General features: G+C 59.6%; 8 protein-coding genes across 11 annotated transcripts; 3 read left to right on the top strand and 5 right to left on the bottom strand.

Annotated features, from left to right (window-relative positions):
- Positions 1 to 68,714: 68,714 nt before the first annotated feature.
- On the bottom strand, positions 68,715 to 146,431 carry SLC39A11 (solute carrier family 39 member 11). Its single transcript, XM_084298441.1, has 10 exons — positions 146,386 to 146,431; positions 144,980 to 145,111; positions 144,309 to 144,347; positions 138,473 to 138,631; positions 123,547 to 123,691; positions 101,448 to 101,618; positions 87,481 to 87,550; positions 71,720 to 71,818; positions 70,515 to 70,673; positions 68,715 to 70,379 (listed from the first exon to the last, which is right to left on the bottom strand). Exons 2-10 carry the CDS (start codon positions 145,085 to 145,087, stop codon positions 70,301 to 70,303), a joined length of 1,029 nt encoding a protein of 342 aa, XP_084154567.1. The 5' UTR covers positions 145,088 to 145,111; positions 146,386 to 146,431; the 3' UTR covers positions 68,715 to 70,300.
- Positions 146,432 to 151,303: 4,872 nt separating this feature from the next.
- SSTR2 (somatostatin receptor 2) lies at positions 151,304 to 152,419 on the top strand (the record flags this gene model as incomplete). The annotated part of the gene is made up of 1 exon (XM_084298301.1): positions 151,304 to 152,419. One exon carries the CDS (start codon positions 151,304 to 151,306, stop codon positions 152,417 to 152,419), a length of 1,116 nt encoding a protein of 371 aa, XP_084154427.1.
- A 6,413-nt stretch (positions 152,420 to 158,832) lies between these two features.
- Positions 158,833 to 167,214, top strand: COG1 (component of oligomeric golgi complex 1). 2 transcript variants are annotated; one of them, XM_084298259.1, is made up of 15 exons: positions 158,833 to 159,107; positions 159,725 to 159,969; positions 160,298 to 160,479; positions 160,815 to 160,985; positions 161,065 to 161,218; positions 162,127 to 162,337; positions 162,491 to 163,273; positions 163,392 to 163,538; positions 164,137 to 164,298; positions 164,584 to 164,711; positions 164,833 to 164,941; positions 165,413 to 165,522; positions 165,628 to 165,703; positions 166,079 to 166,118; positions 167,053 to 167,214. In XM_084298259.1, exons 1-14 carry the CDS (start codon positions 158,841 to 158,843, stop codon positions 166,094 to 166,096), a joined length of 2,763 nt encoding a protein of 920 aa, XP_084154385.1. In that variant the 5' UTR covers positions 158,833 to 158,840; the 3' UTR covers positions 166,097 to 166,118; positions 167,053 to 167,214. The 2 variants fall into 2 exon arrangements, with proteins under 2 accessions (XP_084154385.1, XP_084154384.1); XM_084298258.1 differs by lacking the exon at positions 166,079 to 166,118.
- On the bottom strand, positions 167,210 to 175,160 carry VCF1 (VCP nuclear cofactor family member 1). Of its 3 annotated transcripts, XM_084298260.1 has the most exons (5): positions 175,066 to 175,160; positions 174,008 to 174,104; positions 170,368 to 170,409; positions 170,013 to 170,075; positions 167,366 to 168,436 (listed from the first exon to the last, which is right to left on the bottom strand). In XM_084298260.1, the coding sequence occupies exons 1-5, from the start codon at positions 175,110 to 175,112 to the stop codon at positions 168,191 to 168,193; spliced, it is 495 nt and encodes a 164-aa protein (XP_084154386.1). In that variant the 5' UTR covers positions 175,113 to 175,160; the 3' UTR covers positions 167,366 to 168,190. The 3 variants fall into 3 exon arrangements, with proteins under 3 accessions (XP_084154388.1, XP_084154387.1, XP_084154386.1); XM_084298262.1 differs by lacking the exon at positions 170,013 to 170,075 and having other exon boundaries at positions 167,210 to 168,436; XM_084298261.1 differs by lacking the exon at positions 170,368 to 170,409 and having other exon boundaries at positions 167,210 to 168,436.
- A 129-nt stretch (positions 175,161 to 175,289) lies between these two features.
- On the top strand, positions 175,290 to 178,279 carry MTNAP1 (mitochondrial nucleoid associated protein 1). Its single transcript, XM_084298733.1, has 4 exons — positions 175,290 to 176,041; positions 176,362 to 176,469; positions 176,659 to 176,775; positions 177,299 to 178,279. The coding sequence occupies exons 1-4, from the start codon at positions 175,342 to 175,344 to the stop codon at positions 177,325 to 177,327; spliced, it is 954 nt and encodes a 317-aa protein (XP_084154859.1). The 5' UTR covers positions 175,290 to 175,341; the 3' UTR covers positions 177,328 to 178,279.
- A 395-nt stretch (positions 178,280 to 178,674) lies between these two features.
- On the bottom strand, positions 178,675 to 181,181 carry CPSF4L (cleavage and polyadenylation specific factor 4 like; the record flags this gene model as incomplete). Its single annotated transcript, XM_084298320.1, has 6 exons — positions 178,675 to 178,743; positions 179,460 to 179,577; positions 179,876 to 179,969; positions 180,202 to 180,300; positions 180,561 to 180,701; positions 181,088 to 181,181. The coding sequence occupies 6 exons, from the start codon at positions 181,179 to 181,181 to the stop codon at positions 178,675 to 178,677; spliced, it is 615 nt and encodes a 204-aa protein (XP_084154446.1).
- Positions 181,182 to 183,163: 1,982 nt separating this feature from the next.
- On the bottom strand, positions 183,164 to 190,238 carry CDC42EP4 (CDC42 effector protein 4). Its single transcript, XM_084298717.1, has 2 exons — positions 190,150 to 190,238; positions 183,164 to 185,064 (listed from the first exon to the last, which is right to left on the bottom strand). Exon 2 carries the CDS (start codon positions 184,939 to 184,941, stop codon positions 184,027 to 184,029), a length of 915 nt encoding a protein of 304 aa, XP_084154843.1. The 5' UTR covers positions 184,942 to 185,064; positions 190,150 to 190,238; the 3' UTR covers positions 183,164 to 184,026.
- Positions 190,239 to 194,406: 4,168 nt separating this feature from the next.
- On the bottom strand, positions 194,407 to 237,545 carry SDK2 (sidekick cell adhesion molecule 2; the record flags this gene model as incomplete). Its single annotated transcript, XM_084298319.1, has 44 exons — positions 194,407 to 194,763; positions 196,062 to 196,188; positions 196,389 to 196,527; positions 197,206 to 197,346; positions 197,520 to 197,684; positions 198,339 to 198,464; positions 198,602 to 198,967; positions 199,096 to 199,282; positions 199,973 to 200,088; positions 200,284 to 200,385; positions 200,588 to 200,644; positions 201,346 to 201,481; positions 201,677 to 201,747; positions 201,821 to 201,924; positions 202,135 to 202,336; positions 202,424 to 202,618; positions 202,829 to 202,927; positions 203,115 to 203,304; positions 203,464 to 203,579; positions 203,671 to 203,908; positions 204,079 to 204,229; positions 204,318 to 204,427; positions 204,511 to 204,632; positions 204,726 to 204,917; positions 205,036 to 205,134; positions 205,289 to 205,484; positions 206,154 to 206,269; positions 206,513 to 206,694; positions 206,789 to 206,929; positions 207,003 to 207,150; positions 207,382 to 207,518; positions 207,627 to 207,803; positions 207,975 to 208,077; positions 208,294 to 208,461; positions 208,614 to 208,730; positions 208,907 to 209,101; positions 209,192 to 209,275; positions 209,411 to 209,601; positions 209,864 to 209,975; positions 210,927 to 211,060; positions 211,883 to 212,030; positions 213,140 to 213,246; positions 220,208 to 220,367; positions 237,467 to 237,545. The coding sequence occupies 44 exons, from the start codon at positions 237,543 to 237,545 to the stop codon at positions 194,407 to 194,409; spliced, it is 6,603 nt and encodes a 2,200-aa protein (XP_084154445.1).
- Between the last annotated feature and the right edge of the window lie 40,100 nt (positions 237,546 to 277,645).

The following is a 277,645-nucleotide window of genomic DNA, read 5'->3' as shown; positions in this document are numbered from 1 at the left end:
TCGCTAGTTGTAGGCCGGGCTGAGTTATTGAGTGAGAGCCCTCTGAAAGCTCCCCCCACCCCAGGACTACAGAGCGAGGGCTGCAAAGCGAAATTAAAGTGCACGCTGCTGAAAGGTACAAGGCACAGCACGCCTTTTGTGGGGAAAAGGGCTTGGGGACTCACCCTGTAATGAGAGGCCACCTTCTGGAAATTAAAGCAGTCCGGACTAGTCCACAATTAAAGCAGATGGTGGCTGTGTCAGCAGAAACACCCTGCTTGAAGCTGGGTCAGGTCCCACACGAGTCCGTCCCCCCCCCAGGCACGGAGCAGCCCCAACCCGCTCCCAGGGATGCTCCTGCACCAGCCACAGCCCCACAAGGAGCAGAGGGCATTTCCCACAGCGTGGCACCGAAGGGGAGGTGTCAGATAAGGCTGCGACCCCAGGAGGACATCAGTGAGCATTTATTGAAGCAGAAAGGCAAAGCCTCACTTCGAGGCATCACCCTTGATTTGGGTCGTGGTGCTTCCTCCACCGCAGCGCTTTCCAAGCAAGATGTGGCTCAACCAGTTAAAAAAAAAAATGAGAAAAGCAATATTCTGCTTTTCCTTCCCCAAAATCACTTAGCCTGGCAGCGCTGCCCACCACCCTCACCCCAGCGTTTCTCCAAATGCCGCTGCGGGACCTGCGCAGACGGGTGGCTGCTGTCATTTTGCCATCCCTGGAGGTGCAAAACACTTGGGTAACAGCAGGCAGCTCTCCCTCCTCGACAGCTGAAATTAAACAGCAGGAGGGTTGGATTTTTGCCCCCTCTAGATCTAACTTGCTTCTCTTTCCCAGTCACTCCGGAAAGGAGCTGTTCTAGTCTTGAGGAAATAAGTGTTAAGGACCAAAAGCAGACAGGCAAATTAGGCAAGAGATGCCCCCAAATCCCCAGAGCAGAACTTGCCCAGGAACACTGCTCCATTACGAGCACTGAGACTTTCCAGGACAGAAACGTGGCCACACGGAGAGGGGAATACACCCAGCACAGAGCGATCCCAAGCACAGCACGCACGGGTAGCAGAACACCCTGGTGCCAGAGCAAACCCCAGCCCTAGAAGAAGGCACTGCCCCTGCCAGCACCCCATGTGCCAAGCGGGTGCAGGGCTCCAGGGCTGTCAAACCATCACCTTTCACCAGATCCTTCAGCAGGATTTATGGTTCCCTCCCACACGCTCCTGCCCTTATCCAAAAGCTCCTTTGCCAGCCTCCTGCTTTGCAGAATCTGGCCCTGGCCTCTCCTCCTCCGCCCCCGGCTGGGTGCGTCCTCCCCATCTGCCGTGCCAAAGCCCCAGACAGGGTGGGAGGTGACATTTCCGCCCCGTCCTGCTGCTCCCAGCCTCCCGCAGCCCCACCAGGCTCCGAGGGGAGGAGGTGTGGGAATACAGGGGCAGAGCAGCGTGGCCAGAGGACCAGGAGTTAACTCCCGGTGTCCTGAAGGATGCCGTGCCACCGAGAAGCACCTCCTCGTGCGCTGGCAGGAGGGGAAGCCCCAGTGCTCCTTGAATTTGGGTAGGTGAAGGCTGGAATTCATCAGCCAGATGGTCAGCAGGACATCATATGGTGTTGATAAAAAGGTTGCAATTAATTACCACATCCCTGAGGTCTTGTATTCTCTCCACCAGACCAGAACATCCTATGGACCATGGAAAACTGGGACCACTCCCCCTGTACGGCACCACAGACCACCCCAGGCAAACTGCTCCCTCCCCAGCCCAGCCACGTGGGGGTGTTCACCACCTCTTCCCAGCTACCTACACTTTGAACTTGATCCAAAACCTCCCCCCTTTTGTCACTGACATGCTTTAAACCACCCAAAAACTTCTGAAGTCACACAGGAGAAGGAGAGGAGACCTGCAGATGAGTTCACTCCGCACCGCGGCATCCCTGGGAGGTACCGGCTCACCAGCAGGTGCCAGAGCCCGGGGGCAGTTTTTCCCCAAAAGCCGTGACCCTGCTCAGTGCTTGAGGACACCAGAGCAGGAGGAAGCTGGGTGAGGACTGCACTGAAAGCCCAAGGCAATCTGCTAAGCTTCAGGACAAAGGACACCAAAGGGCAAGCTTGTGAGGAGCAGCAGCACCCTGCTCAGCTCACACAGCCAGGAGCATCAGCACCCAGAGGAGGGGGCTTTCCTCTACAGGAGCCAGGACCCCTTTAGGTCCCACCTTTAGGATGCTTGCACCCAAGCATTTTTCCCTATTAAAATCATTTTGATGGAAGCAGCTTTCATTTGAGCTTCGCAACATTTCATCACCTCCACGCTGCGCAGCTGCTCCTGACCAGCACCGAGCTCTCCTGCCTCCTTGGGACACCGGATAAGCCCCCTGCAGCCAAACCACCTCCTTGCCTGCACCCTGCCACCCCTGGAACAGCAATGGAGGGAGAGCAGAGCACTGCCTAGCAGCTCGGTGCAGCCACAGACCGAGGTCCCCGTCCCTCTCCAGGAGCCAGCCCGCGCCTGGCTCTGCCCTAAGCCCATCATGTGCAGCCGGCGCTCGTGCCAGCAGCAGCCGCTGCGCCGCCTCCCAGCTCCAAATCAGATTAAACCCACCGAGCCGCTGGGGCCATGCAGGTTGTGTCAGGGTAATTAAATCAGATTTGCTCCCCCTCGCTGCCTTCTCCCCTTTCCCAACAGGAATTCTTAATGACTGGGGAGAACTAGGCAGGGGGAAGGGGCGCTAGCATCACACGGGACTGCTGACAGGAGAGAAATCAGGAAATGCAGTGCTTAATTCTCCACTTTTAATAATCCTCCACAGGCGTTAAAAACACCCAGCTGGGGCCAGGACTCGTGGCACCATCCACCCACAGCAGCAGCAGCGATTGCCAAGCTGGGGATTCACCCCAGATCTGGTGCCTGCAGAGCCCTGAGCTTGTTTTGGGACACAAGGTAACGCATACTGGTGAAGGAGGGCTGCAGAGCAAAAGAGGGGGTGCTGGTTTGAGTTCCCCATCCTCTTATTTCTCTCATTTCTGCCCCCCCAAGAGCAGCGGTGCCACCCCTGCACAGCTCGAGGCCGCGCAGCCCAGAGCTCTTCTCAAGCCCTACGCAGCCAATTCACACCCAGCTCAAATTGCTCAAGACCAAAGGCAATTACGGGTTTGGGTTTGTTGTTTTCTGATGGCGGGTTAGATGGATCATGTTCCAGAAACCACCGGCACCGCTTTTCCAAAGCAAACTTGGGGACAGGGCAGGAGAGCTGGAAGGGCAGACCCTGGTGAGGACGCCTCCCAGGCACAGCCCCAAACCCCTTGCAGCCCCAAACCAGGCTGACAGTACTGCCATATGACCATATTTTTATTTATTTTTTTTTTCTTTCCTGGGCTGAAACAAAGCCCCCCAGAACCTCCAAGAGCCACGACCCTGCTGCCCAGCTTCTCTCCAGCAGAGCCCTGGACTTGTTGTTGCACCTCCACGAGGCCAACAGCTCCTGCGGGATGGAGACGGCGCATTGCAGGAGCAGCAAGACCAGCCCTGCCCCATCCCATAACCCCCTGGAGGGGTCAGAAAACCCAAGTTCTGCTGCAAACTGAAAGCTTGGTCTCTTCTTTCCCTCTAACCATGCTCAGAGCCTCCAGGATCACCTTGGACCCACTCCTCCACCTCCTTTGGTGGCTGCTGTCCCCAGTCCTTTGGGCACCAGGCTGCAGAGGGCAGCTCCTGTGCTCGGGGGAACAAAGCGTGCTCTGAATCACCAGGTTTGCCCGCGGAGGTGGTGGTTGGAAGTCACGCCATTAGCGTTTAAATACCCATCTGGCTGTATTTTTAGCCTGCAATGAGGCTGGGACTGGGAGATATGTTTGGTTTTCTCCTTGCTCTTTGGGCGCACGCACCCAAACACAACACAAACCAGTCGTCACCATTACCACCACCGGAGCAATTCTCCCCTCGCATCGCATTCCTCCGCGCGTTTCCACACCGCGGCACACACCCACACCCCCAGGAGGGGGAAGCCAGCCTTCCAATTACAGCAATTAACGTTATGTATATTAATAAATGAGTCTGGTTTTCCCAACAGGGCAACCTGCAGGGGCTTGTTGGCAGCGCTGGGAGGCCCTTTTTGCAGCGGGGGGTGGTGGAGCGCTGGCATTTGGGGGATGAGGCCATAGGGGGGGCTCCAGGAGGACCCCAGCACACATCCTGTCCTGGTGAAGGGAGAGGCTTTGGGATGGGACCACCGTGTCCTCAGCTGCCCCAGAGCATCAGCTGCTGCAGAGGGTGGGGAAGGAGATGGGCAATGCTGCAACAGCACCCCCAAAACCAGCAGGACACACACCTCCCGTTCCCCCTCCTCCTGGGGTCAGGACCAGCACCGCTTCCACTCCAGCTTCTTCCTTTCTTCCCAGCCTGGGAGGAGATTTTTAATGCCGAGGGTGGATGCAGGTCTAAAGGAGCTGCTTGCTCCAAGTCCTGCCCTTCCTCCTGGCCTTCCCAAATTCTTCCCAGCCTGTTTTCCTCCTCCGATCGGGAACAAAAACGTGCAGGGAGCAAGACCAGACACAGGGAGAGGAAACGGTGGTTTACCCCAGCATCCAAGACAAATTATGCCGCTCATTACACAAGCCACCTCTTCCCACCGCCGGGTGCAGGCAGACAATGGGGTAATTCCACCTTCCCTCGAGCACAACCGAGCCACCCCACAGCCCCACGGGCAGCCTCTTCGCCCAGCAGCGAGCTCGCACACCTCCACCCTCCCTCGGGGAATTAAGAGAGAGCTTTAAGAAGCTATCCCAAATCCATCCCGAAGTTTTCACTCACACAGTCGCCCCCTCCCCTTTCTGCCTGCCAGGATTGTCCCACCTGGTCCCTGGGGCCACCACGGCTCTGCCCACGCCGCTCCCCCCTCGCTGGGTTTCCATCTCTTGCTGCTCCCCCCCAGCGCAGACGATAATATCGCGTTTTATATGGAAAGCACTAAAATGGGATCACACCTTTTAAAAAAAGATATTTCCACCTCACTGCCTGCAGCCAGGCTTTGCCTTTCCCTCCCCCCTCCCCACCCGAGCTCGCTATCAGGCCTCTAAGCCCCTTTAATTGAAAAAATGTGATTTTGGCTAATTGACAGCAGATGAGTTACACTGCAAGAAAGCAGGGGAACATTTGATCAATTTGATTTATGGCAGCAGAGAACCGACCTTCCCGGGTCTCTGCATCCCACTTCCAGCCCCACTGCCAGAACAGTTCAGCTGGCAAAAAAAAAAAAAAGTAATTAGTGTTTAATTTCTTAACAATTTTTTTTTTACCTTCCTTTTAATTGCTCTACATAAAACTGTCCTAGAATTTTACAGCCTCCAAACCTACGTCCCGGTCCAGCCCCCTCTTCGCTGGTTTTAATTAGGGCGAGACACGGCTGGCACGTTAATTTAAAGAGGAGGGGGGGGGGGGGACATCAGACCATGCTCCGGGAGGGTTTTGCCATTACAGGCACCCAGCAGGTATCGACCTGCAGTGTGAGCAGGGGGGAGCAGGGACCTGAGGGCTGCTCTGTCCTGTCCTGATGGAAGGTTTGACTTCTGTTTGCCAGAAGCGAGCAGAGGGAGGTATTTCCAGCAGGAGAATTTCCTCTCCTTCAAGGCAACAGAAACACGAAGGCTTAGAGCAGGGGGGGGAAAACGAGCTTAGCTTGGAGAATTTGCTACCAAGCAGCTTTGGGGCTAATCGACATTCCTGCGGGATTGGGGCTGGAGGCGCCCCGATGCTGCTGCTGCCTCTGCAGAAGGGATTTGGGGGATGCACGGCAGCGTGAACCGAGTCCCCACGTGAACTTTATGAAGGATGACCCCAAAGCATCCCCATCCCTACCAGGGGGACAGCCAAAGCCAGGCTGCATCCTCAGCTACAGGGGGAGGGCTGCAGTCCCTGCAGCATCCTGGAGGGGATCACATCCTCAGCTCTTTCACATTTTGCACCCCCTGATCCTCTGCTTCAGCACATGGGGCCAGCTCCACAGCCCACACAGGGTACTTAGGACTCAAAAACCCAATAGGTATTACATTAAAAACACAACCAGGGAGCATCTTTTTAGGAAAGCATGTTAGGATTAAAACAAATGAGGGGCACCCTCACAGCAATGCTGCAGCCTGCCCATGCTGATTATTTTCAGAGGTGATGGGGGAGAGGATGCTGCAAGTGCCACCAAATTGCGCTGGGAGGTGAGAGGGAGCAGAGCACCCTTCTCCTTCCCCGCTCAGCCCTTTTGGCTGGCCTCAGCGAGGGCAGGGACCTTTTGCAGCACAATTTCCAGCCCACGCCACCTCCTAATTTGATAAATATATTACAGGTTTCAAGAAAGCCATGGGCAGAGGTGAGAGATGTGCCCAAGGGACAGCTGAAACGCCAGCGTGTCCCCGGCAGGACACCAGCCCAGCCCAAACCATTGCTCTCAAGAACCAGGCACCTCCCAGAGAAATTCCTGTGCAGAAGGTAGGAGAGATGCAGGAAGCCTGGGTGGACAAGGGAGAAGGGGAAGAGTTGAAGAAACAGCTGAGAAATACCCGATGTAACGGGAAGGAGACCCATCTGCCTCCATTTCCTAAGCTTGGTCCCACTTAGGGAACCTTGGGATTCCTGGAAAGGATTTTTCCAGGGGAAAACAGAGGATTAGGCCCTTAATGAACAGACAGCAGGCTTGGATTTGCTCAGCTGTGTTGTCAGAAGAGCAAAAAAAAACAATAACCAGCTATTTCATTCCCGGGTTCAGCCCTCCTCGCTCGCTAAATCCCTTGGCAACATCGCACCGACGCGATAGCTGAGGCATGCAACCCCAGCCCTGCTTATCTGCGGCTTACGCAGACCTCAGTCAAGTCCAGGAGCCCAGAAAACCATGCAACAACCCGAGAGGTTCAACCTCACCCTCCCACCCCAACACCACCTCCTGGCACAGCAGAAGGAGCTCAGGGTCCCTGCAACAAGTTGCAGCTGCACAGCCCCAGCACAGAGCAGGTAACTGGTACCAAAATCAGGAGCACCTGCAGGGAGGCTCTGAAAAAGGCTCAGAAAGCTGGGGGGGGTTGGCAGGAGGGCAAAAATCCCCCCCCAGGTGCTGAGCCTTGCTCAAGGGTGTGCCTCGCTGCTGGAAGGATTAAACAAGGCAGAGAAACTCTCCGCCACCCAGCCCTAAAAGGCACCTTGCAGGGACCAAAGGCACTGCTCCCCAGAAAGCCTCTGCAGCTAGGACTTGGCTCAAATTTACTCGGCAATAATAAATATTCTTGTTAATCACAATAATTTGCACAGCACGGCCACAGGGAGCTCTGTAGGCACCCAGCATACCTGGTGCTGGGCATGCACAGGTGAGAGCCCCTGCCTCAAGGAGCTTTTACATTTCCCCACAATTCTCCCACCAGGTCTTCAAAGACCCAAGAACTTAAAAAAAAATTCAAAAGCCTTCTTCACCCTTCTCATGTGCTGTGAAAATTACCATACAACTTTTTATTTTGGTTGTTTTATTAAATAAGAGCCTGCAATTTTAAGTTAAACCCAACTTTTTAAGCTGTTGTACAACAGTGGCAAGGGGACACGAGACCCCGTCCTGACTCAGCTACAACAGAGCTTTCCCTCTGAGGATGGGAGGGGAAAAATCCAGCATGGCAAGACCAAGGTCCCCAGACTTACACACAAATCCCACCTTTTGGATGGCTCCAGACCCAGCTTAACCCACTTTGTGCTCCGTGGTGCGCTCCCCACTGCCCTTTCTCCCAGCAGCAGCAAGGAGCTGAAGCTAACCACATCCCTCTTCCTCTTACAGGGCAGCTAACAGCAAAATCCAGCATTTTAGGAGGAAAAAAATAACAAGTTCAACCAACTCACCAGCCAGAAGAGCCTAGAGAGCAGCTTCTTCTCCAAAAACAAGCCCCAAAAGCTGGGGTAGCTGTGCCATGCTCAATTTAAAGGGCTTTGCCAACAAGGTGCACCTGAGCAGGGCAGGGATTTTGTAGGCAGGGGCTGCAAAATGTACCCAAAGGAGAAGAGTTTTGGGTCTTCCCCAGCTGTGCTGGCTGATGGAGAGCACCGGTGCCTCCATGGGGGTGAGGTATGGGCAATGCTGGGTTTGTTCACTTGGTTTGTTCCTTTAAAATTTGAAATTGTCTGCTCTTGTTCATGAGACAAGTGGCTGTGTGTGGAGGAGCCCAGAGAAAGAAGTCCCAAATAACACATGGGAGGAAAGACAGGAGAAACTCTAGCCTGGCCCCAGACGAGTAAAGGCTCCCCTTTAATTTAGATTAAATTAAATCAGATCTGGCCGTTAAAGCCTCATTTTCTCATAGGGAGGTAACGTGTGCCCTCTTTAACATATAAAAAATAGTTATAGAAGGGAAAATGCATCTCCAGCAACACCCAGCCACTGGGGCTGTCCAAACCCCGTGGGCACAGCCTCCAAACCCCTGTGCTGTCAGCACCAGCACCGGATCAGGGCCTGGAAATTCCCCTGAGCCGGCCGGCAGCTCGAGCAGATGGGTTTTACGAGGCCTGGAGGAAAACTCACAGCTCGAAGAGCATCTCGAAGTGCCTGGAAACACGCACCAGATGCTGCAGGGACAGCTGAAGCGGGGCAGGGCCAGGGGTGGGGATGGAAAACTGCAAATAGGGGGAGTGGGGGGCGGCCTCCCCTCCTCCTACCTGCAGTGGCTCGTGGCTTCTAACCTCGTATTTATTCAAACCAAAGCACAGTATTGATTGACCACACACTGCCCCCGAGCCTTCTGTGTCCCCGTTGGATTCTGCTCCTGCTTTTTTTCCAAGCAGAAGGATGGAGAGCCTCTTGGATGGGGCAGGACAGTGCCATTGGGGAAAATAAGCTCAGGGGGCTGCTGCCAGCTCCGGGCTGGACCTACAGATCTGGCCACCAGCAGAAAGCTGCCCCGGGGCACCCAGCAGATCTGTAGGAGCTCACCCGAGCAGGGAGGTGCTCAGGTTGGGTTGTGAAGGCTGGAGCAAAGCAAACCCAGGCAGCACAGCACCCTCCTGCCATCACTGCCTACTGGTGGCGAGCACAACTGGTGGACAAGGGCATCTTTAACCTCTCCCAATTCCACCCAGAGGCACTGGGACACGGTGCCACGCGGATCTGGGGGCTCCCCACTCCTTGCCCACCAGTGCGAGCCCCCAGTGGAGAACCCACCCCGTGCCAGGACCACCGCACCCCTACAGCGCAGACCCCAGCACCCTCACGCTGCTCGAGGCTGGCACACCCAGGGACCCCAGCAGGCGCCCAGCCCCTCACAGGATCAGATCTCAGCGAAAGGGAGACAGAAACGTTCCCAAAGAGCCCCCTTGAGCAGGGCTGGCTCTGCACAGCGCACGCCCTTATCAGCGCCCATAGGCGCCAGGCGCTGCAGCACACAAAAGGCAAAAGGCAGCCCCTGGGCCGAGCCAGCTCGTCTGAATATTTGCGTTTGGTAAAAGCAAACTAATAAATCCCCGCGGGTTTATCCATGCTTCCAGTTTGTATTTATTCGCGCGGATGACAGGCAGGTTTTCCTGCTGGTTCCCCAGGTAAATAGCACCGCAGCTCCCACACCCTTCCCCTTTTTAACGGCCTGGCTCTCTGTTTGCTCGCCGTCTCTAAACAAGCTGGAATTACACGACTGACCGCCGCTGAAGGCAAACAGCCTTTGAAGTCAATATTGGTTATGAGCTCGGCAAGGTCCGTGCCCGGGTGCTGAGCTCCCCCCCAGCACCCGCGCCCATCGGCGGCTCGGAGCAGGTTGGGATCAGCAGAGGGGCAGCCTTGGCAGGGAAGGGCTCTGACAAAGGATCCCACAAGCGGATTTCCCCCAGCAGTGAGGCAAATGATTTGCATCCCACTGCAGGGAAATGCAGTCACCCAGTGGCTGTCCCCTGCGCACGGCGCTTTCCAACCAGGGGTGTCATGAGCGTCAGCCACGGCATCCCCGGGGGCGCACGGGGTTGGGGTTTTCTCTGCCTTCCCTGTGGGAATTCAGCCTCTTTGCCCCTCAGCTCGGCCATATGGACGTTTTGGTGATTCACACGCAGCCTACAGCAGGGTTTGACCCGTGCTGAGGCCAGGAAATCCTGCTCGTGGCTGTGTGATGCCAGCCGGCATCGCTTCTGGCGCATTCCCTGCACGAGGCAACCACGGGCGCTGGGCCCATTTTTTGAGGTGTCCCCACAGACAGCCCAGGCTGTTTTTAGCAGGCGAGGAACATTACAACCTCCCAGCAAGCTGAGACAACGGCTCTCGGAGCTAGCACAAAAATCCAGGTTTGCCCCGTGGGTGGGAATCCAACAATTTGCCCTGGGCTCTTTCTGCTCGCTGCCACCTGGGGCACGGCCTCGTCTCCCCAGGAGGAGAAATTTTGAGGGGCAGAGCAGCAGACCACGGGCTGAGCACCGCCTCGGCCACCTACCTCTCACCTGCACCTTTGGGGACATTTCACTGATGCAAATGGATTTGCCATCACCATTTCCCCATCGTCACCAAACCAAACGCCAAGCGAAGTTCCCTGCGTCTCTGCCTTTTGCTGTTCTCTCCTCCTGTTCCCCGAGGGCATCACGCAGTTTTTAAAGCTCTCCAAGGTGTTTTGGAGCCAGGTGCTGGTTTCAGAGGACCCAAGGCTGCGTGTTTCTGCCCAGGTTTCTGCACCTTGGTCCCAGCGGGCAGCTGGGGCGCAGAGGGAGGCAGAGACCCCCCAGCTACAGCAGCCAGCTCGAGGTCAGCACCAGGAGGAAAATCTGGATAAATTATTCATTAAAATATTTATCTCCCCAGCGCAGCCGAACACCGAACGCATTTACACACGCGCCTGGGGCTACTGTGCTTTTGAGATGAAAGGGCATCTTTTTTTTTTATAATGAAGACATAACTCTTAAAAAAAAAAAAGGAAATCAAAGGAGATTTCCATTACATAAATACCCTTTTTATGTTACATTTCCACACGGCACCTTCCAGTGCTTCACATCAGCTCTCCGGGGCAGGAGGGAACACACAGTCCACGGACAAGAAAGAACATGATGGAAGGGGAATTAATTTGCGTCTCGGGCACCTTTGGAGCAGGAGGAGTGCGAGGGGTGGCCCACCTGGTCGGGGGGCGATGGCTGAGGGCTGCAGAAAGGAAAGAGGGAAAGGACGGGGAAGAATTTTTCTGCAAAGCAAGGACATGAAACTCTTGGCCTGGCTTCTCCAGGGCAGAGCACTTTGCCAAAGCGCCGGTTTCCTGTGCAATCAAACCCGGCCGCCCGGCAGCCCCGCGATAGGGCCATGATGTAAGTGTGCCTGAGCCAAGGCAAACGGAAAGGAACAGCGAGCACTCAGAGAGGCAAAGGGTTTTATTAAGCCGTTTAATTGTTTCTGGGGGGGGGGGGGGGGGGTGACATTTTTTTCTCTCGACATTCCCCTCGCTGCGGCTTGGCCCCGTGCCCCCCAGCCCCTCCTCGTCCCACGGGGGATGTGGCGGGGATGAGGATGCTCAGCCCTGGGGGTAGCCGGCGCCTCCTGCACAGCACCGTGCGGGCACCCCCATGGGTGACACATGGCTGGTGACACGAGGGGACACTCTCCCAGACAGTTTCAAACCCACAGCATTGATGCTGCCAACTCGGTCCTGGCGTGCGGCTCCTCCGGAGGCTTTCATCCCTCTGCAGGGAGACCGCACTCGGTGCTGCGGGCTGGGTCCAACCATCCTCGTGAAAAGCCCCAGACCACGAAAAGAGTCAGAAGGAAGAGCAAGAGGGGTACAAAAATAAAATAAAATAAAATAAAATTCCACAGCTGCTTCCTTGGAACCGGGCAGGCGCTTGGTCCTTCACAGGGGAAAATGTGGAGCTACTGTGTGACCTGAGCGCACTCAGCCATCCAGCCCCACGTATCCGGCCTGGAAGCCACCCGGCCAAGAGGAGAATTTGCAGAGCCCAGCGGGGAGCTGTAATTCAGTCATCTCTGCCCTGCGTGGGAGCCAGCGGAGCGAGGTCAGTGCGGGAGGACCCCTCGCTGAGCGGGGACGTGAGTCACGGCGAGCGCACGCTGGGTGGCTGCGCCGGGGCTGTTCCCATGGTCGGTGCTGGGTGCAGGAGCTCGCCACGGCCCCGGGTGCACCCTGCTCCCCTGCTGGGTGCCAGACGTGTCGTGCTGCCTCTGCTTTTCCTCCCTCCGTGCTCGCAGTTGAAGCATCCATCCTCAGCTGGGTGGCCGCGGTCCCTGTGGCTCCCCTCTCAGGTGCCCGCAGCCTTCACCACCGACCCTGCGAAGGAAAACCACAGGGTTAGTGGGAGGAATAATGGATGGGCATGATGAAGCACATCGTGATCCTTCTTTGTCACCAAATTAAGTCTTTGCAGGGATGGACAGAAGGGGAGACACCCTGCAGCCCCTCAGAGAGCTGCTCTGCAAAGCCACCTTTGGCATCACACCCGAAATTTGGCAGTTGCAGAGGCTGGAGCCCTCCCCGCACCCAGACCCCCAGGGCCAGCACGCACCCACTGCAGCCCCAACAGCCACGGGCAGCACAAGGGTGGGTAGGAGACAGCCAGGGGCTGATGGAAGGAAATCAGATGGTTATTTCCATGGGGCAGACAAAGCCACGGCACCGGGGGGCGCACAGGGAGGGAAAGCAGCTCCTTGTGCTTGTGTGCCAGGGGTCGATATCGCGCTGCAGCGCTGCACGGGGCCGGCAGGAGCAGCTTCTTAGAGGAGGCCAGTGAGGCTGCAGCCCTTTAGATGGAGATAGATAACAGTCTGACAGCAAATGCTGTCACCAGCGTGGAGATGGAGCTCGTTTGGCCTCCCTGTCCACGGGCTGCCCATCTACGGGTCTCTCAGATCAGCTGCACCATGCTCGAGGACCCAAATTCCACTGCTAAGTGTGTTTCAGCCAGCTCCCATTTGGCTCAGACACGCTCTTGGCCCACTTGGGGAGCTTAATCACCATTTGCTGCCCCCTCTGCTTCTCCCCATTCCCTCCCCAAGTCCATTAAGCAGCTTTTCCATCAGGCAAACCCTGCCCAAGCCCCCATCCCACTCCAGCATGAACTAGGGGTGCCCAGAAAGCAGGGTAGAGGTTTCTGCTCGCTTATCACGCAGCACTTATCGTCTGTTTGCTTTGGACCTCGCAAGGAACATGCAAGCAGGATTGGCACCTCCCGGCCGAGATGCCAAGTCCCCAAAAACGCTGAGCAGGGGCACGAGCAGATCCCCCCCGCCTTCCCCAGGGGAAGGGCTGACGGTCAGCTCTGGGGGGAACGAAGCAGCGCAGTGTCTCCGAGTTTGCAAAGTGTCCCTGGCTCTTGTAAATGTGTTAAAAAATAAAACCCTTTAAGAGCTTCCAGATGTTCTGTTTATGTTGTGGTGTTACCCAGCGCGGCTCTCCCGAGGCCAATACACAGCCTCAATGAAATCGCAGCAGCCGAGGGGGGCGGTGGGGAGGGCAGGAGGAGGTCCGAGCCCTTTTCCTCCGCTTTCCCCCCGTTTCACTGTTAACTCCCACGCTGCTGGCGAGCACGTGGAGAGCGCCTGCAAATCCTCCCTGCCTGCCCAGGCACCTCCAGGGCTTGACCACCAGCACACCGCGTGCTGCCGGTGGCACCGCAGGGGCACCCAGAGCTCCCCAGCACGTGCGGGGCGAGCAGGTCCCGTGGGTCCATCCCTCGGTGCCACGACCCCACCCCAGAGGACCCCCAAAGCCACCCAGCTGCCAGCGCAAGGATGTGACGGGGCAGAAAGCTTTGTCAGCGAGCGCTGGGCGTAGACGCACACAGGCAGAGGTGCGTGCGTAAAGCCCGGCTCGGGACTCTTTGCCCAGGGCGTTGCAGGCAGGGCGCTGCGTTTGAAGTCCCGGTGAGCGAGCTGCGTGGCTGGTGGCAATCAGGGCTCCATAAAGCCACGCTATCGCGGCTCTGCGCGCAGGCTCTGATCTGTTATCTGCCCGGCCCGAGCCAGGGCAGGGCAGGAGGGCGCTCATTCGTGCGGCTGGGTTGAAAAGGTGTTAGCGCCGGAGATCAAAGCCGCTTCCTGATGCGCTCCCCTCCCCGAGGGAGGCCACCGGCCAGCGAGGCTGGGGGCACTGCGGGATGGGGACACTGCGGGATGGGGACACTGCCAGAGCCCCATGGGGCCATGCAGAAGCCCCCGTGCAGCCGCATTTGGTGCAGCCACGGAGATGAAGATGCTGAGGACAGGATCGGGCATCCTGCCGTGGTTTCTGCTGCAGGACGTCCTCCTGCCCCTGTCTCTGCCCACACCGGGGACATCAGCCTGTCCTCGCCACGTGGATCACTGAAATGAAGCCCGGACAGGCTCGCTGCCATGCAGGTGCCCCAGTTTAACCACTCACCAGATGAGAGCGCTTCGTTTTGTCCCAGTGACACCCTGCTGCGGGACCATCCTCCCCTTGCCTTGGTGGCCAGCCCAAACCCCTCTCGGATCAAGCCTTCCTCCTTCCCCACCATCTGCACATCCTCGGCACCAAGCCTCCACGCAGGGCAACACCCCAGGTGCAGTTTTCTTTCTCCCTGGGCTGGCTGCAACCCCCAAACCTCAACGTCCCCAGCGAGGCATCATCTGCTTCCCCCAGCCCTGGACCGCTCCGGCCCCGGGAGGATGAGCAGCAGCGCAGCCAGGCCACCCACGGCGAGCCCCGTGCTCCTCCCCACAGCCCCCGCGCTGTTTTTTTCCTCTCCACGAGCCCACCAAACCCCCCGAGGAGAGCAGGGGAGCTGCCAGGCACTGAACGAGGGCTCGGGGCTGCCTCCACGCTCAGCAGCAGCCTGGGAAGGAGAGCACATCTGTCCAGAGCAAACAGAGGAGGCAGAATTACAGCAGCAATGATGAGCGGTGTGTTTCTGTACAGGACTGGAACTGGGGCTTTTGGCTCCAGAGGATGAGAGCATCGCATCTCCAGACATCTTGAGCACAAACTGTGTAGGCAGCAAAGCCAAACAGGAAAGGAAACCAACGGACAGGGAAACGGTTCTGGCAGCGCTCGCGTTGCGGCTCGCTCGGCTCCCATCAGCTGCAAATACCTCCCTGCTGCTCCCTCTCCCCGCTGTCCCTCCCTCAGACCCCTCGCCCTGCTCAGACATGCCCCAGTTCCACTTGTGCTGTCGAAACACTTCCCATCTGCTGGGCTGGATTCAGAACAATGCAGCCGGAGAGCTGGATCCTGTTGGCAGCAACTGGTCCCAGCACACCCGTGCCAGCACCAGCACCTCGTCGCATCGGGTCCCGCACCCGGAGCCAGGTGCTCCAGCGCTCAGCCCGGCCCCAAACCACTGGGAAGAGAAAGGAAAGATCTAAAGAGACCGGGTCAGCGCAGGGGAAAAGGAGGGCCAGGACACGTTAAAGGACGTGCAGGGAGATGGGGCCGTGTCACCGGCACCTCCAAAGCGTGGAGGTGGCGGAGGACGGGGGCGTGGAGCGAGGCGGGCGGGTTCCTGCTGCGCCCGCTGCATCCCGGCCAGCGCTTTGAGCCCGGCGTGGAAGCTGAGGGATGGAGGTTTATTCACATGCCCCGACGTGCTTAATGACCAAAGTGCTCTTCAGTGAACCCAGCGACGGATTGTAAAATAAAGTCAATGAGGCAAGTGGATTAAAGGGAAAGAAAAAAAAAAAAAAAAAAAAAAAAAAAAGGCAAAAGATCCGAGAGATGAAACAGAGCCGTTGAGTCACAGCCCTCGCCTGCCAGCCCGCTGGGTCCTCCCGAGCTCCGCCAGCCTCCAGCACCCCGGCAGCAGCCCAACCTCCTGCAAACAGCCTCCCCGACCCCCAGGCGTGTAGGAGCAGGATGCGACCCCGCAGCTGCCCAGGGCCTTGTTCTCTGCTCATTTACACGTCCCGGCTGGAGGGGGGACCCGTCGCAGCCCGTTCCCCTTCTCCTGCCTGTCTCCTCAAGGCCACCTCGTACCAGCAGCCATCCCCCCATCACCCCCGGCCGCTCCGTGTCCACGTGCCAGGATTTATTTGGGGATGGCAGCGCTGTGAAGCAGGCTGTGTGCGCACCAACACGGCGGGCTCAGCCCAGAGCCCACCCTGCAGCAGAGGCTGCAGCTTCACCGGGTGCTTCTGCGCCACCCCCTGTGCCCGTGCAGGATGCGACCTGCAGGCTGTGGCAGGGGACACGCAGAGGTGACAACCATGGGGGTGACCTGGTGCGGGACCTGGGGACCCTTGGGGGAAAGCTCTCGACCTGCTGCCTGCTCCAGCAGCGGCGCTGTGAGATGTGGCACAAACCAGCACGGTGCCGCAGGGGGTGGCACAGGGCTCCAGGGAGGGCTCGGGGTGGCCCCCAGGACCCGCAGCCCCCCTGGGCAGCTGGGACCCCCGATTCCCACAGGTCTGATGTGGCCGTGGATGGCATCACACAGCTCCATCTTGTGGAAAAGGCACGCTGTGGCTGCCGGCACGGGGCCACGGACCACCACCGTGGGACAGGGAAGCCCCCGTCAGTGCTTATGGGGTTGCAGGGGTGACCCTCAAGCACCATCCCCTCCTCCAGCAAGGACCTCAGCAGGGGTCCTGAAGCCCAGCCCAGGGATCCCACTGAGACCCTCAGGGCAAGCAGAGCAGGAGCCCACCAGCAGCCCTTAGTAAAGCCTGTAGGACCCCGACCCACGCTGCACCCACCCCATGAATACACAGACAAGGAAAACTCAGCGCCCGGAGCAGTGGGGAAAGGACCCTCAGGAAGGATCAGTCCCATCCGAAATCTGCAGGGAGAAGCCCAGGGGTGGGAAGGGAGAGCTGTGCCCAGCGAGCTCCCCAGCTGCTGCCCTCGCTGGGCACCCATCTCCCCACCCTGCCTCTCGGATATTTCCTTGGCGCAGCCCCTCTGGGGTTTTGCTACCCACCCCACAGCCCCACCGCAACGCAAACGTGCTCTCATTCAGCCCCCAGGCTGCAAGAGCCACCCCAAACCCCAGAACTTCACTCCGCAGAGGTTATCTTCATTTACTGAGCCAACCACCGGGTGCGGAGGCCTTGCCAAAATCCCAGCCGGCCTCGGCATAGGTGTCATTAAAACTCCTTCGGCTAGGGGAAGCGAAGCGGGCGCGCTGTTCCCATGCCGCCCTTTTCTGGGAAGGCGTTAATAAATAACCACATCCCAGACAGGTGCTGTCAGCTTCGCCGCGGAGCTGCTGCTCCCCTGCCCGTGAGTCACTGCCCCGACACCCTGCGCGGCGCCCTGAATCACGGGCACAGGCTGCCTGTACCCAAACACAGCTCGCCCCTTTTGGGCGCTCCACCCTGCCCCCGGGAGGGGGATGCTCGGTGCAGCAATGGGGTCAGGCTGCAGGAGACCCCCCCTCTTTGCTCCTGGCTACGTACCCCAAAGGAATTGAAGGGTATTCGTTGCTTAGATCCCCTTAGATCTTAGATTTATTGCTGTAAGATCCAACACCCCCAAAAAACTCACAACATTGGGGTGCAGCAGCCCCGGCTTGCAGAGTGCACCCTGCACCCGTTCCCAGCACTGTGACCTGGTCCCAAATCTGGGAAAGGAAAGGGAAGGGCTGTGATTGCAATGTGTCCCCCAGAATCCAGGTCCCGGACAGCCACTGCTCTTTGCCAGCTGGGTAGGGAGGTGCTCAGCCCCTTGGGATGCTCTCAGCACCACCGGGAGCACTGGGGCCATGGGGGCTCCATCCCTGGCTTCCCTGGCAACTTTTCCCCTCCCTGCCAGCAATTCTTTCTTTAAGGCAGTCAAAGTGTCACGCTGAGACTGACAGGAGGCTGAAAGCACGCAGCGAGTCCGATTCTCCTGCATTTTGGAAGCACAAAACGCCGTCAGGGCTCGGAAAGCATCAGCTCCCGGGGGAGGCTGGAGGCAGGTTTCACGCAGGCTCTGGCACCCGCTGACAGTTCTGGCTCCTTTATTAAAAGCATCCCCCAAGTGATAACCCTCTGACAGACGGATTGATGGGCCTAAGCAGCAACACGATGTTCTCCGAGCATGAACTCTGTTCACCTCCCTGCATTTTCGCTTCTGCTGCCGGCACACCGGCGGTCCCCCACGGCGGGCAGGAGCCGAGCAGATGCCAAGGAGCTGCCTTTGGGCCCTGCTGCCCACGGGAGCCCCCGATGATCCCACCCAGCCCTGGGCTCTCCTCGGACCAAGCTCTCCACCCGCTGCGTGCTCCTGCGGAGGAGCAGCAGGGACTGCAATTGAGGCCCCGGTGCATAAATGCCAGGATTAGACCCCATCCCAAAGCCCTGGGGCTCATTAGGGGCGTTTGGTCCACGTGATGGAAAGCAGGAGCTCTCCGGGCCGTGCAGACAGCACTGAGCACCTCGGATCCCAGCCTGAGCACCCAGGGGACCTCACAGTCCTCACAGCGGGGTCAGGATGTTTTCTGGAAAGCTTCACAGCAGGGAGCGTCCCCAGACAAGGGTGCCAAAGCACCCACACTCCCGTCCTGCCCTCGCTGGAGGCAGGATCCGTCCCGCCAGCTCCTGCTCTCTGACACCTGCCCCGCCGGGGAGAGCAGGGAAGGGAAAACCACCGGGCTGCACATTTATTATGCAGCCTTGAGCTGATTTCCATCCCCGGGGATTACCAATTTAAGCAGTGTTTTTTCCTGTGCTGACCCTAAGCTGATTAATTCCCTTCTCCCCAGCTCCCCCCTTCCCTTTGTGTGCGCAGACAGGCGTATCGAACGCCGGCAAAGCGTGCCAAGGCAGGGCCGGGGCGGGGGGGGGGGGACACAGAAGGACCACAGCCCCCAGGACAGACACACAGCCACAGCCCCCCCGCCAAGCACCAGTGCTGAGCAGGGCGAGGAGACAAAGGACATTCGTGGAGACGCAGCCAGGAGCGAGGGAACCTGCCCTGGCACGATCCAGCCCTCGCCTCCTCTCTCCGGCACCGGCGCTCACGGTGGCGCACAGCCCAGCACGATGCCCAGCACCGGGCACCAGGCTGAGCTCCGAGCCAGAAATTGGGGGGTTCAGGGGGCTGTGAACGCTGCAGGGAGCCTCCAGGGGCTGAGAGGGGCTGAGAGGTGACACAGAGCTCAGGGAAAAGCGAGGAGAGCCCTCACCACCCGGCTGCAGCAGGCAGGGAAAAGCCACGCAGGCGCCTGGTCCATCAAGGAGACGGGTCCCCGGCGAGGCTGCCCCAGCTCCTGGCAACCCTCTCCCAAAAAAAATAAACCATGCTGGGGTTAGCTTTGGCTCCTGGAGTGGTGAGAGCTTCACTCCTTGCCACCCGACGGCAGCTCTACAGCCACGCATCCGTCCCCACCACGGCTGGCCCCGTGCCCGCGGCCCCGCTCTGCCCTCCTGCTCCTCCTCGCCATCCCTTCCCCTCCACCAGAAAATTTCCCAGAAAATGAAGCTCCAGTGATTGCCGCAGCAGGAGGCAGCTGTGCCAAAATCCCTGCTCCCACGCACGCAGACACGGGCACGGCCGGCCCCGGAGTACAGCGGGACAGCCCCGAGCACACCCAGCCCTGTAAAAAGGTAATTATCCCATGCGTGGCGGTAAATTAGCGCAGCAAAACACCGCTTAATTCTCACAATGGACTTCCACGCCGGATCAAGAGGTAAAATTACCTCTCGGCTGCAGGGAGACGGGCCCCCGGGTCAGGATTAGGGGTTGCTGCTGAGACGGGGTGGGAGGTTTTGGGGGAAGTGTCCTCAGCCAAAATGTGGCTTTGGGGGAAGTTGGGCAGTTTGTCCCTCCTGGATGCTTAGCACAAAGCTGGAGAGGAACAACAAAAATGCTGTAGGTGCATAAATCAGCGCAGAAGTCAGAGGCATGGGCACGCTGGTCTTTTGTTTTCACGTGGTAAGGCGTAAAAATTGGGGAGTTTTTTTTTTTTAACTGCTAAATTTAAATGACTTCCCCGCAAGAGGAACAAAAAATGGCCATAAAACAACTGGGCCTTGCAGTCCCTTCCACCTCGAGGACACTCAGCCAAAAGAACAAAATAGCCCTCGCTCCAAGCCCCCACCCAAAAACCCACCTCACCCGAGAACCCCCCAGGGACCACGTTACCCCCCCTGTCCCCGAGCTGCGGGGACATCAGGTGCAGCAGTGGGACAAAGCCCCCATCCCCCTGCTCCAAGGGGCTTGAGATGAAATGGAAGAAGTTTAAGGAGTCCTTTGTATCTTTAAATTCAAATTTGCTGAAGGCAAAGGGAAAAATAAAAGCAACCTTTTCAAAATTAATGTTGATACACTTCCAAAAAAATAAGTTTTTTTCAGTCCAAAAGCCCCCAACTGAGCCAAACCCATCGCTGATCATTCTGTAAGTGACACTGAGCCATGTGTGATGGGGTTTGGGGCTGTCTGGCCTCGACACCTCCATCACACCACGTTTCCCTTGGGTTATGGGATGTGGTGGGGGTCCCACACGGCCGCCTGCACACCGAGGCTCCCCCAGCCCCGGGCACGGGACGGCGGCCATGCAGGGCTGGCAAGGAGCTGGGTCCTTCCCTTCACTCTCCACAACTCAGTCCCGGGGTTGGGAAGGTTTAAGGCACACGTGGTGACCCCCAGGATTCGTGTCAAGGCCCCTGGGCACGTTCCCAGCAGAAAGGGAAGGGAGCAGTGCGCTCCACCAGAGCCTTAGCGGTGACCTGGAGAAAGGGCAGGCGGCGCCGTGCTCAGCCCAGCCTTTCCTAGAACCAGGCAGGGATTTTTCTGAAACCCTTTCCCGCTGGAAAACGCCGACCGCTCGAAACTTTACGCAGGATTATAGAAATGTAGGTCAGGCAAAAAGTGGCCGAGTGAAAAGCTCCTTGTTCTGCGCCCGACCCCACCACACTGCTCCTTGGGCACCAGGCTCGGCGAGGGCTGGGCTCCAGGGCGATGAGCACCACAGAGCACCCTGATCTGATCACCGGGACGAAACCAGGCTGGTGTTTCCAACCTGACCTGGTGCAAGGCAGGGAGAGGAGAGCCAAAAGGCACCAAAAGCCAAAGTTTGAGCACCAGGCAGTGCTACCAGCACCCTGACAGCATCCCGGTGTTTCACCACAACAACGAGTGCCACGTGCCCTGCTAAGGAGTCCAAAAGCAATGCAGAGCTTTGGTTTTAGTCCATAAATGTGAGGACGTTGCCCTGGCAGGAGGTGGTGCTGAGCAGACCCTTGGGATGTGCCCTCAGCTCCCAACCTGCTCCCTTCTCCCTGGGGGGATCCCGGCAGCACCAAGCCCTGCACCACGCAGAGGGACGCAGGTCTGCACGCCCTGGGAAATATTTCCAGGCACAATGAAGGCTGTGCATAAAAGACAACCAGGAACTAAAACCAAGGCTGGATAAAAAGAGCTGCTATGCTCGCACGGCCAAGAAGCCACGGAGCCTAAGCAGCAACATCTCCCCTTCTTGCTGGCCAACGTCACAGACACATAAAGGCAGGTTTTCAAGGAAAATCACCTTCCAGAATGGCTGAGTGCCCCTGCCAGAGGAGCCCGGGCTGCCCTCTCGAGCTGTGGGATAACTGATTCCTTTTCAACACCTCCCCGTATCGCGGCTGTAATTTACGGGGCTCGTTTAAGTGCACGCGGCCGTGCCTGAGCTCGGCGCCCACGGCGCAGGCACCAGCACCGGGCTCGGAGCTCACGGCCCCCCCCGCAGCCACGGCCACGCTCTGCAGTGGGGTTTTTTGTTTGCTTTAATTGAGAAAGGACCAGGGGAAAAAAAGAAAAAAATAAAGAAAAAAAAAAAAAAAAAGAGAGAAACCCTTCTCCCAACCCCTCGGTTTCGTTTTTCAGGTGCCTTGATTTATTGATTGGCTCATTCCCTTTTAATAGGCTCTCCCCACCAGAGCCAGGGCGATTCCTGCAGATTTTTTTTTCAAAGCTACTCCCACTTGGTGCTGCTTTAAAATCCAACCCAGGGTGCAGGCGGGCCCCTTACCCCCGCTGCTTACCCCATCCTCCCGTTGTGCCCCATGGTGGAAGGCACCCGGCTGGGCTTCGAGGGGATCCCAAAGGCAGAACAACTTCATCTCGGCCCCATCCCCGGGGCAGGGAAGGGGAGCAGACGCCCCCCAGGGAGACCAGAGCCAGAGGAAGGTGAGAGGAGCCCAGGCTGTGCACCACTGCCCGGCCTTCCTCCCTGCCCTCCTCCTCCTCCTCCCCTGCTTCCACGCCTTGGCCATGATCCAGGGCACGGTGCCCACGGGGACAATTCCCAGCAGATGAGATCGACGTCTCCTTTCATTAAATTTTCCCTTTTAGGTCAAAATAAGAGGACTCGGGGCTGGAGGATGCACAAAAACCCATCCTTTACTGATGGTGATACGCCCACAACCCAGCTGCCCCATCCCGTGCTGGGAAGGGCTCGATGACACAGGTTGTGTGGGGTCAGACCCCGTGGTTTCCCAGCTTTCTGGTCTCTGCTCTCCAGTTTATCCCCAAAAATCTAGTTTGGGACCAGGCAGTCATTAAGGAGACAGACTCCCCACCCCATTACCAAGAGGAGCCAAAAACCACATCGCGACGCACCTCAAGCAACAAGAGTAAGGGGGAAACTGGAAATCCATCCCCTCCTGCACCCCTTCACCACGCCCTGTAAGAAAAGGGACAGCCAGCCCAGTCTCCAGCCATTCAAACCCCCTTAAAGCCCTCCTTGGGACGATGCTAAACCCCTTTGGATACCAGAGCAAGGCTCTCGAGGAGCAGGGAGGGCACGGAGAAGGGCTGCGTCCCCCCACCCCCTCCTGCCCCCTGGCCCGGCTCCACCGGTTCAGCCTGGGTAAAGCTGCTCGAAGCCACGTTTTTCATCAGCACGGCAAGCAGGCTTGGCCTGGCGACAAGCAGGGCTCTTTTAAATAATATATATACCAGCCTCGCTCCGCCGCTGGCTGAGCCCCAGCTGACTGCAACCGGGGCCAATCCCCAGGATAAACACAGCCTACCTGGGTTTGGAAGTGCCAGAAGCATGTAGGCACCGTGCGCGAGCTCTTATATAAACAGCGCTGCAAAAACAGCCCTGAGCGCTGTAGGAACACTTGTAGTACGCACTGTACACAAGATGAAGTGTTTGGGAACATTACTGCAACGGGTCCCCCGGGGGGGAGACGCTTTCCCTCCCGCCCGCCTGCCCCACGCTTCAGCCTTAAAGGCAACCCCGAGCTCGGCACGGTGTTCTCCTGCCGGCCTGGGCACGCTGCTCGGTGCTGGGGGATTGATGTCCTGCAGCCTGGGGTGCTCATAGCCAAAGGGGTGCCAGGTTGGGTGCTGGGAGCAGCCCCCATGCTTTTGGGGTGGGGGCGGATGGTGCAAATGGTGCTGGGCGGCCAGCACGGCGAGGAGCAGTCCGTAACGTGGACAGGCAAGGGGCAAAGCTGAAGAAAAAGCTAGGAGATGCCCGAGAGCGAGGGGAAACATGGCACTGAGCCCACACGAGGGGCAGCAGCTCGGTGCCCCACTCGTGGAGCAAAACCTCCTGGCAGCTCTGAGCGCTCCCACGGGGCTGCAGCCACGCGGAGAGGTGCCAAAAAGAGCAAGGAGAGGTTCCTGCAGAAACTCCACAGGCAGGTGCAACGATGGGGGCAGCACCAGTCTTGTCCCTGAGCTACTTCGAAGACCCGTACATCCCCGTCCTTCCTCCCTCTACCCGCATTTTCCCTCTAAGCCCGGGTTTCCAAGCAGCTTCCAGGGGGTTAAAAAGGTGTGCGCGCCCGCGGGGCTCCGCTCCCCTCCCTCCACGCCCCCCGCCCCGCTCTTCCCGGCATGGACTTGGAGTCCGGGGGCTCTCCAGATTTAATCTCCAAGACAAACATACCGGAGCTGGAGCCTGCTCCATTTGCACTTCGACCGCAGATATTAACCAGCAGCAGGCAGGCTCACACCTCTGCCCACCTCGCCCCCCTCCCCGGCAGCCCCCCGGCCCCCTCCTCGTCTCCTCCACACACACGGTGACAGCAAATTGCCATCAGTTTTGCAATGAATCCGCGATGGGTGCTTTGCTGGTGTGAGCTGGGAGTAAAGCAATACCCAACACGTGGAATAAAAGCCACCCGGGGGTCCCCTCCGCCCATCCTGAGCCACCAGCGTGGCTGGAAAGATGCAACGAAAGAGGAAGGGGGGGGAAAGCAGCACCCAGCAGCATCCCCGGTGCCCCCATGCACTCCAGGAGGAGGTACAGGAGCTGCTGGGATGACTCCATCCAAGCCAGTGGCTGGTACCTCGTGCAAAGGTTCAAAATCGTTCAGGCAAAGGTGAAAATCTCATTTCAGAGCAGGATGTGCTAGGCAGCGTCTCAGAGAGGCGGTTAACACCTGGACGGCCTTGTTCAGAGAGGAGGAAGGAAAGGGTCTCCAGGCTATTTGGCAGCCGGAGCCTTCGGTAAACACTTATCTCACATCTTACGTTTCAGTCGGAAGCGGAGAGATTTGCTTCGTTTTCCACAGGGAACAGGAGAGCCGAGCCTGGCAGCAGGGGAGCTGCCGCCCCCCCGAGCCATGCCGCAGGACAGTGGGAGCAGGAGATACAAAGAGGGACCTTCTGCCCTGCCCTACAGCCTGTAGGTTAAATAAAACCTACTTTCCTCGAAGCCAGCCTGGTCCACAGCCCGCTCTGAGCACCAGCTTGCTGGATATTCAGCTTCTTTCACCCCTGGGAATTGTGTTTTCATGTGGCACAGGGGGACGCGCGAAGGGAAGCAACTGCGCTCTGTGCTAACGCACCCCCCTCCCGAGCTCACAGCCCTCAGGGAGGTGGAATTAGCTCAAAAAGGGCTGAAAAGCTCGAGATCAGCCCAGCCCCACAGCCAAAGGGCCCCACAGCAGCCGGGAACCCAACGGGCAGTGCCCGAAACCCAGCTGTAAAATCGCTTTCTGAAGATGATGCCTGGCTTAATCCCCCACACATCCACGCCGAATTTCTCATGAAAAAGGCTATTATACAACATTTTCGGGAGCAATAAAAATATAAATAGGCCTAAAGGCACCACAAAATGATGCCATTTTAAGTGCATTTATTTTTTTCCTTTAAATCTGCGGGGTGGTATTTAAAGATGAAGGGAAGGGGGGGGAGGAATATGTGCTGCTCTGTCCCGGTGCCAAACACCCTACAAAGCTCCGGTGGTCTCCCGAAGCCAGCCAGGGGCTCCAGGTCCCTGCTTTAACGACCTCTCCACACCTTTTATGTGCCACCCCGCTGGAATCCATCAAGCATTTCATCGTGGCTGCAGCCTGCAAGCGGTGGCTACCAGCGCCCGAGGAGCGCCCAGCCCTCGGGCTCCCCCCCCTGCAGGAGGGTTTCTCAATATTTGCCCTCGCCGTATCAAAAGGTGGCCGCAGCCCGAGTCCTGCGGTCGCCGGCAGCTCGCTGGTGGTCCCTAAATAAGCCTCCAGCTGATCTCACCCCAAACATCCTCAGGTCCTTGCGGGCTGCCCACAGAAACCTTCAAACGAGCCCCGTGAACAGGAGAGCCACAGTTCCCTCCAGCCACCCTCCTGCTCCGCCAGGGTCCACCCAGGGGGACGGTTCTCAAAGTAAACTCAGTGTTCTTGGGGTTTGCCCAAAATACGAGCCAGCCAGGACAGACAGACGCTGGAAAGGCAACCGAGAGGGAAAGAAGGAGAAGCCGCAAGCCCCGCCGCGCCGGCCAAGTCACGAGCCTGGTGAGCTCCCCGTGGCTCCATGAAGGGGAAGAGGATTTTTCCTGGATTGTACAACTCTCAGTTAACAGCCTCCAGGGACTGAGGGGGCGGACAAAGGTGACAGTGTCCCTCGCTCCCCCATCTCCTTCCATGCCAGGAAAGGTGGGACAAACCCGAGCACAAGCCGGGCTCCCTCGTGAGATGCCTGGCAAACGCTTTCCAGCAGCCTGCAGCAGGTTTGGGGACAGCAGCGGGGTGCCCTCCTGGGGACGTGTGGCTTCGTGGACCAAGGTGCCAGGAGAAACAGAGTCTGCTGTCACCTCTGTCCCACGAGGAGGGGCAGCGAAGGTGTCTCAGGACGGTGCCACCTCCTGTCCTTCAGCTTGGGACGCACGGGGGAGCAGGCTGCGCTGTCACTGGGTTGTGGTCCTTCAGAAAGAGCCAAATCAAAGCCCTGCAGGGTTAGCACCGTGCTTTAGGGGGTGCAACAAACGTTCTCTCTTTCCCACTGCTTTGATTCCTTCTGTAACACTCAGTGCAGCCTCCTCCCCTGGTGGGGTCTCTGCACCTTCCTCCGCTCTCACCAAATTCCCTGGGTTTTTCATAGGGCGAGGGAGGAAGCTCCAGCTCCCCTCTTGCTTTACAAGGCAGCGGTGTCCACCTCCACGTTACACAGATGGGGAAACCGAGGCCGGCACGGGACGGGGCCGAGCTGTGCTGTAGGGCTGGAAGCGCCACGGCATGCGCCAGCCCCACGCGATGGCTTTGTTTGGCCCCAGCTCCCGGGAGAGCTCCGCTTACCAAAGCAAACAGCTTCACCTAATCCCACCCAGCAGCAACAACAACGGCTTGTTAATTAAACAGCTTCCCTGCTGCAGCCGCAGCGCTCGCCCAGGAGCCACACACCAGCTCCACGCACGCCCCGGGTGCCCTCGGACACCACTCCTGCTCCCTGCCGTGGCCGTGCCTTTTTCCAGCCACTCTGCTCTGTCATTTTGTGCCTGGGAGCACTGCAGCCACGCCAATCCCCAGGTGACAGCAGGGCAGAAGTCCCTCCTGCCTCCCCTGGGCTCCTCTGACAGCGGGCTGGGGTGGCTGTCCCCGTGCGGGACCGACAAGGAATAAAATAAAACCTCGTGCAACCGGGGGGCATTCACCAGCTGCTCAATCCAGACGCTTTTTTTTTATTATTATTATTATTTTTAAGGCCAAGAGAGCGCAAGAACAAGCTGCTTTTTTTTTTTTTTTTTCCATCTGAAGCCTCGGGAGCCGATGAGCTGGGAAACAAGAGTTGCTGCACCAGGCGGAGGGGACAGCGCTGCGGTCTTTAAACATCTGGTTTGCAGCACCCGGGAGCCTGCGTTGGCTGCCAGCCGCACGGCCGGAGCACAGGGGGGTCTTAAAGGCGCTGCAGCCTCCCGTGCCGGGCTGGGCTGGCAGCACTGCTCGGCTCCAGCAGCCCCCAAACCCCCCAACTCCATCCTGCCCCAGCTCGGGGAGCCCTGGGGGTGCCCCGGATCGGCAGCGGGAGGTGTTTGTGTCCCCCAGCTTCTCCTCCATCCCCGCCGGAGCCTCCAGCGCCCCGAGCTGCTGATGCTCAGCGAGATTTGCCGCCCTGCTGCCCAATATTCCTCGCTGAAATAAGCTGTCATCACTCAGGGCTTAGCGAGAACGCCAGCCCATGGGGCAGGAGGACACCCGAGAGCCAAATCCCTGAGTTTAGGCCCCACGGCAGCCAAAATGAGCCCAGACCTGATTCCCCTGAAAGGGCACAAGGGCCCTGACCCAGGCAGCCAGACCCAGGCAGCCCAGCTCCACATCCCTGCTGCCAGCCCAGGGACAGGGACGCACCGAGCTCCTCTGCTCCCGAGAGAGAAATATTGGGACAGACATCACCAGACAGGACCCAGAAGGCAAAAATGCCCGTGTTGCTTTCCCCACTGCTCCTGGATGCACGGAGGCTTCCCAGCTCCATGCACACACACACAGCCAGGGGCCGGTGGTCAGCAGGGACCCCTGAGCATCCCGCGCCCCTCGGGTATCCAAGTTTTGGTCTTGCTCCTTCCTGGCCCGGGGACAGAGCGGAGCTGGATCTGCGGATCCAGGCGCTTTCCCTCCTCACCTCAGGGAACACGCATGAATTTGAGAATTTCCTTGCCAAGTATCAATTGTGCAGATGTTGAATTCTTGGCAAGCACCACCAACGCGCTCCCTGAGGTAATAAGGAAAACTCTCCAGAGCACAGGCTCTGGCTAAACACATTTCTGGAGCCCTGTACCCACACACCGGGCTTCCAGAGGGGTCCCTGTAAGCAAAACCATGCCTGGGAGCAACCCCATAGCACGAGGCAGGGCAGATCTGTGCCATCTGTGGGATTTCCACCTTGTACTTTGTTTCCCAAAGGTGTGCGCCTGCGAATTATTTTGGTCCTGGCCCCACACGAGCAGGGATGATCCCGAGCCAGAGCATCACCTCCGGGGCTCCTGAGATGAGTCACGGGCAGCTTCCCAACAGCACCCATGGGGAACGCGCACGCACGTGAACGCATCCCCCTCCTGCTGCACGCTGAACCCAGCTGAGATTTCGGACCAGCAGGAAAAATAAGAGGAGAAGCACCCTGCAGTAAAACAACCTGCTTGGCCGGGTGATTTAGCACACATGGGAGCAGCTAATTTTCTTGAAAAAGCACGGAAAACAAGAGAAACCCCACAAAAACAAGAGGGCAGAGGTAACACGGGTGAGCTGCACCCCGCGGCGGTGCCCGCCAGGTCCTCCCGGAGCCGGCACACCGCAGAGCCCCGCAGCCATCCGTCGGAAGGGCAGAACACGATCCTCTCGTTATGTCAAAGCCTTGGCAAGCTCCCCCCTGCGTCGCATCCTGTTCGCCGCTTCGTATCCGGCTTGGGAATTCCAGGAACATCTGCACGCGCCTCCCGCCCGGCCGCGCGGCTGCGTGCCCGTACCTGCAGCGCGGGCGCGCTCCCCTTCCACCCACCGTGCCACCCCCGCCCGGGGCAGGCAGCCCCAAACCAGCCCTTCCCCTACATCCCGCTGCCCCCCCCGGTGCTGTTCTGTCCCCCGCCAGCCCTTTCAGTGCGTAAATAAATCAGCTCTGCCATAACCCTCACTCCCCCTGAAGCACGGCGCACGCATCCGGAGAGGAGCACGTATGTTCACTTTCTTCCCACCCCCCCAAAAAACAGAGCTCGTCCTCCCCAGGTCTGTAACAGGCTGAGATAGGAGCATCGCCCCCAAGTCACCAGCGAGGAAGATGAGGGTGGCTGTGGGTGCTGCACACACGCAGCAGATGGGTGTCACCCCACGGGTGTCACCCTGCCAGGGCGCACGGGGTGCTCGCAGCCCCTGCCCCACGCAGGTTTTTCAAAGGGAAGCTGGAAAACGCAACAGACCCCGCGCTGAGCACCCCGTGGTGCTGGGCAGAGCAGCAGGGCTCTGCAGGTCACCTGCTGCCACAGCTGGGAAATCCTCGAAGGGAACCTGCCCTCCCGTCCTGTCCCTTTTCCAAGAGCTCCAGCAGCTTTCGAGGTGGGACAAAGCTCCCCGTGGAGACGCTGATGGAAAAGGGGCTTGGAGGGGGCGGAGGAGAACAAACAGCCCCCCTCCGACCCTCGCCCGCAGCAGACGGAGCTGGCAGGGCCGTGTTTTCCTGAGTTTTATGAGGATCAGAGCTTACCTGGCATGTGCAGACTGAATAATAACCCCTTGTGGCAGTCTGCTGCTGGGTGGGACCATGGGGGAGGCAGGTCCCAAACCCCGCAGCCAGACACGTGCAGACACCACCGGGACCACCAGGCAGTGGTTGCCCCGTAGAGGGGTTTGGTGGCCCACACTGGTCCTGTTTGGAGCTCAGGGCTGGCCTCACCAGTCCCCAGCCCAGTTAGACCAGTGCAGCCCCATGCGGTGCCCAGCTGGGTGGACGGGAAGGCAGGACCCCACAGCCGTAAGCTGTGCTCCTTCGTTTAACCCACAGACATCCCAACGCCGTCCCTCTCCATGGTCTGCTCCTCCCCAGCTCCTGCCCCACCACGCACACGCATCGCTCCATCCCTGCTTTTGGGCAGGAAAAACCTGAATCGCACAGTTTCCCTCTCCCCCCAGGTTTCTCCTCCAAGCCCCCATCCAGCCTGCTGACACTGAGCAGCACAGCCATCTCCGTCCCCAAAATTAGAGAAGCTCAGGGGAATCTGCAGTCCCTCGGGGGTACTTTAGGAAGGAAAACGTCTCCACTTGAGATGTTGCAGGCTACGAGGGCAGCCCTGTCTCTCCAGAAGGCCCCCTCCTGGATTTGCTGCCACCTCCGTGGTGCAAAGCAGCCATAAAAGCTGCCCCTGAGCCCGGCTCCTCGCTGGTAGCAGCTCGGCACAGCCCTGGCAAGCCAAGGGCACGATTTGGCACCGAGAGCCCCGACCTGAGGATGGTGTGAATGGGGCTAAAAACTGCTGGTGTGAAAAAAAAAAAAAAAATATTAAAAAAAACAGGTAATTACCCAAATTCTGTTGGGGGAAAAGCTGTGAGCCAGGACATTGGATGGGTTGGGAGCAACTACCTGCAAAGCAAACTCCTGCGGGTACGGACGGGCTCACTGCATGTGCAGGGACAGATGCCCCTCTGCACACACTTCCATACCCCCAAGAGGCACGTCTGCCCCAAAAACCTGACACCGTGTTTTCTATTCTCTTTACACAGCAGCTGAGAGCAGCTCCATGCGAGCAGCAGTTACCCCGTGTTTATTTTAGTGCTGCAGCAAAGCTCAGTTTTTAAAGGACGGGCTGGTTTTGGTGGCTCCGACTTGAAATTCTGCTTAGCCGAAAAGAAGGGGAAAAAAATGAGGGAAGAGGGGGGGAAGAAGAAGGTTGGGGTGAAATTTAAGAAGTCCCGTAAACTTTGCTGAGCCCTGCTGAACACCCCCTACAGCCCTGTGCTCCCAAAGAGGCAAACAGATCCCAGTGTTATTGGGCACGGTCAAGCTCTGTGAAAACCTCCATTTGCAAAATGCAAGGGCTCAGCTGGGCACCACGGCCTCATCCTGCCCCAAAACTCCCCAGCAATGGGACAGGCAGCCAGGACAGCACCTACAGCCTCCCTGGAAGAAGCTGGGTGAAGCTGTGGGGACTGACACGAGGACAGCAGACAGCCCAGGACGGGGCACGCGTGAAATGCCTCCGAGCTCCTTCCCAAAGAAATCCTCCTGGAGCAGCTCAGCACAGCGGTGCTGAAGCCATCCACATCCCCACCACGTCCCACTCCTCGCGTGGACCACCGAGCGTCGGGCAGGATGCAGCACCTCCAGTGAGGATGCCAGGGGTGGGGGAACAAAAGGTGAGAGAAACTGCTTAATTGAGAAACTGCCTCCAGGCCACGCTTGCCTGAGGTCATGCAGAGGAAAGCAAGCTTCCTTTACAGCGTGCTCATTCACCTGAAACAAAAGCAAACAGAGAGGGCTCCAAGGCAGGAGAGGAAAGGAAAAATAAGGATTCGGGTGACCTTGGCTGGAGCTGGGATCTGATGACTGCCCAAAAACCAGAGAGGGTGCAGGCTCCTGCCCCATCGCCAGAGCAGCCTCACTCGGTCTGCTCAGCCCAAAGCCTCGACCCCAGGCACAAACCCTCCTTGGTCAGCAGCACCGAGCTGCTCAGGGAGGAGCAGCAGGAGCCGTGTGGGCACCTCCTGGGCAGGCCACCACAGCCACATCGTCTCCCAGCTGCTTCTCCTTAACTCCCCTCGTTCACGGCTGGGGACGCGCGGCGCACAGGCTTGGTGCGCTTGGGGACACCAAATCCCACAACCCCTGCACCACATCCCCCCGGAGCAGCTGGGCTCTTGGCTCCTCCTTTAGCACGCAAGCTCCCAAGGAAATCGGTGAGCTGCAAGGAGCCCAGATCCTTCTGTGGATCTTGGCTTTAGCAGTGGTTCTCCTGGCTGGGATTTGCAGGCACGGGGCCCTGCGCCCTGGTGGGGAGGGCAGCGCCGCGCAGCATCCCCCAGCTGCCAGCCCCTTCCCGTGCCCCCGCCTGCCCCCCAGGGCTTCCCGGCAGCAAGGGGAAGCGACCCCAGGCTGCTGTGCTGCGGGACATGCCCTGAACATCCAAAAATGCCTTTTGCTCCTCGACCTCCTGCCCTTTCATCAAGCACAGCCTCCGAAGCTGCCTGCTGAGACACGGTCTGGGGCTCCGGGTGATGCTAGGAGGGAGGGAGGGGGAGCACGCCACGGGACTGCGTTTTGCTGCCATTCACCTGCCCTCTGTGCTACCGAAAGCCCCTTTGGGTCCGTGTAAGCACATCTGCAGAGATTTCCCTCCTGATAAACTGCCTCGACACCAGCAAGGCTCCAGTGCCGAAGGCAGGGTGAGGGCTCTGCCACTCAACCCTTCTGCGCCCTTCCTCGTATTTCAAATCCACCTTTTTCCCCCAGGAAAAAAAAAAAAAAAATCTTCAAAGAGCAAGGACAAATCTGGCCATGCACTCCAGCACCAGGAGGGAGGGAAGGAGGGAGCAGCACACGGAACAGCACGAAGGAGCAGCAGCACACGGCAAAAGCTCCAGGGCTGCCAGGTTTGGAAACGCAGCACAGCAAAGCCCATCAGCATTTGGCACTTGGTGCCCTGTGGTGAAAACAGACCGGTTTGGTTTTTTTTTGCAAGTTTTATTCTCCTCGGAGGGTGGAAGGAAGCTCTTTCTGTGCTCAGAGCAGCACAAGGGCATCAGTAGCTGTCAGTGCGAGGTCCCTCCCGTCCCATCTGGATTTAGCTCCTCTCCTCAGCTCTGGGAAAAAAAATGCAGAATTATCCCTAAAAACAGCAGCTGCCCAGCCGCATTTTGGGGCAATGCGAGCCCCAGAGTGGAATCGAAGCCCATTGGAGACCCTTTTCCCTACCCTTGGCCACACTGCACCGCCGCACATCTCCCTCAAACGCCACCTGCACCGGGATAAAGGCGCTTTGTGCACCGCCGATCTCTCAGCACGTTTCCATACAGAACGCAATCACGCTGGACTTATCCAAGCAGGGCTTTGAAACCCTCCACCCCTCAGCTCCCAGCACGACCGCAGATGTCAGCGTGACATTAACGGGAGGCTGGCACCCGGGCACGGCAAAAGGACGGGCACCCACGGGTGGGAGCGGAGCAATGCGCACAGAGCTCAGCCAGAGCTCAGCCCTCAAGGCTGCAAAAAAGCAGCAGGACAGGGGCCTGGGGTGGCACACAGCCCCTCTGCAAATCTCAGAGGTGGCAGAGCAAGGAGGCTGCTCCCACCCGCACTCACACCCCTTCCCCACCTCCCGAGGGAGCGGGATGGCGGCCCGATGCGTGCGGTCCCCGCGGCGCTCACTCGCCGGAATATAAGGTTAAAGGACAGAAAGAGAAAGCAACCGCGGGGCTGTCCAAGAGCAACACAATTTGGAACCTTGTTTGGAAAAATTAATCATTCTGCAACATTTCAAGAGAACGGAGGTGGATGGAGAGAGAGAGAGAAAAGGCAGTCTGGAAATGCAGAAACTCCCGTCAGCTTTCTATCCACAATCAGAAGCGAGGCCGGGAAATACAGAAACACAACATGTTGTTGATGACTTTTCCATTAAATACGAACATTTAAACCCCCTCTTTGTATTCAGGCCTTTGCTCGCAGCCTCAGCAGGCCCCACTTCTTTTTCCCTTCCCTCCCTCCTTTTTAATAATAATAATAATAAAAAAAAAAAAAAAAAAGAAAAGTTATATGACTTTAATTAAATGCACTTATTAAAAGGGTGAAATATTTGGAGAGGCTGTTTTTACGCTGGAGGCACATTTTCCAGCATGCTGCAGAGTGTCTGCATCCGCCCGCCCCAGGCAATTTTTAATGCACAAATAAATCCCCACCTGAAGTGCTGACAGGTTATTATGCAGCGTGGCAGCCAACTAAAGTAAACACAGGGGCAGAGTTTTAACCTCTTGCAGGCGCGGAGCCTCTCCCCCGCCGAGGCGGGCTCAGGTGTAAATGACCAGCAGCAAAGCCCTCTTCCTGCAGCTCCTCCCCGTGCTCCCGACGCCTCCGTCCCCGACCCCTTTGCCACCCGTTGGGGACGAGGTGTGCTGGCACCAGAGCATCGTCCCAGGCAGCCTGTTCCTGCCTCGCCGAGCGTTTTTTGGCTGGCACATCCAGCAGGGCTGCCCGCATCCAGCAGTGGCCACGGCGCTGCAGCCTCCCAGTGGTGCTGGGCACGTTGCAGGGGTCTGGGGACAGCTGGGGACCCTTCCCCTAAGCCATTTGCCTCTTGCTCAGCACCACAGCAGCCGTCCCCAGCCACGCTGCAGAGGAGAGGACGGGCGATGCCCATCCCAGCACCCGGATGAGCCACGGAGGCAGCGTTTTCAAATTAGCTGCATCCGATTTGCATTGATGTTTCCAAAGGCAAGCCCGGGGTTTGCAGGTGCCCTTATCAGCACGAAAGATCGAGCAGATAATCACCAAACTGCAAACAAATAATCCTCCAAATGGGAAGGGGATGGACAGAAAGACCCAGGGAGGGCGGGTGCCAAACCTCAGTCAAATTGCTGCTTTTTTGTTAAGATGACACCGGGGACACCGGGCAGCTCCCCCAGACGCAGCCAGCAGCCCTGCCGGGCTCTTGCCACATTTGGGAATTAAATCCAAGCGTCCCCATCCAGGCACCCAAACGTGCTCAGGTCCCAAGCCTCCCACCACAATTAACAGCAACTAAGAACCGTGCGCTCGAGCCCTGCGAAAGCCAAACCCTCGGGGTGTCTTCAAAGCTGAACTGCCAAAAAAAAAAAAAGGAAAAAAAAGGAAAAAAAAGGCAACTCTCAGAGGCAGCGGCTACCTCTTCAAGTTGATGCACTGAGCTCTTCTCTTCCAAGGCTGGCAAGGTGCTGCACCAACCCGCTCCTAAAGGTCACAGCTTCAGGACACTGGCACAAAGAGCCGCATCCCAACCTCTGGCACGTCCCCGCGTGAGGGACCCTCTGCCAAAATAATTGATTTACACAGAAGAGCGTGAGCTGGAGAGAGACCAAGAGACAGGTCAGCCACCTGCAAGGCTTCGTCCTGTCATCAAACAGCCCAACAGCAGCGACTCCTCTTCTCTGGGCAGGCTGAAGGACCTCAGCACCATCCTGCCCATGGTTCCCGCAAGGGTCACTTGGCCAGCCCACGATGGAGACAGGCTGGAACAGAAACGTCTCCCTTGTCTTAAAAAATTAAGGCTTCGGCTTTGCTTCCACATCTGACAAGACGCCGCATGCTTTGCTAATCCTTGGAGGAGATTAACTTTTTATTTAGAATTCTTTCCTCTAAATGTGGCAATTATGAAGGTGTTTTTTTTTTTCTTTTTTTTTTCTTTAAGCTCTTGGCAAAGAGAACACTTTCTCCGAGTTGGCTGCAACAGTTTAGTTAAACGGGGATCCTGGTCTTAATTTCCCTTCCCGAGCAAACTAATCCCTTCTCGTGCAAGGGATGCTTGCTTAGGGTTAGCTTGTGGGACAGGGGCACCAAACGCCTCCATCGGCGGGGCTGCACGCAGGGCGCATCTCCACTGGGGGGGGTCAGGTTCAGGTAGGGAAAGCCCCCGTTCCCAGGAAGGTGCCCACCCCATCACAGGGGATCGAGGAGCCCCCTGTCCCCCTGCCAGCCTGCACACACGGATCCACAGCTTTGCTCTGCATTTGCCAGGGGAATGAAGATGCCAATGCCCGGTGGAGATGAGGAGGCAGAAATGTGCACAGCCCCCGGGAGATCGCTCTGCTGCTAAAAAGAGGAGCATCCATGGAGACGAAAGGTGTCTTCTGCTGCAGGGAATCCCCAAATCCCACAGTCACATCGAAGAGAACAGCTCTGCTGAGCCTGGGGACAGCCCTCGCCTCTCCACAGCCTCAGGAAGGTCACAGAGGCGACCCCCTCACTGTAGGGGATGCAGAGGAGCTGTGAAACACGGTTTTTATCAGCTGTACGTACAGTCCCGGTTCTCATAGATGGTTTTTGGGGCCTGGCATCACAGATTCAGCACCAACAGCTGCTCAGAAGGCGCCTCAATGCAGCACCACTAACACAGGGAGACCCCTGGGTGCGGGGAGCGTTTGGACACGTGGGGCTCTTCAGGACTCAGCCCGCACATCGATTTCAAACAACAAAAAATCAACGCAGCCCCCTTAGGCCATATATATTTATACGTGCACATAAACCTAAAACCCATGAGAGCGGCTCCAGCAGCGGCAGAGCAGTTCCCATGAAACTGGAGGAAGGATGCCCCGAACACAGCCCAGGCAACGCTCGCTGTATACAGACACCAAAAAAAAACTGTATCGGGTGCCTGTAAGCTGTCAGAAAGCATTTCTGCAGCTTTGGCAAGACAGACACAACCAATTTAGCGCGGCCTCGCGGAGGTGTATTAAGCTGTCAGTCTGGATGATCTGAATTTAATCACCCGGAGCAGATCAAAGCGCCGCGGCACTATCGGTGGCGGGTCGGACACGCGGGGATCGGCGGAGGACGAGCGCACACTGGCAGTGTGTGGGAGCACCAGGAGCATGCACAGGGTGCAAACACCCCGGTGCGCTCCCGGGATGCCCCCTGCCCACAGGGACCCTCCCTCCATGGGGCACCGGAGCTCCCTGAGCTCCCCTGGGGGGCACAACGGATGGCCGGGCACTGCTGTGATTGAGCCCAGCTCCCAGGTTAACCATGTAAGCTGCCCTCTGCAAGGTTAGCACGGATACCCCAGGAGCACGGACACCCCAGGAGCAGCACGTGCTGCAAACAGGCAGAATTTGTCCCCCTGTGGGCTCGGCGGGTGGGTGTTCTCCTGGAGGAGACCTGCTATTTCCAGACCTGCCCTGATCTGCGCCCCCGAGGGTCTCAACGGGCTCCCACCTCCTCACCAAGCTGCCCGGGGGGGGGAAGCACCACTTCCAAGAGGATTTCCCCGTGGTGCTGCTCTCTGCAGCCCGCTGAGGTTTGCAGCCCCCCACCCAGCACACCGCAGGCTCAGGATGATGCAGGACGCCCCTCGTTGCATCCCCAATTTGTGCCCACGTGCCCAGCCAGACCTGCAAGCTGCACGAGTGTCTCTGCCCCTCAGACCTCAGAAAGCTGCCCCTGGATGGGGGGTCCCAGCAGGACCCCACTCGTGGCCGGGGGCTGAGCCACCAACCGAGGGGTGCCACCGGTGGGACTGCTCGTGGGCACGTAGCGGCACACGGGGCAGCGCCCGGGGGATTTCAATCAACCCAGCAGCAGGAGGAGAAGCTGGTGGGACAGCTGCCTGCCCCCCAGCACACGGCCAGGAGCAGCAGCATCTGCCCTGCCCAAGGAAACGGCACCGGTGACAGCAGGAGAGAATCAGGGACGTCTCCAGTTGCAGCAAAAAAAACAGTAAGCAGCAGCAGTGTGACAGCACGGCGCTCGTTCCCGGTGCTGGCAGCAGTGCTGTGCAGTGCCACCGACTTTTTGGAAGGTGCAGAAGCTCAGCCCAGGCTCTGGCAGCCACCCGGGGCTGCAGCGAGCTTCCCACCCAGCGCCAGGCCAGCCCCTTACATAAACCTAATTAGCAGGGCTCCGCTTTCCGCGCGCCAAATGGCTCCGCTAATCCTGGATTTGTTCTCCTGGAAACTAATTTAAGCGCACGGTGCCAGCCAGGCCGCTCACGTGGCTCAGGGCGAGAGCAGCCCCCAAATCTCTCTGCCCCCAGGAAGGAGCCGGTGGAGGTAGGGCAGCCTCGCGCACGGCACTGCCCCTACGCATGGGTGGCACGCACTTGGGATCCTAATCCCCTAAAATGGCTCCAGAAAGATTTGCTGCTAAAAAAAAATATAAGAATCTGAAGAGATTTGGGGAGAAAGGCAGCCCTCTGCTCCTCGCCCTCCTAGCAGCCAGGTCGTCACCAGCAGTGGAGCACGGTGACACGAAACTGGTTTGTAAGAAATAAAAAGTCCCCAAAATTGACCATACAGGCAGTTGTGTTTACACTCCTCTGCATTTGTTGGTGGCTTTTGGAAATTCAGGGCTGCGTTTTCAAGCCTGACTCTGCACAGAGAAGGGCTACAGTCGCTTAAAAAAAGTGAGACTACAATGAATTGACTCCGGTGTCTCCAATTTTAAGAACAAACAAGCATCTCCAAGCTTCTGCTAAACATACAGTTCCAGAAATTGGGGTCACTGGGGCTTTCCTCACTGGGGCTTGGAAGGATGCGGGGTGTCTCACGCCCACCCGGGAAGCCTGGCGGTGCCCTTGGGGTTAACCAAAGCCCTTGGCCCCCCTCGCTCCCCCCTGCTGCTGATTTCGGAGGCAGGGAGCCGAGCCTGGGCTCTTTGGCAGCCCGGTCACGGAGCAGCGTGCCGGGTGCTGGCCCAACACCCCCGGCTTTCATTTCCTCCTCTCGTTTCTCTGTAGTGTCCATTGAGGCGCCCTGAAGGAGAGCCTTTGAGCCAGCTCGAGAGGTAACACAAGCCCCAGGAAGGAGAGACAAAAGGGATCCCATCCGGTCAGCAACTTCATTTCGAGTGCACGGGCTGGGGGGGGGGTCAGGAGGGGCCCCCTGGAGATCTGGTGCCCCCCCGGGATGCATCATGCCAACCTTCATCCCCAGCCCCTTACCAAGGGCATAAATCTCACCAAAAGCTGAGCTGTGAGAGCAAAGCCCCATGAGCAAAGCCCCGTAGCCAGGCTCCAAAGCTCAGCACACGTAATTATGGGCTAATTATCTCACGGGAGGAGGAAGGGGGGTGTTCAACCTCCCAGTTCCTCGCAGCTGGGGAAGGGATAGGGGAGCACAGGGTCACCGTGCGCATCTGAGCGGCTCCTTTGGAGACAGGAGCAAAGCTGCTCCAAATCCTAAAGGCATGGCTCTGGCATTAGAGGACAGACCTCAATAACACGATGCAGAAATTGGGCTTTAACTGAAAAATCAGCAGCTCGGGAGAGAGAGGTGGTCTTAGAGGGAAGCAGCCCCTCCAGCACTGCTCTGATTTACCCGCAGCCCCCAGCCTTAAGAGCTGCGCACAGCAGCTCCAGCCTGGGGCAAACCCCTCCGGAGCAAATCCAGCCCTGCCAGGGCTCAGGATCCAGCCCCAGCATCACCCAGAGCTGCCACCAGCCCTGCACACGAGGAGGGTCCCGGTTCCTCAGACTGGACCCTCTCGGAGGTCAGCCCCAGCGCCGCCCCCGTGCCTACGTGATGGGTTTCACAGGGCACCAGCTCGCTGCTCGGCTTTTCTCGAGCCAAGTGCGAACGTTTTCTTTCCTCCTCTGCGGAAAGGTGAAGCAAGGACAGCTGCAGCCAAGCGTCATCAGCCTCGGAGAGCTCTGGCAGCGGCGCTCAGTTCTGCAGCAATTTTTAATTTATAACCGCGCTCACGGTAACCTCGGAGAAAGGCAGAAATTGGACTCCTAATCCCCCAAATTAAAGAGGATCCAGAAACCATCATTTGGGAGCTTTCTTCCTTCTGAGCTTTCCACTAGAGGACTTTGTTTCTGGCTAAGGAAGGTTGGCTTTCCCAGACAGCCTGAAATAAGTGTTAAATCCAACACTTCTACGCGGCTCAGCATCCCAGAAGGATCCCGAAGGCCTCTGTGAGGGAAAACCCCACCTCCTGGGCAGGCTGTCTGCGTCTCCTGGGATATTTCAGATCTTTCAGACCCGCCTTGCCCATTCCCTTGAAGCAGCAGCAGCTCTGCGAGCCTCCTCCCGCTGCCCGAGCACGAAGCCATCCGGCACCGGGGCGTTTCCAACAGACCCAGGGGCACCTGAGCCCCGCCACGGGCTCCCAAGGATGCGCTCTGAGGATGCTCCCCGCTCCTGGAGCCGTGCCTTATCGGCGGCGGCACAGCAAACGGGCAATAAACAGGCCCCCGCGGTGCCTCTGGTGCGCCACAGCTCTCACCCATCGCCGCTGCCCTCCCCGGGTGCACCCCAGGCAGGTCGGCTCGCTTTCATCCAGCGGCACCGAGTTTTGCTTAAAGCCTGGCGAGGGCTCGGGAGCAGTGGCAGAAGTGCAGGTTCAGGAGGTGCTTGGGAACTTTTCGCTCCCCAGCATCCTCCTGTTGGGCGCGGGAAGGACAAGGTGGGTTTTCCGCACGTGCTCCACCCTCGCTGTCCTTCCAAATGGAATTATGATGGCTGTGAGGCCCCATCACCAGTTCACACAGGCTCGACCAGACCAAAATTTCCAGCACGGGCTCTGCAGGGTGCTGGGAAGTCAGGACAGGGAGGGCTCAGCCCTGGCTCTGGCTGTGGGGGTGTTTCACATGGATGGAGACCACCTACCCGTAACTGCTCTCCTGTGACACGCACGGGGCCAGGTTCACCACCCGTGGCCACTCCAGGAGCTGCAGCAGAGCCCCACACATCATCACCTTGACCCTGGTGGGTGCTGGACTCAGCTTCCTCCCCCCAGAGCCACCCACCAGAGCTCCCAGGGGACACCGGTGCCAGCTCTCCCCTCTCCAAGCAAGCAGCGACCCCCAGGAAAAAAAAAAATAAGCCAAAATAATTAAACACCTTGGAACAAATCAAGAAAAAAGAGAAGGAAATCAGAACCTCCTCTCACGACCAGACCTTTTCCTTGACCAAAGTTTCTGAGGACGCAGCAGCATTTAACCCATTAGGCTGTCCCCAAGGGCCACCTCTGCCACCAGCGTCACCCCCTGGGCCGGTCGCACGCCCTGGCTGGGCAGGGGCTGCCCGCGTCCTTGGTGCGCGCACAGCAAGCAGAGGGTTATCTGCCCTCGGCAAACAACCGGGCCGTTAAGCACCGGGGCTGAGACAATATTTAATTACCCCGACCGTGGGAAGGGGGCAGCGAGGGGGAGGCAGAAACTGCAGGGGAAATTCCACGGCCGGAGATTAACCGGAGCTGAGAGGCAGCGCTGACAGGCTGGCAGACGGGTACGGTGCCAGCGCTGCTCGGTTAACCCGGAGAGCTCCCCGGCAGCCCCGAGGAAGGCCAGGTGCCTGCCACATCCCAAACGCCAGTAGGTGGAGAGCACAGCACCAAAACCAGCACGGGACAGCGGGGTGCTCCTCCTGCGTGGGGCTGGATCCTATTTCCCAGGAGGGCAGAGCTGCTCTGTGCCTCCTCCTGCCCTGCTGGGGGGGCTGGAGCTGTTCCTACAACACCAACCTTCAGCTCTGGATCCCCACAGCTCCATAGGGCCAGCCCAGACTTCCCCCAGACCTGCCCTTTGTCTGTGGACACCCCAAAACCTCTCCCAGCATCTCCTCCATCCCCAGCAGGCAGACAGCCTCCCCAGGCTGTCCTGCCCCACTACCAGCCCTCGTGGGGTCCCCGGGGGAATTTGGCAGCCCCGGCTCACCCAAGCGATTAGGAGAGGCAGCGACAAGGTTGCATCAGACAGACAGGAATGTGCTGTGAAGGGCAGCGAGCACAGACATCAGCTGAAGGTGTTAAAGAGCCCGGCAGGTTGTTTATAACCCGCCGCCAGCGACCCGCTACCCATTAATCCCCTGCCAACGCTGCTCGTTATGAGCCAGGGCTCCCACAGCCGGGGTGGCCGCCGGGTCTGAAGGGAGACCCCAAAGCATGGGGAAACCCAAGGATCCCGGTGGCACTGCCCTCTCCTCACCCCCAGAGAGGCCAAGCAGCCCTGGTCAGGTCACGGAGACCCCAAAGAGAGCTGGGGGACCACGTCCAGGGGAGGAACCCACAGCAGGATCCCGCTCCGAGGGGACCTCCTGGTGAAATCCGGGTGCTCCATCCCAGGTCCCACCCTGGCCAGGCTCAGGACGATGCAGAGACCCACGCAGCCTCCTCCACCACCCCTGTTAGGATGCTCTCGGCAGGCCCCAACACGTTTTAAGATCAAGGTTAGATGCATTATAGAAGCAGCTCTGCCCACATTTCGGGCTGCAGGGGAGCAGCGGGAGGCTCAGCCCCTTCCTGCGCCCCACGGATGGTGCTGAGCCCCCGGGGCAGGGCTGCAGCAGGAGGGGGGGAAGCCCCCCAGCCACCGCGCCCTGTCGCCTTGCTAACGCTCACACCTCCCAGAAGCAGCCAAAACCTCCTGGGACAGGTTTGGGGAGCTGCAGAGAGCAGGTTTTATTTTACGAGCATCCGGATGAGCGCGGGCCAAGAAGGGGAGGTCAGCGCCGAGCTTGCTCCACCTGTACTGACATCACAGCATCCCTCGTCTGCCAAAAAACATGGAAACAAAACACAGCCCTTACCGGGACACCCTGAGCGTGTGTGGGGCTGGGAGATGCCCCTGCAATGCTGCTGCTCAGCACCCTCCTGCCTGCGTGCTGTGCTTTGGTTTCACCCCATAGCCCGCAGTTAGTCGCCAGATATTTGGTTCCCCTGCTGCCAGCACCAGCTGCTTCCCCTCAGCCAGGCCCAGCATGAGGCCACAAACAAAAAAAAGCCAGATCTGCCTCAGCAGCGATGAGCTGAGCATTTTCAGCCCCCCCTGAAACTGCCCAAGCATTTTCAGGCATTTGCTTCTCACCCCCAGAGCACCTCTCCTCAGCTCAGCCCCCAGGCAAACACCAGGGAAGGAGGAAAAAGGACAAAGCCTCGCCGGGTGGAAGTCAGGGAGGAGAAAGGGATGCTCTGAAAGGAAATGTCTTAATGGATTTGTAGTCATTGTGGTGCTTTTCTGTTCTCCTGAAGAGCCTGGATGTTCTGGATTGTCCTAAGACCCGAGCCCGATGCGTTGCAGCCACAAGTTTTACACGGGGGCTCTTGAGCAACTTCTGTGACTTGCGAGTCCCAGGCTTCTTAACCAGGAGGCTTTAGGAAATCCCACCTCTAATCCCTGTGCTGCACTAGCTGCCTTTCCCTTCTGTAAAAAGGGGCTAACGCCTTCCTGCCCCACAGCACCGTTGTTAACCCAGGTTTGGAGCCGCAGGTTTGGAGACGAGCCCTGCAGCACCCAGAGCTCTGGGACTGCTGCACGAGCAGCTGCTCCCCCTCTGCTTCCTTGGCATCCTCTGCCTGAGCAAACACAGGGTTCCCAGCTCTTGAGAAGGGGAAAATCACATCCAGAGACACCTACAGGCTCCGAGAGCAGGGTCAGGGCTCTGCCCGTCCTGGCCACGGTGCAGGAGGAGCAGCGCAGTCGGCTCGGGCGCCCGGCCAGACCTCGGAGGGGGCAGCTACCCGAGAAGCCTGCAGCTGCTGCAGAAGTTTTGCATTTTTATCTTTTCCTTCTCTATTTGCCATGGGAAATAAAGGCCCAACCTCCAACTCCCACCGTTTCCATCCCCAGGTGGGAACCCAGGGAGCAAACCGCCCCGCCAGCACGTGGGCACGGAGCAGCCGCGCCGCTCCCCCAGCTGATAAAGCCCCGGGGTCCTGCTGGGCACCCCCCAAGTGGGTTTTTGTGCTCCCTGGGGCTTTGTGCTCTGCTCCTGGTTCCCTCCATGCCTTTGGAGAAGTTGCTTCATCCTGCAGAGCCTCCGTTTCCTCTCTTGCAGAACAAAACAGAGCCAGCCGCCGCCGTACCTGCCTGCCCAGAGGGGTTACCAGGCTGCCAGGGCTTTACAAAACTCTGAAACCGTGACACAGAAAGCGTGAGAAAAGCACAGCACGAGGTTGTTTTTACGATTAAGAAACTCAGGCTGACTCACAGAGTCGAGGCGGCGTATTCCCAGAGCCCAGAGCACACACGGGGCACCCACCAGAGCAGGTCCCAAAGCAGGCACGGGGTAACGGGGACCCCGGCACCTCGAGGTTCCCATTGGCGCACCCCAAAGCATCCCCTGTAAGGGGGGCACTCAGGGGAGCAGCACCCCTCAGCGCACATAGCAGCCCCACAGCTGAACATTCCCAGCCACAGCCACAAAATGAGTTATTTTATCTCCTACAAAAAGATATCCTGAAAGCCCAGCTCGTCCTTTAGCATCTGGGGAGCGCGTCGAATTTTCCTTGCCCTTTAAATCACTTCTTCTGCCTCCCCTCCTGCCCACACCCACTCATTCAGCACTATTTATTATTGCTACTGATTTCCTAATCTCTAGCACATGATGCAAGAACAGGGCTCGGGACAATGTTACACATTAAGACCCAGGCACAAAGCAGCGATGTGGGAAAGCTCCGCTCTGCACAATAAATAACTCGGAGAAGCAGGAGCGGGGCAGCAGGTCGCCCTCCCCCAGACAGGGGCATTTGCAGCAGGCACAGCCCAGATGGGGAAGGGAAGATGCTGGGGGTAAAACCCACGTTGCTTCTCCCTGCTCCTCTGGGACCATCTCGCGTTTTCCTAATGCCCATGGCAGGGGGAGCAGCCAAGTTGGACACCTCAGGGGGATCTGAGGCAAGCTGGAGCTTTCTGCCCCTCCGCAAAAAGGATTTTTACCTAAAATTTAGAGGATGCTGGGGCAGATAAAGGGCTTGCTGCATGCAGGTGAGTCCAGCTCTGCAGCAGCAGCCTCAGGCTCCAGCTCAGACACCAGCCCAACGCCCTTTAGTTTTATATTTGTTTTATTTTGGTTTTGGCATTTACCAAAATTTGGTCCAAACCCCAACCTGCCCAGGAGCAGAGAAAAGCCTGAAAGTAAAGCAAAGGACCTGCAGAAGACGAGGTCAGTAAAAGGACCTGCAGAGCCCTGGTGCCGTTCCTGCAAATCCAGCAAAGCTTCAAAAGGGACAGCGAGCCACAGAGCTTGGTGGCCAAAAGATGACAGCAACAAAACCCCTGGAAGAAGCCAGGAACGGCAGATGAAGGAAAACAAAGCAGAAAGAACAGAGGGAGGGAGAGGGCAAGGGCACAGGATGGAAAAGGAGAGCAGGATCTGCTTGGAGCACGCTCTGCAGCCCGCTGCTGAAACTTCCCGCTTGTGTGCCAGGCACTCACGAATACTAATCAGAACTGAAAAAATACCAAACAATTAGGAAGGAAAGTCTCTTGGCAGGGTTTCTCCTGGAGACGTCGGGCTGGTTTTGTTTATGAGCTAGAGGAAGTGGTAACCGCTCCTGTTTGTTCTTCTGAAGAAAAGAGAAAGCTTCAGTGCTTTAATTTCTCCGCTGAAAACCCTGGAGATTTCGCCTTAAACAGATCGGAATGGCCGATCTAGATTCGCCCCCCGCCTTTTGTTACGAGCAAATATTTTAGTCATTTTCTCCCTCCCCTTCTGCGTGGGGAAAGAAAGGGACGGCGGGCACAAAGCAGGCAATTTTGCTCCCGGAAAATATCAATGAAAAGAGCATCCCGGGGGCCAAGGGCACAGCGCAGTCCCAAGGAGATGCCCTGGGCAGATGCACCCCGAGGAAAGGCAAATATATACACCCCAAACCCCCTCTGCATTATAAAGGCTGGAAAGGGAAGGCACGGAGAGCCAAGATAAAGGTTGCAAAGAGGTGCAGAGCAAGGCCAGGAGGGTGCCAGGACAGGGTGCCAGGACGGATTTACCCCAGGGCACAGCTTCCAGCTCAGCTGCTGCAGGGTGCCCACTCAACCACTTCATTTAGGTCTCAAGAAAGTCACATCAGGAGGGTTTGAGCTCACGTCTGGGCAAATTAAAGCGGGTTTATCACGGTTTGTAACAGCGAGCAGAAGGCACGAGGCGTGCAGGGAAGGAGCACGGCGTGGCGGGCAGAGGCAGGTCCTGCCTTGAGGAAAAGCAGGTCCCAGGACAGAGCCACAGCCTGGCCTCGTGCCTTCCTCACCCAGAGGCAGAGGGGTGCTGGAGCCCACGGCAGCGTGAGAACAAAGCTCGTGAGCCTGTCCCCAGGGGCATCGGCTGTCAGGGGCCTTGAAAGCCTCTGCTCGGCGGCCAGGGGACTGCTGAGCATCACAGCACCAGAGGCAAGCTGTGAAACCCGGGGCACAAAAAGCCCAGAGCTTTTGGGAAGTTGGGTGCAGCACCAAAGCGCGCTCGCCATGGAAACCCAACCCTGGGGCCGGTGGCACCGCTGGAATTTGCATTTGGCTCTGGCTGCGGAGGAGGCAGCCCCAACAGCAAAACCTTTCGGTGTGAATGGTGCCCACCCAGCAGCCTGTCACTGCTCTGGAAGTGCTTTTCCAGAGCCAAAATGTGCGGGTTTGTCCAGCAATAACTCACCCGCTTCCAGACAGCACGATGTGGAAGCGCAAGGGAAGATGAGGAGGGGAGAGGCAGAGCAGGAACCTTTTCAGTGGGTTTTCTCTGGGGGATGCAGTAAATCAGGCCATCCCTGGGTCAGCAGGGCAGCTCCAGGGATGCTGCGCACGTGGCATGGTCAAACCAGGTTGGGGTGGCCGATGCCTCCACATCATACCCCAAATTTGCTCGTTACCCAAGCACCAGCTTCTTGCTCTCCCGGTGCCCTCCTGCCCTGATGCCCTGACCCAATTCCCAGGGCCATGCTCCAGGGAAAATCCCAAGTTACCACGCAAGGTGTCCTCAGGACCAGCCCTGCCCTCGGCACCCACGTTTCCAGGTCTCACTCGGGGATCTGAAGCTTTTCAGACAAGAAACCTGTTAAGCTGGATGTGCCAAGAGGTTTTGACTAAAGCCAGATTCACAGGGTCACGCTCACAGCCCCAGATCTTTCTGCTCCCCAGCCTCACCCCTCATTGCCCTGACGCCCTGCTCTCCATGTACTGGGCATAAACAAGCATCCCTGGGGGTTAGGAACTGCTGGTTGCCCACAGAGCTTGAGGCAATGAGGCACAGGGGTCCCTACATGGCCCTGCAGAGCCCCATTTGGGCACCCACAGTCACTGGAGAAGCGCTCTTGAAAGATTTACTTTGGGTCTCCAAGCACCACTGTGCACTCCCAGCAGCTGCCCACCACCCATCACACCCTGCAGCACAGTGCAAGGAGGATGCTCCCGGCCCGCAGTCCCCTTTCCCTTATGCCCTGCCTCGAAAAAAAAAATAATAATAATAATAATAAATAAAAAAAACTTTTCCACCCCAAACCAGGCTCCCGGGGCAGTCTCGCTCCCAGCGGCGGAGCCACAGTGCCACCCAGCGGCAGCGCCGCCCTCCTGCTGCGCTCCGGGCACGGCAGGGGTGGGGGGCACCTCGCTGAGACCCCCCCGGGCCGGCCCCGTCCCTGGCTGGAGCAGCCCCGACACCCCCCGGCCCGGGGATGCTGCGCGCCCCCGGGGGCGCACAAGGCAACGAGGGCGCACGGGGTAGGGAGCAGAGGTGGCTCCTGGCAGGGGTTGGGGGCATCGTTTTTCCTGCCCTAATAACCCCCCCACGTCTTACAGTCCGCCCTGTTTCTTGCTCTGAGCATCCGGGAGGAGCTGGGGCAATAAAATCACCCCTCGAATATACACCAGGGGTGCGGGGAGCCCCTCTGGGCAGAAAATGCCCTCTCCCCCAGATCAAACCCCCCGAGTTACTGCAGATATTTATAGGAGGGGGAAAAAAGCCGAAGAGGGAAGGACCAGAACTGCCCCAAAGACGTTCTGCAGCCACCCAGGGTGATCCCAGCTGGGGCTGGCTGTGTGCAGCCCTCCCCAAGTTTGGGCACGCAGCACCTGCAGCTCTTGGGGCCCAGCAAACGGCCCTGCCCCAGCAGAGCCAAACCAACCTCCCGAGGCAGAAGGAGAGGTCGCAGGAAGGGGAACACGGGGAGATGTTCTCCCACCTTCCAGTCAAGCACCAGTTAGCATCAGACACAAGAAGCCTTGCTCACACTTTCTCCTAACCTCCGTTTTGTTTGCATGGGTTTTGTACGCATTTTTTTTCTTGGAGGTTTTTTGTGGTTTGGTTTGTTTGCTATGGGTATTTTGTTTGTTATTCAGGTTTATTTCTTTTGGGGCTTTTTGTTTGTTTCTAGCAGAGATTCACCTTAGAAAGTTGCTGGATGAAACTAAATCCATGCTGTTGTTCCCTTAACATGATCACGTTTGACCGGGGTGAGCATACTGTGGTCACCTCCTCCTTCCTCCCACCCTCTGAAGTGCCTAAAATGGACAAAACCTACTGAAAACCCCACCTAACACACCTCAGATAACAACCCCAGGCCCACACCCCACTCATTCCCAAAGAGGGGGGTCACAGTGAGGGTGCTGCTGTCCTACAGCCCACCCTGGGAGCCCCACAGCCGGGGGGGGGCTGCAGAATCTGACCCTTTCCGAGTCTGGGACTGAGGTTTCCGAGCCCCGTGCTGGGGGGGGGGATGCTCGGGGGGTCCCTGCCCTGCGCTCCGCTACCGGCAGGCGGCAGCGCGCACCCGAGCGCAGCGCCACGGGACGGGTCCGGAGCCCGCTTGTCCCGGGATGTGCTGGCCCCGGAGGAGGAGAAAGGTGAGGAAGTGTCCCCCCCCCCACCAAGGGACAGGCCACGGGTCAGTGTGCGTGGTGGGGTTTTGCGATTTAGGTCGCGTTAAAGGGTTTGTGCTGCTTGGAGCTGGAGGAAGGGATTGCTGGAGTAGGATTCCCATCTGTCCTGGGGGATGCAGGGAGCGCAGAGCCAAAACAGGGCCAGATACCACCACAAGAGCCATGAGGATACCACCAGCAGCTTCCAAGGACAGTGGCACCTCCCCAGGGCAGCCACAGTCCCAGCAGAGCCAGCAGGACTCTGTGCAGTCACTGTGCACTGAGGAGAGCCACCGAGCTGACAGCCAGGGCACTCATTTAACATTCATCCCTCAAACAGAGGAAGATGCCACAGCAAGGCGAAGCACCGAGCTGCTTTGTGCTGGTTTGGGGTGGAAATCTCCACCTCACCTTAGCCCAGGGAGCTCAGCACTACCAGCAAGAGGGCGTGCGTGCTCGTCCCTCCTCCTCGTGCTTCCAAAGCAGGGATGGAAGCAAGAGCTTGGTACTTTCAGATGCTCAACAAGGGAAAACTCACAGTCCCAAGGGCCTGTGGACAGGCTGAGATGTGTAACAGCTCCAGTCAGACCCAAGGGAAATTGATTTGAACAGCCCAGCACCGTTCAGCTAGCTGGGAGTTCGCAGTGCTAAACAAATCAGCCTCCTCCGGTGTGCGTTTTCCTTCTCCATCCATCCTGACAAGCACCCAGCTGGCAGAGCCATCTCTGGGGAAGGCTCAAGCACATCCTCTGGGGTTCCCACTCAGCAAGAGGGAAGATCAGCACCTCTACACCTCCGCTGCTCCCTTTAACCACCCTGCTCAGGTGCTGCAGGACACAGCCACAGCCACACTGCTCCTGAACAGAGCCCAGCACAGACCCCACAGCCCTGCCAGCCCCCACCGGGCTCTTTTGGGGCTGATCAAACACGAGAAAGCAGGAACACAGGAGCCCTAGCCCAAAACAGAATTGTGCTTTAAAAGTCTGCTTTAAAAGTCCTCCACAGCAGGCATTTCCCTTCTGTTCATCACATTTCTCAGCCTCGTGACCCCAGGCCAAGCCCCCCTCCAGGAAAACACACCAGAAAGCAGGCCAGGCAGGGCGAGCCACAGCAAATCCCCAAGAAAGTCACCCTAAGAAAGCCATTTCTGCTCTGTGCCCCAGAAATCAGCGGACCCTGAGGCTTGAGCCATCCCTCCAGGATGACACCAGAGGGGGAGGTGTTTTGGGGCGCAAACCCCCAAGAAAACACCAAACTGCACCCGCAGTGCCCCCCAGGACAGGACAAACCTCCCTTTTCTCCAGCACTGGAGTCACCAGCTCATTCTCCACCCAAGCCAAAAATCACCACCCTTATTCTTCATCCTCCCAGGCTAACACAGAGCCACAGCTACTCCACAGAGCCCCTGGGCATGATGCTGAGAGGTGTGCCCACAGCATCAGTGCAGATGCAAGCCCCCTCTCCAAAAACATAAGCCCTGGCATCATTTTCCAGCAGTCCCCTGCCTTCCCCAGCATTTTTGGTTTCAGGGAGGCTCACAGCTCCCCTCCACGGGGAGCGTGGCCACTTCCAGCTCATCTCCTGCACCAGCTCAGGACTGGGATCCCCCCCAGTACCCTCGAGACAGGCTGCACATTGTTCCCAGTAAGCCTCACAAATGGCAGCTCCCCTGCATGGCCCAGCACCGGTGGCTTCAACAGGCTTTAAAGTGTAGAAAAGCAGCAGGGTGCCTCCGTTCTGGGGAAGGAAAGAAAGAAAAACCTGCTTGTGGGCTGCCCCACTTCAACTCCTTTATCCATCAGTAACTCCAGGGAGAAAGCTCTCATTTGGGATGAGGTTCTCTTATTTGGGATGAGATTTCAGGCTTTAGATGGGGCTAAAAATTGATGGCTTGATTGAAATAGGAGGGAAAAGCCAAATCAAGCTTCCAGAGCTATCCCCTACCTCCTCCCCTGTTTACCCTGAAGTAGCAGGTAACTGGATTTGGCATTTTCCCAAATGTGGGGAAAAATACACCTTAAAGAAGCCAGCTTTAGCTCCACAGGAAGGCTTTTTTTCCCCTTAAAAAAGAAAGAAAGAAAAGCAGGTATTCTTCACTCACCTAAGACCAGCGGGACTTGTCCTACACAGGTGCACGGACTCCATCCTCCTCCAAAGAGCCACGATGCTGAAGGAAGCAGCCCAAAAAAAAAAGAGAGGGGGCTCTGAGCCCTGGGCTGGAGCTGCTGCTTCTCCACATCTGGGCAGTTTCATGCAAGAAAAGCAGCTCCACGAGATCCACAAAAACCGCTGCACCAGCAGGACGATGCCAAGAGCAATAATCCACCAGATTTGGGGAGAAGCAGGTGTCTGTGGCCTTCAGGCAGCAAGGCTCGCTCCCAGACAGAGGCAGAAGGGAGCATCCAAACCCCTCCGCAGTCTGCAAGGTCTCCAGACTCCTGAGATCCCAAAGAGAAACATCCCAGGGCAAATCCTCCTGCTCAGGACTGTCTGCTTGGTCGAGGAAAGTCCCAAGCCTGCATGTGGTCAGGCTGATTGCTCCTTCTCACTTCTAGCGATGAAGACACTCCAGCAGCTATTGCATCTGCCCCTTTCAGCAGCAGAAAGGTGCCAAAACATGCAGAGAAACAAGTGTCAGGACAAGGGAACGGCTCAGCCAGCCTGCACCTTGTCCTCCAGGCGTGCTGCCAGCTGCAGGAGCAGGGGGGCACCGAGCACATCCCACGCACAGCCGAAATATTCCCAAATTCAGTGTTCAGAGGGGCACAGCACAGGACTTCCCGTGGTGGAGAGCAGCTCCATCAGACGATTCTCAGCTCATTTTCCTGTCCCAGTTCTCCCAGTAGCCATGCTGGTTTGACATTCAGCCGAAATCCACGCGCAGGAGGGGACATCGCTTCCTCGCAGGGCACCCCATCTCCATGGCACAGCAGGGCGGGGAGACGAATCCTCCAGTGCTGCTAGGATTTCCTAATTAAATTAAATAAGCACCTGCAGCCGGGAACCAGCCCGCAGCAGCTGTGCTGAGCTCTCCTGAAGGTCAGCTGGAAACCAGGAGCCCTTGGAAAGCAGGAGGTGGCTGAGCACAGCCCCCCGCTGCGCCTCACCTCTCCAAAAAGGGAACCAAAAAAAACACCAAAACGCCATCCCAGTGACCAGCAGGCACGCAGGATGGGGAATGCTCTTTAGGATATATTCAGATTTACAGCTCGTGCACCAGGTCCAGGCTCGCCCAGCGCCGCCTGCGCGCTCACAGCCCCATTAGGGCCGCGTCAGCCCCGCTCCGTTTAGGGCGCTGCAGCTCGCCGGCACAAAGTCCGTATTTGTTTCCCCCGCAGGGGTGGAAATAAAGGGGGTTTTGTGTTTTCTTCCTCTTCTCTTTGCAGGCTGGAGTGAGTTTATTTGACACTCCGGCACTCTTTGTGAGCTGAGTGCCCGGGGATAAATGCTACCCTTAAGAGTTACTTGGCGTTAGACAGAGGGACCCTCTTCAGAGGAGAATGGGGGCTTGTTGGGATGGGGCGGGGGGGGCGCGGGGAGGGGGCCTATGGAGCCCTCATAGAAGGGTCTCTGTCCTGGGCCACAATAGAGCGAATTCTTAAAGATACCGGGAGCTGAAAGGAAGGAAGGAACTCTCCTCCCTTTTAAAAAGGATTTTCAGGAACAATTGAAGAAGCTGTAAGAAGGGGGACATTATTCCCCATCCAGGCTGCCCGGCTGGCCAGCCCCCCTCCCCCTATGACACGGGGACACCCAGGAGGCAGTGCCACTGCCACCACCCCGACCCCAGAGATGTGACCCCAAGCCAGGGGCCAGGAGCAGGACACCACTGTGCTGCCAGCAAATGCTGCTGGGGAGCTGCAGCTTGGCACCAAGCGACCCCAAACACTTTCAGTGACCAATTCCAGCTCTTTCTACCCCATTTCTGCTCCAAAGCACAGCTGGGCAGGATGCTCATGTACATTGCAGCACCCCTGGCATCTCACAGCAGCAACCACAGCCCTTGGAGGCCACCCTCCAAGGCTGCTTTCGGTGGAGGTGGCAGCACTCGGCCACAGGTCCCACCTGGGACACCCAGCGAGAGCTGAGCAGGGTTTTTCTCGTCTCAGAAGCACCAAAAAAGCAGCTGCCAGCTTTAATTCCTGGAGCTTACTTCCAGACCTGTTGTATCAGAGGCAGACATTTGGCCACGCTGCCAAGGAACAAGCCCGATGGCCTCTTGGTGTCACTGGCACCCCAGGTCCCAGCCGCTGGCAGCGGGTTCCTCCCCAGCAGTGCCACCTACCCAGAGGTGAGCAGGGGGGGTGCCACCTGCCAAAAAACACACAATCCTAAACCCACAGATCCTAAAGGAGCTGTCCCTGCACCTCCTGGCGTGAGCCCACGCACAAGTGACTTTTCCCCCATCAGCTTAGGAAAAGGCTTCCAGAATTGAGACCCACTCAGCTTCAGCTTGGAGACCTGAAGGGGACCCCGGTGCCACCTGGGGAAGGAAGGGATGCTGCCACCCCAGAGCAGCCTCCTCCTGACCCGACGCATTCAAACCATTCACAGCAGCACTGCAAAGCTGGACCAAAGCCCTCAGACACCAACGTGCACCATGCAGCCACCTTTTGGCCCTGAGGACCCATTGGTGTTGCATTAGGGGTTGTCTTGGAGTGCAGTGGGAACAGAGCCACTGCTGTGTGCTCCCTCTGCGATACCACGGGTGTTGCAGCTGTACCAGACACGGCTCCCATCCCCTTCCAGGGAGAAGAGCTGGGAAAATAAAAGAAACTGAAGGAGGAGCAGGAGGAAGCCTGACTAGGTAACATCTGCTCCTGATCTGAAACCCATTCCAGGCTTCATTTTTGCAGGAAAGCTGCACAGCCACCCAGGGACCCAAGAGATTTATTTAAAGGCTTAGGTTTTAGCCCTCCAAAAACCATCTGTGGCTTGGCAGCCAGGGCCAGCCAACTGCAGGAGAAGCGTTACCTCCCTGGCATGGGGCTGGGGTCCTCACCATCAGCTCTGCCTGGGAGAAGCCACTTGTGGATAACCCAGGAGCAAGAACCACCCCAGCCACATCCATCCCAGCCCCTTTTCCTCTTGCAGGCAGCTCTGCCTGCAATTCAGCTGCTGCCACAGGGGGGAAAAAACCCAAAATGAAGACAGGAGAACCCTGCAGCTCCGAAACCAGGCTACGGAGCAGGACGCGAAGCCAGGCTCTGTCCCCGGGGACTAATAAGGCACCGCGCTGTAAACCCTCATCTCCTGTTAAGAGTTTTCATCAAAACCGAGCAGAATTTATTAGGGAGCTACAGGACATCATAAAAGTGTTTTCACACCGTGTTTACACCATCACGGGGGGCTTTATGCTGCCATTTGCCCCTTCATTACTTTTTTTTTTTTAAAATACATCTTTCTGATGAAATAAGCTGTCCCGAACAAGGCTGCCCTTTGTCAGGCAGTTATAACTTTCTGGCCAGCCTCGGTAACTGGCAAAACTTTGTGCTTTTCTTGCCCTCTTTTGTTGCTTCTCCTGTTCGGAGTTCAAACAAACAAAAAAAAAAAAACAGCAAGCTGCATTGTGCCGCTGGCATTATCCCCCCATTGTCTGGGGCGACCCAGAGGGAGGGGGAGCCCTTGTGGCCAAAGACATTTGATCTCCTAAAATTTAAGGCTCTCATCATTCCTGTTACAGAAGAACCCCTAGACAGAGAAGCTGGAGTCTAAAACCCTCCACAGGCCAGATAAGCCAGCTGCTGCTGGAGAAGCCCCATCTCCAAGGAGAAGCGATGCTGCTGCACTAAATAGATTTGAAGCCAGGCACAGGAGGAACGCACACCAGGGTCCAGCCCGCAGAGGAGGCAGGGCCGAGCCCAGGCTTCCAGATTTCCCAGCTGCACTTCACAGCAGACAGCAGCATTGGCTTCGGAAAGGCTCAGGACCCAGCACCAGTCCACAGCACCCCCCCCAGTCCCAGTTCTGCAGCGCGCTGAGCCCCAACTCAGGCACATACAGATGAGACGGGTACCCAAGCATTTCAGGGACTACCCCTAAAAACCCCACAGCACGCAGTTGAATTTAGAGCTGTTTTCTAACAGTTTGTGATGCCCACTGCCATGTCTTTGACCGCCAGCCCTCCCTGTCCCAGGGCATCCCTCCTCTCCCAGCCCCTAAGGAGCGATTCCACCTTCCCCAGCCCACAGCTCCTGCACGGGGTCCTGCACTGGGGGCAGCCCCAGCTGCCTGGGTGAGCCTGGGGGCTAGGAATTAGGTCCTGGCAAAGCCCAGATTATTTGGGGTCGGATCATTAGGTCACCTCTCCCACATCCCCATCGCTGCAGGCAGGGAGAGCCGTGCCAGACCCACCAGCACCCATTTACTGGAGGCTCAGAGGTGGCCACCAGTGACACCAGCATCCCAGCACCTGAGCCCTGCAGAGAAACAGGAGGACACAGACCCCATCCCAAAAGCTGGGGGCTTCCCCGCGCCCCCCAGCGAGCTGGTGCCGTGCAGAGACCAAACGCCCAGGAGACACCAGGAGAGGAATGCTGCTGGAGATAACAGAGTTCACTTCCTCCTGCCCGTGAAAGGAGGGGATTGTACTCCTCTCCGCGGCTGTTAGGCTCGCAAAGTGCCTTTGCACTTTCGGTTCCACACCCTCAGCCCAGCAGAAAACCATCTCCCCATCATGGGGGGCTGCAGAGCCCCCGCCAGAGGAGCTCAGCCTCACCGCCAGCTGGGAGCACCCCACAAAAGGCTGCCTCTAACACCCCAAATTAAATTTATGGGGGTGCCACATCTCAGGCTGCCTCCTGTTTTACACAACTGCCTTTAAGTGAAGGGCAAAACCAAGCAGTTTCAGCTCTTTTTGCAGCAAACCCTTTGAAAGAGGAGAGCACAAGCGTTGCAACACCCCCCTTACCCCACAGCTCTGCCCGGTCAGCACAGGTGGGACCCCACAGCTGCGGGGGGGTTGAGGTGAACAGGGGAAACAGGTGAAGGTTTTTCCCACCCATCCCTTATTTTTGAGGGAACTGAGAACACTGATAACCCAAAAACATCACCTGCCTGGCAGCAGGCAACAAGTTTGGGGAGGAAGGGGTCCCCAGATGGTTTTTCAGCCTCTGGGAGGAAATTTCCCCTGGGAAATGCCCCCCAGAGGCACAGCTCCTTCCTTCCCAAAGCCTGAGCCACCACACACAGCCCTCTCCCCCTGCTTTCATCCCCCCCAGCTGTGACCATGCTTATTAAAAGATGTCTCAATTAGCAAGGGAGCCGGGCAGCCCCTCCGCTCTCCAAACCCTTCTCAGGGAGAGCGCTCCAAGCCGGCAGCGAGCAACCCCAAAAACATCTGGGCACCAAAAGCACCTCCCGGTTATACCAAACCTCAAACATCCTTCCCCAAAAGGAGCATCCCTCCTCAGGGCAGCGCTGCCCTCCCTGTGCCGGGTCCCCAGGAGCAGACAGCACCGATTTCTGTCTCACCTAGTGGGGTCTTTGTTGTAGCAAGCAAAATTATTATTATTTTTTTTTTTTTCATATTTTTTCCAGTGTTTTCACCAAAGTGCTGTTGTGCATCACAGGTATCTCACATCGCCACCCCCCAGGCAAGTGTTCCCCGCTCAGGGCAGGCAGCTCCAGAGGCTGGGGAGACCCCCAGGGACCCCCGCTAGGGCTGGGGAAGGGGCTGTGCGCCCCCAGGGCCCCCCCCTTTTACACCTCCAGGCACCTGCCCGCAGCGCGCCCAGGGCGCGGAGCCGCCGGGAGCCTTTCTAAGGAGGGTTTCCAAGGAGAGGAGAAGGGGGAAAAAAATCATCAAAAAAATAAATAAAATCGGGAAAATCACCACCCGCACGGCTTCTCTTCGAGAAAACACAAACACACCCCCCCCCCAAATCCTCCGCGATCGTCCCCGAGGAGCAGCAGGCGGGGAGGGGGCGATGGGGGTGATGCTGGGGGGGGGACCGGCACAAGGGGGGGGACCCCTAGCCCGGTTCAGCCCCCCCCACACCCGATAACGGCCCCTGGGGGGTGCTCCGAGAGGCTGCCGATACCCAACCGGACCCCCCCGACCCCCCCATGCCGAACCTACCTCCTGCGGGCCGAGCCTCCCGGCATCGCCATCGCCATCGCCATCCTCATCTTCATCATCCTCATCTTCATCCGTACCCACAGCCCCCGGGGGGTCCCGCTTCCACCTCCCTCGATAGCGGGGGGGGGCTATGGGGTTATTTTGGAGAGGGGAGGGAGGGAACCAAGCAGGGACCCGGGGATGCTCCGACTGCTGCGGCCGGGCCATTGCCCCCCTTATAAAGCCCGGCAGCGGGCGGCGCGGCTCCACGGGACTTGTAGTTCCTCCCCCCGGGCTGGGAGCCGCCCCCCTCCCTCCCCCTGGCCCTCCCCCTGGCTGTCCGTCCGTCTGTCCGTCTGTCCGAACCGGGGGGGTGCCCGTCCTGCACGGGTGGGGGGGTCCCGACCCCAAAGCCTGAGGGTTTTGGGGGGTGCCGGGGGTCGCATCCAACCCCCCCCCCAGGTTATCCAAGCCCTCGTGGGCAGGATTTGGCCCCAACCCGCTGGGTAAATGAGTAACCCCCCCCCCTCGGGGGCTTAGCACTGAGCCCAAGCGCGTATTAGTTATTGCTCCGTTTAATTATTGTCCCAATTATTAATTTGACTTAATCATTAACCCGCCCGCGGAGCGAAGGGGGCAATTAACCGCGCCGCTGTGACATCCAGGCTCATTTAGGGCCCCTTCTCGCAGGCAAAGTCACCTGAAGGTCCCCAAGGGCTGGGTCCTTCCCTGGGCTCTTCCCTGCAGCCCCATTTCGCAGCCCCAATTTTGTAGGGTGCAGGAAAATGCCCCAAAGGAGACCCCATGCAGGTGGCAGCAGGAGGGCGAACACCTCCGTGCCCGGTGCCGGATGAATTTTGGTTAGGGCGAAGGGTACAGAAGGTGCTGGGGGGGTGACCCCACACTCCCCTCATCCCAGGGGTTTCAATTTGGCTCAGAAATCCCCCCTTTGGCTGCAGGATCCCGGCACCTTCCCACCTGCACCAAGCTGGGATTTTTCATCCCACCCGCAGGAGTGAAAACCCCAGGAGTTTTCTAGGACAAGGGGGCTGCGGGAGAAGGAAGGCGAGAGAAGGGAGGAAAAAAAAAAAAAAAAAAAAAAAAGTCCTCCTGGCAGGTTTTCAGCCGGAGTGGAAATGCTTCCCTTCCCTAAATTGCTTCGAGGCCAGATGAATTTCTTGAAGAAACCACAGCCCAAAAGGCTGCACAAGTCCCATTGTTGTGCTTGTGCTGGCTGCGCGCTGAAGGAGGCGAAAGGTCATCGTTTGTGGTATATTAAAAAGGGGGAAAAAATATTATTTTGGTGCTGTGTAGGGGGCTTTGCTGTTTTTTCCGTCCCCCCCTGTTCTGCACATTCAAACCTGTTTGGTGAGCACCCGGCTGCGACGACGCTGGGAAAAGGGTTTGTGCGTGGCTCTGCTGCAGCCCCCACGTCCCCCCCAAGTGTCCCCAAGTGTCCCCAAGCCCCCTCGTGTCCCCTCGTGTCCCCTCGTGTCCCCTCGTGTCCCCCAGCCCTTCTCCGGCCCCGCTCGTGGGGTGCAGCCGGTGCCGAGGAGCGGCTCCGGGTCCCGGTGCCGTGGGCGAGTGCAGCGCTGCGCCTCGGCAAGTCCCTGCAGATTCGGGGCCGAGCGGGCGAAGCGTTGTCTGCCTGGAGGTGGGATGGCTCCAGAGCTCACTGCTCTTAGCCAAGCACAGGATCTGGGAGCTCTTTCCAGCAGGCAGGGTCCAGCCGTGCTGTCACTCAGCTGTCCCTGCTGGTAATTTGCCCCAAAAAGCAGCTCGGGGCAGAAAGGGCTGGAGAGTGGATGGACAGACGGACACACGGACCCACAACCAGCCCTGATGATCCGTAGCGAAGACACGTCCTGCTGGGGAGGATGGGCTGGGAGTGCTGGTAAGGATGAGACCCAGAACTCCTGAAGGAGATGGAAAGGCTCCTGCTGACCCCACAGAACTGGAACGGGGTTTTTACAGAGCCAATATCAGCTGGACAGGCCGGGAGCTTGGCAGCACGGAGACAATTTTTGGATGGCCTCGCATTTCTCAAGGCAAACCACCCTTTTGGTGACTTAACTGGGCAGCTTTGCTTCCTTCCCTGCCGCCGCTGCCCTCAGAGCCACGCGCAGAGGACGCAGCCCCGTGAGGCATCGCTGGCATCCTAAAGGACGGCCACAAGCCCTTAGAGCAGCTTCTGCTGCTGGAAAGGAGGGTGAGAAATGCCCCGGTGCCCCGGTTCCCCCAGCCAGGAGCTGGCCTTTGATTTACGGGAGGATCCCTACCCGGTTTTGCAAGAGCATGACGTGAGCACGAAAGGTCTTAAAAGCTGCTGAACTCCGCGGTGCCGCTGCCAGGTGAGCCAGCACGCGAGCACGAGCCGGGGCTGGAGCCTGCAACACTTGGGCACGGCCTTGCGTGACTGCAGCAAACACAAAGACATTGTTTTTCGGGGGGCGGCCACCTCCCCTCCGAGGCTCCTTGCGAGAGGACAGCATTCCTGCCTCGCATTCCTCAGCCTCCGCTGAGCTGGGGAGGGGAAAAGAGCGAGAGGGGGGGGGAGCGAGCACCGAGCTTTAATTAGCAGAGTGGTGGTGGCGGTGGGTGGCGTGGGCAGGGAGCAGGAACAGAGTCGCCCATAAAGCAAGATAAAGTGCACGCCGATCAGGTAATAAGGGTAATTACCCGAGAGCCTGTAGACTTAAGAATGTCAACCAGATGTTTCCAAGTCGCTGCAAATCGGCGGTTTCCCGACAGATCCGTTTAGGGCAGCTGAAAGCATCCTTTATCCTGCGGGGGCAGGGGCTTTGGGGCACCTGGTGAGAGGAGGACAGGGGAGCTTGGTCCGACGCCTGGGTGAAAATGCTCCGCAGCCCCCGGCCACGCTGCCTCCGAGAGCTTTGTGAAAGCTTTTACGCAGAGGAAATCCTCCCTGCAAGGGCACGTGGAGAGGGGAGGGATTTTGGGGAGGAGATGTGAAAAATCCTCACTAAAAAAAAATAAATAAATTGTGCTCTGTGATGGGCACCAGCATGGATAAAATGAGAGAGATAAAGAGATGGGAAGGGAGAGGTGGGAATGAGTTGCCGCAGGGTGCCTGCTCTCCAGGCCTGGTCAGCACAGAAACCTCTGAAAGTCCTCTGACCTCCAAATACCCTCCCCAAACCGGCTAAATATATATAAATGTAGTGAAATACGGAAACAAAAAGCTTTTTATTCCATTCGCTGAGAGTGCCAAATGGCTGCAGGAGCCAATAAAGAGCTGTTGCTCCAGGGAACGGGGAGCCACGTCTCAGGTAAAACAAAAAATGACCTGAATCTTTGCCCAAACCTTGAACTAATCCCAAAGTTCAAAAAAAAAAAAAAAAAAAAAAAAATTGAGGTTTTGTAAAAAAAGGAGGAAAAACACGGTGCCATATTTTGGTTTTCTCCCTGTTTCTGGACGGCAGCCTGGACCACAAGCGGAGCATCGCTGCCTCCCTGGAAGAGCTGCCTGGGGAAACAGCGAGCGAGACGGGAAAGCTCCTCGGAGGGGGGTGCAGGGAGCCTGTCCCTGGCAGCAGCTGCAAGGGGGGGCCCCTATCTTCTCTTATCACCCTGGGAGAGGCTCCTTCCCCTCTGCTCCACCACTGACAAGACAAGTGAGATTTGCCGTGGCTCTGGCAGTATTTCGTGGTCTGGGGACCCCGGTCCGTGGGGTGGCTGCCCCCAGGCCAGCAAACACACATCAGGTCCTCCAAGGTGCACGGCTGCCCGTGTTAAACTCAAAGGCTGATGGAAATCCACGTAGCCAGAGAATTTAGGGACCACTGAGAGGGTTTCAAGGAATCCAGGGGTGATTCGGTGCCGTGCTCCTGCGCCTCGCTGCGTGCTCGTGCCCCCTCCACCCTCTCCAACCCTCCTGGCACAGCGGGCACAAGAAAGCTGCTGCCCTGGTGGCTGCGTGGCCAAGGACACGGCCGTCACCTGCAGCAAAGCAGGGACACGAGGAGGTCCCAGTGCCATTGCCAGGGGCACGCCGGAGCCCTGGGGCACAGCAGAGGCAGGACCCGCTCACACGTGGTCCTCAACCTCCCACCCGGGGAGCCCAGCGAGGACAAAATGCCCTGACCCAGCCTGATCTGGGGGGGTGATAAAGCCCCAAATGTCTCCGTGGGGCAAAGGCGCTGGAAGGGCACAGGTAAAACTACAAACCCCGAGTGCCAAATCTGCTCCGCGCGGGGACTGGGAGGAAGAAAATCCACCCTCATGTGACTCCAGCCCCATGCCGGGGAATATATGGGCTGTGTGTTTTATGCTGAAGTTACTTAAAAAGAACTTTATAGCTGAAACGCTGCTAAAAGCACATGGAGCGCTCCGCTGCGAAGATAAATTCATGATTTAGACTCGAAAAGGTGACTCATCTAACATCTATTATAAAGAGGACTAAAACCACACACACACTAAGCAAGATTTTCAAGGAGCCCAATGATTTAGTGTCTCTTTCTTTCTCTCCCCACACTTTTTGCCTCCTGCACAAGGATCTATTGAGAAGCTGCAGAACAAACGTTCCCTTATGCAGCTCCAAAAAAGTCTCCGTCAGTTTGTCTGAGACAGCTGCCTCCAAGCACGCTATGGTTACTCATTAACCGGGTCTCCCAGGGCAGGGGAAGAAGGAGTAAACTTAATAGACCCTAAACCAGAAGGAAAAAAAAATAAATAAATAAAAGAAAATAAATAAATCAGGTGTCCTGGAAAAGAGAGAGGAGAAAACAGGTGGCACCGTGAGCACCTCGGTGGGCAAACGCCAAGGGTCCCGAGCTACCGAGCAGGAGGGAGCAATGGCATCGAGAGCAAACGTATGGGGACAAAAGAGCAAGATTATTAAAGGGAACGAGAAGAAAGAGAGGGGACAGAGAGGCACTTGTGCTCCGCGGTGCTTTATATGCTCCGGGTGCCGGGGGAGGATTACTTCATTGCGGCACAGCCGCCCGTCTCCGCTCCCCAGTGGCCGGACCCCTTCCCTCCCCCTCGTGCTCTCTGCATGCGAATGAGGGGCTGTGAGGGCCGGGGGTGCTCCCCAAAGTCCCCATGCTCCGAGGTGCCCCAACTGCCAGCAGCACTCGCACCGGCCCCGTGGCAAAGCCACCTCCTGCTCCTGCGTCCCCAGTGCGCCCACGCTGCCTTGGCACTACCGGCGTCGCAGAGGGACTGCTGCTTCTCGTGCTGGGGGCTCACCCAGCACAATTTTGGGCCAGATCCTGCCCTGTCCATGCCAGGGTGCTGCCCTGGCTGTCACCAACCCGTTCAGCCCTGCCCTGATGCCCTGTGCAGGCACCATTTCCCCGGGGTGGAGGAGGGCAGCCTGCACCCCGGGGGCTGCCACACCTCGCAGCCTCATTTTCCACAGCCCCCCGATTTTGGGGAGGAAAGCAGCAAGGGGAACACATCCCAAAAACACGGCCCCGTGAATTTGGTGGCTCTGCAGCAGGGCAGCATCGCTGGGGACAGCTCGGGAGCATCGTCACCCCTGTGCCCCTGGGGAGCCAAGGCCACGCAGAGCACCGGGAGCCGCTCCGCCCTCTGCACCCGGCAGTGGGAAGCACGGTGCCGGCCTGACGTCTCCGCCAGATCCTGATGGGGAACGATAATTAGAGATGCAATAAAACGCCGAATATAGCTGCGAAGAGCGGCAGTAAATCAGCCCTTCCTGCCATTCGCAGCCTGGGCCACGGAGCCCCGGTCACCACTGCCAGAATTAATTCCCCGCGCTTTATTTGCCCAACATGCTCTCCCCGGAGATAAGGGGAGGCAATTGACTGTAATTATCTCCCTCTATTTTGTCATGTGATTTTTTTTTTTTTTTGAAACAATTAAGGGATTGCAGTCAAAGGAATGGGGTGGGGATGGAGCAGAGCCAGGCAATCGCTCTCCCGCAGGACCGTGGCCCTCGGGGCTGCGCAGGATCTGCCCCAGCACCCGGTCCTGCACCCCACTGCCCCCAGTACAGCCCCCAGTATGGAACCTGCCAGCTCCCTACAGCACGCACTGCTCTGCCCAAGGCATTATCTCCCACCCAAGGGTGCCCAATTCCCTCGAGCAGGGGGCACAGGCATGGAGCAGACATTGCACGGCCCCTTGGCACCCTTCGGCACCGCCGCTGCGCCCGTAGCCACGAGCCCATGAACTCCACAGGGAAAGCTGCTCTCATCCAGCTCTGCCCAGCCCCTGCACCCCCCAGCAGCTCAGCACCAGCAAACCCCAGGGCTCTGCGGGGTTGGGATCTGCCGGCAGCTGCCTGGGAAAGGCAGGAGAAGGCTGCGAGGCGGCTCTCCCCCAGCCAGGTCAGCTGGTGCGCCAGCGGAACAGGTACCTTACGATTAGATTTTTGTGAAATGCTAAACATCTGGAGCCCCGCGTTACAAGGCAGCCTTTGTGCAGCTGGTAAATTATCGGCAATAAAACAGCACTTGTTTCTGAGAGCTTCAAGGAGAGGGGGAGGGAAAGGGAGAAGGGAGGGAAACCACCCCCGCCGGAGGAGGAACCGCGGCCACTTCTCCGCTCTCACCAGGGTTTTCCACGCCGTGCAGGGTGCGGGCAGCTCGCTGCAGCCACGGCCAAGACCTTGCCGAGACCTGTCTGCGTCTTAACCCTTGGAAAGGAGCAGCTCCCACCCTGCTCGGAGCGGGGGCTTTTGCTGGATTGCGCTCAGGGTGTCCAATTCCAGCACGGGCTGGGAGCCCAGCTCCTGCGGGAGAAACGAGCCCACGCAGCTCCCCGCACAGCCAGCCCTAAAACAGCGACCCGAAAGGTTTTTGGAGAATTAGTGGTGCTCCTCTGAGTGCGGTGATTTGTCACCCCCTGAACGCCCTGCTGAGAACCAGGGGTTAGTAAAGTTTGCCCCAAATCCTGGGTGGGAGATGGGAGAGGCTCGGGGAGATGCAGCAGGAGCAGGGCTTCACCTCTCTACATGGGGCAGAGCAAAAAACTGACCCCAGGAGAGAAATGCCAGGCTGCAAAAGCAGCTCCGCAGGCAGCACTGAGCACATCCAACCCCACTGCACGGTAAGGATAAGGCTCCTTGTCACAGCACTGAGCACTTTCCCCTGGTATTGCTGTGAAAGAGCCCAAAGCTCCTGGGCACAGCGCAGCTCCCCGACCTGGTCTCCAGCCCAGCTCCCACGGGACGAGCTGGGGAAGGTGCTGAGCTGGTGGCTGGAGAGGGGAACAGCCTCAGAGCTCAGCTGCCCCACTTCTTGCACCTTTTTCCAGCCCTTCAGAGCAGGGACCCCGCGTCTCCTTACGCACGGAGCCCGGAGAAGGCTCCTGCTCCCACTCGCAGCTCGCCAAGGCTGATTGCAGCGCTGCGCCTTATCAGCTTGTCATCTCGTCTAAACACGGCGTTGTCTAACGCTGCGAAGGAAGAGGCAGCTCGGTTTGGGAATTTTGCATCTTTCCTTGGAAAGCTGCCGCCGCTGCTCCTCCCAGGTCACGCTCGCCGAGGTGCAGCGGGCAGGGAGGCTCCCGCGCCACCTCGGCGGCGACGCTGGGCTGGGGCAAAGGGCTCGGGGCAGAAGTTCAGAGCTCCGACCTCCTCCCGGGAGCAAGGCAGCAAAGCTGACAAGCGCAGCAGCCCCGCTCCGCTTCCCTCTGGAGTCACGGAGGGTTGAGAGCCACCTCTGCAAAGAGCAGCAGGGAAAAAGCTTTGCGCAAGGAAGGAAAAAAAAAAAATCCCCTTCACTCAGCAGCCTCTTCTGCAGCTCTGCAAGGAGCGAGGCCAAGGATGGTGTCAGAGGCAGGGAAACCCCTCGGGGGTGGGAGCCAGGGGCCGGTTAAAGGAGTGAAGCTCTCCAGGTGAAGCTCTCCCCATCATTTGGGGCTTCCAGCTGCCCGGGTGGCCGAGTCCCCAGGTGCCCCAGGAAGCCCGAGCTGGAGCTGGGAAGGGGGAGAGGAGGCAAAAATCCCCTCCCCGGCTCCTCGGCTCCCTTCCACCCACCAGCGCTGCCTTCACTCAGCAATTACAGAGGCCCCCCGGGGGCTTTCACACCCAGTCACCTGGGCCTCCTTGTTCTAAACAACTTAATTTGTTTAATGACTCGGGAGGCCCCGGGGGGGGGGCTCCCTTGTTGTTGGAGACGTTTCCCTGGTCTCAGGAGGGTTTTTGCGCAGCGGCACAGCCACCACCACCCAGGAACAGAGGGCAAAGAGGGGCTGCTGTGAAACCTGCGCCAAGACAAGAGCTCCCCAGCTTCCCAGGATGGACGGACGGATCTATCCATCCATCCATCCATCTGTCCTTCCATCCATCCGTCCGTCCGTCCATCCATCCATCTATCCGTCCACCAGGCCCCCAGCAGCACCTCCCTCCTTTGTTCCCCAGCACGCCCTTTTCCCTATGAGCTAATCTTCCCTTGGCTCTCAGAGGTACTTTTATGGCAGGGAAATTGTTCTGCAGCAACAGGGAAGCAGATCCAGGCCGTTCTCTCCCGTAATATTTCCATCCAGGTTTTGTGTTCTGCTTCAGGCGCAGCAGAAGGATTGCACGAGATGAGATGGGGAGAGAGCGTGTGTCAGGCTCTGTAATAGCTTCATTGTTCGTGTAAGAACACGAGAATGCAACAGGCCGAGAGAGATTTAGGCAATTCCCACATGCAAACCAGCTCTGGACACAAAAGCTTTTTAGTTATCATCAGCATTTTGCAAGATTATATTAAAATAACCCCCCGGGCTCAGCTTCCTGCTCTCAAGAGCCCCCTCACAGGGTTGCAAAGCACAGAAACAGAGCCCAAAAAACTTAACCAAAGACATCCTGAGAGCCTGACAAATAGGCTCTCCATCCTCGCCCAGATGGCTTTCCCTCGGTGCCATAAAAGCCTTGAGTTAGGGGAAGAGACGCTAAGGACGGAGCCACACGCAGGTCCCACGCTGCCCCATTTTCTCTCTGTTTCCATTAGGAACAACTTCCATTAGGAGGCTTTGCAACAGAGACAGACTTGGGCCGATGTCACTTTACCCTGATTTCATTTTCTGACCCCTCAGACACCGCACATGGCGTGCAGGGAGCAGGAGGCAGAGGGTCCCCTTCCCACACAGCCACCACCGTGCCGCTGGCCCGCTGCCCTGAGGACTTTCAGCAACCCCAGCTGGAAAAGGCACCCAGGGAAATATCCGAGAGCTACAGCCCGGCACGGACTCAGGGCAGAGTTTTTCTAGGGCTGGGTGACCACGCAAGACTAAACACACACCCCTAGAGCGTGGCACTACATACCTAAAAGGGAGACTGGCATTAGCTCAGCAAACCCCAGCTGGAACCCGGTGACCCCAGAATATTTGCCCTAGGAAAAGGGCAGCTTGGGACCTAAATTCTCTTCTTCCCTCTCCTTCCTGAGGCTCAGGGGTCTGCGTTGGGTGGAGAGGTGCAAGGCAATGCTGCACGGATGGGCCAGAGATGGGTTTGGGGTGCCCGAGCAAGCTGGAAGCAGGAAGACAAACCCTGCACTCGCTCCGGAGTTTGGAGCCGGGAGTTTGCGTGTGTGCACGCAGGAGAGAGTCTCACTTTTAATTGCAGCCCCGTTGCCAAGTACAACAAAGTCCGCACACAAAGAATAGAAGTCATTCTGTTGGAAGGTTTGAATTGTTTCTTTCCTACGGGGAGGGGAAGGGAGGGAGGTGAAATCCACTCCTTTATAAGCAATGACTCAGGTGCTGCGATCTACCCCGGGCGCGCATCTCGCAAGCCCGAGTAATGCCCTGTGCCGTGTTTTGTTTTACGGCACGGGCCCTAAGAATGGGATTATTGTTCGCTTGCGTGCAAAGCCCTTGCTTGGGGTTTGCCGTCCCCGCCCAGCCCTGCAAACCGCAGCCGCCTTCGGGTTCGCCTTCACCCTCCCCAGCACCCGGCGAGCACCCGGTGCCCACGCGGGGGCCACCCCCCGCAGCCCCGCGCACCATTCCTGCGCCCTGACTCAGCGTGAGCTGGACCCGTTGGGGTGAGCCGTGCTTCCCCTGCCCTGCCCCGCCTGCAAAACCCTCCCCGAGCAGCAGGAAGAGCGGTGACCGAGGCCGTCCTGCGTTCCCCGCTGCTTTCGTGGTTGTGCATCGCTGGGGAAGGGTCCCTGGGGTGCTGGGAGCCGCAGGGAGCAAGGGGGGAGCTCTCCGAGCAGAGCCCAGCGCCTTCTCCTCGCACCCCAGCTCCAGGCAGGATGGAGCAGCCCCAAACCAAGGGGACAAGTCCAACACACAGCCTTTGGACCGGCCACACCAAACCCAAGCTAAAGCCACCAATTTCCCAGCTGCTGTGGGACGAATCGCCTCCGCTGTCCCAGGGTGGGTTGGCACATCCCCGAGTGCGCCAAAACCCTTTTCAAAAGCCCTTTTCAAAGCCCTAACCCCAAGACAACCGCGTGTAGCACCACACACCTGAGCGCCCGGCAGCCTCCCTGTGCCCCCTGCAACCACGAGCACAAGGCAGTGATTGTCTCGGGGCAGGGCTGGGGTTTGCAGAGGAGATCCCCAAGAACTCGTACGCCGTCTCCTTGCGAGTCAGTCACCGGCGTTATTGCACAACGTGGGGCGGCCATCCCGCAGCCCTGTGTCTGTTTGCTCCAGCCTCTGGAAGGAAAACCCAAGAAAAGGAGGAAAATACACCCAGGGCAGCACTGCCGAGCTTTTTCTGCAGCAATGCAGCTTGGAGAAGGTCTCCGAGCAGGAGCTCCGCAAGGTGTGCCTGCACCCGCGCCTTCCTCGTGCTCAGAGCCTCGCCTGCTGCCAAACGCACCCACCTGGGGCGCTGGGAGGATTTGGGGATTTCTGCTTTCTTAGCTCAATGGTCGGGCTGCTCGCCTTCATCAGCACAGTTTGCAAAACCCCAAAATCCACACAAAACCTCCAGGAAGCAGGCCAGAGACTTACACGAGGTATTTTTAAACCTGAAGGCAAGAGGACATACACGGGCTGTTTAGGACCGGATCTTTGGCTTTACCTTTTGGGGTTTTGGGCACAGTGTGGGGTCACACTTCATGTTTTTCTCCAGCCAGAGCAAAAAGCCATTACTGCTCTAAGACAAACCCCAAGGATCTAAGGTTTTTGTATGCGTGAGGCTTTACTGAAGTCATCAGATCCTCTCACTGCTCGAAACCCAGGGAGGGGAGCAGCTGGCAGCAAACCCCAACCCACGCACTCGCTGCTGCCCTGCCAAGCGTGCCCCTGGGGCTGGGCTCACAGCACTGAACTTGGAGCAGAGGCTCGGTGCTGAACCCCAGCCTCCCGAAACGAGGCTTGCTTGGAGCTGTGGTTCCTCCCCAAAATACAAAGTCACAGCCCCCAGCCCAGGGTTGCACCCTCCTGGGTCAGAGCCTGATGCAAAGTGTCTGGAGGCTGGGCTGGCAGCTGGCAAAGGCACCCCGAGTGGCACTTACAGGGCTCAGCTGTAGAAACAGCAAGAAATCTGAAAGCCAAACACTGCTGAGGCTGTTCAGGGCGGGCTGAGGCTGTTCAGAGCAGGCTGAGGTTGTTTTGGGCAGGATTTGTCTTTGCCAGCTACCGCAGACAAAGCCCTGGGGGCTGTTCTTCCACTTTGGTGCCCTGGCTGGTCCAAGCGACACCACAGCGTCCTGAAGCAAAGGAATAGAGAGAAAGAAAAATAAAAAAACAGTGTGCCCTACACATTAGGTGAGCTGGAGTCACTTGGATTGGGATGGTTTTCTCTCCATTTCACCAGACACGAGGCAGAGACGCGGGGCATTTACCAAAGGGACCCCGGGATGGGGAGGGACCCCCGCTGCCCTCATCCCCAGACACAAAACCATCACCAGGCTGCTGCCAGCCCCGGTGAGCCCCCAGGACCCCTCCTACACCCCAACAAGGGCACAACTTTCCCCTCTTTTCCCCGTGCCCATGGCAGAGCCACTCCTGCTGCTGCAGCCCCGGCACCTCTCCATGCCATGCGGCTCCTGGCCAAGCGCTTATATTGCATTTGCTCCCAGCTCCACCTGGTCGCTGACAGCTATTGTTTCCACCTGTAATTCCAGGGCTGGCCCCCGGCCAGCTTTTCAGTCGCCGGTGAGAAGCAGAGAGATAATTTCATTCCCCTCCGGGGTACAAACAGAAAAGGAGGGATTTTCAGCCGTGTTTTCGGCATCACCCTCCTGCCCTCCCCGCTGGCTTCCTACGGGTCCAATGTACATAATTACCTCGGCTGGCTACATCTAAGCAGGATTAAGTGCATTACGCGACATTATCTCCCAGCAATCTGATTACGAGGCTGCCTTTAAACGCATAATGTGTTTTTCGTACCGACTTACGCCACACGCCAAAAATCAAACAAGAAAACGCGGCTTGCAAACAAGTCCGGGAGAAATCCCCACCCGCGGACGCCCGCGAGGCTTTCAAGCCTCTCGGGAAGGCTTTTTGGGCTGAATGTGGCAGGCTGGAGCCTTCCAAAAACGTCGAGTGGCCAGGACGAGGTGGGCAGGGGTGGTGATGGTGATTCCCTTCAGCTCTGCCTGGCCCTGGGCGAGCGCTCCCATCCCCGTGCCCGCTGCTCCTCCACCGGGGACCCGGCAGCCACAGCTGTTTTTAACAGTTTTTTTTTTTCTTTTTATTTTTTCCTCGAGGGATTTGTTGTGGTTGGGTTTTTCTGAGTCACAAAGCTCCAGCCGGGGTCGGGAGCTGGGGCTGGGCTGCAAAACCCCAGCGAAACACACCCGTGGGTGCCTGGGTGAGGCATGGCACAGATGCCTTTCTTCATCTTTTTCTTCTTTTTTTTCCCTTCTCCATGCTTGCCTTCTGGTCGAGAAGCAGGACCTTTGAGAAGCTGAGAACCATTAAAGAAGAAAAGAAAAGCAGCCGAACGCAGGGAGGAGAAGACAAAGCAGGGATTTACTGCGTTGAAATAAATCAGTGCAAACTCAGAATTTCCCATTTATTGAAACCAATCACAGTAAAAAGGTCAAATCCATTGGCAAACAGTAGTTTTGTATCATCCAGAGTGACATACAAACGAAGTACAAATGAAACCCAACCGAAACGACGAACTGAACAGAAATGCATGGCTCTGACCGAGTTTTCTCCAGCCTCTTCCCCCGGCTGCCCTCGTGCAGCCTCTCCAGCAGGACCCGCGCTGGCTGGCACCCCCTGTGCCCACAGGTACGGCTGCAGAGGGGCTGAGATGCAAGCAGCAGCCAAGAGATCCAGTTATGCTGCTGAAAAATCTCTTTAACCCCTTTTTCCTGAAAATTTCCCGAAAAATGAAGCAGCTTTGGTGGAGGGCGAGGCGTGCCTTGCACCGCCCCACTCCTGCATTTTGCTCTCTACTTGAGCATGAAGCAGGTTCAGCCGTGGCACGGCACAGGGAGGGGACAGGAGATGCTCCAAAGGAAGACAGCAAAGAGGCAGCCACATTAATGAGTGTTTAATTGGGGTAATTAGCTCCCACTGATGAGCTATCGCATCCCGATGCTGCTCGGGAGGACGAGAGTTTCTGGCACCCCGGGGTCCTCGGGGAGGTTAACTCAGCTCCGAGCTGGGCAGAGGGGGCTGAAGAGCCCCCAGGGCCACCTCCGGGGGCTGCAGGAGATTGTCGGGGAGCTGTCACCGATTTGAAAGAGCAGCCAGAAAAAAGCAAATTCAGTAATGCCCCACGGCCGTGGGCCCGTGTGGAAATGCGTCCTGCTGCACGACACGCACAGAGCACACCACGGGGACCCACAGCTTGCCTTGTCACCGAGTGCCTGCTAGAAAACACAAAGATTCTCCTCTCCTTATTTTTTTTTTTTCCCCAGAAAACCCTCTGGGTATCGGACAAGCCACAATGCACTGGAACAAAGCCCTGCTTAGGAAATAAATTTAGGAAAAATCAGTATTTTCCTCTAGCAGAGATACCAAGAAAATTCGTTTTTATTTGCTTGGACTACTTGCATCCATCAGAACAACTAAAGCCCTAAACCATTGCCCAGGCCCAGCGGGATGTGTCAGACCTGCTGCTGGCCCACAGGGTGCTGCACGTGTTGTCCTAGCCCTAATTCTTCCCCCTGCCTTCCAGGACCAGGGGTGGAAATTGAGGAGTTTACCTCATTAAACGCCTTGGGACGCAACCCTAGAGCAGCTTAAGCATGCGACGGTGAATTCCTGCCCTTCTGCAGACCAAGGATGATCAAAACCCACCTGACTCAGAGAAAACACCCCAGAGCTGAAGGAAAAGTCAAGCAGGATTTGCAGCCCGGCCGATGTGTCTCAGCCCTCTGGGGGAAACAGAAAATCTGGTGGCGAAAGGAAAGCAGGACCCGCACCGAACCCCCCCGCGTTTGTGCTTTGAAAACCATCGACGTGACACTGGGGGGAGCAGACAGACCAAATCAGAGGGAATTAACACCAAACCGGATCCAAAAAAAATAGTCATGTACGAAAAAAAAAATAATAATAAAAAATCGAAGAGGCTAAGGCGTGCCCAGTCCCCAATGCCACCACGGCCGCTGGTGAGAAGCCTTCCCGCGGGGAGCAGCGAGCTGCCCTACCCCAGGCCGACATCCAGGGACATCATCACCACGAAGCCGAGCACGGAGGTCCAGGAAGCCAGCTTCCCGTTGCCACTGCAGGGAAAAAAACGAAGGGGTGAGCTCCTGGGGTGCTTGTAGGGTGGGTAAAGCACAGCTCGGAGCCTCGTCGGGGAAGGGAAGGGGTCTCCTGGAGCCCTCGGTACCTCCCCGTGCCGATTGGGGACTCACCTGGTCTGCGCCTCGGGGATGATATCGTCCATCACCACGTAGACCATTGCTCCGGCAGCGAAGCCCAGGGCGTAGGGGAGGAGAGGCTCTGCCACCACCACGGCGAAGGCACCGAAGACGCCAGCCAAGGGCTCCACCATGCCGCTCAGCTGCCCGTACCTGCAAGGCAACGAGCCTGAAAGGTGCCACGCACCCCGGGAAGCCCCCCGCGGGGGGCACAGAGGGGTTGCAGCAAGGGGCACGGGGTCCTCCCCGGTGCCACGGTGTCCAGGAGGAGGTCAGACCCTGTCCTGCACAGACCAAGCCCCCTGGGTCACTCTCGACAGGGGATGATGAGAGAAATTTGAGCAAACCCCGCTGATTTTTCCAGGCTGGGAATTGAGGCACCATCCGGTTCCTTCCCCCCCAAAACATCTCTGCGGGGTTTGGGGATCCAGGTCGCAAGCAGGGCTGGGTCAGCGAGGAAAAATTTGCAACCAGCACAGCTCAGTCCCCAAAAGGACACCTGGCCACAGCCTCACCGCTCTCCCCCCTCCTCGTTTTCTCTCCTTCTGGGGCTGTTTTAATGAACGAAGCTCCCCCAGCCCAGGGGAGCTCCCTTCCAGCAGCAGCCCTGGTGCAAGTCCCAGCCCTGGCTGCGTTGGCCGAAATGGAGGGGGGTGGGAGGGAAAGAAAACAAAGCCCCCCCCCTGCCCTCCCATCCATCACCCGGCCGAGCACACGTGCACGGGCAGGAACGCGGCCCTGCGCCTGCAGAGTTCATGCCCTCGGCTTTTTCACCTCGGGGGAAAAGGAGAAAAACAAAGTGGGTTTGAAACGCAGCCCAGAGCGAAGTGAGAGAAAAACCCAAACCAAAACAAAACCCCAAAAAAAAATAAAAATAAAAATAAAAATAAAGACTTTTTGGGGCAGGATCTGGGAGCTGAGCGCAGGCACTGCTCAGCCGGCTGAGCTGGGCTGGAGCAAAACCACGGGGACCGGGGCGAGCTGGGGGGCACCGGGCAGCACCCCCTGCTCTCCTCCCAGGCTGCTGGCAGGTCTGCAGCTCAACATCAGCCCCAGAAAACCCTCCACGTTGAGCACAAAGACCTTGGGAAGAGGCTCTTGGCCGACACAAACCCATCCCGAGGGCACCCCCAGGCAGATGATGAGGGGGAGCTGCTCGCAGGGTGCTGGTCCCGTGGGCTGGGGGCAGCTCTGCCTACCAGAACGCCTTCCAGGTGGAAAATCCCGCGCCACGTAAAGGCAGGCTGACGGCGAGGCCTTCGGGGAAGTTCTGGATGCCGATCCCGATCGCCAGGTTCCTGCCAAACAAAAGAGCACGCGTGGGGACCCGCAGCCCCCTCGGGTGGAAAGGACGGGCTGGGAACTGGAAAGAGAAAGGTGTGGTGAAAGATGTGCCACTTTAATGCGAGCACAGCTCGCCCTGGGGCTGCTCGGGTGAATATTTAAGGTGAGCACAGCAACGCACGGGGCCGATTCTGGGTGCGGAGCGGACTGCTGAAATAAGGCGAGCTCTCCAAACGATGCTGGAGGGGTTGGGGGCAGCAGGGAGGCACCCCAACAGCAGCCAGACCCCAACACGGTTGGGAGAGGGAGAGAGGAGAGGTCTGTCCGTCCGTAACGTAACCCAGGCTGCTGTGAGGACCAGTCCTAAGGCACAAAAGATAAAAAGCCCGATAAAGGGGCTTACACGGGGAGGCACGGCAAACTTGAACTGCTGCAATTAGAGCCCCGCGGCCCCAGGGGCAGAAAACACGGGTCTTGGAGGGTTTGAAACCCAAGGGCAGCCAGGAGAGGTTTGGATGCTGGATGTGGATTTGTCCCTGGGGACCCCGAACTCAACCACCCCGGGGGAGCTCGGGCTGGGAGCCTCAAGGAGCCCCCGGCCCCTACCCGGCCCCAGCGGCGCCCTGCGAGGTCGGCGATTCCTCATCCAGCAGCTGAGAGCTCCCTTTGCTGCCCCAAACACTTGTTTCCCATTAGTAAAATAAGACTGGTGAGAAAAAGCTCTCCGGGTTGTTTAAACTTCTACCACGGTTTACAGAAGAGGGGAGGGGAAGGCGGGGGGGGGGGGGGGGGAGAGGCTGTGGGTTTCCCTAAGCAGGACAGGCTACTACAATCAAAAACATTATTCAAGGCAAAGAGAGAGGGAACGGAGGGGGAAAAACATCCCTTTTAGAAAACACTGGGGCCGCTGTCTGTGTGCTGGTGTGCTTTTTTTTTTTTTTTCTTTTTTTTTTTTTTTCCCTCCTCCTTCCCTCGCCTTCACACAAAGCAGCTATTACCAGCCCCAACCACAACAAATTAATGGGGTGGGAGAGGGAAGTGTGAATGGAGGGGTCTGTACGGGAAGCAGCCCCGAGCTCCCCCCTCGCTGACCCCTTTGCTGTGGGGCTGCCCGGGCAGAGAGGCAGCCCCCAGGGGCACGAGGGAGGGAATTTAACCCAGGGGGAGACCCAGCAGGAGAAACGCAGCCGGGTGGGCTCGCCCCTGCCCTCCTCCTCCCCTCTCTGCCATGCACACCCCTTGGCGAACCCACTGGGGTTCCCTGAAAGCAGGAGCCAGCCCCAGCCCATGGCAGCACCGATGCCCAGGGGGGTCACGGGCCTGCCTGGGGGAGGTAGAGGTGCTGGAAGGGAGGAAGGCTCAGGGAGAGAGGTGCTGCACCCACGGGGAGCGATGGTCACGCACCGCGGGTGCTCCAACCCCAAAAGGGACATGCCAGGGCAAGTTCACCCCCTTCCACCACCCCTCTGCGGGAAGCAGCCACGTGTCCCCTGCTCCAGGCCAGGTTTTAACCTGTTTTCCCAAAGAACATGAGTTTTCCCAAGGAATACAGGTGCAAAAACCCAAGGAACAGGGGGTGCAGGCATCGTGCCACAAGGGTGCCAGCTGTCGGGCGCAGACACGGCTCAAGCACGAGGCACCGCAGGAGGCAAAGGCCACCGGAGCCCCAGCACCTTGCCCTGGGACATCCAGGGGGGAGAAAGGACCTTCTGGGCTCAGCTTCAGGGTGACACTGTCCCCATGATGGCACCGAGCCCCTCTGAATTGCTTCTGCTCCCCCAACCCACGCTCCCCACGTGTCCCAGCCCCGCGTTCCTCCAGCGCTTCCTAGCACCGCAGCTCTGCCTGAGCGCTTCGTGGATTTTCGGGCTCCCTGAGCCTTTCCCAGAGAGGCTAATCCCATCAGGATGAGAAGGGCTCCGTGACAACACGGGGGCCAGGAACACACAACCCTTCCTATTTGCTCTGCCTCGGTTCGCTGCACCAAGGGCACCTCCGCTCGCCGCTCCGGGGCCACCTCTGTTTGCGCAGCGCGGCGGCTCGGAGATGTCCGGGTGCTCGGGCGAAAAAACCCAGCTCTGATGCCTCAAGCTGCGAACAAAACCCATCCCAGGAGACGTTCCTCTGGCCCTCGGCCGCCGATCCGCACACACCTCACACCTCGGCAGCTCCCGGCTACGCGCTGGGGAAGAAAGCGAGGGAGTCGCATAAAGCTGCATTGTGCGCGGGGAAAACAAAGGCGTCCTTATGACGGAAATAGGTGGGGATTCTTGGAAGGCTTCCCCCTGCTGCAAAGAAACACATTGTAAAACAGATGCACAAAGGCAGCCTGCAGCAGGAGGGCCGGGGGCCGTGCCTCCGGGTGCCCACGGGGCAGCGGGACGCAGAGGAGGTGGCAAGGAGATGAGGAGCTTTAGCCCAGGGGGCAGGCACAAAATGTTTAGGGATGTTGGGGTGTCTGAAGTGGGGCAGGGGGGAATAACTGGCACTGGGGTGCGTGAAGCTGACCCTGTTTTGTCTGATGGGTTGCCCATGGCCAGCTAAAAGATGTTTTGCAGACAAGAGGATAACCTTTAATGTACAAAGCGCATTGATCTGAAAATAGAGGAAACCACACCAGACGCTGGGGATGCGTGTGCTCCTCTAGCAGCTCTCCACCAGCCCCCTGGCCAACGCAGGGAAGTCGCTCGGGTGTCTCTGCCACCTAGGGCACCAGGGCCTCAGGTGTCCTTTGAAATACCAAGGAGCAAGGAGCCAAAACGTGTTGGGAACGCTCCCTTTCCCAGCGCTCTGCCCTGGGTTCCCCAGCTGTGAAACGGGGCGAGCCCAGCGACGTGCCCCCTACCCCCCCACCTGGGAGCAGGAGTGCTGGTCCCACGCACACCTCACACCTCTGCAGATGCCAGCAGAACCCAGCAGGGTAATTTTAAGGAAGAAAAGGTGAAATCTCGGGCACCAAGCTGAGTGTCACCGAGGACCAGCTCCTCGTGGCAGGAGGGGAGCACCCGCGCCCCCCGGGGCCGTACCCCCGCTGGCTGCCAAGCGCCGCGGCACCACGCTGGGAGGCTCCAAGTTCACTTTCAAAAAAAAAAAAAAAAGTTGGCATCTCCGCATATTTGCAAGGTCAAGGCACAGAAAGCCTTCTATAAGCCTAAACCCTTGTTTTCAAGGGCCTATTCTTTTACAAACTGATTATGAAAGCAGGCTACATATTCTTAACAAGCCCCTTTTCACTGCGGCTTTCAATTCCCTCCAGTGTATAATGTGCATGTGTATTCTTGCATGGCAGGCCCTTACATACTGTTTTGATTGTTATCGTCTTGCCATGAAAGGGCCGATTGTTTTGGGTTCCCGAGATTACATCACGGCTTCCCACTCGGGCTGCCCGTCGAGGTGTTTGATCAGGGCTCGCAGGTGGGAAGGAGCCTGCGGTGAGCGCGGGGCCCTGAGCGTTTCCCCATACCTGCCCTACCTGTTCAACGCAGCTGCCTCGGCACGCAAGCTCTGCCTGGGCTTTCCTGGTGCCTCTCACGCGAGGCAGGGATGCGGCGCTGAACCCATCCGACACCGGGAACCCGGGAGCCCTGAGCTGTCCTCCTGGGCAGCACGGAGACGGTCGGGCTGGCAGCCGCTGCGTAATTTGCCGGTTGCGCAGAGATACGGGAAGGTTGGGAGTTATACGGGGGTGAAAGGTGGAAAAAAGTAGGTGTCTTGGTTTTAATTTGGAAGTCATCGGCAGAGCTCTCAGCCGACCCGTTCAAGGAGCCTCCCAAATGGCACCGAGGACGGGCAGCGAAGCTGAAAGGAAGCGAAGGGAAGGGAGAAGTGGCAGGGAATAATTTGGGGCACAAACCAGTGGAAGAGGCGCAGAGCTCAGGAGGCAGGAAAGAGCAGGACGGGCGCACGGACGAATATCTCAAACTAAAACCACAAAAGCACAAGAAAACAGGCCTGATTTTGATGGGTTACGGAGGTTTTGTGCAAACCACCCTGCCAAGCTCATCGTGGGGCTCTGCTCCGACACCCGCGGGGCTCCCGGGGCTGCTCGCAGCCACCTCAGCACAAACACCTGCGAGATGATTTCCCTCCTCGGAGGGCCAAGGAAGGGCTTTCACCACCCCGTGCGTGCACCCAGGGCAGTGACAGGCACAGCCCCGGCCCTGCTGGGTTTGTGACCCCCCCGTGCCACTTCTCGCCCCTCTTCCAAGCCCCCAGCCGGGGCTGTGCCGCACGGGCTGCATCCCATCTGCTCGCCTGGCCCCCGGCCAGCCTTCAATACCCAGGGCTTCAATACCCGGCAAACATTTACAATTTTAGGAAATTTTTACCCTTAATTCATCCCCAAGGCACGCACGCCAAGTTCAAAGCCGTAAAACCCGCTCGCTTTCCTCCGAGCTCGCCAACCGGGACGTGAACTTGAGCTGAAGAGCACGAAATTCCTCGGCTTCCACGGGGCAAATCCCTGGTGTCAGGCAGAAAAGGGGAGGCAGGCGAAGGAGCAGGGCTGCAGGGAGGGGACACGGATGCCACCACCATCCCCTCTTGCAAAACGCCCGCTCACAGCAGGCTCGGGGACCCCCCGTGCCCCCCACGTGGCCGTATCCTGCAGACCTGGGATGTTCGAGGCCGCAGCAAAGAGCTCAGAGCCAGCCCAAAGCTTTTTCTGCTTGGTTATGGTCGGCTCGCATCCACAGCCCGATTACACTGGGGGGGTCCTGTTGTCTCGGGGCCGTTTATTCCCCTGGGGGTTGAGAATCTGTGCTCTTATCTGCCCGCTTATTTACGTCCCTGTTTGATTTATGAGTCAGCCTCACGCACGGGGTAAAAGTTCACGTCTCCCCCTACCCGCGGCGCACAAAGCCGCGGCTCACGGCTCCGTGCCTTCCTGCTCTCCTCTCTTTCGCTGGGTTTTGACCCCAGCAGGGGGTGAAAACAGCTCAGGGAGGCTCGACCTGCACCCAGCTTCCCTCAGAGCCCCTGTAAACCCCACCTGCTCGCTCAGGATCCTGCCCACAGCACCAAACCTGACCCGGCTGCGGCTGCGTGCTGGCAAAGCGAGCAGCAGATGGACCTGGGCTCACAATTGCACAAATTCTGCTCATCCTGACGGCGTGTAATGAAACTCAGGACCCAGCACAGCCTGCACCACGGACAAATCTCCATTTGCACAGTTGGGATCTACCTAGATAAAAAGTTAAAGGATGTTTGTGAGCAGCTCAGAGCGTAACTCCCCGGAACGCCACCGCGGCGCTGCCGGGCGCAGCGTTGGCAACTTTCACCCTGAGGTGCTCTCGTGTGCACGGAATGATGTTACACCTTTGTACAGGGAAATGCCTGAAATAACCCGAGCTCGGCTCCCTGCTCCGCTGTGCTTTGGGAAAAGCAAAATTTGGAGCGTTTTACGGTTGCCCTTTCACACGCTGGGTGCTCCGAACAAAGAAATAAATGCCTAAGATCACCAAATGCTCGCTTCAAAGTGAGCAATCTGTTCTCAAATATGTTCTTTTCCAAAATCTCCCTTTGAGATTGAAGGAGAAGCATAAAGAAAAAGAAATTCAGCCGCAGGAATGGCAGAAGGAGGCTTGGGGCAGGCTGGGCTGTGCAGGACAGTGCAGCATCGGCCGCCTTGGGGCACCGCAGCTGCCCTGGCTCCCTAAATCCGCGCACCTTGCCATCAGCACCCTGTGGCACCCAGCTCATCGTGTGGCACCCAGCTGGGTGTTTTAGCCAAACGTCACCAGTTACCAGATGGTGTCCAGCCAGATGTGTCCGTGTGTCACTTCGGGAAGGGCTGCAGAGCACCAGAGGACGCAGCACCCATGGGATCACCGCCCCGCAGCCTAGGGACGGTGCCTGCAAGCAGGGGGTGCTCTGGGGGTGGGTGGTGAGGACAGCTTGGGACAGAGCAGAGCAGGGACAGGGCTTTGGGCATCCTGGCTCACCCCGAGCTCGTCCCCACCTGGGTTAGGGCTCTGCAGGGTCCTGGCCATGCCCCGGCTGCACCCCGTTAGCAGCCTCACGGAGCTGTTTGGCCCCAAAATTGAAAAACCATCACCTTGGGGCAGAAATCCTCGTTGCTCTTCTCCATCGCCGTGTCCCTGCTGCCACCCCACAGCCAGCACCCAGCACCCACATGCACCGATCCAGCTCCACAGCACCCTAAGGACGGGAATTGTGCTTGAATCTGACCCTCAGCTGACTGCAACGTGAGCCAGGGCCCCTTCCTCCACCTCAAAATGTTTGGTTTGGGGCTATTTTTAAATACCCTAAGAAGACCCCAACACAAGACCTCGTTAACTCTGTTTCACATAGCTCAGAGCTGCAGAAATGCCCACCCAAATTTGATTTTATTTTTTTTTAAATATTCGTATAAGCACACCCATAAATAAAGCGAATTTAATGATGTGGCTGCACTGATCGCGGGTAGGGCTAGAGCTGGAGGGAGATACAGACCCTCATAAAGGCTCTTAAAATATTTTTAAAAATTGAACACGCAGAAGCCGGGTGGTCCGAAAGCAGGGCTGGGATTAGGGCCCACCTATAAAAATTCCCAATAACACCTGCCAGTTAACATTTACAGCTTCATGCAAACCCGCCAACCCTCTCCCTTTTGTACAATTCCCTAAACCATCAGCACATCAAAAATGTGACATGGTGTAGAAATCTCAGCACAGAGCAATAGCTGGGGTGGCAGAAGCATTTGGGGGAATTATTTAATTTTTATCTTTGCTCCGTCCTCCAGTTCCCGTGCACAACAAGCTCGGCAGCCAGCGGCACGCACGGCCCCGATCGCTTACGGGGAACAAAAGCCTCGAGCACGGCGAGGGAGGGCGGACAAATTGGGTGAATAAAGACCCGATTCTTCCCCGCTGAGAGATGCCAAAGCCCAGCTCTGCAGAGGTAGGCACGGAGCTGGGTTTGTATCTCGCTCCTCGTCTCCTGGCCATCTGAAGCGGCGCCGGGACGGAGCTCGGTCCCTGGATGCGGCTGGGAACAGGCAAAGGGATGACAGATGGACAGACGGATGGATGGATGAGCTGGGCTGGGGGCAATGGGACCCCAAGGGTGCTGCCACCCACTGCAGGAGGCTCCTCGGCTGCTGGCTGCCCCGGTGGGGCTGTGGGGGAAATGGGGGATGGCCGGGGAACGGATGAGCACCGGGGGATGGATGAGCAGCAGGGGATGGATGAGCACCAGGGGGTAGATGAGCACCACGGGGAATGGATGAGCACCGTGTGTCCGTGCTTCCATGCTGCTGAGGATCAGCACCAGAAGCTAAGAGCAAAATTAAAAGCAGGAGCACGTTTTCTCCTCTCCCCTCCCCTGCAACATCGCCGCTAAAATGCGCCGAGGGGGGGGGAGAGAGTGTGGAAAAGCCCCAGCGCGGCTCCTTTATGCAGCCCCAAAACCTGGAACTAAACAATTTACTAACAGATGTAGCCATAAAAGGCCCCATTATCGCATCTTGTACAGTAACAATGTCTTCATTCAAGTCGCTTCCCCTCCTCTGAGGGTTTATTTTTAAACCGTGCTGCTAAAGAGAGGAGCAGGCCACTGCGGAGGCAAAGCGCGAGCCTCTCGCTCAAAGTGAGCCTTGTTTGGCATTATCTTGATAAGATAAACAGGGATAATGGCTTTTTCTTCCCCTGCTCTTTTCTTTGCCCTCTCTCGTTTATTTTAACGCGAGCAGGAACTGAACCAGAGCGCTTTGCAGATCAAAGCTGGGCAGAGCCCTTCGCGGGAAGGGGCAGGAGAGCACCAGGTTTCCAGGCTTGAACCTGGGTTTGGGGTGGGAGCGGGGCCCTGACACCCACCCAGGGCCCCCCTGGGAGCAGGCAGCAGCTCCTGGCACGGCCCCAAAGCCGAGCATCCTCTGAGGGGCACCCCACAGGAGAGGGCACCCCCTCGGTCCCAAAGCAGGGCTGGGATACGCAGCGGAGCAGGCGGCGAGGCTCCCCGGTGGCACTGGGGATTTGCTCTGTCAGGAGCCCCCGACTCCTCTCCGGGGCGAATTTTTGGGGAGTGAGTCCAGGCATCAAACAAGCCCTCCAGGCACAGCTTATGCAAGAGAAGATGACTCAGAGTGGCGGGGTATGAACACCTGGAGGGCAGGGACAAAAAGCACCGGGAGGCTGCGGGGAAGAGGAGGAAGGGAGGAAGCTGCCGGGAAAGGGAGCAGATACAAAGGAGCCCCCAGGTCTCCAGATATAGCAAGGGACACAAAGCTTTGTGTCATCCCTCAGGATTTGCTCCCACAGTGCCCACCAGGGGAGGAGAGGCAGGCAGCCACTGCACAGACCAACAAATACGGGTTGCAGAAGGCACCTGGCCCCACGAGCATCCTTCACAAGCAAACCCAGCCTCCGGGCTTTTGAAGGACCAGGAAAATGTTTGCGCTTTGCTCCTGATGCAAGGACTGGAAAATGAGGTCTCTGCTCCATCCCTGCGCCTCTCCGCATCACAGACTGAGCAGCAAAGCGCAGTGAGACCCCGGCTTTAACGTCCTGGCCCTGCAATGAACTGGAAAACAGGAGCAGTGCAGGGAGCAGCTCCAGCAGCCCGAGCTGCGGCGCCCCAGTTACCCCAGTCAGGCACCAGCTGGGACCAGCACTGCCCAGGTCCATCCACACGACTCCTGACCATCCAGGCACTTCAGAGAACAAACATTTTCCCAGCATGGAAAACATCTGGTAGCTCTGAAGGCAGCTCAGCGAGGACACCACAGGCCACAGAGGTTTCCCTCTGCAGGTTTGTGCCCTAAGCACCCGTGGAGGTTTCCTTCCCACACACCATGCACCATAACGAGGAGCTGCTCTGAGAGAGGCTGAGCATGTTGGGAATAATCTGCATTATTCGTGCAGATTTCACTTCCCAGGAACAATTTTTCTTGGGTGTGGGGTTAAGCCAGAACACCACGGCCAGTCTGGCTTCTGCTTATCACCGCGAGACCTCGCTGTGCCGCAAACCCAGCGCCTCGAAGTCCTGCAGTGCCTCCAAACAGCAACCGGGAAACTCCATCCCAAAGGACAAAAGCTCCTGTGAAAGGCATGGAGAGGAGCAAGAGAAGGGCGAGACACTGCCTGACACGTTTCACACATATTTGTAAACAGATCACCCTTGGGGAAAGCGACTGGAGCCTGCCTTGTCTTGCTTTCCAGCCAGCGCTCGCTTCCCAGCCAGCCGCTTCCTTCTTCTCATGACCAAGAAGCTCCTTAATATCTGTTTACAACAAAATGCTGTTTTCTGAAGGGCAGAGAGCTAGGAGGATTTTGCAGGAGGGCATTTCTTTATCTGCTCTGCTGCTTGGGCAGGTGAGCGTGGGGCATCTGTCCCGGCACAACCCCACGAGCAAGGGGAGCGCCCTTTCCGGACACCCATGCCACCTCATTTAATTAAGCTGACATCTGCTTTGCTGCAAAAAACATGCATTTGTGCTCCCAAAGCACCCTCGCAGAGGTTGGGACATCCTCACCACCAGCACACTGAGCACCTCCCTGCTGCCACTCACAGCACGGGGCAGCAGCTCCCGAGCCCTCGCGGTTAATTAGCGGTGATGAGAATTGCGCCCGAGGAGCCACCAGGCACCCGTGCCTGCTCCAGGGACGCAGGAACGGGCGTCCTGTGTAGACTGAGAGGCTGCAGCAAACATTTTGGGGGTCACCAGCACCTTCCAGGCTTTCCTCTTCCCCAGAGCGACAGAAAGCTCACCCCGTTACGTCTCCGGCCAAGTCGGGAAAGACAAGCTCCCTCGGGACACCACCCCGGGTAGGTAACCACCGCTCAATAATAACCATATTCCTTCAGGACAGGTTCATTAAAAGGTGCTTAATGAGCATCTCGCAACAATTTTGTTTTGTAACCAGAGGCCCCAACGCGGTGCCTGGGGAAGGAGCAGCCCGGCTGGAGAATGCGCATTTGTCTCGGAGCTGGGGGGCCGTGGAATTCCCCTCCCAGCCCCACCTCGCGCTACCAGAGGTGTTTTTTTTTCCCCCATTAGGTGTTTCCGTGCACATCCTCCATCTGATAAAGAGGCCAGCAGCGAGGAGCCGACCCCACATTTCGATCCCACCCGAGCTTTCTGAGCTCCACCGCCGATCTGTTCATGAGCAGGAGCCGGAGATCGTGCGTGTGCGAAGGGCAGAGAAACACCCAGCGTGTCTTCTGCTGCCCCAGCCCACAATGATCCCCATTCATCCCAAGAAAACACAGTATTAAATTTTTGCCTGGTTTCAATCTCCGTACATTAATCAAGCCTCAGCTTTTTTTTTTTCTCTTTTCCTTTTTTTTTTTTTTTTTTTTCCTCTTTTTTTCTTCCCAGCCTGAGAGACGCAGCGTGGGAGGCACGGGGCTGTCCCATGAAATAATATTTTCCAAGCCTCCCTCAAAGCCTGCCCGTCAAACCCGAAGCCTCCTTTCTGGCTGCTTTACCAGAGCTGGACAGGAAACAATCCGCGGGCACAACAGATCGAAACCCGGCCGGCGTTCCCAGCACGGAGCCGATGAATGGGAACCATTGTGCTGCAGGGGAGGGAACATCCCCGTCGGCATCGGGGGAAAACTGCAGCTGTCTGCAGCGCCTGCACACGCACACACGGGTGTCCTGCAGCTGCTGGGAGAGCTCCCGGAGCAGCTCGGTGGCACGGTGTTTCAGCAGCACCACCAGGCACTTCTCCTTCTCCTTACGGTGAACCCCGTGGGATTTGTGTGCTCTGGTGCTGCCGAAAAGGAGGGATCGGGACCTTTCCAAGGTGCTTGGGCTCTAACCGAGATGCGCTCCCCAGGTGATGTGGCCACGGGTGCCTTGTCCCCAGGTGGGTCCCAGCCCCGGCAATGCCCAGGGGACACGAGGTGGGGCACCCCGAGCCCTCTCCCAGCACTAAGCTCAGGGCACGAGTCCAAAAAAAGTGGGCTGAGGTTCAGCTGAGTGATGCAAACCCACAGCAGAAAGCATCTCCCTGGTTCCTGGAGGTACCCAGCCTCGTCCTAGGGCAGTTTCACCCCAAACCATTTTACCCCTACACCATTTTTAACCTCTCTGACTTCTTTGCAGCCCCAGTGTCCCGTCAGGACCTGGTGTCCGCACCGCACATGCTAATAACAAAATATTTCAACCTATTTTTCATGTTTTTAGTCCTTTATGTACGCACAGGCCTGCAGGAGCTCGGCTGTTACCACCTAGTGCCCAGCAGGAGAGGAGCAGCAACCGCACACAGAAGGGGGCAGCTCGGCCACGGCTCTTCCCTGGGGTCTCACGGGGCAAACCCAAGACCCCCTCGCTCTGCCCGTGGGCACCCAGCAGGAACAGGGGCTGGAAAACGCTGCTGTGGTTCAACTTCTCTTCCCTTTTATAAAAAAAAATAATATTTTCTGGCACGAACTGTCCCTTGTGACTGGACTTAGCCCCGGGCCACGACAAAGGCAGCTTTCTTACCGAGTTTGAGGGCTGCAGGGCACCGTGGCCCCGGGGCTCCCACGTTGCAGCCCGTGGAAATGGGAAGGAGCCGTGGTGCCGGGCACTCAGCACCATCCTGCTGCGTGCAGGGGGCAGAGGGAGCCCGGGGAAAACCACAGAGGGCCAAAGAGATGGATGTTGAGGGCAGGGAGAGAAGGCAGCCAGGTAAGGAGCGCAGTGCGCAACGTGTGCCTGCAAAGATCCCAGCACAAAGCTCGCCGCCGTCATCTTTCAGCATCTCCGAGGTTTTCCAGCCTTAATAACCACCTTTCAGCCTATGTTTAAAATCCTACACGCCGACGACAATCAAACAGCACCGGGGCTGCGAGATGAAACGCCCAGAAGCTACGCCCCCGCAGAACAGGGGACGGGGAGGGGGAGCCCCCGGCACCCGCATTGAGGTGGGAGCAGCGACACCGCCCGTCAGGGCACGCAGCATCCCGAGGGATTTTCTCCCCCGGGGATGGGGTGGAGGAAAACCAGCTCCTGGTGCCCATTCCCCAAGGAATTCCCCTCCCTGCCAGCCCCAGCCATTGCTGCAGGCAAAACCCTCATGGGACGGGGGGCTGAGGGACCCCCAGCATCCTTTGGCTTAAAAAAAATAAACGATGGTCACTAAAGCGGGAGGTTTTGTCCTCTAAAATGCACGCCAGGGGCTTGGAGTGAGGGAGACCACCCTGCACCATGATGCCAGTGGATGGAGATGCCAGGAGCAGCCCCGGACCCCCTGGCTGTGACCCTGATACCAGCTGGCACAGCCCCGTGTCCTGCAGCGTGCCCGTGGGGACACAAGGACTCGGCCCATTTTGCTCTGGGTGGCTCCAGCCCCAGCTGGTTCCTTTTAAATCAGCCACACGAGGCGGGGAGGTTTGGTTAGGATTTTTTTTCCCCTCCCTCTGCTTCATGCAAAGAGAAGAGGGAGGGGGGGAACAAAGGTTTTTTAAGCCCCGGCTGCCCTCCTCTTTACCTTCCTGCCTGGAGGGCAGCCAGGAGCAGCTCGCTCCTCCCTGCGCACATCTGGAGGGGTCGGGTCCCCTGCCCAGGGCTCGCCGTGCTCCCCGGCCACCCAAAACGGGCACAGCTCCTCCTGCACGGACCCTGCTGTGTCCTGAGTGGCTGTGTCCAGCCCTGGGACCATCCACAGCGTGCTTATAACCGCAGGGAATGGGGCCGACCAGCCTGGGGATGCTCTGCAGGGCTCAAAGGGACGGGACACGGAGCGACCTGGCGCGTGCTGAGGAGCAAAACGGGTCCTGGCCCCGCAGCACCTGGAGGCTCCTTCACCCTGAGCTTCTCCTGGCATCCCCACACCAGTATCACTGAAAATCTGCCCAGTCCTGGCAGGCCAGCAGCACTCAGATGTTGCTCCAGGCGCCTTACACCCTACCAGCAGCTTAAACGTGCTCTGATAAAAGCCCTCGGCGCGCCACCCGTGGGGACGCAGCGGGGACAGGCAACCCCTGCCCAACCACAGGAGCACAGATCCTCACACACTGATGCAAAAAAAAAAGGGGCTTTGCTGCGGAGATGTCTGAGATTCCTGCACGGCCCCTTGTTCTGCAGCCCCTTTCCAAGCAGCTGAGCCCAAGGAGCGGAGCAGGAACGGGCTGCGCACGCCCGGGGGCAGCAGAGCAGCGCGGAGCCGCGGCACCGGGATGCTCCCGAGCCCCCCGAGGAGCTGCGGGGCGTGCAGGAGCCCCAAGAGTGCTCCTGCAGGGACGGGGCAGGACCCCAATGGAGCCTGGTGGCCGAGGCAGGCACCCTGCTTTACCAGCCGCAGCTCCGAGCACGCTGCTCCCACGCAGATCTCGCTCATGAGATGCCCAAGAGCGCAGAGGAGTGGCACAGCACCTACAGCCTGCTTTTCTTCCTGCTGTGCTTTGCAGAACAGCTGGCACCCTCCCCTTTTTCATAATTCCCTCTCTGCACACACGCTTCTTAAACGCAAAGCTAACAGCTCTGGGAACAGCCCTTGGGGATGCCGCGGGGACGCACATCCCCCGAGCCCTACGGCGAGCTGGAGAGAGCCCAAGCTCCCCGCGAGGTTTCGCCCCGCTGGGGGAGATGCAATCAGCCAGCATCCATCGGTGCCGCCAGCGCTTCCCAAAGCCAGCCAGCATCTCTCCATCCAGCAAGGAAAGTCCTCTGGCAGCACGGGAAGCCACAGGGAGCCTTGGGAACATCCACCCGCCACTGTGTCCCCAGGCGCTTCCATCCTGGCGGGCTCTGAACACGTCAGAGCCTTCCAAAACACTCTCGCACGACCCGAGGTTAGAAGTAATAAACCTTCCTGAAAGGCAGCTCGCATCAGCTGCAGCTCAGGGCGGCAGTAACGCAGTTAGTCACAGCCAAGGGGGGGTAGAAACGACGGCAGAAGGGAGGAGGGAAACTGAGTCACGCATCTGTCTCATCGCGACGCTATTTTTAACGTAATGGACACAAGGGAGGGCATTGCTGTCACGTCCCCAGAGTGCCAGTGCTGACCTTGGGCAATTTCCTCTTCAAATGTGTCAGATTTCCCTCCGTTTCTCACGTTAGAGGTGGAATCGTGTTGGGTTTGAGCTGGTTTTTAAGCCCACGTAACGCAGCGGGGCCATCTCAGCAGGTTTCCAAGCCGCGATCCCACGCGCTTGGTGCTCAAACTGGAACAACTCAAATGCTGGGCAGAGAGGGGCAAAGCTGGGCCGGGCCAGAGCTGCTCTGCTCTCCTGCAGTTTTGGGGTGCTCACGTCCCCGTCACATCTCTCGTGGCCCCACAGACCCTGGGGCTTTGTCCCCTTTTGTCCCTGGCACCCCGGGGACCCCACACCGCTCGCCTCTCCGAGAGCTGGCGACAACAACTCTTTATTCCTGGATATTCGCAAGCAGCTTCCCGGAGGAGAAGCCACGCGAAGCGACTTTTGTTCTGCCCGCAGCTGACAATGATAGACAGATTGATGGCAAGCAAGTTATTTTGTCTCCTCTCGCAGCTGACAAAATTTGCGCTGGTATTTTCCCGGTCCAGACCCCACCTTTCATCTGACATGATTAATGCCGCTGGAAAGACAGAGAAAGAGCCAGCTGCTTCTGCCTGCTGAGCTTTCGCCGAGCAGCTGAGAAAAAGCGTCCTTTTGTTCCAGCATCTCTGGAGCCTCTGCAGACTTTCTGAGCAGCCTTTTATTGCGAAAGGTTAGGGAAATGTGGCTGCTGGGGCTGGCATATTGTGCCGTGCTCAGCGCAGATCTGGGTGCTCGCCCGGGGCAGCACGGCCAGCACCAGCCCGTGCCCTCAGTGGGGTCCCCATCCACTGCAGAGGTGCCACAGGCATCAGCCACATGCTCTCTTTGCTCCTGTCCCTTCCAGGTTCTGCCTCTTTGCTTGGTCTTTGTGAACACGGCAGGGGATGCTGACAGCCTGGGGGGGGTGTCTGAGGCTCCCCACGCAGCCCTGGGGTCCCTCAGATCTCACCTGGCAGCACGGAGGTGGCTGACACACATCTGTGCTTCCATCGCCTGCCAGAGGGGCTGGGAAGGGCATTGATCAGGCTGAACAAACCGCATCCCCCCCCCCGCCCTAAATACATTATAATGCGGGTCTAGGAAACAAGCCTCAGAGATAAAATTCAAAGAGAAAAACAAAAGCACTCGGTGAGAGCGCACGGAGCGCTGTGCGCACCTCCCTGCCTCTCTTTGTGAGGCCAGCAGCCCCTCAGCAGCCCCAAACTCACAGAGAGGCACCTGCAGGAGGGTGCTGCGTCCAACCCACGGGGTGCCAGCAGCAATTCCAGAGCCAAGCAGCTCCTGCGGCTCCAATTCTCACCAGGCGTCCTCATTTCATCCTTACCTGCACCACCACCGCTCGTCCTTGCTCGCTGTCACCTTTAAACTCTCACTGCTGGCCCTAAGGCACTTGCCCAGCAAACGTTTCCCTGCCCCCTCGTGCTGGTTCAGCCCCCAGAAGCAGCAGGAACGGAGCTGCTATAACCTGCCTCCTTTCCATCCCTTTTTCCAGCACCGTTTATCCGCCCAGCGATGCAGAAACAAAACCATTTCAGACACCAGGCATCACGGACAGAAGGGTTTTTCCCCACCTGACAAGCACAGAGGCTACCAAAATTCAGCTGCAACGGGAACTCCTCCTGCCCCCTCTGCCCACACGTGTGCATCAGACGGGAGACAACCTCCAGGAGACGAAGACGGGCACAAAACCTCTGACACGTGGCGCAGGAGCGGCGTTGTGCCTTACCTGGCGCTCTGGAAGGTGGCAGACGCCGATTTTCCAACAGCCCCGAATCCAACGCCCACGGCCAGGCCCTCTGAAAAGGGAAGGAGAAAAAACACCACGGTCAGATCCTGCAGCAGCCCCGAGGCCGTCCCTCCTCCTGCCCTCAAACGGAGAGCAAAGCAGCACAGGCAGGGGAGCAGAGCCCCGGGTCAGCTCATCACCCCTCTCATTTTAATCCAAGCTCTTTGCAGATCCACCCGATAGCTGTCTGAGCGATGAGGGTGGATCTGCACCACGCCAAGGGGGTGCCACAGACCCCAGCACGGTGATGGGAAGCTCTGGGCGCGCAGATTCATGCTCCCACTGTGAACCCGACACAGCGCAGGGGTCTCTTGGGGAGCTCGCACAGAGCAGAGATTTCTGTATTTGCATGGGACAGGAAAAAAACACAATCCCCAGCAGCTAAAATGCCATTTTGATAAGGAGCAGAGCAGAGCAAAACACCCACCTAAAGGCTGAGGCTGGGCAAAGCTCTCTGCAGAGCCGTGCACAACGCGGTGCCATGGGGGAGCTTTGCAGGAGAGAAAAAAACTTCTCCTTACAGCCCCGGGGGTGATGATCATCCAGGAGCAGGCTCCCAGCAAGAGATTTCTGTGTCCTGTGCTGAAATTTGGGCACGCTGCCTTTACAGACAGTCCAAAAGGCAGGAGGAAACCCAAACTCTGCAAGACATCACAGCCAGCCCCAGAGAAAAGAGCCAGAGGTGGAACCAGGGCACGGGGCAGGGCAAGTCCTCCCCATCCTCCCCGCTCCCTCCCTGCCCTTTCTGCTCCCTCTGAAACTTTTCTGACCCTCCTGGTGCTGGAACAGCTCCCTCAAACCTCCCAGAGAACCCCTCCTTCGAAGGAGGTGTCCAAACGCTGCCACGTCTGCCTCTGTTGGAAATTCAGGCTTTGTTCCTGCAGCTTTTCTGGCATCGCTCCCCTCCCAGTCAGGCGGGGGGGAACCATTCCAGGATGAAAAACAAGCCCGTTTGCGTGGCTGGATGCTGGAGAGGGCTCGCCAGCCTTCCAGGAGGCGATTACCTGCTCCGACAGCCACGCAGGGGGCAGCAGGGACTGCTCGGAGGCACCTTCAGACAGGCTGAGAAGTCCCACGGCGCGTGCCTGTGCGCTCCAGGACGAGGTCTCAGAGGAACAGGCCCGTGTAATGTTTGTGGTCTTCTGGATTTCCAGTTGCCTTGGAAACACCCCACAAAAGGCAGCGCCGACTCTCCTTATCAGCATTTGCATCCTCTGCTCCAGGAGTCACAACGTGCCACAAGCCCCCGGAGCCCGGATCCGAGCTCGGTGCCGAGGCTTAGGATGGAGACGGGGAACACGGCCCCGAGAACCAAAACCCTGCGTGCGGGTCCCTAAACCCTGAGCGTCCCTAAAACACCACGGCTGGACGATAACTCCACCAGTAAAAGAGCCAGAGCAGCCCAGGCACGTGGTGGTGCCAGGAGAGATCGTGTGCTTGTGCAAAGTGCTCGTGCAAAGCACAAAGTGCTCGTGCAAAGCCCTCGTGCTCCCCTACAGCACCCTCCTGGAGGATGCAGGAGCAGCCCCAGAGCCAGGGGCAGGCAGCGAGTGCCAAAAGCTTTGCACCTGCAGCTGGTGATGGTTTTGCACGCTCGGCGTTCACGCAGAGACCTGCAGGAGGGGAGAAGGGGAAGAGCTTTTTCAGGACACTTAATGGCTGCGGTGAGGACACGAAGAAGCTCCGCACGAAGGGAGCTGGCACGGCTCCCCCGCAACATTTCTTCTGAAGTGAGACTCGCCCAGAGAGCAAAATTCAAAAAGGCCGAGAGCGCTAATTTGGGTAAATAACGAGAAAAGCTTAGACGGAGCGGAAAAACCACAGCGGTTCGCCCTGCTGTACGGCGAACCTCGTGGAATAGGCAGCTCAGCAGCACGATGAATGGAAGCACAAATCCCATCTATACGGAAACAAATGACGGGCGGGGAAAATCAACAGATGGCGCGTGGGGAGCCGCCTGCTCGGGGAGGGAGAGGCAGCGATGGTGGGAGCTGCAGCACGGTCGGGAAAGGTGACAGAGCTGCGTCAGGTCCCGGGCTCATCCAGCTCCTGCTTCCCAGGAGAGGGGAAAGAGCTGGGGCAGGACAAATACAGCCAGGAATCACCTAGGGGATGGTGACCCCAGGCTGGCACAAGCCCCAGACACGGCACCATCCAGGCTACGGTGGAGAAATTCGCTTTACCCCAGCCAGAAGCAGCACAGAGGGGAGCTCAGCAGCTCCGTACGGATCCAGCAGGGACCCCGCACGTGGTGTGGGGGCTTATGAGGCTCGGGAAGGCTCCGGGTGCACCCAGCAGGTGCCACGGGGCCCGTGCCGCAGCCGCTTGTTTCAGCCACGGCACTTGGCGCAGCCTGCCAGCATCACACCCTAACTCGGAGGCTTCGGAGCCACGGGGCTGGGCTCTCCAAAAAGAAGACGTCAGCCCCGAAGCCTCGCGGAGCAGCCAACCTGCTCACAAAGGAATTGGGGGAAGCCGCCGGGAGGCTCGCTGCCAGCCTGCCCACGCTCGGAGCTCGCAGCAGGCTCAGCCCCTGGCTGCAGCCCCCTTTCGGGTGTTTTGCACGTCCCCAGATTATAAACAGCCTGAGAGGCTTTCTCGGGGTGGTAAAGGCACAAAAAGGGAGGTCATGATTCTGAATCAACCAGCACGTGGTGGTCGTGCAAACGATTTGAGGGACATTGGCGTGCTGATGTGGCTGGGGGAGAGCCTTCTCGTTACCTGCTGGGAATTCAGCCCTGAGCCCTGCTTTGGGGCTTCATCAGGCTTTAAATATTGCCTGTCCGACTGCTGGGGCAGAGTTCCCGAAGGAAACAGATCCCAGACAATCCCCAATGACCAAGGGACCGCTACTGAGGGACTGCTGCTCCCCGCAGGGCAAGGCAGAAGCCCCTTCGTGGGGTTGCAGAAAGCAGAACCAGAATTATGACCGGTCCCAGCCCAGCAGGAAAATGCTCCTGCTTCAGCTAAACGAGGGGATTTTGCCTCTCTTGGACTTCCTCGGCTTTACCATTCAAGGCGTTTTAACCTGATAAGGCATCTCGCAGGGATCAGAGCCCCCACCCCTCCTCAGCAGGGCGCCGGCACGGCCGCTTGCTGATGCCTGTAGGAGGAAAAAGCCACGGCAGCTTTAAAGTTCAAAGGATTAGCTTGAAAGAGGGATGGCTTACTGCATCCCTCAGACCTCTCCCTTATCATGCATTGCACAAGCCCCTACGAGCTCGGCGAGCTGAAAGAACCGGGGGAAATGAAACCAAGTGCTGCTTTAAATCCTATTCACTGCGGCTTACGAGGTGAAACCGGGACCTGGACCTCTCCTCGCTGTTCCCCGGAGCAGCCCCGTGGTGGCACAGGAGCCAGGGCAGCCCCGAGCCCGGTGCCAGCCCAGGGCCACCTCGGGAGCTCGCTTGGCTCCTGCTGTTTCCAGCTTCGTTTCCAAGCATGAAATGAGCTTTGCAGCACTGCAGGATGCCAGGCGTAATCCCCAGGGGAAGGCCAGCTCACAAAGAGCAAGCAAAAGGTAAAAGCCCTCCGGATCCCCCCAAAACCCGAACTACTGAACAGCGAGCATCTCTCACAGAGCCTCCACGAATCACAGCAGCAAGCAAATTAACCCCAGTTATTTGTTATTCTTACACGCCTTAAAGAGCAGAAAAACAAGCACAGGCTGGAGGTAGGGAGCAATATCCTGTTGCAATGTTTAAAAATTAAAAACCTCCAGCGGACTGAAGGACATTCCTGGTGCACCTTTGTCTCCCAGAGGGCACTGGCCAAGGGACAGGAGGGGATGGTTTGCACAAAGCCAAACCTGAGCCTTGCGACTGCTCCAGCCCCCAGCCCGCTGCTCCTCTGCCAGGTCTCTGCAGGACAAACACCGCCTAAAAGACTGAAATTTCTTTTTTTTTTTTTCACAAGGAAACACAAAGCACGGGCTGTGTATTAACATCGCTGCCTTTTCCACTCGTCGTTTCGTGCTGGCACCTGCCTTCTGCTCGCTCCTCCCGTGCCTTCCGCTCCCCGGGAGGATGCGCTCGGCACGGCGCCTTCCGAAAAACACACCTGCAGGAAACTGCCGGGGATGGAGTGCAGAAAACTGCCGGGATGCAGCACGGCCTCCCCAGGAAAGGAGCACGCAGGGAGCTGTGAGAGCTCTCAGACCTCTCCTCCTGCCAGGGCCAGCAAAGAAAATCCTCCTGGGTCGCCGAACGAAGGCGCTTCCCTTCTGAAGGTGCCACGGGTGCCAGCACATCGTCAATTATTCATCCGGCCTTTGAAGAACTGGAAGCTCCTCGTGGAAAATTAATCCTGCTGTAATGAGGTTTGTATTTCTAAGAGAGTTTAAGCGTGTCCCCGTCTCCACTACTCAAACTCTCAGTTTTTCCTCCCGTTCCCACTAGAGAACATCTTTTTGCCATTACTGCGAAGGAAAGCGCGGGCATTACCACATTTCAGTCGTTTTCACATCTCCACACATTCCCCATCCTCAGAGCAGTGAGCAGGAGGTTAAAGCAGTTTTAGAGAGACTTCTTTCCTTTTTGAACTTGAGCTCGAGAGCAGTGAATCTCCCTTTGCGTTTGAGACACCAAGCCTGCAGCTGCTGGGAGGCAGCCTCGCCTAGCCCCACGCACGCACACAGCGCTGCTTCCCATCACCCTCACTCCTCAAAAGCCGTGTTTTTCCCCCAAAGCCTGGGCTGTCACAGAGGGCATATCTAGCACAGACCCCAGGGTCCTAACATGGCTGTCTGAAAAGTGCAGCAGGAAAATCCACACGTGCAAAACACCTCTCCATGCCCCGGGAGCATGGGGATGCTAAGGCTCCCCGAAAGACCACAGCCAGGATCTCCAGCAGGAAATAATAAAATCAGCATTGCAGCAGCCCGGGATGCACACAGCCACCCTCCAAAGCGGGAATGGACAGAAGAGGATGAAATAAAAGGGATTAAAAAAGGGTGGCGTGGTGCAGAAGGGGACGGAGCCGGTCCTCAGCAGGAGAGGAGGATGTGGATGTGGGGGAGCAGCGACTCGGTACCACCCCAGGAGCTGCTCAGACTTTTTGGGAAGCCAACTCTCCTCTTGCTCCTCTTCTGCTCTCGTTAACATCCTTGTGACACCTCCCAGCTGCAGGAGAAGGGACTGCTGCCTTTGGCAAACAGGGAGCTGGACCCCCAGGAGCGAAGCCCCCCACGTTTTGCGTGAGCTGCAAGGAGCTGAAACGCACCCGGAGGGCTCAGTTCCACCACGTGCACGGCACAGGACAAAGCCCAGCGGCACGGCTTTGCCTCCAGGGATCCGTGGAGAGGTCTGATCCCAGCTGCACATCGCTGGCAAGCAGCAGATGGGTGGCAGGACCGAGCCTCCCCTCACCTGGAAAAACAAACAGCCCAAATCCCCGCTGCTCAGGTGCTCGGCACCAGGGCTGACACCAAGGAAATAAAAGCCGCTGCTGTGTGCAATGCCACGGAGCCACCCGTCATTAAAAGGGGGTTGTAAGCTGCAATCCCATCCCAGCGCCTTATCTGGGGGATGCCAGGCAATTTCACAGGAGTTTTGCGTGGAAAAAAAAAACGCAGAATTGGGTTTTGTAGAGTGTAGCTGCACCCGCCCGTGTAGAACAGCTCTGGGTGATGTGTTTGGGTTTAAAGCAGCAGAACCAGAAGGGACCTGGGAGGCTGAGCTCAGAGAAAACCTGGTGGGATGCGACACGGGACAGCCACGGGTGCCTGATGACAACAGATACTGGAAAAAGCAGCCCGAGATAGCATTAAATAGGGTCATTAAACAGGGTGAAATTCGGGTAGGATGAGGCAATTCCCCCATGCCCCCTGCTGAGTCGCCCCACAGCAGCCAAACCATCCACATCCCATCTTGCTCCTCTTTTCTGCCCCCTTTCCCCAAAGCAGAATGACTCGGAACAAATCCTGACTGCAAAGCACCGAGCAGCAACAGCCAAAAATGTGCCACCCGCAGCCCAGGGCTTACAAACGAGGGACCTCGTTGGAAAGAATTAACTGCCCGGCGTCCTAAAGCTCCAGCACAAAGACATGGCTTTGGGTGAACGAACCCCTTCCTGAGCTAATAACCCAGAACTACCCCAAAAGCAGGGACCGACCACACGCCCTGCCTGGCACCACCAACCCGAATCCATCACTGGTATTTAATGTTTCATTTGCTAGCACGCAAACGATTTCTCGGGCCGCTGCTCACGGATATTTAATGCAACAGCCCTGAAAGATCTGATGGGGATAAGAAAGGAAAAAAAAAAGAGCTTCCACATGCATATTTCTGCACATTTTCATCGCAGCTGGTGAAAGCGCTGTATTTAATTGGCTTTTGTCACCTTTGTGGCTGTTACCTTTTACAAAACGCTGATCGTCGACTGAAAACGATGCCGCAGAGATAAATGTACATTATCATTCTCCGCTGGCTTTCCAGGTGTCTGCCTACAAATGAGTTTTGGAAATATGAGCCGCAGCCAGCGGGGCACCAGAGACCTGCGGCTCGCTGCCACCGTGCCCACACGTCCCCAGCCTTTGGGGCCAGAGCCCCCCTGATCCCCACGGGGTGACAAGCTGCCTCACAGGCTGCACATCAGGTCTCACCGAGCGTGTCCATGTAATGCAGGGAATTCCATCAAATTTGGGCTCTTATCCACACGCTGCTTCCCCACGGCACCGTGCTGGTGGCACGTCACCACGCGGGGCACAGCGGGGCACCCCCGGCACCCTGCAGCCCACGAAGAAGCGTAACAACCCCGAGCAAGTGCTTCCCACTCATCGAGGTGCTTAATCCCTGCCAGTGTCAAAGCACGTCTTGGTGAAGCTGCAATTACCGGGGGGTTAATGAAAGGTTCAAGCAACCTTTACCGGAGCGAGCTGTGCGGGATCACAGCTGAGTCACGGCCGTACAACGCCGCGGGTGCCCCCGGCACGTGGCTGTCCCTGCTCTGGGTCCTGCCTCTGCTCTGCTCCCCTCGGCAGAGCTGAGCTCCCCCGAGCTGCTGCAGGCGCAGAGCATGCACGAGGTGCCAGCCGTGCGCACGGGCACCTTCCCTCGGCCTCCCTTTCACCCCGTTCTCAGAAATTCAAGCTCCGAGCCAATCTCCCCCTTCTCCTTTTCCTTGCTCAACACAAAAACGAGGTGCTCCGAGAATAATCATCCAGAGGAACATGAGCAGTAGAAGGGACACTGGGAGGCAGCCCACGGTTCGGAGGGAAGCGTGCGCAGAGGCTTCCTCCCAGCCTCACGTTCTGCTGAAGCAGGGAGAGCTGCACGCACGCTAAATTCAGCAACCACGACACATTCTCAGTGCCTACAGACCACCAAAAAGCCCTAACGCAAAACGAAGGTTGCAAACTCTTAATGTATCTCAGAATTATCCATATAAATAACCGCGGTTTTTGCTGGTTTAATAATTGAGCTGTGGTACCACACTCACTGCCCCAGCCTCCTCTCCAGAGGATAAGCTCCTGTCCCAGGAGAGCGAATTCAATCAGGTTTGTTAATGACAGAGTAACCAGCCAGGAAATCCAATTGTCCCAGCCCTCTGACAACCTTCTGACAGCCCAGCACACAACCTCTGTGCAGCCACAGCCACCCACACACCCTCTCCATACCCTCCCCTTCGGCCAAGGGCAATTTGCGTCCTTGCACCCACCCAACATCTGCGTGCGCCCCGGCAGAAAACCCCGGCGCTGGTTTGGGTCTGATGAGCTCCAGGTGGATTTTGCTGGGTTGTTTTTAAAGCTGCAGCCCCCAGCACCCTACCTGGCACCCTCCTGTGGACCACGTCAGACCCGGCCACCGCAAGCAAGGCAGCATCTCACGCAGGGACACCCAGGATGTGTCACGCCACCCCAGGGGGACACGGGGACAAAGCTCACCGTGAAGCTGCCCGTGGCCGTGCTGCCACTAAGCGGGATGACAGCAGCTCTGCCTGTGCTCGGGGATGAAGCTGCCATGTGCGGTGCTAGCGGCACAGCAGGCGCACAAACGCCCAGCAGCCAAGTACCAGAACCGAAGGACGCCGTCTGCTCCTCTTCCCCCAGACGGTCATAAAGCAGGAGACACATAAAAGGACGGGGAAAAAACGGCTCAAGCTGTGGGAAGCAGTAAAGAAAAGACAGCGCCCCGAGGCAAAGTGGGCAGCTCTCGCCAGCAGAGCTCTCCCCAGCCAAAGCCCACCTTGCAGAGGGCAGTGGGAGGGTTTCACACTGTCTGGCCTGCAGGCCTTCAGCTGCACCATTCTCCTTCCCAGGTGAAGCTGCAAACGAGGATGTTTCAAATCATTTTGACGTTTACCAGGCCTTTTTGCAGACTTCCCTCCTTCCCCGGTTTCCTCAGGACAAAACATCTCACTGCCAGCCCCTGCGCCTCCCTCGGGGACAGGCGATGACGCAGAGCAGAGAGCTCCAAAGCCGCGTCCTCTGCTCTGCCCTGGCTGCACCTTCTCTCCGTCATCATCTCACCCCCACCCCAAGCACTGATCTACAAGTTTTGGGGCTAAATCTCCCCTCCTGGGCAGGCAGGGAGAGAGGGACCCCAGGAGCCACTGCCCGAGGACTGCTGTCTGTCTGTGCGCAGCCCCTCACCACGCGCAGTCCCAGATGGGGACCAACCTGAACACCACCTCCTGGGGGTGTAAGGAGCCCCCCCGACCCTGTGCAGCTTCCTGGCAGGCTCATTTGTCCTTCTAGATGTCACCACCTGAAAGTTTTTTTTTTCCATTTAAAATCTCTCCTCTCTCGCCCGCAGCAGTGCCCCGCTGTGCCCCTGAAATAATTCCTCCCTCCTCTCCTCGGTGCCTTCACATTTGTTCCATATTTAGCTCCCACACTTCACTGCTCCTTACACTTCTGTGCTTGCTTTTTTCCTTCCCATCAAATAAGAAAACAAAAAAAAAAAAAAAAGAAATCCAGCCAGTTAATTGGTTTCTGGTACTGGGAAGTGGAGAAAAACCTTCAGGTGGCTCCACGTGAGGTTTGGGCACCGGGAGGGCGAGCAGGGGACGCCGTCACTGTGGGGCTGCTCCCGCTGCCGCCTCCAATTTGCTTCCTCCCAGACACCTCCGCTTAACTTTGACACTTGAGGCAGAAACATTGCAGAAATCGAATTAGGGAGCAAACACGGGGTGAAGGGACTGCATGCAGAAACGCAAGGTATTTTAGGGCAAAAAGGACGGGGCTGGGGCAAAACTGAACCGGCTCCTCTGGCTCCGCGCGCAGCTCCTTGGGGAGGGACTGGGTGCCCGCACGGTGCCTGCCTGCTGCTCTGGCCCCACAGCATCACCCAAAAAAAAAAAAAAGAAGAAAGAAAGAAAAGGAAAAAAAGGCAATTCAGGCTGGGTTTCCTTAGCAACGTCACCCTGGCTGGAAGCCTCCCCTTGTGCGTGCCGATGCCCATTTCCCAAAACGTCGGCGCAAAGCGAGGCGGAGCACCGCTGCGTTTCCACCAGCTGGCAGAGCAAACACCTGCGGCTTCCCCTTCTTCCCCTTGCTGCCCACACGTGCCCGCTGCAAACATTCAGATGCCCGATGGAAAATGCCTCGGGCTGCAGCTGAAGGCACCAGGGGCACCGTGCACCAGAGACCCCCGCGAGCAACATGGATTTGTGGAATCCGTCTGCGGAACCTGGCTCGGTCCCATCCATCTCCAACATCAGGGGCAGGCACGTGGGCTCCTGTGGCGTTTCCACGCTGAGAATCCCTCCAACCCCACGCACTCAGGACATCCCTTTCTGCACAATGCCATGGCCAGCTCCGAGCAGAGCTGTAGGAAGCCCAGGGGCAGCGCTGAGCCCCTGCTGTAGGACTGCATTCGCCAGGTCCCCACCCGGCTGAGCGCTCGGCGAGTCCTCAGGAATCTGCAGGGCACGTGAAGGATGCATTTCCTGGCAGAGAAGCAAAGCGTGAACACCAGCACGTGCTTTTCTGAGCACCTGCACACACAGCAGAGCTTCCTGGGGTCCCTGTGGAAGTGGAGAGCAGGGCACGCAACGGGCAGAGCCAGCCGAAACAGCCACCGTGCCTCTGAGTGATGCAGAGCGAAGTGAGGAGCCTGCCCTGCACTCGGGACACCCCTGAGGCTCCATCCTGCAGCCTTCCCTCCTCCCTTGGGAGCGAGAACACAGAGAAAAGAGTTTAAACTCACACCTCGCTAATTGTTATTTGCGATACACCAGTAACATTTCAATTAATTTCGAGTCTTCGGCATAACAAGCACCTAAAGTACAAAGATGAACCAGAATAAACAGGGCTTGATTAAATACATAATTAATGTTCCACTAAAGCTGGCATATATGAATATTAATTAGCAGCAATGTTCTGCAGTTTGGCATCTCTTGTCATTATCAATTTATTCTTTACATCGCCAGCCCCAGCTTTGGAGTGAATTAGCAAACCTTTTGCTTGCCTGCGGAACCCAGCAAACACAAACCAAACGCAGGAGGCAGCTCCCTCCTTTCAATTACCTCGCCCGCACAGTAACTGGCATCCAGTTTGCCTGAAATGAGAGACAGAGCACTGCCAAAAAGCAAAACGTGTTCACCCCTAACTGGGACTCGGAGTAAATAAAAACAGCGCTCTGCTGGCCGTGGCAAGGGGGAGCGCGCCCAGCAGTCAGAGCTCAAGGCTGGGCTCCAGCAGGCTCGGATGTGCTCCCAGTCCTGCCCAGTCCCCCCTCCAGCACCCCCTGCCCGTGCTAAAGGAGAGCAGCTGATGCCCGGAGCTGGCAGCCACGGCACAAGTCTCACCTCGTGGGCAAAGCCATGGCCGTGGTGCTGGTGCTGGTGCTGAGCCATCTCCACGCTGCGCTGCAGCGGGCAGCGAGACGTCCCGGGGCTCCCCGCGGTGCTGGGGAGCAGGGGAAGGTGTGGGGGGGACCACAACAAATCGCTCAGGGCTTTGGTTTCCCAGCTAACCCCACAGTGCCACAAGGAGCTGCGTGCCTTGCTTTTAGCACCCCGAAGTGCTGGCGCCTTCCCAGGGCCAGCCCTTGTCCCTGCGGGAACTTAAACCACAAACGGGGACGTGGCAGGGCTCAGGCTCGGGGGTAAAATGTTGCAGGGGAGCAGCATCCCCCTTCCATCTGTGTCCTCCTCACTGCAGCAACCAGACCATCGCTCAGCCCCGGGGGATTTGCTCTGCAAAGAACTGGGGAGGGCAGAAAACCCTGGGAGCCCTCGGGGTGGGGGGGGGCAGAGGTGGCAGCGTGAGCCTGGCCGGGAGGCACCGAGCATCCCAAATCCTGGGCTCGCACGGAGCAGCTCAGCCCGCGCCCTGCCGGCTCCTCGTGCTGCACAGCCCGACACGTTAAGCACGGTGCCATTACGCTGTGGGAGCCCGCACTAATTATAGTGTCAGCCTCCCCGCTGCTGAGGATGGTAATTGAGGGAGAGCATTACAGTGTTTCCAAACCCCGCGCCGCAGGCAGGGGCCTCAGCGGAGCCGGGGAGTGCTGCCAGGAGCTGGTGGCACCGTGCTGGCAGAGCGAAAGGGCGTTAAGCAAGGGGCTGGTTCTGTCCCACAGGACCCCACAGACCACCCCGAGGCTGAGACCAGCGTCTGGTGCTGCATGCAAGGCAGCCCTGCTGCGCCCCAGGCCCCGCTGCGCCCCCGACCCCGCTGTGCCAAGCCCCCTGCGGGACGCAGAGGGCGAAGGACCAGGCTCAGGACCCGGTGCTCACTCAGCACATAAATTTTTAACGCCGTGACCTTTCAGATGCAGGAGCATTTCTGAGGCTCTGCGAGAGTCTGAGGGTGGCTTTGTGCTCCTGCTGGAGACGAAAGGTCAGCGTGGTGCCGCTGCAGCCAGCGGGAGCGCGCTGTCGTTAGCTGCCTGCCGCGGGTGACACTTTTTGCTCGCTCCTCCTCAAAACTTGCTTTTTCCTGCGACAGCGAAAGGAATCCCCAGCCAACACAGCCCCAGGCGGCGCGACGAGCACGCAGCCCGGCTCCTCACCCCGGGCTGCCTGGCACTTCATTTGCAGGATGAAATCCAATTACCGCTCCCTCGGTGCGGGCGCTTTCCCCCTTTTCTGTGTTTGTGTGCGGTTAATTGAAAGCTCCCGAGTTGTCTGCAGCAAGTGCACCGCGGGGCTGTAACTCCTGTAAGAGCCTGGGCAGCACCTGGGCTAAATGCAGGAGGAGCAGGAGCAGCCAGAGGGCTTGGGGACAGGGACACAGCTCGGCACGGGGCTCCTCTGGGTGCTCAGCTCTGCTGCTGAGCCCCCAGCAGTGGCAGCCACTGGTGAGCCCCCCGGGCACCCACCTCATCCCCTCCAGCCTCACACTCGGCCCCAGGATCTCATCACGCCGTGAAAATGAGAACAGGGCCACTCTGCTCTGCTGCTTGCATGGGAAGGGGAGAGCCCTGCTGTGGGCAGGGGCCGAGGGGCTGCCCCACGTTTGCAGAAGGCTGAGGTTCTCCTCCGCTGTGTCCCTGCCTCCCCTGGCAATACTGGAGCTGAATTAAGGCAGCTGAGCTATCCACAAATAATTACAAGAGGTTAAGCCTGGAGGTACAGGTGTACCCCGAAATCTCTCCCACAACATCCAGGCAGTGAAAGCCACGCGGGCGCCCCGAGACAGCACCAAAAGCTCCGGGAAGCGATCGCCGGCTGGAACGAAGCAATTATTGCCAAGAGCCGAGCGAGGCACAGCCAGGCTGGAAGGGACGGCAGCTCCTGAATGCTCAAGGAGAACAAACGCCCACGTTTCTCCCAGCCCTACAGAGCAGGCTGCCTGCTCCGTCTTTGTTTTGATTCCCTGCTGTCACTCCGAGCCGGGGGTGCCCTTGCGAGGGGAAACGCGGAGCTGGGAGCGCAGAGCGGGAGCTGAGCCTTCCCTTCCCACCGCGGCTGGAGCAGGGGAGCTGAGCCTCTGGTGGAATTTAAAGCCGGTGCCCTGGCACTGAATAAAAGTCACGCTCGAAATCAGAAAACACGAGGCAGCTGCCACCTTCCCTGCGCTGACAGAGGAGCCAGCCCTGTTCCCGAGCAGCTTGAGCTGATCGCGACAGCAGCCTCTTGGCCAACAAGCCACACGTTCACGCCAGCTAGGAAACCACGGCTTTTTGGAAGGCCCTCACCATCCTTCCCCAAGTTTACAGACCCCAGTTATGGACCAAAGCCCCTTCCCCTCCATTCAGGCTACAACCTGAGAGAGACGGAGCTGAGAGGGGAGAAAAAAAAGGAGAGGGGAAGAAAGGGAAGGAGAGCAGGAGGGACGGGAAACAAACCCACAAAAGCATTTGAACAGGCTGCCTCATATTGCTTTCAGCATCACCAAGAACTGGAAAGCAGCTGAATGTTCTCAGCTGTTATAAATTTATCTCATCTTGCACTGTTTTTTGTAGCCTCGGAGCCCAGCAGCCCGAGACTCCTGGCTCTGCAGTTTTCCACCTACTGGCGCACTCCGTCCCTTGAATACGAAAGCTGCGACTGTGCGTGTTCCTGCAGAGCAGGAGTGCTTTAAAATGCATCTCTTGCTGGTACACAAACCAGAAGAGAAATAACAGACCAGAATTTTATTGTCTTTCGGCGTCATCTTTCTCCAAATGCTCTCAGATTTACAGTTCCTGCCCACCCCGGGCTGGCAGCGGAGAGCGAGGCTGCAGATGTTCGGGACGCACCGGCAAGCCCGCAAACCCTTCCCAAAGCCCCTCCTCGCACGGGGTTTTGCTGCCAAAACCCTACATCGCTCCAGCCCCCTGCAAATAGCACAGCTCGATGTGACAGATCTCGGCAAAAGGCACCCGAGGCACCCCGGTGCCATCTGCAAGCAGCGAGGAGGAGGAGAGAGGAAAGCGAGTGGCACCGTGGCATCCTCCTGGGGTGGCACCAGCTCAGTGCCCCCTCTAGGAAGGGGCTGCAGGGACAGATGGATGGACAGACAGACAGCTGGGCCTCACCTGGGATGTTGTGGATGGTTATAGCGAGGATCATCAGCAGAATTCGCCTCCAGCTGCTGCTGCTGCCCATCGGGGAGCTGTCCTTGGGCACGGGGAACGGCGGGGGGCCATCGGGTGGGCTGGTCCCTGCGCCCTTCCTCCTCTGGTACGGCTCCCCGTTTTCACCTTTATCTGAGGGTACAGAGAGACAGAGCTGGGTCAGCCGAGAGGGTGACAGATGGACGCCTCCTGCCTCCCCACCCAAAAGGAAAAAGCACACAGAAGGAAAAACACCCACCGCAGCAGGGCCGAAGGAGCGCGTAAGGTGTCCCCCCGTGCTTTGTGTCAGCTTAGGGCAGGGGGGTTCCCCCCGTGCAGACTGCAGAGCCCACGGGACGGGGGCATTTTGAGATGGAGCACAAATTCCTCCTCTTCCTACAGCTCTCCAGCATCACCCAAAGGGCTCACACCCACCTGCAAAACCAGCGGCCCCCATCTCACAGGGACAAGGATGATGGGGACGGAGCCGGCGGGCAGCAGCTGGGGGACCCGCGGTCAGACCACGGTCACACCGTCCCCCTGCCCTGCCACCCCGCACAGGTTGGCATCTCCATTTCCTCCACGGACAAAGGAGAGCCCCATCCCTTCGTTCTGATTTCACCCTGCTTGCAGAAGGGAGCACTGAGCCACATCCAGGATTATTTGTACCACTACCAAACGCTGTCGCTGCTGTTCATGGACGCGCCAGGATCCCCCAGACCTCTGCTCCCAGCAGGACAATTACCATCAGCTCTGTTTCAACCAGGTATTTAAACCGGACCCTTAAATCCGAGCCCCAGCCAGGGCTAGGAAGGGTGGAAGCAGCCCCGGGGAGCACTGCAATGAAGCTCATGGAGAACGAGACCCTCACCGCTCACCTGCGGCTTGGAGAGGCAAAGGGAGCCGCAGAACGACACGCACGGGTTCCTGAACCTTACTCAGCACAGCTCCGTGGTAAAGAAGGTTTGACACTCAGACAATGTAATTCCCTCTCTGCGGATTTATGTAATTCCCTTCCCCGACTGCTCCCCTCCTGTCCCCTGACTCACCCACCCCGAGCCTCTTCTCGCAGGCAGGGTGCAAGGAGCCGTCTGAAAGCGTTTTGACTGAGCGCCAACCCCTTCCCGTGCCATTTGCAGGCAGCAGAACGCCCCGCTGTCACCTCGCGCTGTGCAGAGCGTGCTTTGCAGTGCCAATTAAAACCTTAGCGTACGAGCACTCATGCAAATTGACGCGCGGGGTCACCTTGGGGGAGCAGGGGTGGCGGCAGCAACTCGCGGCTCGCCACCTGAAACACAGAAACGGACACCTGAAGGCGTTCTGAAGCGGTCTTCAAAACACAGAAAACGAAATGCCAAGCTTCAAGCATCCAAGTATTTATCAATTTTTGGCACTGAGAAAACAGAGCAAAGGCTGAAAAAACCTGGGTCATGGCAGCAGGAGCTGGTGTGGCTGCGCCGTGGCACAGCAGACCCCCAGCAAGGGGACAAGTGAGGCTAAAGCCCCTTACGGATAAAATTTCCTTCTTCTGCCAGGCCACGGGTACTTGCATAGCTCGGCACACGTCCCCTGGATCCCACAAGGAGCCTAATCTGCAGTAGAGCCCCAGGGGTGAAGGACTTTCCAGGGAGGAGGCAGAATGCTTTGGGTGATGTTTGGAGAAGAGCGCTTACATCCAAGCACCGAAATGCCACCTTTTGCAGGGTTTTCTCTGCATGGGAAGAGGAGGCAGCCAGCACTGGTCCGGGTGCCCAGAAGTGCTCCGTGTCCCCAAGCAGCACGCAAAGCCCCGAGCTGGGGCACAGCTGCCTGGTGCTGCTGCCACAGCCGTCAAAACCAAGCCCTGCAGCACACAGAAATGATGTGCGCCACCACCGAAATGCCCAGTGCCTGCAGCTGGCGGTTTATGGGGCTTTGTGCTGCCTTTCCTCATCCCCGGATTTGATGGGTTCACCACCAAACCGAGCTGTCCCCAAGGATGCCCGCAGCGAGGCAGAGCAGGGGAACTGCTGGTGCTTCACCATCACAGCAAAAGCTTTCCAGTCCCCTCTTCCAGGCTTTGATCTCCGCTCCCTGGGTGAATTTTCACAGAGAAAAAAGCAGGTTTTGCTCAACACGTGGCCAGGAGAACTGGAGAGAAGTCAGCAAGAAAGCCAGAAGTCAGCTCTGCTGGGCTTTGGTGGGCTGGGACCCCCAGCAGCGAGAGCAGACGGTTTCATCCCATATCCCCAGGGGCCACAGGGGATCGAGAGCCTCAGGAACACCGACCCCAGGATGCTGCAGCTGCCCCCACGTCCACAGAGGAGCAGGGCAGGGAGCACACGGCCAGCACGAGGCTCCTCGTGTAGCATCCCTGATAAGGTTTCAGCTATTCCCACTCCGCTGACAGTTCCCGTCGAGTTCCTTTCTCACCATTATCGAGTTGCCAGAGGAGATTCATTTCACGGCTCTCGCTAATGAAAGCCAACGCCTGGGCCAGCTCCTTCGCTTACCACGAGCCCGCCGCCTGCTAAGATACTAATTCATTCCCAGCACAGAGCTATTACTTGCATTAGGCTTTTTTTTTTTTCCCCCACTTGGAAGCAGCCGGCGTGATATTATTGAACGAAAAATAAAATAAAAAGTTGATGGAAAGCAGATTTCGTACATGCACGTTTGGAGTTGGCTTCAAAATGGGCGAGGACCCCAGCCCCTTCCCTCCAGCCAGCAGAGAAAGGCTCTGACCAAGCATCCAGCCCCTTCCTCGCACCAAAGCGTGACAAAAATCACACCTGCAAAGGGAACGTGGCCCCAAAGGGCTCCACAAAGCCACGGTGCCCAACGGGATGCAGTAGAAAAAAGGGGGAAGTTTATGGGAAATAAACAAACCAGACCCAGCTCCTGCAGGAGAAGCACAGGGGCCAGTTTGCATTCGCCATCTGAGCAGCAAAACGACTCCATGCAAATTATCTGTGCATTAGCCCAGGAAAAGGCAGCAACGCCGCCATCAGGGAGACGACCTGAGCACAATTTTCCCTGCTGATGTGTAACAGCAGGACCGCAGGCTGCATATGGCAGAAACCGTGTTTTGTGTCCAATTGCAGCAGGGAAAAAGGGCTAATTACAGAGGAGCGATGCTCAGAGCGCGGTGCCAGCTCTGCGCCCACGGGTCGGGGAGGCAAAATACGGCACCCCAAGGGCTGCCAGCCTGAAACGCTGCAGCTTGGGCAAGCTCCGGGGAAGGGGAACAAAACAGGAATCGTGGCTAAGCGTGGGCTTGGCTGGAAGTCAGGAAAGCCTCAGCAGCACACTGGAGTAGCGATAAGAGTGGACCAAGGAGGGGGGTTCAAAGAGACACAAAGCTGGCACTATCAGATCGGGGTCCTCGCAAGGACGGCGCCAAGACAATTATAAGGCAAATAATTATCTGTGCCACGTCCATTCTAAATCTTGTTCACAAAAACCCCTCTATATATTCTACTCCATTTATCATTATTGAATTTCTTCGTAAAGCCACAGGGCAAAGACTCTGCCAGAAGTTTAATTACGTATGTGCAGCCTGCTGCATTTTTCATATCCTCTGCAGCCAGCACCGGAGCAAGATAAATGGCTTTGAGGACGGCTTAAACTGCTGGCAAAATACAAAATCCAACGGACTCCTTATCAACGTGTGAAACGGATTTTTAGTTTAGATTATTTCTTAATGAAAACTGCCCGCATTAGCGGCGAGCTCAGCTTTGTTGCTCTTGCGAGCGGCGCGCACCCAGACGAGCGCACGACTCGCTCGCCGCACTCAGAAATCTCTTCACTGCACTACTTCAGCTCCTGAATTAAAATCAGAGCCCACGGAGGCAACAGATTCCTCTAGCTTTTCACATCTGCTTTGGAGACCTCCCCTTCTTCCTCCTCTCCAATTAGGCCTGGATGTAGCCGTGCTGCTCTCCTGCCGCAGCTCTCAAACGCTCTGCGCAAAGTTCAGCGCGCCTGAACGAGGGCGGCTGCCCAGAGCCCCCCACTGCCCCATGAGGTTTCTGGGCGAGGAAAACCCATTTTGGTCTCGATTCAGCTGAAAATAAACCTGAAGCCAGGCCCCTGGATGGCCCTGGGTGAGAGGCAGAGTGGCCCCAGGGAGCAGCACCCCCGGGCAGCATATCAGTGCTGCCTTCCTGCTCCCAGCACGAGCTGATGTCCTGGGGGAACCCAGAGCACTCAGAGCCTCCCTTGGCTGCAGATGCCAGAAGCCAGATCATTTAGAGCACCAAAACCCTCTTCAATCTTTTCCCCATCGATTTCCCCATCAAATTCTTGCAAGGAGACTCTCTGCTTGGCCGGGCAGGGATCTATAGCTGTCAGCAGCCGGAGCGCTGCAGACAAAGGAGGGACGGCTGCGCTTCCACGGCACCGACACATCCCTCGCTGGGGGCTCCAGGGGCTTCTGCCTTCGGATTAAACTTGGATGAGATAAATCGGCACCCTCAGCACGGCTCTTTACAAAGATCTGTTAGCTCCCATCTCAAAACCTTGGGAGAAAGGATGGAGAGGCAGAGCCAAGCCCAGGAGAGCCGCAGACTCATTAAAGCCGTGACGAAGTGCCACTCGCAGGCTGTTCACACGAGTTGTTTCATGTTAACCTGCACAGGAACAGGGTGAAGGGAGAAAAGCAGCACAGGAAACACTCATTTCAGAAGCCTTTACCCTGCCACATCTCTCTTGCTGTCTCATCTACTCCTACGAAGCCCAGCACAGCCGCACCTGCACGAGCAGCACACATCAGCCCAGCCCGACACCGTGCACCTCTCATCACTTCCAGCTCTTGTTCTGCTGCATGAGCTGGAAACGTGCATTATGTGCTAGAGCGGCTCTGCTAAAACCAGGAGAGATGAGCAAGCTTGTTCTGACCCTTTGTCTGGGGGTGGGCTGGGAAAGAGAGAACAATTTGCTAAAGGAAACGATAACACAAGCAGCTGCCATCCCTTCCCGAGGTGCAGGAAATAACGGCACGTTCAATTCTCTCCCCTAATGGCTGAGATAAATCAGAATTACTCGGAAATTTCGGAGATTCCCAAAGGCCCGGTAGCCAATCTGAGCCCCTCGCATGAACGTTTGCCCGTGGAGCCATTAACATCTCTCACTCCCCGATGCCCAAGCGCTCCCCTTTGCGCCCTCCCCTCGTCTCCGCAAGCCCTGGCTGCTCCATTAACTTCAAGCACTTGTAACGAACGCCTGGCAGCAGTCGTGTTTAATTCTGTGCCATATGGGCTCCATCGACGCTTCCTCCCACACCGAGCAGGTTCAGCCCTGGTTTGCTCGGGCAGAAATGGGAAAAATTCCCGGGGTGCTGGGAGCAGGGCTGCGAGGCACCGGGGCTGTGCCCGTGACCTGCACCCAGCGGAGGGTCCCCGAGGGTGGCACACGGGGGAGCAGGCTGCCCGTGGCACCGTGGGCACCCCCAGAAGGCACCCAGGGCTGCTCAGCACCCTCAGCTCGCACCCCACGGGCAAGGACGGGGAGCGCAGAGCCAGGCAGTGCTTCCCGAGGCTGCCCATGAGGTGTCAGCAGCTCGTTAGCAATTAGCAGAAGCAGGTCGGGCTCAGCTCTTGTGCGAGGCGATGCCGGCCAGCACAACCCTTCCTTCCTCCGACTGCCTGCTCCGGGAAGCCCTCAGTGGCTGGTTTCAACCTGGCATCTCCCTTCGGTCCTCGGAGCTGCTGCCCTGCATGGTGCAGCACGGAGCTGAGACAAGGTGGCACACACCTACACACACCCACACAACACCAGGGACTTGGCACAGGGAGCTCCACCGGGGTGGAGAAGGGCACAGGGATGAAACCACGCTGCAAAATCAACCCCGGATCCCACCTCTTGTGCAACAAAGAGAAACTGAGTGAGGGCCAACAGCAGCAGGAGCGGCTCTGAGGGGTCCCAGGACCACGGAGACCCGCAGCGGGGGGAGCACCGCAGCACAGGAGGCGGGTGGCACAGCCCTCCGCACCGAGCCGCCGGGTGCCAGCCCCTGCTGCCACCCTCCCGCCCGCCTTCCTTCAATTTCTGGCCACGAGGGAGCCCCAGAAGAGAAACCGCATCAAAATTAAACAGCCACAGCCCTCGGGAAGCCGAGCCAGACGCACGCTCGGAGCAGCGCCCACGCATCGCTCGCGGTACAGCGGCGGCACGCTCTGCCTTTCGAGGACACCACCATCAATCTTTTTGCATCTTTTTTTTTTTTTTTTTTCCCATTGTTTCAGGCTCTTTTCGAGGACTGCTGCCAGCACCTGGCTCGGGAGCTGTCAGCCCAGCTGTTCTCCCCGGCACACAGCGCCCAGCTGATGGGGAACACCGGGACCCGGAGCCCTCCTCGCTCGCCCCGCACCTCTCCGCTCCTGTTCCCCTCTCAGGCTCCTTCTGCAGGAATTTCGGGGAGCCCCGAAGGAGCAGATGGGTGGCAGCAAACAGCTGCTCCACGCTGCTCTTATCTGGCACCTCCATAAGAGGTTTTAATTAGTGTGAGTAATTAAGCACCGCACCTCTGCTGGGAGGGCTGCTCTCCTTCGTAGGCAGGTACGGGGAGGGCACCGTGCGCCGCAGGCTCCCCGAGAGGCAGAGGGGAGCAGGCAGGGAGCTGAGCCGTGTGTCTGCTCTGATCAGAGCCGGCAGCACGGAGCAGAGGAGCTGGGAATGGAAGTGCAGGGGGAGAAGGCTCTCGTTTAAGGAACGAGTCCCCAAACGCCAGGAAAGCCCAGCTGCTGGGAAGGCTGCACGCAGAACAAAGCCGCTGCACGAGGAGCTCCCTGCAGTTGCCCGTGCTCAGAATAAGGGCGCCTGTTAAAAATATCATTAATTTACCACTAGCAAAAGCAGCAGAGAAGCGCAGGGATCAAACCCACAAAGCAGGCAGGGGAGAGGCTACAGGAGCGCGATGCTCCCCCTGCCACCGTGCTGGGCGAGAAGAAAACACCCCAAGTGCTCAGAGCTGGCAGCGTGGGCTCACTGCCCCACATTCCCCAGCACAAACCAGTGCCATCAGCCCCACCATCGTGCTGGGGACAAAGAGGGCCACCTGTGACACTCATCCGCACGCTGCGGTGACTGCGAGCCCAGGCTGCTGGCAGGATCTCACCCCTCTGGTCCCCCCCCTCACATAACAAATTCATTTCCAATGTTTCTGGCAGATAAAAGAGGTCCCTGCATCTGCTCAGGCTTTCAGCATGGAAGATAAATAGAGAGTGTCATGACTCACTGTCTATTAGGAGCCTTCATTTATCCAAGCGTGCACAGGAGCTTTCATAAAAGGTTGTTTAATTCAGCATGACTGACTACCACTTGCTCTCAGACACACGATTATTGCCGGGATCCGTCTCAAGTTTGGAGTCAGGAGGATGCTGGAGCACGCCAGCCTGCCCTGTGCTGGCACCAGCCCCCGGTCCCACACCTCCAAAGGGCTGCAGCTGCCCAGGAAAAGGAGAGCCTGGAGCCTGCACCCACAAAAAAAAAAAAGAAAAAGCGCACAGGGAACAACCTGAAAACAGAGCCCAAAGTAATGGGGGAGAAGGGAAGGAAGAGCAGAGGAGATGCTGGCTGGAGCCGCAACCAATGTCATGCCCACACCTTCCCCAATTCCCTTTCCAGGCCCAAAATCACAGCGTGCACTCACTGCTCCCTGGGGACCCGTGGCACAAGTGGCAACCTGGTGCCCGCAGCCGTGCCATCCGTCTCCCTCCCTCCCCAGCCTCCCCCACTTTACCAGGGCCACCTCCATCCCCGCAGCCCTGATCCCGACACAGAAACTTCTCCTCCCTGCAATCCATCACCAGGGACGGGTGAAATTGGATGAAATTACTGCTCTAGCCCTCCGTGCCATCCTTTATCTAGAGCAGCCAGGCGCTACACGGACCTTCCGTGCCGCCCCACTTCATCTCCCACCGCCGGTGATCCTTCAAGCTGCCACGTGCTGCCTGTGCTGGTCCCTGGGAGCTGCTGCTGTGCACTCAGGCACGCTCGAGGACAGGAAAATGAATCCATAATGCGGCTCTTAATTCAGACAAAGAGGCACTTGAGAAATGCAATAAAAAAAAAAAAAAAAGAAAAGGGATGAAACGGCAGAGCTCGTCCCAAGTTTGTCCTGGACAAAACAAGCCTCTGGAAATCTCAACCAGAAGCATACAGACAGCACTTTGCTCCTCCACAGATGCAAAAATTCACTCCCACCACCCTCAAGCCCCTGTCCATGGCAGGGGTGATGCCTCAGCAGCTGCTTCCACGAGGAGGTGGAGGACGATGGAGGTGCCCAAGTTTGGAGCAGGGTCCCCAGAGCAGGGGGAGCAGCAGGGAGCGAGCGCCTGGTGTGGGATCAGCCTGGCCCCATCCCCAAAAACCAGCAGGTATCCCACCGGGATGAGATGCAGCGACGTGGCTGAGCTCATCATGGTGACCCTGCTGCCACCAGAGCCGTGTCCTGGCGAAGCACCGAGCCCCGAGGTGACACGGCACCAGCCAAGCACGGGGTAGAAACCTGCAGTAGGAACGAGGCGGAGGTGTCGCTCGCCCCTCGGGGTGGCACAGCTGACTTCGTGTCAAAATAGAGGAGGAGGAGTGCCAAAAGCCTCGCCACTCGAGGTCTGCGGTGTTTAAAGATTAATTTCGTGGGGAAGAGCAGCGGCACGACGTTCGATGTAATTACATGCACCAGGTCCTTTTAAGCAAACTAATTCATGCTAACTTCCAAGAGCTCTTTAAAGAGTTCCCAGTAGATAAAGCGCATTGCTGAATCATTTTATGCTGAATTTTTACACATTCAAGTTAATTTAATCACTCCATTTCAGAGGGCTGAGCTATGTTCAGATCTCCGATCTCTGGCAGGGAACAGCTTCTGATCTTAGCAGGCTCAGGCGCGCCGAATTTCTGAAGTTAGAAGGGAAGGAACCCCGGTACCTGCTTAAAAGGACACCGGGCTCTTATCAGGAAATGAGACGGGACCAGACCACCCTGCAGCAGGCTCAGATGGTGATCACAGAGCTGTGGAGGTGGCAGCAGGATGGGGCTGAGGCTGAGCTCCACCAGCGAGCCCCAAAGGTGCATCTGCAGCCACGGGCTCGCCAGCAGCGCGGCACAACAGCCCTTGCTGGGGGAGCTTTGGCATCACAGAATCAGAGAATTTCTAGGTTGGAAGAGACCTCAAGATCATCGAGTCCAACCTCTGACCTAACACTAGCAGTCCCCACTAAACCATATCCCCAAGCTCTACATCTAAACTTCTTTTAAAGACTTCCAGGGATGAAAGGTTTTTGCCCCCCTCTCCAGCAACACCAACCCATCGGGCTGCTGGCGGGACGCGACCCCCCCGGTGCACGGGGATGAATTTCGGAGGGCCACATCACGACGGGGTCGCACACGAGCCGGGCACCCCCTGGTCCACAGGAACACCTCCCAGAAGAACAATATTTGTGCAAAAAAAGAAGCAAAACGGGCATGGCGCATGGGACCCCCTTCCTCCAACTCTGAAGAAATCGCTCCTCGCGGGTGGCAATGCCCACAGGGAAGAAAATGCATCAAACAGCTTTGTCCAGAGAGCAGGAGACACCTTCCTGTGCTGACAGAATGATCCTGGGCTTTTCCTTCTTTCCCAGCCTGTTATCTTCCTGATGTGCCTATTTTAGGCAGCCACTAGGGTGAAACCAGGAAAGCAAAACCAGGGCTTGACCTGCAGGTGGGCAACGGCAGCCAAACCCTCTCCAAATCTTGTATTAAAAAGGCTCTGAACCACCACCGCCATATATTATGGGGATTAGCAAGGCTACTTTTCCTTTTACCCTCGAATCCAAAGCAAGTTGACGTGTCCCAGCCTGGGGTGAGGAAGCTGAGGATGACTGCAGACCCACATCAGCCCCCCTTCCTTCCTTCCTTCCTTCCTCTGCTGCAGTGCAGGAATGTAGCTGGGAGGCACACATTGGCAAAAAAAATCCTTACGTTTCCCTCTAGTATTTCCATAAAGGACCATTTTCAGCAGCTTTTATCTGCATTTCTATAAAAGAAAAACCAGCACTAAGCAGCCAACTCCTGTTTCAAGTCGAAGGTACTGCTGATTCCTGCATGAAGAGGACTCCGTCGCTATTGAAATTTAAAAGCCAAATTTCTCAGACACCCCCGCCACGCTCTTGCAAAGCTGCTGAGGTCCACCTGGAGAACGAAGCACAACTTTCAAGAATTTCACCCTACAGACTGCGTTTTCCCAGCTCTTTCCCCACCCACGGCAGAGCCAAGGCTGGAGCAGCAGCGGGCCACCACCTCCAGGAGTATAAAACTCAGGATGTGGCACAGGGGACAGTCCCCACGTGCACCCAAGAGACACGCCTGGGCAGAAAGAGCCCAGAAAGTGCCTCAATGACTGCTTTTAAACCCAAACTCTGCCCGCAGATGCCACGAAGTGCCGCCTTCTGCTTGCAGCGAAACCACCCCTCCGCAGCGCCCGGCCGGATCCCCTCGCTAACAAAGAGGAGCCACCCGTTGGCAGCAAAATCAATAAATAAGCAGCACTTTAATTACACGTAATTGCAGATTCAGTGCGATTCCGTAATGACTCCGAGGCGGTTCGCACCATCTGCTGCGGCAGATCCGTGCCGGGGCTCTGAAGGGGAGCAGCAGCCGCTTGGCTCCGTCGCCGCAGCCGCCCCGGGGCCGAGCGGCACACGCCGAGGGTGCGCAGGGTGCACCGGGGCCGGGGGCGAGCAGCCTGCTGCCGTGCCGAGGCACAGATGGCAACCACCAGGCTGCAGCTCCAGGACTCGCAGAGAAAGACGGTTCAAAAAAAAAAATAATAAAAAAATAAGTTTCTTTTGGGCTTGTAAGAAAAAGCGGTGAGAAAAAACCGAGCTTTAAGAAAAAAAGGGGGGAAAACAGTTTTTTTTTGTTTTTTTTTTTCATCCGGAGCTCTCCAGAAGCTGAGTGCCAAAGCCCTGCGGCAGCAAGGGGGAGGTACACGGAGTGCAGAACATCCACGGAAGGGGCGAGCACCAACCCATGGCAGGAAACTGGCTGAAAACATCGCGCGGGGCACAGCTCTGCTGCGCTGCACCAAGCCTGGAAAGCAGCGGGGTACAAGCAGCCAGAAAGAAGAACATCAACATTTTTTAAAATCCGTTTTGTAGGACAAACACTTAAGCCATGGGATTCGGCACCCAAATTGGGATTATCCAGCAAAGAGGGGAGGAGCTGGAGGTGCAGGGGGCTTGGAGGCAGCAGGAGGGGCCGCATCCTGCACCTGCCCGAGCAGCGCTGTGCCTCCCTCGCAGGCAGGGGCTCCTGCTCGAGGTGCTGGGGCTGTTCCAGCTTCCCTCCTGCTTCCGTGGCCCACTGAATAAAAAAATAATAAAGAAATAAAAACAGGAAAAGCATCGCTGGAGCTCTCTGCTGCAGCTCTTTAGCATGGGAGCAGAGATGGAGAAGTTCAGGGCGCAGTCTCCAAACAGGGGGGCTGCGACGCGAGGACAGCACAGCCCCCTCTGCTCTTGCTCTAGCTGCCCCTTCCAGCACCAAGCAGCAGAGGAGACGAAGAAGAACAACCAGGAGGCCAACAATCACCTGCCCAGCCGGGCTGAACGCCGCTTGCACCCCGCACGGGGATGAAATGAAGCCCTCATTTAAAAGAGACCGCTGAGAAGGACATTAGGCGACGGGCAGGGTGGCTGAGCAGCCAACCCATTAGACAGGCACAGCTTGAAACTCGAAGTCATTTCAGCCCAGCAGAGCCCATTTAAAAGCAGAGAGACGCTCTCTAATTGGGGTTATTTATTCGGCAGCTCTCCCGGCACAACAGAACTCCCACACAGACCTGCTCCAGGCTGGGCGAGGACGGGGACGGGGCCACGGCCACCGGGCACGAGGTCGCCTGGGTCCCCTGGGCATCACCGAGCGGCTCCGGGATGGCTCAGGAGGTGTCAGAGAGATCCGAGGCAGGGCGGCTGCTTCAGAGCCATTCTGCCTTCGAAAAGGGGCAAGATGAGAGGGGAAGCTCTGCTGTTAGGGCTCCTCCTTGGCAAAGCACCAGCAGGAGCTCGCTCCCTTCAGCCACCGGCAAATTCAAACGAAACAGAGCCAGGGCAGAGGTCTGGGTGCTGACAAAACCTCAGCCACAGCACACACCTTGCCAGGCAGTCGGGGCTCGGCGCAGTGCAGGACCCACAGGAGCACAGCCCCTGCTACCTCTGCCCCTCGCAGAGCTTTTTGAACACTTAAAAATCACCTCATTATGGTGCTGCAGCCCCTGCTCCAGCCCCTCGCCAGGCACCCCTGGGATCAGGGAAACGCAGCTGGGGTGGGCATGCACCCGGCTACACGAGGCACTCCTTTCTCAAGGGCAGGGACAAAACAGCTGCAAACCAGCAGCCCGGGATTTTAATGATAAAAACTATGACATGCAAAGACCCAAATATCTCCTTCCTGCACAGCTCCACAGCCCAGCACCACCCCAGAACCAGCATCCTCCCGTGGCGCAGGGGAGCCCCCAGCACGCCGGGGGTCGCTCCGGGTGCGGGTCCCCCAGGAGGAGCTGCTTGCAACGTCGCTTCCCAGGGTAGCCCACGGAGCCAGCTGTCTCCTCGCCAGCCTGTCGGGATGCACAGGCACTAAAAATAACATCGAAAATATTGATAGTGCTGAAGTCACCCTGATGTCACTGAAGACAGGCGTGCGCAAGGTGATGGCTGCGCTGCAGCAGCTCTGGGGTTTGCATCGCATGACTAACATCAGAGTCTTCTGCAAAAAAACATTGTTCGAGCGCTCTAATCCTTCAGCTGACATGCATTCAGCTTGTCTCCAAGCATCTTTGTCCAACAGGAGGCTGTGAAAGCCCCTGGTAAATGCTGGCCCACCCCCGCGGTCACCCCGACCCGCTGCCGGGCGGCAGGAAAGCGGAGCTCACGTGGCCGGCCCCAGGAGGGCAGAGCAGCTGCCAGAAGTCTTGAAGAATTCTTCCTCACACCAAACTCTTGAAAGCAGCCTGGCCATCACGTCCCACCTGCCCTTGAGCTATGAAAACAGACAAACAGGTACAGACTGAAGCAGGGTCAGCGGGCATCGCGCAGGTCGTGTGGCTGGGTTGGCCTGGAACCGGTGCCCAACAGTGGGGCTGGCCCTGCCCAGGCTCTGCAAGCCCCTAAATCCATCACCACAGGCAAAACCTGGCTGCTGTCACCTCCAAATATCTCCAAAAGCAGCATTACTACTGCTCTCCTCCTGCCCTGCTCTTCTCCCTGCAGAGGGTGACCTTCCCCTGTTAGGGTGCGTGGGGCAGAGGGGTCCCTGCCACGAGCTGCTCTGCCTGAAGAAATCCAAAACCCTCCGAGGAGCTGAACAGTCTGAAGATCCAAGCACGTCTGGCACTGCTCGGCTGAACAGCCACGGAGGCTTTTTAGTCCCAAGAATTATGCTTGTAAAAGCACATTAATAATTAAACCCCCGTCTAATATATTCATGCAGTTGTTGCATAGCGCAAGTAGTAATTAACATTTAAGTATCAAGTACATGAAAACAGATACGGACAGGTTCAAGATGAAGCTCCATTACAATGGCTTTGAAGCTGTTTTTCCCAGGGCTGCAAGCTAAAAATAAGGAAGCCAGCCAGGTCCGCACGGTGCCCACGCTGTGTGTTTGCATGCAGCACACGCTGCATGTCACAGCTACGCAAACAGATGTACCCAGAAAAAATTCCAGCACACGTTTAAGATCCCACCATCCGCCCTGTTTCTCCACCAAACCTCTTTGGTCACCTTCATTTCCCAATTCCCACGTGCGCCTGCGGTGGCTGTTAAAACTCCTCCCCTAGATTCACAAAAAAAAAAAAGGAGGAAATTGCAGTAATTTTATGGTGCCCTGCACCAGGGCGCTGCGCTCACAGGGCGCACGGCTGTGCCCGGGGATCACACGGTGCCACCATGTGCACGAAGGACACCCCTGATCCCCCTTGGGATCACGGCAGGGCGGGCTCCCCGTGCCTGCAGCCCCATCCCCACAGCCCCATCCCCAGCATCCCCACACCCCAGGAGCTGCAGGGTGCCCCCAAAGGACACCGGAGATCCAGGGCAGCGCAGTCGCACCTCCGCACGTGGCCATCGGCTGAGACAACTCTACCTGGGCAAACAAACTTCTTTGTTTTAAATTTTTTTTGGCTTTCTTTTGCTGTTTCTTACGAGCTGAGTGCTCCGAGGTGCAGGATGACTTCTCTGCTGCGCCCTCCCCTGTGAGGCTGCAAAAAATAAAACCCAGGGAGCCAACCCCACGAGGTGCCAGCAAGCAGAGGGCTGATTCCACCACCCCAAAGAGCAATTACGGCATAAGCGTGGTGTTTATCAGAGCAATCGATGCTCGTAGCTGGGAAAGCTTCCTGGGGGGGAGGAAACAAGACATCGATTTTTAACGAAAAGGCATGTTCTGTCATCCTGTGCCATATACCACGCGGAGACGGCTGCACAGAGAGAGCCTGGACGTGAACGACTGTCTCAGGCCACCCTCACCTGAAATGGAAACGTGCTGGAATTGAAATCAGATGGGATGGAAAAAAAAAAATCAGCACCACAAATCACACGAGGACTGCCATGATTAGGAAACCAAACCCGCTGCCCTCCGAGGAAATGCACCAGAGCCTCCCCGTCTGCTCCATGGTGGGGACACCTCGCCGAGAGCTCCTGGCTGCAGCCCGCCAGCTGCAGATCAGAAATGGGGCCAAAACCTTAAATCCCCATGTTTTAGGGTCACGGGTTCAGCCCCACGAAGGCATCCCAGAACCCAATCCCCAGTCTCAGCCAGCACGCGGGGTGCCTGCCGGACCTCTGGGCATCTCTTGGAGGATCAGGACACGTTTGTGCAGCCCTGCAGAGACAAAAAGCCCTGCACGAGTGCCACGAGCTTTTATGCGATAAAAATTCCTCGTGGTTCCCCCGTGCCCCTTTGTGCACCCAGAGAATCATCCCCCTGATTTCGGAGAGGGCTGAGTTTGCTCAGAGCTGGCTTGAAGCAAAGCAGAGAGTGGAAGCGCCCAGCACCAAGCAGCAGGCACAAGAATTAAAAATCCCAAAGCAGCACAGGCTCTCCTATAAATAGACCCCTCCGTGGTCACACCGCAAGGCACGCAGGTCACCCGGAGGTGTAAGAACCACAGATCAGCACACTGTCTATAAATACACACACAAGGGGCTGGGGACTGCCTCAGCTCCTCTCAGGCAGGTTTGGGATTGTCCAAATTCCCACCCCCCCCAGTTACAGACCCCACGACACACGCTTTTACTCCCTTGAAGACGCATCATCCCTGGTGATGCAGCCGTGCTATGTTTTTACACACTTATCCTTAAAATCATTAAGTTTTAATGCAGGGAACAACCCATTTCCTGATGTAATTTATTCCCTTCCCTTCATACGCTCCATGGTACGTGCCCTGCTATTTCTTTTCTCCCTGCATATTGCTGCTGCAACACGCAGCCACTGCTGGGGATCCTGATTTTTCATTCCACTCCCCAAAAGCATCCTTAGGGTGAATGAGAATCATGCCTGTCCCCACTCAACTGAAGAACCATATCAAGAAAATAAATGAATTATTGTGCTTATTGAATGAAGACAAAAAAAAAAAAAACAACAAAACATCCACTCCAGAGGCAATGATGCTGATTGCTGGTTCAGTTCAGTTTAATAAACCTCGAGATTTAAGGGTTTCTTCGAGGCAGCTGCAGGGGAGCGGTGGTGCTCTCCCAAGCCTCACTTGTGCCAACCCCCGTCCAGCCCAAACCAGTGCTGGAGACGTTCCTGGAGGGATGTCCCAGTGCCCTGGTACCTCGCTAGGTCAGGAGATTTATAGCTGGAGGACCAGTTACAGCACCAGAGCCCCCGCCAGCACCGCACTCACGCACGTGTGCGCACGCTGGTCCGAGCTGCCAGAGCTGAATCACCAGGCTGAGGATGGAGATGAGGCTGAATAGCCTATTTTATAGGGATGCAGCATTAAAAATCGAGTGAAAAGAGGGAACAGATTGTCAGGTGTGGCCAGGAAATTAAAGCTCCTTGATAACACTGCACAGAGGTAACGAGGCTCAATTTGGGAAATGAGTCCTGTGATTACGAGCCCTAAGCACCACAGAAAGCGCCTCTGCTTGCTGACGGGGCTGATCTCAGAGCACGGGTCCGACCCAGCACGTCACTCAGCAGGCTTCAGTAAGTCTCCTGGATTAACAAATCGTGCTCAAATGGAACAAGAGCAGAGCAGCAAGCACGGAGCAGAGGCTGTGCGGTCCCCGGCACTACCTGAAGCCCGAGCAGGGCTGCGCACGCTGCAGCGCCTGAAAACTCCTCGCCTTCAGAGCTGAGACAGCTGGACTGCAGAGCAAACAGCCGAGCAGGAAAGCCACATCCTCGCACTATTCAATCTGTGCCTGTGTTGACACAGGCGGGAGGAGAGGTTGACAGGAAAAGGCACTTCACTGACAAAAGCCTTTCCATCCTCAGGTAGCAGCTGGCCCCTTCCGAGGCAGCGCGGGATGCACGAGGCATTGCGGCACGGCACAAGCTGCAGAGGTACCTGCGGGGCACAAATACCAACAGAGCCAGCCCAAACCTGGTGCCCAGCAAGCTCAATTTGTGCCGTCCTCATCCACCTGCAGCACCACCCTGGAAAGCTCAAGGAGGGGTGAGCGCTACCCCAAAGCCTCACCGAGGAGGCGGTAACGGAGATGACGGAGATAACGCCGTAGTTCTCCAGCAACTCCGGGAGCTGAGCAGACTGGAGCAGAAGCTGGGAGCGAGGCTGAGCCCTTCTGGACATGCTTCACTTGGGAGAACGTTGGCTGCAGCCCAGGAAATGAGGACGTGCCAACGAGGAGCCAGGAAAGGCTCCGTGCGCGAGGAGCGCCGGCAGCGGTGCGAGGTGCCAGGAGCACGGCACACGCAGATGTCTCCTCCGCGGAGAGGGCCGGCTGCTCCCCCTCGGCTCGGCGCTCCTGGCTTGCCAAGCAGCCGTGAAGGCAGCGAGTGCGGAGGCAGTTTGTGCCTCGGCGGGAGGATAAAGCAGCTGTCCGTGCCTGCCAGCATCTCTCACGCACGTTACAGCTCTGCTCACTGGGAGCAAAGCGCAGGACAAAGCTCCCAAGCGCCACCCCAGCCTTACTCCGAGCAGCTGTTCCTCAAGGGCCCAAAACCCTTTGACAACCTTCCAGCTCCAGCTAAAGACTTCTCCGCTTGGAAGGGCAGCTGAGCTCTTCAAAGATCCAGCACCAAACCCAAGAGAACCCAAAAAAAAAAAAAAAAAAGGAAACCACCAAGGGAATCTGAAAGCTGCTTTGCTGGTGCTGCTGCAGGCTGGTTTTCCTCCTCCCTATTAGTAACTGATAATAATCACTGATAACTGATGGGTAAAAACAGGCTCTGCTCCTCCATAAAGGAGAGCAAGGTTCTGACCAAGATAATAGGGGCACGAGCCCACGTTTGAAGGAGGCTTTTTTATCAGGTCGAGGCACTGCGTGCTCCGCATTTTTATAGTTTCAAAGCTCTGTGCGTATAAATCCACATTTAGCCACGACCATAAAACCCAAGCACAGAGCCCAGCCTGACAAGGATGGCCAATAACCGCTCGAAATGCTCCAGAAAGGGGCATTAGGAGGTTTTTTAGATCGATACAGACATAGCCAGAGGCGTTCCTCATCAAGGCCGGCTATTAACATGCAGAATTAATTGATGCCTTCGGAGCGCCGCCGCTCTCCAGGCCAGGCACGGTGCGAGCGTGTCAACGCTATTACAAATGCAGGGGGATTGCCTAAAAACGGTGGCCATCCCATTTTGCAGAAGGGTCCCCGTGTAGGAGAAGTTGTAACGGCTCCATGAACCTCTCGATGGCACACATGAGACTCCGGCTGAATATTGCTGCCATGAATCACGACGGGCTCCGCAGCCGGAGAGGTTTACACGGCAGCGCTCCTTCACGGCTCCTGCTCTGGGAGAGGGGACAAGGAGGAAAATTACGGGGAATTTACAGCAGCAAACCGCCCCACAAGGGGTACAGGGAGGAGTTCTGCCCCTCGGTGCCAGGGCTGGAGCTTCAGCGTTCAGAAATACCTCGCCACATCCCAAATGGGGTACATGGAGGCTTCCCCGCCAGCTGCGCAGCCCAGACCAGCCCCTAAAGGCAGTGCAAATCGCAGCAGCTGCTGCTCCCCGAGCAAGCGGTGCACAAACCTGCCACAATTTCAGAAGGAACAGGGCAAAGAGGGGATTTTCTGGCTGGAGGGACACAATGAGATGACAGAGGCAAGCAATAGCCGCACTGCTGCCTGCTGCATCGTACAATTCAACAATTCAACTCATGTCCTCTCTTTTTATTGCTCTCTAAGAGGTTTTGGCTCTTCTTTTATCTCAACAGCTCCTCTCCTTCCTTTCATCAGGAGTTTATTACATCATTACGGGATTTTAACTGCCTGTGCCCTGATGAAAGAGACACGGCACGGACAAGGTCTGCTTCTTCTCTCGTACAGGAGGCAGCAGCCCCGGTACACAATAATTCCCTTTGTAGGGGAAAAAAATGAAACAGAAGTGGGCAAAATGACAGCCTCAGAAAGGAGGCAGAAAATTAAGAGTAGAGACTGCGTGATGCTACTGAAACGGGCCCAGGAGGGGGGTCTGGGGGCAGTGCTGGGGTGCCACCAGCACACCCGCCTGTCCTGCCCGAGAGCCTCCCCAGCCAAAACATCACGGGAGCCTTAGCCAGAGGGGCCTGCACAGCTCAAATTTAAGGAAAAAAAATACAAATTATACGTAGCAGGGCTTGTCCGTGCTGTCCCCAAACAGCACGGCTCATTAAAGTGAGGAGTTTAATGAAATTTCATTGCTTAAGCACACGATTTCCAACACCAGCTTTTTTTTTCCCCCGACTACTATTCCCATCTGGAGTTACTTACTGCACATCTGGGCAGGAGCACCACAGTGCCATTTCCCCAATCTCACCCTTCCGAAAGTCAGCCAAGTCATTAAAACAAACCCTGCTACCCCTGAATATTTGGGACTGAGCCGTGTTTAGAACCAGATGTGCACCACGTCCGTGCCCCGGAGCGGGCGACGGCTGAGGCCGGTCCCAGCCCCTCGGTGCCATGAGATTTAGCACTCGGCGGCCACTTTGCTGTAACCTCCTCTGCCACAACGCACCTAGAAAGCTATTTTTTGGACACAGGAGATCTCTCACCTGCAGCACAGCAGCAGGGATGTTGAAGCAGGAGCGAAGGAGGCTGGCTGGGAACATCGCCGCCCTCCCACTCGGCTCCGTAATCTGATTTGGAGCGCCGTGAATCATTCCGCACCAGGACGCCGGAGAAGCAGCGCGCCTCGCTGTTCAATATCCAGCTTGTGGAAGAAGCATGAGTCACGGCTCGGATTGCGAGGTGCGATGCCGTATGTAAATCCTTTCTGAGAACTAACCCCAGCACACCACGCACGTAGCTGCGATTTAAGGGGCCAGGCGCAGACTCCCAGCCCTGCAGAAACGCTGAGAAACTGCAACTTTTGGTGACCCTGCTCAAAAAGATTTTCCCCCCCCGATTTTGCAGACCCAAGCGTGCCGAGCTGTGGGTGAGGCTGTGGGGTGGGGGCAGCTCGCAGCACCCCGCTGCAGGCAGCACAGCCCCGTTCCCTCTCTGTGCACCAGCCACAAAACAAGCACGCAAACAAACCCTCCTCACCTTGATCGCAATCTGTTCCAAGGGTGGGAGAAAGAAACGCAGATTGCATCTGCTTCCTGGCCAGGTATAGCAAAGACAAGGCTGGAATCTCTTTGGTTTTGTAGTAGCTAAAGCCTAGCAGTGACCCCAGTCACTAAACACCAAGTCTAGGCACACATATTCACTGCAATTCATGCCAAATCTGGCCATACTCTATTTCACATGGACACGCAGAGACGCGTCCATTACTCCATACACCTCAGCACCTCCCCTAAAATCCCATTTGGAGCCACATCAGTGCCTGCTATGGGGTGGGAAGATGCCCTGCTCTGCCCCACTGCAGGACAGCATCCCTGGGGAGCCCACGGGAATGGGCAGGAGGAGCAGAACAGCCCCGGGCACGCGTGGTGCCTGGGTGGTGCCGGGCTTCCCCGCTCCCTGCAGCCTGCACGCGATGGCAAACCGAGGGACTCGAGTGATGGGGAGGCACAGAGCCACCCCAGACACACTGCTGAGAAGAAAAGCAGCAGGATTTTATTTTTCTTTTCTCCCAAAAGAATGGGTGAGGGGTAGATCCAGCCATCACATTTCCTCCATCTCCCTTTCTACAGCTCTAACCCAAACCTCCTCCCCTGTTGGTTACCCTCAGCAGCTGCAAGGCTCCCACTAACCAGCCATGACCACGCAGTTGTTTTTGCTCTCACGCAGCCAAGTTCAATCCATCCAAACCTCCAGCAGTAGAGACAGGCAGGGCTCTGGGGAGCTGCGTTTTTACGCTTCCTCCCCTCCCCTGACTTCAACAGCAGTCCCCCTGCTCCTCTCCTCGCCGCCATCCCCAGAAGACAACCACAAAACAATGCAGCTTTGGGATTTTTTTTTCCCCCGTTTTGTTTTCGCAGCTTTAGCGACTTTAAAACATGTAAATACGAAGCAAGGGTCAATGATTCAACAGTGATTAAGTATGAAACATTCCAGTTAGTGCCCATTAGGCTTGGAAGATACCCATTATGTTCCCAAAGCATTCCCAAGAGCGCAGCCAAGCAGAGCCCAGCGCTGGGGAAAGCTGCCTTCTTGGAAGGCCTGATGTGCCTTGTGAAAACGCCGACTTCATTTCGGTAAGCAAAAGAATAACAAGAGACAATAAAAGAATTAACATATTGTAGATTCTTAATGCCATTTCCCCGGAGAGAGGAAAAACAAGCGAGCCTAATGGAAATTTTCTGTTCTCAAAACCATTTGCACTGTTGTTGTTTGCAACGATGAGAGAAGAAGAAAACATAAAACCCAGCAGTTTAACTTTCTGAAAAATCGCAGGGCTATCTACTTTTTTTTCTCGAAGAATAAAATTAAATTGCATCTGGGATGTAAAGCTCCACCTTACAAAATCACAAATAACCTGCAACAGCCTCACAGACTGCAGGGCTAGAGCAGTCTTCAAGCTTGAGCTTCTCCCAGGAGCTACGAGACATCACGGACCTGAAGCCCGCTGAGTCTAGCACAAAACTTCCTTCCATCCCTTTGGAAAACTCCAAGCTGATATTTCAGATCCTGAAGAATCCTGGGGATTTGAAACACTTCATGAAGCACGCAATTAAGCAATGCAGTTAAATAACAGAGCCTGGTTGCACCATTCTTTGTAAGAAGGATCATTTCCTCATCTCGATCTGCTCCCAATCATAATCAAGATATTGTAAACTGCTAGTTGAGCTTTTTTCCAGCCCAGAAAAAGCAGAGGAGCAATAAGATTAATTCACCAAATCACGTTTTCTTTGCCTACTGTTAAGCAGCAGGACGAGAGGCAGGCAGCTGGGCACAAAGGGGGCCACCACCATCCCCAGTGCGCACCCTGGAGCTGGGACACCCAACAAGGTGCCACCACCTCGAGCAAGAAGTTCCCTCTTTAAAAGCTACGTGAAGAGGAGACAGCTGCCAATGAGATATTTTATATTCCACGCTTTGGCAGCTACAATGCTATTAACCTCCAAAAATAAGGAGTGATGACACGATGGCCAGTCCTCATCTACAAGTGGGGAGGGCCACCACGGGTCAGCGTTACGGGGCACCTTCAAGGTGGCACCACTCGGAGAGGGCACGGTTAGAGCTCGCTGCACCCAGGCTCCAAATCAGCTTATTTCAAGATAAGCTGATGATTTCATTTCCCTGGTGAACGAGATATCTAATTATCAATAATTCACAGCCACAGACAGACGTGCAAGTGGTTTTGAGAACCGGAGGAGAAACAGAAGCAACGATTCCTGGAACGAGAGCCAGCGCAGAGACAGCTCCAGAGAGGGGAGAGGAGGCGCACTCCGCATGCACGTGTCAAAGCCAATCCAATTTCAATCACATACGTTACATCTAGGTGCCAGCTTAGCGGGGGGATTTTCCCCGCGCGCTCTGCGGTTGGTATATGACAGGATGCTTGCCTGGATGGTGCCCAGCTCTACCTATCCGGATGGACAACTCGCTCTCGTAGTCCAGGCGAGAGGCAGGCTCCTGCTCGTATTTCTCTTTCGCCGCTCGCGGGTCGTAGCTCAAGGCAAATGCCGCGTGGGGGGGTCCGCTGAAACCCTGCAAGGCAAGAGACAAATTCAGGCTTTCCCCATGTCTTCCCAGCCCCATCCTCAGGGAGCACCACGAGCAGATGTTACGTGCACAACCACCGTGTTATTTCGGTGGAACTTGGCCAGAGGGGCCCGTGAACTTCAGTGTTGTTTGGAATACGTTCCTGTACCCGTCGTAATCCCAAGAAAACGGAGCAGAACGGCCAAAACCAACACTGCCCAGCTATGTGTAATGTCTGCAGGGAACCGAGCAGCACCCCACAGCGAGAGGCATCCCGTGAGCAATCCCTGCCAGCTTGGACACAGCTCGTGAGAACCTGCAGTGACTCCAGGACGTGCCAGAGCCTCCAACTGCATCGGCCAAAGGAAACCTGGAGGACACCAGCTCTGCTCTCCCCATGGCACGGGGACACACAGAGGTAAGATCCGAGGCGCTGGGTGCCCCCGGGCTGCTCAACCCAAATGGAACCCAAAATTCCCAACCCCTGGAAGGGCTGGGGCTTTTGGAGCAGCACCAGCAGCATGCACAGGATGCATGTTTGGATTGTGCTCGGTGTTACCAGCCGGGAACATTGGCTCAGCTGGCAACAGAACAAACGGACGTGCCCCGAACAGCCAGCGGCAGTAACGGGAGACTCGTCGGGTAAGGTCACATTAAACAAAAATAAAGGTTAAAGATGAATAACTAAACCGTCTCTTCTCCCATCATTTGCATAATATCGTCTGACCAGCACTATTAATACTCATGACGGATCCGCTGCCTGCTCTCTGCTGCAGTTTAATCAGGGTGCTTTCACCTCCTTTAACCCAGCAGCTGCACGGGGTGCTCGAGGTTGAACCCGCTGGCAGAAGGCAGAGGCTGCCCGGGGAGGAACTGCACACAGCTTGTGGAGGAGCTGAAATAGAGAAATACGGGCTTTATCCTGCACAACCTGGATGGCTTGTCACCGAGAGAAAAGATGGGAATTTCAGCAGCACGACCCAACTGGGGTAAGACGGGAAGAGACCAAGAACGCAAGCTCATGGGCATGTCCTGCTGCTGGCACCCCTGCAGCTTGGCCTCCTTGATCCTGAGGAAATACCAACAGCACATCAACCCGAGGAGAAACAAGGACGGGCACCTTATTAAAGAAGCTACAGGCACCATGGCAGCAGCTTTGCACACTCCATCCCCACCAGATTCGTGTTTCTCCTCCCCCAGCTCCGTGCCGCGCTCTCGGCGCACCACACGGTCACCAATACGATCCCCAAGGATGTGCTTACACCGACACGGAGGCAAACTCGAAGATATTTCGGATTTCTATTGCCAGGTTAAGTCACCTCCCCGTTGGCGGGCACAGACACGCAGCTCCATCAATTTGGAAAAAATATTAGTGACCTTCAGCGAGGCACGCGATCTGTTCCAACCGTGATTGCTCTGAGTCATCCCAGTCCGGTCCCTGCATGAGGCCCTTAATTGGAATGTGTCAGTGGGTTAAAAACGCATTAGGAAGAGAAGAGGAAAGTCAACCCGCATTAATTAGTTCGTGCCACTAATTAGTATTAACTCAAATAACCACGGGGGCTGATTATTTCGGAAAGCTTGATGCAACGAGAGACTTGGACAGGAAGGCCTGGAGAGCTTGGAGGAAAACTATTCTGGGACGAGGGAGTCCCCACCGCGCTCGCTTCTGTTTGCAGAGATACAGCAGGAAGGTCGTCAGATTTTCATAGCCCCTTTTAAAGAAAAAAATAAATAAGTAAGCTCTTTTTCTAAAAAAGCATCCTTGCAGACGGCAAAGAAAACCCCGCCCCACGCAGCACTCGTCTAAATAGGCAGAACGTGCTTTTGTTATCAGAAAGCCAGAGCAATCCTGAATTAATTTGTATGGAGACATGCCCCGTTCCTGTTAGCACCCCGGGTGACGCAGCAGTCACCGGGGAATTGATTTTCTCTGGTCAAACATCCCGGAGCTGCTGTTATCGATGGCGCACCGCCCCGGCATACGGCAAGGATTGCTCACCCGGAGCTTTCACGGCCCTGCCCGCTCCTCCCACGCTGCCTCCGCCCTGCTCTCGGTGAGCTGTGCCGTGATAAATACCCAATAAATCAATCGGGGCGTCCATTTCCACCTTGGCACACGATGCCCAGCCCAGGAGGTGCTCGAGGTCCCGCAAGGCACGAGGCAGCGCCGTGCCTCAAACGGCAAATCCAAAGGGTGCCTTGTCCTGCTCCCCAGCCCCAACCTTACCAGGGTACCAGGAATATTTACTGTCCCTCGCACAGACGGGGTGCTTTGACCCCTCTGGGTTTAAATCAGAAGGTTTTTTCCCCTGGGGGAGCAGTCGGTGGGTGCAGGGATCCCCGAGCGAGGTGGAGGCGGTGGAGAACAAAGCGGTGCCGCTGCCCTCGCCTTGCCGCAGCCCTACCCCTGCGCCTCGCCTTGATCAAAACCCAGCACGTATCTCTACTTATATGGACAGCAGCACTAAAAAGGGATGCACTTCAAAGCAGGAGCAAAGCAGCCAGCTGTAAAACTGAGATATTTGGGCAAGTGCCTCCCTCTGAAAGACAAGAAACAGGCGTGTGCGCATCTATCGCTGCTAGGGCCGGGCCGGCGCTCCTGCGGGGCTGCACGTAGGGGCTCGGGATGGAGCACAGCAAATCCCATTTATTTGAGTGCCTTCAGCTGCTGGCCCCCAGGGCCAAAAAGCCCCTCCAGCTGCAGACCTGAGCGCAGGACTCCTCATTCTCCTGGAAGCAGGCTCTCCGCAAAGCGACCCGTGCCAAGGACATGCAAATCCCCATCCCAATCCTTGCTGTACGGGACTGGCTTCTCCCCTTTTTCACGTTCTTCCTTCCGCAGGGCAAAGGGATAAATCTGAAAGGAGGATGAATCAGCTTGCTTTTAGATGAAGCAAGAAAACCCCAGCCCTATCGGCCACGTCCTTCCCCAAGGACGTGGCAGGGGCTGGAGGAGAGGCGAGGAGCCCCCCAGCGGGGTCAGGCCCTCCTTGGATTCCCCTCGCTGCCACGCCGGCCTCCAAAATTTAAACCCAAGGAGGAATGACAAGTGAGTGGCAGCTTTCAGCAATAATCTGTTCTTCCCCACCCACCGAGTGAGAATAAATGGATAAGGAACTCAGGACACCAGCTCGGATGCTCCGGCTGTGTGCGCATCGCTGAGTGCCCGACGTGAAGGTGCTGCCTGGACCCACAGCTCGGGGAAGGTCGGAGCCACGGGGCTTCTGCTTTGCTTTCGTCCTGGATTTCTGCCCAGCAAGCATCCTGGCAGGCCCGCAGCAGGCTCCACCAAGAGACAAAGCCCACAGCCTGTCGGCTAGCAGCAGAAAGAGTTTCAAGGGGAAAGGGAAATGGAATGAATTGCACTGCCTTACTTAGCAAATAAATAACGCTCCCAACTCGTCCAGGAGCTAGCACGGAGAGGGAAATGAGAGGCAGCAACGAGCCACGCCGTGATGGTGCCCGGAGGCTCTCATTTCACGCTTATTAAAAGAGAGAAAGTGGTAACAGAGCGGAGAGCAGAAAGCGATTAAAGGAGAAGAACAAAGCGGGGCGGGGAGCCAGGAGGGGACGGGGAGACCTGGCACATCTGCGGCCACCACGGACACAGCGTGGTCGCATCCTGCCCACACCTCGTGCTCGCTCAGCTTTGCTGCTCCCTGCCCCGTGCCAGCAGCACCTGAAAGAATAAAAAAAAAAAAAAAAGTGCTTGCAGCCCACTGAAAGCTAACACAGGGTGAATTGCCAGGGGTGGCTGCACCCCCAGCCCTCCCCTGGCACCCATCGGTGCTCATCCGATGGGAAATTGGCTGCTCACACTGCTCCCAAAGTCCCCCCGAGGTGTCCCCGGTGTGTGCCACCTCGGGGCGCAGCACCTGCGGCAGTGCGGCTCACCGCCCATGCTCTGCAGAGCCCTGCTCACTTAAAAATGCATTAAAAAAAATAAATAAGCTGACGGCCACCTGGCTGTATCGATCCCAGAACGTCATTCCAGAACAAACACTGAGCCAGGGCTCCTTGCAAAGCACGACGTGCCCCGTGTGGACCTCAAGTTATTGGGGACGGGCACTGCCTGCAGCTGGGGACGTGCCTGGGGCTGGGATTTGGTGCTGCCAGGAGCCTGCCTGCCTCCAGGAACGGCCCCAAAATGCAGTCAGATGGCTCCGAGGTCCCCAGCACAGCCTCGGACGGAGCACAGCGTCCCAAAAACCAACCCAGACGAGCCCCTTCTTGAGGGAAATGGAGTTATCACAGTCAGCACTGAGCTGGCACAAGGGGATGGGGCGAGGGGAGCTGCTGGCAGGGACACGGGGAGCTCCTTCCCAAGCCAGGGATCGCTGGCAATCCACCACCAAAAACACTGAAACCAACAACCCCAGAGCAGCCTTAAATACTCCCTGCCGTGAAAAAAATTAAAAAATAAATAAATAAAAAGCCTTTCTCGACCCTGAAGTGGGTGCAACCGTATTTATCTTTGGTAGCAGCTGACGTGCAGCTTCGGGACATAAGCAAACAGCTCGCCTTCATCGCCTGGCAGCCCCAAACGAGTCGATGCTGCCGTTCTCTGCCACAAAAGCCCCTGTGTTACACCTCAAATCACCAGCTGCTCACTACAGACTTTATTTTCCCCCCCCAAGCCCTTCACCCTGCCTGGCACTCCTTGTCCAGGGCACATCGGAGGAAGGAGTTTAACAGGGGCCAGAGCGTAAAAGAAACCCCCCGGTAACCCCACACCCACAAAGCCCTGAGTAATGAAGACATCTTCAAGGCAAATTTACTTCCTTACACAAGATAAAGGGGCTCTGAGCGTCTCAGGTACGTCTCACTTTGCATTTTAATTCGGAGACTGCTAACAAGGGACCAGCCATAACGGGACAGACAGAAGGCATTTCTTAGCCAATTCTTCTCAGGTTGCTAACGAGAGCCTGGCCAGCGCTGCCAGCCAGGCTGCAAAGCAGTCAGGTGTCGCAGGATTTCTTCCACTTCTCCCCGGAGTTCAACAAAACCTCGTAAAAACTAAACCAGAGCATGAGCAATCAGGGGCAGGAATCAGAACCGTCCTCGTAAGCCTCCAGGAGGTGCCAAATACAGCGCCAGGAGAACAGGACTGCACTAGAGGAGATAAATGCAAGGAAAAAAAATAATGCAGGGCACGTGCTCATGTGCTCCTGGCAGGCACAGGAGGAGCTTGGGGTCTACAAACGCAGCCCAAAGCCCCCTTCCCAAAAGGATCCTGGCAGGGATCTCCTTTCTCGCCTCACCACCAGGGCTGGGAGGGAACGGCTTTCCCCAGAAAAAAACTCACACCGGGGCCAATTTGGGAGCTGGGCTGCGGGATCAGCTCCGACCCCATCCCCTCTGCCTCGTGCCAGGCTCACCAAAACACCTCCCGGAGCCATGGCAGCCGGCGCAGGGGGAGGCCCGGGGCTCCCTCTTCCCACGCAGAGCATCTTCCATCTGGCTCCTCCGGCACCGCGTCCTCCCACGGCCCGGCAGCCCGTAGCTATGGCAGCGCTGCTGCGGGAATTGGAAGGGAGAGGTTTGTCCACAGGCACACACACAAAAAAAATTAAAAAAAAATCAACGTTTTCACATCAGGTTGGCTCCGGGAGCGTCTCGTGGGCTGGTAACACCGAGCTGCAAGGTGCTGCTCTCACGGAGCAGCCGGCAGCAGCGCGGCACCCGAACTTTCCCCTAAAAACTGGGAGCCAGGAAGGCAAAGTGAACCCTGAGGGTATGGGTTTATCCGGAACCGATGGAATATCACTGCAAGAACATTTTATTCGCTGCTAATTATCAGCCGCTTTGATAACTCATCATTCTTCTCGGTTGCAAACAGCAGCTTTAATCACCGGCCTCCGCTGGTGCGCCGCGAGAATCCATCCTCCTCCTCCTCCTCCTCCTCATCCTCCTCTTCCTCCTGTGTCAGCGGGAAGGTGGCAACAGCCAGCACATCCCATGGGGTGGCCCCGCAGCACCACAGCCAGGTGGGCTGCCAGCAGTAAAAAAAATCAGTAAAACTGATCTCTTTGGCCAAAGAGACGTTTGTATAAAGCCAAGCGGACCGATATTTTCCCCGTCGGCACGTCTGGGGCTTCAGGCTTTGCGGGAGGAGGCAGGAATGTTGCTGGCACCCGGCCGGGGAGCGGGGCCGTGCACACCATTCCCAAGCCACCGAGGAAACCCTGGAGGTTCGTTACGAAACTTCTCGTTTTGTAAGAGGGATGTTGTGCTTGGCCGAAGGGAGGCGGTTTGGGTAACCTCTGTCGTTACAAAACCAAAAGGCGCGCAAATATTTTTGCTTTTTTCCCGGCGATCTAGCAGAAAATAGCTCGCTAAACAAGCGAGGCCCACCTCTGCGGCAGGAAAAGAAAGGATTCAGGTCACCAATTCCCTGTCCACCGAGGAGCTTAGAAAAACCTTGAACCCCCCCCCCAGTAAATTCACCTAGCAGAGGACCGGCTGCACGAGCACGCAAGCCTCAGACGCTGCACGCTCACCTCCTGCCTTGGGACAGTGGAGGGGACAGCTTTGGTAGGGGATGGCATCCCCTCTCTCCTCCCAAACAGACACTTGGAACCAAAAAAAATAAAAATAAAACTACAACGATCTGTCCTTGAACTCCTTCAGCTCCAACTGGGTGAGCGCTGCCCACCAAAACCAGTTGGGACGAGCCCACGTTTCCAGTCCCTTGCTGGGAGGAATCTCGCCAGGCAGAGGGAGCCTCGCAGCCAGCCCGAGCAGGAATCTCCCCCGGGAGAAGGAATCTCCCCTCGGGAGCAGGAATTTCCCTCGGGACCAGGAAATTCCCCCCGGGAGCAGGAATCTCCCCCCGGACAGCTCTGCCCACCAGCACCACGTGGACGCGCTCGGCAGGACACAGCAGCGAGGTTCGTGGCACCGAGTCAGCGCTACAATATGAGATTTTAATTGTTGGCAATAAACCTCTATGCCTCCGAGGGGATTAACAAGAGCTTTTTCTCCACATGCTTATTAAAGTCTAATGGAGAGCAGCTTCGCATCCCTTCTCCCTCCCTGCCCCCTCCCCACCTCGCTATCTGTAACGTGGCAACACGGATTTTCGCAGCCCTTATTATGCAAGGCTTTTTGCAACAGTAAGAGAAAAAGCAAACAAAACTTCAATTAACAGCTCATTTTTTACACAATATACTTCTCAGGAGTGATTTGCTAACAGTGCAGATTGAATTAATGGGGGGAAAAGCGAACAAAGAGGGGGAGAGGCTGCTGCTGCTGCTGCGCCTGCGAGGCCAGGAGCCCCGGGAGGGGGGAAGGAAAAGCCAGCCCCGCTCCCCCCAACCAACACAAATTGTGGGGTGCCAGCCATCAGCCGAGCCCTGCAGGGCAGTTCTGCCCACAGAGAAACCCACAGGTGAAGAATGAAGGAATTGGGATCCTTCAGGGACCGAGAGGTGCCACGTCCACAGCGTGTTAACGCTGGATGCGCATCAGATGCAGCCGGCAGAGCCCAGGAGAAACGGGGAGGGAGCGCGGCTCAACTCGCTATCGATCACCTCCCCGACAAGGAGAGGCTGTGCAGCACTGCTCAGTTACGCCAGGCTCAAACCCGACCTCCTTTAGGCTCTCAATTACCAGCAGAAATCCCCGGTACAGGGATGGGGAAGTGTCACCCCTCCGACGTGCCCCTTTTCTCCCCGCACCGTCGCCCCCGAGCCCAGCGGCACCGGCACAGCCTCCAGGGACCGAGCCCGCAGCAGGCTCATTTCCAAGGCCAGGCTTTCTGCTCTGTTTTTCCTTCCACGGGTCTCGCACACTGCATAAAACAATTACCAGCATTGTGTGTCTCCTGGGCTTCGCTGCAAACCGCTCCGAGTGCCTGCGGGAAGCCGGGCAGCGCCGGGGGAGCCCGACACACCTTCCTGAAGCACAGCGCAATAAACCCACAGGAGAGGCCCTTCATTCCCTTCAGCTAGTCCAATTAATTTGTTAATTCATTACAGAAGAGAGGCGTAATGAGGGACAAGGCACTTCCTAATTGCCAGCACCGAGGAGCTAACCAATTTCCCTTTCTCGGAGCTCAGGACAAGGCTGGCCCAGCGCTGAGCCCCAGGGCTGCTCCCGGGGGGCACAGCTGAGTTCTGATCCCCACTGATCCCCTTAAACTTGCCACACGAGCAGCTCTCGTCCTCTGTGTTCAAGGGTAAGGCGTTCAGGCGCTGGGTTCCAACCAAGACAACTTTCAGCCCAGACACCAAGCTCTGAAGCCAGCCCTCTCCCCTCCAAGGCGCTGCTGCCAGCACAGAGCTCACACAGCGGGGCTGGTGCCCATCATCTGCACTCCCTGCGGATAAATCAGGGCAGAATCCATGCTAGCAGGAGTAGGGACATCATCCCCATCTTCCTTCCTCTATTTATTCTGCCAAGACCCCCAGGACCCACTCCTCAGGCCACCTCGCCCACCCCTGGGCTGCCCAAAACAGAGAAATGCCAGCTCCGCATTTTGAGGAGGGAAACAAAAACGGGCACAGCGCGACTGCGTGAGCCAGGCTTGTTTTTCTAAACCCAATTCCGGGCAAAGCCAGACAAAAGTAGCCCAGAGGAGCAGCCAAAACCACGAGGACGCTCTGAACCTGGAGGCTGCTCATCACCCCGGGCTCTGCCAGCCGTCGGTCGCTCCTTCGCCATCCCTGGCACGCGCGGTCCCGCAGGGACAATCCGGCACACGTGGGTGCCACGCTGCACCACTTGTCAAGGCTGAGCCACCTCCTGTGCTCACACCAAAGGCCAGGGACGGCTTCCAGGAGGGCTGGCACAGGTCGGAGCCCTTGTGCAGGGCGTCACCGAGCCTGGCAGGAGGCAGCACCTCGGCAGAAGTCAGCGCGCTTCCAGCACTGCGCTCCATCAGCAGCCACACCCGGCTGGAAATCCCTGCAGCGCTGCCCCCCTCCTGGCTGCATCTTGTTCCCTGCAATCCAAACGCTCATTAAATATCATTTATTTATATGTCTAGCATTTACCTCACCTATAAAGCCGTGGCAGGCCATAAAGAAAAGCAGGCAGAATGTGAACCCGCAGCAAGGGGCCTTCGCGAGCCTCCAAACCAGGAGCAGACTCCTCCGGTCAGTTCTTCACTTTGCATTAGCTGTGAGGCCCGAGGACACCAGATTAACATCACGTCACTGTCACCATCTCGTTGATAATTAGAGCGTGACAGGAGACAGGAAAACATCATGCAGATTTCCACACCCCAGCAGTAACATCCCAAGGCACCACCACGTGCGCTCCCCGAGTGGCACAGCCGGGGGACAGGGCGCACGGCCCCAGCAGCCTCACAGCCCTCCACAGCCCCTCGCCCTCAGCCTGGAGAGGAGAGGAGAGACATCCGAGTGGTCAAAACACCACGAGAGGAGCCTCAGACTGGCTGAGCAGAAATAACCAAGCCGTTTTTCCCCCCCCAGTTCTCCCCTCTTCCCAGTGGGGCCATCAGGTTATTAACAAGGCACGATGCGCCGCCGGATTAGCCGCGGACGCCTGTTTGGACGCCTGTTTTACTGCACCGAGCTCCGGGCAGCAGCTTGCAGACAGCAGCCACCCACACACGGCGGCTGGAAGCCAGGAGGAGTGCGTGGTGCCTGGCTGCACCTCTCATCCTGCAGCTTCCAGGCCCCCACCTGAGCTGGATGCAGCCCCAAAGCAGGAGCACGCCGCAAGGCAGCGGCGCACCGGCACCTGTGGGCATCGCCCCGGCGGCCTCTCGGGGGAGGCACAGGCAGAAGAGGCACAAAATCGACTCCTGGCAGCTCGTCTCCAAAGCAGGCAGCACGTCAAGTAAATCTGGGTGAGTCACAGTTTACTCTGATAGCAAGCTGACACGGCGCTGCATTTATAGACGTGTGCACAGATCTTTTCCACGAGCTGCGTGGAAGCAGCCTTCCTCTCCCTGACAGCTCGCCACCCAACCGATTGTAACCTTCTTCTCCTCTTCTCTGTCGTTGTTAATGGCAGGTTTACATTTCACAGCAGAGGCATTAATTTGGGTTCTGCCAGGAGCACGTTCAAAGGCGGGTTTGAAGATCGAGGAACAGCCGAGGAGCAGCCCGTGGCGCTCACCGTGCCCGCAGATGAACGGGGCCTCGTTCAGGTGTTCGGAACAAGCACATGAAGGCGACAGGAGCAAGTCCTGCAGGTGATGGAGACGATGCTTCTCTCCATGGTCCCCAAAAAAAGGGGCACGGAGGGTTCCAGCCGCCTTCCCTGAGCCTTCCAGACCCAGTCTGATGGCAAGCAGGGTGCGGAGGGACGGCTTTGTCACAGCAAGGAAAGGGGCTTGAAATTTCTCCAGCATCCCCAGCACCTTTCAGAGCCTGGAAAGCTCCATCAGCAGCCCCCAAACCCCTCTTTCTGCACAAGTCTTCTGGCTGAACTGCAAACTGCCCCGGCCCAGCAGCACCCTCTGACACCAATGCCATAAAGCAGTGGCCACAGGACAGCCACAGCACCTCAGTCCCATGCCCCAAAACACATCCCCACACATACGAGCACGTCCTTTGGTTAATATTCGAAAGGAAAAACCTCTCCCTACTACAGCAATGAGGATGTGCAGCTAATTAGCTTTCTAGGAGTCGCAAATGAACAGGAAAAGGCGCATTACGAAGGGGAACTTGCGCTGGGCATGTCTCGGAGAAATCAAATTGCATAAGAGGAACTTTTATCCTGATTATAAAATAGCACCGGCAATAAGCCCCAGCACGTTTCCACTGCCTCGTGAGACAATTAACCCGCTAAATTCGGTCTGGGTAAATCAGAGGGGAGAGCTGTGCTGAGAGCTGTGCTACAAGCTGTGCTTTCAGCGTGCTGCAGCCGCTGGGTCTGGGGTCCCCAGCACCCACAGCTGGGCCCCCCACCCTCACAGCTGCTTCCTCTCCATGTATGTGCCACACGTGTACCTACTGGCCCAGGAAAGACCCGATCCCGCTGACTTTCAGCCCAAAAAACGGCCATTTTAAGTAACGTGCACCCACGCCTCGAGCACGCACAGAGGTCTTTGCCACCACGTCCTCGTCCCGTGGATAGCTGAGCTCCCAAGTCCTTCCCAAGAGCGCTCGCCAAAAATAGCTTCAAATTCTGTGCAAAGTGCCCGATCCCAGCCCGCATTCCAAAAAAAGCTTGTGACCATCTCTCTGCTTCGCTGTGTCTGCCCAGGAGGCCAGCAGCACGCCCAGACCCCGCCGTGGCCTCCAGTGAATACACGGATGAGGGGCAGGAGCGCAGCACAGCCACGTTTCGAGAGGGTGAGCAGGATCTGGCCCTTACTGCAGCCACGCACCGCCGCCACCTGCTCCACATCAGGCTCCTCAGCCCTCGCTGCTGTTAAAACCATGAATGCAGCTGCAAACAAGAGCCTGGAAAGCCTCAAAACAGGTACGAAAGGAGCGGTCCCCCCCGGCACTCCGCAGCCAGGAAAAACAAACCCTGCATCTAGCTGACAAGGAAATAAAAAAAAATTGGATGGAGATGGGATTTCCAGGACAGATTTACAGCCCTGGCTCTCCAGACCCTTTTATCCAATCTTTTGTCCTGGAGGCAGCAGCAGGCTCCTGGCTCGGTCACCCGTTAGCTGCTGGCCATCCTGCAGCACTTGCCCAGACCCCAAAAACTGCCCAGACCTCCCCCATAGGGCAGGAACCCCCCCCCCACAGCCTGGTCCCAGAGCTGAGCAGATGTTTCCAAGCCCGACAAAGCCTTGAGGTAGAGGAGATGAAGGCAATTAAGCCTCTTTATCCTATTTAGCACAACGATCCCAAAGCAGAGAGGACGTCAGGCAGACGGGGACGGAAGGAATAATGTGGTTAAGGGGAATGGTTGTGCACAAGGAGTAACGTGGTTATTGGGAACGGGTGCGCACGTGGGCACACGGCTATGGTGAGGGTTTCATCCCTGTGGGATTTATCTCCTGCTGGGGCCAGCTTGCTTCTCGCCCCTATCCTTGCCACCTTCCCTGTTCCACCAGCATCAAGTCTTGGAATTCCTGCTTGCTCCAAGGAGCACTGAAAGGGCAGGGATCCAGAAAAGGCACAAATTAGGGAGTTCCTGCGAGCCACAGCTTTGGCACAGGTGCTGTGCTGTGCCCAGACCCCCGCACCCCACCCAAAGCCCTCTACCTTGGTAGCATCGGAGACCCTCAGACCCAACTCCTGCATGCAGCCCCCCATCGGCCACCCTTCTCCATCCAGAATCCTCCTGGAAATATCAAAAATTCGCTCTATTGCTAAAAATCAGCGCAGGAAGAAGATGATGCTGCAGCATCAGCAGGGCCAGGGGAGGGAAGAGGCAGACAGGTCGTTTGTTAGCGGTTCGTTAGTGGTTTAAGGTATTCCCTGAGACTACAGCAACATCCTCCAGCAGACCCAGACCTGTCCCCAGCTCCCAAACCACCAAATCCAGCACGGCTGGTAAAAGCTTGGCTGAACAGAAAGGAGATGGCCAGCAAAAGGCAGGAGACACCCACTTTTAAAGCTCCTGATGCTCATTTCTTGCTCTCCAAGCACACCCAAATGCCCGATTCTTTTTTTTAGCCTGGGGCCGAGGACAATTTTAGCATTTAGGTAGAGGACAGGAGAACAGCCCTCCGCCAGCAGCGCTGGGGATGTCTCACACTCTATAAACTCCAAAAAGGATGAGCAAACACGCTAAAGGCTTCCAGCAGGGAAGCCGCGGAAAGATAAAGATGTAATAGATTAAATCTGTCCTTTGTAAGGAATTTAATGACTACAGCTGTTCGGCGTCATTACCCACTTTGTCTTGGAGGTTTAACCCTCCCACCGGCCCCGCTCTGCCGCTGAGCAAACATTTGGGTACCAGCAGAGCTGCTCGGCTCCTGCCCCTGCTGCCGTGGGAGCAGGGGAGCGAAGCCTTGCTCCAGCCCCAGAAGCAGCCCCGGGGAGATAAGGGCTCATTAAAAGCTTTTACTACCTGTTGCTATATCGCAAAACAATTACAGAGGAGCGCTAACACGGGGAGCAAGAGCAGCCTGTGGGAGCAGATCCCTTCCTCCTGCCCGCCCGGGTGTCAGCGTGCTCTGGGGGCTCCCCGGCGTCCCCTCACCTCACCTGATTTTAAGGGGAGGAAGAAATAAAATGAAAAGGTGAGATTTTTAACTGATTTAGAAAGGAGCGAGACTGGTTGGAAGCGAACCGCAGCGGCTTAATCCTCAAACTCCAGGAGCTGCACCGGGCTGGGGGCGCAGGGTCCCCCGCTCTGACCAAGGACACGCCGCCAGCCCGGCACGAGTTACGTGGGGCAGGACCCTTTGCATTCGCACAAACTCCTTCAGAGCAGCTCCTGCCCAGCTCGGGGACAGCAGCCCCAGCTCGGGGACAGCCCCCTCACCGCCTGCAGGCTTACGAGCAGATTTAGGAAGCGCTCCTAAGGCACAGGCATTAGGCACAGGGCGTGAATCCTCTCCGCTGCCATCCCTCCTCGCTCCGTCCTGCTCTTTGCAACCCAAGAATTTCACTCCCCACCCGGCACGATTTCCAAATGCACCAGAGGCAGGCAGCAGGAGGAAGAAGCGGGCTGTGTGGTGCAACTCTTTGTCCCTCCTGTTGGGAAAGGGCGGCGTGGGGGCAGCTGATCAAACACACGGCCCCATCCCGCACCTCGGGACGAGGACAAGCGTTGCCACAGCCAGCACGAGACCTCGGGGCTGTGGGGAGCAGCCACCAGAGGCTGCGAGCATCCCCAGCGCTGCTGCTGAGAGGTGCTGAGCCCCACAGCCCAGAGAAAGCTTTGGGAGCCCTGAGAGGAGCGAGGGAACAGGCAGGGAGCCACCAGCAGCCTGCGGAGGGGGTGCAGGCTTTTAGCAGCCTGACACCGCTGGCGTTTCATTTATTTGTTCTTTGCTTTAATGCATCCATTTACACCGGCGCTGACACACGGCAATATCAGGCCATTTTCTTCCTAACCGAGGACACGTTGGGCTACGCCTCTTCGGAGAGGCTCAGAAAGGCAGGGAGCAGGGAAAATTAACACGGCGGCTCCCCCGGGAACAGGGGTCGCCAGCCCCTGCCCCTCCTCAAACAAAAAGCCTCAGCCCCCCCCTTGCTCGTAATCCCACCCGCCACTAAAATCAATCAGGAAATTTTAAAAAGTCCTTTGGAAGTTTGGGAAAACATCCCTGCAGACCAAGCTGTTCCGACGCTCTCAGCCGTGGCAGCCCAACAGCTCCAGGTTTTTATTTTTTAATAATACTCTTCGACGGTGGGATGGTTCATTCAATTCTGAGACACCTAAAGGGCTGGCAGCTCCGCAAATTAAACCTCTGGGCTGAAACAGAAGGTCACACCTGAACTGTTTGCAAAGCGTTGCCAGTGAAAAGAACAAAAGCAGAAGTGTGAAAAAAGAAAAAAAAAGAGGAAAAAAAAAAAAAAACAGCGCAGAGCCTGAAGCTGCAGAGCCACGGGGTCTTGGGGGAAAAAACAGTTTCATTAAGTCTCTGATAGAAACCAATCTGTATCTGACTCCTGTCACGGCAGAAGCTGAAGGAAGCGGAGAAGAGGCAGCTTTCCAGAGAGCCAAGGTTGAGGTTTGGCTGCTCGGGGCCACCAGCAGGGACATCGGTGCCCAGGAGCCAGCAGAGCAGCACCAGGGCCAGCACCGCTGCCCTGAGCCTCACCCCAAAGGGTCCTGGGCTCCTGGGAATGCCCCGAGTTCCCCAAATCCCACCCCTGCAGGAAAACGAGGACATTTTATGGGTTGGGTCACCTCCAGTGGGCACAGAGCAGGCTGAGACCCGCGCGCACTTACCAGCACCGGGATGAGCAGGTCGGCCCCGTACACAAAAGCTGCTCCCAGAACAAAGCCCACGGCCACGGGGAGGAAGGCAAAGGCTCCAAAAGTGCCGGACTCCTCAGCCATCTCGATAGCCGGGGCCAGCAGGGACCAGTAGGAAGCGGCCAGCATGACCTAGGAGACAGAAAGCGAGAGGTGAGAGCCCGGGGACCGCAGCCACCGGGTGCCGAAAATCCCCGCGCTCACCGGCGTGCTGCCTGCATGGCCTCTGCCACCCAGCGGGGCCACTCACAGCAGCTCCCCGACCAAAATAGTCACTGAAAGATGAAGAAGCGATGGTTTTCCATCAGTTTTTTGCACCAAGAGCATTTTTCTTGGCTCCAGCCCGAAGGAGCTGGCAGCCCACACGAGCTCGGTGGGGTGAATTTCTGTGGAATGAGCGCAGCCGCAAGCGTCCTTCCGAAGGACAGCTGGAAAACCTCCCTCACCCTGTCTTGTTTTGCATTTTTCCCTACTTGGTTGTGGTTTTTTTTTTTGGTTCTCCTCCCATCCTCAGCTGCAGGACTGGGTCTGTGACCCCCACCTGTTGGGGGTGAAGCAAATCCTCCCACCCTGTGCCCAGCTCCAGGCTTCTCCACGGAGCAGGAACACACGCAGGCTTGAGCTCATGAAGGAAAAGAAAAAATAAATCAGGTGATGTGCAGAGCCAAAGAGCCATTTCCAAGTTAGATGAGGCCAGGCCGGGGCTTTGCCACGAAGATCTCAGCCTGCAGCAGCTCAGCTGCCAGCGTCCCCTGCCCCCATACCCAAAATCGAGGCAACCACAGCAGAGGGGCGCAGTGAATCCTCTGCCCCTGCACAGCCCCGGGGCACATCCAGCGCCTGGGCACTGCCTGCTGCGGTCACAGCAACCCTGCCAGACCTCCAGGGAGCCAGACACAGCTTTGTACATCGCTTACAGCTGGGAGGGAGAAGGAACTACCCCAAAAAAAACACAGGAGAAACAAGACATGGGATCTGTGGGGCTTTCCAAGCCAGCCCCAGCTCGGAGCAGGGCAGGTTTCAGTACAGCCGGGTGTCCCTGCAGCTGTGGGAGCTCACCGGGACCAGCTCCAGGACCAGTCCCAACGTCAACTTTTGGAGTGCAGGAGGGTGTGAGATCAGCTCTGGGGGTGCGAGCCCACAGCTGGCAGAGGGAGGGGTGCTGAGGGAGGCTGCTCTCACCCCACGGTGCCCGCAGGAGAGGAGCGTAATGAACCTGCTCGCTTTAAATCGCTGTCAGAGGAGCCAGATGCCGACTGCTGGAGACACCAGTCCCCGAGGGGCTGCGTAACTCTCAGCTCGCTGTGAGTAAGAAGAAAAGCAGGCTGTCAAGTTAAACTTAACCACAGCTGTCAAGCTCCGTATTTCAGATGCCACCTCCTCTGAAAAAAAAAAAAAACACCAAAAAAACACACGCCCCAGCATGGAAACACGAGCAACAGGGAGAATTACAGAAGCTGCAGAATGACACCGTCACCTCACGTTAAGAGATCATTTCCCCACGGAAAGCAGAGACCTGGCACCAGCTCCCGTTGCCATTAAGTCAGCACCAAAGCCCCCACCGGCTCCGCTGCTCACAGCCCCCAGAGGATGACACAGCTCTGGGTCCCCCCGAGCCTCGCCAGCTGAAGGAGCAGACATCTCCAGCAGCTTGGTTTGCTGGGGAAGGAGAAATTTATTCCTGCACACCTTGGTTTGGAAGGGAGCGTCCTGACCCTGCTGTTCTGGAGCTCCTGCCCCGTGGCAGAGCCAGCACGGTGACCCCCTGGTCCGGCAGCATCCCTCAGCAGACGATGTTCCCGACGTACCCAGAGGGCTGGGATTCCTGCCAGCGAGCCGACCGAGTGACAGAACCACACTTTAATTACCAAGTCCTTATTTGTGCTGAGCTTTGCCACCACTCCTCACCCCGGTGTGGTTGTTCCACACGTGCTAGGAGGTCACAGGGCACCTACAGCCACCCCGGGGATGGCAGTAAAAGGGTTTTGGTGCAAGGGATGTGCAGGTGAGCTCCGTTTCCCCTTCCTCCCTGCAGAAAAAGCCTGCCTGGGTCCTCCCCGGATCAATAAGACACGAAGCCCTTCCAGCAGAGGACACGATCTCCTGCACCAAGCCTTCCCGTCGCACTGCAGCGCCCACGCTCTGCTCCCATCAGCCAGGAGCAGGGACCTGCAGAGCCCCGGCTGGCACGGGGCTGGGCTCCTCCTGCCAAATCCCATCCGGGCGGCTCAGCAAAGAGCCTCCGTGCTCCAGAGCCGAGATGCACCACACCGTAAATCCACCAGCTCTGGGAAAACAAACCGCGGTTGAGGAGGGAGAGGAGGAGGCAGCTGGGGGTGGAAAGCATCCCTGGGCTGCAGGGAGCCCAAACCCTTCCCTGAAACACCTCAACATAACCAGAGACGGCCGCTTCTCGCGCCCAGCAGCCAGGAGCAAGCAGCGGATTTGTTTTAATTTCCTGGCTCTACCCTAGCCGAGATTCATGAGGCTGAGCGCGGAGAAGCAGGGGCTCAAAACCCAACTGCCTCGTGCCAGCACAGCCTCACACCACCAAAAATGACCAAACCCAGGGCTGTGTCCCCACACCGATGGGGAACCTGGTGGGGAACCCTCCAAGAGGCACCAGGCAGCACCACCCAGGTCTCCATCCACCTCCCCTGCACACCAGCGTCTCCTTCCAGGCGAGGACTCGATGCAGACAGGAATTAAAAGATGCTGCTCCCCCTGCCCAACTCCTTAGCTTGACTTCATTAAGCCTCCAACAACGAGAGGCGGCCTCAGCAGACCCCTGGAAATTACCGATGCTCTTTTAAGCGGCCCTGAAAAGGGAATATTCGAGGCAGACTTGCGTGGCGCGGCGCGAGGAGCGTGTCTTTACGATTTTCTGCTTCACCTGGGACAGAGGAAGAAATCAAAGCGTGACCCAAGACAAGGACCAGCCAGGCGAGGCGGCAGGCAGGCTGCAGCCCCTGGATGTTGGAGGGGAGCACAGCACCCCCAGGATGACGCAGAGCTAACGGGGAACATTTAAAAAAAAAAATCTCATTTAAGAATATCGAGATTTAAGAGAAAAAAAAACAGAATTGCACATCAGATGCCCAAGTAAAGGCTCGTCTCCATGGAAACGTCACCTCGGAGGCTCCCGTGTGCCAAATCCGCCACTTCCAGGGAGGGAACCCAGGCAGAGGGGGCTCGGGGCTCACACCCCCGGGCAGAGTTAGGGGGGAAGGAGCCGAGCATCCACTCCACCCGAGGCACCGTGCCACCAGCCATGCCGGAGGGATTAAAGAAAAGAAGAAAAGTGCAGCTACACCCCAAATCGGGGCACTGCTGCAATTCAACCGTGGTTCCAAGTGGCTCACCCAGAGCTGTCAGCATGCCTGCAGAGCCGAGCTGTGGCTCCCCAAATCCCCAGCACGCCGCACCGCCCGCCTCGAGGTCGCTGGTGTCCCCGTCCCTTCCCTCCTCTTGGTGGTGCAGAAGTTTTTGGTTCAGTCGGGCGTTATCTTGCTGTGAAAGCTCCCGAAATACAAGCAGGGAATCGTTACCAGCAGTAAATGGACCCATTTCACATGTGAACCTGACCTAGGAGAGCATCACACACAGCCCTGGGACCAGGGGCTCGCGGGGACCCTGCGCTGAGCACCAACAGCAGAGAGACCGCGGGTCCCCGACGCGCCCGGAGGTTTGCTGGCTCCAGGAGAAGTTTAAAGAAACTCCACAGGGCAGATTTCGGAGCTCACATCTCGCAGATAAAGAGGAGGTTCAGTTCTATGCCCCCTACCCCAGGGCTCGGAGAAGCAGCCTGCATTGATGTGCGAGAAACCCACATCAAAGAGACTTGAACAGAAGCGTCCGCGTTGAACAGAAATCCCTTACAGCAGGACAAGCAGCCCCTGATCAGAGCAGCTCCACCGGCCGAGGAAACGCTTTTTACGAGATAGAAAAGAGAGAAAACGGTACAAAGAGCTTTCAAAAGAGGCTGCTCCACATCCTGCCCCCCTCCACGCAGCATGCCGGGTGCCCGCAGCCCCCCAGCACCAGAGGGGCGCAGAATCGCACGGCTCCTGCTGCTCCCTGCCAGGATTTTGGAGTCCAGCACGGCCCCTCTGAGCTTTGCTCGGTTGGGGAAGGCTCCAGCTCCTCCACGGGGCTCTTTGCAAAGGCACCAAACACGCCAGAGGCAGGAAAACGCTTGTTATTAAACCTTTCAGGCAAGGACAAGCTGGAGACGCAGAGCGCAGCGGCACCGGGGGGCCGAGCGCAGATTTTGGGACTCCAGTCCCTTATCAGCCAGCAGGCAGAGCGCCACGGGCACATCTGGAACAAATCTAGCAAAAAAAAAAAAGGAAGGCAATTCTTTCTGTTCCACCCTCCAGTGCCTTTGCCACGTCGCTGCTACCCCAGCACTCAGCCCCAGCCTTGTTCCCACAGGGGCAGTGGCACTGCCACCTCCCTCTGCGAGGGTCCTGGCATCAAAGAGGGTTTGCAGAGCCCGTGCTGGGCACAGGCAGCTCCCCCCGACCAGCTTCAGCAGCTCAGGGCTGCGAACGTGACCGAGGAACAGCCCCAAGTCACAGCCTGGGGAGGTCCTGGTGGAGGTTTTCCCCTCCAGACGCCGCAGCGATCCCCCAGAGCTCTCCCTTCCCTTCCCCAGCACGGTGAATACGAGGAAGGAAAGCAAATAAAATGTTTGTAGGACAGCTGCGGGCCACACCTCTGCCACGTGGGGATGAGTCAGGGTCCCCACGGGGCTGCAGGAAGGTGACAGCCCCACGCCATGGTCCAGCACCCCACAGCCATGGGGACAGCGGTGCCACAGCCTGGGCGAGGGGACAGAGGAAGCCCACAGCCCGTGCTGTGCTTGGCAGCACCTCCCTGACCTCGCAGAGGTGGCTCTGACCTGCTCGTAGGGACAAGGGTGCCTCTGGAAGACAGCTCGGAAGGGAAACTGTAAAGGTCCAGAATGGGAAACTCCTAAAACGAGCGATGGATTTCTCAGAGATGAGCTGAGGAGCTGCTGCTGCTGCTGCCTGACTGAATTATTCGTGTCTTCAGCAGGTGACAGCCAGGCTCCAGGAGATCAGTGTTGGGGTTTTGGTGTCTGGGAGCAGGCAGCAAGGAGCCCTGCAAGCACACAGCCCTGCTGCCAGCGGTTAGGGCTCTGTAGGATGGATTTTCCTGCTCCCAGACCAAGGGGCTCTCGGTCTCAGCCTGGAGCCCGGCTGAGTTTCCCCTGCTCCAGGTGCTGGTTGCAGAGCCAGGACCCCGCAGGATCTGGCAGAGCCCTTGGGGCCAGGGGCACCGGGAAGGTGCGGGTCAGAGGGAGGAGATGCCAGGCTGGAAAACAAACCTGGAGCTGCCTCCGACCTCTGCTCGGGATCTCACAGCAGGCAGGAGAGGGCTGGCACGCTGAGAAGTCCGGAGAGCCGCAGCCAAGGCGCTCCAGAACCCATCTTTGGGGCCAGCTCCCCTACAAAGCCTCCTGCAGCTGATCACAGCCCGTGCACGAAGCCAAAAGCCCTCCTCGGGGCCTCCTGCCCGTCCCAATCACACCAGGAGAAATGTTTCAGGAGCCGAAGGAGGTGACAAGAGATAAACCCTGGAGCCAAACCCATCCCGGGCAGCTCAGCACCTTCGTGGCTCTCTCCACCTCCACCCTCGCCCACGAGAGGCTCCAAAACGTGGCAGGACGTGGCCAGCCCCGTGCCCCCCCCCGCTGCCTCCAGCTCGTTTGGTCACCACGAAATGAAAACCCAAGGAGGGACCCCGGGGGAGCACGGAGGAGCAGGAGAGGCGCCGTACTCACCCCCGCAGCAAAGCCCAGGCTCCCATCTAGGATCCGCCTCTGGAACGAGAAGGAAGGCAGAGAGCAGCACTTAGCGAGGGCACAATGGGAGGGGGCACCCCAAAATCGTGCTGGGATCCCATCGGGGGGGAAATTCCCTCTCTCCAGAGTCACCTGCGGGGTGTCCCGGCTGCCCCATAACACATCAACCACCCCAAAACCACCCCTGCTTGCCCCAAAACGCCCCCGCAGGGTGCTGAGACTCCCGGCCAGCTGCACCCCACAGCCCCACATCCCCCCCCCTCGAGGATTTTGTCCCCGCACGCAGCCCGCCCAGCCTCACCCCCGTGGGTTTTGTGGTTTTTTTGTTTCTTTCAGCACTTCACCCTCCCCCCCCAAGGAGGAAAAGCGGCGAGCTGCTGAATAAATCATCACAAGGCAGCCAGAAATAATAAACCCAGCGAGGCGGGGGGGGGGGGGGCTCAATTTTGGAACAGGAGAGGAGCTGAAGATCCCCAGCGGGGGCTGACCTGGGGGGGGTTGATTTAATCCTGCACGGGAGAGGAGCGGGATTCTTTCCTCTCCCTGCCCCGGGGGGCAAAATCAAGCCCCTGGGAGCCAAAATCAAGCCCCTGGGGGCCAAAATCAAGCCTCCAGGGGCCAAAATCAAGCCCCCAGGACCCAAAACCCACCTGCCCGCTGGAGAAGATGAAGACGAGCGCCGAGCCAGCCGCCGTCAGCCCCCAGGTGAGGAGGGTCCCCAGCACCGACTGCAGCACCGGGCCCTGCCCCGGGAGCATGCTGAGCGCAGCGGGAGCCGCAGCCTAAGGAGAGAGGAGGCTCGTCACGAGGAGATCATCGCATTTGGGGTTTTTTTCCCTGAAATTTGGGGGATTTAGGGCCGGCTCAGCGCAGGAGGGGGCCGTGGGCAGGTCCTCCAAACAGCCCTCCAAGCCAAGGCATCCTGGCCCCCACCCAAAAAAAATCCCCAACTCCCCATAGAGTCCCTAGACCCCCAAAATTGAGTCCCTCAGCCCCCCAAAGCGGCCTCCCCAAGTCCCCCAAACCTAGCCCTACAGACCCCCAACCAACTCCCCCAAAACCCAGGGCCTCCCGGCCGCCCCATACAGCCCCCAGCCCCCAAACTGGGTCCCCCAGCCCCCCCAGACAGCCCCCAGCCCCTAAATTAGGTCCCCCAAACCGAGGCCTCTCAGTCCCCCCAAACAGCCCCCAGATACCCCAAAATTGAGTCCCCAAACCAGAACCTCCCAGGCCCCAAATTGGGTCTCCAGCCCCCCAAACAGGCCCCCAGACCCCTCCCAAACAGCCCCTAATCCCCAAATCGGGTCCCCAAAAGCCCCCCCCAGCCCCTCCAAATTGTGTCCCCAACCCAGAGCCTCCCAGTTCCCCCCAAACAGTCCCCAGACCCCAAATTGGGTCCCCAGCCCCCCAAACCCGGCCCCAAACGGCCCCCAGCCCCCAAACAGGCCCCCAGACCCCCCCCAAACAGCCCCTAACCCCCCAAATTGGGTCCCCCAGCCCCCAAATCCAGCCCCAAAACCCTCCCAAACACCTCCCAGCCCCACAAACAGCCCCTAACCCCCCCAAAATTGGACCCCGCAGATCCCCTAAACAGCCCCCAGACCCCAAATTGGGATCCCCAGGCCCCCAAACCCGGCCCCAAACGCCCCCAGCCCCCCAAACAGACCCCAAGCCCCTAATTGGGGCCCTCAGACTCCAAATTGGGGCCCCAAACGCCCCCCAGCCCCCCAAACAGCCCCCCAGGCCCCCCCAAACAGCCCCTAAATCCCAAAATTGGATCCCCCAACCCCCCAAACAGCCCCCAGGCCCCAAACTGAGACCCCCAGGCCCCAAATCGGGGCCCCCAGACCCCAAACCCGGCCCCAACCCCCCCCAAACGCCCCCAGCCCCCCCCAAAACGCCCCCAGCCCCCCCAATGGAGCCTCCCAGGCCCCAAACCCGGCCCCCCAGCCCCCCAAACCCCCCCCTCAGCCCCCAGCTCCCCCTCCCCGCACCCCCAGGCCCGGAGCCCCCCCCCCCAGCCCCGAGACCCCCCCAGGCCCGGCCCCCCCCGCACCTGGTCCCGGCCGCCCCGGCCCCGCCGCCACTTCCGGGTGCGGCCACACGTGGCGCCGCCGCCGCCCCGCCCACCCGGCGGCCGCAGCCAATGGGAGGGAGGCAAGGGGGCGGGCCTCCCCTGCGGCTCTGCGGTTCGGGAGGAGACGGCGGGGAGGGAGCGGCGCGGGCGGGCGGAAAAGGGCGGGCGCGGGGCGGGCGGGCGCGGCAAGGGATAGGGATGGCAAAATGAAGGGCACGAAAATAAAATTTAAAAATTAAAATTAATTAATTAATTAATTAATTTAAAAGAGTCCCCTCGTGTCCCCAGCACAGAGGTCCTCCCGTCCTGCTTGTTATTGACCCGCTTATTAACAGCCTGCATATTAATGAGTCGCCTATTAAAAGCCTGCTTATTAACATATTGCATGTTAATTATCTAATTATTAACATTCGTGATGGCCCGGTTATTAATATATTGCATATCAATGACCTAGCTATTAATAGGCTGCTTATTAATTGCCAGCTTATTATTATCTTGCTTATTAACATCATGCATATTAATTACATGCATATTAGCCGACCGTTCATCAACACTTTGCATGTTAATGACTTACTCATTAACATTCTACATATTAATGAGCCATTTGCTAACATATTGCATATCAATGACTCAGTTGTTAATATTCTGCTTATTAATTATCAGTTTGTTGACATCCTGCTTAATAATGCCCTGCTTGATAATGAATAATGAATGATTACCCTGCATACTAATTACTTTATTATTAACAGCCTGCTTATTAACGACCCCACTTATCAACATCATACATATTAATGACCTGCTTATTAACATAGTGTGTATTAATGACCCAGTTATTAACATATTGCAGATCAATGACCCGGTTATTAGCAGTTTGCTTATTAATTACCAGCTCATTAACATCCTGCTCATTAACGACCCACTTAATGAGGGGACACCAGGAGGTCCCTTCCCAAAGGGTGACCGCCAGCAGCCCCCCTCCTGCCCTGCCTGCCCCGAGGGGTCCCTTGGGCTGGGACCAGCCGGGCACCCCACTCATTGCGCATTACCCAGAGACCCTAAAACCCGTTTTATGGCACCAAAAGGGGCTCCAACCCCACGCCAAACCCTCGGTGCCAGCCGTGTGGATTTAATGCGCCCAGCCCTCCGAAAAGCTGCTCACAGCAGGGAAAGACACCAACAAGAGGAGAGATTTCAGGCCCCGGCTGCCAAAGGCTCGGGGTTTCTCGTTAGGATTCACAACAAACGTCTGCAGCCCGGACCCGAGCCCCTCGGCGGGGATCGATAAAGTCATTACGGAGAGAAAAAATGGAAGGGGAAAAGGGGAGAGGAGGAGGGAGGCGAGGAGCCGGCTGCGGGGAGGAGGAGGAAGAGGAGGAAGGGCGAGGGCAGTGGGGCTGCACGGCCCCGCTGCACACCCTACAAACGGCCTCATTTCGGGTACGTGAGCAGGGTCCTTCCCTCCACAGCACGGGACGTGCCAGCTGGGGAGGAGAAGGACGAGATTTGCACCCCCAGGGACACGTTCAAAAAAAGGGTTTGGCGAGCTGCCCCAGCATTTTTGCCCTCGATTAACAAGAAAAAAAAAAAAAAAGGAGAAAACCCCAGGAGGGCTCCGGGTAGGGGCACGCCGACTGCTGGCACCGCTGCCGCCTCCCATCCCGGGGGCTCGGCACAACCTCTGCCCCCCTGCCCCATGCCCTGGGGGGGGGTCCCCGCTGCCCTCCCTGCGGATCGGGGCGAGAGGTCGCTTCGCCCTCTCCCTCCGTTGGCAGCCAAACCCTCGGTGCCTCTCCACGCTCGTTTCCAGGCCAGGGGTTGAGAGCGCTGTGGTTTTTTTTTTTTGTTTTTTTTTTTTTTTTTACAGAACAGCTGGGAATGGGTGGCAGGAGGCTCGGAGGGGTTTTAGGAGCCGCTTTGTGGTCACCTAATCCCCGTGGCCTCGTCCCGAGGCACTCGGGGTGGTGTGGGAAGGGGCCGTGCGTCTCTCCCCAGCCCGCCCCTGCCACTAAATGGCTTTTCAGCACCGTGGATGCTTCCCAAACCGAGGGACAAAGAGGAGTTGATCTGCCAGCCCCGAACCAGCTGCCGGGCTAAGGCAGCGTCTCTCCAAACCGGGGACCACCCAGAGGTACGGCGCAGACCCTACGCCAGGCTCAACCTCAAGGCTAAATCGAGGCGGATTCAAAAAAAAAATAAGACCTCCAGCAGCCCCCAGCACGGCTTCCTGATTCAGTTAGCTGCTGCCACACGCCTCGCTAGACAGATCCCAGCTCCGAGCAGCTCCTCGGTGCAGACTGGCCCTTCACTTCATTAGTCGGTGTGTTTTTTTGCTGTTTGTTTTGCCTTTTTTTTTTTTTTTTCTTAATGATCAGGTCTGGTTTTTAGCCGAGGGAGCTGGGTGGATTATAATTCACGCAACTGCCCGGCTCCTGCCTCCAGCGCCAGAGCAGAGGGGTCGGGAAGCAGAGAGGAGCCGCGGGGACATGGGGCGAGGGTGCTGAGGCCGTGGTGCTTGGAGGAACCCCGAAGACAACCCCGCTCGGAGGCAACCCCAAAATCTGCCCCCTCGCTCAGCCCCAGCCTTCCCACCTGGGCACGGAGGGAAGGGCACGGCCAGGACATCCCTTGTGGGCACGCAAAGCAGCGGGGAGAAAACAACCCTGAAAAGGTCACGAGGTGTCAAAGCCCTCTCCTGTGCCACGCCAGGGCTCTGCGCTCCCTGCTCCTGGGTGCCGGGGAGCATCCCTGCTCTGCCTGCACCTCTCCTGGGGAAGGGCACGGCTGGGGGCACACAGGGACACTCATCAGGGGGCAACGAGGGGCTGGCAACCCCCAGGGAGCTGCCCTCGGTGGCACAAAGAGACCCCAAAACCCCAAGGGGAGCACCCCACGGAGACCCCACCGCCCATCGCACCCGCCGGGCCGTCTCTCCACATCCTCCCTCCTTCCACGCTTTCACTGGGACATTAATTTCCACGTTATTTATTCTGGTGGGAGCTCTTTCCAGCCTCCGAAAGATTTATGAGGCCGATAATGATTCTTGCTCTTGCTCCAAGACCCTGTGCCTTCGGATCCACCTCTGGAAGCGGGTGGCTAAGTGCAAGTGAGACCCCCCCAGCCCCTCGTGCTGCAATCAGCAGCCTTGCTCCCGGCTCTTTGTTTTAAGTCACTCTTAATTTCCTGCTCTCTATTTTCCCTGTGATAAACGATGGAAAGATGCGGAGGGGGGAAGGAATCGCTATTATTTAATTGCTTTCAAACCTCAAACAAACCAGAGCAGGGGTTATCTCACCCCGAGCTCTCTCGTTGGCCTTCCTCCTCCAGCCGTCGTTACTGGGTAACTGCAGCGGGGCAGGCTGTGGCAGCCACCACCTGCACTGCACGAGCCCCAGTTTCCATGCGGAGCCCCCAGAGCCGTGGCTGGTCCTCGCCCACCTCTCCCAGGCCAGCTGGGAGCTGCCTCCCCTCCCCTTTGGTCGCAAGGTGCAAAATCGTGGGGCAAAGACACTCCTGGCACCCCGAGAGACGTGAGGACCTCATGCACTTGGTGTGGCACAAGTTCCAGCGAGGTGACAGCGTGGTTGTCACCTTGTCCCTCCCTCCCAGTGCCCCTGGAGGTGCTGAGCCCCCTGCACCACCACCAGAACCATCAAGAACCAGTTCCTGGAGCAGACGCGGGGCACGGAGCTCGCCGGCTTTGGGCACCCTTCACCGTGCCAGCAGCGATCAGAGGAGCAAAACCCAGCACGGCCCGGCCGGGAGCTCCTCTGGGAGGGGGCTGCAGCACCCAGAGCCGTGGAAAGCTGCGGTGGCACCGCGGGGCTGGTAGGGCAGGGGGGGCGCAGCAGGGTGGGCGCAGCACCGGGCATCCTCGAACATCACCGGGCAGCACCCGAGCAGCACCGGGTAACACCGGGAAGCGTGGGCAGGGTGAGCATCCCCGGGTAGCACCGAGCATCCTCGAGCATCCCCGGGCAGCACCGGGCAGGGCTGTCCCCGCCCCGGCCCCACGGAGCCGCCCCACGCGGGGCGGGGCGCAGCCGGTGCGCTGGGTCCGGCGGCGGAGCCGCACCGGGAAAGGCTGCGCGGAGCCGAGCGCTGCGGAGCGGAGCGGAGCCCATCGGGGTGCGGAGCGCTGCGGAGCGCTGCGGAGCGGAGGGCGCTGCCGGTGCCTCCCCGGTGCCCCCCCGGGCCGGGGCAGGGCGGCGGGGAGGAGGTGAGAGGAGAGGGGAGAGCCTCGCCGCCCCCTCCACCGGGTACCCCCTGGCACGGTACCGGGGAGGTGGTCGCCCCCCGGCTCAGCACCCCGAGGCTCAGCACCCCCCTTGGGTGGCTGCAGAGGCAGGGAGCCGGCGGGCGATGCGCGGAGCCGCGGCTGGGAGCGGAGGGAGCGCGGTGCGGGGCTGGGGCTGCGGTTGGGGCATCCCCGCACCCCCGAGCGCAGCCTCCCCGGGGGCTGCCGGGGCTCGGTTCCCCCTCCCCGGGTTGCGGTGGGGTTGGATCCTCCTCGGTTCCTGCCTAAGAGGAAGGTTTTTTTTATCCTCCCCGTCGCCCCGCGTTGGGCAGCAGCTCCACGCCCCCGGGGCGCAGCAGCCGTATTTTAGGGGTCGGGAGGAGTCCGGAGCCGCTGGGGTGAGGAGGAGCCGCGGTGTGCCCCGGGCAGAGCCCTCGGTGCCGCACGGGCGCCGGGGGGGAGGAGAGGTGGGGGAGCCCGGCTGGGGAAAGCTCCTCCGGGGAGCATCTCTCCCCTAGAGCTCGGCAGCGGGATGGGCGCATCCTCCCCAGGAATCCCTTCATTTGCACTTCTTCCCTCCTTTCTAGAATCTTCTCCTTAATCCCCAAAGGGAAGGGGAGATGCCATCTGGGCTCCTCTGAACCACCCGCGCCCGGCGGAGCCATGGAGCTGGAATTCGAGCTGCCCAACGCCACCGCCTTCTGGTTCTCCCCGGCCTCCCCGTTCGACAACTTCTCGGTGGAGGCGCCCGCCAACGCCTCGCAGAACGCCACCGGCCAGCACTTCGACCTGACCAGCAACGCCATCCTCACCTTCATCTACTTCGTGGTCTGCATCGTGGGGCTGTGCGGCAACACGCTGGTGATATACGTCATCCTCCGCTACGCCAAGATGAAGACCATCACCAACATCTACATCCTCAACCTGGCCATCGCCGACGAGCTCTTCATGCTGGGGCTGCCCTTCCTGGCCATGCAGGTGGCCCTGGTGCACTGGCCCTTTGGCAAAGCCATCTGCAGGGTGGTCATGACGGTGGACGGGATCAACCAGTTCACCAGTATCTTCTGCCTGACGGTGATGAGCGTCGACCGGTACCTGGCCGTTGTCCATCCCATTAAATCGGCCAAGTGGAGGCGGCCCAGGACAGCCAAAATGATCAACGTGGCCGTCTGGGGTGTCTCCCTGCTGGTGATCATGCCCATCATGATTTATGCCGGGGTGCAGCACAACCACGGCAGGAGTAGCTGCACCATCATCTGGCCGGGGGAGTCGGGCGCCTGGTACACGGGCTTCATCATCTACGCCTTCATCCTGGGCTTCCTGGTGCCTCTCACCATCATCTGCCTTTGCTACTTGTTCATCATCATCAAAGTCAAGTCCTCGGGCATCAGAGTGGGCTCCTCCAAGAGGAAAAAGTCCGAGAAGAAAGTCACCAGGATGGTCTCCATCGTGGTCGCTGTCTTCATCTTCTGCTGGCTCCCCTTCTACATCTTCAACGTCTCCTCCGTCTCCGTCCTCATCGTGCCCACGCCCGTCCTCAAGGGCATGTTCGACTTCGTCGTGGTCCTCAGCTATGCCAACAGCTGCGCCAACCCCATCCTTTACGCCTTCCTCTCCGACAACTTCAAGAAGAGCTTTCAGAACGTCCTCTGCCTGGTGAAGGTCAGCGGCATGGACGACGCTGACCGCAGCGACAGCAAGCAGGACAAGTCCAGGCTCAACGAGACCACGGAAACCCAAAGGACCCTGCTCAACGGTGACCTGCAGACGAGCATCTGAGGGGCCGGCGGCGTTGTCCCCTGCTCGCTCTCCTCTCCCCACTTGCTCCCAGCTGCAGCAGGGCAGCGGCACGCAGGGAGTCAGGGGGTGGCAGCGCGCACGCCGGAGGGCCGGGTGTCCTCCCGAGCTGCTGGCGGGCTGGCTCGTCGGGGCTGGGAAGGATTCGGTTCTGAGGAGCTGCCTCGCCAGGAGCACAAAGACAACTCGCAGCAATCCCCACGGGGCAGCGCGCGTTTCAACACCGAAGTGCCACCGCGGGGCCGCAGCCATCGCGGGGGTGGCTCCGCCGGCTCCTCCTCTGGCGTGACCCTCGGGGCTGAAGCCACCTCTGGGTGCTGTGCCCCGGGACGGGTGCTTGCACCTGGACACACACCCTGCAGCCTGCCCGGGCTGAGCCCTGCGTGCACGGGGGGGGTGACCCGAGGAGGTGCCACCGCGTGGATGCGCCGAGACCCGGCGGGAGCTGCGTGGGCGTGCTGCGCTCCTGCAGTCCCCAAGGAGAGGAGGATGTTTGGGGTTGCACTTTGCCCAGCTTGTCACTCACTCAGCCACGTCCCCCGAAGCCTCCCTGCTGCCATTTGACTGCGTCTTTTGTAGAAGGGGTCCTGCAGGACGGAGGCAGCCGCCCCGAGGGACGCAGCCACCCCGAGGGACGCAGCCGCCCTGTGCCCCCCGCTGCAGGACAGCCCCTGCCCTCCTCCCTGCCGTGACGTCGCCTTCCCGCAGGTTTTCTCCTGGGGTGGAGGATTTCCCCGTTTTTCCCTCGTTTCACCTGGAGCCGTTCACATCAGCCTCTGGCTGCGCCGCTGGCCCGAAACCGCTGCTGTCCCTGGTGCGCCCTGGGCAGGGTGGCTGGGTAGGAAATCCTCAGCGAAGCACCGGGGGGGTTGGAGAGCCCTGCTGCAGGCTGCTGTTCGTCCCCGTCCCGCTGCTGATGGCTTCTGGGGCTTGTCCTGCTGCTGCCGTGGCTCCGGGGGCTGGGGACACCGCCCCTGCTCCTCCCAGGCACATCAGGAAGGAGGAGGGGGTGATGGAGACTGATGGAGAAGACGGGCGACAGGTCAGGGGGCGCTGGGGACTCAACCCAAACCTTCAGCCGAGCCAAAGGGAGCGGCAGAGCAGGTGACACGGAGCTGAAGGAGAAAGCCCTGGAGGAGAGCCCCCAGCCTGTCACCCCCCCTACGGGATGGCTGCTCCTGTCCCCGTGCCCCAGGGGTGACAGCAAGGACCCACGTCGCTGCCGGGTGCACGTCCTGCAGGTAACTGCACGGGGAGGGGGACAGCAGCTTCCCCGGGGGGGCTTCCAGCACAAAGCCCTGAGGAGGAGCAGGGCGCAGGGTGAGGGGGTGGCGGGTCTGGGCTGGGTGCTCGGGGCAGAGCCAGCCCCAGCCCACCACCACGTGTCCCCCCCTGCGGCAGGGGGACCCGGGGGTCCCAAAGGCTCCGCTCAGGCACCGAAGCAGCAATTAGAGCCCAGCGCCTGCTGAGTTTAGCTGTTCAGGAATGTCCCGGAGCAGCCGCTCTGCCCCTGCCCACGCCTGGGGTCAGCACGCAGAGCCCTGCAGAGCCCCAGCAGGAGGGAAGGCGCTGGGGTAACCTCAGCACCTGGGAACGCAGCCATTTAGGAGGAAGGAACCCTCCAGTCCCACACCCCCTGCCCGTGGGACCCAGGAGCCCCCACCTCGTGCTACAAAGGAGAAGGGCAGGGGGACAGGGGGCAAGGAGGAGCATTCCCACCAGGTGCCGCCTGTTTTGGGGTGCCACCTTGCTCGGTGCACACCCCCAGGCCATGCTCCAGCAGTGCCAGCTCCAAATTTTCCTCTTTCTTTCCCCCTGCAGCGAGTCTCCCCCCATGGAGCATCACCCCCATCCTGCAGGGCCACCCCGCCACCCTTCAGCATCCCCCCAAAACCCCCCGGGAGCTTTGTGCTCTGCAGGGCACAAAGCAGCGCCTCGTCAGCATTTATTTGCTCCTAACCCTTCACCTCCTGCTCCCAGGGACGTGCAGAGGCTCTGCGTGGGCTTAGCGCTGAGCAGGCGCTGGCGCTGGGCTGCTGGCAGCCGCTCCCGTCCCTGCCACGGCTCCCTTAGGGCGTGTGGAAAGCCACAGCGAGAGCCAGGCTGCCCCTGTGGGATTAAAACCAGCAGCATGGCATCAGAAAATACGGGATCGGGATCGCCGGGGCTGGGCGCAGCCGCTGGCAGGATGAGGCTTTAGTGGCAGAGCATCGTCCCCAGGTGAGACGTGGAGAGGATGCTTTGTGCCCAGGGCAGCTCTGCCCTGGCGCACACCCACCCCAGCAGCAGCTCGGAGCTGTGGAAATGGGGCTTGAGCTGCTGCTTGTGCTCAGGTCTGCCCTGCATGAGGGAGCTGAAATACCCCAGTTCCCTCCTTGGCACCCAGGGGACCTCGTGGGATGGGGGTAACGGGGCAGCAGGCGAGGAATAAGGGACATGGGACACTGCCGTGGGCTCCCCAGAGGTCACCCCAGCTGGGCTGCGTGGGGCAGAGCATGAGGAACCTCCCGGGCACTGCTGGGGCCCCAGGGCTCGAGCAGGGGAAAACACAAAGCAAAACAAGCCCGTGTTGGCAGGGAGAGCAGGAGAGGGAGCCGCAGGCGCTGCCCAGCACTCGCAGTAAAAGCAGGTGAATAAAAGCTGCTGCCGGGTCCTCACCGGCTAATCACCAGCGGCACCGCTATCGAAGTTTTCCTTCTCAGCCACTTGAATTTAGTGGGAACTTGACCTCGTATCGGATCTGTTGAGAACAGCCTCGCAGGGCTGCCAGCGGCGTGGGGAGAGATCTCTGCTGGTTCATTTCGGAGCGGAGAGGTTGCTCCTGTGAGTGCTGGAGCAGCCCCGCTGCCCCTTCACATGCAGATTGCCCCCAGGCAAGCAAGATTAATTACGGCTCTGGGCTTTATCCCAGACTGGAGGCGATGGGAAACAGAGTCCTTGTGTCCTGTGGTGCCTCTGTGTGTCCTAGTGTCCTGTAGTGCACCCAGGGGACCAAAATCTCGGTGCTGTGGCTGTGCCCAGCATCGCCCAGGGTGCTCGCTGGGACAGATCCTGGCTCCTTGCACCACAATGGGCAGTTCTCCCCGCTGCTTTCCAGCCAGCTCCAGGCAGGGAGAGGCTGCCTGCAGACCTGCAGCCTTCCTTTGGCATCGCTACAGCTCCTGACACCAGCACCAAAGCTGCCCTGGACTTCTTTGCTGGGAACACCGACAGCACTTGCTCCCCAAACTTGTGCCAGAAGGACGCGGGGTTCAATGCAAGAGGCTGTCCGCAGCCCCCAGGGCTGTGGGAGGGGGGCACTGGGGGGTCCTGCAGCCCTGATGGCCCCTGCACAGGCCTGAGACGCAGCTCGTGCTTTGCTCCCGAGGTCGTTTCAGCTCTCGCTGTGAACAAGCTGACTTCAGACTGCTCAGGGGGAGCCTGCATCCTGCCCCCCGACCGCAACCCCTGCCCCGGGCTGCGCACAGGGAGATCACCGGCAAGGCTACAGCAAAGGGACACTGCAGACCCCAACCGTGACCCCCCCCCCTCCAGCCCTAGGTCTGAAAAGCAAGCTGCTGCTCGTGGTCCTGAGACATCTCTGCCCTTCTCTGCCTGCCTGCGGTCCCCAGCTCGTGCCTCCTGCTGGATTTCCCCCTGCTGGCTCCAGGACTGCAAAAAGGACGAGCAGGAGGACACGGCTGGGATCGGGGGAACCTGCTCGGTCTGACCACGAGGGACACAAAGCCTGGACACCCAGCCCACGCTGCGCGGTCGGGAGGGAAGGGCCGGGTGACTGTACATATGTGTATATAGCAGACACGCCAGCAGAGCGTTTTGGCATCACTGATGCTGTAGAGACACTCCACACCCCCGTTCTGCTGCGTGTGCCACCACCAGCATCCAGCAGAGAGTCAGACCGAGCCCTTTGGGGTTCCCTGGCTCCTCGGTGGGGTTCCTTCAGCCTGCACCAAGCAGAAGGGCCCGTGGAAGCTGCTGCCGTGCTGAGAGGCGACACCAGCAAGGAAAAGAGCTTCACCCCTTGCTAAATGCGGGGCCTTTCCCTGCCAAGCTGGGGCTCCAGCGATGGGGAGCGTCCCCCCACAGCGCTGTGCTGCCCACATCGTGTACATAATCCCCCCCCCGTACCTATATCTGTGCTCTGTGTGGTGTGCGTGGGTCTGGTGTAAGACATTGCGACTGGAACATGATGGAGAGCGGGTCTGCTTTGAGCCTTTTTCTTCCCAGTAATGTGCTTGGAGCTGAGCCTTCGCGCTGTCAGTCTCACAGGGAAGGAGACGCTGAGGGGGGTGGGAGGGAAGTAAAGGTTTTCCTACGGTTTCTGAATTTCTGTGCATGTGTCAGAGCTGGGTGGGAGCCGTGTAGGTACAGGGGGGCTTGGAATCCTCCCTGGAGGACGAAAGGCACCAAACCCGGAGCCTCACCAAGGGACTGTGCACCCGCAGACCCCTCCAGCTGCCCCCCACACCCGTTGTGCTCCAACACCCTCAGCAGGAGAGCTGGGTTTGCCCCAAAAGCTCAGGATCGCTCCAGGTCAGCACAAACTCAGAGCACCTGAGGTGCAGATACGTCTGTGCCAGCACCAACCACTAAACCCGACGGGTCACAGGCGGAGAGTGAGGACAAAGAGCTGCGAGGGCAGCGGGTGGCAGCAGCTCGCTGTGGAGAGCTGAAAGGCAAAAACTGGTCTGCGAGGTGGCAGCAGCCCCCGTGCTGCTTCTGGAGAGATCAGAGAGCAAATCGCCACCACCAGAGAGTTAATCTACTGGAGCAAACAGCACCGGGAGGGGGTGCGAGCGCATTAGCGGGTGTGCTTGGAGACAAGGTGTATTACCAGGGAAACACAGGGCCTTTACTGCAGACCTATAGAAATCGGCTCCATGATAAACTGTGGAAGTCCAGATCGCTGCAGCCAGCAGCACAGGCCAGCTTTGCCATCAACATTTATCATAAAAAAAAATAATAAAAAAAAAATCAAAACAACATGATTTACGCACACACACCATTTGCAACACAAACGCTGTTTCACAAGATTTGGGTAAAAAACATAATAAAATAAAATAAGCAAAATTATCAGCACCAACAGCATCTCTGCCAAGACCACGCACTCTCATTCCAGGACACGAGCAGCACCTGTACAGCTGGGGTTAGGGTTAGGGTTTCCTGGGGACCCTAGGGTTAGGGTTAGGGCTTCTGACGAGCCCAGTGTGGGCAAGCAGTACCATGCCGCTGCCCTGCCCCTCGAGATCTGTTTCCTGCAGGTGGCTGGGGCAGGATTTTCCTCCACAAATGAGGATTTCTAAGCAAGCTGTTGCTGTGCCTCCCGCATTAGAGCTGACTGAGTCAGTGTCAGGCGCCAAATGTTGGCTGCGGGGAGTTTTTCTGGTCAGATTTATGTATAACTATAGATACGCAGGCAGGACGTGCTCAGAGACGTATCTAGGTTACCGTCAGAAAACATTAAATCTTCACGAGAGTGCTGGTACGAGAAAGCCAACAACTGCCCTGGGAAGATTTCGCAAACCCAAAAATAAAAAATTAAAGCGTGCGCTGATTTCGTTCTGCCTCCACAGGCTGGGGACGGGAGATGATACCAAGCGCACGTGCTTCAGCTCGCAGCTATGTAAAGAAGAGAGGCAGGGGGAGGAAAAAAAGGGGAAAAAAGGGAAAAAAAAGAGTCTGATCAGAGGGGGCCTTTGTGCTTCCGAGTGGTACGTGGCAGGTGTGCCACCTCCACACACACACACAGTTTGACACAGCGTGATCTTGCCAGACCTGTAAGCGACGCTTATTAAAACGCAAACACATTTATTTATTAAAACACGTTTATTTATTAAAAACACTTTTATTTGAAAGCCCGGTGCGCCCAGCAGGGCCTCAGACCCGCCCCCCCCCAGCAAGCAGCTCTGCCCTCACAGCTGCTCGGGAGGGGCCCTGGAGCTCAACCCGGGCCGTGCCGTGCCGCGGGCTCCACCTAGCGCTGCTCGGGAGCCCCGAGCTCGGGGCCGGGACCGGGACCGAGCCCGGTTCCCGGGAGAGCCCCGGGCCCGGGCCGGGCCTGCCCGTGAGCCCCCCCCAGGGCAGCGGGGCCAGGCCCGTAGCGCACCCCTGGGCTGAGCGAACCGACCCCAGCCCCGAGTTCTGGGTTTGCAGAGCGGGACTGACACCCGCAGGCCGCGGAGGCGAGCTGGTTTGGTGCGAAAACCGGAAAAAACGGGCAAAACGCTGCGGTTCTACACCCCCCGTACCCCCCTCCCCACAAACAGGGCCAGGCCGCGTTGCCATGGCGACCGGTGCCCTGCACAAACATGGCGGCGGCCGCTGACGGAAGCGGGCGCTGCCCGGTTCCAAGATGGCGGCCGTGGCGTCACTGCCGCCGGGAGGGGAGGGGGGGAACCCGGTAATGGCGGCCATGGCGGCGCGGGCGGCGGAGGCCGAGGCCCTGTTCGAGGCCCACACGGCGGCCGAGCTGCGGGCGGCGGAGCGGCGGCTGCGGGCCGGCATCGAGCAGAAGCGGGAGGAGCTGCGGCAGATGGTGGGCGAGCGCTACCGCGACCTCATCGAGGCGGCCGACACCATCGCCGAGATGCGGCTGAGCGCCGAGCGCCTGCTGGGGGCCGTCAGGGGGCTGCAGAGGGGAGGCGCGGCAAGGCCCGGGCCCGCTCCGCCGGTGAGGGCAAAGGGGGGGGGGACCGTGAGGGAGCCGGGCCCGGACCCCCCCCCCAGCCCCGGTGTCCTCCCCCCCCGGTGTCCTCCCAGCCCCCCAAAGCCCCCCCCCGCCCCTCTGTCCTCTCCCCCCTGCCCAGCCCCCTGTCGCCCCCCTCAGGTCCCATTCTCCTCCTCCCCAGCCCCCCACCCTTTCCCCTGTCCTCCCCTCAGCCCCCCAGTCTCCTCCCCAGTCCCCCCCCAGTCTCCCCCATCAGCCTCCCCCCCTCAGCCCCCCATCCTCTACCTCCCCAGGCCCCCAGTTCTCTCCCCCCATTCTCCTCCCACAGCCCCCAATTCGCCCCCTCAGTTCTGCCTCCCCCCCCAGCCCCCCATAAACCCCCCAAGGTCCCATTTTCCCCATCCCCAGCCCCATCCTCCCCCCAGTCCCCCCTCAGCCCCCCCAGCCTCTCCCCCATCAGCCTCCCCCATCCTCAGCCTCCCCCAGTCCTCCCTTCCCAGCCCCCTCATCCTCAGCCCCCCAGCCCCCCATCACCCCTCCCAGGTCCCATTCCACCCCCTTCTCAGCCCCCCAGCTCCTCTCCCCCCCATCCTCACCCCCTTTTTTCTCCCCCTCCCCAGGCTCCGCCACGGCTACCGGAGAAGCTGTACCGGGCGGCAGCGCAGCTGAAGCTGCTGCTGGACATCCCCGAGCGGGCTTGGGGCGCCATGGAGGCCGGCCGCTACCTGCCCGCCGCCCGCCTCTACCTCCTGTGCCGCCACCTCCACGGATTGCTGCAGCTCGACGCCCCCCGCGCCCGCTACAGCCCCGTCCTCGCCCGTTTCCCCATCCTCCTGCGCCAGGTGGCCGCCGCCAGCCACTTCAGGTGGGCAACGCCACGGGAAGGGTCCTCCACACACCTCAGCAGGGTGCAGGAGGTGCTCCCCGGCTGTCACCGCCCTTGATGCAAATCCTGGGAAGTTTTTCTGCTTGCTTTCTGCCAAGCAGGAGCTTCTCAGCTGGCTGTGGAGCAGCCGGAGAGCCCTGCTCTGAAAAGAAAGCAATCGGTGTCCTCACGGGTTTGTGGGGGGCCAGCAGCTGTTTGCTGTGAGCCCCTCGTGCTCCTCCTGCTTAACCAAGCCCAAATGTGTCTGTCCCACACCAAACCTCCTCCCCGCAGCCCGTGGTGACTGCCTGCCTCCTCTCCTTGCCAGATCCACCATCCTGCAGGAGAGCAAGTCCCTGCTGAGGTGTCAGAGCGTGTCGGACCAGGCGGTGGCAGAAGCCCTGTGTGCCATCATGCTGCTGGAGGACAGCTCTCCCCGCCAGGCCCTCGCGGATTTCCTGCTGGCCAGGAAGCTGGCGATCCAGCAGCTCCTCAACCAGCCGCACCACGGTCGGTACAAGGGGGCTGCCTCCTTTTTGAAGTCAAAAAGGGAACTCCCTCTCTCTCTATAACCCAAACAGAAGAGTGGATGGCTTAGTTTTGTAGAGCTCACGATGCTGGGGATGTGCATTTTGCCATGGTGCTGAATTAACAGCACTCAGGACCTACAGTCAAGCTTTTAACCCAGTCAATTTTTAACCAAGAAGCAGGGGCTGAGCCCTGTGCCCTCCAGCCCATCCCTGGAAGGTTTCACCAGACCCACAGGCCTTGAAACACGGGGCTGGTCACTTGTGTTGAAGCTGTTACCTCTATTAAAAAGGCTTCTTTTTTTTTTTTATTTGCAGGTGCAGGAATAAAAGCTCAGGTGTGCTCACTGATGGAGCTGCTAACCACCACTCTGTACCAGGCTTATGCCCTCTTCTACATGATGCCAGAAGGGATGCCCCCAGACCCAGCCCTGCCCTGCGGCTTGCTCTTCTCCACCCTGGAGAGCACCACGGGCCAGCACCCAGCAGGTGAGCACCCGGCCAGCTCAGTTTGCAGGCAGGAAACCCCCCCGTGCTGGGCTGACTCCCCCATCCCGTGTGTTTTTAGGGAAAGGGGGGGTCCTGGAGGACGAGGTGAAGCTGAGCAGCTGGTTCAGGTACCTCCCGGAGTCCGTGGTGGAGTTCCAGCCAACCCTGCGGACCCTGGCCCACCCCATCAGCCAGGAATACCTCAGGGACGCGCTGCAGCAGTGGATTGCCATGTGAGTGTGACACCGTCCCCCCGCACAGGGCTCTCCCAGATACCACAAGGTCTCTTTGTCAAGGCAGCAGCACAAAGCAAAACCTGGATAACCCACAGAGCAAAACCACCTCCTGCCAGGCCGCACCTTCTGCTGGCTCCTCGCTCAGCACTCCCTCTCCTTTACAATTAAAAAGCCCAAAGCAGCACAGCCCAGCCCTAATACCCAGGCTGTGGCACTCAGATGCAGTAAGCCACGCAGGCTAACTCAGGGCTGCACAGCAATATTTGTCTCGAGCTACTTTACGCTGCCACAACCACCAGCAAAACAAACATCAAGAGTAAACGAGAAGGAAATCCCTCACCTGCCTCTGTTGGCTCTTGCTCCAGCACGCCCTTCCTTCTTGCTGCCCTTGCCCAGACTGCCTGGCTGCCCCCAGGTCCCCTTTATGGAGTTCTCAGCTCCCCCCCTGAGGATGCAGACAGCCCGTGCAGCCCCTCAGCAGCCTCGTTACTCATCCATTGCAATCAGTCCCACCTCGTTATCCCGTGCAGCTGCTGCTGGGCTGGCCAGCTGGCCCCTGCCGTCAGCTGCAGCCCCCCACGGGGAGCCTGGTGGCCATGGGATACTTCTTCAGCAACCAGAGGCTGGCAGCGGGGGGCAGTTAGCATGGCCGGGGTGCTCCTGGGGTGCTCCTGGCTTTGACACCCACTGCAGCCCTGGATTCCCAACGCAGGGCACGTGGTTTCCCTGCTGGGATCCAGGGTGCAGCTGCCTTGCTGCGAATTAGAAATCCCCTCAGCCCTGCAAGTGCTTCTGCAGGCCGAGCCTCTTGCTGACAGATCAAGAATTCCCCCACCTCGATGGATTTTCTCCTGGGTTCTGTGGGGCTGCGTCCGAGCAAATCTGAAGCTCAGCGTTGCCTGCAGGTGCAGCGATGATATCAGGGCCGGGGTCAGCAGCCTGCTGGTCTACGTGAAGAGCCTGAAAGGCCTCGCGGGGATCCGCGATGCGGTGTGGGAGCTGCTCACGAGCGAGTCCGTCAGCCAGCACTGGGACGTGGTGTGCCGGCGCCTTTTGGACAAGCCCGCTTCCTTCTGGGAGGAGCTGCTGCGGCAGCTCTTCCTCGACAGGCTGGAGGTGAGTGCTTTGCTGCAGCACTTCGAGCAACCTTGCTCTGTTCCCTCTCTTCTTGCCTCAAACAGGCTGCTGGTGCTGTTAGCACTAAGTGCTGCATGACAAGAGGCACGTGGAAAAGCTGTTTGTTTTTTTTTTTTCCCCCTTATTTTCCAGACGCTGACCAAAGAGGGCTTCGAATCCATCTCGAGCAGCTCCAAGCAGCTTCTCGTCGCAGCCCTGCAGGAACTTGAAGTCAAACCCGCCTCCTCCGCCCTGAGCAAGCCCGTCCAGTTCGAGCACAACGTGGCTTTGTTCCTGTGGTCGGAGAGCTCCAGCGATCTCCCTTCCGACGCCGCCTGGGTCAACGTGGCGAACCGCAGCCACTTCGCCAAGAGCGGGCTGTCCATGAAGGCCCAGGCGCTCACCCCGTGCGTGCAGAGCTTCTGCTCGGCCCTGGATTTGAAGCTGAAAGCCAGGTTGGACGACCTCCTCTCCTACCTCCCCGCGGAGCCTTCCAAGGAGGCTGCTCCCACCCCGCAGCCTCGCTCGGCCTTCGACCGCTACGCTGACACGGGGCTGGTGGAGGGCTTGCTGCGCGAGCGCTGCGTCGCCTGCGTCCACCACCTGCTGGTCTGCGTGCGAGAAGAGCTCCAAAACGCCCAGAGCCTGCTGGGGGTACAGGCAGGGGCTGGCAGCGATAGCAGGCTCGATGCTGTCCTCTTCATGGCCAGGCTGTGCCAGTCCCTGAGCGAGCTCTGCCCTCACCTCAAGCAGTGTATCCTGGGCCAGTCGGGGGGCGCGGAGATGGTGCTGAAGGAAACGCGCTCCGCCAAGAAGCTGGGGAAGGGGAAAGCCCAAGAAGTGAATCCTGTGCAGGCCAAGTGGCAGGAGGTGAAGGCAGAGCTCCTGCAGCAGAGCCTGGTTGCTTACCAGATCTGGAGCTCCGCTGTCACCAAAGTAAGGAGCTGCTGCTCATCACCACCACTTTCTGCGGGGGTTTTGCTCGCTCAGCTCCCTGGGGCTGGCTGCTGAGCTCACTCCGGGCTCCGTGGTGCTTTTGTGTTTTGTGCTGTAGGTTCTGGTTCAGGGCTTTACCCACGCGTTGCTGCTGGATACAGCTGGCTCCGTCTTGGCTACGGCCACCAACTGGGATGAGATTGAAATTCAGGAGGAGACCGAGGCTGGAAACAGCGTAACGTCAAAGATCCGGCTGCCTATGCAGGTACGAGGAGCATCCTCTTGGTAAATGCAGAGAAATGATCTGCTGGGAGAACAGTGTTGGTTCCCAAAACCGCTGCTTTGTCAAATGCTGCAGACCTGCCCCAGAGTTTTCCCGGTGCTCTGAGCACCGGGCAGTGACCCTCTGGTGCTGTTGTTTGCTCTGCAATACTCACCTCCTAAGGACAGAGGTCAGAGGAAGGAAATTAGGTAGTTGCTGCGTGTTGAAATGATTCAGATTGGCCCAGATCCTATAAAGCTGAGTGAGAGGAGACGTTCTGCCTGGTTTATACATAAGGGCCCACAAGAGAGAGATTCCTTGGAAATTGGTTGCACTGAAGGATGGGGCTGCAAAGCCTGAGGGCTCAGGTCAATCCCTCTGGTAAGGTCGCTGGGAGACTTTCAGGGCTGTGATAACCAAAAGCCTGCTGCGGCAGGAGATTTAAAGCCCATGAAAGTTTAAATCCTGCTACGGGGGGAGGTCAGGCTGAATGGCAGAGCTCTGTGGTTGCTGAGGAAGCTCCTAAGAACTGAAATGACGTTGTGCTGCTGGTAGAGCTAACGAAGTTGCCAGCCCCCAATAACACTGTTCTGTTACGCAGCCGTCCTGGTACGTCCAGAGCCTCCTCTTCAGCCTGTGCCAAGAGGTGAACCGGGTTGGGGGCCACACTCTGCCCAAAGTCACCTTGCAGGAGCTGCTGAAGACCTGCATGGCTGCAGTGCTTGCTGCCTACGAAAAGCTCGTGGAGGAGAAGCAGGAGAAGGTACGTGAGCGGGATGGGTCCTTGCCCCAGCTGGTGTGGGATGTGGGGGTCGCTGGGCAGTCAGCAACGTGGGTGCTCCGGTCCCTTGGAAAAGGAAACACCTGGGAGAGCTGGGGGGTGACCGCACCTCCCAAAAATGAGGCAAAAAGGGATCTGACACCAGAGTGTGCTCAGAGCAGTTCGGTTGTGCTGGTTGCTGCTTGGGGCTGATGATTTGAGATGTTCACCCTGATGCAGTCCTTCATCAGCCGTGTTGCGGTGCGAGCGGAGCCCTTCTTTTTGCAGAAAGCAGGCGCCTTCCCCATGACCCAGAACAGGGCTCTGCAGCTGCTCTACGATCTGCGCTACCTCAATATCATCCTGACAGCCAGGAGCGAGGAGGCAAAGGCCAGCAGGAGCAAGCATGACTCCAGGTGCAGCGTGATTTTGGGGTTCAGATCCTAGCAGTAGGTTGCCCACCCCGTTGATGCTGGCAGCCGTCCTTGCGTCCTACCCCTTGCTAAGATGGGAGCAGTGACAGATCTCTGCTCGTAGGATTGAGAAGGTGACCGACTTCCTGGAGGGACACATCGATCCCTTCGACTTGGACGTTTTCACTCCCCACTTAAACGGCAACCTGAATCGCCTGGTGCAGCGAACGTCTGTAAGTGTGCAGGAAAGGGAACGCACGCCCCAGGAAGCAGCGCTGCAAAACGCTCTGAAGGGCAGCTGTGGTGGCACTGTGAACTGCTTAATGTCCAAAGATAACTGCTGGCACTCGCTCAGGCAGGGGAAGGGTGCTTAACGCCAGCCGATGATAAGAGGAGCTTGCTGAGCTGGCTGAGCGGCACATAATCAGGCGCGGAGTTGGCTGAACTTTTATCTCACAGGATTCACTGGAGCCTGGGCAATGCTAATTGGGTTAAGCAGCGCTGAAACAGGCCTAGAGCTCAGCTGTGGTAACAGTGAGCAGTGCCAATTAAAAGCAGGGGCTAGAAAGGGGGAGAAGGGGAGACATTTCATATTAAAACTTCAACCCCGAGTGTTACGCAGCGCCGGTACTCAGCAGCAGTGTATGGTTGGGGTCAGCTCTGCAGATGCCCCCAAATTCAAATAGTTCTTTTGTGCCTTTTAGGTTCTTTTCGGCTTGCTGACCGGGACGGAGAACCAGTACACGAGCAGAAGCGGCGCGCTCAGCTCCCAGGAGCTCCACAATATCCTGCCCTTAGCATCCAGCCAGATCAGGTAAGTCGCTCAGCTCCCTTCTGTGCGTTCCCACATCTCTTCAGGAAGCAAGGCCGGAATTGCTGCTTCCCTGGGACCAACTGCATTTCTTCCACCTCTTTTAAGATTTGGACTTCTGCCGCTGAGTATGTCAAGCTCACGAAAGGCCAAGTCTGCCACCAGGAACGCAGAAAGAGTTCAGGTTGGTAAACCAGAGCCACCTTAACTTTTTGCCAGTGCACCACAGCTAGAGCTTGCAGAGAAAGAAGAAAGTAACCAAACAGTTAATATTTAACCTGATTTTTATTTTCTGTAAAATGAGGACCATTACGGCAACACAGCATGAGACGATTTGGATTTCCCCTTGACCCTCACAAAAAAAAAACCCTGACAGCCCCTGGATATTTGGGGGCTTGCTGCTCTGTGGTAAAACATAGGCAGTAACTACCATGAAAATGCAGTGAAGACTTGCACAGATGAGTCATTTTGAGATCAATTCATAAACAACTTAATTCATTTAAGGATAGCTGCAAGAAACATTGAAGGATACTATCTAATTATTTGAACTCCCTTCCAGTGCGATGCTGACCTTTAACTCCTGACGAAGTCTGGCTTGGGTATTGAAGCCTGTGTGACCAGAGTGGCTTGCTTCTCTTGCAAAGGCTCTGCATTGTCTTGCTTCTGAGTTTTATTAGTTGACGACAATGATGTTGCTACGTTTCCTCCAGTTTAAAGCATTTGCTTAGCTGGAAGTCCCTGTGCTGAGGACTGAGAGCCAAGGAATACCTCACTGCTCCAGGAAGCAGGAATTGGTGATGTTTCCTTTAGCCACAATCCAATAATCCATCGCTGATAATGTGTCTTCAACTGGGATGGAAGAGTAAAGATGTTTTTATCAGAGCAGAGCGTTACTTGAAATGCCAGCCTTTGCTCTGCAACTCTCATTTTCCATTATTCAGAAGCATTAAGAACCAGACACAGTGTCAAAAGTTGTTTAAAAGCCCAAAGCTTCCCAGTCAAGGTATTCTTTACCTCTTTCACCTCAGCTGGAGTAGCGTGCAGTGGTGTTTGTCTTGCTTCTACCACTCCCCTGCTGGGGCAGCAGCACTGGCTGTGGTGGCACGTGTGTATTTGCATTAGCCCCACGTCACAGAATTGCTTGTTCCTTTTATGATAAAACAGAGGTTGAAGTCCAGTTACTCAAGAACAACTCTGCACAGGCAACAGCTGTAAATTCACCATTCTTATCCCATTGCTCCAAGAGCAGCAGCCCTCTCTCTGCTGTACAGATGATTATCTTGGAGCACTGGCCAACAGCTGAAAAATTAACTTGCTAACAGCAAAAAGCTGCGCACCTGCCCCTCAGCCCTGCCTCTGCTTGTCACTAACCACCAGGAGTGGAAGCAGTTGTGTTGTGGTTCAGGCTTAAGTTGTCTGGGAACAGCTGTCCTGCTGCAGTCTGCGCCTCCTTGCAGCTACTGTAGATGAGGGTAGGGAACAAGTCAAAGGTGTGCTGTAATAGGTTCTGACTCTGCTTTTTAAAACAAACAGGTTCCACCTCCCGTACTCACAAGAGCAGAAGAGGAGGCAGCGCGCCCTGGCTCTTTGTTCAGGCAGCTTGTAACCGAGGAGGAAGACACAGCTGCACCTTCTCTCTTCAAGCTGGGATGGCTTTCTGGCATGACCAAGTGATTCAATAAAATATAAGAAGTTTGTCTGTGTTTGTCTTCACTGGGAACACTCTGCCCTCCGCGGGGACTGGTGGCACCTCCGCTGGTGCTGCCAGAAGAGAAGTGCTTTGCCATTTTAGCCAGATGCTGCTTGAACCAGGCACGGGTCAGGCAAGTCCTTGTACTTTGCGTGCTGAAACGGCGCGCTAGCTACTCCTGCACTTTCTATTCCTTAGGAGTTAAAAGTCAAATTAAAGAAATAAAACTACACAATGTAATAAAAAAAAATTCACAGCTAGAAATCGGTATCAAAGCAATGTAAGTTTCCTCTTTCCTTCAGAAGCTCCTCCCCAGGCTATTCTCAGCAGATACCTCTATACAAACCCTGCAGGCACCTGGTATTTTGGCTACAGCTGCCTAAGCTTTCCTGGTTCTAGTTTCACAATTTCTTTTCAATACTGCAACAGTAAAGATCAGGCAAAATAGAGCTCATCACGCGCCGAACTGGGCTGAGAGCTTACAGCTGGATCAGTCCTAACAGACTCCAGTGACAGCACCTACTGCTGTTCTGTTACTTCTAAATGCTCAAAAAATATTTTGCCAAATCTTTTTTTTACTAGTTTATTGAAATTAAAAAAAAAAAAAGACTTATAAAACTGAAGATGAATGTTTGAAAGAGTTTTACATAAAGCAACAAACTGCTAACAAACAGATTAGGCAGTCAATGGAATTGGACATTATGCAATCCTATAACACAGATGTGGATTCCTCGGTCTCCTCTGGACATGTAATTTACAACCACCCCAAAAAGAATCCTATAAAAATTGCTTCAAAGCCCCTTTTGCATTGCAATAGTGCAGCAAACCACAAGTAAACAATTTCCTGTTAACCTGTTATTTCAAATATAGACTGAAAAGGCAACAGGCGTTTTGTGCAATTCCATTTTAACAAACTTGAAGTTGAAATATCAAATCTACACAGTGTTGTCCCTTCACAGAAGGCAAGGAACTGCTGGTTCATCATGTAGGAGGGCGTCCCCGGCTCTGTAAGCTGTGAAAGTGTGCCTCCTTCAGGATCTGGTTGATGTGGAAGTAAGGACCTTGACTTAGTGCAGACTGCTCATGGAAGGACTGAGAGGAGACAGGACTGGATCCTGCAATTATCGGGTTTAGGCTGGTTTCTGGACCGCTTGCTCTGTCAGGGCTGTTGATGCTACTGCTACTACAGCTGCTGCTGCTGCTGCTGCCGCTATCGCTGCTGGAGGACTGAGACAAAGAGAACATTAACAGCAAAACAACATTTCTCTCTCCCGTCCACGACAAAACACCTTCGTCAAGCAAATACTCTTTACAGTAAGCCCCTCCCTTCCAGATTTCCGGGCTTATATTCAGCCCGATGGACAAAAGAAAATTCCACCAAGTGCTTTCTTGGCATTCAGCGCTGCGGTTATTGCCCCGCACGGAAAGCGTCCCGGAGCTGAAGGGCTGAGCGAGCTTCCACCCGGAGGGTCGCTGACCTCCCCGCTGGATCGCAAACTTTCCGTTTTAGGCCCATCAGCTCTGCCCCCATGACCCACATTTTAGCACTAGTGAAGTTTGCCAAATTCATCCGAGAACTGGAAAATAAAGAATATTCCTACTGAGCTGCACGGGTCAGTAAAGGCAGGCAGGGCGTAAGGGGAAAAAAAATAAAAAAGCTGGACCACCTTTGCATTTATCCCTTCTGGCTTAGCAGATGGTTTAGGTAAGCACCATGCAAAGCGTTTTTCTACAAGTCAGTTTTTCTAAAAAGTGATCCAAAGCATCCAAAGCAACAGGCTGTTAGGAACAGATGCAACACGATTCCCGTTTTAGGTCTTTGAACACCTCCACATGCATCCGTCCTCTTCTCCCAGTTAAGCACTGGGATGTTAGCTGTTAGCTTTCCGGAACAATTTACTTGACAAAACAGTGGAAAAATGACAGCCATTAAATACTTCCACACACAGAGAACTTCAGCTAACAGGGAGGACAGGGCTGGTTTGTTAGCATTAGGATAAGCACGCTTTATGGTAATGACTAAGAGCATTAGCCATCATTTTTGGTGTTTCAAAGACATAAAACTGTTTGTTTTACACCGTTTTAAGGGCTGATAATGAAAGGTTTCTGTTAGTTAGAGCTGAAATAGTTTAATACTGTGTGATAGGCTACTCAGGAAAAAAAAAATGCAAAGATTTAGGTGCTTACGAGTCAGAGAACGACCACTTTGCCATCCCGTAAGATGGAAATTCGAACAAGCAGCCAGCATAAATGACAGCAGCTAAAAAAGCCCACTTTTAAAGTAGTAAGTTAAAACCACAGAAGCCAAAGCTCGGTGGCCACAGCAGAGGAAGACAAATTTTAAGAAGTCAACGGCAATTTAACAGTCAGCACCACATCCAGGAGGCCTCGCTTTGGAGGAGGAGATGCAAAGACCGGTGCAAGGCCCGGGAAGCCACCGCACAAATATTTGGAAGAGACCACAACGCCACCTGGAAGCCCCGTGGCACTGCCTCCACAGTTGGAGCAAGTGAGGCATCAGCACCAAGGCCGCACCCGTGCTGGCGTGGTAGGTTCCAGCGAGGAGAAAACAATAAAAAAAAATATAAAAGTCATTCTTAAGGAAGCAGCAGATGTAACCAGGCGAGCAACGAGCTCCTCTGTCTGCTGCTGCTAACACTCGAGAGGGAGAGGACACCAGAAGGACAGAGAGGAGCTGCGAAATGGTGCTTGCTAGCCCACCTCATTTCGCACAGAAGCACAGATACTGAAATGCAATGCTGTTACGCTTAACCAGTCACAGCAGCCTTGGAGAGAAACCCACCGCACAGGACACTTTGTTTCCTTTTAGTCTGTGTTCCTTACTGTTTTTCGTTACAGCCACCTTCTGCAAATCAAGGTAAAGATCAAAATGAGAAGCTGGTATTTACTACTTACTGCCAAAGCATCACATCTTAACAGAACAAACATTTTTTAGAGCTGTTAGTAATGATTATTTTACGCATGTCTAGTTTTATTTTGATTTTTTTTTTTAAGCAGAGATTGTGTCCTGGGACGTGCTTCCTACATCTAAGGCTGTTGGTAGATCCGTCAGACCCTCTTTATTTCCATTTCTCTAATGCAAAAATTCACTAGCACGTTGAAGCCCAGTTATTGCCCAAACCACGTCATGGACCTACCATTTCCCCCGGCTGTGGTGCACATTCTGTTACGCATTTGGACTACAATTAGACAAAAAAAGAAGCCTTAAAGTCATCATGTCAGCAACGACAAGCATCTACACAATGAAACAAAGCTTTAAGCAAAAGGGAAAAAGAAAGCAGCCCTGGGAAAGTTTACGAGCACTGTAAGTAGCAAAAGGGCCTCTCAGGGTTTACCTGACTCGCCAGCCCCTCTTAGCACTGTAGCTAAGTTTTACCTGGACATTTGTGGGAAAATTATTTAATTGTATTCACCAGCTGAGCTGTGATGTAGCGTCTCGATCACTAATGACAGGAGGTTAAGCAGCAGCTCAGGTCCTGCTGCTCTCGAGATGAGTTTAACAAAGAAACGGTCTGGGTTTAATCAGAATTTAGAGCAGCCCTTCCTCACCGTGGTGATGTCTGTGGAGAGGCACAGCTGCAGAGCTACACAAAAACTGCTGCTCTGTGTCAGCCGCCTCCACAGGGGGAAGAGCAGCACTTGGAGGCTCTGAGGAATCCTGCCATCAGGCAGGCTAACGAAGAGGAATCACAAGAAATGAGGTTTTGCAGAGGAAAGTTATCCAGGAAGGAAAAGAGTTAGCAGAACACCGCAGGCTCCTTTCCACTGGTGGTTCCCCAGTGCAGCACCTCTGAGGACCCCCAACTCTGCCCAGCTTAGGGACAGGCTGGCAGGTGGCAGGAGCAGGAAAAGCTTGCACTAAATTTACAGGTGAGTACCTGCAGGGACCAGAAAGCTGATCTCCTGGGAGATGGAGAGGCTGACAGGGAATGAAACGCAGCAGCAAACGCTTGGCTAATGGTTAACAGCCACTGCAGTCGTGTGGAAGTTCACGGACTGGACTGCAGAGCTTTCCCGTGGCTGTCAGCTAGGAGTGGTTTGTGCCAGGACTGGCAGGAATTGCACGTCAGCACAACAACTTCCCAAGAAGTCGTGCTGATGGGTATCAGAGAGAATCTCAGCTTCGCTCCTGTCAGAGTCAGCTGGCCTTTTCCTTTAGGTCTAGCTTAAATGCACAGTACGGCTGAAAGTGAGGGACTGAGAGACAACCTGAATAGGAACTGCCACTAAAACAAATCATTTCCCTTCACCTTACACGTTGCTGCTGGCTACGAGGAGCGAGACAAAAACAAAAAGATCCTGCCACAAGCCAAGGTCAGTCTCAGTGGTCTGTCTGCCTGATTGTCCTACCGAGGTTACGTTCCCAAGTAAACCACGCTCTGGAAGAAGAAAACAGTCAACTTTCAGCTGAAGGGAGGCAAAGGAATGGGTACTTTTAGCCAATGTTTAACAAAAAGCAGGTGTGTGTGTGCCCTCAGAGGGAAGCAACTCTCCCCGCACACATCCTTTGAAGTTACAAGCTGCTCTCCCCCGACACACTCTCTCTCTCTCTCCTGCTTTCTCTCCTACAGCTAGTTGGGATTTTTAATGGGCAAGAGCTCCCTTTGTAGGTTGCAAAGCAATAGGAAACCGCGTCCAAGGGTTACAAATGGCCAACAGCTTCAAAGTGCCACCAGTCGGAAGCACTTGAGCACTGTAAGCACAAGAATTTCTCTGCTCAGCACAGGAAGTCCTCAGAGAAGCACTGGAACAACACCAGGCGGATCCCACAGCTCCAAGTTCTGGCCATGCTCTGTTCAGTGGCTCCACAAAGCAAGAAAACAAGCAAAATACAAAAAAAAAAAAGCTCTGTTCATCAGTGGATGATGCTGTGAATGTTGTTCCCTCGAGGAAGGGAACGCTGACTTTGGTAAAACCACCCAGCAGGTGCGTTCCTCCACGCCAGCAGCAAGAGCACGGGGTTCTCCTTGCCTGCACGTCGGGGTTTAATGTGTTAAGACACACTTTGCCAGCGCCAGGGCATGCACGAAGCAGGGGTCCTGATGTTAGCTGCAGCAGCTGAACCGCCCTGCGCTGTCGGTGGCGGGGCGGGCAGCTCACACCATGCTGTTTGCTTGCAGCACCCCAAACCAAACGGGAGTTCAGGACAGAAACAAGGTGCCCCCGCTCCCGCGTGGCCAACACAAGCTGCTAAAAAACACCGAAATGGGAGCAGCCTCTGCCCAGGCAAACGTCCAAGTGCTCACACCAAGCGCAGGTGCTTCTGCCACTCACCATCAGGGGTTTTCCTCAGAGTCTTAATTTCATTCCTCCCACTTCATTCCCTGGTTCCACACTAAATTCTTCCTCCTCCCCGCCACAAAGCTGCTTTTAGCCATTAACTACTCTACACCGGGGGCGTGCAACCTGTTGGACAAGTGATGCAGCGTCAGGAGGCAGGCAGCTACCCACGGCTCTACCCGTTATACCCAGGGAGCAGAGAGAACCTCGTCCCAGCAAGCCTCACTGCTGGAAAAACAGCAGTGCAGGTAACAGGAACACCTCTCAGCAGGGATTTGCTTTGGGATAATCACCCCAGAGGCTGCCAGAGCGTTCCCAGACAGCGTCACCATCACAGCACCACTTGTAAAGGGGGCACTGGGTAAAAACCTCCCTCAAAAAAGGAACGGGGGGGTACACAGAGCCTCGTAGCCCTTTAAAGTATGCGTTTGAAGGCGTTTTCCATCTGATAAAAGAAGTGTTGCTCGGTTACACAACACGTTTGGTGCAGTCAAAGCACGGCCGGTGGCTCAACGCAACGGCAGCGCCGTGGAATTACTCACTGCAGCCTTCAGAGAGAGAGGGCTGCACAAAAAACAAGGCTATTTTAAACAAAAATCACAGCAATTTTGTTAACTTCCAGAGACACAAACGAGGAGGCGGCCCCCGCGCCGCAGGCCCTTCTCTGGGAAGGTTTTGCAACAGAGCTACGTTGCTAATTAGAAATGCACAGAGTGAATTTTCGGATGATTAATACAGGCAACGGCTCAGGAAATCTGGTGGCAGTTTGGAAATCAGCTTTTTTTTTAAAAAAAAAGAAAGCTCAGATGCTAGCAAGTCACACCACCCTACAACACCTGCCATGTGAGCGAGGAGATAACAGGAGACAGTTCATCCCACGTCCAGAAAGAAATCAGAGCAAATCCAAGTAGGAACAGAGAGTCTGAGGTCAAGCATTTCAGTGGCAGAGGAGCACGTCAGCTGCCAGGCTCTTCCAGAGCATTTTAAAAATAAAAAAAATCACGCGAGCACCACTGCTTGCAAGGGGCACTTTGTGCATCACGCCCGTTGAAATGCTTTTTGCCTTTCTACCACAAATAAACACGCTACTAAAAATGCAGAGTGGGAAGGGCAGGCAGCCAGGCAAAGCGACCACAGGCACTTGTAACCCCCCCCCCCCCAGTCACCTGCGTGGTTCTGGATGTGCTGCGCCTCGTTTCAGGCAGCAAATTCTACTTTTTTTTGGTATCTTCATTTGGGATTTACGCATGGGTATTTGAAATACACCAACAGAAACTTTCTGGGGTAGTTTCAGTGGAAAACGTGCCAGTTTCCAAACCACATTTTACGGATTTCAGTCTCTGAATACCTAACAGAGTTGGCCTTGTACACAAAGCAAAAAATGGGTTTTCATTAACTGCTCTCCCTGAAAGCAATTTCAAAGGACATTGCAACCATGATGTAAATTCTGTAAATTCAGCGTGAAAGGAACCCAAACCTGCCCGAGAAGGCTCTCACCTCAGTGTCCCACGAGTCCTGGAGGACGGTGTTCCTGGTGTTACGTTTTGTCTGGGGCACGTGGCTGTCATCTTCGTTGCCGTTGCGCCTCCTCTTCCTGAGGAAAGATCAGGGAAAAAGAAGAAAAACACATTAGCAGTCTACTGGTCTACCACACATTTTGGCCTCTTATTTCTACGTAAAAGCAAGAAAATTTGGTAATTTAGCGAGGATTACGTTTAAACCTCTGGTCTGGTGTGAGCTGATGTCCCCTTTGTAGGTTTTGTGGATGGAGAAGTGAGGAAATTATCGCTCCTCTCACAAAGCAGCCAGGCTGCTGCTTTCACATCAGCTTCTGGGGCAGGGACCTGCCATTAAGACCTTTCTAAATTTATCTTTCTAAATAAATGACATAAATTGACAATTCTCAGCCTCACAGCGCTCCCGGTCTTCCTACAAATCTAAAAATAACCCCGGGGACCGGGCCCACCCTCTGACAGGCCGGGCAGAGCAGCGGGGAGGCGCGGCAGTGACCCCGTTTCCACGAAATACCCCGTTACACTCATCTTCTTCACACTCATCCACAATTAACGCCCGCGACAACTTTCTTAAGTGCCCCAAATCGGCGTCGTTCAGCCCCAAATCCCGGCGATTTCCAACACCCGGAGCAAATTTCACCCCTAAACCACCACAGAACCCCCCAGGCCTTGTGACATCAGCCCCGCCTCGCACCACAGAACCCCCGTGGCCGCCATCCCTCGGCGGCAGAACCCATTTTTTATTATTATTATCCTAATTTAATCATTTTTGTTATTATTATATTATTATTATGTTATTATTATTATGCCCGGGCACAACCGGGCCTGGGACCCCCGGGACCCTCCAGCCCCGGGCCCAGCCTTCACCCCCCCCTCCCCGTTCCCCTCCCCCCCCGCGGCCTACACCGGGCCCAGCCCCCGCCGCCCCCACCCAGGCCCCAGCCCCCACCCAGGCCGCAGCGAGCCCCGGAACCCCCCCGTTCACCCCCGTTCACCCCCTTTAACCCCCTCCGGACCTTCCCAGCCCCCCTCCCGTCCCACCTCTGCCTCGCCCCTCGCTCGCTGGGCAGCGGCTGGCGGCAGCTCATGGCGGGCAGCGCCCGGTGCCTGCCCCGCCGCCCGGCCCCGCTCCCACTTCCGGCCTCCCCGCCCCTCTGCGCATGCGCGCCGCCCGCACCGCCCCCGCCCTTGCCCCCCGCTGGGCGGCACTGCGCATGCGCGCCGCGCACCGCCGAGGACCCCCCCCCCCTCCCCGGTGAGCCGCCGTTAAGGGTGGCCGCGGAGGTGCCTGACGGAAAAGCGGCCCGGTTACCGGGAATGGCGGAAGGGCCGGGCGGGCCGCAGCGCTGCCCGTACTGCCACAGGAACTTCCGGAGGCTCCGCTCGCACCTCCCGCACTGCAAGGCCGCGCCGGGCCGGCGGGGGGAAGCAGCGACCGGGATAACCGGGCCCGAGGCGGAGCTGGCCCGGAGCCTCGACCTCCGCCCTGACGAGGCCGCGGCCGCCGCCGCCAAACTGCGCCGGGGGCCGAAAGTCGCGATCGAGAAGCACCGAGCTGTGGTGCTCCGGGAGCCGCCCGGTACCGGTACTGGGGCGAGGCCCACACCGGGCCCCGGCCCGCAGCGAGCCGCAGGCCCGGAGGCTGAAACACCCCCGGTGCCCGGAACCGGCCGCAGACCGAGCCCCGAGGGGCCCCTCCCGCAGCGGGGAGCGGGGCACGGAGCCCCCGGGGCTGCTTCGTGCACCGACAGCCACCGGCTGCCAGCGGAGGAGCCCGGAGGTGATGGGGAAAGGACGGTTAAAAAGGAGCAAAGCGGCACAGACACAGCGGGGCCCGGTGGTACCGAGCCCCGGGGCTCCGGTTGGAGCTCACGGGCAGCGGCCGTGGGCTTGGAGTGGTTCCCAGAGCTGGCTCCCCATTACCGGGCACTGGGCGTGTTTGCGGAGAGGCCTCGGCGGGGAGAAGTCGGGGGCCCGCCGAAGGCACCGAGGGGCGATTTGGCAGCAGGACGGCAAGGTAACGGAGGAAACGCACGGTGCTGCCGCTGTGCCGTTAGGCTAAACCGTCAGCGTGAGGGGGAGAGGGGTAGGGAACGCTGAGCTGCTGGGCTCAGAGCTGGAAGAGTCCAAGGAGCAAGCTGTGCAACCATCTTGGCCCAAAAAAACAGCAATTTAAGCTGCGTTTTTGCATATTTGGGTTGGCGGAGCCAGCTCACTTTGGGGGAGAGAATCCCCGGTGTACGGCTCAGCCTCAGCACCCGGTCAGCAAACACGCTCACGTCGTGCATTGGCCTCGTTTCCCTCCCTGTGACTGCTCTGCCCTCTCTTTTATCGCAGAGCCCCTGGCAGAAAGGCGGCTGCTGGACGTCAGGCTGGGCGAGCTGCCCACGTGGCTGGCCACCCGTGACTTCTCGCCCCGGGGGCTGCTCGGAGGAGTGCAGAAAGGTGAGGCTGAACTCCCAGCTCGTGGGGCAGAATTGTTCCCCTTCCCTGATTTATCTGCTAGCGCGCTGGTCCAGGGGGCCGGTCTATAAAGAAATAAATCAATCAATCCAACCATCTGGCTTTCCATGGAAGCCAGTGAAATTTATGTGACCCCTACGTGGTTTGACCCCTGCATTTTTATTCCCGCAGCATGGAACGGTTACTGCAACAAATACATCAACGTGAAGAAGGGCGGAGCAGCCGGGGTCTCCATGCTCCTGGCTGGGTACTGCATCCTCAGCTACGGCTGGAGCTATCAGCACATCAGTAAGATTTCCTTCTTGATGTCTTATTTCACTCCTTCCCCTCTTGCAGCGGGTGGTAAGTCTGTTTGCTACCCGTGTTGTTTCAAGCTCTGAAGTCATTTAAATACTTTGCAGTTAAAGTTAATACCGGAGCTCTGGGAGCAGCGTTCTAATTTGGCTTAGGTAGGCAGAGGAATGTAGTTAGCCAAGGAGGTGGTAACAGTTACTGATTTACAGCTTCTCCCTGGAGAGAGCCAGAAAGAGTTGTGAGTGCTCTTTAAACCTGAACAGAGCAGAGGGAGATGTTCCAGCCCTGGACACAGCCCGTTCCCTGGCTTTACTCAGAAATGACACGAGGGATTTAGTGCTGGTTGGGCAGTTTCCCCACCAGGACTCGCTCCCATAAACACAGACAGCTGCAGTCAGGCTCCTGCTCATCCCTGCTGGGCAAAGCACTGTGTCACGCCATCCCTGAGCACAGCACTAACACTTTTTCTTTTTTTTTTTTTCCCCTCTTTTCCCTTCCCCCCCTGTTTTTTTGCTAGAGTGTAATCGCTGGCGCAAGTACCACTGAAGAAGCTGGGACAGCAAGCAGGGAACAATCACAGCTATTTGATGGAGTCAGCACAAGCTCCCCGGACCAGCGTCCCACCAGGGATTGAACCCAGCAGAGGCCCCTTCCTGTCAGAAACAGCTCGTAAATCCTTGCTGCTGGGGGGGCGCTTTCCAGCTGCCCTCCTGCAGGCAGAGGGGCGACGCTGACAGCCTGCAGCCACTGCCCTGCGGGTCAGGCAGTGGTCAGTACTCAAAGACAGAGCGTGAGGGCAGCTCCTCAGAGCTTCGTGCAGGAGAGAGCTCCTGTGGTTTGCAGCAGCTCGGATCTCTTGCTAGATAGGGCAGGGACAGTACAGTTTCCTGACACAGGCGGTTGGTATAGATTGATCTACACATGCTAGAGTGTATTTGGCAATAAATTATATGATTGATTGTGGCACAGAGGGATAATCAGTCCCTGAAGTTAGCAGAGCTGTGCCCAGCACTGCCCAGCTTTTACTTACCCCCCTCCAAAAGTGTTTGCTTTGCTACAACCCCCAGGAGAAGGGTGGGCCCTGCAGAGCTGCTCCACAGAGGGGCCCCAGCACAGCACAGCACCCCTGGGACTGCCTAGGCACCAAAACAGCCCCAGGAAGGAGCCCTGTGAGGGCTTTAAAGCAGCAGCACTGCGAGCGCAGTGCCCTATTTCTGGAGGAAGAAAATCCATTGGATTAGCTGTCGTGCCCAAAGGGCAAACTGACATCAGACAAACGAGGACAGTTATGAGAGTGCTAGTTGCAGCCTGCCGTCACCCAACATGTCTGGAAAAGCAGCGTTGGTCATGTTGCAGGCATGAAGGGTAAAAAAAAAAAAAAAAAAAAAAGGCAACAAAAATAGGAACTCTTTATTCCAGGTGAGGTGCAGCAGTGTTGTGTCAGAGGTGTTTCACCAAGATCCCCCCTTCCCAGCAATAAAAGCCTCTGTGCGTTTTCCTTCCCTGCTCAGCCCCGTGTGGCCTCAAACCTGGTGTTCCTCACCCCCCAGCACAGGGGATCAGCACACCCACACCCTCCTCCGCCCAGGACTCTGGCACGAGCTGTTCCCACACCCCTCAAACCTGTGGGTTGGTAATTTCCTCGTGCCCCCTCCCAAAGGCAGCAGCAGCACAGGAGGGAGCAGGCGGTGACCACCGGGGGAATGGTGAAGAGTGCAATTGCAGCTGCATTAAGGACGCTGTGATCCCTTTGCTCCTTCTGCAGAGCTGTGAGCGAGTGCTGAGCAAAACCAACTGGCTTTTCTAGTCCAGCAGCTGTCCTGGGGGGAGTCTCTCTGGCTCCGTCGTGCTGTACCGCGTCCTCCTTCCCCTCTCCTCACAGGAGCACTCAAGTCATTTTCCCAGCAGGATTTCCAGCTGATTCTTCCTACACTTGCCAGCGTAGTGACCTTTCTGTCCGCACTGGGGAGGGAACGGGGGAGAAGACAGCCATCAAGTTTGTGCTAGATCAACTCCGGGCTGCTTTACCACGTGCTTTGGTCCCAGCATTTCCAAGGGAGGGGGTTAATGGAGCCTCAGCTGGCACAGCTCTCGTAGGCAAGAAGCAGCCCAAGACCTCTCACTGTATAAAAGCCCTGCCCCACAGAGACGGGGTCACTGCTCTCCAGGGCTATTCCGCTGTGTGCAGAGCACTTGAAGATTTTTTTTCTCCCCAGCATTGCTTGGGGTTTGATTATTCCAGCCCAGATTATTCCAGATTATTGGAACCCCAGCTGCCTGGGTTTGCTGTCAGCCACTGTAGATGCAGGGATCCCCTCTCTGGGGACAAGCTCAGAGCCCAGAGCAAGAACACACCCCAATTCTAAAAGCCCCTTTCAGAGCCCCCACACCTCCTGCTGCCACCCACCTTCCCCCGGAGGTGTGGGATCACCACGCCCAGGGCTCCCGGCCCCAAAACCACCCACCTTGAAGCAGGTGCCTGGCTCCAGCAGCCACTGCAGGTTTGGGGGGGACGCTGCTGCTGTCCCTGGGCTGTGCTGCCCCGTGCTGTGTGGTGCCAGCAGCCAGCACGTCCTCGGGGCTGCTCTCCCCCCCAGCAGCGTGTGCCAGCCCCCGAGGACACCGGGCTCCCTGGGGGGACATGAGGCAGTCAGACACTCCAATTCCCTCGCTCCCACGAGAGCCGTGGAGCAGGGACACAGGCGAGGGGGCTTCAGCTCGAGGGGGATCCGCACGGGACCCCCCCACATCACCTTGGCTGGATCCACGCCGCGAGTTGGCAGCCCGGCCTTGAGGCTGGAGGGGGGCACAAGGAGAGGCGATTACCCCCAGGACATGGGGAGAAGCACCCCCTGAACCCCCCCCACAGCCTCCCAGTGCTGTCCCAGTGGCCCAGAGAGCTGGCTGCAGGTGTCCCCAAGAGACGGGGGCTGTCACCAGCTCAGGTTGGAAGCAAGGAGTCTAGAGAGAGCTTCATTTAATTTGGATGAAGTCTCAGTGCATCCTCATCCTTGACCCAAACACCACAAAGGCCACAGCCTCGGGGAGGGGGCCGTCCCCACGGAGCCCCCCCTCTGCCCCACGCCGTACTCACTGCATGAATTTGCAGTTGGGTCCTTCTGGGCAGAAGCCGACGAGGTAGTTGGCACACATCACCCTCCGCCTGTGCTTGTACTTGCACGAGGGTCCTGCCACACACGGGAGAGCCCCCCATCAGTGGGGACAAGGCACTGCACCCAAATCTCCTCCGGGGCACCCACTTCCCCCCCCCCCAGGACAGCCCACCCACCCCTTAGGCACCCGCTGCCACCCCCAGCCCACCCCTCCCAGTTCACCCAGTTCTGGCCCCATCCATCCCAGCAGCGGGGCACACGGGCAGCTCCCACTCACACCAGTTTGTCCCAGTATTGGGGCCCTCACCGTTCCTGCAGAAGCCTCGGTCGTACCAGGGGCAGGCCCTGCTGTTATCCACCGTGGTGTCAACATGCAGGAAGGGACAGTCCTTGATGCTGCACTCACCTGTAGGATCAAGGGGGGGGGACAGAAGGTGGGATGAGGCTCCCCTGAGCCAAACGCAGCAAAAAAAGCACGAAAAAATCACAGTTTGGGTGATTCAGGTGCTGTGGGGCACACAGGCTGGGCCTGGGGGCTCGTGTCCCCAGCGAAATGGCAGAGGCGCTTCTCCCCACAGACAGGGGGTGGCATCGGGGTGACAGCTCGAGGCCAGGCCCGAAGGCCACGGGGGGCTAAAACCCTGGGACCCCTGGTCTGGCACTTACCGAACTTGGTGTGGAAGTAGCACTCAGGCCTCTTGGTCACGTCGTGGCCGTGCAGGAAGCCGCAGCCGTCCCCCTTCTTGCACAGCCCCCGCAGCCAGTGCTTGCACACCACCGCCCGCTCCGTGCCCGCCTGCCACGTTCCTGCGGCCCCCCCGACACCGATATGGGGGTCACCGACCACCCAGAGCCTCCCTAGCCTTCCCCAAAGGGGTTTTTGGGTGATGGGCTTTGAGTTTAGTTAGGCCTTCGTGCCCCAAACTGCCCCCCCCCCCCCCCCCATGGTGGGTATAGGGCCACGGAGATGGCTGCTGGGGAGGTGACAGAGCAGGGGGGGGGCTCCAGCACCGGGTCCCCCATGATATTGGGGTGAGGAGGGCACCCCAGCTCCTTCACAGGGCTGGAGCCACCTGAGGGGCACCCAAGGGTGCAGCAGAGCAGGGATGGGGCTCTCCTTCCCCCTCCTGAAGCCCCGCAACCCCCCCCCCAAGGCTGCCCCAGGGCCCTGGCCCCCATCTCACTACACATACCCGGGAAGGGCAGGGGCTGGGCTCCCCTCTGCTGCTCCACATCAGCCTCCAAATCAACCCTCAGCCTCTCCATGCCTGCCACCAGCTCCTGCATGGCCCCAGCTCCAGCCAGAGCCCCCCCCCCCCCCCCCCAAAGGAGACCCCCAAAGCAGCACGGTCACAGCACCCAAACTGAGCCCAAACAGCGCTCAGAAACCTCCCTTTTTCTTCCTCCTCCCCAGAGCAGAGCAAACCCAGCCCAGGCTTCTCCCATTTAGAGGCAGAAGCCGCCCGCAGCTGCTCCCAGTTTGCAGCTGGGATTGCCTGGTGCCGTAGCCCAGCTGCGGGGTGCTCAGCCCCGAGCCCGTAATTGCCCGTAAATGCTGGCATCTGCTGCTCCTCCGCCCCGATCTGTGCTGAGAGCAGCTGGCTGGTGGCCCCCGGCCCTCAGTGGGGTCTGCTGGGGCCGACCATGGGGGCTAAACCCTCACCATGGGGGTTAATTCCTCATCCCGGGGGGCTAACCCCTCGCCCTGGGCTTTCTGCTCAGCAGGGAACCCCAAACCAGAGCTCAATGCTGTCATGAGAGCGAGGGATGGACCCTACATTTTTTTTTTTGTTGCCCCCCGCGTGCTCTGAGCATTGCTGGGTGATGCTGAACAGCTCCAGCCCCAGCCCCGCTTTGTCATCAGGACACAGCCACGTCCCCAGGCTCCCAGTGAGGACACCCAGCTCGCACCTCGCACCCCCTTCAGCCCCCCCCAGGAGGCTTTCACAGGGACTAGGCTGCAGCAGCACGTGTGGGACACGGCCCCGGTGCCGGGCCACGCACCAGGGGCACCCCGAGCAGCCCCCACAGCCCCAAGCATCACCCCTCACCCCAGCCCTCCTCCACCACGCACGTCCCCGTCCTCCCCATCACACGCCCGGAGCGACAGGGCCTGACACATCGGGGACGGAGACCTGCTCCCATTCTGTCACCAGCAATAAACGCACTGGACCAGCACCTCCCGCCTGCCGAGAGCTGCCGGCGGGGCCACCACCTCACACCATGCACCCCCAGCACCCCCCCGGTTGTGCCATCTCCATCCCCACCAGCCAGACGCTTGCTGGCACGGCCCCTGACCCCCCAGCAAGCAGGGACCAGCACCCATCAGCTTGGTTGGGATGCTCAGGGCAGGGCGCAGCGACCCCAACGCCACGGAGCAGGATGGGGGGGCCACAAAGGCATGGAGAGCGGGGCAGAGGCACCCCGGTGAGCTCAGAGCGGCCAGCTGCAGCTGCTGTTGTTCTCCCCAGCCCGGACAATAGCCCAATGTCCCACGCTGCGGGGCATTGTATCGGCCCTGGCTCACGCACAGGACCCCATTGTGTCCCCATAGAGCAGCGCCCGCCTGTCCCCGCAGGGCGATCCCTTAGGGCAGGTCCCGGGGAGCCCAAGTGCTCCGGGGCTGCTGTCCCCATCCGTACCAGTGGGACCGGGCAGGGAAGGCAGCCCTGGTGTTGGCAGAGCCCTGCTCACCCCCAGAAATCCTGCTGTGGGATGGGGACACCCCACAAGCTGGGTTCAGCCCCTCCATCCACCCACACGAGGGCTGGCAAGGACCGCGGCAACTCCACGGGGCTCGGAGCAGGGCACCGAGGACCCCCGCAGCCTGCGTGAGCAGCAAACTTTCCCTCCCACCACCTTTCCCCTGCTTTCCCTGGCTCGAATCGTGCAGGCTGCAGGAGGAGAGAGGCAGCTTGGCACTGCCGGCCCTTGGCAGGAGCCGGCCTGGCTGGAGGGGCACAGCCCGCAGCCAGATCCGGGCAGCAGGAGCTCGCCGCTTCCCCCGCTGCGATGGGCAGATAAAGCACGGCCACGGGCACCGAGAGGAGGCCGGGCTGGCACAGCTCCCGCGGGGCCAGGGCTGCAGCGAGGACAGAAAAAGCAAGACAGGGGCCGGGGGTGACAGCAGGACAGGGGTCGGGGGTGGCAGCGGCACAAACAAACCCCATCCCTGCACCAAACCTCGTGCCGAACGCAACCCCACCACCACCACCCCCCTCCAGGGACTCAGGCCACTGCTGTCACTACAATTTCCTTTTATTCTCTGCATTTTTACATACACGGTATAAAACCCTCCTCTTCCACCCGCCTGCAGCAGCCAGACCGGCCCCAAGGCTGCAGCCACCAGCTCGGGGGCTCAGCCCAGCCCAGGGGGGTCCCGGGTACCCCTCCTGTAGGGACAGGCACCGGTGGCCCCAGCACAACTGGGAGCACGGAGGGTGGCTGGCCACAAAAATGCTGGGATGGATCCATCCACCAGACAGATGGGGAGTGAACCCCCATGGCAGCACGAGGCTGGAGGCTCTCGGACTGCCCAAAGTCCCAAAAAAAACAGGAGCTGGAGCTGCCTGCGGTCCTGGAGCCCTCCGCACGCTGCAGAGCTCCGAGCTCCAGAGCCAAGTCCTTCCCCGCAGGAAATTTCCCCTCCGTTAAAAAAAAAAAAAAAAACAAAAACAAAACAACAAAAGCAGGAGTAAAGAAAGTTAGGTACAAATCAGAGAGCAGTAAAAACTGTACGGCAGGAAAAAAAAAATATACATATATTACGAGGGGCTACAACTTCGAAGCCTCGTCTTGTTTGATCCTATTGCTTTACATAGTGGGGTGGGGGGAGGAAAAAGCGCTAGCATCCGAAGTCCAACAGAAAGAACCAAGATCGAGTCTGCTTCCCTCTCCGGGGCTGTGCTGGAGTTTTCCTGGGGGTGGGGAGCCAGCGGGGAGCCCCGGGAGCGAGCGCTGTCCTGCTGCCGCACGGCCACCCCGGGACGGGCACCGGGACACCGGGAGGGGAGAGGAAAGGGGCGAGGAGCTCAGTCCACCCCCGGTGCCGTCGATTCCAGCATCGGGTTCTCCGTCCCCGTGTCCAAGCAACCGTAAATGAGAACCAGACCCCTTGGCTCGGCCGCCCGCCTTATACCCTGATCTCGTCGTCGTCTTCGTCGGCGAACGAGAACTCCTTGTCGGGGCGCTTCGGGGGGCCCCGCTGGCTCTGTGCTCCCGGGAGGGGGCTGCGCTCCTCCGGCCCCGAGGCGCAGCTGGACGCCGAGCTGCTGTCCCTGGGGCCGCGGGACACGCTGCGGGACGGGCTCTGGCTCTGCGAGGCCACCGGGGAGCCGGGCAGGGCGGCCGCCACCTCCTCGCGGCTCTCCTCCGCCTCGGGGTCTTCGTCCTGCTCCCACTGCTCCTTATCCATGATGCTCAGGACGTCGCCCAGCATGGAGGGCCCCAGGTCGATGTGGAAGGACATGATGGACTCGGCGTGCTTCATGCCCGCCCCGCTCTTGGCCACCACGACGGGCAGCTCCGTGATGTCCCCGAAGTCGCGCTCGTCCAAGCTGGGGCTGAGCGGCCCGGCGGCCGCCCCGTTGAGGCGCTGCTGCTCTTCGGGGCTCATCTCCTCCGGCAGCTTCTTGACGGGGCTGGAGGAGAGGCTTTTGGGCAGCTGCCCCGCGCTCCTGTCCACCTCCTTCTCATTGAGCTGGGGCAGGGACACGGCATTCTTCACGAAGAGCGCCGAGTCCCGCAGCGAGCCCAGCATGTCGCGCCGGTCACCCCGCGTCACCGACTGCGAGCGCTTGCTGCTGCGGAAGCGGCGGGACAGGAGGCTGGGTTTGGAGGCTCCCTGCTCCTCGCCCGCCTCCGGCCCGGGCTCCCCGGCTTTGCTGGTGAGGAAAGAGGTGTCCCCGAAGGCGTCCCCGGCCCGGCCCACGTGCATGGTGTGCCGAAAGTCCCCCAGCGGCGCGCTGATCATCTCGGCCGTCAGGTCGGCCCGCGAGCGCCGCTTGGAGTGGGCCGAGTTGGAGACGAGCTGCTTGAGGATGGGCATGGTCCCGGCGGGGTGGCCGAGGGGATGGCAGGCGTCCTGCGGGCCCGTGCTCACGGTGCTCACGGTGCTCAGGTCTCCTGCTCCGCGTCCAGGCTCCCAGGAGGTGTCACGGATGGGTCACTGCTAGGGGACGAGAGAGGGACGCGGTCAGGCCTCGAGGACAGCGATGGGCACGGAGCTACTGACAGCAGCCCTCACCCTGCCAGGCTGAAAAACGCAACCCCGTGCCTGCAAACGGCTTGGTGCCCTGGGGAAAAGCATCTGCTGCTCCATATGGGGCGGTGCCACAACGGGGACAGGTCCCCAGACCCCTCCATGAGTCCCCACATCCCGCTCGGTCCCCAAGTGCCAAGTCCCCGACCACAGAGCAGAGGCAGAAGGGCTGCAGCAGGATGGTCCCCGAGCCACATGAGCATGACACTGCAGCCCCACAGCGTCCCCTCGCCCTGTCCCACAGTGACCCACGAGTGGGGACACCCAGTGCTGCGGCCTCACTCGCACCCAGGTCTCCCTTCCCCTCCTGGAAGGAACAAAAGCGCTTTGTGGCTGCTTTGGGGACAGAGCTGGGACAGCAAACGTGGCCTGGCCACAGGGCTCTGCATCACAGCACGGATGGGGACAGCAGTGCCACATCCCACCCTGCACCGTGGACCCCCCCCAAACCCCTCCTGCTCCCCAAAACGCACGAGCTGACCCTCACAGCAGCCGGATCCGCGGTGGCACGCCGAGCGATCCCGCTGCGCCTCGGGGACGGACACAAAGAGGGGCACCGAGGGCACCCCCTGCCCCCTCCCCACACAGCCCCAGCCCCCCGGAGAGGGGCACGGCAGCGCTTGGAGCCACAGGCTGAGAAGATGCCTGGGATTTCTTTTTTTTTTTCTTTTTTTTTTTAATTGAAAGAAAGCGGGGAGGAGCAGCCGCCAGGAGGAATTGGAAACAGACGGCAGGAAGTGTGTGAGGAGGGCGTAGAGCCCCCGGGAGGCACCGCCGGGCCAGCGGCGAGCCGAGGGGAGCAGCACGGGGAGTGGGGACGGCTCCTGCGTCCTCACACACCTGGGACATGGGGACACGGGGACACAGCCTTGGTGCTGCCCCCGAGCACCCCAAAGCCCCCCCCCACGGTGCCGAGCCCACGCGTGCCGGGTTCCTGCGCCCACCCTCGCTGCACTGTCCCATGCACGGCCACCTCATCGTCACCGCCGTGACTCAGGGGTGACAATTCACAGCACAGATGACAAAGGGCCCCCCCCTTGTTCCTCTTTCCCACAGCCCGGCGGCACGACGGCCACCTCCGGCCCCCAGTGCCACCAGCCCAGCCCCGGTGGCCCCGCAGGAGGGGACAAGGACGGCGTCACCACGTCCCCCCCGTGGCGTCAGGCAGCCCCAGGTGGTCCGGGGAGGGGCTGCCGGGGAGGAAGAGCTCGGGGAGGAAGAGCTCGCAGCCTCCTGCTTCCTCCCCCCCTTCGGGCACCGCCGGCGACACCACGGCCCCGTGACGCTCACGGGGAAGGGGACAGCGTCTGGAAGCATGGTCCCTGCACCAGCCAGCTACGTACCCGCTCAGCCAGACACCCCCACGGCCGCAGCATCTGCCCCCCAGGAGCTGCCCCCGCCACGCACGGATTTCCCCTGCCACGCAGCCGAGCCGGTCCCGTGTGGGCAGGACGGACTCTGACCCCACGCGGGTGCAAAGTCCCAGCGCCCAGCCCCTTTCTCGCCCAGCCCCATTGCGCCCAGCCCCTGCTCGGGGCCACCACGCTCCACGGCACCTCCTGGGGGCTGTGGGGCCACGATGATCCGGGGGGGAGCTTGAAGGAGACACCCCCGGAGCACGGCAGGGCGCAAGCAGGGCGCAGCAGCCGCTCTGCCGCATCCCATCGCCTTCTCATCGTGCAACCACCCCAAAAGAAGCACCGGTGAGCTCCTTCCTCCCCTTCCCTCCCCAAATTTGTATGCGGAGGCAGCTCACGGGGCTGCCAGCGGCTGGCACAGGCCGGGTGCGTGTGCGTGGCACCGGCGTTTTCCCTCGGCACGGTCTCCTTCCAGGCCAGCATTCCTGCAGCCTTTTGGTTTTACATAAAACAAACACTCCCGGCAAGCTCCCCAGCTGGGCCAGGCAACTGCGCTGCTGATTTAGGCCATCTGGGGACTGTCCCTCCCCTCGTATTTAGATTTCGGGGCCAAGTTCAGCATTTGTGAGATACTTTGCAAGCCTCGGTGAAGGGGCCACCGGGAGGTTCGAGCGTTACCGGTGCGGGCCAGGAGCTCTCCATCAGCCTCCAAACAAGCTGCGTCCCCCCTCGAGCCTCCTGCCCACGAAACCTCCTCGTGATGGACAAAATCTCCCTTGGCTCTTCGCTCCCGGCCTCCCCAAAATGTTCCCCAAAAGGTGACGGGGGAGCAGATGCCCCCGCTGGCCCCGTGCAGCCCAGGGGGGGCGGCACACAGAGCCCTTTTCTCCTGCTCCCGCTCGGGGCGAGGAGCTGATCCTGTGACATCCACGCTGCAGAAGCTCTCACAAAGGAAACCGGAGCAGCTTCACCCGCGGCTGGGCACCAGGGATGGGCGCGAGCCCTAGCGGGGCGGTGGGGAGGGGGGATGGTTTGAAGGTTTTGCCTTCAAACCTGCAAGTTGGAGGGGAAAAGGGATAAAGCGAAGCGATAGGTCGCACCCTGCTTCATGCCTGCCTCCTCACCCTTTTGGGATTACGAGCTGCAAAGGGCGAGAGCCTCAGGTCCCCGATTTTCCCTACAAACGGGCGGCTTCCAGCAGCACCCCAGCCCCATCTCACCCCACTGAGCATCAGTCACCTCCTGGGGACCACAGGGGGGCAAAAAAGAGGACGGTGCGTGGGCACACGTTGGGGAAACACCGCTCCAGCCCTGCTCCCACACCCCCTGCCTCCGGCTCAGCCCGCTCACGAGCTGGGAGAGCCCTCCCGGCCGGCCCGGCCGGCTCCAAACGAGCCTTGGCTGTGCCGACGCCACGGGCAGCACCCTGCAGCCCAGAGATCAGAGGATGCTCCCCGGCCTGCCGCGAGCTGGGGCAGCCCCAGACCGGTCCGGGCCCCCCCCGAGAAGCCCCAGGGCAGGGAGGAAACGCTCAGCCCAGCTCCCCAGGGCTCCGGCCCCCCGCCCCGGGCGGCCGTGTCTTGCGCAGCCCTTTGATGTCGCTGCCTGGCAGGCGGCTGCCAGAGACGTTTCACAGCTCACGCCCTGCCACCTCCGGTCCCAGGATCCCAGGAGGGGACCAGCCCGATGTCACACCCTGGCGTCGGGGCTCTCCGGGGAGCCTGGGGGCAGACGGTCGTGGTGGCGCCCGGTGAGCGCCTCCGCTCCGGTCCCGTCCGCCAGCACCGTGGGATGCACGGAGGAGGCCCCGGTGCCACTGGAAGAGGAAAAACAGCCGGCAGCAAGAAGCAGAGCCTGGGAGGAGAAGCTGGGCTCTGGCCGGAGAGCTATCAGCACGCAGATCAGAGCTGACCCGGGGAAGGCGCTGCCCCAGCGCCAAAAGCGGAGCAGCGATTCCCCCGGGGGAGCGCTGCCGACCGAGAGCTATCCAGAGTTCAGCTCTAACTATTGGCAGGACGCGCCAGAACACGCAGAGAGGATCATAAATCCTCCTGCCGTGGGGCGGCCGAGGGCACGGAGGGGACGTTTCCGGGGGGAGAGGTTATCTCTCCTCGCTGGCCTCTCTCCGTCTCGCAGCGGGGGCTGGCGGGGTCCGACAGGATACCGGGGCTTGCGCAGCCCTCCCGGCCTCCTCCAGGCTCCGAATTCCTGCGGTTTCGCTGGGCTGGACGGGAAGTAAACAGGCAGGGCTTCCCACGGCTCGCCCCGGCACCCTACCTGCTGGCAGGCACCCCGCAAGCCGGCCAGCTCGGGGCCCCACGGCCGCTGCCTGCGCTCAGACAAAAACCCAGGGAACAAAGGGAGGGAGAGGCGGCCGCGGTCAGCACAACGCTGCCGGCACCCGGGCTGCTCGGCGGTGCCACGGGGAGAGGGGGGAGCCCCGCCACCGTCACCTCGTGCCAGGGCACAGAGGTGACAGCTGCCCCGTGCTCCCGGGGTTGGGGCCAGCCTCGCTGTCCCCACCCAGCAGCACCCAAAGTGGCCGAACTCGTGGCTCAGCCTCAGCTGGATTCGCTCCACGGTCTCCGAGGGAGCGGCGGCCAACACGGATCTGTTTACCGTGCGTCCCGCTGGGGAGCCAGCCCTGGCTCGGGGTGCTGAGACCCACGCTCTGCTCGCTCCCCGGCACCTAATGAGCCCGGTCCCCCTCTAACACCCTCCCCAATCTATAGGTTCGGCGCTTGGAAACATCCGTAGGGCGTGCTGCCACTGCTGGGGTCACGCCAGGGCAGCGCGGGCTCGTGGCCAGCAGCTCCACCAACCTGCCCAGCCCGGTGCCACCGGTGCCACACCACGACGGGCTCACAAACCCCGTGCCCTCAAAGCCCCGAGGTGCCCGCATGCGTCCCCCGGGGGGTGCAGAGCGTGGTGGAGGGCAGGCCGGGATTTCGGGGAAGCCGTGTCCCCATCCCAGGAAGGGCTGGACGGGGATTTCGGGCGGCTCTGACTCAGCACCCGCCTTCGCCCGGTCCTGGCGAGCCCGAGGGGTGCTGCTGGAGCCGCTCCAGTTTGGGGAGGATCGACCCGAGTGGGACAGGCCGCGGGGATGCGCTCGGGACCCCGATCCCCGGGCACCCCGGGGTTGGCACCGCGCACCCCGGGGTTGGCACCGGGCACCCCGGGTGGGGCGAGCCGGTGCCCCGGGCTGGGCAAACACGGCCCGGAGGTGCCGCATCCTGTTAACTCCTTCAGCAGCACCGATCCCGGCCCGGTGCCGGACCTGGGGCTAGGGGCAACCCCGGGGACCCCACCCGCGCCCCCCCAGCTCCTCGCCCCCCTCGGTGGGTTGCTGTCTGCACCGGGAACCGGGGGCACCGGGGCGCTGCCTGCGCCGCGCCCCCCTCGTCCCCAGCCGTTCACGGAGCCCCGTGAGCGCTGCGCCCCCCCCTCGAGCCCCCTCCCCAAACCGGGACCGGTCCCGGGAGCTCCCCAACTACCCCAACCTTAGCCCGGAACGGTCCCTCCCGGTGCCAACCCCGGTCCCGCCGCGCCTCGTCCCCACCCCGGACAATAGCCAGGGCCCGGCGAGCTCCTCCCGAGCCGTGCCAAACCGTGCCGAGCCCCCCCCCTCCCTTACCTACGCGGTGGCGCCCCTCTCCCAGCCCATGGCCGTGCCGAGCCGAGCCCCCCGGTGCCGTTCCCAGCCGTGCCGAGCCAGCCCCGGAGCGAAACCGAGCCCCCCCCCCCCCCCGCTCCACTACCGCCGCCACGAACATGATGTCATCGCCCCGCCCGAGCCAATAGGGGGGCGCCACGTCACGGGGCAGCTCCCCCCCCCTCCATTCAAACCCGAGGGGGCCGGGGGGGGGCAGTCCCGGGGCCGGGCGCGCCCCGTTTTTTTGGGGGGTGATGGATAACCGGGGGCCCCCGTTGCGCACCCCAATGATGGGGACCGCCAGGGTGCGCGGGGGCACGGGGCGCATCCCCACGGGGGGGGGCTGAAGGGTCGGCACCCCCAAACCTGGCAGTGGGTGGGGGCTGCCTGCACCCCCCCTCGCAGAGGGAATGGGGTTGAGGAGCTCGTGTGGGCAGCCGCAATTAATTAGGGGAATTAATTAAGCCGGACTGAGCGGCCAAGGGGCTCAGCGTTGGGGAGCAACTGTGACCCCCCCACCCCACTCATCCCCATTGCCCCCAGCTCCCCCCTGTCCCTGGGTAGCCCCAGACCCCCCCGGTGGTCCCAGGCCTGGTGCAGGGGGGGGACCATGGGGACCCCCAGGCTGGAGGGGGAAGGCTTGGGGGTGCGAGGGGTGGGTGGGGGGCACCCTGGAGAGCCGAGAGCAGGGGCTGGGGGCTGCAGGGCCCCCGGGGGAGGCTGAGGTGAGAGCTCTGTGGGCGAGGAGGGGCGGGAGGCACGAGGTTATCCCACATCTGCCTAATGCAGCGTTCCTTGCATATTCCCAAGCGTCTGGCGCCTCTGGGTGCAGCCGGGCTGCTGCGTAAAGGGGTGGCGAGTGGGAACCTCGGCCCCAAATGCCGTGGCCCTACATGCCCGGGGGCTCTGGTACCAGGGCGCAGAAGCTGCTGGTGCCACCAGTGCGAGGAGAAACCCATGTGCAGGGTGTCTCCGTGCCCTGCCACCCTGCTGCGTGGGCTTGGTGGCACCAACCCCACATCTGGGTACAGCCCCTGGGTGCCCAGCGCCACCACCTGAGCCCCCTCCTGCTCCCAGGAAGGTCCTGGGCCGTGCTGCAGCCTCGGTTCACATCGCTGCCATTTCCATAGCCGGTTTGGTTGCCAAATTTTCCTTGCCCTGCTTTGCATAGGGGAAACTGAGGCAGGGCGCAAAGCGCTGGGCCGAACCACCACCCCTGGATGTGCTTTTTTTTTGGGGTCGGGGGTAGATGTGGGAAGGGAGGCTCCATCCCAGAGCTCTCCCCCTTCGCCCCGAGCCACCCCACGCCTCGTTATCTGACAGCTCAGCGCTACCAGCCCAGCTCAGATCAGAGGGGGAGGCCTTGCACGGCCGGGCGCTGCGCACCTCACCTGATGCTGTCACGGGAGCAGCGCGCCGGGTGAGACAGCGCAGTCGGGAGGAATTAAAATCAGCCGCCTGGCGGGGAGACAGCGCTGCCGGGGACGACTCCCGTGGGCTGGGAAGAGCAGGCACCCACTCAACCCGAAAAACTGCCTGCCAGAGCTGGGCCCTGCTCCTCTGCGCACCGGCTCCGGCCCCGCAGAGCCCCGGGGGCTGGATGAGGTCCCCCCAGGGAGGTGCTCGGAGGCTGGGGAGTGGGGTTGGTTGGGTGGTTACGACCCTCCCCGAACCCCGCCGCTGTTTTTTTTTCGCTCATCTCAGCAACTTTTGAAAGCAGAGTTAATAGAAATAAATAAATTGTGAAGCACTTTGAAAAGCCAGGGAAAACGTGCCCGGGTTTCCCAGCAGCCCGCTCCCCTCCTCCCCAGCCAGCTCCTGCCAGCTTTGGCTACTGCTGCTGCTGCTGCTGGCTTGGCCACTTAGGAGATGCTTCTGGGAACGCCGGGCACTTTCCCCCAAGCCCTGGAGCTGCAGTGGGGTGTGGGGATCACTGGGCAGGCAGCCAGGGTGCTGGGAGTGGGGCACAGCCCCCCAGATCCCCAAATCCCCCCAGCCCCAGGGCTTGTGTTGGCGCTGGCCGTGGCCAGAAGCCTCCCCAACAGCCCCCAGCACCCCACAGACAGCAGCTCGCGCTAGAAATATGGGATTTCACCCCTTCCCCCTGCCGTTCAGCTGGGCTTGTGTGGTTATCCACCCCCCCGGCACGACTGCGCCGCCCGCTCACCGCCGGCGCCTCGGCACCCGCAGGTACCCGGGCGAGCGCCGGGGCAGGGTGTGTGCAGGTCGGAGCCTGCCACGGGCAGGATTTCTCCTCTGTTCCCAGCAAGCACGGCCCCAGTGTGCTGGGATCGAGCTCACACAACCCCAATGCCCTCCCGGGACCCCCGGTGGCACCGCAGCCGGCACAGCCCCGTGCACTGGGGAGCCTCAGGGGGTGCACGGCGCGGTGGTGCTGAGCAGGGGGTGGTGGGGCTCTGAGGATGCGCTGAGCCCCGTGCCATCGCCAGGAGGGGCTGTCCCTGTCCCCACAGCCCACAAGGGAAAGGTGGAGAGCCCCAGCTCGGCCCCGGGAGCTGGCAGGGAACTGGGGGAATCGGGGAGGAAAAGGAGAGCCCAGGCTGCGGGCGGTTTCCCTTCCACCTCGCCGAGCATTTCTCCGAGCTCTAATTACACCTCCCTTCGGCTTAACCCGGAGAATAAAACGTTACCGCTTGGCTACAGCAACATCACGCCAGCTAAAAGAAAGGAATAAAAGTGAATCACGAAGGCTCAGCCTCGGCTTACGGGTCACAGCCCCGTTTCTGGCACACGAACACCTCCCCATCGCCTCCCTGCCCTGGGGTGTAGCGAGCAGGTGCCACCCCGGAGCCACACGGCCAAATTTTGGGGTTTTGGCTTTTGCCCTCTGTCCCCCTTTGGCTGGCCCAGCCCTGATAAGCTCGTGGTGCTCAACCTTGGCAGCCCGCAGGCCCCTGCTGGGGATTTTATCAAGGCCAGCGTGGTGCCGAGAGCTCGTGCTGGCTGCAGCAGCCGGCTGGGTCGTGTCTGTGCCACGGGGAAACTGAGGCAGGGCAGGGGGACGCGAGGTGCTAACGCCACTGGCACCCACACCCAGCCCAAATCTGCAGCGCCCGCACCGTGCTTTGCCCCCTGTGCAGCTCCTCCCTCATCCCCTGACACCCAGGGGGGTGACAGGCACTGAAACCCCATTGTTTCACCCCAAATTCCCCCCCAGGCTCTCGGCCAGCCTGGTGGCAGGGGCTGGCTGCAAGAAACACGGGGTCCCCTCCCTCCGGCGACCCCTTTTCCCCCAGGCACCGACCCCACCGCTCTGGGCTGGCACCCTACAGCGGTCCGGCCGCTGCAGGACAGACGGACACGTCCCCACAGGTGACAGAGGGCAGAGGGGCTGGGCTCATCCTCAGGCTCTTTATTGGCATCTCCCTCGGCTCGCCCCGGGCGCCGCGGCCCCGCCGGCTGGTGCCCGGCTCTCCGGTAGGCACTGCGGGTGTTTTGCTGTGCAGAGACCCCAGAAACCCCCCCCCCTCTTCACGTCCCTGGAGCTCCCCCAGGCATCGCTCCCCCCTGCGTGCCCCTGGCTCCAAAGGGAATTGAAATAAAACCAGCCCCAAAGCCCCGGGAAGGCGGGGGGGTGGCCGCGGTCACCGTGCCACCCCCAGCGAGTCCTCTCCAGAGCCCCTGGGTGCAAATCCGAGGGGACGTCAGCACCACTTGCACCTCTCGGGGCTCCCCTGGGGGGGTGGCGTGTTGACGAGAGGAATTAATTATCCACACGGGTCCTGGCTCCTTCCCCAAAGGGTCCGGGTTGGGGGCTCCCCCTCCAGAGGCTTTCAAGCCCCTCGCCCCCCGCAGTCATCCTCTGTGTCACCACCCAGCCCCGTGGCCCCCCGAGCAGAGGGGCCGGGGTTTGGCACGGCGAGGGGCCCCCAGCGCCCCCAGGGCTTGGAGCTGCCGGCCCCGAGTCCTGCCGAAGAGGCTGGAACGCAGAAAGCTTTGGCCAAAAGACGAGCTGGGGCTTTGCTCCCCAGCCCAGCACAGTCACCCAGCGTCCTGCTCCGAATTCTGCCGAGAAAAGGAAAAAGCCCAAGCTCCAGCCTGTGCCCACGGCAGCCAGGAGCCCTGGGACCCTCAGCATCCTCCTCCTCTTCCCCCCCTCGTCGCTTTTTTTCTTGATTCCTTGGGGCTTTTTTTTTTTTTTTTGTATTTTTTTCCTGTATTCTTTTTTTTTCCTCACTCCTTTCTTTCCGCTTCTCTTCCAAAAAAAAAAAAAAAAAATCAAACGAAAGAGGAAAATCCGGCGATGGGGGCTCTGGAGCCGGGGGCCAGGCTGCTGGGCGGGCGGTAGAGGGTGCCGGGCTGGCTGGTGGGGGGGTTGCCGGGGGTCTGGGGGGTGGGAGTCCTGCTGGTTTTGGGGCGGAAGAGGCTGCCCTGCTGGGTGGAGGTGCTGGTGGAGAGGGGCGCGTGGTCGGGCTCCCCGGAGTCGCTCTCGGTGTAGCTGTACGCCTGCGCCCGCGAGATCCCCTTCTGCTGCCGCCGCCACGAGTTGTAGTAGGTGGGGTCGCTGATGTAGTGGTTGACGAAGGAGTGGGCTTTCTGGTGGCCCGGGTCCACCTCGTACTCGCTGTCGCTGCCCTAAAGGGATGGGGACAGGGGGAGAGTGGGGTAAGGGGCACAGCTCACCGGCCCCAGAAGCGGGGAGAGGGCTCCCGGCACCAGCAGCCCCAAAAAGGAGGGGGGTTGGGGGATGTGATAGGTGCCGGGGTGTTGCTGCCTTTTTGTTAAAGCAAAGTAAAAACCTCCCGTGAAAATAAAGGGAAACAGAACCTGCCCCAAAAATAAAGCAGGATAAAACCTCTCCAAAAAATAAAGCAGGATAAAACCTCCCCCAAAAATAAAGCACAACAAAACCTCCCCAAAAATTAAAGCAGAATAAAACCTCTCCAAAAAACAAAGCAAAATAAAACCTCCCATGAAAATACAGCAAAATAAAACCTCTCCAAAAAATAAAGCAAAACAAATCCTCCCCACAAAAGGGTTGCGTGGCCCTGGAGCCCCTAGGATGGCGGGGACTAGGGGTGGTAGGGGTGTAAGGGGTTGTAGGGTTAGGGCTTTTTTTAGGGTTTTTAGGGTTAGGGGGGTGAGGGTGGTGGGGAGGAGGGTGCTGGCGGGCGGCCCCCCCCCTGCCTCCAGCTCTGGGTAATTGGATTCAGCTTCTCCTGGGCGCGCACAAAGGGCCCATTGAGGGGCTGCGGGGAGGCAGCGCCGCGCCAGCTTTCAGCTCTCGCCGCTCCTCTCGGCTCCTCAAAAGACACTCGATCCCCGCTCAGGCAGGAGGGGAGCGGGGATCTGCTGCGCCACGGCGAAAAAAAAGCTGGCGCGGGAGGAGAAAAGGGGGGGCTGGGGGCCAATCTGCCTCCTGCTCGGGGACGGGGCTGTGCTGCGGGGACCCCCAGGACCTCGCCCCTGGTTTCAGCCTCCTCTTTTCAGCTGCTTCCCAGCATCCGGCCCCGGGGGCGATGCTCCGTGGGCTCCCCCAGGGGCTGGCTCCTGCCCGGGGGAGGACACAAAAGTGGCATTTTGTGGGGTTGGCAGAGCCACCGCCGTTGCCACCAGCGACCGGGCAGCGGGACAGTCCCCAACCCTCTGTCCTCTTGCTGGGGGGACCGTCCCCGTGCCGTCCCCTGCGGTGCCCACGGGCCGGGGGCTGTGCCAGCTTCCTGCTGGAGCCGTGCCACGAGGCCTCGGGGATGCTTCAATGCGGGAGGGGGCACGGGACTGGCAGTGCCGACCCCAAACGCACAGCGGGACCCGCGTGGGGCCGGGCAGAGAGCGTGGTGAGGCACTGGGGGGACCCCAGAAGCGTCCCTCCTGTCCCCCAGCCCCTCTGCTCCCCGTTTCCCCGTCCCCGTGCGCAGCCCCCGGGGGGGTACCTGGGAATCGGAGACCTCGGAGGGCTTCTCGGTCAGGCTGCTGCTCTCGGCGGGGATCAGGTCGTTGTATTTGGTGACGTCCTCGTCCGAGTAGTGCAGGCTGCCGGGGCTGGGCCGCGGCGGGGACCTCGGGGACAGGAGGGGGGTGCTCAGGGCAGGACCACCTCGGGGTCCTGCCAGACCCCGGGACCCCCCAGGGCCACCACCGCGGGGTGCCCCCGGCCACTCCGAGACCCCCTCCGGGACGCTGCGCGCCACCGGGATGGGCGCAAGGGCTGGAAAACGGCCTCGTGCCCGGGGAGGGGGCTGCGGGGAGGGGGTCCCTACCGGGTGTAGATGCCGTTCTTCCTGCAGAAGGAGTTTTTGACCGAGAGGCGCCGGTTGTTGAGCTCCAGGGCGGGGAAGCTGCCTTCGTCCAGGCTCACCATCTCGCCGTGGCTCAGGGCGTTCGCCTTGGAGCCGTTCCCTGCGGGACAGGGGCTCAGCCTCCCAGCACCTCCCCGAGACCCCCCAATGAGGGTGCTGTGACCCCAGCCCCTGCCCCAACACCTTGGGGGGCAGCAGGAGGGGCAGCGCCAGCGCTGGAGCTGGGGGTGGCACAGCCTGGGGACCCCCACGAGCCGTGGGGTCCCTCCGCGGCCCCGTGCCCGGTGCCACCAGCGTCGCCGCCAGCTCCCCGCTCTGTTTGCTTAACGAGGAGCCCTGGATTTTCCCCACAATTTGAGCCCTTGACACAGCTAAGAAAACAGAGCCGTGTTTGGCTAATCCCGCTGACCTCCGCCGAGCCCCTGCGCCGCCCTGCCTCCGCAGCTGACAGCGGGACAAGCCCCTTTATTTAATCCCTCGAGCTTCCAGCCCTCTCCGCGAAGCCTGCCGCATCCTCCTGGATCCACCAGGTCTCGGGAGGGGGCAGCCCCAAGGCAGGAGGGTTGGGCGCTGCTTGGGGCTCTCGCTGACCCATTTGGACCCCAAAAGCAGGCAGGGGTGCCCCGGAGAGGCTCTCCCCATGCCCCCCCAGCTTGCACCCCACAGGTCCAAGGATGCCCAGCGTGCTCCCTCCCCATCCCATGCGCATTTTGCTCCTCCTGCATCCCAGGCAGCCCCCCCCTGAGGTCCCCAAATGGGTGCCCACCCAGGCGCTCACCCGAGTCCGACTTCTTGGCGTACTTCTTGCTCTGCCCGCGGATGATGAGCACGAAGACGAGCAGGAGGATGAAGATGAGCCCCACCAGGGCGATGACCACCAGGAACCACCACTCCTCGTAGAAGGGGTTGGTTTTCTGGGCTGGGGCACACAGCAGGAAGGATCAGAGGAGAGGGGGGGGGCAAAGCAGTACGGATGGGGAGACCCCGAGGGATTTTGTGGGAACTGGGTCCGTGCGAGGGAGCTGCTTAGGTGGGGACGGCAGGAGGAGATGGCAGCCCCCCGGGACCCCCCAGTGCCCCCCCAGCAGCTACCTGAGACCGAGGGGGACGGCGTGCTGGGGGTCCCGTAGCCATAGTCGTTCACGGCGATGACACGGAAGTCGTAGCTGACCCCCTGCTTGAGGATGTCCATGCTGAAGGTGTAGGAGGTCACTTCCTTGGGAATGTCCTTGATGAGGATGTCCCAGAGCCCCTCGTCTGCAGGAGGGAAAGGGCTGGGGGGGGGGGGGTGGCAGCAGCCCTGCGGGGGGCTCCCCGGCACGAGGGGCTGCTCTCCCCTTCAAGCCATTCGGGGGACGTGCCCCTTCCCAGCCCCTCTCCCATTTTTCTCCCTGCTGGGATCGTGCCCTCTGCCATCTGCCCGGCTCCACCAGGCGCCGAGCTCTCGCTGCAGCATCATTAAAAAGCCAGAGCGAGGCGCGGGGCTGATTTATCACCTCCCTGCTCGTGACCCAGGGCCAGGCGGCGCCCCGTTAGCCATCAGGCGGGCTGTCGGTGCAGCAGGAGAAGGCATTAAAGCAGCTTGCAGGAGAAAGCACGGCTGTGCCCACCGGTTCCTGCTTGGGGACGGGGGCTCCTGTCCCCTCCCCATCTGTGGGACACCTCGGTGCCCCCTTGCTTGGCCCAGGGGACGTCAGCGCCTCCGTAACCGTGAGATCAGCAGCTCGCTGGGCCCTTTCCATCAGTCCTTTTATCAGCACCCTTGGGTTTTTATCAGCACCCTCGGGGCAGCCACGTGGCCAGCGCCGGGTCCTAATCCCTCACGCAGCCCCCCCCACTCAGCCGATGTTCCCTGCCTCGGTTTCCCCAAAAAACCGTCACGCCCCCGGCGGGCGCACGGAGCTGCGGTACCTGAAGGCCGAGCCTCGATGACGTATCTGGTGATGGGTCCCTGTCCTGGGTCCCCGCTCGACCAGTGGATGGTGATGGCCGAGCCGTAGCGGGAGATGAAGGGCTCACCGGGGGGGCCGGGGGCACCTGGGGACCCAGAGCAGAGCTGGTGGCACGGGGACACATCCCCACGGGACCCACATGGTCCTAGTGATCAGGAGCAGCACCGGGGGGGGGCTGTCCCCAACCACATCTCCTTCTGCATCCCTCACACCCCTCCCTACCTTCCCCAGGCCCCGTGGTGATGTTGGCCTCGATGTCGGGCCCGTAGGCGAAGGTTTTAGCCCGGATCCGGAATCGATACGTGACGCCCTCCGCCAGGTCCTTCACCTTCATCCACAGCGGGCTGTTCCCCTTCACGTCCACCGTCACGATCTTACTGACACCTGCAGGGACCGAGGCTGAGCCGGGTCCCCCCCGCGCTCCCCCAGCAGCCCCCGCCGTGCCCTCACCGTCCACGGGCATGCAGGGCTCGTAGACCAGCCTGTAGCCCTCCAGGACGCCGTTGGGCAGCGGCGGCGGCTCCCAGGACACGTTCACCGAGGTGGTGGTCAGCTCGCTGAAACGGATGGAGCCGGGGGCGCTGGGGGCTGCAAGGGAACGGGGCAAGGTGGGGGGGACACGGGGAGAGCTCAGCGCTCACGGGGATGCCCCCCCCCCCCCCCCGGCACCGTGCCGGCCCCTCTCCCCGCCGGGGGTGGCCGTGCCGCGTCCCCACCTGCCTGCTGTGTCTGTCCCTTGACGGGGGGGCTGCGGGGCCCGTCTCCAGCGGCGTTGAAGGCAGCAATGCTGACCCAGTAGGAGGTGTACCCCGTCAGGTTCTTCAGCTTCACCCCGGTCTCGGGCAGGAACAGCGTCTTCACCCGCGCGCTCTCGTTGTGCCTCTGAGCCTCCCAGAAGTGGATCTGCAGGAGGACGGCGAGGCGACCCCCTTCGTGCCCAATTCGTCCCCCCTTCCACCCCTCCGGGCCCTTCGTGGTGCTCAGACACCCCCTGAAGTCCTGCCCAGGCTCCTAAACCCCTGTCCTAAACCCCTGGGGGCTCTGGGTGTGCAGGAGGGAAAGCAGCAGCCTCCCCTCGAGGCCGGCTCCAGGCTGGGCTGGACCCCGGCCGTGCGCCCTGCCCGCAGCTCACACACGCGCTGATTTTTTTGGGTGCGCCTTTGGGGACCCGGAGTTGGAGGCGATGATCCCTGGGGGTCCCTCCCAGCTCGGATATTTCGTGATGCTGCGCTTCTGGCACAGGACGGACCCCGGAGATCCGCGCTGGGTGCGCCCAGGGCTGCAGCGCGCAGCCACAGCCCCGCACCGAGCGCATCCGAGGGCCGACGGCGCCCTCTGGTGCCCCGCTGCGCCCCGCGTCCCTTTTTGGTGGCGCTCCTGACATCTCCCGGGGCACCCAGCACCTCCCAGTACACCCAGTGCCTCCCAGGGCTCCCCCCAACAGCATCCACACAGCATCTCCCCAGGGAGCCCAGCACAACCCCGTGGCACCCTGCACCTTTCCAGGGCCCCCCAGCACCTTCCCAGTGCCCCCAGCACCTTCCCAGTGCCCCCCAGTTCAGTGCCAGCTGCCCGGTGGCCGGGGCTCGGTACCTTGTAGCCCTGGATGTCCCCGTTTTGGCTCTCGGGGGGTGGTGGCTCCCAGGTGACATCCAGCTGGGTGGCCGTGGCCGCCTTCACCGCCACGTTCTGCGGCGCGCCGGTGGGCACTGCGCCGAGGGAGGGGACAGCATCACCGCCTGGCTGCGGCCAGGGAGGGGGAGAGACCCCCCCTAAAAGGTGTGGGGGATGCACGGGCACCTCGGGGGCGTGCAGAGGGGATGGGGGCCACGGGGCTGCCGCGTGGTGACACGGGGGAGGACAGGGTACCAGGGCGTTTGAGCGCCCCGGGAAGTCAGACTCACCCGCTTCACCCACAAAAACCTCCTGGGGGGGGCTGGGGGGGCCCTCGCCCACGGCATTGTACACGCTCATGCGGATCTCGTAGCGCCGGTGCTTGCTCAGGTCTGGGGGAGGGAGAAGGGAAGGGATCAGCGGGGTCCCACCACCCCCGGGGGGGCCCCTTGTTGAGGGTGTCCCCGGGGAGCAGCAGGAGCCAACGGAGGCGTCCCCTGGGCGCAGGGCAGGATTCAGCCCATGGTAAAGGCTGGGGGTGACACAGGGGGGTGGCAGCAGGGGGGGGGACAGGCAGGAGGAGCGGTGACTTACTGTCCAGCTCGTACTGGGTGAGGGACACCTCGCTGAGGTTGTGCACGGCGTAGACGGCTGGTGGCACGGCACGGAGCGGGGAGAGCAGGCAGCGTTAGTCTGGCACAGCAAAGGGGGGGCTCCCTCCTCACAGCACCCCCCCCCCAGCACAGCCGCCCACCCTGGGGAGGGTCAGGGGGACCCCACAAGGTCCCCTGGGTGCCAACAGGGCTGTCACGGCACTGAGGAGTCTTTTTGTCCCCTGTCCCCCTGCTGTGAGTGGCACAAGCGGGGTCTGGGCTGTGGGGTCTCCACATGGGACCAAGCGACTGCTGCTGAGCGCAGCAGCAGGGCAAGGTCTGGTCTTGGGTCCCTGGCATCCCTGCTGTCCCCAGAGTGGATGTCACCCCCATCCCCTTCAGGGTTTGAGGACAGCAGCACACACAGACACAGCAGGGACATCGGAGCCCCCCCGTGTTAGGTGCGCACACGGGGACACCCGTGCTGCAGGCACAGAGCGAGCTGAGCACAGCGGGACCGAGCCAGCACCAGCACAGACAAGTGCGTTAGGGACTGACAGACTCGGTGACACAAGAGGGGACAGTGACACAAAGGGGACGGCGACAACTCCACGGGGCACAACTCAACCTCGACAGCTCCGGGCTGGCACCCGGCAGAGGAGCGCAGGACGCAGGACGCTGCCCTGCCCCGCACTCCCCCCGCCGTGCCACCCCCCAGCCCGGTGTCCCCACGTCCCCCCTGGGGCCACGAGGACTCACGGGTGAGCTCTGCCCACGTGGCACCGGGGTTGCCGATGCCGCGCAGGGTGAAGCCGCGCAGGCTGTCGTAGAGCAGCTCGCGGTAGCGGAGGCGGAAGCCCAGCAGGATCCCATTGATCTTATCCTCGGCTGGGGACTGCAAAAGAGGGTGGGGAGGGGGTTCTCTGAGCTGGGGCACCCCGAGATTGCCGTCCCCAGCTCCCTCAGGGTGGTTTGGGTCAGCGCAGCCCCGATCCCCAGCCTTGGAGAGCCCCCAGGGACCTGGCTGGCACGGCCACCCCTCGGTGCCACCTCCCGGCGGGTCCCCAAAGGGGGGCAGAGGGGACAGTACCTGCCAGCGGATGAGCACCGACGTGGTGGTGTGCGGGGTGACGGAGAGGATGGTGGGGGCCTCCTCGGGGGCTGCGGGGTAGAAGCGGGTGGTGAGGCTCCGGAGATGCCCAGGGCACCGTCCCCGGCCCCTCTGGGCACGGACCCGCCTGCAGGGTGGTGAGCGACTCCGACTCCTCGCTGTACTCGCTGTCCCCGATGTCGTTCGTCGCCTTGACGCGGAACTTGTAGGAGGTGAAGGGCTTCAGCCTGCAGGACGGGGACAGTGAGGCAGCGGGGGGCAGCCCCACGGATCCCTCCCGCCGGAGCAGGGGCGCAGCAGGGGACACCACAACCCAGGGGCAACTTCTTCCCATCGCATGGGGAAAACCGAAGCACGGGGCGGGTACCCGAAGCAGCGCCCATCCCTCGGGATCCCCATCGGGGCACGGCCTCACTCGGGGCCGGCCCGTGCCTCACCTATCCACGACGAAGGCGGTGGCGTTGTGGCTGACGGCAGCGGGGTGCGGCGCCCACTCGCCGTCGGGCAGCTCGCGGGTCTGCACCGTGTAGAAGCGGACAGGGGACAGCCCGTCGCTGCCCGGCTCCCAGGACAGCAGCACGCTGCGGGCACGCACGTCCTCCTGCCGTGCCAGGGGCTTGCTGGGGGGCTGCGGGCGATCTGCGAGAGGCAATGGGGCTGGGATCACTGCGGGCACCCCCCTTGGGCACCCCCCACCACCACCACGGAGAGCTGCGCCCCTCGTACCTCTCTTCTCCGTGGTCACCACCAGGGCTTCGGCCGCCTCGCCCCAGCCCTTGCGGGTCTGCGCGGCGATGCGGAACAGGTAGGTGGACTCGGGCTGCAGGCCCGTGGCCGTGTACTGCCGGGTGCTGGGGCTCAGCACCTCGACGGCCGCCGCGTTGGCCGCCGTGGTGTTGAGGCGGTGGGTGAGCTGGTAGGCTGCGGGGAAGGGAACAGCACTCAGAGCATCCCTCCTCCCTCCCTAGGGACAGTAGGGGGGGTTTGTCCCAACCCTGGGGGCAATGGGTGGGTTTGAGGTGCTCTGGGGGTGGCCAGGAGTTGGTCCCTGCCCTGTGACGTTGATCCCTGCTCCCACGGGACGTCTGCACCCCCTGCAGAGCAGCGCAGACGGGACGGCTCCCCACATACCCAGGATGATGCCGTTGGGTGCTGCGGGCGGCTGCCAGATGAGCTGCACCGAGGTCGTCCTCACTTCAGGGAACAGGATCCCCACGGGGGGGCCGGGCACTGGAAGGGGGAGAGATGGGGACCACCGTGAGGGGCACAGCACAAACGGGGCCCGTCCCCCACCGCTGGGAACGGCATCCCTGGGAAAAGGGATTGTCCCAGGGGACGGGACGGGGTGGCTTTTGGCACCCCAGGGACCCCCTTAGCTCATCCGTGTCTTTCTGCTCGCCCACGTGCCGGCACCCACCGTCATCCAGCGTCCTCTCAAGGACAGGGGGCCGGCTGGGCACGCCGTCGCCGATCCTGGTGAAGGCCAGCACGCGGATCTCGTACAGCATGAACTTGCCCAGCCCCGTCAGCTGGGCGCTGCGGGACGCGTTGCCCTCCGCCAGCCAGAACTGAGCGCGCGCCTCCGAGTCCTTCTCCTTGTACATCACCTGCAAAAAAACCCGAAGTGACACGGACAAAACGCACCCCTCAGTGCTCCCAGGCTGGAGCAGCGTGGCACGGACCGGCACGGGCTCTAGGAGGTGGCACAACCCGGGCGAGCCGTGGCTCCTGGGGCAGGCAGAGCCGGGGCTGCCGGAGCCGCTCACCTTGTAGCCCAGGATGAGGCCGTTGCAGTCGGCCTCGGGGATGTCGCTCCATCGCACCAGCATGCTGCTGGAGGTGGTGGCCAGCGCCGACACGTTGCTGGGACCGGAGGAAGGCACTGGAAGGGGACAGGGGTTGGGGACAGGAGCAGGGATCAGCATCAGGGCCGGCCACGGTGGGCACCCGGTGCCGCGGGGGCTCGGCGGTACCTGACTCCCGCGTGCGCCCCAGCACCAGGTGGCTCCAGGGCCCCGAGCCGATGGCGTTGAAGGCTTGGACCTGCACCCGGTACTCGGTCCACTCCTCCAGGTCCTCGATGGTGTACTCCCGCTCCACGCGGTCGTGGACGACGTGCAGCGCCGCCCGCCCCCGCCCATCCGAGCGCGCGTAGCGGATGCGGTAGCCCACCGAGTCGGGGTTCCCGTTGTACTCCTGCTCCAGGAGGGGCTGGCCCGGGGGGGCACAAAGAGGCACCGTCACTCCCCGTGTCCCACAGCCACCCCAGTTCCACCCCCCTCAACCCCCCAGGCCCATCCAGCTCAGCCCCCCAGCCTCCAGCCAGCCCCCCAATGCGCACCGCACCCCAAGGGCGCAGCACCCCAGGGTGCCCCCCTCACCATCCAGCGCAGCCACAGGCTGGTCTCGCTGGCTGTCCGCAGGGTGACGTTGGCGGGCGCCACGTCCGGGGGGGCTTGCAGGGTCTGGATCCTCCGGGAGGGCAAACTGGGGGGGCTGGTGCCCACGATGTTCACTTGCCGCATGCGGAAACTGAGAGGGGAGAAGAGGGGGGGTCACGGCGGGGGGCGAGAGGGCTCCAGCCCCCCCCCCCCGGCACGGCGCAGCCCCGGCCACTCGCCTGTAGTAGGTGTAGGGGCTGAGGTTGGGCACCTCCATGGAGCGGGCGTCGGGCTCGTTGGCCAGCTGGTGGACGAGCCTCCACTCTTCGGCCTCGCCACTCTGCCCCACCTGCAGGGAGGCAGTGGGGGTGAGCCGCCCTCCCCCCCCCCCGGCAAACCCCCGTGCCACTCCCAAAAAGCCACCCCCGGTACCTGTGCCTCCACCTGCCAGCGGGAGATGGAGGTTTTGCCATCATAACCCGGGCGAAACTGGAGGGTGACGGAGCGGGGACCGATGTTGGAGATGCCCAGGTTGGTGGGGGCACCGGGGAGCTCTGCGGGGGGGGACGGGGCAGGGCGGTCGGCACCGGCTGCTCGCCCCCAAACCCCAGTAACATCCCGCAGCCTTCCCGCACCGCCGCGCTCACCTGGGGGCACCCCCGAGGAGATGGTGGAGGAGGAAAGCTGGCCCTGGCCCTTGGAGGTCATGGCGGCCACCTCGATGGTGTAGGTGGTGAGGGCGGTGAGGCCGGTGACGCGGTACTCCAGCGTGACGTTGGGCAGGTAGTGGGTCACCCGCGTGTTGGTGCGGTTGTACTCCTCCCACGAGATGCGGTAGCCTGGGGGGCACCCCGAGCCATCAGCCCCCTCGTTGCCCAACCCTTGGGACCGAGCAGGGTGCACGGAGAGGTGCTATGGGGTCGGGGGGGGGCCGTGCTCTGCCCTCAGCACCCTCACCCGTCAGGATGCCGTTCTTCTCCAGGGGCTCCTGCCAGCTGACCTTCAGGGACGTGTCCAGGATCTCGCTGAAGCTCAGGTGTCCCACGGGGCCGGGCACTGCCCAAAGACACCCAGAGTCAGCACACAGCACAGACGGAGCCCACGGGATCCCCGAGCGGGGCGAGCACGGAGGGGGCTCGGGGGCACCCCGTGCCACGTCCCCCCCCCTGTCACCAACCCCACCACGGGGCTGCTCGCTCCCTCCCCGTACCGTCCTCGTGGGTGCGCACCAGCTGGGGCGGGCTGCGCGGGCCGTCCCCCGGCGTGGTGAAGCACAGCACCGACGTCAGGTACTCGGCGAACTTCTTCAGCCCCGCCACGTAGCCCACGTGGACGCTGTCCTGGAAGTTGGGCCGCACCGTCACCACCGTCGCCTCCTCCTCGTGCTCCGGCTCCCAGGCGATGAGCTGCGGGAAGAAGGCGCTGGGGCGGGCGTCCCCGTCCCCACGGCACCACCCCAAGCAGCCCCAGAAGCCCCACGTTTATTCGAAGTGGATTAAATATCGATTCAGGGCGCAGGGAGCGCTCGGGGCTGCCTACCAGGCACGTGTTTACCCGCACGAGCCGACTCCGAGCGCGCGCTCGGTGATTAACTCCCCGCGATAACGGCGCGTAATCGCCCGCTCGCCTCCGTTTAGGACGGATGTTTGGGCATTTAATTGCTATTGTGCAAGATAGCCTATAGCAACTTAATTAAACACTAATTAGGCCCTAAAAATACTAATCAAAAATACTAAGTGGCGTTTAATAAGAACGTTAAATATCCTACTTGCTCCGGTTATCGCATTCAGCGGCAATTAAATTCCCGAACTTCTTTTGAGTGGATTAAGAAACAAGTTTAATGTTTTAATTCAATTTAATTAATGTAAATTTGAATTAATTGCAAATTGGAATTAATTACGGAGACTCCGAGCCCATGCAAGTGTTAAATCTGGGTAAATATTGTTTGAATAGTCGGGCTGGAATCGATTCAAGCGGCCGGGGTTGCCGGCGAGGACGTTGAGCCACTTTGTGAGGGGTGGTCCCGGAGCTCCCCCCTGCAGGCTGCCCGGATTTTGGGGGGAATCCCCCCTCACCTTGTAGCCCTGGTTGATGCCGTTGATGAACTGGGGGCTGGGGGGGTTCCAGGTGAAGCGGATGGTGGTGGAGTTGGTGGCCTCGGTCTGCACGTTCCCTGGGGGCACGGTGGGGACTGCGGGGACAAAAGGGGAGGCTGGTGGCGGCTCTGCCGGGTCCCCTCCCTTGGCAGAGGGACCCCGGGCATCCAGGGTGGTGTCCCAGGACATTCCCCAGCCGTGCCTTGGCTCTGCAGCCCATTCCTGGTCCCCGTGCTCAACCCCTCCATCGTGTCCTGTCCCCCAGGAACCCCACACCCCCAAAGCAAAGCCCTGGCCCCGCTGGGACCACCACCAGCCCCCTGCCCGTCCCTGCCTACCTCCCTGCAGCGTCCACTCGGTCACCTTCATGCTGTACACCCCCAGGCCGGCGCTGTTGTACGCCGCCACCTCGATCTCGTAGTTGGTCCAGATGATGAGGTCCTCCAGGAGCAGGTTGTTGACGTCGGCGTTGGTGATGTTCTTGAACTGGTAGCCCACGGGCAGCCCGGCCAGGCAGTACCTGGGCACGAGGGGCAATCAGAGCCACCAGCACCCCCACGAGCACCCCGGGGACGCTGGGGACAGGGTGCCCGCACCCTTCTGCTGGCACCTACCGGATGATGTAGCCCTTGAGGACACCGTTCTGGTGGCTCTCGGGGGGCGGCTGCCACTGGATCATGATGGACTGGTTGGTGCGCCCGCTGGCGATGACGTTCTGGGGGGGCGCAGAGGGCGGCTCCTCGGGCAGGGAAACCCTACGGGGCACGAGGCAAGGGTGAGCACCCGGCGTCCCCCTTGGGGTACCTCGGCTCCCCCGCCGCAGCTCACCTCTCCGTGTCCTTGCTGAACTGGCTCCTGCCCACGTCGTTCACGGCGCACAGGCGGAACTGGTAGGAGCGAGCGGGGACCAAGCCCCTCACCACCACCGACGTCAGCTCGGGGTCGACGCTGGCCAGCAGCACGGTCCAGGGAGCATCTGTGGGGGGAGAGGACCCAGCCTGCAGGGTGCCCGCATCCCCTGCCCGGTGGCTACGCGGTCCTGTGGGTCCCCAGGCTCCCCGCAGCATCCCCTTCCCTCCCTCCTCACCGCAGCCCGCCTCAGGGCGATGATTAGGATGGGACTTCGCCCCGTGTCGCCGTGTGGGGACAGCAGAGCCGCCAGCACGGGGACAACACGGGGACGAGGCAGGTGGGGGCAGCCCCTTACTGTTCTCGGAGACCTCCACGACGTAGCGGAGCAGGGGGCTGTTGCCATCGAAGGGTTTGGCCCAGGTCAGGTTGATGGCTCGCTTCTCCAGGGGGCTCAGCGCGGCCACGGGGCTCTCGGGGGCGTGGGGGAGCTGCCTGGACGGGGCGGGGGGCGCAGCGGTTAGGGTGTGGGCACAGGGGTAAGGGGGGCACAGGGGTAAGGGGGGCACGGGGTGCCTTGTGGGGTAGAGGGGGGGGTCTCACCGGACACGGAGGTGGGCGCTGCGCGAGTCGTTGCCGCCAGCCGAGAGCACCTTGCAGGTGTAGGTGCCGATGTCCCCCGACCAGGTCTGGGAGATGTGCAGGGTGCCCGCCTCGTCCAGCCGCAGCCGGGGGCCGCTCTCCGTGCCCAGCGGGGTCCCGTCCTTCTCCCAGACGTACCTGTGCCGGGTGGGAACCCCGGGGGGGCGTCCTGGCACCCTGCAGCCCCCTCCCCAAGCAGCACAGGGGAGCCAGCGCCGGGATCCCCGTGCGCAGGGCACCAGGTGGCACTGCAGGACCACCGAGCGGTGCCGAGCATCTCCGGCTCCGTCCCCAGCCCCTGGAACCCACCTGACATCCACGCTGGGGTCGTGGGTGACCCCACAGCTCATGGACGCCTTGGTCCCCTTGATGACGCTCTGGTCCTGCGGGGGGTCGGTGATGCGTGTCCGTGCTGCAGGGGGGGACAAATTGAGCCACCGGGCATCAGCGTGGGGACAGAGCCACCAGGGGAGTGACAGTGGGGACAGTCCCACACGTGGCCTCGTGGCAGCAAGTCTGAGCATCCCCCTGAGCAGCCCAGCAGCGTGCCAGTGCCCATCCCGGGCATCCCAGGAGCTCGCACCCAGCAGGGCCCGTCCTGCGGAGCGCGGTGCCATGGGTGCCTTACCCCAGACCACCAGGTCGGCGGAGGCTTCGTCCACGCCACGGGAGTTGGTGGCCAGGCAGGTGTAGGTGCCGGCGTCGGCGAGGTGCGCGGGGCTGACGAGCAGGCTGCCCGACTCCAGCAGGGTGAAGCGCGGGAGCTGCACCGAGCCGCTGGCCAGGATCCGCTCCCCTGGGTGGCACAGGGGGGGGGACCCATCACCCGCAGCACCCAACCATCGGCCGAGCCCACTGGATGCATGCCCAGGGACCAAACCCGAGGGCTGTGGGTTTGCAGAGACCACCCGGGGCTGCCCGCGCCCCCGTAGCCCCCAGCCCCTTTACCTTTCTGCCAGGTGATGGCCGGGCGCGGAGCCCCCGAGGTCTCGCAGTTGAGGATGACGGACATGCCGTCGATCACCGTGCTGTCCTGGGGGCCCCTGGTGATGTTGGGGGCGATGCCTGGGGGGGCAAAAAGACGCACAGCCACCCGTGAAGCCCTCCCCAGTGCCCATCCTGGGCACGGAGGGTCCATCCCTGCTTGGAGGGGGTCCCCATCGAGCCCGGTGAGGGGGGGTCCCACCCTACCCAGAGCCCACGCAGGGCTCTGTGGGGACGAGGCGGGGGCTGGCACCTACTGGTCACGGCCAGGTACGTGGTGGTCTGCACCTCGCCGGCCGCGTTGCGGGCGAAGCACTGGAACATGCCGGTGTCGTCGGGGAGCAGCCCGCTGATCTGCAGGCTGCCGTCCGCCAGCAGCTGGAAGCGGGGCAGCCGCTCGGGGCGGAGGAGGGACGCGTCCTTGTACCAGGCCATTTCGGGGGGCGGCACGCCTGCGTGGCACGGGGCTGCGTCACGGATGGGGCCGCGGCGGGCACGGGGCCGCGAGGGGGCACGGGGTGCCCGGGGGGGCCGCTCCTCACCTTTGGCTTGGCACGGGATGGCCACCACCTTCTCCATCTCGGCCGTGATGTGCCGCTCCGGCTCCTTGACGAACTGCGGGGGCTCTGCGAAGGGAAAGCACCGGGACGGGCGGCGTTAGCACCAGGATCCCCCGCTCCCACCCCAGCCGCCCCCCTCTCCCGCCGCCTCTTCCCGGGTTCTGAGACCCCCCCCAAAAGCTCGTTGCACGTGTGCCTCACCCAGCACGGACAGGTAGGCGCCCTCGGCCACGGCGGGCACGCTGCTGCTGCGCAGCACGGCCTCGCACTCGTAGTAGCCGCTGTCGCCCAGCGCGGGGTTGAGGATGGTGAGGCGGCGGCTGTAGTCGCTGATGCCGCTGGAGAGGGGCACCCCGTCCTTCTTCCAGATGATGTGCAGCTTGATCAGCGGCCTGGGGGGGGGCCAGGAGGGCGTCAAGAGCCAGCTCTAGACCCGCTCTACAGCCCCCCACCTCCCTCCGCTCTGCAGGAACCAGAGTGGGAAGGGACCCGGAGTGGCACGGGGGAGCTGGGGCACCCAGCCCTGGGGCTCACGCTTCGCCCCGGTGCTTGCAGAGCTGATGGGGGGGGTCCCCCATCCCCATCCCCATCCCCATCCCCATCCCCATCCCCATCCCCATCCCCATCCCCATCCCCATCCTCTCCGCTACTCGCCTGGCGTTGGCCACGCACTCCATGGTCACCTCCGAGGTGCCGGCCACCACGCTGGTGTTCCTGGGTGGGACGATGATGGTGGGGGCGATGGGGTCAGCCGGACCACCCACATCTGGGGAGGAACGGGGCAGAGCGACAGCTGTCAGCACCCACATGGTGTGGAGGGGGCAAAGGGGGCAGGAAGCAGAGGGCTGAGGGCTCGGATCTCCCACAGCGGGTCCCAGCCCATCACTTGGCCCCTGGGTGCCTCCACAACTCCCCCCCTAAGCCCCCCAATTCCCCCAGGACCCCCCCCGGCACCCGTCGCAGGCAGCAGGTCCCGGCGCAGCGCCGGCTGGCGTGGAGGAGGGAGTATATAAAGCAAAATAATTGCGACAGTAAAAAACCCTCATGTAGAGGCTGTAAAGATGTGATCGGCTGGAAAGCTGCTGATATAGCTGAATCCATAAACACGGGCTCTAAGTTGTTTATTACGCACCGGGATGCCCGAGGTGCAGAGCAGCAGATTAATGAGGTGGGAGGGGAGGGGGGGGACAGGCACGGAGGTGTCAAAGCAGCCACGGAGCAAACAGAGCTGGGGGGGGAGCTCCAGAAGGGCTGAGGCCACTTTGGGATGTTTCCCTGGGTTGGGGTCACCACTGAGCAGGGACCCTGGGGTGGGTCCCAAGGGGTCCAGACATCTGGGGCCACTCGGGTCACGTCCAGAAAGGGGCTGAGCCAGAGAAATAGGGACCAAGAGGGGTCCGTGGCCAGGCCAGGGTGACCCCCAGCAGAGCGGATCCCACGTGGGGCCAATCTCAGCATCCCATCCTGGGGCACGGACCCATCCCAGCACCCGTGGGCGTCCTGGCAGCACCGAGACGGAGACGAGGACAGCGGGGAGGGCACTGCTGGACGCACAATTAGCACCCGGCGCCGGCTTCTGCAGCACGGTGCCCGTGTAAATTTTGAGGCAGCCAAACTGTTAAGTCAGCAGAAGCCTCCGAGGAGATTTACTGCAAATTAAATTTGGGCACGAGCCAGGCGGTGCTGGGGAGAGGGACCCGGGGCCCCCCACACTCACTGGCCACGGTGAGCGTGATGGGCTGGCTCGTCTTGTTGTCCCCGTTCTTGTCGTTCACCGCCTGCACGTAGTAGCGCCCCGCGTCCGGGGCCACCGTGGAGAGGATGACGAGGGTGTTCTCCAGCGTGATGGCTCTGCGGGGAGAGCGTGGGACAGGGGCCGTGAGCCCAACGGGGACAGCGACGCGCCGGGACCCTCGATCCCCACCCCACAGGACCCCCAGATGGATGGCACCCGGACACGTCCCCGTCCCTCAGAGGGAGCAGAGCTCAGCTGGTGACCCCAGGACCATGCCAGGACCCAGCCCCACGCCCCCCAAAAACCTCCCACGCCAAGCAGCCGCCGAAGCGCATCGGGTGGTGCAAGATTAATAGGGCTTTTTTTTTTATTTTTTTTGCGCCTTTTTCTTTTTTTTTTTTTATGGAACGATCTAATCTGCTGGAAACATAAAATGGTTTGGGGAATATATTTTACCATTAAATATGAGATAAGGGAGTTTTATCTCCTCAATCCTGCTCTGCAAATAGAAAGGAGCCCAGTTCAATTCCTGCATAATGTGGGTTACAAATTCAATTCCCACGGGCTGAGGCTGCCAGTAGCGGGCTCTGCGCTCCGGCAGCGCTGGGACCCAGCCTGGCCCCGCAGGGATCCCTGGCACACGTGTCCCGTGCCATCTCCCTCACACCGCTGCTGCCCCGGCACGTGCCGAGCCCCCTTTGCCCACCCTCCTCCCTCTAATTTTCTTATTTTACTTATTTTACTTATTTTTCTTTCCATCCACTTCCCCCATGGCGAACGGAGCCGTCCGTCGCCAAGTCCCTCCCCGGGTTTCAGTGCAAGGCGCTCGGGACGGCTGCTGAGCACGGAAAGAGCAGCCCCCCCCCGATGCTGGGGGGATACTGGGAGATACTGGGGAGGGGGTACCGGGGCTTGGGGGCTCCTCAGGGGCTACTCACATGCGGCTGCTGGGGGAAATCTTCCTCCCGTCGCGGAACCAAGTGACCTGGGGCTGGGGGAAGCTGGCGATGCGGGGCGCTCGGATGACGGCTGCCTCGCCGTGGGACACGCTCTGCTGCGCCTCGCTGTCCTCGAAGCTCCCCATGTCTGCGGGGCAGAGGGGACAGCAGCATGGGGACGAGGCAGGATCCGGCCCAGGAGCAGGCTGGAGGCCACGGGGATGGGGTCCCAAAGGGGTGGGGAGGATCCGCGGGGTCTGCTCTTCCCTCCCGAGCCCCCAAACTGCTCCCACGTGCCCGGGGCTGTCCTCGTCCCAGGAGCCATCCCCGCAGACCCCACAGCAGCTCGTCCCCATCACCCAGAAGAGGATGGGGACAGCGAGGTGGGATCAAGCCCCGGGGCTCCCTGGTGACCCCCCCGAGCAGGGAGAACCAGGGCATGACCTTGGCTCCGTGGCAAGGTTGGGGTGCCCGCGGCCGCAGATTTATACCAGCGAAAAGAGCGAAGCAGGGTGCGTGGAGAAAGGGGAAAGGGGGGGGGATTTTTATTGACTTCCCTTAATTGCTGTAATTAAAAACATGTAAAGAATCTTTTTTTAACGACTTTGCCATTATCATTAGTTGTTAGCACAGCTGCCTTATTAATTTCTCATTAGCTTCCTGATTTGTCATCGCTCCTCGGGAAGGGGTTTATGGGGATGGGACTGGGGGCACCCCGGAGGGAAGGGGGCGGCAAACAGCAGCAAGATCCTGGGACACGGAGCCAAAAGCCCGGGCACCAGCACCCTCCTGTCCTCCTTAATGTGCCCCCAGCTCGGGTCCTGCCACCACCGTGCAGCCCCTGAGGCCCCACACATCCCTGCCTTGCCCCCGTGGGGTGCCCGTTTGCAGGCTCGGTGCCCTCCCGCCCGCTGCTCCCCCAGCTCGGCGCTGATGGATGCGGCGCCAGCCCCGGGCGCACTCCTGTTTGCTTTCCCTAACGATTACAAACGGTGTTTGCTTTACGTGCTCCAGGGAGGAGCGGGGCTGCTTCCACGCTGTGCTGCCTTTCACACCCCCAGGGAGCCACCGCGGCACCGAGCAGGGGACAGAGCAGCCGGGAGGCAGCGACAGCCCTGTCCCCATCAGCATCACCCTGGGGGATGCTCCAGGCTCCCACACCAGCTGCGTGTGTCCCCGAGCTGTACCTAAACCAGCTCAGAGCCCTGTAGCCGCAGCAGGCTGGCTGTCCCTGCTGTCCCCAGGGCTGTCACTTACAGGCCACCTGCACCTCGGTCTGGCGCTGCAGCAGGGCTCCCATCCGGTTGCGGACGATGCAGCGGTAGAAGCCGGCGTGCGTGCGGTCCAGCGAGGTGATCATGTACCTGCAGGAGGGAGCAGCGCTGAGCCCACGCCAGCACCGTGGTGGCCGGGCAGCACCGGGCTCCTTCCCCAAACCGCAGCTGCTGTTCGGACACGGAGCTGCCAAGGAGCTGCCAAGGTGACCCCTGCCCGCAGCCCCCCTGCTCGTCACCCCCCTGCCTGCCCGAGGTGCTGGTTTCGTGGGTGGGAGGCGCTGGGTAAGTGGTTTTGGGGCTGTCAGAAGCAGGATTCGACCTGGGACCTGCTGGTGGTGCCACCTTCTCCAGAAAGCCAAGCCTGGGAGGTCTGCCCGGGCTGCTGCCCCTCGCACGTGGGGCTCCGACAGCCTCAGCAGGGCATGAACCCAGGACATGGGGCACTGGGGCTGCCCTGTGGGGACTGGAGCATTTCCCAGCCCGATATTAGCAAGGAGCCCCTTTCCTCGTGCTCCCCCCAGCCCCACATCCACCAAAGCTCTGAGCCCAGCACCGCTCTGATGAGCCAGGGCTGAGCCTTATCAGCCCCAGCGCCCTCGTCGCCGCTCTTATCAGCGCCAGCGCCGCGCAGGCTGATCCACAGATAGGGGAAATAACCACGGCTCAGCTCCCAGCATCAGCCAGTCCCCGCTCAGCACATCTCAGTGCATTCCCAGCCTCTGGGACCACCACAGGTCCCCCTGGGGGAGCCCCCCCAGCTGATCCCCATGGGGCCGAGCAGGCTCCGCGCTGCTGCCTCCCCGCACAGGGAGCGCTCCGAGATAAAACGGAGGGGGAAGAAAGAAGCAAGCCCAGCCCTCCTCGCCCGAAATCCAATCTGGCATTAAAGCACGCCGCGGGCTGTTTCGGCAGAGCTTTGTTTGTTCTTTCGCTAGCAGAGAGTCAATTAAACTTTCATAAGATGCGAGGAGCGCGTCCCCTCTGCGGGGATCTCCTGGGGTGGGAGGGAGATGGCGCTGGGGGCGTGGGGCTGCCCCCGAGCCAGGCTGGGCACCTCGGAGGGACCCCTGCCAGCACCCACCCTCAGGGGCACTTTGTAGGCTCTAAGGTCCAGCCCTGAGCTGCCTCGGGGATGCTCCGCATGGTGGTGGTGGCATTCGGAGCCCCAGCACCGTGCAGGGCACCACAGCACTGCCACCGACGTGGCCACAGCAAAGGGATGGATTTGGAGGGGTCCCGACTTCCCCTGCAAAGGGGGCCCGGGGTGGGACACCCAGCTCCCCTGGGGGGCCGTGCGCCGAGGCAGCAAAGGGCACCTGGTGTGCCAGAGACCGTGAGCGCCCGCGGGAGAAGGGAGGGCGCCCTTTGGGAACGAGTCCTTGAGTGCCACGGCTGGTATTTAAAACGATCCCTCCGGGCTTTAAATAAGATATTTCAATTCCAGGGAGCTGTCAGGAGCCGAGGCGGACACCAGAAATAATGGGCGCGCTCTCCTTGCGTTGTCCTCGTTGATGAATCATGCGGGCACGCCGCGACGCCTGCACGTGTGTGGATGGATGGACGGACAGACGGACGGACACCGGCCCACGCCAGCCCCCCGCACCGCAGCAGAGGGGCGCACAGAGCCCCCCTGCAGCCCCCCGTGCCTCTCCTCTTCGCCACGTCCCCTCCGTGCACGAGGCGCCCGCCACTGTCTGATCTGCTCCCTCTGCAGCACCTCGTCTCCGAGACGCCCCCGTGGGCACCCCCCCGCCGGAGACAGCCCTGCAAAGCCCAATTAACGGGGCCTCGTCCCTGCGCCACCGGAGCTGGAGGAGCTATTAAGGAGACGAGCTTTCGCACACACCTAAGCGGATGAAAATAGCCCAGAGAAAGGAAATCAATTACCGGGCGCAGTCTGGCCCGCAGTTATTAACCGAACACGAGCAGAGACGCCGTTCGCTGCCACTTGGCTTCTGCAGAAGCTTTTATCCCAGATTGCTCGGATGCGATTCCCTTCCCCAGCCGGGGATGCAGGGGGATGGGGACCAAATTGACCAAATTCAGGCTTCTCGGGGGTTGAACGCTGCCTGGGGGCTCGGTGCGAGGAAGGGGAGAGGCAAAGGGTGCAGCCCCCTGCCCGCAGCCCCCCAGGTTTGGGCAGGTAGGGGCTGCAGCACCCCAAATCCAAGCCGAACAGGTTGTTTTTTTTTTGCCAGGACACGATCCCGCAAGCACGTGTTGCACCAGTTCAAGCTGGGAAGGAAATCTTGCCTGGCTCCGGGAGCATCCCGTGCTGCTGACTCCTCTGTTTCAGGGGCTTGCTTGTTTTGCTGTTACAGACAGAGGTTGACAGGGCATCATCCGCGGGGAAAAGCGCTTCCAAGGCAAGAAGTGGCCAGCGCTTCAGAAGAAAGCCCTGACGGAAAGCAGCCGCCGTCTCCAGGCTCGCTCAGGACACGTCTGTGCTGTGCTCACACCGGGGGGGTCCCGAATCCCCGTGCCGGGGGACCGGGGGCTTTGCAGAAGCATCCAGCGAGCAGGAGGCGGCTTTGGCACCGGCTGGGTTTGACAGAAGGATGGGCTCCCGCTGCAAACCGAGCCCTCTCCATCCGCCTGCTGCGCCAGGGAAGCACCTGCCACGTTCCCCTTAACAGCTCGGCCCCAGCTCCCCTCCGTGCTCGTGGAAAAAAGGGGTGAAGAGCCCCCAGCCCCGACCCCAACCCGATCCCAAGCAGCTGCTTTCGCCCTGGGGCAGGGAGATTGTGGCACAGCCCATGGGGCAGCGAGGGGAAGCTCCTGGGTGCCCCAAGGAAAAAGCAGCCCCAAGGATCCCCCTCTCCCATGGGTGCCTGCGCAGGGACCCCACAGCCAGGGGAGCATCGCCCTGTTCATATGGCACAGCACCCAGACCAGCCACCACCCCCTCACCGTGCCACCCTGGCAAGGCACCGGCAGCACCAACACCGCGGGCACAGGGTCCCCAAACTCCTCCTGCTCCAATTCCCGGCACATCCAGCACCCAGCACGCCCTGCCTTGTTATTGTAGGGTCGCTCACAACACCGTGGGACCCCCGCACCCCGGCAGAGCGATGCCCCAACCTTGGCTGATGCCGGCGGCTCTGTTATTGTAGGGTTGCTGAGAAGCGTGGGGCTGACGTTGCCGAATTATTATTAGATTGAGGGGGTGGAGAGGGGCTGGGAAAAGCACCAGCCAAAGGATCCGATCCATCAAATTTCGAGCCAGGAGAGCGCAGAAATCTGAGCGGTTCCTCCAATGCAGCCCGGTAACAGCTGGATCGGATTTTGGGTATAAGCACGCTGGCACAGCCCCCTTTGATTAATATCCTGTATAACGACTAATTAATTCTAGAGGGGACATGTATTTGAATAGTTACTGTGTGATAATGAAATGTCAAGTGAGCATTAAAACACACTTAGCGAGGGTTTAATGACTCCCAGCATCTGAGCCGAGTGCCCCAGCGCCTCACCCACACCACGCCGCCACGCTGGGCTCCGGCTCAATATGTTTTTAAATCCTCCCCCCGGGATTTCATCAGCGCCCATTAGCTCTATTATCGAATCTCAATTAGCTCCTGATTGGAAAGGGCTCTGCTTTGACACACGTGGCCGGAGCCGTCGCCTCGCCGCTTGCCAGCGAGGTTTTCCTTTGGTCAGGGGAATCGCCAGGGCACCGGCGGCCCCGTGAGTCACTGCCTCCCTTGGCCCTGCTCGGACAACAAGCTTTTTAATAATTAACGCCCCAAAATCAATCCACTGCCCCTCCTGTGGAGCTGGGAGGGGAGCAAGGGGCTGCAGCCAGCCACCAGTGGCACCCAAAGGGTCCCCGGGTGCTTCGCTCCCTGAGAACTCATCCACGGTGCCAGCAGCGGCAGCTTTGGGCTCAGCAGCTCCCCGTGGAGCTTCCCTCCCACTGCTGCCCGAGCCAAACGAGCCCCTGGGGGACAGGGGGGAGGTTTTGTGCCACCAGTGCCACCAGTAGCACCAGCACAGCCCACCCCACGCTGCCCTTACCCACTGGGCGCAGCCTCCATGGTAGCAGCGCGCCACGGTGCTGAGCACAGAGACAGCACAGCACCCACTTAGCCTGGCTGCAGCCCCCTTCTTATGCTCATCAACGCTTGTTAATTACATTAATGAATGGCAATTAGCTCCCCAGGCTGTGCTTCACACCTGGGTTGGCAGAGAGCTCACGCAGGCAGCCCCGGGCTCTGCTCCTGGCTGGCACCGTCCCAGCTCGGGGTGCGACCGGGGAGCCTGGGGTGAGCCACCCAGCGTGCCCCCGGACTGCTTTTCAGGGGGTTCTGCCACATCTTTTACAAAATTTGGGGGTGAAGTACCTGCTTCAAACACCTGGGATCCCCGGAGGGCCATAAAGGCTTGGTGTTTGTGGCACGCTGCATCCCCGGGGGACGTGCACCCCAAAATACCCCAATCCAGCAAAACAGCCCAGCGAGGGGAGCCAAGGAGACCCAGAAAAAAAGGAGCAAATCCGGCACATGTTGGAGCTGTGGGTTTATTTTCCTGGGCTCCCAGCTCCTGGCACGGGGGGTCCGGGCTCTTGGGAAGCGCCGGGGGCTCCGTGAGGGGCTGCTGGGCTCCCCCAGCAGCTGTGGAGGGCGTGGGGAGAGGAGAGGGGGCTGGCTGCAGGGATGGAAGATGCGTCCCCGTGGATGGGAGGCTGTCCAGAGGTAATCTATGTGTAAGGCAATTTCCGAAGGCAGCAGGACTCGATGCAGCCCTTAATAGGACAATCTCATGTGATGAATTACCAGCCCCAACTAATCTGCATGTTAAATTTCTTGTATGAGAAATAAATATCCTCAATCCACCGGAGAAGCGCTTTCCTTCGGAGGGTTTCATTAAAGGCAGCGAGCTGCCTGATTTGCATCTGGTGATTCCTCCGACGGGGAGAACTCAGACCCCGGAGAGCTCGCGGGAGAGCCCGGCACCGGCGAGATCACGCACGGAAAAAACAGAGCTGGCCCCGGGGAGCTCGGTGCCAGGGCATGGGGCACACCGGGCAAGCCTCCACCGCCTCCCTTCCTCACCACCTTGCTCTTACCCAAGGTGACAGCAGGCATCGAGGGGCTGCGGGGTGCCATAGTATGAAGCGAGCTGGGGTCCCCCAGGAGAGCCACCCCCACGCCAGCAGCTGGTGATGAAGGAAACAAGTGGCCAGGGGATGGTGCCCGGTCCCCAAGGTCCCCAGGGATGCTCCTGGTGGGGACAGCTCCCCCCTTCCCCCCCCTGGGGATGTCCCTGCCCTTTGCTGGATGAGCACCGGGGTCCCGCCGAGCCCGCTCCCCGCCTGCCCTTCGCCGCGTGCCAACGAGGGGCTCCCGCCGCGAGCCGGCTTGCTGCGGGAAGGAAAAGGGCAGTTGCCATGGAAACCCGCTGGAAAATTGGGAGAGCGGCTCCTCGCCTCGGAACGCGGGGAGCGAAGCCGTGCAGGCGGGCTGGAGCTGCTCGGGGGGTCGAGGGGGCGCGAGGAAAAAGGGCGAAAAGAGTGGGGCTGGGAGCAGCCGGAGGGGAGGGCAAAGCAGCGAGGAGGATGCTGAGGCCGAAGGCTCCCGTGGCACGGTGCCCTGCTCAGGAACCGCGGCTCCCTGGGCATGGACCCGGCATGTGGGCAGCACGGGGGGCACAGCAGGGTCCTGGGAGGGTCCCCAGAGTGGGGGCACGCCGGGGGGTACGGGCTGGCCCCAAGCAGGGGGTGTCTGCACCCCACATCCCCCCCACACCCCACCAAGGCACCCCCAGCCCCAGCAGCCCTGTGCGCTCCCGGCCAGCAGCCCCAGCCCTCTCCTCCCTTCCCCCTGCCCCCCCCAAGGATTACTCTGTTTCTAAACTCGTTAACTTTTAATTACTACCTTCCCGCTGCCTGAGCGGGCTGGCTCCCAGCCACCTACATCTCTATTAAAATTCAATTTATGCCCATCATAACTAATTTGGGCCCTTCGCCTTCCTCTCCAGCAGCCACCGCTTGCAGCCGAGGTGCCCAAAGTCACCTCTCGCCGTGCCAAATCCCCGCGGGGAGCCGGGGCCGGGCAGCGTGTGCCGGGCTGTGCCAACGCTGCCAACAGGTTGTGGGGCTGGGGGGGAGCCGGGCAGAGATTTGCAGGGATCCTGCCTGCTCCATGAGCTCGGCAGCGAGCTTTGTTTGGTTTTTTTTTCCCCGTGTGTTTGTTTGTTTTCTCGCTTCCTGCCTTAATCCTTTCCTGGCTGCGAGCTGGAGACGGAGGCAGGGGGCTCGGGGGGGAAGGCAGTCACCTTGGGACGGGGATGAGGGCTGTAGGGCATCCGAGCTTTGCCACCAGGCTTAGGGACAAGGGACCCGTCCCACAGGGCCACCGGGCACCCAGCACCGGGATCAGCACCCCGGTACCGAGCCAGGAGCATCGCAGAGCTGCAGCCACGGGGCACCTCTGGGCTTGGCGAGGGGCACCCCAAGGGTCCCCAGGACCCGCAGCCACCACGGCACGGTGCTGGGGAGGGGACCAGCACCCCTTTTGGCTCAGGGGAAGGGACAGGGCCGTCCCCCAGCCCCGCTGTCTGCATTCCTGGCATCCCGGAGCAGCCCCGCGTTGCTACAGCAACACGAAGCCTTGGGATGCAATGCCTTTTAAACGGGGAACGGCGCGTCTCGGGCTGAATTATTGATTACAACGGAGAGGATGACACAGGAGCGCACGGAGGAGACGGCGAGAGGTGCCCGGCTGGGTTTCAAGGCGAGCTGGAAGTGATGGGGGCCGGCAGGATTATTCAGGGCACGGGGCTGGGAGCGGTGCTGGCCAAACCTGGCCGTGATCTGTGGCCCGCTGCTAATCCTGCGCTGTGCAAACGCCTCCTCTCGCCGCTGACCCGCTTAAATCCACTGCTCCGCTGCCGTTTGCTCTCCAAACACGGCGAGGCAGCTCCTGGCATGCTAAATCCTGGCTCCGGGCTCGGGCACGGCCACGGTGCCCGCGAGGCGTCCCAGGAGGGGACCGGCACGCCGGGCAGGGCTTGGTGTGTCCCCACTGCGCATCCCCAGGAGGGCACTCACCGGTACTCCAGGGAGAATTTGGTCAGCTCCCGGCTGTTGTGCAGCCACTTGAACTCCAGGGGCCAGCTGCCCTCGGCCATGCAGGTCAGCACCAGGCGGTTCCCCTCCAGGTGCACCTGGCTCCGCACCGGCTCCGTCTTAAAATACGGGGAGACGTCGTCTGGGGGAGAGAAGGGAGAGGGGTGAGAGGGGTGAGAGCACAGCAGGGCCCTGATCACTTCATTTTGGGCCCGGTTTTATCCCTGCAGGGCTCGGGGATGTGGGATCCCAGCTTCTGCTTCCCCCGTCCCCCCTGTCACAGCCCCCAGCCCAGCTTGGGGACCCCTCCACCTGGCCGCCCCCCAGCCCAGCCGTTTCCCGAGCGTATCGGCGGGAGCTTAGCCCATCCAGGGTTTCTCTAAGCCGCTTTCTTTGCTTTATTCCTGGCTGCCTTTGTAGCGTTTCAGAAGCACGGAGCTTTTAACTCGGGGGGTGAAATGGGGCGGAGGGGCTGGGAGCCGAGTGAGACATAAACACTTACTCGGCTCCTGTTTTATTTGCTAAGTAAAACTATAAATCGAAACACACAGCTCCATTTTCTGCTTAACAAATGGAAGCCCTTTTACTTCAAAGACACATTCATATTCCCCAGCAGCTTTCAAGTGCGCTTTCAATCACGGCTTCGGGTTTTTTCTTTGGGGTCGGGCTTTGCTTTCTTCTGTGCGCCTGCTGAATTCCAGCCCCGGCGCTGCGCACCGCGAGCTGCCCGGGGCCGGGAGGGATGCTGGGGGTGTGCAGGAGCTTCAGAGGCACCCAGACACCACCAGTCCCTCCCTGGGGGGCTGTTTGTTCCCTCTCCTCCTTGCCGGCACGCCCCAGGGTGCCGCAGCCTCCTTCCTGCACCAATTCACAGCCCCATCCTTCCCAGTGCCTGGGGAAGCAGCAGCTCACGGCTCCTTCCTTGCAGCCCCCCAGCAGCACGCGGGCTGTCGGGGGCTGCCCTCGTCCTGCTGCCCCCTGGGTGTGGGTATCAGGGCTGAACCCCCCCCAGCAGCCTGGTTTCTGCCCCCCCGTAAGCCCCAAATGCTGCAGGGGGTCACAGAGCTGTGCTTGGAGAGCCGTGGGTGCGCACCCAGGTGCAGGAGCTGTGTCCACTGCTGCTCTGCACGCGTGCCAGGGGCAGCAGCAGACAGAAGCCTGACCTCAAACACCAGATGAGTTCCCGCTGGGGATGGAGACCCCCAGGATTACCACAGCCCCCCCGCTGCAGCTGAGGCACATCCAGATGCCGACCCCGTACCCAAACCAGTAAAAGAGCCACGGACCAGTTTGGAGCCCAACTGGACAGACGCTGCCAATGCGCCCGGGGACCTGGGGCAGCTCAAGGCCATCCCCGGACACAGTACCCATGGGGACACCCAGCTGGGGGCTGCCACGAGCCCCCCGCTGCCCCCACGTGCTGCAGTGGCACCGCGGTGGCCCCGAGAGAGCCGCGTGCCCGGGGCACGTCCCCACGCCGAGCGTGGCACTGGCACAGGAGGCGTTTGGGAGCAGGGTGTCCCCGCCACACGCCCCCCACCCCCCGGGGGGCAGCTCGCTGTTTGCACACATCCTAATTTGATTTTAAGCAGCTAAGTCTCAGCTCGCTTTGAAGCGCCCCAGCCATCTGTTCTGCATTAACGGGTGGAAAGCGGTGCCGAGGAGGAGGAGAGGCGCATCCTAATTCCGCTATTGATCATGCGATCGTTATCCGCCCACCAAGGTCACGGCAGCAGCTCCCCTGTCCCCCCCCACCCGCCTGGAGCTGCTCCTCCGTTCCCCCCTGGAAGCCAAAATCCCCCCCAGAAGGGCACGGCCAGGCCGGGGCTCCCACGGGGTGGGGGCAGCTCCGGGCTCCCTCCTCGTCCCCCCGCAGTGGCTGCGCTGGAGCAGCTCCGGCTGTGAAATCCTCGCTGCCCTCCCGACCTGTGACAAGGGCAGGGGGACCAGGGGTGGCAGAAGGAGCAGAGGAACCAGGGGAGAGGAGGGCACCTGATTTACTGCTGCGCCCCACAGAGGATGCTCCGAGCAGGGGCAGGGCTGTTCCTGACCTTCACCTGCCCACCAGCCTCGCGGACGCATCGCCCAGCACAGAGCTGCAGCCGGGAGGTTCCTCTCCAAGAAATTTACGTTTTCTTCCCCAAAAAATCTCCCTCTGCCCAGGGAAGGACGGGCCATGGCAGGATCCCAGCGCCGGGTGCAGGTGGGTGCCCACATCAACACCGCCGCCCTCGGTCCTGAGCCCGGCAGGAGAATTCCTGGGGCGTGCCAACCACATCCCCCCCCCTCCCACCCCCCCAAAACGGAGGGTCATTACCGCTAATTCCGCCTCTCCCCCATCTGTTGTGACTGTTTACACTCCACTTGCTAATTAGAGCCTAATTAGTTGGTGCAGAAATTCATCACTTTCCAAACACAGGCGGCGGCGGCGAGAGGGAGAGGCGGCCCCGGGAACAGCTGCACGGCTGCTGGCGGCGCTGGGCTCCCCGGGGTGGGCGCATGGGTGCCGTGCCGTGCCGTGCCACCTACACCACCCCATCACAGTCCCCTCCATGCCGAGAGGTGCCCCTAAACCTCTCCGTCCCCAGCCTTCCATGCAGAGGAGGGGGAACGGCGGCGCACCCCGTGGCCACGGTGACGGAGGGGGTCAGTGGGGTGCCCAGCGCTGGTAATGGGGAAGGAGGATGGGAAGGGGAAAGGGGGTGACCCCGGGTCCCTTCTCTCTGCTCTCTCACTCCCCTGCCTCTGACATTTTAATGCCAAGGCCTCGCGAGGCACTAATCCAGCCTAATGGGATCAAAATCTTTGGTCCTTACCCTTTATTTACATAATGGGCACCGGGAGCTGGGGCTGAGCTCGTGGCCGGTGCATTAGCACTGGGGAGGGCGTGAGGATATAGGGCAGGGGAGCCCGGCCTGGCGGTAATGGATCCTAATACCCGGGCGTAATGGGCGAGCTGGGATCTAAGCATCTCCCCCCCCAGCTTCAAATCCCTCCTGATGGGAAGAGACGGGGAGTTTTAAGCCAGGAGGAATCCAGCCTGAAGCCCTGCCAAGGGCACAGCTCTGCTGGCAGTGGGGGCTGAGTTCAGCCCCCCCGTGCCCAATGCACCCCAGTGAGAAGAGCCGAGATGGGGCTGGGGGCGCAAGGCACGGCCCCACAGGCAGCACGGGGTCCCCACAGCTCCGCCACCATCCTTGCCTGCCCCCAGCCCTCCGTGCAGGGCCAGCAGCTCACGAGATGCCCAAATCCTTCCCCTGTCTTTGCTGTGGACACCTCGCACGAGCACGGAGAGGTTTTGAGTCCCCCCCCCCGCCCAGCACGGGGACCCCAGGGACAGCAGCAGGAGCACCGCAAGCACAGGGCCACCACCCTTGGGACAGGGAGGTGACACCCAGCCACTCCCCTCCCCAGCTCATTAATCGGAAGCTGATCAGCCCTGCGCCTGCTTCCTGCTAATTGCCATTAATCAGGGCGAGGAGCAGCTGGATGCGCCAAACCCATCCCTGCTCATCACGCAGCCAGACCCCGGGGGACATCCCAAGCGCGCAACGGGGGTGACAGAGCCACAGCCCCGCTCCCCCAGGGTTTGTAGGGCTGCAAGCACCAGCCCTGGCACCAGCAGAGCCCCCGAGGATCCTCCTGGGGTGTCCCTGCCTGGCAGCCCCGCTGTGCAGCCCCCCAGAGCCCCCCCAGCAAGGGGAGATGGAGCTAAATCTCTTCTGCATCAGACTACGCAGCACGAGGAGATTAAAAAACAATAAAGAGAAAGCGAAACCCTCCGCTATAATTACCAGCCTTTAGCCGCCAGCGGAGGCAGGGGAGGGAGGGAGAAAAGGAGAAGCAGGGGGGGAAAGAAAAAGGAGCAGAGAAGAAGAAATCCACTAAAATTTTAATAGGAACCACTGCATTTAATTTAACGACACATTTTTTCAATTACCAGAATAATTGTTTTATTCATAAAACGAGTTTCAATAAAGAGGGTAATTTTCCTTTGTTTTTATTATTCATTTGTGGAACATATTCGCCGCGCAGTTCCCTGGCGCCGCAGCAGCCGCTCCGCAGCCGGGGGACCGGGGGAGGCAGGCGGGCAGGCAGGCAGCAGCGTGGCAAGGAAGGGGTTAAAACCGCCCGGCACGGCACCCATGGGAGACCCCCGTGGGGTCACGGCCCTGCTCGGTGGGTGCACGGTGCCACCCGGCTCCCCTGGCCGTGGGACGGGTCCGTGCCATCGCCCCGGCACCGGCCACCCCCTCGCTTCTCCAAAGAGCGAGCACCCAAGGGTGCACCCAAAGAGCGCCCATCCCCAGGGATGAGCCTCGTCCCCTCTGCAGCCACCCCAGCGCGGTGTCCCCGTGCCCAGGGACCTGCCCCAAGAGGTCCCCGGGGAGCCTCGTGCTGGCTAAGCTCCATTTTCTCCTCGCTCGCCCCCCGTGTCCCCCCCCTGGCCGTGCCGGTGCCGGTGGCCACGCGGTGGCCGGCAGGTGCTGGAGGATTAGCGGCGCTCTCCGCCGCTGCCGGGGCCATTAGTATTCCTGAGACGAGGCCTCTTCCCCTTAATAAAAAAGCAAACAGAATTGAAATGCCGAGCGCCGCCGGCACCTGGGGAGACGCCGAGCTCGGCGCGCCCGTGCCACGGCACCAAGGGGCTGCGAGGGAAGGTGGGGATGGGGTGGGCACCCTCACCGAGCCCTGCGCACCCCCAAAACCACCCCTGATCATCGGCTTCCCTGCAGTGACTCGGCACCAGCTCTCAACATGGGGCAGGAGCAGTGGAGAGGCAGCAGCGGGGACCACGGGTTGCACCCCACCGCCACACAGCACCGCTCCCCGGCATCACCACCCACAGCATCCCCAGCACGGGGCTCTCAGCACAGCCCAAATTTCATCTCCTGCTGCTGGGAGAAGCGTTTCAGGCGGTGCCAGCCCCGCTCTCCCCGTGGTGAGTGGCACCAGGGGTTGGTGCCAGGATTAACCCGCCCGGGGACACCCAAAAAACCGGGGACACCCTCTCCCCCCCCAGGCCTGGCTGGTGGCCGTGCAGTGGCACGGAGCAGCTCCGGTCCCCGCTGGCACATGGAGAGGTGCCAAAAGCAACCTGGCGTGACCCTGCCCCCTCCTAGCACAGCTCCTCGGTGTGTTTTTAACATTTTTTTGCTTTTTATTCATAAAAAGACTTATAATTGCAGATGTGTCCGCTAATCCTCGCAACTTACTTTGCTCCTCTCCTTTCCTGCTTTTCCCCTCCCTCCCCTTCTTCCCCCCCCCCGCTGAGACCGAGAGCTTTATAAATCTCCTTCTGGCTATTAATTAAAAGCAACCTCTCTGCTATCATGAGTGTACTTGCCATAAATTAATAGCGGCCTTCTTAATCAAATCTTATCTCCTCTCCGAGCGCCCGGTGCTGGAGTCGGTATCCCAGCCCGCCCGGCCGTGAAATGCAATTTCCAATGCTCCAGCAGAGGCTGCGGCTCCGCTCCCCCCAAAACTGCCCAAGCCCCCGATCCTACACACTTTCTCCATAGGGTTTCCCAAACCCCCGACCCCATGCACCTTACCCACAGGGTTTCCCTTCTCCCCACCCTCCCACCGCACCCCAAGGTGCTGCTCCAGCTCTGGGACCCCAGAGGAGCACAGGATGAAGGTGAGGACCCCGTGTCCTGGCCCTGCCCCACAAACATCACCATCAAACCCGGTCCCATCCCCGCTGAGAGCCCAACTGGGCCGTGGCAGGGGCAGGCACGGAGGGGCTGAGCCGTGCCAAAAAGAGGTGGCTTCTCCTAAAGCCGTTGCAGAGCGCAGCTGAGAGGGTTTTTAGCAGAGGCAGCACAACCTGGAGAGCCTCCCTCGCTCAGCCACAGCCTTGCAGAGATCTGAGCGGTTTTTAAGGAAGAAAACCACCTTTGTTGCACGGAAAGAGCATCCAGAGCACGCGGGAGGGTCCCCGAGCCGTGCCACGCTGAGACTCCTCCGAGCCTGTGCCCGGTGCCTCCCTCGGGGGCAGAGTTGGTCCTGGAGCAGCGAGAGGCTCCTGGTGCTGCACGGGCACCCCTGGAAACGGCTCTGTCTCTGCTGGTGCCCAGCACTGAGCCCCTCGGCACTGACCACAGCGGAGAGGCACAGGGCTGGGAGCAAAGTCCTTGGGGCTCACACCTCGTCTCCTGCCCAGCTGGGGGGATGCAGGCACAGGGTGCCTCCTCCCAATGCGCCCTGACCACAAATAAACGCCCCTGCACAGCCCTGAGCCAGCCCCAGAGGCAGCGGGGAATCGCTGTCAGCTGGGCCATGAGCATGGAGGGGCGCAAACACCCCCCAAGGGCAGGTCTGGGTGCTGGGAGGGTGCTCAGGGGATGTGGCCAACCTCATGGCGAGCCTGAAAGCGTGCACAAAACATCCACACCGCATGTAGAGGGAGGGAGTGGGGGAAAGGCAGAGGAATCGAGGGGCAGGAGGGGTCCCCCCCATCTCCAAACTGCCCCGAGGCTGCCGCGGCACGAGCATGGCTCAGCCAAGGCTGGGCGCTGTCCCCAGGGACCTGGTGGAGCATCCTGCGCCTCCCTCGCCGTGGATTTGGGGTTTTCTTACACTCCGTAAGCCGATTGCAGAGGTGTGTTAACTGGATTAGGTGGGAGGCTTGGAGAGAGGCAGACCTGGAGCGGCTGCGAAGCGGAGCACCGCTGCAGCCCGTGTGACGCCGGCAGGATTTGCAGAGCTGCCTTTTCAACCGATTCCTTCCCTTAAGCCTTCAGAAAGGAGAAGCTGCGGGAGGGACGGGGGCTCTGCCGCCTCCTCTCCCCACATAAAAACCCTGTAGGGCCCTGCATGGGGGTCACCTCCCCACGCTGCCACCCTGCGCTCGGCTCCGGCACCCTTCGGGTGGCAGGGTGGGCGAGGTGACACCCGTGGGGCGGCACGGTGACCCCACAGCCCCCCGTGGTGACAACCCCAGCTGGCAGCCAGCACCGGCTCCCTGTGTTTAATGCCAGCTGGGAGCTGCAGGGCACGGACGGGGACGGCTGGGGGCCGTGGTCTTGGCACCCCCCCGGCTGCGCCCAGCCCCGCGGAGCCGCCCGGATCCCCGGCGCGTCGTGGCACTGCCAGGATCCGGCCCCCCCCCCCCGGCACCCTCTGGCTCTGAGCAGGGTCAGCACGGCCCAGCAGGGCTGTGGCACCCCCCAGGACAGACAGACAGAGGGACAGATGGACAGACGGACGCCCTCCTCCTGCACTGCCTCTCCCCACACCGGCAGGACCCCCCCCCAGACCGCTGCCAGCCCCGCTCCCTCCTCCCGCATCTCTGTCTCCAGGCCCACACTTATTTATTTATTTGTTAATTAACTGCTGTTTCCATAACAAACGCTCCAGCTTCTCCCAGACTCCAACAGCCCTGGGGCTGGATTGTTAACTAGGATTTTAATTTGTTAATTAAAAGCAGGATGGCTCCATAACAAGCTCCTCTTCCGCAGCCCCGGCTCTCGGAGGGCTCAGCAGGCCATCGGCTGCAGGGTGCCGGCGGCCTCGCTGTGCCCGGCCAAAGCCCCACGGGGGACAGGGCGCACGGGGAGAGGCCAGCACGGCTCCCCCAGGACGAGGGACACTTCCAAAAGGGGTGCTGAGCCCCACAGCACCACGGTGCTCGCTCAGGACCTCCCTTCCCAAAGCCACCTCCCTTTGCAGCCTGTCCCAGGACCCTTCCCCAAGCACCTCGCAGCTCCCAGCACGTCCCAGACCTGGGGAGCTCCCCCCCTGTGCCCCCAGCTGCGGAGCTGAGGCTGTGCCAGCATCGCCCCCTCTTAGCCCCCAGCCCCCTGCCCAAGGATTGGGGCTTGGGAGAGCCCCCAGCACCCAGCCCCAGAGGCAGCAGGGACCCAACCGGTGCCCACGGGGGCCAGGTGAAGCCCGAGACCCCCGCGGAGAGGAGGGAGAGGCGCCAGCCCTGGCCAGGGACCAGCAAGCACCTCATCGAGGGAACAGAGCGGGGCTGTGTGCGTGCCCAGCCCTGCCTGGCCTCGCACACCCAGCCCCTCTGCCCGCCCGGACCGGCAGCTCCGGCTGGAAAAAACAACATTTCCCCCTGCGGGAAGCCCCAACAAGGCGCGCACACACGGCACCGCTGTGCGCTCCCAGCCCCTGAGCCCATTTGGGGCGGGGGGGGGGGGGCCCAACAAGCAGAGCTTTGTGCTCCGAAACGCCACGCAGCTCCGTGCGCACAGACCCCGGTGCCTGGCCCCGATCCCAGCCCCAAATCCACAAACCCCGGCCCCAAAAGCACGGACCCCGTCGCTCGGTTCCAAATGTGAACCCTGGTGCCCGGCCCTGATCCCAGTGCCCCCCGGTACCAGCCCTATATCAGCTCCCCTACACGCAGCAGAGCCAAGCAGGTCCCCATCAGCCGCTGCCCCAAATCCCCTGCCCAAGCTGGCTCCGTGCCCCGCACACCCCAAACCAAGGTGCCCAGCACATGCCAGCGTCCCCGTGTCCCCAAGGCCACGTCAGCACTCCTGTCCTGCTCCCCTGTCAGCCCGCATCAGCACGGGAGCCACCTCCAGAGTCCCCTCCCTGCTCCAGCCACACGTCCCCCTGCATCCATCACCACCAGGCTGGGGACAACGCACAGGAACAGGGCTCAGCACGGGGACGGGGGCTGCCCAGCCGTGGGGGGCACAGCTGGGTGACCCCAAAAGCCAGAGCGAGCCTGTCCCCTCCGAGCACAGCACGTCCCCACGCGTGGCACAGCCCTGTCCCCAGCTGGGGCCACTCCACAAGCCGTCGGGCTCCGGCCAAAACTCCTTCCCCAGCAAACTCCTTGCGAGGCCACAAACCCTGCTGCTGCTGCTGCGATTGCAGCTCCTCCGAATCTGGGTCAGGGCTGTGAGTCACGGACACCGGGGGTGACTCAACGCCGCCGGGGCTCTGCCGGAGAGGGGCCGGGACGCGCCGCTGGCTCCCCAGGAGTGACCCCGGCACAGCGAGAGGGCGAGGATGGGGATGTCACCGTGGGATGGAGGGCACACGAGCCCGGTGCAGCCCAGCACGGCTGCAGGCTGGATTTGACCCCACGGGGCACATGGAGCACATCCTCCAGGTGTTCCTGGTGGGCAGCAGCGGCTCCTGACCCCAGAAGCCAGACTGCAGACCCAGGGTCACCGCAGCTGGTGAGGGGCAGGAAAGCAAAGGCACCGCCAAGCCCCTGCTGCGAGCTCCTCGGCAGTTCCTGGGCCATCAGGATGAGTCCCCAGGATCCCCTCCCAAAGCCCCCCACACCCCCTGGCCGTGCAGGATGCTCAGCACAGCCCCGGCCCCGCAACCGCCCTCGCAGCCAGCCAGCCAGCCGCTCTCCAGGCTCACCACAGAGTCTCAACAAGGCAGCGTTTCCCAACGGAAAAAACACGCCAGGGAAAGAAAAACAGAAGGCAGAAACCACAAGAAAAACCCCACTCAGCCTTTCCCAGGGCGCTGACGCAATTAAGTCGCCAGCCCCGCGGGATGGAAAAGGCTGTACCAGCTCCCCACATCCCCCCCCCAAAAGCGCTGAGGGGGACAAAGCCACCGGTGGCCCAGGTCCCCTGCGCGTGTCCCCGTCCCCTGAGCCAGCAGGCACCGCGCAGCTGGGACATGCAGGCAGGGATTTACAGGGGGGGTGCGTCCAGATATCGTTTATTCAGACTATTAATTAATCATCGCATTGCTCACTTCAAACGTAAATAGCTGTAGCATGAGCGCAAGCAGACTTTTTCCTCGGAAAAAACCTTTTCCAAAGCTTTCCTCTCCAGCCGCCCTCGTTCGCAGGCAAGGGACGGGAACAGCTCGTGGCCTGGCAGCCCCCCCCTACCCCGGGCTTTCCAGGGCAGAGAAGCGAGCTCCGGTTATTGCACTTATTTACACACTTGTGGCTCGCTCTCAGCCAGAGGGGCTTTTGCAGCCAGCGCTCCCAGCAGCAGAGCCAGCGCCGCTGCCCAGCCTGACGCGCGGCTTATGGGGGGAGAAGCCAAGCGAGCGAGGCTCTGCCAGCGCCCCAGGTGAAAGGCTCGGCGGTTTATTTCCCCTGCTCAGAGCGCGTGCTTTATTTCCACCCTCCACTGCACAGCTCGGCTCCCCGCCGCCGCCCTCCCAGCCCCTCTCCCCCCCAGGTGCAAGCCAGCAAAATTGGGAGAGCGGGGAGACGAAGGCGCCCGTCGCCTTCCTCCTCTGGCACCCAGCACGCGGGCAGAGGCTGGGTGCTCCGCGCCTGCCGGCAGCCCCCCCCGGGGAAGGGCTCTCCCCACAGCGGAGCTTTGAATTAAACATACCACCCTAATGAGTTGATTTTATTAGTTTGCGAATGCATTGAGAACTCATTATCAAAATAAACATCAATTCACTCCACTGAGCGCGCCGCGCCGCACACGCGCGCCCCGGCGGCGCTGCAGCTGGGACCGGGCGCAGCTCCTGCCCCGGGTGCCCCCCCGTGCCCATCTCCCTGCACCCCCCAAGGGCTCTGCACCCCAGGGAAACACAGGAGGTGCAGCCACACACCCTGCAGAGCACCTCACACCACCAGGTTTGCTTCTCCATCCTGGCTGGGGGGCTGCAGAGGGGGGGACGAAGCATTCCTGGTTGCAGGGACAGGATGGCCCCAGCTCCTGGCACGGGCAGGATGAGGTCCCCTGGTCCCCAGGACCCACTGGGTGCTGCTGTGTGGACAGAAGATGAACCATGATCCCTCCAGGCTGTGCCAAGCCTGCTGCACCCCACAAGCACCCCGTGATCCACAAGCAGCCCCCAAGGACATCGGGGACAGCCAGGGCAGGAGGCACCCACCCCGGACAGCCCACACCGAGCCCCTCTCCCTGCTGGGGCCAGAGCGCCGAGGCGTGAAGCAGGGGGACAGCGGGCGCATTGTCAGCGGCTGGGCAGGACGTGCTCCCTTTGGAATCGGCAGCTAATCCCATTTCATCCCCCTCCACGGCCATCAGCTGTTTTTGCAGGCACGCAGGGGGCGGGTTGCTGAAACCAGAGCTATTGTGGCCGCACCGCCCCAGCCCCCTCCACCAGCAGGGCCCAAGCACCCGGCAGTATTCCCGCACCCGCTCCCACCCCGGCACCTTTGGGAGCTGCTCCCCGTGTCCCCTTCCCCCAGGACCCTGTGCTCCAAAACCCAGGTGAGGATGAGGAGGAGGAAGCCCTGTGTCCCCCCCACGCTGACCCCACAGTTTCAGGGACACCCCCAGGACACCACTGGCACGTCCCAGTGCTTGGCGCTCCCCGCCGGGAAGATCAGTCCCCAAAGGAGGGCAGCGAACGAGATGTCGATGACACCAAACCCCAGTTAATGCCTACATGAATTTGGCCTACATTCACCCCGTTTCTTAATTCCAGCAGCCCCCCAGAGAACCAGCACCTGGCCCCGGGGACACGCTGGGGCCAGGCTCCCCCAGGCAGCCCAGCGCACGCAGCCCAGCCCTGGGGACGCGGCACAGGACCCCAAGCCTGCTTCAGCCCCACGCTCCCCCCGGAGAAATTCCTGCTGGCTTGGGCGATTCACGTGCCCGGGAGTGGGCACGCACGCCCTGATCAATTAAAGGGCTCTAAAAATAGCATTTGCCTTCATCACCTTGTTGTGAGCCATGAACGCAGCGATGGCGCAGAGCTGGGGCACGCAGCCCACATCTCCCACCGACCCCAGACCACATGCAGGGGTCTCTCCCCCACACCACACACATCCCCACTCCCCAAGGGACTCCGGGGACACCTACCCACACAAACCGGGGCACCCCAGCCCTGCAGCACCCCGGCGAACCCCCCTGCAGGGATCGGTGCCCCCCAAAACCACCCCCCACGTCCCGCAGGACCCCCGGCACACGGGCAGGAGGGCTCAAGGTTAGAGCCGAGGACTGGCGGGTTGTCGCCTCGCCCAGCAGCACACAAAGCAATTAGCGACGGCAGCTAAAATTAGCTCCCTGGTTTCTTCCTGCTAATGGTCAAACCCATCAAGGTTTCCCTACACCAGGGGCCTCGGCGTCTCCGCGCGGGCGGGCGGTGATGGATGAGAGCCGACAGAGCCGCTCACGTGTGTGCGCACCGGGCAGCAAAGCTCATCCCCAGGGGGCACGGCAAGGGGGACACCGGCCTGGCCAGCAGCCCCAGGGGTCAGATCACCCCTATTCCTCCTCCCCACCTCGCCCAGCCTCTCCCCCTGCCTCAGTTTCCCCAGCAGAGCGCGGCTGTCGCGCTGGGAGATGGGGACAGCGACAGCACAAAAGGGGAGGGAAGCGAGGGTGGCTTTGGCACGGGGACGGGTTCTGGCATTCCTGGGATTGTCAGCGTGCTGTCCCCGCTCCCAGCTGCTGGCACGTGGAGGCAGCTGGCCACCGTGCCCAGGGCCTTCCCCAGCCCGTGGTGGCCACCAGCCAGGAGGTGACAGCGATCCGCACGGGGAGCAGGCGGTGGCTGCCACTCACAGCACCCCCAGGGGACAGCACAGGCTGGGAGCCCCCCTGCACCCACATTCCCCATTCCTGGGGGGGGGGGGGCCCCGAGGGCGCAACCGGCCCCACGGGAGCAGGGGAGACAAAGGGGGCCAGGGACCAGCTGCGGAGGGAATGTCCCCTGCCCTCGGCCCCGTTCCCAAGGATCAGGTTACCCAGTTCCCAGGCAACCCGAGCCCCGGCGCAGCTTTTCCAGGCGCAGGCATTCCTGCGCCCCGCGGGGCTGGGGGTAAAGGGAGGGGGGCCGCCGAGGGGGCGCGGGCAGGTGGTCTGCGGGGGCTTGGGGAGGGAGGTGGCAGCAGCAGGATGCATCCCTGGGGGCGATTTGGGGGGGCAGGATGCGCTCCAAAATACCCCTGGGAACAAGGAGGGGATGGATGCGCCCCAAAACCATGTCTGGGAGCAAGAGGAGGGGATGGATGCACCCCAAAAACATTTCTGGGAGCAAGGGGAGGGGATGCACTCCCAGCAGCTGGCCGGAGGGGTGCTCGGGGCCGTGCCCTTGCAGGCGGCATCGCCGGCGTGCCCGGGGTGCGAGGGATGCCAGGAGGGACCAGAGCAGCAGGGAGCTGCTGCCGGCACATTCCTGCCTGCTGGCAGGGCGAGCTGACAAAATCCTGCCCCAAATCCAGACCCACGGCTCTGGGGAAGCAAAGGGTGGGACCCCCAGAACAGACAGCAGCATGCCTAGGGATTTTTTGGGGGGGAGGTGCCTTGCTTTGCCACCACCTCTCCAACCCCCGGGTGACGCCGTGCCCCCTCCAGCAGCTCCACACGATGCTCCCCTGCACAGGGCAGCCCCCACCCCACTCTGTCCTTCCCCAGGAGCTCCCAGGACACCCCTTTCCCCCCTGCACCAACCCCTCTGATCCCCACAAGGGTGCCGGACCCCCACGGGTGACCCCACTTCGGACAGCCACGGCTCAGCACCACGCACAGGAGCTGTGTGGCACCAGCAGGGCACCACCAACCCCTCCGCCCTGCCCCAAAACCGCAGTGGGGCTGGGCTCGCCCTTGGTTAGCGCGATCCCATCCCGTCTGACAGCAGCATATTTATTCCGGGCCCAGCACTGACCATTTTTCACCCAGCGACACGCAACCTGCTAACGAGCTCGGGGAGGTAACGAGGGCTCACGGGCAAGGCCACCCGCTGCGCACCCACCCAGCTGGGACCCAGCACCACGAGGGGTTTTTTTTGTTTGTTTTTTGGTTTTTTTTGCTGTTTGCAAACAGCAGCACGGCCACTATTTATGTAGGACCTACATAATGTGCTGTGGCTGGAGCTGGTCCCGAGGTGGGAACCACAACCAGCTCCAGACAGGGGAAGGGGAGGACGGGTGCTCCCCTCCCGCATTGGGTAAGGAAGGGGGTGTCCCTCTGGGGCAAAGCAGCACCTCGGGCTTCACAGCCCCAAAAAGAAGCTGCTGGAGCTGCCCCATTCCCTGCGGATCCACAGCACCGGACACCCCAGTGCCACAGCAGCCGGGCTGGGGACAAGGACACGGTCCATAAAAACCCACAAAGGCGGACGCGGGGTCATTCCTCATCGCACCCGCCCCCGTGAGCCAGCCTGCCTCCTCCCAGGTTTAATTATCAGCGTTTTCCCAGGATCACAAGCAGCCTGCAGCCGCCTGCCTGCCTCTCCCCCTCTCTCCTCCAGCTCCTTCCCTTGCTCCCCCTGAGCAGAAACGTCCCCGCAGCCTCGTCCCCAACATTCAGGGACAGGGGCAGCGCTCGATGGGGCACAAGCAGCCAGCACCACTGGGCAGGGGCAGCTCAGCCCCCCGAATTGCACCCAAACGTGCCAGCACTGGGGTCACCCTGCAAAGGGAATGGGATTATAAGCCCACAGTCGTGCCTGCGCCCCGATCCTACAGGGACGTGGGCCGCCCGCGAGCTGATCGCATCCCTCCTGCGCGCGGTTATCGGGTCATCAAAATTTCATCTCCGCGCCCGGCCACTAATGGCTTCCAAAGAAGCATCAAATTTTAATCTCCCTTTCCTCTCCCCTAAAAGCCACTTTCCTTCCTGAGCCGGAGCTTTGCACGAGGCCGGCGGCTAAAGCAGCAGCCGAGCTCACGGGGAAGGGGAGGCGGCGCAGGAGCGGCCACGCTCGGATATCCCTGCCCCACTGCAAGGGGCTTGGCCTGAGGAAAGCCCCCCAAAAAAAGCCACCCGGTGCTCCTGGGGCTGCAGGGTGGTGGGTGGGTGTCAGCCTCATCCTGGCCAGCCCTGGGTTGGTGACTGCCACCCCGTAGCCGGGTGTTTCCAACCCCACGGGGACCCTTTTGTGGATAAAGGCACCTTCACACGAGCCCTGAGACCTGTCACGCGTGGCAGCAGCCCGTCACCGCTGCCACATCCCCAGGAAGGGGCAGGGGGTTGTCCCCTCCAGCTCCTCAGGCTCCGTGCGTGCAGACGTGCCCAGGATCCACGCGTGGGTGCCAGAAGGAGCCGCACCTCCGCTCCAGCCCCCTAATAAGCCTCTTTGGCTGCCTTTTCAGGCCCCTGCCCCAAATCCCGTCTGGAACCTTAAGCCTGCCAAATCCCTCCTGGGACTGGCCGCAGCCTCCTCAATCCCATTACAGCCGCTGTGCCCGTGCGGGGGGTCCTGGGCTGTGCCCCCAGCCCCAGGGGAGGGAAAACTGCTCCTGGGGGGCACAAAACCCACCCGTAACCCCCCCCCCAGGAGGGTCGCACTGCGACACAGCTCCCACCCGGGCGGCGCTGACTGATTAGCCTTCCACCAACACCGCGTTCGCCTCCGGGTAATTAGCGCGAGGGCCCTAATCAATAAGTTATTTTTTGCCACGGGTAATTAATAATTACGCAGCGCAGCCAGGCTGTAATTAAACTTCCATCCCATCTCTCCCCAGCGGTACGGAGCCCTTTGTTTTAGTAACTGCAGGTATTAAAAGCCTTTCATCCCGGTGCCTGGGGAGCTCGGCGCCCCGGTTGGGAAGGTCTCGCGCCCTCCTCCCCCGCTGCTCTCCATCACTATTGATCCCGTTTTTTCCTCGGCTGCTGGAATCGACAGAACCCGCACAGATCTTGCGTCTGCCTCCGCTCCCGGCCTGGCTCTGGGGTCACCAGCCCTCAAGGGCTGCCCGCAGAGGGGCTGCTCCTCCTTTGGCACCTCCACCCCGGTGTCCAGTTGGCCACGACGGGCTGCAGCGATGCTCGTCCTCAACCCTCGTGCACGGGGGAGCAGCAGCAGCCGGGGAGGTGACCCGCGTGTCCCCATCTGATGGCACGAGCTGCTCCCCGTGCTGCTCCGTCGCAGGCAGCGGCTGCTCGCCCGCGGCCGCCACGCAGCGCAATGTCACGCTGCCCGCTGCGGGGAGAGAAGAGGCAAAGCCCAAACCATGCTCCAGGATCGAGGCAGGGAAGCTCCTTCCCCTCACTTCCAGGCACGGCTGAAGCACGGACAGACCCCCCCCCCGGAGAAACGGGAGGGGAAGGGGTGCCGCCAGGAGCCCACCCCGCAGCCGGGAACAAACAGACCGTGGGGGACTCGCGGGTTGGAGACGCCAGCCAGGAGGAGAGAAACTCAGCGAGGGAGTGAATCAATCAAAGAGACCTTCACAGCTCCCCACACAGGGCCTGCCCGGATAATATACTGCCGCTTTAGATGTTATGTTCTGAACTTAATTACTGAGAAATTATAGCAGTGCTAGGGGAGGCTCAGGGGGAGCGGGAGGACGGGAGCGCACGGGGACTTCTGGCTCCACTTGCTGCTGCGAACAAGGGCAAGAAATGTCACGGGCAGGGACCCCCCGAGCCACAGTGCTGCACCCCCGCCGTGCCCCCCCCCCCCCATTTTGCAGCCTGGATCCACTCTGTCCAAGCTGCGTGGATGGAGGTGGCCACACTGCAGCCTCGCCAGACAGGAGCCTCCTCCTCATCCTCGTGGGGATCCTCTCTGCTAGGGAGGGGCAGGACCCCAAGAGGGCCCCCCCTTGCACCCCCGAACCCGAGTCATACCCCAAAGGTCCAGGAGCCATTTCTGCTTCGCTCTGGGGTAACGGAGCAGCCAAAACCAGACTGTGCCACGCCAGAGCCCTGGGGATGACGAGCAGACAGGGCTCGCCCTGCCCAGCGACACCAACTCGCCCCAGGGACCGGCTGGGTGCACAGGGAGCCCCAGGGCACCCATGGGGGCTTGGGGTTGCAGCCCCCCCCTCCAGCCCCAGCACCCTTCCCAGCCCAACCAGCTGGCTGGAGGTCAGTGGGACCAACACCAGCACCAGAGCTGCTCCCTGGGAGCTCCCAAACTTGTGCCCCAGGTCCTGCCACGCAAGTGGGGTCCCCCGGGAGGGGGGAAAACGGGTGCCCTCACCCCACATCGTCCCTGGAGGGTGCTCAGCCCCCCCAGAACGGGCCGGTGCAGTCTCTACCCCATGCTCAGGGCAAAATTTCCCTCGCACCCCCAGAGCTGGGGCTGTTATGGGGAAGGGGGGAGGAGGAGGCAGAGCAGAGCTGTGCCCTGCGCCCTTCAGCCCTGGCCACCAGCTCCTGGGGGGCTCCTTAAACACGGCCGGGGCTGTGCCCCCCTCCTCGCCCCGAGGCTACCTCGGTCCCCGCCCCCCCCCCCGCTGACACCCAAACTTCCCAGGGCAGCCTGGGGGCTCCCCGGAGCTCCCCCCTCAGTGGGCTCAGCTGAAGGGGTCCCCCTCGCCCCTCATTCCTGCTCCACCTCCAGCATCAAAGGGTAAATTGGGGGGGGGGGTGAAGAAGCTGCCCCCCGCGCCGGGACCCCCGCACGTCCCCTTACCTTGGGCTCCGGCTCCCGGGGGGCCGAGCAGGGCGAGCACCACGAAGCGCAGCAGCGCCCAGCTCCCGAGCCTGGCCATGGCTCCGCCGAGACGTGGGGGGGGGGCGCAACTTCCCCGACTTTATAATCCGGGCCCCCCCCCCACCCGGCGCAGGGACCCCCGCAGCAGCGCTGCTCGGGGATGGGGGGGAGGCGAAGGCGATGTGCAAGGCTCCCGGCAGGGCGAGGGGGGGTCCGCAGGCAGCTCCCCGCCGTGTCCAAGTTCCCCGGAGCCGTGCAGAGCCGGGATCCCCAAAATCCGGTGGGGAGCCCGCAGCCGAGCCCCCCCCCGTCAGGGGAAGGGGTGGGAAGCGCTGGGCTGTGCGCCCCCGGCCCTTTCTGCGTCCTCAAGCACCATCGGGGCCGGGCCCCCCCCCCCCCCGCCTCCCCGTGCCCGCAGCTCCCGGAGCCGAGCACACCGCAGGGAAGGAGAAAAAAAAAAAAAAAAGAAAAAGAAAACCAAGAAAAAAAAAAAATATCACAAAACCCACAAAGTTTGGGGTCCGGGGGCGGCAGCCGGCCCCTCCCCAGCGCTCAGCTCCCTGCTGGGGACATCCCCGCTTCGGCTGCTCCTGGGGGGGCTTTAGGGGGGGGTGTCTCTCCCCAAAACACCCCCCCCACCCCCAAACCCGTCGCACCCCCCCCCCCGGTCAGGCGGGGGAAGACGAGGGAAGTGCTGCGGCGGCGGGCAGCGGCTCGGGGTCCCGCTCGCAGCCGGCGGCGGGGCGCGGCGGGCGGGCAGGCGGCGCGGCGCCGACCCCTTCGGGCGCTCCGGGGGCTCCTCCTTGAGCCGAGCCCAGACCGAATGAGCCGCGGTGGAGCTCGGCGGAGCCGGGGGCAGCCCGAGCTAGGGGAGGCGGGGAGGCGGAGAGGCTCCGAGCGCTACCCAGCGGCCGCGGCCGGGCGCGCACGGCAGCCGCGGATGGAGAAGGAATGGGGAAAATAAATAAATAAAAAAAAAAAAAAAGCGGGCGCGTCCCCCTCCGGCTGCCGAGGAGTGGGTGTCTCCACCCCCCCACAACCGTCCCCAAAATGTCCAGCCGAGCTCGCTGCCCCCCGATGGGGATGCAGCTGGAGGTGCCCCTTTGTGGGTTTTGCCTCGCCCAGCGCTTGGAGCCGCCCCCCACCCTCCCCGCTGGTTTTCCCCTCCTTGATAGGGCTCACAGCATCAGCACCCAGTTCCCTTTTTTGAGGGAAGGGGCACCCCGAGGCAGCACAGCAGCAGAACTGGCTGCCACAAGATTATCAATGCTCATATTATAGGGTTCTGGAAAAAAACAGCAGCTCTAACCCCAGAGGCGAGCCAGCGGCACCTCCCAGATAACATACCACCTCGTCAGGCCCAATCCTGCAACTCCTCAAGCCCAGATCTCCCAGCAGGATCAGGCCTGGGTCACACATCCTTCAGAAGTGACTGCTTTATGCCAGCACAGCGCCTCGCGTTTGGTGGGGGGGGAGCAGCTCAATCAGGGCTGATACCGAGCAGTAACACCCAAAGGACCCAAAATGTTTGCACGGAAGGAAACATCCACCCTGAATGCTGGATCAGCCCCCAAAGCACAGGCAGCACCTTGGAGCCAAGGGACCTGTAGAGGATCAGGGTGAGAGCAGGAACAGATTTGGATGAAGCCAGGGGGTCAAATCAGGGCAGGGGCAGGGGGAGCATTCCCACACGAGCCTTGTACAACTGCGTGGTCACCAGCATGCGTTTCCACTACGTGATACAAGCTCCCATGTAAATCACGCACAGGGCTCAGGGGGACAATGCCCGTGTGCGCGCGCTGCGTATTTGGAGAGCTGCTGCCAAATTTCCCATCGACCTCTCGAGGCGAGACTGAACAATAACCCAGCGCTTGCCCACCCCGGCATTAATCAGCTCCGTGGCTGGCATTCTCAACCGAGACGGCGGGGATCGATGTGCTGTGGGAGGCTGCGAGCCTGGCTCGCCCCTCGAGGAGGTGTTCCCCAGCACGGGCTGGATCCAGCAGGGGGGGGAAGGCTGCCCTGCCTGGGGCGAGCGCAGCACCCCGCGGTGAGCTTGGAGCCGGGTCCCGCAGCACTAACACGTGCTGCAGCAGGGGAGCAGCCACGATAGCTCTCAGCACGCTCCCAGCCCCCCGCAGGGATCAGGGCTTTGTTCCTGAAAGAACAGGAATTCCTGTCTCCAGGGCCATAAATTCAGCACCTGCCCCTGCTGCCAGCGCTGATTTATGGTTATTGCAATTAATCTCGCCAAGGTGTGAGCCCTTTATTACCTTCCTCTCAGAGGTACCTGGCTCCCCGCAGCCACCCGGGCTGACTGGAAGAGTTTTGGTCTCGCAGCAAGGCTCCCACCCAGCCCTGCCTGCTCCGTGCCAGCTCTCCTCTGCCCAGATTTATCCGAGCAGGAGCAAGTCTCCGCACGCAGCCTTGTAGCTGCTTCCAGGGGTGGCTGGAAAAGCTGACACCTTCCCTGGGCGATGCTGGTACACCGCAGAGAGGGCACCCAGCCCCGCTCCCCGTGACCCTGGCACAAACTGGGTGATGTCTGTGCACCCCCGCCCCATCTCTCATCAGCTTTGGCCCCATCCTCCAGCCTCCTGTGCAGCATCCCAGCTACGATTCGGGGCAGTGTCACTTGTAATTACCATGAGGCTCGCACACAGACCAGCTGCGAGCCGCTTGCATGACTCTCGCCTCTCCAAGACTGCTCTGGAAGGGGTTTGAAGGAGCAGGTCTCCAAGGGCACATCGGGGGGGTGAGTTTCTGAGCTCTCCTCCAAAAATCTCCCAGACCGAGGGGCTCCAGCCCCCAACAGAAGCCCCACGGCCGCCGGCTGCTGCTCGGGGCCTCTGCTAATGAGGGGTTTGCCCTGCGCAGCCCCGCAGGCAGCAGAAGGCAGCCTCAGGCCTATTTGCAGAACTGAAAGCTGTTATTTTGCCTCCTGCTTGAAGAGGGCGCATCAAAGTCAAGCCCAAAAATACGTCGCTAGGCTTGAATTAAAAAAAAAAAAAAAAAAAAAAACACACTCTTGTTTGAAACCAAGGCAAGTTCCAAAAAAAGATCAAGGCTGTTTGAAATGTAGAAGTCTTCGCTCAGATGTCAGGCGCTTTGGGGACCAGGAGTCAGCACTATCCAAAGGCTACAGGACAACAGCCAAGAGCTTCCTTCGGCCGTCCTCAGCACCCTTCATCTGCCTCGGATGAGGCCCCAGCTCTCTCGGCACAGCTCCCCGAGCAGGGAAGCAGCGTGCCACGGGGAACCCAGTGCCCCCAGAGCCCCAGGAAAGGGCTGGGAGCCCCTCAGCCCTCTCCTGCCATCCGAGGGGAGAGGCAGCAGATGTAACCACAGGCTGTCGGCACCGGCGCAGGGAAGAGAAATTGGATAATGGAGGCTCTGCAGTCTCGCAGATAGAGGCATAACAAGCTCCCACCGGCAGAAGCTGAAGCCAGACATACCCAGACTAGCAATAAGGTGCACGTTCCTAGCAGCCAGGAGAAGCGGCTGGCTGCAGCCAGGCTCCCCGATACTTCTCCTTTGTAATTAAGATTGGAAGTTGTGTTTTGTTTTATTTTTTTTTCCTACTTTTTCTCCAGAAGCATCTGCTCTCCTGGAGGGGCGAGCTCAAGGTGGTTCAATAGACCACGAGCAGGCTCTGATCTGCCAGCTCCTCTCTTTAAAGCTGGGCTTCGGGCACTTCCCTGCTCCCCGGGAGAGCTTGGGCAGCGTGGGGCGAAGCAGCCACCGCGCACCTCGGGCTGTGGGATGGTTTCCCAGCCCCCAGGCAGGGCTGCACGCAGCAGATGCTCTGCTCTCAGCAGGACCGAAGCTGCCTCTCCCCTTGAAGGGCATCAAACGGGGCTCCACGCTGCCCCCGGATGCTGCGCGAGGGGCCTCCAAACCGGCTCAGCGCAGAAACGTCTTTAATATTTGATGGCTTTAAAATAAAATACCAGGAGGAGGAACAGCGAGAGGAGCGAACGGCTTCTACCTGCCAGCTCTGCTCCCTTTCCCAGCCGGGAGCTCTCTCCCAGCATCAGCTGCTCGGGGTGTCTCAGCCCAATTAAGACCTTCCTTCAAACCCTCCGTCAGCCTGAGCCGCGCGTCCCCACGCTCGGTGCAGGGGGGTGCAGAGCTGAGGGGCTCCTGAGCTGGCAAAATAACGCAGGGACATCTTCCTGCCCCATTTCCGAGCAGGATCCTTCTCTCCCCACAGCCAGCAGTGGTTTGGGAACGAGCCAGGGAGAGCCAGAAAGTCCCCGGAGCGGGGAAACGTTTCCACAGCCCCGCTCCACCCTCACACCATCAGCCCCCACCGTGCTGGAGATGTGAGAGGAGGCAGCGTTCATCCCCACTGCCATCCTCTGCTGGGAAACAGGCACAAACAGGAGCCTTCGTTCTGGCTCTGAGCTTTTTATCAGCTCCCCCACAGCTCAGGGGGCAGCCTCCAGCCCCTCTCCCCATGGGGAGGGCAGCAGGGGGGCCGGGAGCCCAGCAGGACCCCAGATCTGCGGCACGCAGGGGGCTCCTCGAACCCCACGGCTGGGAAATGCAGCTCTGACAGCTCCAGGCTCCTCTGGAGCAGCCCCCGGGGAGCAGAAGCATTTCGGAACATGGCCACGTTAAAGCAAACAGCCCCAAACCACAGCCCAGGGACCACGAGCCCCGCAGCCCTCCCCTGTTATTAGGGCTAACGAGCACCCTGCGCACGGGCTTTGTGGGGTTGGCTCCCCACCCCGAAGTCACTGCTGTGGCTTGGACACGCCAACGGCTCCTCCGCCACCCCAAAGCTGAGCTGTGCTTTTCCTGCAGGCTGCAAAGAGCCAGGAGGAGCCCCCAGGGTGGGCTTGGGGAAAGCTCCATGTGGGCAGGGTGGAGGTCAAACCGCGGCCCCGCGCCACAGCCACAGAAATGCCCAAGAGCCAGCACTGGGCTCCACCAGCAGCCCCAGCCGCAAGGCTGACTTTTAAATCAAGAGATTAAAAATTTAAACGAGGGCTTTGGCTCATTTTAAATGGTTGCTTAACATTTAAAGGCCGCCTTCCTGAGTGCTTCTCGGTAACAGCAGCTGGGCACCGGCTGGGTTTGCTGGGGGCTGGATCCAAGGCTCTCACGTGCCAGCAGCCACAAGGTGAGGTTTTAGAGGTGCTCGCTGCTGAGCATCATGTGCTGGCAGCCCCACAAGCTGGCCAGGTCTGAGCCCCACCAGCTCCATGCCCCTGGGCAGGGCACCTGCAGTAACCGCACTTCTGACCCCCAGCTCCTCAATCAGAGAAGGGATTTTTGATGGACGCACCGTGCCCAAAGGCAAAGCACTCGGTAGGATGCCAGCTCCCTGTTTAGGGGCACACATCAAAGCCACCCAAGCTCTCTACAGCACCCCTGGGCCTCGGAATTGCCACATCACCCTGAAGTGTGCGCAGAGCCACACAGACCCACCGCAGCCCTGGGCTCTCCAATTCACAGAAACAGCACAAAGAGAGAAACGAGGGCCAAAACCCCTCTTACTGGTCCTTACCGAGCTCCATACAGAGCTCAGCCTCCTCCTGCTCCTTCCCAGGCTCCTGGCCCCAGCTTTGCAGACACCTCCAAGCCCCTCAGCTCAGGCTCACTTAACACATCTGCCTTCAGCAGGGCAATATAACTCACCTGTGTGCTCAGCCCCTCAGCATCCACCTGTGCCAGCCTCCTGCCCTGGCTGATACGGAGGGGAGGGGAAGCCCTGTCCCCTCACTGACAGGGTCACAGGCAAGTTTGGGGACATCGCTGGGCGCTGCCAAACCTCGTGCAGGATCAGTTCCCCGACTACAACAAGGGCAGGGGGCTGCTGGCTCCTGCTGCATGCCCACTGCAGTGTGTTTTGGCCCCTGATATGCTGTAATTAGAAAACTGCAGAGGAATGCCCGAAGTGGGGGCTGCTCCCCATGGCAGCAGGTCCAGCCCCCCGTGTCCCGGTGTGCCATGACGCTCAGCAGGGCTCGCTCGCTGCTCAATGTGGGTCACACTGCTGGCTCGCCACACGCTGCCACTGCAGGAACCATCTCCTCTAGCAAGGCCACATCCACCCTACCCGTGTGAGCATCCCCCAAAACCCCAGCTCCCCCCAACCTCACCATGCCCCAGCCTCGCTGCTCCAGCGCGGCGCGGTGCGGGGGGCTCTCTCCATCACCTGGTGGGCGCTTTCCCAGCACAGGGCACTTCAGGTGCTGCACTGATTTCCAGCACTACAGGATTAGGTCATAAATAATGGATAATAATAGTAGAAATAGTAAATAATATATTTACAGGCTTGCATAATGAATAATGCTGAGCGTGAATCGCCGTGCCCGGCGGAGCTGGCTGCCGCAGCGCCGCTGAACCAGCAAAGGGGACTGGGCACAAGCGGGGAGCCAGGGAGGGGAGCAGGCTGCTTTGCGGGGCTCCCAAAGCCTCCCCACCCCAAATACCAGCCATTCCTCACCCCTGCCTGTGTGCCCACAAAGCCCCAGGGGCTTTTAAGGGAGATGCAATTACCGGCTCCTCAATCCATCCTGTTAACAGCAGCAAAACCTCAAAGTGAATTACTCCGCGCGCACTGGCGAAAAGTCAGGTTGGGATCAGGACCCTGAGGGAACCCGGGCACGGGGGGCTCTGCGCAGCCCCCTCCCCGTGCCCAGCACCCAGCAGGATGGCCGGGTGGGCTCTGCACCCCTCCGGCTCTCCCCTCCGCTGGGTTTTGGGCAGGGGGCTGCGCCCCGAGCCATCGCCGCGCTCCCCCCGGGGGCCGGGCGCAGGGATGAGCGCAGACATGTGGGAAATGGATCGTGGCCGGTTCCTGCCGAGTAATTACGCTCGATAAGAGCCTGTCGATGCGATCTGCTGCCAATTGTCACCCCGCGCAGCCTGCAGCCGAGTGGGGGCAGGCGGGGGGGGGACAGGCTGCGCACCGACTGCTGACTCATTAAAAATGAGCCGAGGAAATGGAGACGGCTCCGTGCCGGAGCAGCCGAGGCAGGACTGTGCTGCGAGGGCTGCTGGGGGGGAACCACGGGGCTGCTTCTGCCCTCAGCACCCCCTCCTTACCCAGGGGCTCACCGCCTGCAGCCCCCAGGAGCCAGCAGGCACTCCGGTGCCGGATCCACCAAAATGTTTCTTCCCTCCCCAAACAGCCTCTCAAAAGGCAGGTGGAGAGCCCGACGCGCACCCAATCCTCTCCCTGGAGGCAGAGGCTGGCCTAGGGCCACCCCCCTGCCCCCTGCCTCAGTTTCCCCATGTGTGGAGCCGGCCAGCACCAGCTTTTGGTGGCGCTCAGCCGGGTGACCCGGTGCATCCGCGGGGTCGGGGGCTGCAGCCCAGCCCTGCCCCGTGTCCCCAGCGCCCCGGCGAGGCAGGGCCAGGCTCAGGACCACGTGGAGCCCATCGCAAGCAGCTTGTGCAGCCGTGCCGGCCCCGGCAGCGAGGCGGGGGAGCGATCCGTCTTCCTGACTGCCAGATAAAACGGCTACATTTCAGATAATTCCAGATAGTAAATTTTTTGAGTCCCTATAAGCTAAAATCAATATTGGCACAACTGTGCGTCATTAAAAACTAAATGAACATGACAAAGCCAAACTGCTGCCTATTAAACAAATGAGTTTTCTATCCACACAGGCACAGCGGGTTATTAAATTCTTTATTACAGGAGCGTTGCCTTTTATAAAAGGGGGTGGGAAGATGTCGCCCCGCGCGGTGCACGGCGGAGCCGACGTGTGCCTGCCCTTCCCGCGGCACCCGGGGGCTCTGTGCCAGCCCCAGGGCCGTGCTGCCGGGGGGCTCAGGAGGCGTCAGGATGCGGCCAGGGCTCAGGGCTCGGGGCTGCAGGGGGCAGGGGGATTTCTCCAGGACTTTGTGCAGCTGCAGTGCAGTGGCAATGCGATGGCGACGCAGCAGCGGCGCTCCCGTGCTCTTGAAATCCGGTGGCCTGCACGGTAAAGGAGGCTGCACTGAGCTTTTTTTCAGCCCAAATTTCAGGAATCCCGGGGGCTGGTGTCCTCTGTCCTCTCCACGGATAGATCAGGCTCTGCCTTTCACCCTCATCTGCCGCCCGGGTGCCACAGGTGCCCCCCTCACCGGGCAGCCCCCGCGTGCCGATTTCAGTGTCCTGATTGTGTCCAAGCTCTCGCTGCACACCGGGAGGTATAAATAAATATTCATAGGTGCTGGATGAGTGCTGGGGAGGAGAAGGCTGTGAGGAGAGCGAGGGGGGGGAGGAAGGGATCGGGCTGCCCGTCTGCAGCAGCCCCCCCGAGCCCCCCGCCCCTCGCCGCAGCCGGCAGGAGCGAAATGCTGGGAAAGGGAAAGGTCAGCGTGCTCAGCCAGGGGAAGGAGAGCGCTGCCGGGCTCTCTCGAGTGCCAGCAGCCTGGGGAGGGTCTGTCACCACCACGGCCAGCCCCCCCAACCAGCGGGGAGCGATGGCACGGGGCCAGCACCCAGCAAACAAGGCCAGCGGGATGCGCCGAGCTTTGCGCCGACCTGTGCAGGGGTTTTTGCACAGCGTGCGTGATTCCCGGTGACACAGGGGGACCTGCACCCGCCCCCTGGCCATGCCCTCCCCAGGGACAGCCACCGATCCCGTGTGCTCCTCGTCGGTGTGCTGTCTGCACAGATAACGGGGACCTGGGCAGCTGCGCATTCGTTTGTAAAGAGGTTTGCTGGGTTTTCATGCAGATAAATTCAGGAGAGGGCTGAGCCCCAAATTTTTCTCCTGTCCTGGGTGGGGGGGGACACAGCCTGGTGCGTCCCAAAGCCTGGGGACCGGCTCTGCAGGTGCACGGGGAGCAGAGCTCCCTGTCCCCATCCCAATTCCTGCCCTCCTCTCTCCTGGAGTTTGACAGTGATGCGCTGTGCCAACGCGGCCACTCGGTGCCTGCCCCAATCTGCCTGCTGCCCGTTACCCGACAGCAGCTGCCGTGACGGATGCTGGCGAGCCTCAGGCGAGAGCATCCCCATCCCTCCTGCACCCGCTGCCAGCATCTCCACGGCAGCTCCTGCCTGGACCTCGGACACCGGGGGTCTCCGGGGGGCCGCGGGGACCCTGTGGAGCCTGCACCCTGCGCCACCAGCGTGGGACAAGAGCCACAGTCCTGCTGGGACAGCACCAGGGGGCCCAGCTCCTGCCTCGAACACACGGGCAGCGCTTGGAGGCCGTCAGCAGAGCGCGAGCTTCACCTCTGTCTGAGACAAAAGTGGCTGGGAACGGCAAGGTGCAGCCCCCCGCCGAGGGGGCTGCGGGGGCCCAGCCGTGGCCGCCGTCCTGATTGATGCTTTGACAGCGTGATGGATGGCGGCGGCGCAGCCCCTGCCACCGCGGCACATGCGCCGCATCCCTTATCTGTCACGGCTGCAGTGTGTGTGGGGGGGAGCTGGAAATCAGCCCCCGGGTTCCCCCCGATCCCATCCCGGGAGTCAATCACGCCGCCGCCGTGCGGGGAGGCTGCGAGGGGTGGGAGCTGCCGCGGGAATTTTTATGGGGCCCGAATCAATCAGTGGGAATCCCATAAAAGTCGGCGGGTATAAATGGGCTCCTCGGATAGGTTTTGACATCCAATTGTCTTTTCTATTTCAGATGTCATAAAGCTATGCACACCCATATAGAGAGAGAGAGAGAGGGGGAGAGAGAGCGAGGACGCGCGCTCAGAAATATGGATGTGGAGACACATGCACGGCAAGGCCCGGCACACGTGCACACACGCGTTGCTTACACACTCACACGGGGCAGATCTGTGCCCCCCGGGGTTAAAAGGGGCTGCACAGCCCCCCCCCTACCAGCACCAGCCTCAGGGCAGAGCCTGTGCTCCTGGCTGCGAGCGGGGGACCCGTTTGCTTGCCATTAACCCGAGGCAGAAGCAGGCAACGGGTGACTGGGGATCGATTTGCAGAGCCGTTTGAAAACCTGATGGAAAGGGAAAAAAACGAAACCTCCAGCAGGCGAGCGGTGCCAGGATGTGTCCCAGCCCCTCCTCAAACAGCACGATCAAAAAAACCAGGAGAGAGAGCGTGCGAGGAGGCTCCCCCCCCCTCAAAGCCACCCCTTCTACCCGCAGAGAAATCGCAGCCACAGCCTCAGCCACCGACTTCGATGGGCGAGCAGGTCGTACATCATCCCTGCGCAAATCGCCTGCCGAGCTCGGCTACGTGAGCACCAGGGCCCGGGGATGGAGAGCGGCTCGTGCGCCTAAATAAAAAGAGGGGAAATTTACACAGCTGAGGGAGAGGAGAGGAGAGAAATGCGAACGCGGAGCGGCGGGGGGAGCAACTCCCCGACACGGCACCAAGGAGGCAGGCAGAGCGCAGCACGTGGCCCCCCCGCCTGCCCAAGGGCTGCTTGGTGCGAATAAACGCTTTTATTTTGCCCATGATTGATCGTTTCCAAAAGCAGCACGGCCTCCTTGCCACATCAGGAGCAGAGCGTGGGGTTGAGGCACCAGGACACCCGTCCCTCCTCTCTGCATTTGGCTCAGCACCGTGCGGCCTCACCGCCTCCGAGCTGGGACAGGCTTTGGTCACCAGGAGCGGTCACCCTGTGCCACCAAGACCTGGCCAAGGGCACACGGATCCGATTGCACAGCCTCCCCCCGGCGAGGAGACAGCCCTGGGTGCCACAGGGAGCCCGCAGAGCTGGCACGAAGCAGACAGAGGTGCCGAGGCCGGGGCGAGCAGCAGCACCCATCGCACACCCCACGGCACCACCGGGGGTGCCCCACGGGGGCCGTGCCGGAGGCAGCACCGAGGAGGGGGGCAGAGGAGCAGGAGGAGGGCACAGCCCGTGTTTAGGCTCCTGCCCCAGCGCTGCAGGGGAAGGTGACTCCTTGGGAGAGGGCTCTCGGCGCGTGGTGGAGCTGCTGCTGGATAAACAATTACCTCCCATTTACCTCTGCCCATATGGCGCCGGGGAACAGGTGTGCAGGTAATGAAACACCCGGCTCCGGAGAAGCTGGCTCGTGGTTCCTCCTCGTGCCTTCGCTTGGCTGCAAATGAGAGCTAAAGAAGATGGAAGGGCCGGGAGGGATGGAGGCGGGGGGCCCGCCTGGTGCGCCGTGGTGCCACCTCCAACGGGGTCTGAGGTGTCACAGCGTGGCCCTGAGGGGCTGGGGGTCCCCTGCACGTCTCAGTCACAGCCATTCTTCCACAACCCGGCATCCTCGGGGCCCCCCCAGCCCAGGACCCCCTCCCTGCTGTCTGCACGAGCGCTCTCCCCGCCAATAACTCCTGGCTGAGCCGCTGCCTTGCTTCAAAAGCCATCTAATCTCCGCGCACAGCCGCGGAGAGGGGGATTTATCACCTCCCCCGGTGCCGTATCCTCTGCGCGGATAAGATAGTTTATGCAAACAGACGCCGGGCTGTGTCGCTTCCTTATTTCTCTCTCCTCGACTCGCAGCTCATCATCGGTTACGGCAGTGACCAGTCACCTAAATCACCCGGCTGCGCTCCCGCTCCTGGCTCTGATTGATGCCAGCGTTTGTCTGCTCTCCAGACGGGCGCCCAGCCCCCTGGGCTCTGCTGGAGGGGACTGAGGAGGGGACATGGGGACACCGTGGGGCTCGGTGGTGGCACCCACTTGTGCACGGGCACCTGGAAGCGCCAGGTTTGTGCTGAGGAGATGCCAGCACCTGAACACCCGACGGCTCCTGCTGAAACTCCTGAGTGGGGACATTCCTGCTGCTCCCTCCCTCCCTCGGCAGGGGACAGGCCCTCCTTGCAGCACTGCTTGTCCCCCTGAAGGTGACCGCCTGTCACCGCTCAGCCACCTGTGCAAGCCTCACATTCACCTCATTAACAACCGAGCTGCCAGCACCCGCTGGCACAGGCAGGACGGGGGGCGCGTCCCCCAGAACCCACCCGGGGTCTGCTCCACGCAACACCGCGTGCCCCCTCCCTGCAGGATCAGAAGGAGCGGGGCCGTGCTGCGATGTCCTTGCCCTGGCTCGGTCCTGGGCGCTGGTGGCTGGCAGCCAGAGGAGGCTGGAGGGGAACAAAGCGAGTCGCCGAGCAGCATATGCGAGCCGGGAGCGCGCGGTCCCCAGGCAGCGCGGCGAGCAGCCGGGCGTGCGCGGGGAGCTGGCTGCCAGAGCCAGCCCGCGGCCCCTGCCAGCAGCCTGCCCGTGTTGACACGCTCTCGTCCCCTGCCAGGTTTTGTCACCGCCAGCTGCACGAGGGAGGGGGACGGGCGCTGATCCACAGCTCTCTGTGATGGTGCGGGGTGGAAGAATGGTCCCCATCACCGCTGCAAGTCCCCAAGGGAAGGACGGACCCACCCAAGCCCCCGTCTGTGCCCCTAATCCCCTGCACCGTGCAGAAGTGACCCCAGCCTGGCTGTGGGGACGCAAGATCGCTGGGTGCTGGTGGCTGAAGTCGCTCTGAAATGCACAGTCCCATGCACCAGGTCTGGCACTGAGCAATGTGGCGTTAAACCCCGGTGTCCCTGGGGCTGGGCTGGTCGCCACGCGCCGCAGGATCAGCATCCACGGGCACCGCAGCGTGCAGGGCCCCGCTGAGCAGGATCAGGCCCCGAGCCACTTTCAGCTGCCTGCAATTCAGCCGAGCAAAGGGGGGTTTGCAGCATGCACCGGCCTCCCGCTGAATCCATTTGCACCTCCCTAGCGAGGCTGCCCCGGCCCCGCCAGCCCAGGCGAGGTGCGAATGAATCCCTCACGCTCCCCGTGCTGATCATGCTGTCCCCACGCTGTCCCTGCTCTGCCCACTTTGCCAGGCCACCAGCCTCCCCCAGGTCCCCACCCTGGGGTGCTCCTGTCCCCTGTGGTCCCCGATGCTGTCCCCAGTGTCCCGTGGGGCGCCTCGGGACACCCCACACCTCCCGCCGCTGGCACGCAGGGCTGCGCTTGGCACAAGCTCTCCAGTGCATACCAGTAACAAGCTTCTGTTAAATAATTGAATTCTTCAAATCGTTCCCTTTTCCCTTCGGTTTCGGTGCACATTTGTCATCATTCCATTAGGCAGACGCTTTGCTCTCACTTCATTTATTCATAAGCGTCGCCGTGGCTCAGGCAGCGGCGCTGACAGCGGCGCTGAGCCCATCACTGGCACGGGACGCGCCGTGCCCAGAGCTCCCTGCCCGCACGGCAGCACCGCCACGGTGCTGGCACGGGGGTGACAAGGAAGATGGGTGCACCTGGGGGCCACCCCGTGTCACCCAAACTCATTGCTCGCTGCCTGTGCTGGGGACAGTTGGGGACGCGCGCACCCCCAGCAGCAAATCTGGGTCTGCCTGCAGCGGGGAGGGGGGGGGGCTCGTTCAGCAGCCACACACCGCCCACGGCCGTGTCACCGTAAGCGATTCCTGTATCAACAACGCGGTTACAAAGGAAAGCAAATAAGGCAATTACGGGAAAATATCCTGTCACCCGTCCGGCTCCCCGCCAGCGCAGCGGCGCACCGGGGCGGGAGGGCTGCGTGCCGCCTCCCCGCTGCAGCACGTTCCCAATTACGCACCCGTCGTGACAGCACGTGGCAGCAGATGAAAGGACCCCACGGCTCCGCAGCCTCCCCCCAAAACACCCCGCTGGCGGCACGGATTGGAGCCTCTCGGGAGCCCCGTGTGCCCAACAGGGCCACATCCTGCCTCCGTGCACCCAGGGTCCCCTGCCCGGTGCTTTGAGGGGAGCCCCAAGGCGCGGGGTGCGGGCGCCCATCACCCTGCCCCTGGGCTGGGAGCGCTGAAGGGCGCAGGAGAGGAGCTGCCTGGCCCCTCGGGCTGCAGCCATCCGCGGCTCTCTTCTTTCAGGCCACGTCCTGGAGGAGACCCAGGGGAGGAATTAAAGATAAAAAATTGGACAGTGGCGGGAGGGCGCGGGGCTTCCCCGTGCATGCAGAGCAGATCCATTACCGTAATAGCCAGGCGCTTAATAGCAGCTTCTCCACTTGCACTAATTGAAACGGATTGCCCTCGAGTAGCCCTTGGGTAGCCCTCCAGTAGCCCTCAGGTAGTCCTCAGGTAGCCCTGCTCCTGGCTGGCACATCCCCAGCCCCGCTCACGGAGCTGCCAGGGGTGCTGCCGGGGTGCCAGGAGCCACAGTGTGTGAGCAAAGGCGTGAAAGGTCAGTGGAGAACGGCAGCTCCTCTGTGAATGTCACCAGTGCCACCGCAGAGCCGGGGGAGCAGAGCCACCCAGTGCTGCGGGCACGCATCCATCCCACGGTGACCTGCAGGAACCATGCAGGACTGGGACAGGGATGGGGACAGGGAGGTGTGTGCTGGCTGAGGCAGCTACAAGGGGCCGGAAAGCTCAAACATCCAGCCCCGTGCTCTTTTTGGGGTCCCCATGGGGGTGAGAGCCCTTCGGGGTGCTGAGCTCAGCCCCCACGCCACTCAGAGCACCCCCGTGTCCATCCAGGCAGGGCTGCGAGGGGCTGGAGGGGACACGGCTCTGGCACGCACTCACAGGAGCTCTGCTCATCTAATTGCACTCATTAGCCCGTAATTGTGCAATTATTTGAGGACGTGAAGCCATGTGCTCCTGCAGGGGAAGAGGACAAGGGGAGAGGTGGATGCAGCCAGCACGTCCCAGGGGGAGCTGCATCCAAGGAGATGCTCCCTGGCGTGTCCCCCCCCCGCCGTGCTACTGTGGGGCAGAAATCCTGCTCTGGCACGGATGGCGTGGCTCTGATCACGTCCTGCTGTCACCGAGGCCCCGGTGTCACCCCGTGCCAGGGGACAGGGCTGGCACCGAGTCCTGCGGGTGTGGGTGCGCAGCACCTCCAAGCACCCCCCCCCTCTGCTGGGGGAGGCAGCACTGAGAAAAGGAGCTGGAAACTGGGGAAAAAGAAGACAGTCAGGTCTGCCCGGCTGAGCTGCGCGAGGAGGATTCCTTTCTCTCCACCCATTTTTCCACGAAATGGCAGCAAACCTCCGCACCAAGCTCCGCTTCCGAGCGGCAGCGGGGGCGGCCGTGCTGGCAGACGCCCGGCGCCGTGCTCAGACCGAGCTCAGCCCCTGCTCACTCCTCTTTTGGCAGAGCCCCCCCAGGGCTCATCCTGCGCTCTGCTGTGCCCCCAGCCCTTCTGGATGCACCTCCACCTTCCCTGGCATCAGCGGACTGTGCACGAGGACGAGGTCCTGGTGGAACAGCGGAGAGATGCGGTGCCCGCTGCTCCCCTTGGTTCTGGAGCCCTGCACACGCAGCGGGGCCAGGCTGCGCCTTCTGCAGGAGCTTTGCCACGAGCAGAGGCACCTCGGGACGCCTGCACCCCCGCGGCCCCCAGCCCAGGGGGGGGAGGCTGCTGCTTCCTGGCCCCGGGACCCGCCGGTGCTGGCTGGCGGCCCGGAGCTGGCGGGGAGGCAGAAAAAAAAGGGCTGGAGACGAGCCCTGAGAGGCCACGGCGCGGAGACGTCGCTCCGGAGGCATGTGCTTGTGCTGGAGCGAGCCGAGGGGCCGCAGCCAGCTGGCTGCCTCCGAGCCCGGGCTGTGCCTGCGCTCGCGCAGAGGTGGCCAAGTGAACCCCGGGCTGAGAGCAGCCGGGGCTGCGGGACCAAGCCAGGCTGCAAAGGCATCGGGACCCCCATCAAACCCTGCAGCACTCGGGGTACCCCCACCCCATAGAGCTCTGTGGGGTCCCAGGATCCCCCTCCAGTGCTCCCTGACCCCACGGAGGAGGCGTCAGCCTGGATTTTCCCCATTTTCCCCCATTTGCCCTCTGCGGGCAGCACGGGCTGTGCGCATCCACAGGCGGGTCCGGCACCGCCTGGCAGCGCCCAGGCTGCGTCAGCACGGGCAGCAAAAACCCCGGAATGGCTCAGGGCTGACAAGTGTATGGTGGCTCCAGCAGGAAGGAGCGGGCGGGAGGGAAATAAAAGCAAATGACATCACTTGCTGGCACGGGAGCGCTCGCCGAGAGCTATTTCTGGCAGGACCTGGCCCGGGCTGCCTGGGTAAACGCTTGCAGATGTTGCTGCGTGCGCCTGGCGCGGGGCTCCCCGCTCCTCCCCGTGGGCACCCGGCCCGGGGCAGGGTCCTGCGGGTGCTGCTCGATGCCAGGATCCGTCCCGGGGTGCTGGGGGTCCCGGCGTGGACCCTTGGGTGCCGCGTCCCTGCACGGTGAGGTGGCTGCGTGGGGGCACCCGGCTGGTGGCCGGGACCCGGTGGCACCTCAAGGTGAGTGGCAAGGGCAAGGAGAGAGAAACCTGGCAGTTGCCATGGTTACCAGCAGAGCATCCACCGGCGCTGGCTCGGAGCACGTGTGAAGCCCGTCCTTTGCTGCCGGGGTGGTTTGTAGGGGGAAGGTAAGGGTCGGGGGGCTCCGAGCGGCCCCGGTCACCACGGACAAGGGTGGTGGGGAAAATGAGGCACGGCCCTGCCCTGCTGTCCCCTCCATCAGTGCCAGCGGGAGCCTGGGTGCCCTTTGCTGAATGAGTGGGCACTAATCCTGCCCTCATCCCTTTCAGGCAAGGCACAACACCCCGGATTTGCAGGGTGAGCTCATTCTGATGTTTATTTTAACAGGGCACAGTCTGGGGGGGGAAGGCACCAGCCTGGCTGGGCTGCCGGGTGCCGTGGGTACCCCTCACCCCCAAAATCCGTGGCTGCTCAGCCTCCTCAGCCAGGTCCGAGCCCCTTGGCAGAGACCTGGGCTCGGCTCTGCCGGGTCTGATCCCGGCTCCCCGCCGGCCGCAGCGCTAAACCAGCAGCAGAAAGCAGCTCGGGGTGGAACGCAGTCAAACTGGAGACGTGGCAGCTGCTCCTCCTCTCTCCCCCTCCTGGTTTGCTCCACGGGGGTGCGGTGCTGTTGGGTCCCCGTCCCCGCTGCCGGCCGTGTCCCCGCGTGGCACAGGGTGACGGGCACGGCGCTGGCAGGTGGCATTTACCGGCTGCCCCCCCAGCCACAACAGGGAATTTGGCAAGCGGGGGGTGTCCCCCTGGCTCGCTGCAGCCAGATGTTCCTCTGCGGAGTTATGTGATGGAAAAACAGGGAAGGGAGCACGAGATCCGCCAGCAACATCTTGCTTTAATAATAAAATTAAAAAAAAAAAAAAAGAAGCAGGAAATGTTGCTGGGGGAAGGAGATGCGCCCAAGTTTGTCCCCCTCCTGTGCAGAAATCTGCTCCGTTCGAGGAGGATCTGCAACAGCCACAGCGATGCTGGGATGATTTTTTTTTCCCCAAAATGGTTAGCTACATGAAACCCTGCTTCCAGTGTCCCTGCCCTCGCTGGCACCGGAGTGCAAAGGGGATGTCTGTCCCCATGGGGACACGCACCCCTCTGCGCCCTGCCAGCCCCCAAACAGCCGGGGCAGCTTGGGGAAGGGAGCAAACCCTAAAATCAGGACGGGGCGAGGATGGGGGCTTCGCCCACGGGTCTTGGCTCTCGCAGCCGCCTCCCTGCCTCCGCTCAGCCGGCTGCCAGCAGGCTGCGGGGGACGGACGGGGAGAGGAGATATTAATAACACAGGCGGCTGGCTCCGGCCCCAGGGCTGTGGGAGGGCTCCCTGTCCCATCCCAGCCCGTCTGGTCCTGTCCCATCCCATCCTGTCTTGTCCCGTCCCATCCCATCCATCCCATCCCATCCCATCTCATATACCCATCCCCATCCCATCCCATCCCCATCCCCATCCCTGTCCCCATCCCATCCCATCCCATCCCATCCCATCCCATCCCATCCCATCCCATCCCATCCCATCCCATCCCATCCCATCCCATCCCATATCCCCATCCCATATCCCCATCCCCGTCCCCAACCCCACCAGCTCCCCCAGGGTCCAGGCTGTGTCCTCGTCTCTCCCACCAAAGCCCAGCCACAAACGGGGACCAGGGAGCGGAGGCAGAACGGGGGCACCAAGAGGCACCAGGGCCCGGAGGGAGAAAATAAAACAACCCCGGGGGGGAGAGGGGGACGGAGAAGAAAAGTGAACTAGCAGGGAGAAAGAAGTTCAATCAGATTTGTAAAGGGCACAATTTACAAAATCCATCACATATTTTACTAGGCTGGGATTTACGGATTAGCCTGTAATACTTAGGTGGCTTTTTGTAATAAAACCCTGAGCTGCAGCAGATTTGGGAAAGCGAGAAGGTGGAAGAAGTCTCCTTTACATCCCACTCTCATTTTCCCAGCATTTCCTCTTTTTTTTTTTTTTTTTTTTTATACCTTTTTTTTTTTTTCTTGATCTAGGCAGCCCTGCTAATCTGGGCTTTATCTGCCTATGGAGAAGGACTGAGCTCTTTATTGGATTTTTGTCGAGAATAAATGATTTAGTTTGGGATCTGGTGGAAACGGTTTCCGTGGCATTACACCGTCTAATAAATGAAACAGCAGGGATCAATTCCCTCCTCGCAACGTGCTCAACAGGCTGCGGGAAACTTACGCTGCGATGATTTGCTGCTGCAGCTCTGGCAGCTCCGCGCTGCTCGCCCGATGCCGACGGCCCCGTGCAGGCACTGCCACCAGGCTGTCCCAATCCGGCTCAGTTTAGCCCCAAAAATCCCACCCGGATGGGATGAAGGGAGGCTTGCAGCACGCAGTGGCCCCAAATCACCAACACTGGGGTCTGTGTGATGCGCCGGGTTTGGGGAAAGCCAACGAAGGAGCAGAACCCGGCTGGAGGTGCCGGGGAGGACGTGGGCACGGGGTCACCACGCGGGGGACAGGGCAGAGGACAAGGGGATGGAAAGCAGAGGCTCGTTTCTCTTTCAGGCACGATTATAAAATCCATCATTAAAGTTCTTCTTAATCGTCTTAGCGCAGACCTAATTATGGGGGAGAGAGCTCCAGGGGCCAGAGATGTGCCCTGCGCTCCCTTTGTCTCGCTCAGCACCACGGCGAGGACAGGACCCCCGCCCCGGGCTGGGGACAGGGTCCGTGCCCGGCCCCCCCGTGGTGCCCCTGCTCTGCCCCATCCATCCTGGCCCCCGGAGCCCCAGCAGGGTGGGTGGGCAGAGCCTTTGGAGAGCTGGGGATAAGCGCGGGTGCGCGCGCGCACTGCTGATTTATGAAGGCTCCTAATTAAGGAAATCCTTCGGGGAACAAAAAATCCTTTGGGGAACAAAAACCCCTCGGCTGTCAGGTTGGCGTGGGAACGTGAGCAGCCAGAGCCAAGGACCTCGGGGACGGGGGGCTGGCAGCCAGCACGAGCACCCCCTGCGATGCCACCGCTGTCCCCAAACCTGTCCCCAGCCCCGTCCCCACCCCATCAGAGCCCTTGCAGAGGGCAGGTGGGGGACGTGGTGCTCATCGGCATCACCCCAGAGAGCCAGAAATGCTGCATGGGGCAGGGGAACCCCTGCATGGGGCTGGGGGCCGTCCCCAGGACCCCCACCCCAAAGCAGGGTGCACCCCGTGAGCAGGGAAGGGCCGGACCCAGGGACACGGCACAGCTGGAAGCGGAGCCCCGCCACCCGCCCCGGCGAGCGCGATGAGTTATTACTGCAGGAAATGAAACTGCTAATAAATCCCCAGGCAGGAGCCGGGAAGGTTAAAACTCCATCTTTAAAGGGAGCCTGATGATTTATAAAGTGGCAGCCAACTCCTCTTCCCTGCCACGAGGGCTCTGGGCTGCTGCAAGCCAGCGCTGGGGCCGCTCGCACCCGGCTGCCCCCGCGCACGGCGATGCCCAGAGCCCAACCTGGAGGTTGGGGCAAGGGAAAGGACCCAGAGTGGGGTCGAGGCTCCAGCTTCCAGCCCCCAAACCCCAACCTGCAGCCCCAAGCCCCCAGCCCGGGCTATGCTGCCCGTCTCAGCCCCCAGGCACAAGCGGAGCTGCCCCTGGCAAGCAGCACGCGGCGGGGAGCCCCCATCCCTGCCCTCCCGCTGGGGGCTCTCAGCTGCAGGAGATGTTTTTTGAACAGGCAGGGCTGTTTGGTTGTCCTCTCACCTCTGTGCTGTGCTTTTTTTTTAAATCACGGCCCTGCTCTGCTGTGTGGTTACTGGGGTTGGCACAGCGAGCGATGCTGTGGGGACGCAGGGCAGGGGAAAACCAGACCCCAGAGGACCCCCCGGGGTTGGGGGACACGCGGCATCCCCCTGCACCCAGGGGAGGGGATGGATGGGGACAGCTGGATGCAGCTGCCAGCTCCGGGATGTGCCGTGCAGCCGTGGTCATCGCTCTCATCCTGCTCCCAAAGCAGGCAAGCAAGCGTGAGAAGCCCTGGCTGGGGGTTTGGGTAGCAGGGGGGGCACCGTGCAGGGCAGCAGGAGCACATCGTGCCCCCACGGAGCTGCACCAAGGTGCCCGGGAAGGATGGTGCTGTGCACGGGGTTAGGGGAAGGGAGCCCCTAACCCTGGGTGTGCCACGGGGTGAGCACCAACACGGTACAGGGACAGAACCGAGGGAAAATGAGAGCTCCGCAGCTAGCAGAGCAGGAGAGCCTATAAGTTAGCACTGCCTCGAGACACATAAATAATGGATGGGGCACGGGGCTGGGGAGCTTTTTACCCGGTTAATTAATATGTACGGTAATGTGCACGCACACGGCACAACGGCAGGGCTCCCCCTTCGCTCCCAGTAAAAATACTTCTTGGAGGACGGGCACATTTATTATCTCTGCCATAATTACCTTATTGTGAGCGTTTGTTATCAGGCGCCCTGGGAAGCTCAGCCCCGTGCAGGGCTCCCAGGTGGGGGCTGGCTTTGAAGCTCTGCTGGGGAGATCTCGGCTTGGGAAAGTGGGTCAGGGAGGGAACCCCGGCCTCCAGGGGGATGGGATGGGGATATGGGATGGGATGGGATGGGATGGATGGGATGGGATGGATGGGATGGGATGGGAATGGGATGGGAATGGGATGGGCACAATGGGATGGGCACAATGGGATGGGATCGGATGGGCACAATGGGATGGACACAATGGGATGGGATGGGATGGGCATAATGGGATGGGATGGATGGGATAGGCACAATGGTATGGGATGGGATGGGCATAATGGGATGGGCACAATGGGATGGGATGGGATGGGATGGGATGGGATGGGCATAATGGGATGGGATGGGGACAATGGGGATGGGGTTGGGATGGGACAGGATGAAATCGGACAGGATGGGATGCAATCGGAGGGGATGCAATCATACGGAAGGGATGCAACGGAAGGGATGGGAAGGGAGCCATGTGCCATGCAGGAGTCTCACCAGGCTGCGCAGAGCAGGACGGGGCTGAGCGGTTGCAGCATGAGCCGTGACAGTGGATATTAAAGCCTTTATTACAGGGTGACACTCACTAATTGCAGAGCTCCTTTCAGGCAGCCAGCAGCGGATGAGCCCGGGCGACAGCACCCAATTATTGCAGCTCAGCGGGGGGAAAAAGGAAAGAAAAGAAGAAAAGAAAGCGCAATTATCGGGGCCTCGTCTGCGGCGCGCACAGGGCTGCAATTCCAACCCGGGCTCGTTGCGCCCAGCCCCGCTCTCACTCCCGGCACCGTGCACGTGACAGCTTGAATTTATTTTTAATTTTAATTTATTTTTCAGCCCATCTCTGCCCCGTCCTCCAGCCCTCTGCCTCCCCCAGCACCACAGCCACGGCCAGCACCCTGCAGACCCCTTTCCTGCGGGAAATTCGGGGATTTCCAAGCGCCAGCAGGGGTTGGAGGTGTCGGTTCCCCTTTGTCCCCCACGGGAGCACAGATCACATCCGAGCATCCCCAGCTCAGCCCAGCCTTGGCTTGCCAAACCCCGGTGCCGCGGGGAGGCTGCGCGGCTCCTTCCTCCCCCTCCTCCTCGCCCTCTCCCACCTCTTCCTCCCAGAGTCGCTCCCGGCCCCGCAGTGGCAGCCTGGTATATTCAAAAAGGTCACATTTCAGCTCCTGTGAAGTAGCAGAAACCAGGGCAGTGTGAATATCAGCCGCCTGGTCCTGCCCCACGGGACCGCCAGCCCCGTGGTTTCTGCTATTCCCCACGGCCCAGCCGCTTTGCCAAGGGCTCTGGCAGTGCTTGGAGGCAGAAACATCACCAAAATCTTTTGGGGTCCATGCTGGGTACCCTCAGGAAGTTGAAGATTGCCTGGCATGGCTTGATTATCCATTTCAGTAGGGAAAAAAAAAGGGGGGGGTAGACATGAAGGCACCCTGCTGGGTGTAGTCGCTTCCATCTCTGCTTTTTTTTTTTTTTTTGGATTATTTTTTTAATTTTCTTTGAAACAATATCGCAGAGATCCCCCGTTATTTTGCTGCCTGATTTATGAATCCTCCAGACGCAATCACCGGAGGCTCTCCAGGCTTCTGCCGCAATTAGGGGGGGGGGGATTCGGGAGGGGGGAAGGCAGGTGTGCAGAGCCAGAAGGCGACCGGGGGTCTCTGGCGACCCCAGGGCTCGGCGGTGGGGCTAACGGGGAGCTTGGCTCCCCAGGCGGTTCCCTGCGCCTTGGCCTGCCCTTTCTCTGATGCAAGATAATCACCTGCAATTGCCTAATTAGCAGCTGCTGCTCGTGGTACCATCCTGTGCATGGGGACGGGATGCTGCCTGAGTGCCAAACCTGCGCCCTGCCCTGGTGCAGGATCTGTCCCCAGGGTCCCCAGGTGCCACCAGGGTGGCAATGTGAGAGGTTTCCTGCTGGAGGAAAGCTGCCGTCCTCCCGGTGGATGCCACAGCCCTCGGGGTGGCACCGCAGGCTGGGACACTGGTCCTGAGCCCAGGGACATGGGGACAGGCCCGTGGGTGGGCACGGAGCCGGTGGGACATGGGGACAGGGCCGACCCCACGGCTGGACACACGGCACCACCGCGGAAGAAAAATTAGGGCAAAGCAGGGCCCGGCGCTCTCTCTCCCTCCGAGTGATCATCGGCCTCATTAAAAAACAACTAATTATTATTCTGGCTCATTAGCAATTATAAATCTCCAGCTCCGGTACTTCATTAAAAAAAATGACAAGTTAGCACTTAATTACGTTCCCCAGCAGCCCGACGGGTGCAAGCCTTAACCCCCTGCACCCCGCCACCGCAGCGCCCTGCTCCCCCTGGGGACAAGGACCCAGGGGACCACCCCGTGCACCCCTCATCCATGGGGAATTTGGGGAAAAATTCCCCTGTCCCAGGGTTAGAGCCACCCCGGGGAGGTGTCCCCAAGGGCCACCAGCTCCCACGGTGGCCGCTGTGGCCACAGCCCCGGGGCAGAGCTCTGCGCGCCGCAGCGAACGGAGGGGGAAAAATTACAGCTGCGGAACCAGCCCTCCCAAATTATATCACCTTCCCTGACAGGATAATTGCTCCTTTTCCCCGAGATTTAATACGGATCTCACATCCTTAAACAGTTGTGTGTTATTTTAAGGGCTCCCGGCGTCGCTCCCTCCCGCAGGTAGCGCAGGAGCAGGCAGCAGCGGTGTCAGACCCACCCCAAAAAAAAAATGGGGGCCATACAGGAGGGGGTCCACATGGCACAGCCCCTGCTTTGGGGTGGAAGATGAGAACATCAGCACCTTGCTCTGGTCCTGGGGGGTGATGCAGGGAAGCAAGCAAACGCCTGCAGCATGCAGAGGAGCGGGGAGGGGGGGGGACAATTTTGGTCCAGGTGTCACCGACGTCAGCTGCATGCGAGCAGGGCCTGGCGCTGCAGCTCCCCGCAGCACGCCTCCTTCCCTGCGCACTCTAATGGCTGTATCAATATTATCTCGCCTGCAACTTGCCCTGTGACAGATATATTAATGACACGGCGCAGCAGCGGGAAGGGCAGGCAGGGCTTGCAGGAGCAGAGCCGGTGCTGGCGGTGCGATGGGGAGCGCAGCGCCTGGCACGGGCAGGATGTGGCACAGCCAGCCCCGGGGGTGCCAGGGGGATATTTGCGGGGTCAAAGCATGTGTCCAGGCTGTGAAAATTCTAGATATTTTCAGCTCTGGTGCTCCCAGGAGCCAGGAAACCCGCAGTGAGAGGGACCCCAGTAGCTCAGGGTGCCCAGTGTGGCGTGCATGCGGTGCCCCAGGTGTGTGCTGGATGCCCAAATGCTCCCCCAGGAAAAATCTCCCCGTGGAATCCGTTCAGATGTGGATCCTACAGACCCACCCCAGCGAGCAATAAATCTGTGGATTGCTCCTGCTCCTGTGGATGCTGAAACCCAGCAGAGCTCCTCACCCGCACTGATCCCATCCATCACCACCCCACAGTCCCCGCAGAGCCCCACTGCCACCAGCGTGCCCTGCTCCCCGCCCCACAGCCCAGACCCCATATCAGCACCGAGCCCAGCCCCACGGAGCCCGTCTGTTTCCCTGGGAACATTCATTAAGTTCTCCGTGCACGGAGAGCCCCGCGAGCCGTGGCAGCTCCCGCTCCCCTCCTGCGTCCTAGAGGAGCGCGGTGCCGGCAGCGACAGCCGCAGCACGGCCCCGCTCCTCCCCGCAGATCGATGGCGATCGCCCAGCCTGGCTGAGCACCATCAATTTGGCAGCAGCTGGCGGCCGGCAGGAGCAGATTGGGAGCGCATTGGGCACGGTGGGGAGCGGGTCCAGGCCATCGCCACCCCCCCACACCGCCCCGAGCCCCCTCCTCATCCAGGGGACCCCCAGGGACCCCGCTCGCTCCGCCCGCGCTGAGCCCGTGCCAGCCATCCGGGGCGAGGGAAAGCAGGCGTCGCTATTATGTACTGCTTGGAAAATAAACCGGCATTAAAACATTTTAGGATTACACTCAAGCGCGATCAAGTTGTTTAGGAGGCAGGGAGCATGAAAAGACGGCTCAGCAAGAGGCTTTCTGTCGGCGAGCCCCGTGCAGGAGCAGCAATTTGTGGTGGTTGGGAGCACAGCACGCCGCGCATGGTGCTGCTGCCCAGCACCGTCCTCGTGCCATTCACCAGCGCCTGGCACTGGGGACACCGCGTGTCGTGGTTTAACCCGGCTGGCAGCTAAACACCACACAGCCGTTCGCTCACCCTCCCCCCTCCCTCTCTGGGACGGGGGAGAGAAATGGAAAGTGAAGCCCGTGAGTTGAGATAAAGACAGTTTAATAAGACAGGAAAATAATAATAACAAAATAATAATAACAATAATAACAATAATGTTACAATGGTGATAATAGGAAAGTAATAATAATATGTACAAACAAGTGATGCACAATGCAATTGCTCACCACCCGCTGACCGATGCCCAGCTTAACCCCAAGCAGTCCGGCCCCCTCCCCCCGGCTAGCCACCCCTATATATTGTTTAGCATGACGTCAGATGGTATGGAATACCCCTTTGGCTAGTTTGGGTCACCTGTCCTGGGTCTGTCCCCTCCCAGCTCTTACTGCACCCCCCAGCCTGCCCGTTGGCAGGACAGAGCAAAGGCTGAGATGTCCTTGGCTTAGTATAAGCACTGCTCTGCAACAATTAAAGCATCGGGGTGTTATCAGCACTCTTCTCATTCTAAGCCAAAACACAGCATTCCACCAGCTACTAGGAAGAAAATTAATTCTGTGCTAACTGAAACCAGGACATCTATCCACCCCTTATTCCATACCATTTATGTCATGCTCAGGTTACACTCTTTTCCATACATTCTAATTAGTCACCTATAGTAATCATGGTAGTGATAACATACAGTATAATATACTATTTAACATGGTGCAATTCAGTTCATGGGCTATTCTCACCCAGTATTAAATCTCCTTGAGGTACACACCGGACCTCTCCGTTCTTTTGCATCACCCACCAAGTATATCCAGGTCCCTGAGCGAAAACAATTCCACGAATAGGTTTGCCTTTTCCTGAGGCAGGAGTAGCCCAGACTGTTTTACCCAGCATATTTTTTACATGCACTACAGGAACTTTATCCCCATCTACAGTACGTAACAGGTTTGATTGGGCAGGTCCAGCTCGGTTGGTAGATCCCCTAGTATTGACTAACCAGGTGGCCTTTGCCAAATGCGTATCCCAGTTTTTGAACGTCCCAGCGCCCATTGCTTTCAAGGTAGTCTTTAACAGGCCATTGTATCGTTCAACTTTCCCGGAGGCTGGTGCATGATAGGGGATGTGATACACCCATTCAATACCATGTTCTTTGGCCCAAGTGTCTATAAGGTTGTTTCGGAAGTGAGTCCCATTATCTGATTCTATTCTTTCTGGGGTGCCATGTCGCCATAGGACTTGCTTTTCAAGGCCCAGGATGGTGTTCCGGGCGGTAGCATGAGGCACAGGATATGTTTCCAGCCATCCGGTGGTTGCTTCCACCATTGTAAGTACGTGGCGCTTGCCATTGCGAGTTTGAGGGAGTGTGATGTAATCAATCTGCCAGGCCTCTCCATATTTATATTTCAGCCATCGTCCTCCATACCAAAGAGGCTTTGACCGTTTGGCTTGCTTGATTGCAGCACATGTTTCACAGTCATGAATAACCTGTGCTATAGCGTCCATGGTCAAGTCCACCCCTCGATCACGAGCCCATCTGTATGTTGCATCTCTACCTTGATGGCCTGAGGTGTCATGGGCCCATCGGGCTATAAATAATTCACCTTTATGCTGCCAATCCAGGTCCACCTGAGCTACTTCAATCTTAGCAGCCTGATCCACCTGCTGGTTGTTTTGATGTTCTTCAGTAGCCCGATTCTTGGGCACATGAGCATCTACGTGGCGTACTTTCACAGCCAGGTTCTCTACCCGAGCAGCAATATCTTGCCACAATGCAGCAGCCCAGATAGGTTTGCCCCTACGCTGCCAGTTGTTTTGCTTCCATTGCTGTAACCATCCCCACAGGGCATTTGCTACCATCCATGAATCGGTGTAGAGATAGAGAACTGGCCATTTTTCTCGTTCAGCAATGTCTAAAGCCAGCTGAATGGCTTTCACTTCTGCAAACTGACTCGATTCACCTTCTCCCTCAGCAGCTTCTGCAACTCGTCGCGTAGGACTCCATACAGCAGCCTTCCATCTCCGATGCTTCCCCACAATACGACAGGACCCATCAGTGAACAGGGCATATTTCTTTTCATTCTCTGGCAACTGGTTGTACAGTGGGGCTTCTTCAGCACGACCCACCTCCTCCTCTGATGATATCCCAAAGTATTTGCCTTCTGGCCAGTCCATGATCACTTCCAATATTCCTGGGCGACTGGGGTTTCCTATTCGAGCCCGCTGAGTAATCAGTGCAACCCACTTGCTCCATGTAGCATCAGTTGCATGATGCGTAGAGGGGACCCTTCCCTTGAACATCCAGCCTAGTACCGGTAATCGGGGTGCTAGGAGGAGCTGCGCTTCAGTACCGACCACCTCCGAAGCAGATCGAACTCCTTCATATGCTGCCAATATCTCCTTTTCAGTTGGAGTATAGCGGGCCTCAGATCCTCTGTATCCCCGACTCCAAAACCCCAGAGGCCGACCTCGAGTTTCCCCAGGTTCTTTCTGCCAGAGGCTCCAGGTGGGGCCGTTCTCCCCGGCTGCAGTGTAGAGCACATTCTTTACATCTGGTCCTGTTCGAACTGGCCCAAGGGCTACTGCATGGACTATTTCCTGCTTGATTTGTTCAAAGGCTTGTCGTTGTTCAGGGCCCCATTCAAACTCATTCTTCTTGCGAGTTACTTGGTAGAGTGGGTTTACAATCAGACTGTAATTTGGGATGTGCATTCTCCAAAACCCCACAACACCTAGGAAAGTCTGTGTTTCTTTTTTGTTAGTTGGTGGAGACATAGCTGTTATTTTGTTGATCACATCCATTGGGATTTGACGACGTCCATCTTGCCATTTTATTCCTAAAAACTGGATCTCCCGTGCAGGTCCTTTGACTTTATTTTGTTTTATGGCAAAACCGGCTTTCAGAAGGATTTGGACTATTTTCTTCCCTTTCTCGAAAACTTCCTCTGCTGTGTCACCCCACACAATAATGTCATCGATGTACTGCAGGTGTTCAGGAGCTTCCCCCTGCTCTAGTGCAGACTGGATCAGCCCATGGCAAATGGTAGGGCTGTGTTTCCACCCCTGGGGCAGCCTATTCCAAGTATATTGGACTCCCCTCCAAGTGAAGGCAAATTGTGGCCTGCACTCTGCTGCTAGAGGGATGGAGAAAAATGCATTAGCGATATCAATTGTGGCGTACCACTTGGCTGCCTTCGATTCAAGTTCATACTGAAGTTCCAGCATGTCCGGCACTGCAGCACTCAGTGGTGGCGTGACTTCGTTCAAGCCGCGATAGTCCACTGTTAGTCTCCACTCGCCATTAGACTTTCGCACTGGCCATATGGGACTATTAAGCAGGTCTAATCCTTACACCAATTTTAGTTTAACACACTCTGATCAGATCTGCCGTTATCTCAACCTTTCGGGCCCCACGTTGGGCGCCAAAAAGACTGTCGTGGTTTAACCCGGCCGGCAGCTAAACACCACGCAGCCGTTCGCTCACCCTCCCCCCTCCCTCTCTGGGACGGGGGAGAGAAATGGAAAGTGAAGCCCGTGAGTTGAGATAAAGACAGTTTAATAAGACAGGAAAATAATAATAACAAAATAATAATAACAATAATAACAATAATGTTACAATGGTGATAATAGGAAAGTAATAATAATATGTACAAACAAGTGATGCACAATGCAATTGCTCACCACCCGCTGACCGATGCCCAGCTTAACCCCAAGCAGTCCGGCCCCCTCCCCCCGGCTAGCCACCCCTATATATTGTTTAGCATGACGTCAGATGGTATGGAATACCCCTTTGGCTAGTTTGGGTCACCTGTCCTGGGTCTGTCCCCTCCCAGCTCTTACTGCACCCCCCAGCCTGCCCGTTGGCAGGACAGAGCAAAGGCTGAGATGTCCTTGGCTTAGTATAAGCACTGCTCTGCAACAATTAAAGCATCGGGGTGTTATCAGCACTCTTCTCATTCTAAGCCAAAACACAGCATTCCACCAGCTACTAGGAAGAAAATTAATTCTGTGCTAACTGAAACCAGGACACCGCGGGGTGTTGGGTCCTGAGCAAGGGCTGGCTTTGGAAACGTCCCCGAGGTGCAGCAGCGGGGGCCCTGCCAGCACCAGCCTCGGGGCCGGCAGAGCCAGGACCATGAATGTGTAAATACACGGTGGATTATTTCTATTATTTCCATTATTCCTTATTTAATTCGCCGCTCTTCTGTTGTTACCTCTCCCAAGTGCTTCGGTGGTGCTCTGGCATAAAAGGTGCTGCAGGATTTCGCTTTGATCCTTGTGCTGTCACCAGGGTGGGTGTGGGACCAATGGCCCCAGACAGGGCACAGCCGGATCTGAGCAGGGTGTGTGGGGTCAGGATACACCCCACAGAGCCCTGAGCAGGTCGAGGCAGGGCAGTGCTGTGTGCTGGGAGCATTGCTTTGACCCTGGGCTGGGCTCCAGCAGCTCGGGGCCACCAGCGGGGCCACCACCACCTGCACAGCCACGCCGAGGGGTGCTGGCAGCAAAAAGGAAGAGCAGGAACAACCCCAGGGAAGCACAAGAGCACGGGAGAGCACCTCGGAGCACCCTAAGGAGAAGGCAGGCAGGGGGATGAGGGCTGAGCATTTTCTGGGTGATGGCACCGTTGGATTAAGCTGCGCACCCACCTGTGGCACCTGGGCCTTCTTTATTTTGCATTACTGCTGTTTTCCACGGAGCTGTTTCAGTGGTTTTCCAAGTCCTTTAGCTAAATTAAAGCCCAGCTCTGCACGTAATGTGGCTGCCTCCTGCACGCCCGAGGTCTCACCCCCAGCAGCCGTCTGGATGCTGCCTCTCGCCTCCTCCTGGCACAGCACCGGGTGCCACCGGCTGCCTGTGCCATCCTGCACACGGGGAGGCTTTTGGAGATGAAGTTTTGCCGCGCCAAGCCCCTGCCTGAGCCGTGCCCCGAGCCTCCCCCTGCTCGGGAGCTTATCTGTAAACGGAGGAAGGCGCGTCAGGATGTTCAGCAAATAGCTGTCATGTAATAGATGGGGCGCCCACGGAAACGAACACTTACAAATGGCTGTAGCATTTACCGAAATGTCACGCCGATTGCTCGCTGCTGCTCTGCCGAGGGGTGGCTTCGTGCCTGCCCCCGGCACCGCAGCGATTCGGGGCGCCGGGAGCTCGGCTCGCACCGAGCGCGGCCACGGGAGCAGCACGGGGCTCGGAGAGGCAAACAGATCCAGGCCAAAATCTTCTCTTCCATCACGTTTATTCCTCTTTCACGTTTCCCTGGATGAGGGCGTTGCCAAGCACCTGGCCTGGACTTCGAGTTGTCATTTATTCAGATTTATGCAGATGCATTCCACCAACAAGTTAATTCGTTTAGCAGGTCCGGCAGCTCTCTACATTTTGCGCAGGTTTTATCCCCTCCTCTCCCCTCCCTCCAAGCCTGTCAGGAACCTCCACCGCTTTTCTGCTGAGCTGGGCACATTTCTGCTCGGGGCCGTGACCTGCTGGATCCCTGCAAGTCCCCAGGACCAGGACGGGGACGTGGCACGGAGCAGGGATGTGTGGCAGGAGGATGCGCAGCCGGCGATGCTCGGCGCTTCTCCTGGCTGCCTGCAGGGCCTCATCCTGCCCTGGTGCTGCTGTCCCAGGGCATCCTGGCACGGGGCAGCATGGAGCTGTGGGTGCTCAGGCTGGAACCACGGCACCAGGAGCTGCAGAGCGCTCCCCTGGCACAACCGGCGCTCACCCTTAGAGCCACGCGGGCACACGCTGCCCTCCCCCAGCACCCATGGGAAATCCGTGCAGGAAGGGGCATCAAAACCCCGGCACCCATCCCTCCTTCCCAAAAGCTTCGGTGCCCGACACCCCCCGCATCACACGCTCCTGACAGCCTGCCACGAATTCATGCTGGGGGCAGCCGCTGGCGCACAGCTCCTGCGGCGGCCGCGGGGCCGTGTCCCCGCTGACAGCAGCACTACATCAAATCTGCCGCTGCTGCAGCTCGGTGCTGCTTTCACCTCGGGCGCAGAATACGGCCCCGCCAATAAACCTGGCCTCCCGCGGCGATCACGGGTGCGCTGGAGCAACAGGCAGGGCGCCGCTCTGCTGCGTTTTTTAGGGGAGAGGCTCGGGGTGCTGGGGGGCAGAGGGGTGCAGGGGGGACAGATTGGTGCAGGGGATGAGGGGAGCAGGCATCGCCCCGTGGTGATGGGGTTCAGCGTGTCCCACAGCTGCCCGTGAGCCCTCGGCCCCTCTGCGCCCCCCCTCCCATCCCCACGAGTGCGCCGGCTGTAAATTGCTCGGTTAAATTATGCATTAGCTTTTTAAAGAGCCGTTTAAGCTGGAAGCAAGATGTGCTTTTTTTTATTTTTTTTTATTTTTTTTTATCAGTGCCTGATGTCCACCTCGGGCTGTTAAATTTCATCTCAGGCTGATCGGGTTTTGGGTAATAATTCCGGTGGTTATTGAGACGTGGGAAGCGGCTCCTGGGCTGGCACGTGGACTGCAGCACGGTGCCATCGCCGGGGCTCCTGCGGCTCCGTCCCCCGCCTCGCCTCGCCATGGCGTTAGCATTTCAGGGCGATTTTCAAAAAAAGGCAACCAAAAAAGGCGAGATACAAGAGCTGGTGATGAGACCTTGGGGGCCAGGAGCTGCCACCCCAGGATGCTCAGCACCACCAGGCTCCTGTCACCCCCCGGTGCCAGCCCCTGCCTCGAACCTGTCCCCACGCCCTCCCCCGGCACCGGGGAGCTGGGATCTCAAGGAGACACTTTAATCTCAATCAATTAGAAATAAAGCAATTCTAATGGCAGGGCAATAAAAGAACACTTTAATTTTAGAGCTAATTAAATATCAACAGTTGGAACGCAGCAACAGACAGTTAACCTGGAGTAACCCATTATTTATTCGGAATATAACGCACTGACGCGGGGTATGAAGTGAGTTGTAGGCATTTTAATACCGGCTGTCACAGTCTAACTGTTCTCTTTTGTCTCACTCCAGCACAATCATCTTGCCTGCTTCCTCCGGGACCGTTAGCGCTCCTGCACTCGACAGAAGATTAATTAAGCCGGGGTCCTGGCAGAGGACAGCCCGCGTGCTCCCGGCCGGGCTGGGTGAGCGGGGTGACCCCAGGGTGCCTCCAGCGGGAGGGTTCACTTCTAATTGTGACCCTCCGGGTGTTTGGAGCTCATTAGAAGCTGGGAATTGTTAATGGGGAGCACCGGTGGCTCCTCTGGGCACCCCAAAGCCTGCAGGGAACCCCTCTGCTCCCCATGCACCCATGCACCAGGGAGCAGAGGCGCATGGAGCTGTGGGATCCCCAGCCTGGCAGCCCCAAAGCAGCACCCAGGAGCTGTCCTAGGGTGTCCCAGGTACCGGTGTGGGGCTCTGTGCCCCTCGCCAAGTCGGGAGCCAGGCTCGGGAGCTGCTTGGCCCCGAAGTGGCTGCTCCTCGAGGTGCACTTCTTCCCCACGGCCCCAAAAACCTCCTCCATCACGGGGCTTCAGCGAGCTCCTGGCCTGCTGCAGGGAGGTTCATTTAATATGTGCAGAAGTACTGCTTAATTTAACGCATTTGTTATATTTTTAATAGCTGCAGCATCAGGAATGAGCAGCGGGGACCGAGGAGCGAGTGGAATCATTGCAGGTGACTCCTGCTGGTCCCTGGGCTGCTCAGGTCCCCCCCAGCCCTCCCAGAGGGGACTTGGGGCTGATGTGGCCCTGAAAACCCCACAATCCAGCCCTGGGGACCCTCTTCCAGCCAAATAATTTGTTGGGGGTGAGATTTAAAGCACAGGACCGGACCACAGGGCTTGGCCGCTCTCAGACAGAAAGACAACTCCAGGTTTCCCAAAGTTTGCAAAAATCCCCCCAAATTCATTCCAGCCTCACAGAGTCACGGGCTGGTGCTCATCTCCCACACCATCCCCATGCCACCCACCCTCCTGTCCCCATCATAGCCGCAAAATCTGGGAAGCTCAGGCGCATTCACCCACACCAGGGGCTGGGGGCTTGGATCTAGGGCGCAGGGGCAGAGATCTCACCCGCGGAGACGCACAACCCCAGCCAAACGGCACGGAGCCGTGGCCAGCAAGACCCGAGGGCCACGAGCCACAAGGACCAGGAGCCACAAGGACCAGGAGGGCACAGAGAGGGAAATTGGGGCGAAGCAGCAGCAGCAGCGAGGGGCAGGAGGGAGGCACCTCCTGGAAGGAGCCCGGAGCGCGTCGCTCGGAGCAAAGGAAATGTTTTGACTTCCAATTGCTGGGCTTTTGTCGCGGTTCTGATACGTTGGCTCTAAAAGAAAAATGCCATCGTGTGACAAAAAAAAAAAAGTCAGAGATTTTTCTTTGGGAAATGTCAAAACCAAACACTTCCAAAGCGAGATGTCTCATCAGCCAAATCCTTGCCCTGAGGCTGCGCTGGGGACCGCGGGGATCCCGGACACAGCACCTGCGCCCCCCGTTGACCCCCCCCAGCCCATGGGGAGGACCCAGGAGTGGTTCCCAAAATGTGCCGCGGGTCCCACAGCCTGGCCGTGCCTCGGTGCCACCCATCAGTGGCACTGCACGCACCAGAGCCCCGTGCGTCACCGCTGATGCTCAGCGTCCCCACCACCGCCCAGCCCCGTGGCCTTTTCCTGTGCCCATGGGGGTCACAGCGGGGGCTGGGGGAGCTGCCCTGACCCCATCCCATCCCAAATCCATCGGGGTGCTCAGACAGCAGCGGCTCGGTGCCCTCTCCCCTTCACAAACAAGTCCCCACCGCCTGATCCCACGTGCCAGGACAACCAGAGCCCTTCCCACCCGCCTGCGCCGAGGGGCCTGCCCCGGGCGGGCAGTTCCGTGGGATTTCATTATTATTATTATTATTATTGTTATTATTTAATTCTCAAGGTCGTGGGATTTACGGCCCGAGCTTACTTATTATCAGACGCAGCCAAATAAAAATGATAGATTTCTGTGCCAGCTTTGCAGCGGCTCTCGGTGGCTATTAAGGTTGCTAAAAACGTTTTCCATTCAAAAAAAAAAAAAAATGGAGAGCAAAGAACGGAGGGAAGAAAAAGAGCAAAAGGAAAAAGGCAATAGGATCCAGGCCAGTGATGGATTGCAGGAGATAATCCTTCCTGGCAGCCCAGGACTGCATAACCTTGATGTCACCAACTATTTTTCTCTGCCTGAGCTCTCCAGCTCAGCACGGGTGCCCGTGGCAGAGGGGTGACCCCACTGCGCCTCCCCAAAACTGCCGGAATTTGGGGTTTCCCCCTCATTTCTGTGTCCTGGGAGGGAGGGGAGCTGGGTCCCAGTGTCAGAGCATCCCAGGGGGCAGGCGGGGGGCACGGGGCTGTGGGTGCCCATCGCCCACTGGTGGGTGGTGGGGTGATGGGGGCAGCATCCCCTAAATCAGCCCCACTCCAGCACGGCCCCCACTCCCCTCCCATCCCCTCTCCATCCCCTTTTTGTCATCCGCCGTCCCCCCCCTGCACCCCTCCCCGCCGCGCTCTCTTCCCCGCGTTTCTGCCATTTTTATCTAACGCCGGCCGTGAAAATTGGTGTGAAATAAAAAAAAAAAAAAAAAGGCATCTCTGCCCACAGATGAAATCAATTGATTTGGCAGGTCGCCCGTGGACACCTCCGAGCAGCACTTCCAATTTGCAGGACGGACGCGGGCTCTGTGCAGCTTCTTCCCTTTCTTCTCCCTCCTCGCCCCCACCCCTTCTCCCCCGCCCGGATTTATTTTTTTTTTTTCTTCTGTCTTTCCAATTTCACTTTGATGTCCCTGTTATTTCGGCTTTCCTCTTAATGGAAATCACCCCCGTGTGCGCGCACGCAGGGTTTTAGGGGGTCTGCACACACACGGGGCTGCCTCCTTTGATCGGACGTGGCTCGGGTGCAGGGATGTGCTGGGTGCTTGAGGCAGGGGTTAGGATGATTTTGGGGAGCCCCATGGGGCTGGGCGGGAGCTGTGGCACCCCAGGGCCCTGGGTCTCCATCCACAGCACCTCGGGGAACCAGGGTGGGTGGCGGGGAAGGGGGCACCCTGAGGGCTCGGCACCCCTTGCACCACGAGGCTGTTGGGTTTGGGGTGCAGGGAGAAGCCCCACGGCCACAGGAACCCAGCAAAAAAATAAAATAAAATAAAAATCAAGGGGATGGAGAGAGCCAGGAGCAGCCCCTGCACCGCTTCTGGGTGCTGAGCACCTCGGGTGGAGCTGGATGGAGCCAGAGCAGAGCCTCGGGGCTTGGGGCTGCTGCTGTCCGTCCATCCATCTGTCTGTCTGTCCCACACCAAGGGGACAAAGTCATCAATTTTATCAAGGTCCCAGCAGGGGCCGTGCCGTGCGTGGCCCCTCTGCGCCCCGCTGTCCCCCAGAAGTGGGGTGCTGCAGGATGGCACCGCCTCGGGGCTGCGGGGCAAACGGGGCGATCGTCACAGAAACCTCGATGTCCTGCGGGAGACATAAACCCTGCGAGGGAAGGGGGGGGGGAGAAAAATGCTTTCTTTCCACCGCTTTCATTTTTACTTTGAGGTTAATAGAAGGCTAATTTGAAAGCACTCGGTTAATGAGAAAGCTAAAAATACTCCTCCTGCGCAGCCCCGGCCCCGTAGCGCCTGGGTGGCAGCGCTGCAGCCGCCTCCTCCCGGGGCCGAACTGCCCAGCCTGGGGACGTGGTGTCCCCACCTGCCCCTTCGCTCGCTCTGGTGACAGGGATGTGACATTTTGGTGGCCTGGCCACACCACAGCCCCCAGGCAGCCTCGGGCAGGGATGGGGAGCAAGGGTGAGACCCCGTGGGGTGCGCGGGGCAGTGGCTCTGAGCGCCCTGACTTGGCCACGTGTGGCGCAGGAGACAGGGACGTGTGGCTGGGGACAGAGTGGCCCCCACTGGCTCAGGAGAGGGTCCTGGCTCCATCCCATTCAGGAGAACCATGGACAGAAGCCAGAAGTCCCCTTGAGGGGTCCCAAACCCGCTCCCCCCTCCCCGGCCCTGCTGCCTGGCCTGACCTCGGCGCACGGGGAGGCTGGTGGGGAGACACAGAGTTTATTTATTGGCACGCCAGAGCCTCCCCAGCAACTGCAACCAACTTCTACTTAAAAGTGCAATAAACAGAGCCGTAATTAGTCCATAAAATTGGGACTCGGAGGCTCGTTGCTCCCCGGATGTTTAGCTCCTGCTCACCGTGTCATCACGCAGGGCTGCTCACCTCGCCTCGCCGCGCCAGCACCAGCCCCAATCCGCCCCCCAAAACGCACCAGCGAGCCCTGAGTTGGCACGGAGGGCTCAGGAGACCACGGAACCCCCTCCTCCATGCCCCCCATGCCCCATTTCACCCCACACAGCCCGGCAAAGCCCCCTTGCTCCGCTCCCCCCGCCTGCAGCCCCAGCTTTGCTTCACCCGCTTGGCGCAGCCGCCGACGCACGAGCCTTCGGTGCCGCAGGGACGGGGGGATCAGTGCAGCCCCCGAGCATGAAACAGGGTTAGCAGAGCTGATCAGCCTCCCACGGGGGTTGGCAGGGGCTAAGCTGTGGCTGGGCTCATCCTGGTGTAATTTGCTGACTGCCTGGAGAGAGCACCTCAGGGTTTGGAGAGCCCAGATCCTGCCCCAAGCATCTGGGGGATGCCACCAGCAGCAAGGGGCACGCAGAGGCTCAGCTGCTCCTCCCTGGCTCTGCTGGGCTGGGCTGGGTGGAGGAAAGGGAATTTTGGAGCTCCTGGAGAGCTCGGGGGTGGCTGTGTCCTCCTGCTGCAGCTCGCATGAGCTCGGGGAGGTGCAGGGAGGATTCCCCTCGCAGCCTGGGATGGGTCCAGGATTTACAGGGGGGCTGCGAGGAGCTGGGGGGCCGGGGGGAGCTGCCCGTGCGTGCTGCTCCACGCGAGCCCCCGCCAGTTTGGTCCCCTGGGAGCCGGCGCCTTCGCCAGCGCTCCCAGCTCGCACGCGGCTGCTTCAGAAGCCGTTTAATTAGGAAATGATCTGCATGGAAAATTTTGCGTTCGGCTGCCTGGAATCTCGCGCTGGTGGCTCGTCTCCAAGCCGGCGGAAAAGCAGCCGAGCTGGAGGATGATTCCTGGGGGGGGGTTTAGGGATCGGCTGGCCGGGACCTGCAGGCATCGCCCTCGCGGTGCCAGGGCTGGGGTCGGCACCGACCCCTCTGAGAGCTGCTAATGGCAGGGAGGGCATTGGCCACCCAAAAAGCAGCCACCTCCCTGCACCATGCACACAAACAGCCTCCAAAATGAGGAGTGGAGGTGCCTTGGGGCCATCCCATTGCTGGGCTGCAGGGAACGCTGTCCCTGGCACCCCAGGGGATGCTGCGAGGGGCCAGAAGATGCTGGGAGATTATGGGAAATACTGGGAGATGCTGGGAAATGCTGGGAGATGATGCCTGGAGATGCCTGGAGAACCTGGGATGAGCAGAGATGTGCCAGGAGATGCCCCCAGCCCCTCGGCAAGGGCACCGGTCCCTGCCTCCACCTCCAGCTCTCCCCTCTCCAAAGGCGCCCCCGCGACGCGAACGCGCCCCCAGCAAAACGGGGCCCAGAGGGCAGAGCTAAATTGTCTCCCTGGAACAACCGAGGCATCTTTAATCCCCTCCACACAGAGCCACATTAAAGGGTTTTCTTGTTCTCCTTGCTGAAGGAACGCAGTCCTTTTTCCCCGTCTCTCTCCTGCGCTCTCGCCCTTCTCTCTGCGCTCTCGCTTTGAGGTCTGGGAGCGTTTAACCTCCGTTTTCCTGGACAATTAACGAGGTTTATTTGGGGCACACGGCGAGAGGCGGCGGGCAGGCTCCAGGGCGGGCGCACGCAGCCGTCTGCCTGGCTGCCACGCTCTCTCCCTGCGTCTCCCCGGCTCCTATTGATGGTTTAATTTTCCTTGGGGTTGGGGGGGGAAAGAAGAAAAGCACCAGATAATTGTAGCGGAATGGGATGATAAGTAATGTTTGGTATCCTTTTTACAACCATTCCCCGGGGGCCCATTATGGTAATTTTTCTTCTATAACTGGCAAATTGTATAACAAGTCAGATGATAAACTAGCAAGCCAGGCAGGAATTTGCATTTTAATACAACTGTCTAAATCATTTCCCCACGTAGGGCCGGACAGGACACTTCAGCCACCTCTGCGGCACGTGGTGGTGGCCGGGAGGGGCGAGGGGAGAGAGTTGGGGTCCCTCCACTGCCCCATAGGGTGCTTGAACGTGGCTGGAGCTCGCCCCATGCCCAGGCTGAGCCTTTCCCTTCCCTCCCGTGCATTTCCCAGGTGGAAACCTCGGTGGGGAGGAAGAGCCAGGTCCCTGCTGCTCAGCAGCAACCCACAGCCCTCGTGCCCCAAACCTGATGCCGATGGGGTGGGCTGGCAGTAACGGCGAGGTGTCAGCCCTGCTGGGAGAAATGGGCAGACACGGGGGTCCTGCAGGTCCCGGGGGTCCCAAAACCACGGCCCCTCGTGTCTGTGGGGCTCGGGGGGGGGATTCAGCAGCCCCAGCTCCTCCACGCGCTCATTGCCTCGGTTGAAGAGCCGTTAGCAACCACTCAATAGCAACCTGATAGAGAGATGCCAGCCTCCCCTGACAGGTTTATAAATAGCTGCTTTGAGCCCAATTTGAAGTTTTGATTAAAAAGAACAGAGGGAAAAAAATAAATAAATAGATAAGAAGGGGAAAATAAAAGCCAATGGGAAGCCAGCAGCCGTCCTTCTGCAGCTGCTTCCCATCCCTCTGCCCACCCCAATTCCCCATCCCTTTTCCCCACCTAACCTCATCCAGCCGCAGGGCACGGGCAGAGCCACAGCATCCCCGAGGTGCCGGTCCATTAAGGCAGAGTCTCTGCTCCAAACAGGAAACCTAATTAAGATTTTATAAACACTCACCCGGCGCAGAGAACTGCCACCACATTAGCAAGGCAAATAGCACCCAAATTAAGTTATTTTCTTCCCTTGTTTTAGTCCAGTTTTTAATTAGGTGGCTGCTGAGATGTGGCACGGCCCCGTGTAATCACATCACGGTGATTTATTAGGGCCCTTCAACGGAGTTACTGCTGCTCCCTCCACCCTCTGCATCGCCGGGTTCAGTTTGGGTCACTCCTGAGAGCACGAGGATCTCCAGGGGGAGCACAGAGGGAAGTGGGGGCATCCCTGTCCCGTCCCTGTCCCATCCCATCCTATTGTGCCCATCCCATCCCCATCATCCCATCCCATTCATCCCATCCCATCCCATCCATCCCATCCCATCCCATTCATCCCATCCCATCCCATCCCATCCCATCCCATCCATCCCATCCCATCCCATCCCATCCCATCCCATCCCATCCCATCCCATCCCATCCCCATCCCTGCAGTCCCTTGGGGTCCCCCTCCCCGCTGCGGCGCAGCCCCCCCAGCAGAGCCCCCTCTCTGGGGAGCGCAGACGCTCCTCTGCTGGCAATCACAACACCGCTACAAACAGTTTCATAAAAGGGGGAGAAAAAAAAAAATAAAACCGCAGACCTGAATTGATTTTGTCTCTACATTTTTAACAATGGGGAATACATTTCTGAACAAAGCCTCGGGAATCGGTGTTTTCCCTGTGGAGAGGCGGGCGCCGAGCTGCTGAGGGATGATTGCACCCCCTGCGTGGCTGTGGGAGACAGAGGGGGGGGAGGCAGGACCCCGGCCCCTTTTGCTCTTCCCAGCTCCCAGCCTTTGCAGGGGGCTGCACGGGACGGTGCCGTGCGCCTCTTGGCCACCACGGGCTGGGGCTGGTGATGGGGACAGGACAGGGGACAAGGGGCTGCAGCACAGCCCCCGAGATGAGAGCTCTGGGCTGCAATGTGCCCGTTTGTGGGGTGCTGCCGGGGAGGCTGGGGCCGCATCCTGCCCTCCCCCAGCAGCAGAGGGAGGCAGGATTCCTCCCTTCCCTTCTCAGCCCAGCCTGTGATTGATGGCACAGCTCAAACCCCAGTGACCCGCAGAGAGGACCCCGAGCTAACGCTGTCCTTTTCCTTCTGCTGCCCGCAGGAAGAAGAAAGAGCAGGGAGCAAAGGTGTCGGGGTGGGCAGGGAGCCAGGGCAAAGAGGATCCCTCGGTGGCCACGGATGGCGAGCACGGGGCAAGGCAAGGACACGGGGCCGGGTGTCCCCACGGCTCCTGCGGGTGGCACCGGGGCTGTGCTGCTGCCTCCCCATCACGCACACCGCCGTGTGCCGGCCCTCCAGGCGCTGACCTCCTGCTCCCAGCACTCTCCCCGCATTTTGAGGTCTCAGCTAATTCCGAATTTGCTTTCCCTGCCTCCACCTGCACCGTCGGTGCGGCTGCTGCAGGCTGCCAAGCCGGAGCCGGGTGCGTGAGCTCTGCGTCCTCACCACGCCGCCCCAGCCTTGTCCCCAGCCCTGTCCCCGTCCTTTCAGCCAAATCACAGCCGGTGCAAAGTCCCAGCACCAGGAGCA

This window comes from Netta rufina (genome assembly GCF_964035555.1).
Source record: "Netta rufina genome assembly, chromosome: 19".
Taxonomy (NCBI): Eukaryota; Metazoa; Chordata; class Aves; order Anseriformes; family Anatidae; genus Netta; species Netta rufina.
The sequence above is the reverse complement of the archived record's forward strand: the minus strand, read 5'-3'. Positions and strand labels throughout refer to the sequence as shown.

Bases quoted from the DNA above. Each gene is read 5' to 3' on its own strand.
- SLC39A11 (XM_084298441.1), bottom strand. From the start codon at position 145,087: ATGCTCCCGGGGCAGGGCCCGGTGCTGCAGTCGGTGCTGGGGACCCTC. The intron at 70,674-71,719 runs GTAGGCAGAGCT...GTTGCCTTGCAG, and splicing joins TCCACCTGGAAGGCGTTCTG to GTACGGGCAGCTGAGCGGCA. The intron at 70,380-70,514 runs GTGAGTCCCCAA...TTTTCCCTGCAG, and splicing joins ATCCCCGAGGCGCAGACCAG to TGGCAACGGGAAGCTGGCTT.
- COG1 (XM_084298258.1), top strand. From the start codon at position 158,841: ATGGCGGCCATGGCGGCGCGGGCGGCGGAGGCCGAGGCCCTGTTCGAG. The intron at 162,338-162,490 runs GTGAGTGCTTTG...CTTATTTTCCAG, and splicing joins TCTTCCTCGACAGGCTGGAG to ACGCTGACCAAAGAGGGCTT. The intron at 165,523-165,627 runs GTAAGTCGCTCA...ACCTCTTTTAAG, and splicing joins TTAGCATCCAGCCAGATCAG to ATTTGGACTTCTGCCGCTGA.
- VCF1 (XM_084298260.1), bottom strand. From the start codon at position 175,112: ATGAGCTGCCGCCAGCCGCTGCCCAGCGAGCGAGGGGCGAGGCAGAG. The intron at 170,410-174,007 runs GTGAGAGCCTTC...GTCTAATTGTAG, and splicing joins AGGACTCGTGGGACACTGAG to TCCAAATGCGTAACAGAATG. The intron at 168,437-170,012 runs GTGGGTTTCTCT...TCTTTGTCTCAG, and splicing joins GAAACAAAGTGTCCTGTGCG to TCCTCCAGCAGCGATAGCGG.
- MTNAP1 (XM_084298733.1), top strand. From the start codon at position 175,342: ATGGCGGAAGGGCCGGGCGGGCCGCAGCGCTGCCCGTACTGCCACAGG. The intron at 176,042-176,361 runs GTAACGGAGGAA...CTTTTATCGCAG, and splicing joins TTTGGCAGCAGGACGGCAAG to AGCCCCTGGCAGAAAGGCGG. The intron at 176,776-177,298 runs GTAAGATTTCCT...TTTTTTTGCTAG, and splicing joins CTGGAGCTATCAGCACATCA to AGTGTAATCGCTGGCGCAAG.
- CDC42EP4 (XM_084298717.1), bottom strand. From the start codon at position 184,941: ATGCCCATCCTCAAGCAGCTCGTCTCCAACTCGGCCCACTCCAAGCGG.